The sequence below is a fragment of the Chionomys nivalis genome, chromosome 11 (genome assembly GCF_950005125.1).
Source record: "Chionomys nivalis chromosome 11, mChiNiv1.1, whole genome shotgun sequence".
NCBI classification, from domain to species: domain Eukaryota; kingdom Metazoa; phylum Chordata; class Mammalia; order Rodentia; family Cricetidae; genus Chionomys; species Chionomys nivalis.
In genome coordinates, this window is record NC_080096.1 from 44,206,574 (window position 1) to 44,463,276 (window position 256,703).

At 41.5% G+C, this 256,703-nt stretch overlaps 6 protein-coding genes across 21 annotated transcripts; 4 read left to right on the forward strand and 2 right to left on the reverse strand.

Moving 5' to 3' along the window:
• Window positions 1-34,522: 34,522 nt before the first annotated feature.
• On the reverse strand, window positions 34,523-35,404 carry LOC130883789 (40S ribosomal protein S2-like). The gene has a single exon (XM_057784564.1). It carries the CDS (start codon window positions 35,402-35,404, stop codon window positions 34,523-34,525), a length of 882 nt encoding a protein of 293 aa, XP_057640547.1.
• A 2,389-nt stretch (window positions 35,405-37,793) lies between these two features.
• Window positions 37,794-50,855, forward strand: C11H1orf141 (chromosome 11 C1orf141 homolog). The gene is made up of 6 exons (XM_057785449.1): window positions 37,794-37,805; window positions 42,325-42,468; window positions 44,579-44,600; window positions 46,649-46,718; window positions 47,769-47,958; window positions 50,298-50,855. The coding sequence occupies exons 1-6, from the start codon at window positions 37,794-37,796 to the stop codon at window positions 50,853-50,855; spliced, it is 996 nt and encodes a 331-aa protein (XP_057641432.1).
• Window positions 50,856-63,218: 12,363 nt separating this feature from the next.
• On the forward strand, window positions 63,219-105,991 carry Slc35d1 (solute carrier family 35 member D1). Its single transcript, XM_057784605.1, has 12 exons — window positions 63,219-63,897; window positions 64,495-64,528; window positions 64,630-64,716; window positions 65,392-65,459; window positions 67,273-67,344; window positions 68,161-68,229; window positions 70,461-70,563; window positions 72,630-72,722; window positions 88,277-88,344; window positions 89,468-89,546; window positions 92,470-92,552; window positions 103,619-105,991. Exons 1-12 carry the CDS (start codon window positions 63,695-63,697, stop codon window positions 103,725-103,727), a joined length of 1,068 nt encoding a protein of 355 aa, XP_057640588.1. The 5' UTR covers window positions 63,219-63,694; the 3' UTR covers window positions 103,728-105,991.
• A 4,160-nt stretch (window positions 105,992-110,151) lies between these two features.
• On the reverse strand, window positions 110,152-162,494 carry Mier1 (MIER1 transcriptional regulator). 15 transcript variants are annotated; one of them, XM_057785103.1, is made up of 16 exons: window positions 162,353-162,494; window positions 161,238-161,338; window positions 158,397-158,431; window positions 148,041-148,065; window positions 147,876-147,912; window positions 143,572-143,717; window positions 133,423-133,584; window positions 132,715-132,847; window positions 131,345-131,409; window positions 128,819-128,891; window positions 124,673-124,824; window positions 123,932-124,013; window positions 122,680-122,774; window positions 118,950-119,077; window positions 114,554-114,693; window positions 110,152-113,717 (listed from the first exon to the last, which is right to left on the reverse strand). In XM_057785103.1, the coding sequence occupies exons 1-16, from the start codon at window positions 162,411-162,413 to the stop codon at window positions 113,389-113,391; spliced, it is 1,764 nt and encodes a 587-aa protein (XP_057641086.1). In that variant the 5' UTR covers window positions 162,414-162,494; the 3' UTR covers window positions 110,152-113,388. The 15 variants fall into 15 exon arrangements, with proteins under 15 accessions (XP_057641086.1, XP_057641085.1, XP_057641089.1 ...); XM_057785102.1 differs by having other exon boundaries at window positions 158,397-158,470; XM_057785106.1 differs by lacking the exon at window positions 162,353-162,494 and adding an exon at window positions 162,068-162,105 and having other exon boundaries at window positions 158,397-158,470.
• Dnai4 (dynein axonemal intermediate chain 4) lies at window positions 162,268-235,423 on the forward strand. 2 transcript variants are annotated; one of them, XM_057785099.1, is made up of 17 exons: window positions 162,268-162,758; window positions 182,513-182,690; window positions 186,291-186,475; window positions 187,855-187,967; window positions 192,248-192,404; window positions 194,831-194,970; window positions 201,979-202,110; window positions 208,883-209,077; window positions 214,714-214,943; window positions 217,301-217,387; window positions 218,959-219,110; window positions 220,786-220,943; window positions 221,262-221,383; window positions 226,698-226,796; window positions 227,266-227,492; window positions 229,273-229,429; window positions 234,103-235,423. In XM_057785099.1, the coding sequence occupies exons 1-17, from the start codon at window positions 162,712-162,714 to the stop codon at window positions 234,151-234,153; spliced, it is 2,430 nt and encodes an 809-aa protein (XP_057641082.1). In that variant the 5' UTR covers window positions 162,268-162,711; the 3' UTR covers window positions 234,154-235,423. The 2 variants fall into 2 exon arrangements, with proteins under 2 accessions (XP_057641082.1, XP_057641083.1); XM_057785100.1 differs by lacking the exon at window positions 217,301-217,387.
• A 10,345-nt stretch (window positions 235,424-245,768) lies between these two features.
• Insl5 (insulin like 5) lies at window positions 245,769-248,873 on the forward strand. Its single transcript, XM_057783460.1, has 3 exons — window positions 245,769-245,788; window positions 245,901-246,076; window positions 248,650-248,873. The coding sequence occupies exons 2-3, from the start codon at window positions 245,902-245,904 to the stop codon at window positions 248,871-248,873; spliced, it is 399 nt and encodes a 132-aa protein (XP_057639443.1). The 5' UTR covers window positions 245,769-245,788; window position 245,901.
• The last annotated feature ends 7,830 nt before the right edge of the window (window positions 248,874-256,703 follow it).

A 256,703-nucleotide genomic window follows, 5' to 3' on the forward strand; every position in this document is an offset into this window, starting at 1 on the left:
ACACTTGAAGAGAGGATGTTCAAAGTAGAAAGAAGAGCAAAGTGCAAGGACGAAGCCAGGAACCGGTGGGATGTGACCGGAGGAACGTGAGGGAGGTATTGTGGGGGGATGTCAGAAAGATAGAGCCACATCTTGCATTGTCTTTTCTTGGATATTATCTGAAAACCTGGGGGCCCATCCCTCAGATAAGATGAAACGAGTCATGGTTCGTGGGCTAGAGCTGGGCCTTATCACTGTTCTATCAAAGACAGAGTGCTTGGATGACATGCTGAATGATCAATATTCCAAAGATGAGGAACACCGTTAGAGGTAGGCAAATCAGCAGGGTAGGTATGCTGCAGGGATCTGGGGATGGAGAGCAGAGACCTAAAGGGCTGGAGGAAGATAAGAAGTCAAAGCAAGGATGGAAAGAGCTTTTCCTGTGCGTGTGTGTAAGAGCACAGTCCAGGAGGCTGACCCCAAACTCTCAAGCACCGATCCTGCCTCAGCCTCCCAAACAGCTGGGATTATAGGCGTGAGCCACCGTGTCTGGCCAATGTGTAGCCCAGGCTGGCCTTGAACTTGTGATCCTCCTGCCTCCGCTTCCCTCAGCAAATCCTACCAGCCTAAGCCACCACATGCTGAGTGGTGGTGGTGCACGCCTTTGATCCCAGCACTTAGCTGGCAGAGGCAGGAGGATCTCTGTGGAATTTGAGGCCAGCCTGGTCCACAGAGTGAGTTCCAGGACAATCCAAGCTACACAGAGGAACCCTGTTTCGAAAAACCAACAACCAAAACCCAAAATGAAAGGGGGGAGGGCACAGCCCTGCTGCTCATGGAACACTGTGATAACCTCTAGATGGGTTCTAACTCCAACGGTCTGGAAGGTTGGCTTTGTGACATGTAAGAACCCTACATTCCAGAGAAGACCATCGGCCCCAGAGCGTAAGGGTGTGGGAGAGCTTTAGCCAGAGCTGTGCAGATTTCAGAAGCGAGTACATCTCTCCCGCCCCAATTTATATCAGCAGAAAGAAACGTGATGAGAACTACTGACCGCAATACTACAGTTTGTTGCTGAGACGCCAGTGTGGAGACACAGGGATCCTGAACACGGTGTTCCTGCTCAGTGGTTACTGGGCACTCAAGGTCTGCCCGTCGGTCTCATAACACAGAGCTTTAGTTTTGACTCCCAGAATGGAAAAGATAAACAAGAATTTGATCTAAAATTCAGCATAATACCGTGAGTCAGATAGGAACGGAAAGGAAGCAAGATCACAGCAAGTCATTGTACAGAAGATACGGAGTTGCATAATAAGAAAAAACACTAAATGATGGTGAGGCTCTGGTCGTTTGCTGAGTTCTGAGAAAGTTGGTGTGGAGTGTAGCTGAAGGAAGCAAGCAGACAGACAAGTGCAGGTCTATTGTTGATCACACTGTGGCAAGAGACGGTCTGCGGCCAAAGAAGAACCGCAATTGTGAATTAAGAATCCCACACATCTGGCATCTAACTAGTAAGTGGATCCTTACTAGTTTTACTTATCAGTTATCTTCCCACCTCTATCTGCATGATTAAACTTTATAGAAACCCCATGACTTCCACACTGTTATTGTTTCATCTTTTTAAATGGGCCACACAGAAACGTTAAGCAGCAAGTCCCCTCTCATACACCACTGTGTGGCTGCACTCATAGTTCAAGCAGAGTTCATCTCGCTCTGATGTTCTTAGGCAGACACGGATGCCGTTTGTATGGCATGCACATTTGAAGGTAGGGAGAAGGAAAGGCTGCTTTAGTTGCTTGGTTGGTTTGTTAGTTTGGTTTTGTTTGGTTTAAATTTTCCTTCTCATCTTGAGAAATTGTATGCATGAGTAGTGTATTTGCATAACGCCTACCACTTCCACAACCTCTTTCCTCCAACTCCTCCCAGGCCCCTGATGCAACTCCCCCTTGACTTCACAACTTGTTTTATTATTACTGGGGTAGGAGTGTGAGTGTGTGTGTGTGTGTGTGTGTGTGTGTGTGTGTGTGTGACTCCAACCTGCTGAGTCCGTTTAGTGCTGTTCATGTGTCAAGTGTTTGTCAAAGTGCACCGAATATGTACTCTTGTAAATGGAGACTGCTCGTTCGTTTCCCAGCCACCTAGACCCAAATAATCACACAGAAGCTATATTAATTACAATGCTGTTTGGCCAATAGCTTAGGCATATTCCTAGCTAGCTCTTACATCTTAAATTAACCCATTTCTATTTATCTGTGTATCACCATGAGGCTGTGGCCTACCAGTAAAGTTCTGGTGTCTTTGTCCTTCGGCAGCTACATGGCATCTCCCTGACTCTACCTTCTTTTCTCCTCTATCTCTGTTTGGATTTCCTGCCTTGCTATGCTCTGTTCTGCTGTAGGCCAAAGAAGCTTATTTATTAACAATGGTAATAAAACATATTCACCGCATACAGAGAGGAATCCCACATCAGACTTTGTTGATTTCACTCTCCCTTGAGGTTTTTTTTTTTTCATTTTTTTCAAATTAATGGATTGGTCCTGAAGACCTTCAAGGGGGCTCTGTCAAAAGCAAGAACCTTGCCAAAGGCCTAAGGCAGCCATAGTATTTACAACTATCCTTTTTCTTTCTGCAGTTACCACTTAAATTGTGAAAGTATTAGGGATTCAGAGGTGAACTGGGTGAGGTTCCTGCCTTCAAGAAGTGCACAGTCCAGAGGGGGTTGTCAGTACAGTTCTTCTGTGTACAGACAGTTGCTCTTCAAATCATGGTTTACAGGGACTACTTCCTATAGAGGTGTTGCTTAATGAGGAGAACTTAGGAGTAGAGAGAGTAGAAGACTGACCCTATAAACAGAGACTATTAAGAGGTAACAATTAAAAAAGATGAATGCACATGAGTGTTGGAGAAGGGACGCTTGTTGGTTCCTGGCCATCTGGTTATCTTAGACCAAAAATAATCACACAGAAACCATATCATTTAAATCAATGCTTGGCCTATTAGTGCTAGCTTCTTATTGGCTAATTCTTACATCTTAATTTAACCCATTTCTATTAATCTGTGTATTGCCGTGTGGCAGTGGCTTACTGGCAAAGTTTCAGTATGTCTGGCTCTGGTAGCAGCTCCATGGCATCTCTCTGACTCTGCCTCCTTTCTTCCAACATGCCATTTAGTTTTCCCCACCTACCTAAGTTCTGCCCTATCAGCAGGCCAAGGCAGTTTCTTTATTCATTAACCAATAAAAGCAACACACAGACAGAAGGACCTCCCACACCAAGAATGCTTGACACCAGTACATCCCACACACCCCAATCAATGCCTAGACTGGAGACTTGAGAGTCGAGGGCTTGCCTACTTCAGTTCCCAGGAGGAGAGGGAGAGGATTCTTTATCTTCACCCCCTGGGGCTTTACTTTGTAGATCTGAGGGTATACCAGAAAAAATGTGTTGGCAGAGATTTCTGTCCCATCCTGTCCCACAGCCCTTCAGTCCCAAAGAAACACACAGAGGTCTACATAAACTGGTTGGCCTATTAGTTCAGGCTTTTTATTAACTCTTACATCTTAAATTAGCCCATTATTCTTGTCTATGTTAGCCATGTGGCTTGGTACCTTTTATCAGTAAGGCATTCTCATCTTGTGTCCTCTGCATCTGGGTCACGACTGCAGACTCAGTCTTTCCTCTTCCCAGAATTCTCCTGTTCTTGTCATTCCACCTCTGCTTCCTGCCTGTTCACCCTGCCTATACTTCCTGCCTGACTACTGACCAAGCAGTGTTTTATTAAACCAATACAACTGACAAATCTTTACAGAGTAACAGAGTACAAGACCATTGTCCCACAACACTTTTGTTTTTTTTGTTGTTGTTTTTTTTTTTGGTTTTTCGAGACAGGGTTTCTCTGTGGCTTTGGAGCCTGTCCTGGAACTAGGTCTTGTAGACCAGGCTGGTCTCGAACTCACAGAGATCCACCTGTCTCTGCCTCCCAAGTGCTGGGATTAAAGGCGTGCGTCACCACCGCCCGGCTTCCCACAACACTTTTGTATGAAAGTTTTCAACCCATTCTATAGAATGGCTAAGAAGGAAAATCACTGTGATGCCCCAGTGTGTGAGCCAGAAGCTTGAGAGATGTTAGTATGATTCCATGGGTTAGAAGAGAGTCTTGGTTGCAGCAAAGGGATGATAGAGGAAGTTTGCACTCCTGGTGGGAAATATAATAAGCTGGGCTGTATATATAGGCTTGGGACTCGGGAAAATTTGTTTGGAGATAGATGACAGTAGATGACGACATGGGTTCATAAGAGGCTGTCTTGGGAGAATGTGCAACAATGGGAAACATGGTGTAACCCCTGGGGGTACAAGTGTTTGAAGTGAGGCCTAAAGACATTGGTAAGGAATCTTCCAAGGAGGTAGGAAGACTGATGTTATGGAAACTGAGAGGGGCAAAAATTTCTATAGAAAGGCATAATCGATATTCACAAATTCATAAAAGATAAAAGAATTTAAGAGCAAAAATAAAGTATTCGTTAGTTCATGAGACAGTGACCCGGATAACCTAGGGGTTGATTTTATTAGAAGCCAGATGACAGTAGCTTGGGAACAAAGGGGATGTAGGAAATCAGAGCCCTGAAGTACAGATCAGAGTTTAAAAAAACTTTGCAGTTAAGAAATATGAGACAGAAAATAATAGGTGTGATCATGAGCATCTTCCTCTGCCACGGCAGCACAGCAGTGTAAAATGAGAAAGCATGCTTCACCATACCTTGTTGGTTGTGACATTGAAGTAGGGAAGGCACTAAAAGTAGAACACAGGACACCTCAATCTAAAGCAGAGGTTCTCAGGTTCTCATCAGGCAGTGGTGGCACACGCCTTTAATCCCAGCACTCGGGAGGCAGAGGCAGGAGGATCTCTGTGAATTGGAGGCCAGCCTACTAGTCTATAAGAACTAGTTCCAGGGTAGGCAACAAAGCGACACAGAGAAACCCTGTCTCGAAAAACTAACAAACAAATAAATAAATAAAGCAGAGGTTCTCAACCTCCTTAATGCTGAAACCCTTTAACACGGTTCCTCATGTTGTGGTGACCCTCAGCCATAAAATTATTTCATTACTACTTCGTAACTGTTATGAATTGTAAGTGTCTGACATGCAGGATATCTGATATGCAGCCCCAAAGGGGTCATGAGCTACAGGCTGGTAATTACTGCTCTAAAGAGACCTGCTTTCTTCCTTAGCATCAACAACCAGCAGATCTTAGCGCTCTTGTGCCATTTGTCCCTTTCTTCAGCTGGGAAGACCATTCTCTTCAATGTGATAATTTACCTTCCTTTTTCTCACTGAGAAGGGTCTGTCTCTATGAGAAAACATTTTGGCATATCCACTTCAGTGATGGAAACAGGGACCCAAATTCCATCCTTGTTTCTCAGATACAAGATGACCTGATCCTGGCTCTAAAAGAAGACCTGTACTGTCCAGATAAAATATTTGTCTCTTTCAAAACCTTCCCCTGCCTTCCTGAAGGAGATTCTTAAAGCTTGCAACATCTGCAATGAGCTGACACCTGGACCCAGATCTCCCTCTCCCACCTGTAGGAGCCCACGCTTGTGTGGATTGACACAAGGTCCATGAGACCCCCTCTCCTCCCTGAGCTTATATTGGGAAAGGCTGCTGTCTGCTTGTGTCCCCATGGCCCAGAATTTTCCAAGCCTAAGTTCTTTGTCACCTTGGTACTTTGGCTTGGACACAGTCTCCTCCCTAAGGGAATCCCCCCTAATGGTTCACATATTGAAAACATGGTCCCCAGTGTAGTGATATAAGAGGTACTGAGGTCACTGGGGGCCCTGCCAGAGAGGGAGTTTATGTGGTTCTCTTGAGACCAGTTAGATCTGACAATGGGGCAGATATAAAAGAGCAAAATTGGATTTTGCCTTCCCTCCAGATTTATGTCTGACATCATGGTTCTTGTACCGACTGTCACCATCCTGATACCATTTGCCACAAGGCCTCACTCAGAGATTATGGAATCTCCAAATCTTGGACTTTAGCTCCAAAACTATGACCTGAATAGGTGATTCTCTCCCCTTCATAAATATTTTAGTCTGAAGTATTTTGTCACAGCAACAGAAAGCCATCGATTAACCATCAACTGGCACTGAGTCCACCGAGAAGGTAACGGGGAGGGAACTATAAGAAGCATCAATAATTCATCCTTGGAAAGTATCTTAAGGTGGGGATGCCTTCCCCACAAATGCAGAGGATGTGAAGAGAAGGGTTGGCGTGTAGGAGTGTCAGGGAGGAACTAACCCCCTATTTAAAATACCCCCTCTGGGGTGAAACAGATCCACATGAGACCCAGAGGCTCAATCTAGTCTGGAAGATGGAGAGATGGCTCGGTTGATGGCAAGAACACTTGCTGTGCCATGAGAACCTGAGTTCAAATCTCCAGACACATAAATAGCTGAGCATGGCCCTACTCAATCTGTAACTCCAGCACTGGGGAATGGGGAGAGGGGGAATCCCTGGGGCTTACTGTCCAGCTCTAGATGCAGTGAGAGTTTCTGTTTCAAGGGATGAGTGCAGGGCATGATGGAGCAGGACACTTCATCTCCTCCTCCTTTGACACTCATGTACATATTGTACATACATCACAGACATATTACAACACATGCGCACGCACGCACACACACACACACACACACCAGTCATGCAAGCTCTTAGGCCACCAGCTCAGTCACACCTTCGACATTTTTAGATCTTATCCCAACAAGATGAAAAACATCCTTCCCAGCCTCCTGGCTGCACTCAAAATGCTTCAGTTTATGTCCACTGTGTGACCAGGTAAATATCAGAGTCTGCCCACACAGAGGTGAATTGGAATCTCAAAAGATCTGAATTCATCCTATTTGATTTATATAGAGATTTTACACACACACACACACACACACACGGGGGGGGTCATAGTTGGTACAATATTTGGTGAAGGAAAAAAGTAGAAAAATTAAAAGAAATGAAATACCAAAGAGTGTGAACCATTGCGTTTCAGGCATGACTGCCCCTCGTAATACTGATTAGCTAATGCCTAGTATGGGAGAAATATGGAAGAACTTTTGAGCTAGAAGGAAGTTCAGTATTAACACTGACTGGTATCCTTTTAAACACTAGTGATCTCAGACTTCAGCAAGCCATGGTAATTTTTACACTTCAGCGCCATTGGATCCCATTCAATTCACTAAGCCAAAACATTAAATCATCTGTCCAAATTTAAAAAAATAAATGTAGCAGGGAGTACTGGATTACCAATTCTGCATTCATTTTTCTTCCATTTTCTTGTTGTTAAAGATTGTGCGTGTGTGTGTGTGTGTGTTAACGTGTTCACTTGTATGTGGATGCATGTGTGGGGCAACACATCCGTGTGGGTATATGTATGCAGGCTTGAGATGGATGCCAGGAACCACCTGTCTTATTTCTTGAGAAAATACCTCCCAGTCAAATCCAGTCATCACCAACAAGGCTACTCCCACTGACTTGCTCTGGGGATTACCTATTTTCACCTTCTTGATTTCGGATTACAGGTGGTTAGCCACACCCACCCAGCGTTCCTCTGGGATCTGGGCGTCTGAACTCAGGTCCCTGGGTTTGTTGGCAAGTGCTTTAACCACCGAGTCATCCCCCTAACCTCCAGTACTACTGGATTCTTGCCTCATCTCTACCAGTAAGCATTTGTAGCAAACTGATAAAGTCCTGTATGACCTTCAGTTTAATCATTCAGAAATTGGGATAAATAAGAGCAGACTATGATGCCCGTCCAACTCACATGCATCATTTGAACCCCAGTGAGAATTTTCAGATTGGATGCTTCTCAGTGCCTCTTAAGTGCTGTGCATCAATGGACCGATTTAAGTTTAATTAACCGTATGAAGCTGAGGTCTTTGCAGTCTTTTCATTTAAATTATATCACGAGGGCTGGAGAGATGACACAGAGGTTAAGAGCCTGGCTGCTCTTCCTTAGGACCCGGGTTCAATTCCCAGCATCCACATGGCAATTTACAACTGTTTGTAACTCCAGTTCCAGGGAATCTAACACCGTTACACAGACATATACGCTGGCAAAACACCAATGTTCATAAGACAAAAATAAATTATTTTTAAAAATGAATTGAATTATATCATGACAGCCACACAGCCTTATTTTCATAGGAGAACATCTGGCTCCCTTATGCCTAAATAGCCACCGTGTGTTTTGGTCTGAACTGAAACTTATATTTTTCTTCCTCCCTTTTAAACAGGAATTGTTTGACAAAGGATAATGGAAAAAATCCTGCAGAAGTTAGATGCCCTGGATGAGGATGAAAGGATACTTGCAGCCATCAGAGCAAAGGTATATGAAGTGGACATTAATGCTATGATACTCTTTAAAAAGTTAACATTTCAAATAAGATTCTTACTTTATGATTAATGATGCATTAATATGACAAGTTTATTTATATCCTCATATAAATGACTTTCAACTTTGTAAACAGATCAGTTGAAAATCACTTATTTAAGTAGATAATAAAAGACTTATTAAGTAATCAAGGACGTAACTCGGTGATAGAGAGCTGGCCTAGTATATTGGAGGCCCCAGGACAACAATAAAAATAACAGCAGTGATAAAAACTAACTATATAAGATCACTTCTAGGTAGCTGTCATGTGCCTGGTCATAGATGTATCAAAACTTTACTTTAGAAAGTACTGCCTCCCACCCACTAAATACTGCTATCCACAGTTGTTACCAATATGCTAAGTGTATACAAAGTTACTTAGTAGATACATAGGAAAGCACCAAGTCCCTAAAGCACCCCTAATCTGGAAGCTATGTGCGATTCACAGCCACTGGACCAGGGGAAAAATCAGTTTTCTTCAATGGAGTGACACTGCAGGGCAGGCCTCAGGCTCAGGAGTAGTTGGTCAACACAAATTAGACTCTTTATTTACTTGTGGTTTTGTTTGTTTGTTTGTTTGTTTTGGTGTTGGGTTTTTGGTTTAAGAAAGAAAGAGGCAGCCCGGCAGTGGTGGCGCACACCTTTAATTCCAGCAATCAGGAGGCAAAGGCAGGCAGATCTCTGTGAGTTCAAGACCAGCCTGGTCTACAAGAGCTAGTTCCAGGACAGGCACCAAAACTACAGAGAAACCCTGTCTCAAAAAAGCCCAAAAAAAGGAAAAGAAAGAAGGAAGGGAGGGAGACAGGGACAGAGGGAGGGAGGGAGAGAGGGAGAGAGAGAAGAAAGAGAAAGAAAGAAAGAAAGAAAGAAAGAAAGAAAGGAGGGAGGGAGGGAGGGAGGGAGGGAGGGAGGGAGGGAGGGAGGGAGGGAGAGAGAGAGAGAGAGAGAGAGAGAGAGAGAGAGAGAGAGAGAGAGAGAGAGAGAGAGAGAGAGAGAGAGAAAGAAAAGCTGGGCAGTGATGGTGCATGCTTTAATCCCAGCACTCAGGAGGTAGAAGCAGAAGCAAGCAGATCTCTGTGAGTTCAAGATCAGTTTGGTCTACAGAACGAGTTCTAGAACAGGCTCCAAAGCTACAGAGAAACCCTGTTTGGAAAAAAACAAAACAGGAAGGAAGGAAGGAAGGAAGGAAGGAAGGAAGGAAGGAAGGAAGGAAGGAAGGAAGGAAGGAAGGAAGGAAGGAAGGAAAAACATGAAGTTGTAGGTCTCAGTGGATAAGAGGAAAGAATATGATCAAAATATAGTATAGAAAATCCTCAAAAAATAAATAAAATTTTAAAAATGGAAAGTAACATTTGGCATTGTTACTGGATTAAGAATAACTGAACTATACAAAAACAAAGCAAATTAAAATAGGCAGGACTCAGAATTTAAGGCAAAACAGTTAACAGATAATACTAGAGTTTTAGCATATATGAGCGAGTTGATTTCTGATCTCTGGAAACTCTTTTTAAAGTGAATACTACAGGCTCACAGTCACCTATAGTTCTGACAGCCATCCGACAGGGAGGAAATCTGGTCGCCCATAGCTCTGACAGACATCCGGCTGGGGGGAAGCCTGCAGCTTAGTCTGTTTGACTTCTTCCTGTCTTGTAGCCACAGTGTGTGACGCCTCCAGCCGTACTGTCTTTCCTAGTTCAGTTCTAAGAATCCACAGTATAGACAACAGCCTTACTGTTTCAGTGGTCTTGGGGACCACCATGGGCAATCACTCATGGGGTGGAACCCAGCATTTCCACTGGGGCCACCCCCTACCAGCCCTATTGCCCTCGGAAGTGCCTTTTCAGCTCATGCTTCTTTCAAAGTCTTTCATTGGCATTCCTACTGTTCTTCCACAATGTTTTTGCAAATCTGTAAAATGATCACTTGTATTCTAGTGTAATATTTCATATTACACATTATGTAATTTGAAAACCTTTTTATACTCATTCCAAGCAAGTATTAATTAATCTTGGAATTTAAAAATTAAGGAGATTTTTTTTTCAGTTCACAAGGTTTACTGTAGAAGGAAAGAGCCCATCACTTGAACCAATTGTCTCATCAAAAAGGCAATGCTGACTGCAGCAGTGTGGATGGAAATGCTCCCTCATCCGGCTTTCCCTAATCCCCTGTCATCTTCTGTGAGACATCTGGCCTCTTCATCCTAGGGTGTTAACACTGCTGTAGGTCGACTATGCATCTCCCACCCCCAAGAGTACCAAACCTGATCCTCGCTGATTTCCATGGAACAGGGCCGAAGGCATTCATGCATTGACCTGGCATTCCCACATCTTGAACTGGCTCTCTGGGTGAGGGTGACAAACTCCAAGAAGGAGCTGAGGCCTCATCTCTCCACCAGTGATACCTGACTGGCCAAAGGGCTATGAATGGAGTGAAGAGTCTCCACGCCAGTGTACTTTCTTGCAAAAAATAAATATAAACATATTCTCTAGGAAACATCATTGCCTACTCCCAGGACAAGCTTAATCACTTCCACTCGTGCTGTTTGGTCCCTGTATCCATCTATTGCTCACCATTGCCTCTGGTACTTTGGGGAGCTGGCATTAACTAAAGTATACTTAGCTCCAGTAGCCATTGAAACACAAGCATTTTGCACGTTAATCAGGAGCCAACAAATCTCCAGTTAGTTCATTGTGGAGCCTGCAATCACCATTTGCCAGTTACCTTGGTACACTATCAAAAGGGATTTCCTTCCTCCACACCTAGGAGTTGACGAGAGCACTTGGTACCTCTCTGCATTTTACTCTGTTCACACTGGTGGCTTTGCCACCCAGTCTTTAAAGCCTTCCACAGACTCATCAGCACAGTATGTGAATCTCTAGCAACCCTGTCTCCCAGAGGGAACTCTGCTTGACACGGATCTTGCCACCTTTGCTTTCAAGTAACTTGGACAGGTCCAGTTATCCTTTTTCTTCACCTGAGTGTTGTAGAACTTTCTGATTCTAACTCACCTGCTGGTGTAAGTCATTCAGATCTGCCAGAGCTCTCCTTCCTCATAAAGATTGCATCTCACTGTGGAACTCAGCAAGACTGGTAAAGACCCAATTCTGGCCAAAGGGCAATTCAGTATCTGATGTCCATTCCTATTCAGCTTTGTGGAACGGGCATCAAATACTGCCTCTCAAAGCCACACATTTCCCTCAGTCATGCCTACCTAGCCTCTGCTGTCTTCTGGTCCCTGATATATGGGCACGCAAGCTGGCAGTAACTGGCTTGTAACTGCCAGTCCATCAGGAACCTGCTTCCCTCTGATTTGCTCAGATCCCTCAGCCCTGGTCGGAAGGAGGAATGAGTAGCTCTATTACCCAGTTTCTCTGCTTCTACTGCACACAGCTCTGTGCCCCTTGACCTCTAAAGTGTAGTGAGACACTCTTCTCCTTACCTAGAAGTCTTTCCTGTTGAAGCCACTCAGATACTATCCCCTGCCTGCCAGAGTTTCCTACAGTGCAGATTCCTATCTGCATGTTGAACTGTGGGGTTTCCTTTGAGTCACAACTCAGACCCGAGGGCTTTCTTCAGCCACCCACTCCTCTCCTCTTGCTCGCTAACCTTCTCCTGGGTTCTAAGACTTTGGTTCCCAGGGAGGGCTGTATGACAGATCTAGCTTGTACTCTTCTTCCACAGAATCCTCCCCACTGTGAGAAATACCAAGTCAACACCTACACCTCATTCTTTTGTTTCATCTTTTCTACCTCATCAGAGGCTAGTGTTGAAGTTTGCATCTGCATGCCTTTTTCCTGTGGGAGTTTCTCCCTTACCTGGGTAAGTTCATTCTGGTTGGAAAGATGACTTCGGTTACATGCACAGATCATACAAGCGGTGCCATACCCCCTTACCATCATACCCATGTCATTTCCAAGGATTGTAATATACTACCTTATCCATTAGCCAATAGGAGAGCATCTTCTTACCTATGTCCTTACCTTCAGTCATACAAGAGGAATGTGACTACCTTTCACTTAGAGGAAGATGATCACCCTGGGATATCTTGCAAAGATGCTGAACTCTCAGATGGCTCCATCGTGATTGCATGTCTTATCACCCAAAACAAGAAACATGCAACTAATACTATAGAAAGGAAGCCAAATATCTCATACCACACAGGAAAGACAGCCATGTCAGGATTGCATACAAAGGATGCTCTACCCTCAGACGGATCAACATCAGTAGCATGTCTTATTACCCATCACAGGAGGCATGTAGCTTCACCTCTCCAAATCATATTTGATTGGTGGTCCCTGTGCGGATGTGAGTATTTGGTTCTTTTCTGGAGAGCCACAGCAAATATCTGCTTATCACAGATGGAGCACAGACAATAGATCAAAAAAAAAAAACTGGCGAACCAATGAGTTTATTGGGGTTTTTTTATGAGAGCATGCATAACTCATATATCACCAAACAGCCCAACCCAGCATTGATGATAACACATAAAAGCCACATCCCTGGGTTCCCTTCCCAGCTTGCAGGTGGCTCCATGGAAGAGGCTCCTCTTCCCCAGAAGCTGGTTACAACTTCTATAACTCAGGGTGGGACATTAAAAAATCTTTAACTTTCTCAACTTCCCAAGTCTTATAAATTCCATGAGTTTCCTGTCTTCCAGCCCTCCTTCTTCCCTCCAGGCAGGAAGGTTTCAATTCAGAGGAAATGAGCAATTTTATAGGTCTCTCCTTTAATTCTAAAAATTTAGAGTTAGAAGGGCTCCTACATGGTTATGGGGTGCTGCTTTTATTAAATGAATGGGGAAGGCGTCGTACATGTCACACAGTAAAGGTACAAGGTTCTTTTAAGATTTTAGTGTATAATGTTTTCAGTCTTTAATTTTAAATCTGAAATATTTTCCATTATTCCCTTACACATGAATTCTCTTCTCTCTCTGTTCTCTCTCTCTCTCTTTCTCTGTGCGCTCTCTCTCTCTCTCTCTCTCTCTCTCTCTCTCTCTGTGTGTGTGTGTGTGTGCTCTTTCTCTCTCTCTCTCTCTCTCTCTCTCTCTCTCTCTCTCTCTGTGTGTGTGTGTGTGTGTAGAGAGGGGGGGGGGTTAACTTTTGTCCTTGCTATACAGAATTTTGCCTGTAGAAAGAGCACTTACTTTTTCATTTTGGCTTCATTGCAGAAAGCCAACGTTCAGCTTGAACAAAGCAAAGAGTGTTTGACCACACCCCTGCTGTTCGATCTTCACATGGAACCTGAAGGCACTGCTGCTTCATCTGTACTTAAGACAGGAGCAGAGATCAGAGAAGATAAGTCATGTGGCCCTAAGAAGTCAAAAACGTAGCTATCATAATTCTGCTGAACATTTTAAAGCACTCTGTTTGCCTCAGACTATCTGATACTATGAGAAACTAAAACTTGTCCAGCATAGTGGCTTCCACCTTCCATCTCAGGTCTAAGGGAGGCAGTGATTCATTCTGAAGAGCTCTGATCTCTGCTCCTGAACAAAGTCCGCTCTTCCTATTTATTGAACAGCAAAGTATGGTATTGGAAAGGGATGAGGAATTTCTGTCTTAACAGTTTTATACAGCAGCAGCCTCATTAAGGACGACACCGTGTTTCTTACTCTTTGGGCTCAGTAGCACACAAAGACATGAGCAGATATCAACACACCCCACCAGTCTGTACCCACATATTGCTTTCAGCACTTGTGGAAATTGAAGCATTGCTTTCAATATTCTGTTGCTTCAGCAAATGGTCTTAGGTCTAGCCACCAAATCTTACACACACACCTTCCTTGGAGTCAGGGCCATGAATGGGCGATGAAAGAGAAACAGGGAACATGATACTCTGCGGAGCCAAAGCATAGTAAGTCTGATTGTAATGTTTTTGTTTTTGCTTTTTTTAAGGTCAATTTATTTCCAACAGGTTGAGTATAGCATATGTAAACAGAACAAATGCATCGTTACAAATGGCCTCAAAACATACATTAACTTGGTTACAGTTTGTTTGATCTGTAAGGCAAGCTTCAAACCACATTTCTTAACAAAACCATCCCCACAGTAGCATATTAGGAGTTGGTGGTCTAATTTTCAGTCTGAAGTTGAAGGCCTGAGAAACTGGGGGAAGGTGGGAGTATTTGGAGCCTTGGAACCCAAGGGTCAAGGGACCTAGAACTTTGGTACCCAAGAACAGCCAGAGATGAGTGCATCATTTATGGAGGAGGGAGAGTTGATTTGTTCTATTTATAATCCCAGAGGATTGAATGGCACTTGCCTATACTGTGGGCAGATCCTTTTCAGTCCACCAACTCTCGTACCTACCTAGTCTAGAAACACCCTCACAGACATACCCACAGAGAGAATTATCTGCCAGTTCTTTAGGAAATCCTGGATTCAGTCAAAGTGGCACCTAAAAAACTTAGCCACCATACTGTTAACCAGGGTTGTTAGGGTCAAAACTCAGGTGCTCCTAACCCTAACAAGCTAGGCTCAGCCACTCATCCTCAGTACATCATAAAGAAATGACAACAGGAGGCAGAGAAAGCAGGGTTGTTCACTGTGGCCACATTGAATAAATTGGGAAACAAGTAAATAGGTCCAGGGGCATGTAGTCCTCCTACACACACACACACACACACACACACACACACACACACACACACTTTCAGAGTCCTGACATGGAATTTAAGTTTAAATAGAGGGCAAGGGACCTGCCTAGCTAAGCACTGTGGTCCTGCCCATCCTCACTGCTTCCTCCCCAGTGTACTCTGTCTGAGCAGTGACAACTGTAAGCACTGTGCTAAGTCTCTTTCTAAGAAACCAGCTTCTCTGGCTGGTGCGAGGCTTCAGTCCTCTCCTTTGCTCAGCGTGGGACTTTTTGAGATATTTCAGTTTTTCAGAGTTCACCATTTCAAAGAGTCTGGTACAAGTTTCCCTCCTTAGAACATCTGTGCTCCTCCTGAGACAGTTGCAATACCTAGAATAAAGAGCTCGAAGTGAAATTCTCCACGTAATACACAGGTGCTGTCATCCTATCTGATGTATGAGCAGTCCCTGAGTCCATATGTCCCCACTTTCCATTCAAATCTGTCCCCCAAATATCATGGAACCAAGTTCTGATGTGTGTCCTGGTCAGCTTGTGAATATTGGTACCCTGTGTGCCTTCATTCCTGCTCTAGAAGTAGCTTTGTCCTGTCCCCTCTACTTGGAATTCCCTATCCAGTCAGTCTCAGTTTTCTGCCTTCAATCTGTAAAATGGACATGTTTCTCCAAATTTGAAGCTTATATCTGTTTTGTAAATTTTCTGACCATTTTCCTTCAGAGTAAATTTTATTTCTTCCAGGCACGTATCTTTCAAATGTACGCCTGAACACAGAAGTGACCTTAAAGGGTCAGATTCATCTGCTCTTGCAACAGATGCAAACTATGAAGAAAGTAAGTCAATGGGGAATGCTGTGTGTAATACACTCACTTCTCCTTACAATTGCTAGTGTGTGCGATTAAGTGGTAACTTATTAATTACTTTATCCTCCGTCTACTGTGTAATCACAAGTGTGCGCACATACACCACACACACACACACATTTAGATGTAATCTCACCTTCTCGCTCGGACTGGACTTAAACTCCTGGACTCAAGAAATCCCTCTGGCTCATCTTTTCAGGTAACTGAGACTCCAGGCATACACCATCATACCTGGTTCACAAATGCATTTTTATAAATATATTTTTATGTTCATATGGTTGTTTCATTTATTTTTCTGGGGAGACAGGAAGAAATGGCAATGACACAGACAGATAGGGTACCAACAGACCAAGAAAAATAATTTCATTTAAGTCGAGTCTGATAAAACAAAAGTCCATTCAGATTATTTCCATGAGCATACATGGGTGAGGGCTTACTTACAGGAACATGGACGGCTCTTGCCAGGATACCACCAGAAAGTCCCTCCCCTAGGAGCTACTGAAGAACCCTCTCAGTCAACCTTTCCACCTTCTGTATTTGCTGGTATCTCTTCTTCCCAAGCCGTGTGCACAGGATCAAAATTATGTGCATCTAGGAGTAGGGGTAGGGGAAATGGAGACTGGAATCTCACCCGAGAGCCTAGTGACCTTCACCTCCCCTAAGTAGGAAAGTTAATAGCTCCGACTGCACTGTCCTCACTTCCTTACACACAGAAGGTCAAGTCATCCTGAGTGTCAACACAGCACTTGCTGAGTCATGATGGCCAACGGTCAAGTCACACCTAGAGGAAATAGTTCGGCTATGGGACTATTTGTCTTTCTTCTAGAAAGAAATGCCAACTTCTCTTTCAACTCAACCCTAAGACTTTCCTTGCAGCTAAAAAATAAAAGTCAAGTATGAATAGCTTGTTTAGTAGAAGTACACTTCCAGGATTAGAAATTTTAGGGACTGAGGTCCCAGACCAAGTGTTCGATACACCTTCAGAGGACTTCAATGGTGTTCTTACTTTGGCTTTCCTCTGTCATTGTCACCCTGGTGGAGTACACTGTCATCACCCTCCTGAACGGAGGCTTCTTGGCTCCACTCTGCCCCACGATGTCTTCTGTCTGTGTAGTGCTCTATAAATTCTCTAAATGTGTGTTTACATGCCATGCATGCTCTTTACTCTCTCTGTTCCTCTTTAAACATCAGCCTGCTCCAGGCAGAATCCCTCCCTCGCTACTCAGCTTAAAGGGCACTGACCAGAATCACCAGTGGCCCCAGGGTTGCCAAGTCCAAACAACATCTTTCACTTCTGTTTTCTTTGACTTCTCCAGACTCACTTGCTCATCCCCTCCTTACAATTTTCAGCTTTAAGCTTTTTGAGACTGTTCAGACCAAACTCAACTGTCACTCAAAAGAAATAAAAAAGAAATAGTTTGTTTTTAACCCAAAACGAGTGTCCATGGCCTAAGAACATGGATTCCGATCACCCCTAATAACGTGTTTCAATGTGGCAATATATGCTTGAAGTTATATCATAGTTAAGGCACAAAGGAGAGTCATAAGCCAAGGTATTTTCCAACTGTACCAGTGGGAATACCGAGGTTACAGACAAGGGGTGGAATCTCAGCTAGAGGTTTCCCATGTTTTCTGATAACTTCCTTACCTCTGGGGATGGTGGAATCTCATGGTTGGCTAAGTCAATACATTCAGGAAAGATTTACCTGAGAGTCACCAGGATGTTTGGTCATACACAGATGTAGGAAATGAATAGCTATTGAAAATCTAATCAGAATGTTATAGCAATCAAAAAGCAGACTCTTGATAGCTCATTTTATTGCAGAGAGCCAGCAATCTCAGAAACCACAGGAAATCTGCCTGGAGCCAGCTCCCGCTAGTGTATTGTCTAGGGTGCCGGTACGAGGCGATTAATCATTTCAAAGTTTTGTCTTGAACTTCAGCTCGAGAAGCCTGTCTTGTCCGTGAGATTCACGATGTTAGAGCTTCTCTCCTTATCTCTCCCTGCACATTCTCCTTGTTATCAGCTCTCTCTGTGTCCTGAGGAGCTCGTGTACACCTCCAGGAGTCCTGAGTTTTTCCTGAGTCACCATCCAGACTCTATCTACGTTAAAGGTTAACTCGGAGCAAACAAAGCATTAGCAGTGTGCATGGCTGGGCTGCTTTTCATGCAAAGGTTGTGAAGTTTAAACATGCTTTCATACTGCAGAATAGGAAGCTCCCCTATCCGTCTCCTATTCTTTCCTACTGTTAATAATAACTCGTATCAGGTTTACATGAAGTTTGGCTTCTGCAGCTGGGCATATCGTTACTAGTTGAGCGTCTTACCAGCAATGGAAGCTGTGTAAGTCAGAGCACCTTTCCAACAGCAGACAGATGCTCAGGGGAGTGCTAGCAAAGGGAAAAGCAGGAAGGCTGCCTGAGGCCAGGAAGACTTGGGACCCAGGAGGCAAAAAAGGTGACACTGGAGTCTTCCTCTATTCTTTGTCAGAGACAGTGTCATCGGCTGCTTTAGCTTTATGTCCAGCCAACTAAGCTTTACCTGTCGGCTAAAACAGCATGCTTCTGCATTCTTTATGACAACCTCTCAGTACTAAATGATCTACGGTAGCCCATTTTTCAGGGCTGCTTCCCCAACTTGACTTGATTCCTGTCTAATAGCCCCAACAGCTTTTACCATAGACTAAGATGCTCAGCTTCTGTGTAAGAGTCCTGAAGTGGCCTCACAAGTGTTCACGGGTATATGCATGGTCAGAAATGAGTGATCTGCTGGTGTGCTTTACACTCAGAATTTTAGTGTGTGGGAAGCGGCCCTCTTTTTCTTACCCCATGAGTTAGTTACTTTTGCTGTTGCTGTGATAACATATTCTGACAAAAAAAATGGCGGAGAAGCTTAGGACGTCTAGTGTAGCATCAGTGGACAGGAGCAGAGAGACGGATGCAAACTCAGTTCCCTTTTCCCCATAAATGTAGCTCAGGATCTCAGGCCAGGGAATGGGTGGGTCTTCTCACCTCAGTCAACCTCATCTAGATAATTCCACACAAGCATGTTCATAGACTTGTCTCTTGTAAGTCTGGATCCTGTCAAGTTGACAGCCGGTGTCAACCATCACACCCATAAGTCTGCTGTGCCTTCTGGGACAGCCTATGAGCCTTCCTAGCCCCTGGTACTTGCTGTTCATGAGCAGAGTCCATTTCAGATCTCCTGTCCATTTGGATGTCTGTGAGTCTTTGATGGCGCCTTTACCTTGGATTGTATAACTGAGGATATATCTTGTATAACTCCAGCAAGCTGGACCACCTTCCATGGGCCAGTCCACATCTCAGTCTCCCAGAGAGCCCATGTTTCTGATTTTCAACAGAACCTTGTCACCAACAGCAGAATCTCTAGCACATGCATCTGTTCTAGATACATTTACAAACATGATTCTGGATTTTCCATCCCCACCCTCTTTCCTAGTCACCCAGTGTGAGCATGGTCTGGAGTGGATGCCCATAAACAATGTCATGAGGGCTCAAGCCAAGGGAACCTTAGGGAAGCTGCTCTTAGCTTCTCAGAGCAAGAGGTAAGGCTTGGTCCCAGTGCAGGTGTGCCATGGCACAATTTCGAGATTGTCCTTTGCAGTCATGATTCATCCTTTCTACCTCATCTGAGGTTCGGGGCCACTGGGATACAGGTAACATCCATTTGATTCATGTTTGTTTGCCTTTTGTGTTATCTCAAAAACAAAGGTAGGACAGTTATCATTATGTTATAAAAATGGAGGGTAACCTCTCTCAGTCAGGCTTTAATAACTTCTGTTGCTTTATCAGTTTATACAGGAACCACTTCAACCTACCTTGATTACCAGATCGGCATGTATATGAACTCTCTTAGCTTTGGTATTTGAATAAACTTCGCTTGTCAGTCCTGGGATATGTCATGACCTTGACTGTATAAAATCTGTTTTGTTGAGGTCAGTCTTTGTGTTATTGTTATTCTTTAAGATAAGATATATATCTAGCTAATGTTATGTTCTCCATATGACTTCAGATAACCCCAGCCCTGTAATCCACAGCTTATTGTAGCAACTTTTCAAAAACTAACTCATGCAGTTGTTTGACCATTGGTCCCCCCACGGAGGCCGGGAGGAATGCCATTCCTTTCTCATTTCTTGTCCAGTTGTCTTTTCCAGGTTCAGTAAACCTCCAGTGTTCTGGTTAGTCTTGACCCAGTCATCTGAGAGAAGCCTCAGTAGGGAAGTTGCTTAGATGAGATTGGCTTTCTGTGGGTATGTCCGTATTGGCTTAATTACTGATTGATGCAGAAGGGTCCAGCCCACTGTGGGCAGCACCATTCCTTAAGCAGGTACTGTAATGGATGAAAAAAGCTCAGTAAGTAGAGCCTGTGAGCAAGTCAGAGAGCAAGCCAGCAAGAAGAACTCTCGCATGTTTTGCTTGAATCACTGCCCCAACTTTTTCAATAATGGCCTGGAAGCATATGCCAAAAAAAAATCCTTGCCTCCTCAAGTTGTATTTTTTTTCTGAGTGTTTTATCCCAGCAACAGAAATCAAGCCAGGACAAACAGCCTACAGCCTTTTCTGTGGCAGAAGCAGAATACTGAGACTCAGGTTCAGACCAGTTAAGCCTGGGAACGAGTGTCAGCGTGTGATAAGCTTTAGTAGCTTGCTAGCCTGTATTGTCTGCCAGACACATTCCACCTCAACATGTGGTTCTCAACCTGTGGGTCGCGACCCCTCTGGGCTTGAATGACCCTTTCACAGAGGTCACCTAAAACCATCTGAAAAAATAGACATTTACATGACGATTCATAACAGTGGTAAAATTACAATCATGAAGTAGCAATGAAAATAAATCTGTGGCTGGGGGACACAACATGAGGTATTAAAGGGACACAGTATTAGGAAGGTTGAGAACCACCGCTCCAGAGGAGCCTGTAGGTGGAACCGTTGGCCTTCTAGGAAAAAATAAATTATCTATGCCTGCAACTTAGTGATCCCCCCCCCAAGAGGACTATGTAAGTCGAAACTGTGTTTCTTAACCAAGATATAGTGGCATGTGCTTGTAATCCCAGTGCTTGAGAGGTAGGGACTGTAAGATTAAGAATTCAAGGCCAGCCTTTGCTGCAAAGACAAGATTGGAGTACGTAAGACCCAGTTTAAGAGAACACACACTACCACCACCACCACCACCACCACCACCACAAGCAACAGAATCCAGCCCTGTCTCTTGTACATTCCAGAGATTTCAGAAACCACAGGTGATCAGGATTGCTCACCATCCTGTTTGGAGGGGGGGCTTTTGTGATCAGCTGATCTATTACTAACTAACCCCAATATCCACCAGCAAAGTCAAAGGATGTCGCATCTCTGTGAGTTTTACCTGAGACTCTGGGGGAGTTACTATAATTGGCTGTCTGAACCATAAATCTCAGGCCTCCTCCATCTTCCTCAGAACCAGGTTCCAGGGCAGCTAGGACTTCCAGCTTCTAGCATCTCTTTCTCCCTGGAAAACTCAAGTTTCCAGTGACCTATCTCCACAGTAGAAACTCATTTCCCTTTCATGGCCTTGCCTCCATACACTCTAGGCAATGTCTGCCAGCCAAGAGAATTTCGTGTTAATACTCCAGTGCTTTGTAAATTCTCCCATCAAGCCCTCTGTGAAATATAGGTTATAGTCACCATTGTGATATTTTGTGTGGTCCGAGGGTCCATATCAGTGCATCTCAAATGTGCATGACAGCTCTATTCTCAAAATGCATATGATTCTCGTCAGCCCTAAACCCACTAAGCCAGGTTTAGACGCTTTTGCTTTGGTACCTCTCTTCTTAAAGCCTCCCGGGATTATATCTCCCTATGTCATAAAACAGACAGAGAAGCAGACAGACCCCATCAACAGGCTGAGGACGCTTTACTGGATCAGAGAGGGGCCCCAGCCTTTCTATGGGATGAAGGTTAAGTGCCCTTAGAAGGCCTGGGAAGCAGATATATGTGCACACACATATACTTGAATAGATACTCAGAAGTTACAGCTGGTGTTTGTGGTTTGACTAGAAATATTTGAGTTGCTTTCAGTACCTGGGCATATTGTTTCTGCAGGTGAAGCCAACGGCCAGGCTGGGGCTGAACCATTCTTTATGAGGGCTATTGTCCCATATAGCCTGATTCCGTTTCTCATGGCCTGAGGCTAGCAGATCCCAAAGAACTGTCATGAGGAATGGGGGCTATGTCACCCATTCTAATAGTCTAAGTTCTAAAATACCCAGACAGAACAGGATGGAAAAGAACTTTCAGTGGCGAAACAAACCGTAACCTAGGAAGAAATAGAAGCACATCAGAAAGCACTTTTAAGGCAGAAGCCAGACAAGCCTTATGATGGACGTCAAAGTGGAAGGTACCACAGTTTAGTTGCTACATGAAGGTGACAGAAAGTGTAGTAGGAGGTCACTTGTTCATTTCCCGGCTGCCCAGACTCCCGAAATAATCACATAGAAACCATATTACTTGCAATACTGTTTGATCAATAGCTTAAGCATATTTCTGGCTAACTCATACCTTAAATTAACACATCTCCATTAATCTGTGTATTGCCAAGAGGCCGTAGTTTACCAGGTAAAGTTCCAACGTCTGTCTCTGGTGGGGCAACATGGCTTCTCTCTGACTCCGCCTTCTTTCTCCCAGCATTCAGTTTAGTTTTCTCTGCCTAGCTCTGCTCTACCCTATTACAGGCTCAAGACAGACTTTTTATTAACCAATGGTATTCATAGCGTACAGAGGGGAATCCCGCATCAAGAAAGCACCAGAGCCAGGAAATGACAAATCCCTGAGTAGAATCCCTTGTTGAATGTTTGGAAGAGTTTCCACCTCAGAATTCCAGGACCTTCTGGTCTTAGGCAAGCTTTGGTTTCTCTAAGGCCTCTGAATGACTTACTGAGGGTCCTGAAGGTATACCTCTGTGAGCCAAGTGTAACAAGAACACTGAAGGTTAAAGGTGTCTGTCAATACAGAAGCCAACAAACAGAAACAGGAATTTAACTCTTAAAGTGCTCTTTACTTAGCTGGTGATATGGTAAACTGGAAAATGTGCCTTCCCCAGGGAAGCACAACAAAGACAACCAATTATGCCAAAGTTCGGGTCTGGAACTGAAGAGATGGATCAGCAATTAAAAATACTTGATGCTCTTGCAGAAGACCAAGGCTTGGTTTCCCAAACCCATATGGCAGTTCACAGCCATCTGTCTCTATCTGGCCCCAGGCACATTCATAGTACACATACATTGTAAAACAGTCATACAAGTTAAAGATAAAAAAATGTTTAACTTTAGGTCTCTCTTTCCGGCGAGGGGGGGGGTCAGCCTTGATGCATCCCTCCCCATCACCTTTTGCACTCTCCCTCCTCTCTCTCTCTCTCTCTCTCTCTCTCTCTCTCTCTCTCTCTCTCTCTCTCACTAGCATGTGTATGTGCACACACACACACACACACACTTCAAACGTACCATAGAAATGCCATTATACTCTTTCTAACTTGGATGCATGAGAGTCTGAATGTCAGATACCTCTCTGCTACCTCAGACCTCACACAGGCATCTTGAATCCAATGAGTAGAGCAAGACTTAGGATTCCCTTTCCCCACCACACGTGCTAAGCATCCTCCCCCCCTCCATGCATTCTCAACACAGAACACTGGACTGAGAAGCAATCAAATGTGAAGCTTCAGAGTCACCCCTGATTTCCTTTTCTCCCCACTCCCAAAGCCCAGCGAGACCTCTCCATGCTAATTCCTCTTGAGTTCAGGATTCTCACCATTTCTGCGGCCATCCTGATCCAATCACCTTCTACTTATATAAGTAAGCTTGTTTCCTGCCATGAGTTCTTTCATCCTCTCCGTCTTCCCAGTTATGCATAACAAAGATGCCAACAGCACTGAACTCTTGTATAATAACTACCCTTTCTGAGTCTAGGTGTCCTAGTTTGCTGTGATAAAATACCATGATGGAAAGAAACTGGGGGGAGTGTGCTGGCTTGAATGAGAACGTCCCCCACAGCTCAAGCATTTGAACTCTTGACTACCACTTGGTGGCATTGTTTGGGGGACGTTTGAGAGGTGCAGTCTTGTTGGAGGAAGTATGCCAGGATGTGGGCTTTGAGAGTTTAAAGATTCATGCTATTTCCAGTTTGCTTCATGCTTGTGGTTCAAGATGTGAAATCAGCTTCCTGATCTTACTACCATGCCTACTGCTTCTTGTCATTCCTTTGCTCAGCACCGAGTACTCATATCCCTCTGGAATCATAGGCCAAATAAACGTTTCCTTCTATGAGTTGCCTTGGTCTTGGTGCTTTATCACAGCAAGAGGAAAGTGATGAATGCAGGGAGGAATGTGTCCATTTAGCTTGGCCTTTCAGCTGACAGTCCATCATTGAGAGTAGCTAGGGCAGGAACTCAAGCAGGAACCTGAGGCAGGAACTAAGGCAGAGGTCATGGAAGAATGCTGCTTACTGGCTTGTGCCTCGTACTCACAAAATTGTCAAAGAACAAAACTTCTTGATTAAAAACAAACAAAACAACAACACAAAACTTGCATTTTTATCAGAAAAAAAAATACTTCATCCTAATATCTTAGTTACCTTCTAAAAGAGAGCTATTGCTCACTGTCTGACTTTCCATTATGACCATAGAGGTTTCTAAACCATTCGCTTTTGTGCAGTCTCAGCGGTCTTTGAAAAGGTGTTAGCATCCCATTCTAAAGCCTCTTCATTGGCTTCTCACCTCCCTTACTAGGAAATGTGCTCTCCCTACAAAGACACTGAACATTCTGACCTTTGCCAACAGGATGGACTTCGTTCGTTCACTGTCTCTTAAACTTAAACAGCTGCCTCTTCACCAGTCTCCTTTCTTTTTTTTTTTTTTTTTTTTTTTTTTTTTTGGTTTTTTGAGACAGGGTTTCTCTGTGGTTTTGGAACCTGTCCTGGAACTAGCTCTTGTAGACTAGGCTGGTCTCAAACTCACAGAGATCCGCTTGCCTCTGCCTCCCAAATGCTGGGATTAAAGGCGTGCGCCACCACCGCCCGGCTCACCAGTCTCCTTTCAACACAACTGGATTTCCCCTCTCCAAACACATTCACTTTCCATTCACTTGGGGTCTTCTGTTATCGTTAAGATGTATGCATTGCTATTGAGTGATCCCAATTCAGGGCCTAGCACCAGTGCCTACTCTGTATCAGCTGAATAAATAACCAGACTCCATATTGTTTGATTTATCTGTTTTATTATTTAGTCCTCAAAGCATACATGTATGATAATTACTAATATTTGAAGCTAACAGATGAGACAGAAATGTCAAAGAAGTTAACTTCTCGAGATAATATAACTTACATAAATGCATTTATGTAATGAGTTGCAGCATTATTTAAAACTGAAGTTGGGATATTTGTCCCATATACTATGCTTATATTAAGAAAATCTATTATATAATAATATAAACAAATAGCATCCATAATTAGAAAAAAGGAAATACAGGTTGAAGAGAATACTTTTCTTTTCCAATGATTTATTAAAGATTATTTTACAACTTAAATGTTATTTTGAATAATATGTATGTTTCTATTTTATTTAGAAAGTTCTTTTCCAAGAAAATAAAATAGTGTTGCATAACAAATAAATATTTGAAAATTATATTCTATCATTTAAAACCTCACTTTTAAAGGAAATGATTTCAGAGGTTGGCAAAGGTGCTTGCTGCCAAGCTGACGACCTGTGTTCTATCCCTGGGCTCCACCTGGTGGAAAAAGACAACAGACTCCCACAGGTTGTCCTCTGATGTCCGCACATCCTCTGTCATGCATGCACCCATGCACACACATATCTACAGAAATCAGTAAATAAATGCGATGAAAAATTTGACTCATTTTGAAATGGATTTATCTCTACAATTATAAAAATATTGCATATGTAAGCAAATATGATTATTAAAGTATATGTCTAAACAAAATGTACTAGTAGGCCAGGCAGTGGAAGCTGAATGATGAGTGATGGAGAGATGGGTAAGATGGAAATAGAGGGTATGTGCTCTGTGGAGAGGGGCAGAACTAGAGACTCGACAACAATGAGGACCAGGCTGATGTGGGTGACCTGTGCTGCCACCTGAGACCATGATGATGTCCATGTCCGTGCTGCTGCCCAGGGCCATGTCTGGGTCCAGGGTCTTACTGTAGTCAGGGTCTGTGTTGATGCCCATGGTCCATGTTGCCGCCGAAAGCCAACAGATGTCCCTGGTCTTTGCTGCCTGAAGCCAGGTATATGTCCTTGGCTCAGGTTGCTCCCAAGGGCCTTGTCAGGGGCCAGGTTCATGGTCTGTGATGTCACCAGAAGCCATGTGGAAGCCCATTATCCATGCTCCCACTGTCTATAAATAGCAGGGAAGCTACTTTTGCAGTATATCAATGACTGAAGACACACAGTTGAGAAAGAGGGACCTGGAAGGATTCTGTGACAACCCCTACCTTCCCAGCTCTCCCACTGCCCCCACCCACTGAAAGTAGCAGCCTAAACAGGAAGCCTTCAAAGAACTCTTTAAAAGTGTAATAAGGATGCTGAGGTTAGCTCCCCACAACTGAAGGCTTCTGGTGGGGGTGCGGGAGAGGAATGAGCAACCTTCAAAGAACTCTTTAAAAGTGTAATAAGGATGCTGAGGTTAGCTCCCCACAACTGAAGGCTTCTGGTGGGGGTGCGGGAGAGGAATGAGTCAGTTCTATTTAAGGGACAGGCCACTTGAGACTTTGACCTTGCTCCAGTGAGTATTTAGATAACACAAATAGGACTTGGATTTTTATTCTTTTTAATTTTGGGGGCGGGAGATCTCAGGTTGGGAGTGGGACTTGGAATGACTGGGAACTGAATGTTCCTAGTGCATGGTGAAATTCCCAAAGAATCAGTAAAAATCTTATGTTAAAATATTTAGTAGTAGTAGAGAAATGAGAAGTGATTATTTAATCTTTTTTTTTTTTGTATGTTTGGATTTCCTTAGGACCAAAAGAAGAAAATCTAAAATTAAGTCCTAGATCTCTTCATTTTCTTAAGGATAAAACTGAGGTGGGTGTAATTTGTGTGTTTGTGACTCGTTAGTAGCCATTTAAGCTAGTTCAAATAACTTTGTTTTTATGTGTCACAATCGAAGTGAAGTTTAGAATCCAAAGGTATGAGTGTAAAGCATTTTCATCTGATATGATGTAAAGTCTTGTGTATGAAGACAACACAAAATTAACACATGAGCTAAAACTATGCATGTCTAATTTAAACATTTACTTAAAATCATAAACACATAAACTCGTTGATCTTTTCATGTGTAGCTCAGGCAATTTTTCGAGCTATGGTTAGAGGATACAATTACAGTAACTGCCAAGAACTGATTTCAAATTAACCAGTCATTGAGGGGGCTCCTCCTGCATTCTGCAAGCTTGCCCTCTTCCGACATTGAGCATGCCCCTGGCCACTATCCGGCAGGTCACACCTAGGGAACTAGAGAGATGAGTTGATCCAGAGAATCAGCGAGGGTAAACTAGAGTCTTTTAAGTCTGTATTGATTTGCTGTTCACTAAGTATAGCTGACCTGAAGAAAGAAACATGAAGCTACGCATGCTTAGTCATGATCATTACCACGTATTATATTTCAGCCTTTGGGGGGGGGCAGCACTGGCACTGTATTGAGCTTGGAGCTGCATGCGTTCTACACAGATCTTCAACCACTGGGCTGTGCCCCCAGCCATCTACCTATTATTTTTGTTTCACATTCCTAAATTGTAAAATTAAAAAAAAGCATTAATAGTATCTATGCCTCTGGTTATAGGATTATTCTTATCTACATGCTTAAATCCCCACTTAGTAAAAATCTCCCAGAAAATGTATAACATCACAATTTGCTCATCATCATAATTTACTAGCCATCTTAGTTAAAATATACAAAATTTTAAGTGAAAATTTGCCAGGACCTTCTCTTACCAGTATTACTCTGCATAGACTTGAGGATGTACCTAATGTTTCAGTTTCTTTTCCTATTGCTACCATAAACACCATGACTAAACCAACTTAAGGCAAAGGCTTACGTTGGTTTACGTTCCAGAGAAACTTGGTGTGTCCCAGTAGGAGACAACAGGGCAAGGAAAGCATGACAGCAGTACAGGAGACTGACTGCTCTCATTGAATCTACTCTCAAGACATAGAGCATTAACATGAAGCCTCCACTTCCTCCAGTGAAGCTCAAACTCCTGAAGATCCCACAGACCCCCAAACAGCACCAGCAGCCGGGCTGAAGTGTGAGCCCGTGAGAGCACTTCCTATTCAAACCACAGCAGCTTGATGTGGCAATTTTACTTCAAACAATTCTATTTGGGGCTCAGTGGACCATGACTTAACCTCAAACATCTAAGTATGGGTCCCCGTGGAGTCCAGAAGAGGCTGGGAGGCCCTCCGGAGATGTGTGGATGGGCAGTTGTGACCCACCAAATCCGAGTGCTGGGAACTGAGGTCCCCTGCAAGAGCAGCAAGCTCCCTTAACCATCGAGTCCTCTCTCCAGTCCTTGAGGGGCTTTAAAGTGACTCAGTGTGTGCTAAGATGATAATTCCTTGGGGTTTTTTGTTCAGATAAATAATTGTAATGTTGAGTAAAATGACATTAATTCTGATTACTATATTTTCACCGTCATTTACTTTGAAGAGAATGCTTTATTTTACCCTAGAATTTTTTCATTGAGAGGTATTCTAGAATTTCCACATATCTAAATGTTTTTCCAGATACATAACGTTTAATATCTAACTTAATTCTATTTTTAATCAGAGAACATATTCCATAGCATTTTAAGCCTAGACTTCTATTAAAACTTGTTGAGGTTGTATATTTAAGAATGCTTAAATGTTTATAAAATACAGCCTTGTATAAGTACTAACTATCTGGGGCCTGTCGCTTGAACATTGTACTTTCAATGTCAGACCATGTGTTAAGCCTGTAAACATGTTCCTGTCCTGACTTCCCCCAGAGACAGACAAACCGTGCTGTGGAACTGTGAGCTGGAATGAACCCTTTCCTCCCCAGGATGCTTTTAGTCATGATGTTTCATCAGAGAAAAAAAAAACCCAACTGAGACAACATTGCTTTAATTTACCTAAGCGTTGCTTTTAATTAGAATGATTAGTTTACTAAAATTTAATGTAATTATTATAACGGGCAGTGGTTCAGTCTATTGTTTTATTTTTTTTGTTAGTCTCCTGATTAGTTGTGCCATTTTTTTTTTGTCTGTTGAGGTTTATTTTGTTACCTAGTATGTGATCAATTTTTGAGAAGTTTCCATGAGGTGCCGAGAAGAAGGTATATTCTTTTGTGCTCTATAGATGTCTGTTAAGTCCATTTGAGTCATAACATCTGTTAGTTTTCTTATTTCTCTGTTAAGTTTTTGTCTGACAGACCTGTCCACTGGTGAAAATGGAGTATTGAAGTCTCCCACTATTAGTGTGTGGGGTTTAATGTGCGACTTAAACTTTAGAAATGTTTCTTTTACATATGTAAATACATTGTATTTGGGGCATAGAAGTACAGTATTGAGATTTCCTCTTGATGGATTTTTCCTGTGACTAATATGAAATGTCCTTCTTTGTCTCTTTTGATTGATTTTAGTTTGAAGTCTATTTTATTAGATATTAGGATAGCTACATCAGCTTGTTTCTTAGATCCATTTGATTAGAAAATTTTTTCCCAACCCTTTACTCTGAGGAGATGTCTGTCTTTAAGACTGAGGTGTGGGCTGGAGAGATGGCTCAGAGGTTAAGAGAATTGCCTGCTCTTCCAAAGGTCCTGAGTTCAATTCCAGCAGCCACATGGTGGCTCACAACCATCTGTAATGGGGTCTAATGCCCTCTTCTGGCCTGCATGTATTACACACAGACAGAATATTGTATACATAATAAATAAATATTTTAAAAAAAAAAAGACTGAGGTGTGTATCTTGTATGCAGCAGAAGGATGGATTCTGTTTTTTAATCTAATCTGTGTCTCTTTATAGGTGAGTTGTGTTCTTTTATATTAAGGGATATTAATGATCAGTGATTGCTATTTTCTGGGGTTTTGGTTTTGTTTGGTTTTTCGAGACAGGATTTTCTCTGTAGCTTTGGAGCCTGTCCTGGTACTAGCTCTTGTAGCCCAGGCTGGTCTCGAACTCACAGAGATCCCCCGCCTCTGCCTCTGCCTCCCGAGTGTTGGGATTAAAGGCGTGCACCACCACTGCCCAGCTATTTCCTATAAATTTAGTTTTCGTTGTTGGTGATGTTATTTTGTGTCTTTTTTCCTTCTTTGGGTTTTGCTGCTGTGAGATCATCAATCGTTTGTGTTTTTGTGGATGTAGCAACTTCCTTAGGTTGGAGTTTCCCTCCTAGTACTTTGTGTAGGGCTGGGTTTGTGGCTAGGTATTGGTGAAATCTAGTTTGCCATGGAGTATCTTATTTTGTCCTTCTATGGTGATTGAAAATTTTGGTGGATATAGTAGTCTGGGCTGATATCCGTGGTCTCTTAATGTCTGCATAAAGCTTGACCAGGACCTTCTGGCTTTCATTGTTTCCATTGAGAAGTCAGGTGTAATTCTGATAAGTCTGCCTTTAATATATTACTTGGTCTTTTTCTTTTGTAGCTCTTAATATTTTTTATTTTGTGCGTTTAATGTTTTGGTTATTATGTGGCAAGGGTACTTTTTTTGATCCAGTCTATTTGGTGTTCTATAAGCTTCTTGTATTTTTATAGGTATTTCTTTTTTTTAGGTTAAAAAAGTTTTCTTCTATGATTTTAATATATTTTCTGTGCTTTTGGGTTGGACTTCTCCTTCTTCTATACCAATTATTCTCAGATTTGGCCTTTTCATGGTGTCCCATATTTCCTGGATATTTTGTGTTAAGCTTTTGTTAGATTTAATGTTTTCTTTGACCCATGAGTCTATTTCCTCTATTGTATCTTCAGTGCTTGAGATTCTCTCTTCCATATCATGTATTCTGCTGTTTATGTTTGCATTTGTGGTTCCTGATCATTTTCTCATGATTTTTGTTTCTATAATTCTCTTGGCTTGTGTTTTCTTTATTGTCTCTCTTTCAGTTTTTGAATCTTAGTTTCTTTCATATGTTTAATTGCTTTTTCTTGGTTTTCTTAAGGGATTTGTTTTTGTCTTCCAATTTTTTGTTTGTCTTTTCTTCCATTTCTTTGAGGGGATTTTTAATTTCCTCTTTAAGGGCCTCAAACATTCTCATAAAGTTACTTTTTAGGTCATTTTCTTCTGCTTCATTTATATTTGATTGTTCAAATCTTGCTGTTGTAGGGCCACTAATTTTTACTGGTGTTGTGTTGCTCTTTGTAGTATTGTGTGTGTTCTTACCATGTCTACCCATCTTTTCCTCTGTGTATTTGGGGCTGTCTGTGACTCTGGTGATCAATTTTCCAGGTGACAATGGAGCCAAGGCTCAGATGGTTATTCTGCAGTCAGGGCCATGGTTCCAGTCACCCCGTTGGTCACTCTGTGTTCCTGAAGGTCACTCAGTGCTTTGGGGGTTTGCTCTGGTCCTATGCAGTTTGCTGTCTCAGGTTTGCTCCAGCCTAGTTTGCTGGCTCAGACCTGTTTCCATAAATGTCTCTGGTCTGGACCCGCTCCCATTGAGATCCCTGGCTTGGGCTCCAGTCTACTCCCTCAAAGGTCTCAGACTCATACTCAGACCAACAGAGGTCCTGGCTCAGCAAATTCTTTTTTTTTTTTTTTCTTTTTTTTTTTTCGAGGCAGGGTTTCTTTGTGGCTTTGGAGCCTGTCCTGGAACTAGCTCTGTAGACCAGGCTGGTCTCAAACTCACAGAGATCCGCCTGCCTCTGCCTCCCGAGTGCTGGGATTAAAGGCGTGCGCCACCATCGCCCAGCTTCAGCAAATTCTAAATTTGTTTAAAAACATATTTCTGAAGGAAATTTTTACTTGACAGAAAAACTCTGACTTACTAATGTATATATGGCTGATATTTTCCCTTTCCCCATGTTAATGTGCCAGAGTCCTTTGGCTTCCAGTTTCTGATTCCCATGTTCTCTCCTGACTGGTCGGTCGCAGGGTTTGAGTTGTTGGTCCCATATCTTATTTCTCGTGTTGCTTTCAAGATCTTCTCTTGCTGTCTGCATCTCAGCAGTTTGACTACCCATGGTTCTTTTCACTTTGACTCCTCATAGCATTGTCTAATGTTCTACGATTCCCTAATTATTTGTTTTATCAACTTAAAGTGTAAACAGAGACTGCTTATTCATTTCCTGACTGCTTAAACCCAAACAATCACAAAGAAACTATATTAATTACAACACTGTTCAGCCAATGACTCGGGTTTATTTCTAGCTAGTTCTTACATCTTGAATTAACCCATTTCTATTCACCTATGTATCTCCATGAAGTTGTGGTTTACCAGGTAAAGTTCTGTTCTGGTGTCATTCTCCTTATGCAGCTACATGGCGTCTCTCTGACTCTGCCTACTCCCTGGCTTTACTCTGCAAAGTCATTGGCCAAAACAGCTTCTTTATTAACCAATGTTAATAAAACATATTCACAGAACACAGAGGAGAATTCCACATCATCTCCAGTTTTCTGTCTAAAGAAAAGGGAAGGTTTTAACTTTAACATAATAAAATTACATATTAAAAAAAGAGTAATCAAATAAGAATTGCAGTTACAATATTTATATCTAATTTATAACTGTCTTCAATTCTTCAAAGGCTCCAGAAGAATATAATATTACCTAAGTAAACAGGAAATGCATTTTAAGCAAATTCTGAAGTTCTAGAATTGACAGAGACATCTTGTTGCTTGACAGTCACTCAAAGTTCTTCTGTAACACTGGGGCATCCACATTTAGCCTACAGGCCCATAGTATCAGACTTTTCCATTAGGCAGGCAATTTGAAGATCCATTCTGCCGTATAATAACAAAGTTCATCAGTTGCTTTCTTCTGTGTCCTGCAGAATATCTGGCAGTTTTTTTCTGTGAAGCAGGAACCCTGAAGGATTGTCTCACTTTCTTTAGGCAAGTTCAGTAGTTATTTTTCTGTGGGTTCTACATATCCAGTTAAAACAGCATTCCATCAAGCAGTCCAGGCAGTTTCTTGCCCAAATGTCTAACAAACTCCGTGAGGAGACTTTTTAATGCCCATCTTCCTCTTGAAGTAAATTGGTGCTGCCAGGAGATGTGTCTCATTGTCATGAAAAGTCTGTTCTTGAAACATTTTAAATGCCATATTCTACAAGTCTTCAAAGTATTGAAGATTATCTATCTAACTGAAATATATCTCTGTATATCCAGGAAACCTAACATGACTACAGTTTGACTATTATAGATGACTATCTATTAATCTGTATTGCTTAATTATACATTACATTTTTAAATGAGCTGCACAAGCATAATATCATAAACAAGAGCAGAACTACATATACACAGTATAACAAAATCAACCTTAAATATGTATCAATAGATCAAAATCCATACCAAATTATTCATCTCAATATGATATCCCCCCCTTTTTTAGAAAGAGATTGACTGTGACCATTTAACCATTTGTAGTCAACCCCCTTTAAATGAAAACAAACATTTATAAACAGTCATTTTGGAAACTCAGGTATTGTTCTCTCCAAACTGCTTCCTGCTGTTTGTTGGGTGAAGTATTTTTAGGGTTCATGGAGACCTTTCAGGGGGCCTTTTTCCACTAAACCACATTAGCCTGGAAGGAATCCACAGGTTCTTATCTTCTGTGGAAACAAAAGCAGAACCTCTTTTCGAAAGCAACATACCCTTATACCCAAATTTTGAAGTCAGGATACATCTATGTTGGTTTAGTTTAGCACACCCAGAATCAAATTTCTCACTGCAGTCAAAAAAAAATTTAAAAGAAAACACAATAATAGGGGCTGGAGAAATGGCTTAGTGGTTAAGAGCACTGGCTGCTCTTCTAGAAGACCAGGGTTCAATTCCCAGCACCCACATGGCAGTTCACAGCTGTCTGTAACTCCAGTTCCAGGTGATCTGACACCTTCACACCAATGCTCATCAAATAAAGTTAAATAAATTGTTTAAAAACACAATAATATACATAATACAGACTCTCTATGTATATTCCATTTTTACATGGTTTATTTTTCTATTCCATTAATCTGATTGTCTGTACTCTTTTATATTACTTTTACTGTCTCTTTAAAGACGTTGTTTTATTTCTTAAATCTATTTCTTTTATAACTGTCTATACTCATTTTCTCACTCCCCCAGCCTATGTATATTTATCCAACACTGTGATTGTAGGTGGAGACTGTTTGTTTGTTTTCCAGCCTCCCAGACCTGAAATAATCACACTGAAACTGTATTATTACAATACTATTTGGTTAATAGCTTAAGCATACTTGTAGCTAGCTCTTACATCTTAAATTAGCGATTTCTATTAACCTGTGTATTGCCACACATCTGTAGCCTGCCACTAAGGTTCTGCTGGCATCCCATGTCTGTCTCTTGTGGTGGCTACATGGTGTCTCTTTGACTCCATCTACTCTCTATCTCCTCTATGTCTCTGTTTAAGTTAGCCAGAGATGTCTTTTTTTTTTTTTTTACAGACTTAATTCACTTTTATTTTCCTTGTATAGAAACCCTTATGTGGTGGCCACAGCTGGAGCCTGGGTCCTCTGAACAGAGACTCTGGTGTGGGTTTTCACAAGATGGTCAGTGAATTCCTGATAAGGAGACTTGGTGAACACAGTCTCTTTCCAGAGGTCGGGGGTCAGGTAGCTGTAGGTCTTAGAGATGGCATCAAAGGTGGCCTTGGCAAAGTTGCCCAGGGTGGCAGAGCAGCCCCTGGCTGATGTGCAGCAGTCATCAATGCCAGCCATCATCAGTAGCTTCTTGGGCACAGGAGCGGAGACTAAGCCAATGCTTCTGGGGGCAGGGATGAGACGCACCAGCACAGAACCACAGCGGCCTGTCACTTTGCAAGCAACAGTGTGGGGCTTGCCAATCTTGTTCCCCCAGTAGCCTCTCCGCACAGGGACAATGGAAAGCTTGGCCAAGATGATGGCCCCTCGGATGGCAGTGGCTGCCTCCTTGGAGCACTTGACACCGAGACCAACGTGACCATTGTAGTCCCCAATAGCGACAAAAGCCTTGAACCTGGTCCGCTGGCCTGCTCTAGTCTGCTTCTGCACGGGCATGATCTTCAGAACCTCATCCTTTAGGGAAGCTCCCAGGAAAAAGTCAATAATCTCAGACTCCTTAATGGGCAGGGAGAACAGGTAGATCTCCTCTAGGGACTTGATTTTCATGTCCTTAACCAGGCGGCCCAGCTTGGTGGCGGGAATCCACTCCTTGTCTTCAGTTTTACCTCCGCGAGCTCCGCGGCCTCGTCCTCGGCCATGGCCTCGACCACGGCCGCGGCCCCTCAGACCGCTGCCGAATCCTCCACGGAAGCCGCCACGGTCTCCTAATCCTGGGCCCCCGGGTCCTCCGGGCCCTCCCGCTGCACCAGCGTCACCCGCCATTTGGTGTTTCCAGAAGAAGAAGACGCCAGAGATGTCTTTAAATTCAAGTATTAGATTTTTTTTCTTTAGCTCTATAATTTCCTTTTCCTTTTTTTTTTTTTTTTAAGATTTTGGCGAAGAGGGACAATGAAAGGAGAGGAGAAGGGGCAAGACAGTGAAATGGAGAAATTAACAGATCAAAATACAATGTTATATACATATGAGAATGTTTAAATGAAACTCATTTTACGCACAAAATTAATTTTAAATATCTATTTGAACATCTGGGCCACTTGAGGGCTGTGCTCACTTGGCTTTGTTTCTATTGAGACTTCATTTTCCTGGTCCTCCGAACATCAACTTAGGTTTACTTTGGATGTCATGAGTGTTGGATTTATGACGCTCAATTCTCATCCTTCAAAGAAACAACGTCTTAGCAGTCCACTTGATGCACAAAACACTTTTCTCTCGAGGAGCAGTCTATATTCTCGCTTAGTTGGGTCCATCTTAGCTGGTCACTCAGGTTTCCCTAAATTGCAGGGATCTGGGGTCAACCCGAGACGTGGCCAGAACGCCTCCTGGTGGCACCCTTCTTTCCAGCCTTTCTCCCTTGGCTAACAGCAACTCTGGGTGGCCTGAACTTTGTCCTCTGTCTTGTTCTGGCCAGTGGCTTTACTCTATGTCCCTGCAATGCCAGTTGCAGCCTGCAGTCAAGTTAAACCTCTTTAAATAGCAAGTTCACCCCTGCAAATCAGTTATCCCAAGTTTCAGTGGTTTCTCTTTGTCACAGCTTTCTTCCACTCTCCTGTGTGGTGTGTGCTTGCATGCGTGTGTGTGTGTGTGTATTTTTATCTGAGACAAGGTAGTTCTGATAAGAGAATGCTTACTCATGGTGAGTCAGGATTGCCAAAGGTAGTTTTGGTTTGTTTTCCTCTGTCTCTCTCTCTGTCTCTCTCTCTGTCTCTCTCTCTCTCTCTGTGTGTACAGATTCCATCATTATTCGTAGTTCATTACTCTGTGCTTCCTAAAAATTCATAAATAATCGTAATAGTTGTTGCTTTTTTCCTTTTTTTCTTCCTTTTGTTTCTCCTTTTTTATTGGTATGAAGTTAGAGACTGAATTTATAGCCTTGGGCATGCTAGACAGTGCTCTAACACTGACCTTAACACACACATACACACACACACACACACACACCAGCCTCTTTTCACTTCTTGTTCTGAGGCAAACAAAATGAGTGAAATGGTGACCCAGGGTAGCGTCACAGTTGTGATCCTCCAGCCTCTGTCTCAGAAGGAGCTGGAATCACAGGCCTGAGCCATCAGCCCCAGCGGAGTGTCAATCCCTCTTGCTATTTCATAGACTAGTGTATTGATTACCTCAGCTGCCGTATAAGCTGTTGGTTTTACAGTTGTATACTTTAAAATTATGCTAAAATGACTCTTTTGTGTGGATTTATTATGGTTTTATTCATGATAGCTGTTAGATTTATCAAACTATTTATGGTATTGTTGCTATTAAGGCAACATTGGACCTGACATGGTGGTACATGCCTGTCATCCCAGAAGAGGCAAGAGAATTGCAACATCAACGGGCCACATGGGAGACCCTTTCTCAAACATGTAAGCAAGCGAACCCTGAAACAGTTACAAAAAAATTAACATTGTTTTCCATCCACTTTAGCTCACTGGGGAATGAATTATAATAACATATCTCTTAGAGATGTTGCATTCTAACATTTCATTTGAAGTACAGGTTTGTATAGTGTTAATTATCATTTTATTAGAAAATTATATATATAATATATATTTATAAAAAATCCTAACATCGTGAGATTAGCACATAGATTCTTTTCAGGCTTTGATGTTAAGACTATGCCAGATTATTTAAACAACTGAAAAAGTTGGTTTTTTTTTTTAAGTTAATTGATTTGAGTTCTTTTTGAGTTTTGTTTTGTTTTTACTGCATGAAAGTTTGAAAGAACTTATCCATCTATCTCTTTGGGCCTGGTTCTTTGAAAAAGTCTTAACTGGCACATAATAACTACATCTAGTTATGCATGTATATTTTGATGTGCACATGTAATATGCAATTATCAAATCAGCATAATTAGTATATCCATCACCTCACACATTGACTTCTCTGTGTTGAGAAACATCCCAAATGCTCTGGGCTAGCTATTGTGAAATGTGTAACCATTTCATCTCCCTGTGCTGTAGAACAGAGCTTGAGCCTTCCTTCTTGTGTGTGCTGGGGACCAGGTCCTGGCTCTTTACTAAGCAGGCGTTGGGTACGAAGCTGCACTGTACCTCTCTTTTCTTTAGAGACAGAAGCTCTTCATGCAGCCCAGTCTAGGCTCAAGGTCCTCCTATGTTGACCTCCAAAGTTGCGTCATTGCTTGTATACCGCTATGTCATGCTTGGTAATATGTTTTGAACTTAGGTGTTTTACTTTTTCCAGTTTTTTCTCTTCCGTAAGGATTTCTTTGGCCATTTGGGGCTTTTGGTAATTCCATAAATTTTTGGGTTTTTATATATACCTCTTGAGGACATGACTGGAAGCTAAATAAGGCTGAATCTGTAGATTACCCTGGATAGGATGTACAGTTTAACATTAGGAATTCTTCCAAAGCATGTACATATGTCTTCCCTTTCTCTCATCTTCTTGATTAAATTGCTAGGAGATGATAGAAAGATATATATATATATAGAGAGAGATAGATATCATAAATACAGTTGCTTTCTTGATTTCTCTGTCAGATTTATTGGCTAATTTTTGTTTTTTCCTTTTATTTTTTTTTCCTTTTTTATTACTTAAAAAAATACCAATCCAAATTCCCACTCTCTCCCCTCCTCCCTATCCTCTCCCTCTCCCTCCACAGACCCTCCCCTCACCCCTCCAGCCCTAAGGGAGTGCCATACACCCTGCCCTGTGGAAAGTCCAAGACCCTCCCTACTATGTCTAGGTTGAGCAAGGTTTACATCCAGAGAGAATAGGATCCCATGTAGCCGGTATACGCAGTAGAGACACATCCCAGTGTCACTATCAGTGGCCCCTCAGTCTGCCCCAGCTGTCAACCCTCTTCAGAGGGGCTGGGTTGTTCCCATGCTCATTCACTTCCAGTCCAGTTGGAGTTGGTGAGCTCCCTTTAGCTCAAGCAAACTGTCTCAGTGGATGACCCTCTCATGGTCTTGACTTCCTTGCTCATACTCTCACTCCTTCCACTCTTCAACTGGATCACAGTGCTCCAATGTGGGTCATTGCTTCTGTTCCCATCTGTTGTTGGACAAAGGTTCTATGGTGATATTTAAGATAATCATCAGTCTGACTACAGGGTAAGGTCAGTTCAGACACCCTCTCCTCTATTGCTTAGGGTCTCAGCTGGTTTTATCCCTGTGGGTTCTTGGGCATTTTTCTAGAGCCAGGTTTCTTGCTAACTCCATAACGGCTCCCTCAATCTCTTTCCTTGCTCTCATATCTGTCCTTCCTCCATCTCGACCATCCCATTCCCTCAAGTTGTCCTCCACCCCCTTTCTCTTCTCCTACCCCTGCCCCCCTGCTCCCAAATTTTTTTCCGATTCCAATTTCCAGATGGGTCTATATAAGTTTTTCTTTGGGTTCACCTTATTACTTAGTTTCTCTAGAATCCTGAGCTCATTGCCCTTTGTTTATGACTAGTATCCACTTACAAGTGAGTACACACCATATTCGTTTTTTGGGGGGATCTGGGTTACCTCACTCAGGATGATGTTTTCTAATTTTGTTCATTTGCATGCAAAATTCAAGATGTCATTATTTTTTACTGCTGAGTAGTACTCTAATGTGTAGATGTGCCACACTTTATCTATTCTTCAGTTGAGTGGCATCTGGGTTGTTTCCAGGTCCTGGCTATTACAAATAATGCTGCTATGAACATAGTTGAACAAATGCTCTTGTAATGTGATTGAGCATCTTTTGGATATGTTCCCAAGAGTGGAATTGCTGGATCCTGAGGTAGGTAGATTCCCAGTTTTCTGAGGAACTGCCACACTGATTTCCAAAGTGGTTGCACAAGTTTGCATTCTCACCAACAATGGATGTGTGTTCCCCTTGCTCCACAATCTCTCCAGCATAAGTTATCATTAGTGTTTTTGATCTTAGCCATTCTGACACGTGTAAGATGGTATCTCAAGGTTGTTTTGATTTGCATTTCCCTGATAGCTAAGGACAAAGAACATTTCCTTAAGTATCTTTTGGCCATTTGAAATTCTTCTGTTGAGAATTCTCTGTTTAGTTCGGTACACCACTTTTTAATTGGGTTATTTATAATTTTATTTATTTATTTATTTTTTTTTGGTTTTTTTCGAGACAGGGTTTCTCTGTGGTTTTGGAGCCTGTCCTGGAACTAGCTCTTGTAGACCAGGCTGGTCTCGAACTCACATAGATCCGCCTGCCTCTGCCTCCCGAGTGCTGGGATTAAAGGCGTGCGCCACCACCGCCCGGCCTATTTATAATTTTAATTTCTATTTTCTTGAATTCTTTATATATTTTGGAGATCAATCCTTTGTCTGATGTGGAATTGGTGAAGATTTTTTTCCCATTCAGTAGGCTTCTTTTTTGTCTTATTGACTGTGTCCTTTGCTTTACAGAAGTTTCTCAGTTTCAGGAGGTCCCATTTATTTATTGAGGCTCTTCTTGTCTGTGCTACTGGGCTTATATTTAGGAAGTGGTCTCCTGTGCCTATGCATTGAAGGTTACTACTTCCCACTTTCTCCTCTATTAGGTTCAGTATGGTCGGATTTATATTGAGGTCTTTAATCCATTTGGACTTGAGTTTTGTGCATGGTGACAGATATGGTTCTATTTTCATTCTTCCACAGGTTGACATCCAGTTATGCCAGCACCATTTGTTGAAGATGCTTTCTTTCTTCCATTGTATCTTTTCTGCTTCTTTGTCAAAAATCAGGTATTCATAGGTGTGTGGGTTAATATCCAGGTCTTCAATTTGATTCCATTGGTCAACATCTCTGTTTTTATGTCAAAACCAAGCTGTTTTCATTACTGTAGCTCTGTAATAGAGCTTGAAGTCAGGGATTGTGATACCTCCAGCAGTTCCTTTATTGTACAGGATTGTTTTGGCTAACCTGGGTTTCTTGTTTTTCCATATGAAGTTGAGTATTGTTCTTTCAAGGTCTGTGAAGAATTGTGTTGGGATTTTAATGGGGATTGCTCTGGGGCAAAGAACCCTGAGGGAACGGATTTGATGGAGACATCCCATTTCCCATTGAATATTCTGAGGTCTCTCACTCTGCACATGGTCTAGTTGTGGGTCTCTGTGTTCATTCTCATCTACTGCAGGAGGAAGCTTCTCTGACCATGGCTGAGCAAGGTGCTGACCTATGAATATAGCAGTAGGTCACTGGGAGTCATTTTATTGCTGCATTTCTTTAGCAGAACAATGGCATTTGTCTCCCCACCCCCCAAACTATCTAATCTCAGGTTTTAGCCACCTAAGTGGCATTGGGTATGGGTTCCATCTCATGGAGTAGCCTGAAACACAAGCAGATATTGGTTGGTTACTCCCACAGCTTTTGTGTCACTAATGCACTAATGTATCACGTGATCAGGTCACTACTGAGGATGAAAGAGCTCATAGTAGCGTGGTGTTTACCTTTCTCCTCGAAAAGCATGCAGAATACCTTCCAGTACGGTGAACACCATTCAGTGGGGGTAAAGTCTCTGGCTAGGTACCAGTGCAACCTCCTCATGTTCGATGAGTTATGTATGTTAAGTGTTGTCTTCAGCAATAAGGCCTTACCAGCAAGATGAAGCATTAAGGAGATTTTAATTTTACTAGAGTGATAGCTAAGGATATCGAACACCCTTTTCAAATATTTATTGGCCACTTGTATTTCTGTTTTTGAATATCTTGGTGTTTACTCTGGTCATTTATGAATTTTATATATCAGATCCCTGTCTGATGTATAGTTAGCAAATATTTCTTCCCATTCTGAAGATCACCTCTTCACTCTGAACAGTTTGCTGTGCAGAAACATTTTAAGTAAGCTCATACATTGATCATTGAGAGTATCTTCTGTGTGCTCGATTTCTTTCCAGAAAATTCTTCCCTGTGCCTTTAACTTGAAGTATGTTTTGCTCTTGTCTCATGATGTTCACACATGTGTGCATGTGTGTGATATATGCACATGTTTGGAGGGTTCTAAGCATCTGTGTCCAAATGGGCAGAGGCCAGAGAAGGATGCACAATGCCCTGCACTCTCGCTCCACCTTCTTATTCTCTCCTCCAAACTGTTCTGTTGGTTCCACTCTGTGTAGATTTTTCTGTTAAAACAGAGCTAGCTGCTTTCCTGGGTTTGAACTTCACTTACATTTAGAAAAAATGTTTATTATGAATATAAAGTCCAAGTTTCATTGGAAGGGAATATAGTCATTTGTAAACAAGGGAAATAGCCATTAGTAAACACAAACCTCGGCAAATCTTTCAGCTCCCTGGAGTTTTTTTTTTTTTTCCCCCTTATTCATAAAATGTGATGAAAAAAACCATTCACTTTAGGGGATTGCATAAAACACCATATTTGAAAGGACTCAGCTCTGAAGTGTAAGCTCAATGGTGAAGCCCTATGTTTGGTTCCCAGAACTGAAAAACAGCCAGTATTTTAAGAACAAAATACTTGGTAGTTATCCTAGCTTGATATTCCAAATGTAAAGAGTTGAGGATGGGAGTTTTGATTCTCACCATACTATAAACCGACGGTGCTGGCCCATACCTGTAATCTGAGTACTTGAGAGCTGGAGTCGGGAGAATCAAAATAGCTCAAAGTCAGCCTGGAGTTCATAAGACTCTGGTTCCAAAAATAAGACAAACAAATAACCTGAATGATAAAGCGCCATGCAGAAAGAAAATTTCTAAGAGGTTTTTTCTTTTTTTTCCTTATCTTTAGGCAGAATATGCAATGCCCTTGCATGTCCTACTGTCTGAGCTGAGGAACCAGTATAAAAGATCATCAGAGTCTTCAATCCTGTGTCCTACACGCGCCAACCAATCCAATGCTAGTAAGAAGGAGAAAGTCTTACTCAATTTACAAGTACACAAATTACATGTTTATATCAAAAGAGAGAAAAACTAACAGCAGATAATGTGCATTATGAACATTAAGAATATATATGACCAAGGAATAGCACCGTTTAGTAGTACAGACATAATATGCCCTTATTTTGTAACATCTATTACTACTAGAAAAAAGGCAAAGTCTGGATTCCTTAGTCCTTAGTCTGCTTATTTCAAGTCCATTTACAAATTATCAGCTCCGGTCTGGCACCTACTGGCATCCAACCAGGACAGAACCAAAGACGTCTGCTTCTGGCCATGGACAAAAATTAAAACTGCTTGCTTTTAGGGTCCTTGCTCCCAATATGCCTAACTTGCTTCCATCTCCTGTCTTCATCATTGCTTAGAAATCCAAGTTTATAAAAGATTGATCAGGTAAAATTCTCCCTAGGGAGCACAAAGATAGTCAAAACTTAAATATTTGAAACACACTCATATTTAATGTTGTGTGTACACATATATGCATGTCCATGCAACCTACTTCGCATGTGTAGAAATCAGAGGACAACACGAGAGACTTGATTCTCTCCTTTTATCATGTGGGTTCTGGGTATCAAACTCAGGTCATGGGACTTGGCAGCGAGTGCCTTTCCCTTTGGAGTCCTCTCACATACCCCAAACGTATTATTTGTCATTACACAAACCACAATAGAGGCCTTGTCTCTTGGTCTTTCATGGCTCTCAGCAGAACCAATAGCACAGCACAGCCTCAAAGCTCTTTCAAGCTGACAGAGCCTGGCATACATAGAGCCCAACAGAATCAAAACAGATCAGAAAAACCAAGCCAGTCACCAAAGTGGCTCAGAAAGACTTAGCTCAGTGGAGCCCCAAACCTAAGGTGAAGGCAAAGTCCAGGGTACAAAGATCAGGGAAAATGTATTAAAGGTCAAACTTTCTCAAGTCTAAAATGAAATCCAGTTGTTCGTTTCTCACTTCGTCAAAGAGAAGCCAAAAAAAAAAAAAAAAAAAAAATCTGCTGCAGGTTGCAGTGGGAATATAAGGAAAACTCCCCAGGAGAAAGTCATGCCAGCAGCTACGTGGACTCTTTCCTTTTGATCTCTCCTTTCCATCTGTGATTAACTTGTCACTAAACATGCAGAAAGAGAAGATATGTCCAGTGTGGCCATATGGGGAAGAAGAGCAAATAAAGAGGTCTGGTGACTCCGCCTCCACCTGCCAAAAGTCAATCTTTGGAGTCTTGATATAAGCTTTAGTTTTAAACGAATACATTGTCACTAAAATGAAACTACTTAACCACAAGAAAAAGCAGGGTGTCTCACTAACAGTAAGTGTGGTGGTTTGGATGAGAAAGGCCCCCATAGGCTCATATATTTGCCCGCTTAGTCCCGTTGATGAACTATTTGGGAAGCATTAGGAAGTGTGGCCTTGGTGGAGGAGGTCTATCACTGGGGTGGACTTTGAGGTTTCAAAAGCCCATGCCAGGCATGCCCGCCTCTGTGTGGGTGGGTCTCTGTCTCTGTGTCTCTGCTTCTCTATCTCTGTCTCTCTCTCTCTCTCTGTGCTTGTTGCTTCTGGATCAGGATGTAGGACTCTCAGCTACTGGCTACTGTTCCAGAGCCATGCCTGTATGCTTCCTGCTTTGGTCATGAGCTAATCCTCTGGAACTGTAAACAAGCCCCAGTTACAGGCTTTCTTTTGTAAGAGCTGCCTTGATCATGGTGTCTTCACAGCAGTAGAATAGTTGGTAGCAAGGATATTACTGTGACAACCTGAACACACAATTCTTTGTAGGAATATGGAAGACTTTGAGACTTTGGGCTAGAAAAGTAGTCGAATTCTTTAAGCAGGGCTTAATGGGCCATCCTAGCAGGAGCAAGGGAGAAAGTCTTACTGAGAGATATATGGATTATGACAGTCTAGCTCAAGCGGTTTCTAAGGGGAATAATATTGGAGACCATTCTTGTGACATTTTGGCAAAGAATGTGACTACCTTTTTTGCCTTTGTCCAAAATATCTTCTGGAAGCTAAATTGAAGAGTTTTGGACTGATGGCACCAGCAGAGGAGATTTTAAGAGAGCAAATATATTGACTGTGTTGTGTGATTATTAGTGATCACTCTTACATAGATCTACAATGAAAAAGTGAAAGGTGGGCAAAAAGAAATACAAAATATATGGTTTGAAGAGAAAAAGAACAGCAGGAAATGTAATACTGGAGCCAGGTCCTATGCTCAAGGAGATAAAAAGTTCAAAGAAAGACCTGATTCAAAATAGAATAAAGAGAGATGTACCCTTACAGCAAACACCACCCAGCTAATCCTGCCGCTGTAAAAAGAATAAGCCTGAAGGTTTCCCTTGGTCTAGAAACCATCAAAAGGTCCAAGTTTATGCAAGTGTAAATCCTGGGGGCTGAGTGAGGTGTCCTAGGTTCCAGCCCCAGCAAGCAAAAGAAGTTGGCAACTTCAGTCAAATGGTTCTGGCTTAAAAATCAAGGGTACAGGGGTGACACAATCTTCCGCCACTGTGAAGAAAAGTCACCGAGGCAAGGAGTCTGGCAGGGCAGTCCCTGCATGCATGGAGGCCCAGAAAGGCCATTGCATAGAGCTGCGTAGGTGAAACCTGGATTGCACTGGAGACCCCACGACACTGGAGATACCAGAGCTGTGAGATACTTGCTGAGGAAAGCTGCAGACTGGCTGTGGAAGCAGCCGAAATGAAGGAAGTGTGTCGCAGTCAGCAAAGCTGAAAGGAGTTGGAGATTTGAAGAGCGCTTTGATATCAGATACGGAGATGCAGAAGTTGCAGTTTGCCCTGTTGCTTTCGGTCTTGCTTTGGCCCAGTATTTTCTCGTTATGCCCCTTTTCCTCCTTTTTGGAATGGTAATGCCTATTTTCTGCCATTGTATGTTGGAAGTATGTGAGCTGCTTTTCAATTTTAATTTTACAGAGGGTTAGTTACAGTTAAGAGATTGCCTTTAGTCGCAGAAGAGACTTTGGACTTTTAAGCAGCCTCGAGACTGAAAGATTATGGGGACTTTTAAGTTGGATGGAATGCATTTTACATTATGATATGGTTACAAGTCTATGGGGGCCAGAGAGTGGAACGTGTGGTTTGATTGAGAATGACCACAATAGGCTAGCATATTTGCATACTAAGTCCCCAGCTGATGAACTGTCTGGACAGATTAGGAGGTATGGCTTTGTTGGATTGGTGTGTCACTGGGGGTAGGGTTTGAGGTATCAAAAGCCTACACCGGTACCAGTGTCTCTGCCTGCTGTCTGCAGATCAGGGTGTAAAGCTCTCGACTTCAGCTCCAACACCGTGCCTGTCTGCTCCTGCCATCATTATGGACTAGCTCCCTGAAACTGTAACAAGACCCCTCAAACTACATGCTCTCTTTTATGAGTTGTCTTGGTCATGGTGTCTCTTAACAGCAATAGAACAGTGACTAAGACAGTATGTACCTGGGATCATTTAAAGAGGCAATAAAATTTTGGAGTGGCCACGAGATATATCTGGAAGAACTTGGCCTTGAAGACTTCCTCGTGTCATGTGGTAAGACCTATTTGCTATCTGTTAAGTGACTTCTCTCCATACTAACATGTTTGAGCTTGGAAATACAGCTCATTTAGTAAAGCATTTGCCTAGCCTGCGTGAAGCCCTGGGTTCCCCTGTACTGCATAAAATCGGATATGCTAGTGCAATATCTGTGATTCTAACACTTGGGGAGTAGACTTCAATGCTATCCTCAGCTACATAGGGAATTTACGACCAGCATTGGCCACATGCGGCCCTGTATCCAAAACATAAAAACAAAAGAACAACAAACTTTTCCTTTACGGAAACTCTCTGGAGTTACTTTTCCATTTGCAACTGTCTTAGCGGAACACTGAAGACTTTTCATCTATGGCTCAGTGGTAAGAGCACTTCCTGATTTGATTTTGATTGCCAGCACCCACATCAGACAACTCACAATTACCTGTTACTCCAGTTCCAAGGGGATCTGGTATCTCTGGCCTCCGTGGTCACCCACATAACACACACACAAACTCACAAAATAAGAAGCGTGAGCAAGCTACTACAGATTTTCCACTACATCAGATGTCCTCTGTTATTTTAAACTATAAGATGCTTCATACAGACATTTTCTAGGTAGCACAATGCTTACATAACTTTTATGAAAATCTGTGATTTCAGATAAAAATGGAAACAGAGCTATGAAGTCCATGTATTCTACAGACCACTCAGCAGATTCTATTAAAGAAGGGTAATTTATCTTTAAAATGTTAATATTTTACACTGTTCAGTGATGACCCTAGTAAAACAAGTTCTGCCTTGTGTAATACAGGATGGTTTTTTTTTCTGGCTTATTGCTAACATTTGCTCTCATAGTACCATCAAAGCAGGAGTCCCAGGTGGTCAGCTAACGGGCACCCCACCGGGACCTGAGCAGTCAAATCAAGCACAGAGAATATAACTTTGTTTCTGCAGTAGGCACAAATTTAGTCATACTTCCACACGGAGGTGAAAAAGTGGTTTGTTTTTTGTATAACATCTACATTCTTCTCATCAACATCTCTGCACAATGGAGCAAAAGTCCCACTTGCAACTTTGAAGCAATGACAGATAGGCTCTTTGGCCTTAGCTCACCCTTCTGTTTCTTCCCAAGACTGTATCTGCAGAGTAGACAGGAGTGAGGGCCTTGATGGACTTTGGGAAAAGGAAAAGAAGGTACTGGACCAGGGGCAGAGCCAGACCCCTCATGCCCTCATCTATGGGGCATGAGCTCATGGTCGGTTCTCCAGGAAGTTGATCGGGGTGCACTCTGAGGACCCACAGGCAGGACAGGCTTGCTCTGTCACCTCCTCCATCCTTGGCCTCTAGGAATAAGGCTATCTACTTCCTGTTTGCCAAAATGTCTTATGGGAAATGGCAAGGCTATTTCCCACGTAAATCAAAGGAGACCAGAGACGCAAACTCTCTTATTCTTTTTGTGCCTGTTCACACTGTTGCATCCTCCTAACTAAACTACTTAAAAAACAAAAAACAGCAAAGGCTGTGTCCGCTACCTCTTTCTATAGTGCTCTATCCAGCCTCCACAGCATGCTCCCCGCTCAACATCAACTGGTACCTAGGACTTCATCCACTCCTGCTGCTTTTCCCACAAACCAGGCAGGGCTGGGGGAGGGGGGGCTTATCAGGTTGATTGATATCAACTGGATCAGGGAGCTGTTGACCGTAACTTCTATAGAGAGTGAGAACTGATTAGTTGAAGTTACACCCCACAAACTGCTTCCTAAACTATGTTCATTTTCAGGAGAACGGATCATCCACTGGTAAATGATTTTACTGCAAAAGAAAACGAGTCAGTCAGAGATAACCAAGCAAGATCACCTCGTCCAGTAAAGCAGAACATCTTACTCCCCTTGCACTTTGAGGATGTATTGAAAAATCCCACCATCAAGATAATTGACCTTGGTCCAACAGAGACCGTGCTTTATACCAGGGTAACATCTACTACTATTCAGTAAAAATCAACACCCCAAGCTTCAGGGAAGGCTAGAAAGACAATGTGACTTGAAAACCATCTTGATAGGGTCATCCAAATACAGCCCACTTGGTTTTGTTGAGTCTGTGGTACAGCCACAGGTCATAATTAACAACTTGGATGATGGAGGGGGAATGCTTTCTAGGAGCTCTACAGTGTCTGCAATCCTAAGCAGACTAGTTTTTCATCCCCCACAAACCCTAGCTTTTCAAGGAACTCCTTGTAAACTGAAGACTCTTAGAGGTGATCTGATTCCAGGAGGCTGGTGAAAATAGTTTCCATCTGACCATCCATGGGCTTCCAGCAGCAATTCTCAACCTGTGGGCTGTGACTCTTTTGGCGTCGTATATCAGATAGCCTGCATATCAAATGTTGACATGACAATTCATGTCAAGAGCAAAATTACAGTTATGAAGTAGCAACGACATAATGTTATGGCTGGGGGGGGGGGTCACCACACCATGAGGAACTGCATTAAAGAGTTGTAGCATTTGGAAAGTTGAGAACTTAATACTAATGTAATAAATTAGTATGGCAATAAACTTATTGTATGGTGGGAATTCCCTACAGTTCTGGATAAACTAAAACTAACGCAAAGGCCACAATTGTGGCTAGTCGGTAAGATTTTTATCACCAAAGGACAGTAGACTGGTTCTCTGGTTATCTTTTGGGGAATTACGGTCATTGCGATACATTTCATGCTAAGGAGACTTGTGCACCATCCCTCTAATTTCTGCTTTCGTCCTGGGAAAGACGCCCTCCTGGCTTGCTGTCCAGGGCTCATTCCGCTTCACTGCCCCTCCTTCCTACTCTGTTTCTGTTTTAGTTTATTCTACCTCCCAGCAGCAGCATGAGACACCGACCTGCTCAATGGCTAGGGGACCTCAGCGAGGAATCAGCAGTGACTCCACTCCTTCTGCAGAGTGTAATTCTAGGCCCAAGATAGAGCCAATGTCTGAGTTTAATATGGAAGAGAAAAGCTCTGCCTCTGTTGAGAGTCCCCTTCCAATCCATCTCCCAGTCCACACATCCTGTAATGGTACCTAATCAATCCTTTGTGCCAGCATCGCCCACCACCATCTGCTCTCTCTGCCTATCTCTGCACACCCCCCCCTTGCCCCGCGACTTCTTCTCGTCCTAAGTCTTCCTCCCCTAAGAAATCAGTAATCACAGCTACCTTTCCCAGCGACCAGGTAAAGAGGCAGAGTGCCCCATCCCTAGGATGGCTGCTGATGCGATCTGAATGTCTCTATTGCCCAGATCTATAAGTTGAGTCATAAGACCTAGTGTAATAGTCACAAGAAGAAAGGTTTTTATGAAGTGATCACACGGCTCTCAGGAATGGGTCAGTATGCTAGCAAAGGGCTCCAGGGAACTGACTGGGCTGTTTCTGCCTTTGTGTCTTCTCCCGTGCAAGGACACTGAGACAGTGCCAACTATAAAGGACAGACCAGGCACCAAACCCATTCCATCTTCAAGTGTGGACTTCGTGCCCTTCAAAGCTGTGAGAATTAAATCTCTATTATTTATTTTTTAATGTAAAAATTACTGATTTGAGATTTGAAAAGCAAATATTGGTAATATGCATATTTTACTAGTTTCCTTAGAATTGATTTTTATCTACAGAAAGAATTAAGGACTGTGAAAATTACTTATGCCAATGTGGGGGTAGTAATTTAAAGAATACTTTTTATAGATTTTGCTATTACTATAGTAAAGCATGTTCTACTTTTCTATCTATCTATTACTTTGGCTACTTTATTCAAATATATACTAAACACTTTTACCAAATATTGTAGTAAGTCCTAAGATACAATTGTAAATATCCCAATAATAGACAAAATTCAAATTTTTAAAATTAGAATAGCCCATACATGGTCATTTGGGCTTATATTTACTTAAATCTCTTCTCTTTGACTCAACCCATTTTAGGGGGTATATTCCGTTTATTTCTAGAGCATGGACATTTAAGAAATGCCCACAGTGCTCCTTCCTACTAACTCTCTTCTCTCAATTCACAATGCCCCAAGAATTAAGAACTTACTTCTACAAATTCACCTTATTTCAGAAAGAACTTAAGAAGGCCAAGGCTTCAGATTTTGAGAAGGAAGTGTGTCAAAGAAAAGCACCTTTTTAAATGTATTTGAATGATTTTCTTGTTGATGTCATGTACCTCAATATAGTCATTTAAAATATTTTACAAATTTATTTTCAAGTTTAAAATACATATATAGCCTTGCCTCAATAGGCTCATGACTCAGTGTTTTGATTTTGTTTTTGTTTTTTTTTCCTATACAGAAAGAAAGTCATACAAATCCGATAATTTTCCATGACAAAGCGTATATAATGAAGCTGTTCCTGACGAAAAGGTTCACTCCCTATGTTATGGCGTACACAACAAAGAATGTTGTTCTAGAAAAAAACTGTGAAATGTTTAAAGCTATGTTTGAAGAGAAACCCAGTGCTGTTTCTAAGCCTCAAAGAACTAAGGCTGTAGCACATTACAAAGATCTGCACGTCTTCTCTACGGAACGGGTGCACAAGAGTATAAAGGAGAAACGAAAGAAGAAGCACGATAGTCTGGCTTCCAAAAAGAGACCTCCGGACACATTTTATAATTTATCCCGAACCTTTTCTATCTTAACCAAAAAAATTGTGGGTTCCTTTGATAAAGTTGCTCTTGAAGAAAAGAGCGCTAAGACAGGTGGATTTCAAAGACAGTTTTCCAAAGTAAGACCACCACGCACACGCAAATTCACTACCTTACCTATTAAGTATGACTCAAAGCCTCTGGAGAATATGCTTGAAATACGTAAACTAAACAACATAAGCCCACTGGACGACCTGCTAAGCTAGAAAGTCAATGGCTCATGAAGAATCGTTTATGCTGCAATATTTAAAAACAAGAACCAAGTTCCAAGATCACAGAAATTCTTAACTGATTATTAGTGTTCTGATGGATGAAGTACACAAATCGGCAGTGGTCTTTTTAGGATCAGTCAACATCGTTAGCTAACATAAGGATGGAATTAGAGAATTAGCAACAAGAGAGATTCATTTATGACTTAGTTTTGGTTGTCAGCCTAGCTTTTAATGGTTGAGCCATTTCTCGCTCATGGATTATCTCAATTAGACTTATCAGACATCCCTGTTGGCTACAAGACATTCTCATTCGGTACCAGCTATGACATGGATTGATGAAAAAGTTGCTGTAGGAAGTCAAAAAACATCAACAAACAAGTGATTGATTGTCAAGACAGATGTAACATTAATTTGCAGAATATGAAGTCAATTGTAGGTCAGCATCTTAGAGACTCATGGGGAAACAGTGCCACATAAGGAGTGTATGCAATTAAAAAATTTCATAAAACCCGCTAGCGCTGTTTGGAACATCATTACTGCATCGTGTTTTCCAAGCATTACAGGAGCTTCCCTTTGGAGTTGTGGAATAACTTAAATGAGAAAGGTCCATCCGTGAGGTAACTGTGGCAGCAGATTCTGTCACCTGTTGCGTAGTCTAAAACACATTGTTTCCTGGGACTTTTGCTCTTCCTTGTTGACTCAAACAGCATAAAGACAGAACTCGTCTTGAATTAAGTTACTCCCAAGTTCATTTGGAGTACATTTCCTTGGGGGCCCCAAGTACTTCTCACTCAGAAACAGTCTTCAAAGGCAAATGGCTAGACTTTCAGACTACAACACATTTCTAGAATGCAGAAAATCCTTTGCTCATGATTCAGCATACAAAAAAAAAAAAAAAAAGCTGGTAGTGATAAATTCTAAGGTCAACCCACAAAAGACTGTTTAACTTATAACTGTATCACATAGAATTTGAAGTAAAAATAAGTAATAATTTATATTTCCAATAACTAAAAGGAAACAGTAGGTAAGAGAAGAATCTGCCAGTGTTGATTAGAACTGGAGGACAAGCAGGTCGGATCGGAAGCATCCCATTAACAGAAGTTGGAGGGCAGTGGCTCAGCTGCAGATCAGGCAGAGCAGGAACCTGGGTACCAAGGCCCTCAAGTCACCTTTCTCACACCCACCCCTCCCCCACTCTTTCTCACTGTCTCCATTACGCCAATCTTCTTGGCTTTCCAGTTTGCTATAAAGCAGAATACTCTCCCCCCTGCCCCCCCACACTCCCACCAACCCCCATGCTGGGTCAGAAGAGAAAACAAACTCTTTGAAAGCACCAACGAGAAAATCAATAAGCAGAACATATACTGTGTAAGGGCTCAATGTGCATACTCAGCATGAGAAAACGGTGTGTAGGACTTAGAGCAGCTAGGAATGACCGTGTAAAAGTACCTAAGTCTCAGTTTACTGTGTTCTCACTCAAGGTGGGGTTTAAGACAAGATTGTCTCCAGATCAACTAAAGCAATACCTAGTATCTTGAGCATTGTAGCATTCGATAAAATTCTTTCTATCCCACTTTTCCTTAGGCTAGTTCATAACATTTTTTTCTAAGTTAAATGCTAAACCTAACTATAGTATTCAGACTTTAGGCTAAAGAACTGAGTGGGGGTGGGGAGGGAGTAGCTAGTCTTTTTGGTAGTTCCTATGGGTGTATGTGGGCTGTATCCTTTAGAAAGACACTAAACACTGACCATGTAACTCATTCTAGATCTCTGACCTAGCATGAAGGAGGCCTAGGTTCAATATCAGTACTGAGGGAGAAAAAGCCTGGCATAAGTTCAAAACCATATTTGTTTTCTGTTGCTGTGAGAAAACACCATGCTCACCCTACTTAAATTTCTAGTGCTGATAAAGACACACGTCCAAAAGCAACTAAGGAAACAATGGGTTTGTTTCAGTTTATTGTTGTAGTCCACCATGAAGGGATGTCAAGGCAGGAACTCAAGCAGGCACCTGGAGATGGGAATTGAAGCAGAGACCATGGAGGGACACGACTTGTTCCTAATGGCCTGTTCAGCTTTCTTTCTTACCCAACCCAGGACCACCTGCCCAGGGATGTCACCATTCACCATGGGCTGGGCCCTCCCACATCACTCATTAATCAAGAAAACTGGCCCCATAGACTTGCCAAGAGGGCAATTTAAGGGAGGCATTTTCTCAATGGAAGTTCCTCTTTCCCAGTGACCCTGGCTATGTATGGTTGGTAAACATATCTAATAAGGACAATGACTAAGAACAAGTTATAGAAAAGTTAAATTGGGTTTATGGCTCCAGAGGGATAAGAGTCCATCATGGCAAGAAGCCATGACAGCAAGTGACAGGCATGGAGGAAGGAACAGGAAGCTAAGAACTCAGACCTTTAACCACTACAAGCATTAAGCTGAGAGAGCAAACTAGAAACAGGCAAGGCTTTTTACTGTTAAAGCCTATCCCCAGTGACATATTTCCCCCAATAAGGGGGAACAAGGTCACAATGTCTAAGCCTCCTTAATCAAAGGCACTGACTGTTGAGCAAATGTTCAAATGCCCAAGACTAAGGGAGGCACCTCCTATCCAAACCACTACGCATATAGTGAGTAGAAGGTCAGTCCAGAATACATCAGAAGAGACTCTCTAACATCCCTGCCCTCTAAAAAAAGAAGGCCTTAAACATAAGAATGACATTTTTGCATGTATGTGGATGTATTCCTTTAATCCTAGCCCTTGGTAGGCTAAGGCAGGATCATCATGAGTTTAAAACCAGCCTGGGCTACAAAGTAAGATCAGAGCTCAAAAACTGTTGCAAGTTATTTGGTTACACTATAAAGGTGTCTCTCTCTGCCTAAGGCACCTTCCGATTGGTTTAATAAAGAGCTAAATGGCCAATAGCTTGGCAGGAAAAAATAGGCTGGTCTTTCAGGTAGAAAGAGAAAAACTGGGAGGTGGAATCTAGGCACATGATTTTGACAGAAGACTCAGAGCAAGTTGGGTGTGGCATACTAAGAAGAGGCAATTGAGACACGTGGCAGAACATAGATGAAAAAAATATGAATTAATTAAATTAAAAGCTAGCTGGAAAAAAGCCTTGACTTTAGGGTCAAACTTTCATAATAATAAGTCTCAGAGACATTATTTACTGACTGGTGGCTCAAAGATAGTCCAACAAGAAAACTTGCTACAAAAAAAAAAAAATGCAAACATATTTCCTCGAGTGGCGTAGGAGGTTCTTCTGTCTTTGTGCTTCTTTCATTGGTTAATGAACAAAGAAACTGCCTTGGCCTGATAGGGGCAGAACTTAGCTAGGTGGAGAAAATAGAACTGAATTCTGGGAGGAAGAAAGCAGAGTCAGAGAGCTGCCATAGAGCCACCAGAGTCAGACATGCTGAATCTTTCCCAGTAAACCACTGGCATGTGGTGATACACAGATTAATAGAAATGGGTTAAATTAAGATGTAAGAATTAGCCAATAAGAAACTAGAGCTAATGGGCCAAGCAGTGTTTTAATTAATACAGTTTCTGTGTGGTTATTTCAGGTGTAAGTTAGCCGGGTGGCTGGGACAAACAAGTGGACTCTCCCTTGCAACACTCGAGAACTCAGTTAAAGTAGCTTCCTATCTGGGAGCACTGGGTACTGAGAAGGTGGAACTTAAATCCTGCCCCATTCTCTTCTATGTTCATTTGAAATCTGTCATCTTTTAAGTCAACAGCTGCAGGGTATGTCAGGCAACATGGTCAAAGTCAGAGTTGGCTTCTTATTCTCATTCTAAGATCTGAGCATGGCCTGCAAGGGCAGCCTGCATTGAAGGTGATGGTATGGGCTGGCTGGTGTCGGGATGGCTGGTGCTGTGGTTTGTGAGTCACTCTCATGGAAGCTGCATTCATTTCCACAGAAAAAAATCCTGATCTCATTGAGCCCCAGGAGAACTTAAAGGGAACACTAAGCCTATAAGAAAAATTTCCTTCAGATACCTCATCAATGGACTTATTTGCCTATTTCTTTTCTTTATTTTAAATGTATTATTATGGCTAATATTATTACTATTACGTGTGTGTGTTCGTGAATGCCTGTGTGGTACATACATGCTATGGAGCATGTGTAGAGATCAGAGGACAACTTTCTGAGGTCCATTATCTCTTCCCACTTTAACTTGCCATCTGGGGGTCAGACTCAGGTAAGTAGGGTAGTGTGACTAGATTTTACCTGCTCAACCATCTCACCAGTCCCAGTTTACTTCTTTTAATTAAACAAGCAAGAGTCTGTTAGCCTCAGGCTTTCTTCATAGTTTTAGTTCCTACCTAATAAATGATAGGTTGGCTTAGTATATAAATAAACCACAGCCTACTTGGGAAATACAATGTGTCCGAGTTTGAGCCAATCATAAGCAGCCAAATTTAAGCAATCACAAATATACAACTTACAGTAACATACCCAAATCAGGCAAAGGCTCCATAACACCATGGTCCCCAAAGTCAGAGGCCTACTTGTAGCAAATCATGTGGGCTCTCTACCTCATGTCTTCATCCTATAATAATCTACTGCTCACAGTGCCAAGTAAAACTACCTGAGCCCTTTCTGGCTCTGAGAGCTGCCAAATTCATAAGTTACCATATGGTCAAAGAAGCTAAGTTAAATCCAATTTGTCTACACTTTTTCTAACATTTCTGCAGCACCAGCTAGCAGTAGGCAAGACCTTCATCTTATTCACCTACACCCCTGTGGTCACTAAGGACTATGACAAGGAGATCTAGGTTTCCCTAAACCACCTAAGAAAATAACATCCCATCTTGACATATCATGATCTTGGCTTAGGTGTAAAATAATGATCAGGTTATGTTTTCAGTCTTCTGTATGTAAAATTCATACAATTGCCCAACATAGCCTAAGAAAAACAAAAAAGACACAGAATTGAAACAGCCTCTTAAAAATAGGGGGGAGGGGCGCACAAATCCCTGGGATAGGAGGCAGTAATAAGGACAGCCCTGACTAGCCATGTATTAAAAATGTCTGAGATGTTGTGGGATACCCCTCTATATGCTGTGATTACCATTGATTAATAAACTGCTTTGTACCTATAGCAGGGCAGAACAGAGGTAGGTGGGGAAAACTAAACTGAATGCTGGGAGGAAGGAGGCGGAGTCAGAGAAGCCATGGAGACACCAGAGGGGAAAGACATGAACTGCCAGCTAGAACCTTGCTGGTAGACCATGAGTCTCATGATAGAATATAAAATAATGGAAATGGGTTAAATTAAGATGTAAGAGCTAGCCAATAAGAAATTAGAGCTAATGAGCCAAGCAGTAATTTAATACAGTTTCTGTGTGGTTATTTGGGGAGTCTGGGCAGCAAGGAAATGAATAAGCGCCTCATACAACAAATTGGTGCCCAACATGGATAATAGTCTTGAAAAAAAGCTAAACAAAGGAGATTAGATTCAGAGTTCTTGTTTGAAAAAAAAGGGGGGGATTTGCTGTGGGACAATGGTCTTGTATTGTTTTAATAAAATGCTGATTGGCCAGTAGCCAGGTAGGAAGTATAGGTGGGGCCACCAGGCAGGAAGTAGAGGCAGGGCGATTAGAACATGAGAATTCTGAGAAGAGGAAAAGGTCAGTTTGCAGTTGTCATCCAGACACAGAGGAAGCAAGATGAGAATACCTCACTGATAAAAGGTACCACGCCACATGGCTAACACAGACAAAAATTATGGGTTAAGATGTAAGATATAAGAGTTAATAAGAAGCCTGAGCTAATAGGCCAACCAGTTTATAATTAATGTAGACCTCTGTGTGTTTCTTTGGGACTGAATGGCTGTGGGCAGGCGGGACAGAAATCTCAGTCAACACTGAGAGAACAGTTTGAAGGGGGGGAAATTTACTTAAGCATGTGGTTTCAAAGGACTCTGTTCATGGTCACTTGGCCTCATGCTGTTGAGCAGGAGTGTGTGGCAAAGAAACCAAAAGTAGAAGTTTGGGATAAGATAAAATCCCAAGGACCCATCTCTCTGACCTAATTTTTCCAAATAGGCTTCATCTCATAAAGTTTCTACAACCTCTTCCAACAGTTAGGGAGCAAGTCTTTAAAACATTAACCTGTTAAGGACATTTTATATGCAAACTGTAAGATATCATAAATAATGATTGTACAAAAAAGGTGATGAAATTTTCCTCATTTCTTATTTTGCTAATCCCTTCCAGCTCATCCCCATTCCTAAGTGTCAGCCCCCAATACCTAGAAACACATTCTACCCAGAACCCCCAGTGGCCATGCCTGGCAGGATCTCAGAGGCATTCTATACTAAGCAACACACAGCCACCACATTCTCCTAAGAAACAGAGAGAACAACAGAAAGCAAGGAATTCCCACCAACAAAGAAAAGATCAAATATCAGCACCTAGAATTACAATCATCCCAAATACAGATATCTAGATGCCAGCATAAAAACACAATAGGGTAATGCATCTCCACTGGCGCTCAACAGCCCTACTTCAACTGGTCCCTGAGAAATGCAGCATAGCTGAAGCACAAGAGAAGCACTTCAAAATAGTCTTTATGAGTATAATAGAGGTCCTTATATAGGAAATTAATACACACATTAAGGAAATTGATGGGATAGAGAAAGGAGAAGAAACTCAGGTCAAAGGCAAAGAAAATATTTTCAACAAAATCATTGAAGAAAATGTCCTTATCCTAAAGAATGAGGTTCCTTTCATGGTTACAAAAACAAACAAACAAACAACAACAAAAAAAACCCCACAACATCTTGAAATTTGCAGGCAAATGGATGGATCTAGAAAACATCATATTGAAGCCGGGCGGTGGTGGCGCACGCCTTTAATCCCAGCACTTGGGAGGCAGAGGCAGGTGAATCTCTGTGAGTTCGAGACCAGCCTGGTCTACAAGAGCTAGTTCCAGGACAGGCTCCAAAGACACAGAGAAACCCTGTCTCGAAAAAAAAACAACAACAACAACAAAAAAAAAAAAAAAAAAAAAAAAAAAAAAGAGGAAAACATCACATTGAGTGAGGTAACCCAGATCTAGAATGAAAAATATCACATGTACTCATTCATAAATGGCTTTTAGGCATAAAGCAAAGAGCAAACAGCCTACAATTCACAATCCCAGAGAACCTAGACAACAATGAGAACCCTTAAAGAGATATACATGGATATAATGTACATGGGAAATAGAAAAAAACAAGATCTCCTGAGTAAATTGGGAGCATGGGGACCATGGGAGAGGGTAGAAGGGGAGGGGAGAGAAAGAGAGGAGAAATAAATCACTCAAGGGCAGGCCATATCTCAGAAGTAGATGGCCAACAAAACAAACTAAGCAGCATCTTTGGAGGTTCTTGTTGTCTAATGTTGAATCAGTGCTTTAAACACACACACACACACATACACAAACCAAACAAAAACAAAAACCTTATAGGTCCTTTATATGTATAGTTTGGGGTCTGGTTTGAGGTTTTTATGGGATTCCTGTGTGTGCAAATGTGTGCCTCTGCATCTATATGTTTCTTGTGCTTTTTCGTTGGCTCTATTTCTTCTGTTTTGTCCTATTCGGATTTGTTCTATCTTAGTATTACTCCTTAGATGCCTGTTTGTTTTCTAAGGCAGAAAGGGTGTGGCTCTGGATGGAAAGGGAGGTGCAGGGGAAGTGGGAGGAGTAGGGGGAGGGATAGCTGTCATCAGAATATATTGTATGAAAAAAAATCTATTTTCAATAAAGGAAAAAACAGGGCTGGAGAGATGGCTCAGAGGTTAAGAGCACTGACTGTTCTTCCAGAGGTCCTGAGTTCAATTCCCAGCAACCACATGGTGGCTCATGGCCATCTCTAATGAGATCTGGTGCCCTCTTCTGGCCTGAAGGCATACATGTAGGCAAAACACTAAATAAATAAATAAATAAATAAAGGAAAAAAACCAAAATTATTCTATCAGTTTTATTTAACCCACCTTTGGATAAAGAGAGATGCCGGAATTAGTTTGAAAGAGAATACAAACACTGACTTATAAAGATAGTCCAAAGAACACTGACCTGAACATGTTAACACAAGTCAGAGAAGAAAGACCCTAACCCTATAAGGCTATAAGGTGAGACTCTGAAGTTATGTTTTCTACCCAGGAAAACCAGTATCTCTATAAATGAATTTCTTGTGTATTATCACTAGTTTTCTTTTTTTTTTTTTTTTTTGGTTTTTTCGAGACAGGGTTTCTCTGTGGTTTTGGAGCCTGTCCTGGAACTAGCTCTTGTAGACCAGGCTGGTCTCGAACTCACAGAGATCCACCTGCCTCTGCCTCCCAAGTGCTGGGATTAAAGGCGTGCGCCACCATCGCCCGGCTTATCACTAGTTTTCTACAAGCTAAACTCTTCTGAATACTCCAAGTGTGCACTTTCCTACTGATTTCATGGGTCCAGCCTTTAGCCGGTAGTCTATTCACTCAATGGAAAGGACACACCTCTCTTTTCTAAGCCATGGTAATGCTTTGTTTCTGCTTTGTTCAGTTTTTCCTGTCTCTCTTCTGCCTGGAGGCCTTTCAGATATTTACAGACCAGCAGCAGCTCATTTTTCTCCTGGAGTCAGGTGCCCAGATCGGCTGCAGGTGTGATAGGAACAGGAGGGTTTTTCATTTCAGTAACAAAGGGGAGAATTAAACTTGGGTATCCTTAAAGCCTGGGGGACAATATTTACTGTAAATCCTATTTACTGCCTAAGTCACTCTGAAGAAAACCTTTATTGTGAATTTTCTCTGCTAAGAAGAAGAGGTGGGGAAGGTGGGGCAATACACATATACATATACAACTATAGCAATGAGCTGGCAAAAATAAAAAAAGGGGGGCACTCAGACAAGTAGTACGCAAGGGTAGGTTCTGGTGCAACACCGTGTCAACATTACTCTAGACGTAAGTTCATTTGACCCAAATACTACACTTTTGTATGATTCTTTTTTTTTTTTTTTTTTTGGTTTTTCGAGACAGGGTTTCTCTGTGGTTTTGGAGCCTGTCCTGGAACTAGCTCTTGTAGACCAGGCTGGTCTTGAACTCACAGAGATCCGCCTGTCTCTGCCTCCCAAGTGCTGGGATTAAAGGCGTGCGCCACCACCGCCCGGCTTGTATGATTCTTAAGTTTAGAATCAGAATATGGACAGAGATTTTTCAGGCACAAGCTATCTGCATTTAGGGGCTCTAATTGGTATCTGGTGACTCTGAAGCCAGCTCTGCTTTTTTACCAGTACTGTTTATTCTATGAACTCAAAGGATGTGCTGGACAGACCTGGACCAAGCATCCACAGAGTCACAGCAGGCTAGGGAACCCATGGGCTTCGTGACACGCCCTCCCAGCCAATGATTTCCTGCTGATAGGAGGTTTTACCCTGCCTACTCCAGATCCCCATCTGGAGTCATTAAGCTCACTCCTTCCAGCCTAGCCATACAAGGGCAAAGCACCGCACAGAAGTGCCACACTTTCCTGTGCTTGTTGACACTCTCAATTTTAAAAGCATTGTTCAAATAGCAAATCTATACCAAGTTTGTTTTGTGACTTTAAGGTAGGCTGTTCCAGAAGGTCACTGACATGAGCTCACAGCAAAACCAGAAACTGGTAAGAGAGATGTGATCATGAAAAACAGGCCTAAAAAGGGACTGGAGAGAGGATGCCTCAGGCTTAGCAGCACTTGGTGCTCTTTTAGAGGAGTTGAGTTTGATTTCCAGAACCCACATAGTGGCTCACAACCCTCTGTAACTCCAGTCCCAAGGGATCCCTTCTCTGGCCTCCCAGGACACCAGACATGCACATGGTGTGCAGACATACATGCAGCCAAGCACACATACATATAAAAGAATAAATACATTTTTAACAAAAGAGGCCTCAATATAGGAAGAGTCAAGGAAAGGAGGAAGTGTGGGGAAACACGGGAGTTACACTTAGAAAATATGGAATTGGTTTTGATGGAGAAACAGCATGGCTGACAGCAATGTTTTCATTTTAAAAAGTGATTTAACTACAGAGATCTGGGGCTGGGGAGATGGCCCATCTGTTAAGAACACTTGTTGCTTTTGCAGGGTACTGGATTATGGCTTCCAGAACTCACATCAGGGGCTCGCAGCTACTTGTAACTCCAGCTCCATGGGTGTCTGCATACATGTGCTCATCCAAACACATAGATACGCATAAGTAGAAATAAATTTTAAATAGCAATAATTACAAAGATTTTTCTGGCAGTAATTCAACCCAGAAAGGTCTAAAATTTATCAAACCACAAACTGATCTTTAGAAACAGAGCAGATTCGTGTCTCAATGAACGGACTCAACGTAACCGCTACAATCCCATTGAACTTCTCTACACATTTCAACATTGAGAGATTACTATATCAAATGTACAAATCCCCATATGTGCTTCTGTAATTAAATACTGAAGTTAAGAAGCAGGTATGAATACTTAAAATCCCCCATATTCGAATTACACATGCTATAGGAGAGAAAGCTTCCCTGACTATGGCCACATTGTACCTCTCTGTGCACCAGTGAGACTGTCTCACTCCCTGGACACCACGGCCTTTGACTGAAGGCCCACTGCAGCTTAGTCATTAGCAGTAGTGAGAAAACCCAGGTCAGACCTTGGCCTGCGAGAGACCTTCATAAATATTTGTTGATTTTTGTATATACAATTAGACAGAGGAAGACACTGCTGCCTAGCTCCATACTTTTCGATTTATTTTCATTTTGAGTAATTGCAGTATGTGGAAACAACCGCCAATATAACTGAATCAGAAAGTCAGGCTGTTAGAAGATTAGGTTAGGAAGGTTCTGCCCCCAGGAGAGCAGTCATGGTGTAGACAATAGCTTTCACTGGTCTTTGTCCTTCTGTCTCTGTGCTCAGAGCTTTTCACCTTAGGGGTCCAACCTGCGAAGAAGGCACCATCTTAGAACCAGAGAGGTCAGTTTAAGAGATACAGCTGGCAGGTTAGTGCTTTTTGTTTTTCTTATCCTCCGTCAGGAATGTTCTCTGTAAAGGGCCCAGGCCCAGGTAATACCTTATGGTAGATGGGCAGAGAGTAAGACATCCTCTAAAAGCCATCTATGGGATGGGAAGGGCACAGAGCGAGAGGAAAGACATGACGGACCTTTGGAGACAGGCTACCCAGAGAACAGGTAATGTTTTGATCAAATACAGAAGGAAAAGTAATACTCCAGGAGACAAGCTAGGGGCGTTAAAAACGGAAGTGAAGAAAGAGAGGCGTGAGCCACAGCTCAGGAAAGGGGGAAAGCGGCGCCTCTGGAGGTGTGGGCAGAAACTGCTGCCAAGAGTTAAGAACACCACGCTGGCTGCCAGCTTTTCCAGTTCTGATAGACATTACAGTGTGGATACACCTTGAACATACTATGTAACTGGCATAAGCCAGTCATGAAAGGGAAAATATATGAGGTTGCATAAATAGTCAAATCCATAGAAACTGAGAGCAAAATGCAGGTTACTTGGGAGGAGGAGGGAGGGTGGAGAATGAGCAATGATTAGTTACCAGACGAGTTTCCATCTGTGATGGCGACTATTCCAGGGAGGGTGCCTGGTGATGGCTGCACCCAAAGAGTAAGGTTTTAAACCACAGTTTAAAAATAAAGAAAAGAAAAAAGAAAAAAAACTTGAAATAATAGAGAATTTGGGGAGATAATTTAAAAAACTTTCTTTCTAATCACTAAATGTAGGAAAGTAATTTCCTTGCTTAAACTGGTGTTTTTGGGTTCTGTGATGGCACCCTGCGAAGAAAACAGTAGGGGGTTTAGGGAAACAGTGAGAGGAAGGAGCAGAGAGATCACCTAATGTCCAAGAGCACAGAGTCCTCCAACGGGGGCAAACCTTTTAGGCTCCAAGCACCTTTCACTTTTTTTTACGGGTCCACGAGTGGCTTATTGCAACACTTCCCCTTCCACCCACCCACGCCTTTTTTGGCTTTATCAACTCACACAAACAACAGAAAAGAAGGTTTCTGTGTGAGACATCTTAGGTTTTGCAGAAAGTGTCAGAAGTGTGAGAAGTCTCAGGTTTTGTGGAATGAAATCTTTGTTTACTGTTGAACCACATTTGATATTTTTTTGTGAACTTCGACCGCCTGCAGGAGAGACCAAAAAGCGCATTCAAAATAGGTGAGGATGCAATCGGGCATCACTTCCCATGCTAAGAGAGAGGGGAGCGACCTCCGGGCCTGCATGCAGCCTCGCCTCCCGCGCAACCGCTTGCTCCCCACAGGGGGACCCAGCGTTCAGTCCTGCGCAGGCGCAGCACTGTGCTCCGCCGCCCCGAGACAGTGGTCCCCCGAGTGGTGTCCCGGCTGCTCCCGGAGCCCCTGCCCGGTCCCCAGCTCCCATCCAGAACCAGCCCCGCCGAGCCAGGCACGGCCCTTCCCTGACCCCGGGAGGTATCATGCCAGGGCAAAGTCCCCAAGGGTGTGAACCCCAGTGTCCCAACCCCTGGGCGGGGACGGGCGGCGGCAGTGCGGGGAGCTGTGGCCAGCACAACCCGCGCAGCCCTGCCGCGAACCGCCGGCTTCCCCGGGCACCTCGGCCGCCACGCTAGGCCCGCACCGAGGGGGTCTCGGCGCTCAGGGTTCCCGCCCCGCATCCTGGGCCAGGCCCACTCCCGAGGCCCGCTCTCCTCGGCGTCCCGCACCGCCAGGCCCGCGCTCCTCCGCGCCCCGCACCGCCAGGCCCGCGCTCCTGCGCACCGCCAGGGCCCAGACCCCCCGCCGCCCAGCCGGCCCGAGAGCTCGCAGGCCCGCGCCGCCGCCGCCGCTGCCGCCGCCATGGCGGAAGTCCACAGACGTCAGCATGCTCCGGTTAAAGGAGAAGCCCCCGCGAAATCCTCCACACTCAGAGATGAGGAGGAGCTGGGGATGGCGCCGGCCGAAACGCTGACGGTGTTCCTGAAGCTGCTGGCCGCCGGCTTCTACGGCGTGAGCTCCTTCCTCATCGTGGTGGTCAACAAGAGCGTGCTTACCAACTACAGGTGGCCGGGCTGGCGGGCGGCGACTGAGGCGCGCCGGGCGGGCGGGGACGGGGGTTCGAGCCCAGCCGGGGATGCCCTCGGCCGCGCTCCTCCTCCGCGGCGGCGGGCAGGGTGTGTGTGTGGGGGGGACACAGCGAGGTCGGTGTCCAAGGACGGGCGACCAGCTCGGCTGACAGTCTGGGGACCAGCGCGGTCGCACGCCCACGCGCCCGCCGTCGCCACTGTCACTGGGACTCCGGGGCAGAAGTTTGTGTGTGCGCGTATGTGTGTGTGTGTGTGTGTGTGTGTGTTCCCCTAGATTTTACTTAAAAGATTTAAAACCGTTGACGAGATCTCTACCTTAACTTTCTGGAAAAATCCGTTGCAGGAAGCCAAGGGAAATTGTAAAACGGGACAAGATGAGACAAGTGGCCGCCCTAGGCTACACAATCTTTTTTTTTTTTTTTTTTCAATTTGGATGAAGGGCAGGCATTGGTGTGGGTTGAATCAAAATGCGTTTTAAGGTTGTCAGTGTGAAAGTTGAATTCACTGTGCCTTGAGGGGCTTTCTGGCCTTTTTTTTAACCCCCCCCCTTTTTTTTCTTTACCCTTTTTGTAGATTTCCGTCCTCGCTATGTGTTGGACTTGGCCAGGTTAGTTGGAATCTTGGGCATTCCGTGGTCTGTGTTGTCAGAACTTCTCTGTGCGTCTTTATATGCAGAACAGTGCATCTCTGTGTGTTCTCTGTTTGCAGATGGTGGCCACGGTAGCCGTTCTCTGGGTGGGAAAGGCACTCAGGGTAGTGAAGTTTCCCGACTTTGACAGAAATGTACCTCGAAAGGTAAAAGGGAAAAAGAAGGAATACTTTATTTTATAAAAAGGAGCCATTCTGTGACTTAAGGGGGAAAAATCAGCGCCTTGCATATTTTTTTTTTTAAAAAAAAAAAACGCAGTCTAGCCCCAACCCCGGTCCACGAGTGCATCTAGCTGAGCTAAAGAATATAGGTAACCGTGCATGCTGGACCAGTGCTACCCTCTCATGAGAACGAAGATGGAAATGCCTTCTGTTTTGATCTATCCACTTTAGCCACGATGCTCTTATTATTACTTTTTTTCCCTTGGAGGTAGGAGGGGTGTTTTTGCACCCTTATTTATGCTTCTGCGAGACTCCGTGTGAAACCTAAATGCTTTCTCTCGTTCCCTGAACACTGGAGTCTCAGACACATACACTGTCATATTTTGGAGCAAGTGATGTTTCTGCCTCACGTGGTTGGTCATGTTTATATTTCTGTGTCCTTTCTTCCTGCCATCTCCCTCTCCCTTCTGTGGGCAGTGTTGTGTGTCAAAGGGTAGTTGATGTTGTTGGGTGTTTCGTGGGGGTCAGCACTGTGTATGAGACCTAATCGTGTTTCAAGTGGAAAGAATTTAACTGTAAAAACAGAACCGATCTGTTTGAAAGGATTTTTGTTGTCGCTGCCTTAATTATTGAGATTTGTTACCCTTTTCACTTTTCCAGACGTTTCCACTACCTCTACTATATTTTGGGAACCAAATCACGGGACTGTTCAGCACAAAGAAACTGAAGTATGGATAACTTTATTTTTTCTAGTGGGATTAAAATAAGATCATCTTAAAGTTAAACACCAATGTCCTATGATTGTTGGGGGGAGACTGCACAAACACCAGGGAGCCTCCGCCATCAAATAATGAAGTTTGAATCCAAAGTTTTGGTTTCAGAGCTGTTGATTTGAAGTTAAGGAACAAATTTTGTTTTGTTTGCCTTCTCACTTTTATGTTAGAAGTGCTCAAATATTGTCAGTGGCGCAGTAGATTTTCTTATTTTTGTAGAACTGCCGTGGTCAAGGATTTATGCCAGACTTACAGGATTTTATTATATATTTATTTTCCAGATAGGATCTTACTCTGTAGCCATGGATGACCTGGCACACACTACGAAACACAGACTGGCCTTGAACTTGTGGCCCTCCTCTTGTCTTGGCCACACATGCTGCCCTCATGTGTGGTTTAGGATTTCACTTCTATAACACAGTTCATAAACACTGTGTATTTTAGGTGTATCACACACAGCAAATCAGATGATGGACATAAGAATTTCCACAGGTTCCCTTTTCACACGAGGTGGCTAAAGTCAGACGGAATCTTGACATAAACATGATTACTAGGTCAACTGTGACTGTGTAACCGGAGAAGAGCCGTTCACTTTTAAAAAGAAGCAATAGCTCTGCTCTACGGCAATGCTGCACATCCCCCACCCCTTACCTCCTTGCTCTTGGCTTCTGACTTTGTGTGTGTGTGTGTGTGTGTGTGTGTGCGTGTATGTGTTAAAATACACCAGGGGAAATAGTTTTACGTGAACTGAATGGAGCCCTGACTTAAATGATTATACACAGTATGGACGGGGGCTGGAGAGATGGCTCAGTGGTTGGGAACACTGGCGACTCCTCCAGAGGACCCAGGTTCAGTTCCCAGCATTTACCAGGCAGCCCCCATGAGATCCGCCCCTCTCTGCTCACCTCTTCAAACACCTTCATTGGCATGCACATTCCCACACATATGTGTGTAAAGTCACAAGTAAAATCTTAGCACAGAAACAGTATGGAGATCTAGGAGGATCAGTGCCTAAGAAGTTTTGTATTCTCGTTTTTTGTTTTTTTAAACGAAGAACCCTGAGACAAATTGACCAGATTATTTCTGGGGAGAGTTCCTAGGAAGTCAAATTTGTCACGGGGAGGGAATCCTTTTCCATCTCATTACCAACTTAGAAGGAAATACAGGCCTATAGCCGGGTGTTGCTTATATAAAATTTGCTTTTTTTAAAAAAACCATTGTCATCCATCCTTGCAGTCACACTCTGCCTTTGATTGGCAGACAAGCAGAAAGCATTTTAGAGTGAGATATAGTCAGAAATTCTTACATTGTAAGAGGCTGCATGTTTGATTAATGCAAGCACACTGCTGTAGGAATTCATAGGAGCATCCATACAAATAGTATGGTTTTCATAGACATTTTCTTAGTGATCTGGAGAGCAAGAAGGGAAGTTAGTTCAGTGAAAAAGAAACAAATAAACAGAAAGAAATATTAAAGCTAATGTACCTGGAGTCGGGCTATTTGCATAATTATCAGAGTGAAACTTGAAAGCCTATGTTATTAGCCTATGATAATAGATGCCTGGTTTTACCATTTTGTAGTTAATGTTTTAAAGGCTTTTAAATAAAAAAAAAAAAAGTATTTCTCCAAGCAAATACGGTTAATCAGCAGGGAACTTGCATACAGTCAGAAAGAGATTAGAGTCGTTTAGAACCACTGATTCGTAGAATTGTGGTTTACAGTTGCACTCTTGTAAGCCTTATTTTACCTGCTTGCTTTTCTTCTGCAGCTTGCCCATGTTTACAGTTCTGAGACGGTTCTCCATTCTGTTTACAATGTTCGCTGAGGGAGCTCTACTCAAGTAAGCTGTATTTGTAATTTGTCCTTGTTCCTGAGACTGATACTGTTATTTCTGTGTGTGTGTGTGTGTGTGTGTGTGTGTGTGTATGCACTCCTGTGTGTGTTTGTGTGGGTGTACGCCTGTGTGTGTTTGTGGGAGGCCAGGTGGAAGTGTTGAGTTCCCCAGAGCTGAAGTTATAGGCGGTTGTGAGCAGCCTGATGTGGGTGCTAGGAATTTTAACTCCTGAGCCATCTCTCCAGCCCCATAAATTCCTCGAACTCACAGAGATCTGCCTAACTCTGCCCCCTGAGTGCTGGGATTAAAGGCGTGCGCCACCATCCGACTACTTTAAGTCTTGAAAACTTAAACAGGCTCATTATCTTGCTATGGAATTAATGTAGTTGGAAAGGTTAACAGACCGCAGTTAGAAAACTCCCAAACATGGGATGTGCTGTCTAGAATTCTTGTGTCTGCTGCTGCCATTGGGTAAAGCCAAGTTCGAATTCTAGATATAGGTTTTAAGTAATTTTCATGTCTTGGCTACTTTTACTGCAAATGTATGTGACGTCTTTCTACTTAAAAAACTTTGGGATAAAAATCCCAACTCAGTGATAATGAACAAATGGTAAGAATAAGAGAGAACTGGGTATAGTTTTTTCTATAACAAAAGGAGTTTTATCCCATCTTTTAAATACCTAGTTTCTTGGAAATATTCAGAATGTGAATGTGATTGTATTTGTCTTTTTTGAAAAAAACGTTCCCTTTGTTTTGTCACTGATGTAAAATGAGTCTACATGGATAAAGTCACATGTTTGTATATTTTAAATTATTTTGCAGGAAGACTTTCTCTTGGGGTATTAAGATGACTGTATTTGCAATGATTATCGGAGCCTTTGTAGCTGCCAGGTAAGAGGTGGGCCAATAGAGCCTGTGTTTTAATTATCAATAGTTATTAATATTATATCTTAAGTATCTTTGGAAACTACTGAAAAGACCTCCACTATTAAATCTTTTGTGCTGTGTTAGATTAAAGCTAGAGAAATGGTGATTTGGGGGATTCCTAAAGTCAATTTATATAACTTAGGATTGGATGTTGCCTTCTGCTTGCCGAGCACATACACATGCCACACAGCACATTGACACACTTATGTATTCTTTTCTGTTCTGAGGGGTCTGATTTTCCTGTTTTATAGATGAAGGATCTCTTCTGTGACTCTCAAGGGTTACAGCTAGTAAGCAGCAGGGCTAAAAAACACGTCTGTCTAAATCAGTCTGTGGTTTTAGACCGTGTTAACCCTTTCCCCTTGAATATCCACCCTTCTGTGAGATGAGGCAAAGGGTGACGAATCTTTTTCCCTTGTGGAAAAGGCATAGAAGCGTTGCTTCATTTGGTCTTTCTGAGGACATATCACAAATGTCATGACGTGGACACCCTATAACACCTCTGTAGCTTTCCACAGTTTTAAAAAGGTTTTCGTTTTAAAATAAATGAAGGGAGACAGAGGAAAAGATACACTTTTAAAGTGAGGAAAATATGAAAGAGCCCAATTTGATGATTACATATTGAATACAGATGCAGGCAGACAGGAGGGAGGACAGGTAGGCGTGGGGAAAATACATATGCACCGAACGACTGAAAACTGAAGGTGTCTACAGCTTGGGGTGTGTAGGGAGATTTGCCAATGCTACACACTTTTTCCTTTGGAGCCCTCTGTTCTTTAGCTCGTTAGTTACACTTCCAGCGTGTGCCTGGGAGGGGGTAGGTATATGTAGCGGGGATGTAGACATCAGCTTCTATTCTGCATTCACTCTCCAAGCAAAATCCCACTCTTTTTTTTTTTAAAAATAAAAATTTATTGTGTTTTATTTATTTTGTGTGTGTGGACAGATGCCACGGGGTGCACGAGCAGAGGTCAGAGGACAGCTTGTGGCACTCGGTTCTTGCCTTTCACCATGTGGGTTTCGGGAATCGGACTCAGATTATCAGGGTTGGTGGCAAGTGCCTGTACCAGATGATCCATCATGCTGTCCCCTGAAATTCCATTCTTGGGGGGAAAAAAAAGGACAGCATCATCGATTACTGAAATTTAGAGCTAGCTCCTTTTCTCTCTGTGTTGCCTTGCCTCCTGTGAGAAAAGTTCAATAATAACCACCTACCTATCTCAGAGAAGCTATACTAAACTCTGTGTACTCTAAAGTATTTCCTTGATGCCAGTGAGAGCCAAAATTGTACTAAACAGTTGGACCTTCTTGCATCTCCCTTTGCCCTGACGTTGCGGTGGCCTCGAGGGCTCCTTTACTAGTTCTGCCACAAGTGTGTAGTGTCTTGACAGAGCCATAGAGCTTGAGGGCCTTAGAATCCACTGTAGGTACACTGCCAGATTTCCATTGACGGTTTATCTTTACTGAGTTCTTGTGGAAAGCACTCTACCAAGGTGTAGGAGCTTTGTCCCCTTGATCTCACCAGCAGCACCCTGTCACTTCACTGAGCAATTACTTAAGCACTTTAGTTCCTAGTACTTGCTTATCCACTCTTGTGGTTTGATATCAGAACTATCATCCATGTTTCAGAAATTCCACCCAGTGACAAGCTAGTCCTGTCTTTTATGTGAATCTCTGAGAAAAAAAAAATGACCTGTTCACAGCTCCGTCCTTTGACTTCCTGTCTTTGAGACTAGTGCTTTTTGCTTTTATAGATTAGGTCGTGATGTTTCGTTGCTTCTTGTCTGACCTTAGAGCAGTTTACAGTGAACCAAAATGGTTATTACTTGTACATGTGAGGTTTGTTTTGAGGCAGGGTCTTAAATGTGTCGTTCAGGTTGTCCCGGAGCTCGATCTGTAACCCATACTGGCCTTAGCTTGTTTTACTTCTGCTTCAGCCTCTAAGTGCTGTGTGACAGATGTGTGCCACCATGGCTGGCTCACTGATTGGTTCTTTGTGGTGACATGTGTAAGCATGGATGTTTCTCATAAAATTGCCGAATGGGGGCCAGGTCTTAGGAAATGCTGGTAGCTGATAAAAAGCATAAGGTCTACTTATACAAGAATGTGTTCCTGCAAGCACTTTAGCCCAGACCTGTTTAAAATGAACTGCATATTTTTAAAGGTGACCTTAAAATGTTGCTTATGTTCTGCAGCTCTGACTTGGCGTTTGATCTGGAAGGATATGTTTTCATTTTGATCAATGATGTCCTGACAGCAGCAAATGGTGCCTATGTGAAACAGAAGTTAGATTCAAAAGTAAGTAGCAGTCTACAGCTTCTTCATTGGATGCTCGCTGATGGTGGGGAAAGTGTGGGATAAAGAAACATGAGGGCTGGGGAAGGGCACAGGAGCTCTCTGAAGGTGAATGTGTTCATGCTAATATAATAAGGTATATGTTCGTCCTAATATAATAAATTTGTGTTTGCCAGCACTGTGGCACATGCCTGGAATCTCAGCATTCAGGAAACTGAGGCAGGTGGATAGCCTCATGTTCAAAGCCTGCCTAGGCTGCAGAACGACACCAGCCTAGGCTACAGAGTGAAACACTATCACAAAAAGAAGAAAAAAAAAGATGATGAACTATCTTTAAATTAAATTAGGTTGTAATGCTCTCTTTTCTAGAAGGAAGTGTATGAGAATATCAACTTAGAATGAGATAGGAGAAATAAGAAATTCCACAGGGAAAATATATTCATGATTGTGGTTGTATTCTTGAAGACTTGGTGAGGGACCTAAAAGAAATAGAGGGGAGTGTGGGCACCTGTGGAGGAAGGGAGTGCTGGGAAAGGCTAGGGAACAAGGATGCCTTTGAAGGCTAGGGAGCCCTGGGCTTGCTCTCCGAGAGCACTGCCTTCCTGGTCCAGACCTCAGGTGTGTACCCCCAACTTTCTGTCTTACATTGGTAGTGTACACACAGGGGCTTTCCGCAGTACTGTCTGCTTGGTCACTGTCTGCTTTACATATGGACATATTCAGCTGGTTTTACCAGAAAGGCAAGTATTTGAACCCTGTTTTGTGTGCTGCGTTGTAGGGTTAAGTTACTATAAGAAAACAGCCATCTGGATTTCAGCTTTCTTTGTCACAAAGATCTTAGTGACGGGTTGTCCTTCATTTCTTGTGGGCCTTGTGAGGATTCCTATCGATATTCATCTGAGATGTCACCCTGTGGTGTTTGGGGCCAGGGACGGGTGGCAGGTGGAGGCTGCTATAGAGTGGCTACAACAGGAAAACTCCAGACTCGCACACAGGGCCTGAGAGGAAGGGAGGGATAGCCAGCTGCAGTGGTCACTCTGCCAGCAAAACTGGTAGTGAGCTGCTGCCTCGTGATCTCATGCCCTGCGTTGGACTACAGTTGAAGTTTTTATCTAATTATTCTTTATCAGTAAAAACTCAGGAGTTAAAAATAGGGGTAAGAACCTGAATGTTCCAAGAAGTGAAGTGATCAGTGACTTCCTCCCTCTCTCCTTCCTCTAAAAGGGTCTCGAATCTTTCTAAGCCCCATCCTACCACTTCCTGTGTCTCTAGGCTCCGCCTTCTGATTCAAACTAAACTTTAATGGCAGTATCAGGAGTGTGAGAATGCGATCAAAATGTCCCACAACAGAAACCAGCCTAAGATATATGAGACTCTGTCTTCAAAAAACAAAACAAAACAAAATCCTTATAGAGTCTGGCTGTGTTAGCAGCTTTGTAACCCCAGCACTCCGAAGGCTGATGTAAGACAATCATGAGTTCAAGGCTGTCCAGTACAGTGTAGTGGCATCTGATACACTTGCAGTGTCCTAAGGGAGAATGACTCAGAATCATCAGAATGTGAAGGGAGTGATGAGGGAGTGGGTATTTGTGTCTTGTCACTTGTCAGGTATGTGGTCGGTGCATCCGTGTCTGTGCATCCTGCACACCCTCTGATCCAGGCTAGTTCACGTTCTGGGTCATGGGCTCCTGTTGTGTAAGGCTGTGCGGTCTCACTGTTGATCTTTTCCTGGTACTACACAAAGAGGCACAGTGTTGCAGTGATACTTACCGTTATGACTTATCCATTATTATTATTTGCTTTAACCTAGGGTCAGTGTGGTCACATGGGTTTTAGTAAATCAGAACTGTAACTTCGGGACTGCTTGTAATCATGGGCAAGCCAGCTTGAGTTCTATGACAGAAAGACCTGGGTCTGAATTTCAGGCTTGAATGTGATTATTCAAATTAAGACGCTTTTTAACTTTAAAATCCATCCAACATAATATACATATGTAATTGGATTAATAATCTATGTGTGTAAAGGCACCTAACTGCTGGAACCAACTGAAATAACTGTTTACTACCTAGGAGCTGGGAAAGTACGGTCTGCTCTATTACAATGCACTGTTCATGATCCTTCCCACCCTGGCCATTGCCTATTTCACAGGAGATGCACAAAAGGTAGGACTTTGTAATTACGGGCTATTTATTTACTGTTTATGATCAAAAGATAAACTTTTGGGTTGTTAGATAGAGATGTGTTTATTAAGTGACCACAAACTGAGAATTTACCCTTTAGATCTCTAGGGTGCTGATGTCATGCTAACCTGCCTTCTTGGCATAAACATTTTAAATATTAAGATGGCTCAGAATAGGTCTCTGTGCCAGGACAGAGAAAGAAAAGTTTACATGAAAAACATTGTTGATTAATTGATTTTGTACACGTGTAATATGTTTTGATCATATACACCTTTCCATTATCCTCTCTTATCCCCCCTCCCACACCTGCCTAACCCCTTCTTTAAAACAAGATCCTCTGCTTTCGTGTGTGTGTGTGTGTGTGTGTGTGTGTGTATTTGTGTATTTGTTCATGTTCCATTGAGAATAATTAGGTGTTCATGTAGGAGCATGGGTTAGGGGTTATTTATTGGGTAATTACTCTATGGCTACACTTCTGAAGAAAATGCCTTCCTTCCTGTAGCCATTAACTACAGGTTTCAGGAAGAGGTGAGACTTTTTCAACTCCTCCCTCATCCATGATGGACTCTTGAAGGGCCTGCTTATGTGCAGATTGGAATATGTAGCTACAGCTGCTGTGTCTGATTATCACAATGACCATATGCAGGTAGCCACAGCTGCTGTGTTGATTATCACAATGGCCATATGTAAGTAACCACAGCTGCTGTGTTGATTATCACAATGGCCATGTGCAGGTAGCCACAGCTGTTGTGTTGATTATTACAATAGCCATGTGCAGGTAGCCACAGCTGCTGTGTTGATTATCACAATGGCCATGTGCAGGTAGCCACAGCTGTTGTGTTGATTATTACAATAGCCATGTGTAGGTAGCCACAGCTTCTCTGTGCTGATTGTCACAATGGCCATATGTAGGTTACCACTGTTGCTCTGTGCTGATTGTCACAATGGCCATATGCAGGTAGCCACAACTGCTGTGCTGATTATCACAATGGCCATATGTAGGTAACCACAGCTGCTCTGTGCTGATTGTCTCAGTGGCCACATGTCCAGAGAGCTTCACAGCCTCCCTCCCCAGCCTCTGGCTCTTAGATTTTATCTACCCCTCCTTCATGCTATTTCCTGAGACTTGGAGGGAGGAATGTTTACATTTTCATTAATCTGTAAAATAGGAATGAATGCAAACTGTCCCTGAAAAATAAAATGTTCTGAAGTATTAAACCTCTTTGAGACTCAAGAGTTCTGTTTCTTTGACAGGTGTTTTCCTTGCTTAAATCCTACCTTGGTTTCCCATTGCCATTAGGAGGTACTTGGTATTGCATGGTGCCATGACCAGATAAAGAACAACTCATATAGTAGTTTACCAATTTTAGGCAAAAATTTGCTTAAATAAGCCCCAAATAGAATAACAAAACCAATCCTAGAGAATTTTTCTGTAGAATATGCCCATATGTGTAGAAAAACTGGTATTGTTAGAAATCACAAAATTTTGCAAACCAAATGGAAATGCAAAATTCTGCCAATAATATCTGTCCCAGAATTCTGTCTCTTGAACCTCGGCTTCAGAATAAATACGTTGGTTATGCTTTCTTCGGGCATCAGACTATGTATCAATGGAAACTTGAACAGAAGATTGTGAAATACTACTCATAAATTCTTGAAGCTGAGACAGAATTTTGGCAACCTATGGGACTTTTTAAGACCAATCTTTTAAAGAGCTGTATATGAATAGATGTTTTAATGAACTGCGGCCTGGCTACTGACAAGCCTAAACATGGTCCCAGAGTAGAAATTGCTGTTGCTTTGACTAATGGTGTTAAATAACTATTCTGTGGCTTTGAAGAAAATGGGATGAGAAATGAACATTTCCTGAATCCTTATTATGTACTGGTCACTTACATGAACTATAATCCAACTTTCTTAATAGCTGTAGAAAGGTTAAATGATCCCTATTTTGTTAATGTGAAAAGAGGTTCAGGACATTTAAAAAAAACTTGCCTAAAGTCACAGTGTTGGCAGATAAATTCCTTCCGAAGGCCTGGTCTGTAGAGTCTGCTTTCTTCTAGCAGGCTCTGGAGCCTTTAGAACAAAGGTGTGATGGGTACTCAGGACAGGACAGAGGGCACCAGTCTCAAGGCCAGTGTGTACTTGAGACAGCTGTAAGGATTAGCACGCTTGTGTACTCTAAGGACTTAGCAAAGATGTGATTTCCATGAGATGTTGACAAATACCTTGTAGCTATTAGGTGCTATTAGTCAAAGGAGGTATATCTTCATTCCAAAATGACGACAATTTGTATAGAGGTCATAACATAATTTGTGTGTATTCCAAAGTTCAGTAGCACTTTAATCCCAGGACTCAGGAGGCAGAGGCAGATAAATCTCTGAGTTTGAGATCAGCCTGGTCTATAGAGCCAGTTCCAGGACAGCTAGTGCTACACAGAGAAACTCTGTTTCTATAAGAATGAAAAAACAAAAAAACAAAACAGAAACAAAGAAACCCACATAAATCAAGGTTCAGTAGTGCACATAGAATTTGAATGTTATAATATGGCTAAGCATGTTTACTTGTAAGATGAACAGTCACTTTACCATCTACAGGAGGACTCGATCTGTTTGCCTCTCCTCTTCTGTCTTAGGGCAGTACATTTGTATATTCTGTTTTCTGTTTGATTTTTCTAATGACACTGCCAGATACTGATCAGAGCATATATATTAGAACACTGATTTTGATGAGTGTCAGTTCACCTCAAGATTTTCAAATTGTGATGATAAAGTTGAGTATAAAAGTGGAACCCACTACTTTTGCAGTTAGACCCTTGTGTTTTGCATTTCATGTTTGTTTAGTTTCACTTTTACTATTAATTGATACAGCTTTTATGAAACATTTATTGGAGTATAAATAGACACTGGCCATGCTGTTTTCTGTAAACCCTCTGCTTACCAGCTATTCTTGTTCCGATATTGTCATATAGTTAAGTGTTATCTGTCTCGCTGTGTTGGACTCACTCAGTGATGTCCTTACCTTTGAAGAGCATGTACTCTTTCTAGAGAGCAGACTCACTCACGGCAGAACTATACACTGGTATAGGTTCTCGGAGATCAGTGTGGGGAGTAATCTTGGGATGGAAGTAGGTTAATCCTGTCTTTTTGTTGGGGTTAGTGGTAGATTGTTCCATGTACAGTCAGCTATAAATGAAAGAAGAACACGATGTAAGTATGTAAGTAACGGTGTTGTGGTATGAATTAAATTTGAAGCTTAGGACATGATCCTAACTTGGAGTTCTTACATTCCCATGTATCTTTGAGACAAGTCACTATATCATTTATTTCTGAACATCTTTCCTGTGTTAAAAGAGTTCTGTGTTAACGTCTCTTAAAATGTGTAAGAAATCTAGGTTAGGATTTATCACACAGGAAAGGTATCTGGTGTGAATCTGAGGTGGTGTAGGATCTAGAACCAATGTGCATGGCTGTCAGAAAGTCTCATATGTGTTCAGGTATGAGCTGAATAGCAGTATTTACTACTCAGGTAAACCTCGTGCTTAGCCTTTCTCCCTAAACAGCCACCTCCCCTTATCTTGATATGTAGGCCTGGATGACCTAGAACTTGGTATGAACATCAGGCCGGCCTTGAACTGAGAGCAGTTCTCTTGCCTCTACCTCCTAAGTACTGGGGTTAAGGGTGTGTAAAACCACACCTGCCTAGTTCTTGGTTTTCTTACCCACCAAATGCAACAAGAAATGCTCACCTGCTTGGAGACTTGTTTTAGAGACATGATCAGAGCAGTAACATAGAACAGATTGGTAGCAGAGCCAATATGATAAGGCATCCTTAGGACCCAAAGTATACTACAAGACATTGACTGTCATGTTGCTCATCACATTTGTCTGAAGCCTTGTTTAAGGGGTCCACGATAAAGTCTGGGATATATGGCAGATTTTAGGTGTTCAGTAAGTTGGGCTCATTGTCAGCTTGTTTATTTTGTGGGTGTACTTTCCATGTATGTGTGCGAATAAATGTGTGTGTGTGTGTGTATTCGTGTTTATGACACTTGATCTTTAAGGCTGCAAATAAACAGTTGGAGCCTTCTTCTGGCTGGAAGCCATACTTTACCTGTAGAATATGATGCATTGTACCTGACAGGATGCTTCATAAATAAGTTTCCTTGATCCTTGTTATATACCCTGAGGAGGGTTGTTATCCAGTTTACAGAAGTGAGGGGGATTCTCAAGGATGCACAGTGGTGTTGTTTAGAATAGAACCTCTCTGATGCCTGCCGTGCTCTGGCTTCTGTGCCTGATTGCATGTGACTCTCCCAGCCATCTGCTGCACCTGCTGTATTTCTGCTCCATTTGGGACTTCCACGAGGACCTTCTTACAGGACAATGGGAGAAGCATCTCGGTGCTGGTGAAAGAGTAACACTGGAGCAGAGCCCACACCATGTCGTTCCCTTACTTGTTCACAGCCATAGTGCTTCTGTTCCATGACTATTAAGTGCTTATGTGTAGTGAAAAGAAAGACCATGTACCTGTCTGTGTGGAGTGCAGATTCCAGTAGGTGAGACATTTGGTGTGGAGTCACGTGGGAAGAACTGTGAAGAGAAACCTATCAAAGAGGGAATGAGGGGGCCATGCTATTTTGAAAACGGTGGCTAGGGAAAATAATTTTGTAAGGTTCACCTGAGCAGACTCTTAAATAAATGGACTGAGAAATAGTTTATATGTCTCTGGAGAGTAACCTGGGCAGAAGCAAAAGCAAGTTTGGAGCTGTGAGAAGCTTAGCACTGTCTAACGTAGTAAAAGCCAGGAAAGGCAAGGGAATCCTTACTGAGGTGAGGGGAGGGACCTGAAGGTGCATTCTAGGTAGAACTCACCGTGAATGCAGGCTGGCTGCAGGAGCAGATCCATGGTCAGAAGATGGACAGAGACCTGGGGAAGCTCTGCTTTTCCTGAGCAAGGAAACTAGGGCCAAAGAGAACTCGGTCTCTGTTCTGAGACCAGTCAGTGCCCTCACAGAGAAATGTGAAGAATGCAGGACTGACAGCCTTTGGCCCCACTGTTTTTCATTGCTTGACTTTGTCTGAGTCCCCTCTGTGCTCTCTCCCTACCTTGTCGCATGGGAAATGAGTTAGGCAGATAAAATACTCCCTAGGTAGGACCCTTTCTAGAGCAAAAGGCACGCTGGTGTGGACACTAGGCTCGTGTTAGCTAGTGTGAGTCCAGTGTCTGAGAGAGTCAGGACTGTTAACTGCTCTCACCATTAGACTCCAGAGCCACATAGTACAGGGATGGTCACATTTTCTTCAGCTATTTAAATAAAGAAACTCTGGAAAAATAGAAACCAATAAAGTAGCCAAAAACTTGTTATGCATGTGTGTGTGGGAACAGGGTAAGTATATTTTTTCTATTATGGAACCATGCAGAAGTACTTAAAGACTATACTTTATAAATTGAACTATTAAAAAAAAACACAAGTATTCTGTGACTAATCTTAAATTTAAAAATAATTAGGACAGGTAGAACAAACCGAATTATTCTTATTACTCACTAATAAGACCAGGAAGCAAAGTCCAGTCAGGCAGGGAGATTTGCTTTTCTCACCAGGAATCTAGAGAGAGGGCTCTGAAAGGCCAGTTCCCACAGAGGCAGGAGTGGACACAGCCCATGATGCTGTGGGCATGGAATTTAAGTGAGAATTGGAGGCTCAGACACCCTAAGGCTCCCTATAAATTACAAGACAGAATCCAACCAAAAACTCATCCCAGGGAACACAGTTGTACAAGGCTATGTGTTTCTCCCCTTCCTCTCTTCTCCTCCTTTCTTATTTGCAAAATCTTGGGATACTAGAAAGAATCATTATACTTAGTTTTAGAAAAGATACATCTTACAAAATACTCATAAAACACAAAACAACAACAATAAAACAAAACCTAGTCAGTCTTGGTTTTTGCCTGTAATCTCAGAACTTGGGAGGCTGAGACAGGAGGATGGAGCTGAGTTTAAGGCCAGCCTTGCCAGCAGTGTGAGACTGTCTCAGAACCAGCCAGCTAGTCAACAATCAACCAACCAAATCCCCCAAAGGCTAGCCACTGTGGAAGCAGGAGTAACAGGAGTTCAAGATCATCCTTGGCCACATTGTGAATTTAAGACTAGCCTGGACTATATGAGACCCTTTGTGTTATACAGAAATAACCTTGCTGTTTATTTTTTTAAAAAAAATCTAGTGACTTAAGTCAGATAAGAATGAGTTTCATTTAACTAGCGATTTTCTAAAGCATCAGGATAGATGTGTTTACGCTCTGAGCGTCAGGATAGATGTGGTTATGCTCTGAGCTGCTGCCTCCAAAAGGGAATGCTGCAGCACAAAGCCAGCACTGAGAGTGGCAAGTGCTGGGCTTGGCTTCCTGGCAGCACTCTCAGCTGAATGTTCTTAGGTCCCTGTGGAAGAACAGACCCCTGCTGTGGACCTCACTAGGCCACGTAACCATGCATTGCATGGTGTCCATGCTGTAGCCCGTGTGTTGTATGGTGTCCATGCTGTAGCCCGTGTGTTGTATGGTGTCCAGTGCTGTAGCCCGTGTGTTGTGCGGTGTCCACTGCTGTAGCCCGTGTGTTGTGTAGTGTCCACTGCTGTAGCCCGTGTACTGTATCATGTCCACTGCTGTAGCCCGTGTGTTGTACGGTGTCCACTGCTGTAGCCCGTGTGTTGTACGGTGTCCACTGCTATAGCCCGTGTGTTGTACGGTGTCCACTGCTGTAGCCCGTGTGTTGTATGGTGTCCACTGCTGTAGCCCGTGTGTTGTTTGGTGTCCACTGCTGTAGCCCGTGTGTTGTATGGTGTCCACTGCTATAGCCCGTGTGTTGTACGGTGTCCATTACTGTAGCCCGTGTATTGCATGGTGTCTTCATTGTGTGGCTGCTTGAGTGCTGTTCAGAGGAGTTGAAGGAAAAGTTGCTGTCCAGGTCTAAGTAATTACTAACCATTACTTCATTAATAAGTAATGAAGCCTTTTAGGTAGGATCCTCACTTATCCTATTTGAATTACTGAGTTTTTCAGGCTCTCTCTGTGGACCACACAGGTTTTTGTTTTTGTTTTTGAGATCCTGTAGTATTTTCTCTTGTAGAGACAAATCTCTTATTTCTAGGCTTTGGTGTTCTCCTTATAAAACAAATGTGTTAGATTAGAGATTCTTCACATACATATGGGTGTGTCTTTCTCAGCTTGCATGTTCTCTACCTATTCTTGTCTTTGAGGCTGTGCTTTTTAAAAATAGGAGCTGTGACTCAGTAGGTGAGGTGGGTCGAGTTTTCCTACCACACATAAGTTATAGGTGTTAGAGCCCGAGGGCAGAGAGTAAGTAGTGACCAGTCTGGGCTCTCATTTCCCATCTAAGGCAGGAGAAGAGGGAGAGAGCTTGTGGCAGATGGTGGAGTGTGGTGTGGAGTAGGCGGGTAGCCAGGGCACCGCCCTTGGCCTCACTTTCCTAAGACAGGGAGAGAACTGTGGAAAGGATTTGTACTGCCGTTATCCTCTGTCTTGACAAGTTTCCTGGCAGCTTACTTCTGGGTAAGGACTCAAGCTTTTTTTCTCTGTAGTTTTCAAAGGGACATGGTATCATGCTCACAATTCTTGTTAACTATATGGTGTTATTTATGTGTTCCGTTTGCTCTGTGACCACAGTGTATGTTGATCGTGTCTGTCCTCTTCTCTCACTCTCCGTGGATAGCTCCTTAGCGTGTCCCCTTTCCACTGCCCCTCCCCCCTTAAATCAGTGCTCTGCTCTTGTTGGCTTCACCTTGTGCGGGCTGTCATATCGCGGTGAGCTTGTGAGTGCAGACTTCACAGATGCTTGGCCTTCCCCCGACAGTTTAGTTAACCTAAGCAACTAAACAACAAGGTTATCAAGTATTTTTATTTAACCAGAAATCTTATTCAAATCAAGTGTACCTGATTTCCAGAAGTGCCCAGTGTGTTTGCACTTTGCCTTTTGATGAGTGTGCGATGTTCCTGGTCTCTGTTGTCTGAAGGGCCTATGGTGATGTGCTGTGCCACCAGCACCTACGGAACTGGCACCTTCCTTCAAAGCAGGAGGAAGCTTAAGGAAGCATCTTGTGTGATCTGTTATCACAGCCCCAACTAAGAAGACTGAAGACTGCAGGCCTTTGACACAGCTCCCAGTCAGTTCTGTGCCACAGTCAGGCTGGCCACCTCTTCACAATGCTCTTTACAGGAGTTTTCTCTAGAGGGAGAAGCTGTGTTTTGTTTAAAACAGCCCTTTTCCCACAGAATTGACAAGGTTCTTACTCACTGTGCCTCTGTATGCCCTGTTTTAGGAAGAATAAAAGTTTGCATACAAATCGACCATTGGGAGATGCCATGGCCGAAGCACAAGAGAGTAATATCTCTGGTTACACATTCTGTACATATTTAAAGTCTTCTGTTCCATTCTCTCCGTGCGACCTCTCAAAAGGCAGTCTTTCTCTACCTTGGTAATACAGTGGAGGCCCACAGAAATCACATGACTTTTCCAAAGATAATTGCAGAGTAAGAAGAAGGTGGGACTGGGGATTGAGCCCGTGATCTCACGGTTACTAGGCAAGTGATTCTCCACTGAGGTGCACTCCAGCCTGAACAATTTTAGCTTGTTGTTCTAGTAAGAGTTTCTATATAGACGCATAAAGGGGAAGAAAAGGATATGTTGCTTTCCTAGTGGTATATGTTAGTACAGTGGGGGAGAGTCAGCACAAGTGACCTGAGAAATTCCAGCCTTAGGGACCTCCATCTAGATAAAGACCCCGTAAACAAAAGAGAAAAGAAAACAGAGTTTCAGAATGAGGATGGAGCAGAGTTAGTGTTTGCTCCATACTGTCTGGAGACTAGCTGTCACAGCAGTGCTTTTAGTTTTGAATCAGTGAGCTTATAAAGTACAGCAAGCAAAAGGAGAAAGATAAATAGTGGGTAGCAGAGAGAAGCTAAGAAGCAAAACACCGAATCAGATGCTCACATGTCCAGCAGAAACGGCTGGCGTAAATGAGTGTGAGAGCAGAGGAGACAAGTGACATCATCACGTTGAGGGTGTACAAACACCCAGCAGAAACACAAGTGACATCATCACGTTGAGGGTGTAACAAACACCCAGCAGAAACACAAGTGACATCATCACGTTGAGGGTGTACAAACACCCAGCAGAAACACAAGTGACATCATCACATTGAGGGTGTACAAAAATCCAGCAGAAACACAAGTGACATCATCACATTGAGGTTGTACAAACACCCAGCAGAAACACAAGTGACATCATCACGTTGAGGGTGTACAAACACCCAGCAGAAACTGACCCTGGAGCAGTTGGGGCAGGCAGGTGGCATCCTGATTGAGCTTTTCTTCTGGGATGTGTTACAGTCTAGGGTCTTGATCAGGCTCATCAAAGGCAAAAAAACAAAACAAAACAAAATCTTTAACAAAACCACTGCAAGTAGCAGTGGGAGAAATCTCAGCCGCAGCAGACAGCATCCGTGGGTGAAAGAGGCTCTGTGAGGGGCGAGGAAACACAGCAAAGCTCACAGAGAGAAAGACCCTCTACAAAACAGGGAGAACTCAGGACCCAGTGATCCAGACTTTCTTGACACTGGAGTTTTTAAGGCCCTTTGAGCTGTCTTTTTTCCTTGGTTTAGGGTTGGTCAGTTTGAACAAAGACAGGGTGACTGATAGGCCCACAGCTTTGGCAGAAACACATGGCCTGATCCAGACTTAAATGGTTCAGCAGTCTATCACCAGAGGACTAGACTGGTAGAGAAAAAAAAACAAAAAAAACAAAAAACAGACGGGACTTTGTTTTATGCTGCCAGGCCAGCCGTCTTGGAGAGGAGGAAGCCAGCCACCTTGGAAGTTCGCCATCTTTTTACCTAATTATGGTCCCTCTCCCTATATATCAGGGACTGCCTAACAGATGAGCTTTCAGTCAGAACACTTTCTCCATGGGTGAACTTCCCGTTCCCATTGCAGACACTTTGATGTCATGGGAGAAGCAGTAGTGACCTTTGTGAGAAGTGGGTCACCGTTTAACTGTTTGCAAGGACACAGTGTTTTCACTCCTTGGTTGTGCTGGTGTTCTCGTCTCTCCCAGTTACAGAGCAGAGGCCCAGCCTGTCTCTGGACAAGAGGCCCTAGAGGACACTCGGAGTAAACATGCTAGAACAGTGGCTCTCAACCTTCCTCATGTTGTGGTGACCCCTGGCCATAAAATTATTTCGTTGCTACTTCATAACTGTAATTTTGATACTCTTACAAATATAAACATTAATTTTCTGATGGTCTTAGGCAACCCCTGTGAAAGAGAGGGGTCGCGACCCACAGGTTGAGAACCACAGTGCCAGCGTTGGGAATGGTAGAGTCTCTCAGGCTTCCGGAGTCTGGTGTTAACAAGCTGACACAGCACATGACAGTTTAGCGATATAATGCACGGGACAGTTAGTAAGGAGAGAGAGAGCGCTAGCTAGCAGTAGCAGGCTTCTGTATGATTTTGTGGCTCTTGAAGTTACGTCTCTCAAGGTTACCAGGTTAGATGTTTACCGGGTTAGATGTTTGTTGCTGCAAAAACAAGCTCTCACTTTAAGAGAATAAAAAGTAGTTTATTCTAGAGCCAGATTTCAGTGACCATGGCCCAGGAACACATTTTTTACGTTACCCCAAATATAATGTTTCTTGTGGAAGCCATGTCATGAAGTTTTATGGTTTTACAGAACAAAGGAAGCCATAAATCAAGGCAAGTTTAAAGCATATTGGTGGGTACCTCCGGGAGGCAGCTACAACCAAATGGGGGAAGTTTGTCTCTTTGATGTTATCTGATGGCACCCTTAGCTTTTGGGTTAGTGGATGTTAATGAATAGACTCCAACATGTTTTTATTTAGTAGCCACATGATGTTAGTTCTTCCACAGAGGTGAGCAAGGAATGGCTATTCAAGGGCCTAGCGTAGCCCAGGTAAGGTGATGAACCTCTGGACCTCAGCTTTCCTAGAGTAGCCCAGGTAAGGTGATAAACCTCTGGACCGCAGCTTTCCTAGAGTAGCCCAGGTAAGGTGATGAACCTCTGGACCGCAGCTTTCCTAGAGTAGCCCAGGTAAGGTGATGAACCTCTGGACCGCAGCTTTCCTAGAGTAGCCCAGGTAAGATGATGAACCTCTGGACTGCAGCTTTCCAACCTTGCCTGCCACTGCCATTGGAATCAGGGCACCAGTCTTTGCAGACACAGCTTTTTTCCTGGAATTACCCTTGACAAAATTAAGCAGTTAAGTAAAAAAAATTAGCTGAGAGTGATGTCACATGCCCTTTATCCCATTACTTGGGAAGCAGAGAAAGCCAGATCTCTGAGTTCTAGACCAGGCTGGTCTCCATAGAGTTCTGGGCCAGCCAGGGATGCATAGTAAGACCCTGTCTGAGAGAGAGAGAGACAGAGAGAGAGAGAGAGACAGAGAGAGAGAGAGAGAGAGAGAGAGAGAGAGAGAGAGAGAGAGAGAGAGAGAGAGAGGAAAGAGAGAAAGAAATAAGCTGGCTGGCTTCTCTTAAAGAGTCATCTTTTGTTTGGAGGGCCTTATTCTGGTCTGCTTGAGTGAGGAGGGCTGACGTGGGCAAAGCCAGTCAATGATTTCGTGCTTTCTGGCCCAAAGCAAACATGATCCATTTGTTGTTATTAAAACCTGTGTTTGAGATAAGAGGATTTTGGAAGTTTTGACCCTAAAACCAGCAGGAAATGCAGAGTAGCCCTTAAGGGCTTGCTTCTTCCCTTTCCAGTCTCTTACAGCTTCCCTGGCGTTCTTTCTTGCTCAGTATAGATGGAATGACCAGGCTATAGGGCAGGACACACACCTCTGCAGGATAACTGTGTGCTTGACATTGCTGAGTTTGGTGCATAGTTAAGACATGTAATAAGGAGTAGTTTTTATTGCTTTTCTTATTTTGATGCCCTCTTGTGGCACAGGAGCAGCTCGTGTGTGTTGTAGGCTCTGGTTGGGTCATATTTATCCTGCAGCTGTGTTTTCAAGTGCCTGCTGCTTGCATCATTAGAGCCAAAGATCTATTCCTGTGCTAAAGTCAGAATCCAGAAGGCTGACTAACTTTCTCCAGAGGCAAGCCAAATACGTAGGGAAGGGGGCAGGGATACCAGAAGAATTGTGTGTCTCCTTTTAAATATTCATTACTGGAATAAAATCTAGTGTTCCATAAAAAGAGAGCCTTAAAGCTTAGACTATGCAAACCCAGGCCTATATATTAGCTCTCTTACCTGCTGTTAGTCAAGTGTTGTCTTCTGGGGATAATAAGACCTTGATTCTCCATCTCATACAATTGTGGAATTCAAATAGCATGATTTGTGCTGAAGCACCCCCCACCTCCATAAATATCAGCCAGTGACTGTATTGGTTTACTTTCATCAGTGGCAAACATGGATAAACCATCCTTAGCACAGGGCCCCAAGGTGTCAGAAGTGCACAGCCACAGATAGGAAGATGGGAACTCATGAACATGATACTGGTTATTTTTGACTCACAGGTGGCTCCTGTGCTTGTGTGTGTGACTTATGTGTAATTAAGGGTATTTACTAAGACTGTACCTAAAAGCTTGTAGAACTCAGTCATTGAAAGACAAGATTTTGAAGGGGCCAGAGAGATGAATTAGAGGGTAAAAGTACTTGCCAACAAACCCAATGACCTGAGTTGGATCTTTGGAATCAACATAGTGGAAGTAAAAAACCAACTTTTCTAAAGTTTTCTCTGACCCCCCCAACACATGGCATGTGCATTCTCTTCCCCCAAATAAGTAAATGTAATTTATGGACAAGCTGGGGAGATGGTTCAGTGGGTAAGAGTGCTTGTTCTGCACTCTTGTTTGGATCTTGTTTGGATCCCCAACATCCAGATTTTAAAAAAAGAAAAAAGCAAAACAAAACAAAAAGACCAGGCAAGGCTATGTATATGATAACTCCAGCATTAGCGAATGGAGACAGGTATAACTCCCTGGCTAGGCAGCCTAGCCAAAATGGAGCTTCCATGGCTCAGTGAGAGACCTGGTTTCAAAGCAGTTAGATAGGGAGTGAGAGTGTGGTGTCTGAGGTCTTGGTCTGACCTCTGCATGGCCACATGCACACATACAGGCTTGTGCAACTCTACACTCAGGTTTGTATATCTCACATACACAGAGCAAAAATCTGGGCAGATGTTTCATAAAAACCAAAAAAAAAAAGAAGAAATATTAAGTAAGCACATGAAAATACTCACTTGTTAGTCAATAGAGAAATACAGAATGAGAGTACAAGAGACCATTTACTGATTGGTAGATCAACATGAAATAGTTAGATCTAAGTGGGTCATAATGCAGAGCAGTGAGAACCCCAAATGGTGCTAGTGAGAACCTGAAATTGTGTAGCTACTGTGGAACGATTTGGCAGTTTCTTATAAAGATAAGCTCATTAAAAGAACCGTCAACCTCACGTTCCAGGTTTTATATAAGATAAATGAAAATGTGGCCACAGGTGTTGCTCAGAGATTCATTGCAACTTTATTTTTAAGAATAAATTATGTGGGAACAGTGCAAAAGAAAGTCTGTTGAGTAGTGACTCTGCAGACCGTGTACAGTCACAGGGCAGGATGCTGTTATGGCTGATTGTACAAGTGAGTGCGCGACAGTGTTTGCAGGACCCGGATGACAGCGTTATGCCAGAGCAAGGAGGAAGACTCGGAAGAGCTTGTTGTACGTAATTGCTCTGTTGTTGGACAGCAAAGCTGTCGTAATATTGAACTCCAGCCAGAAGACAGCATTGGATCGCTGGGGACTGGCGTTACGGACGGTTTTGAGCTGCCTTGAGGGTGCTAGGAATCAGAACCAGCATGAGATTATTGGGGAGATTTCCATTTCTTTGGGCCCATTGTTAAAATCATCTGATAGTCAGGTTGAGAGTGTCCTCATTTTTGTTAGCCCTGTTCTACTGGAGAAACACTTCAGAGGTCTCCAGCCCTGTTCTACTAGAGAAGTACTTTAGAGGTCTCCAAGGGCTAGAACAAGTGAGATATTCGACTCAGATGAGCATTTGGGTTGGGTGTAGTGTTGTCCTTATCTTGTCTGTAGTAATGATTATGCACTTTTTATTTGTTGATTATTATTTTTATTATTACTTCAAGTTGGTGTTTTTTTTATTTTTATATGATATACCTCAAAAAGAAAAATATCATGAATAAGCTGAATAATTGCTGAGCTAGGAATATGATTAGGGGAAAAGTGGGTTGTCCCATGGCAGCTCACAGTCTGAGGACACAGTGGAGAAAGACAGCTGAGGAATAGGAGCCATGGAGGGGAGGAAGTCCTGAGGCACTACTGAAGTGCCTGCCTCATCAGCACTGCTGCAGAAGGAGCCTTGAGTTTAGCCTGCTCGGTGAACAAGAGTCAGTATGGACGGGGAGGGCATTACAGGCCCAGACTCACAGAGATGAAACTCCATCTTGTGTTTTGTGAACAGGAAGAGCCTTGTTTTATGGGAACCAGAAACTGAGGTTTAGTTGGATTCAGTTGGATTAGTTGAAGCTGAACAGGTTGGCGGAGAGATAAAAGGTGAAATGTTTTTCACGTTGACTTATCCCTCCTCTGATGGAAGATGATCCTGTCTTCTTTTTTGGGTTCTTTATGTTTTGTCTTAAACAAGCACCAAAACCAGCAGAACAAGAACTTCCAAGGAGGAGAACTGTTTGACTAATGTTCTCCAGACTGGCTTCCATTGCACATGTAATTTAAGGCTGCACTTGAGCGTCTGTGCACTTTAGGAGGGTCAGGAAAGCCTTGGGTTGACAGCCATCTGCAAGAATGCATCCTTAGACAGGTGTGACTTGGGTCTCTAAGGAAAGGTCAGTTTCTTAGTACCAAGAAGGGGAAGTTCAGAGTCTCCTACATTTCAGTTTAGGAAGATGTAGACCTGAAAACTGGTTCAAGTACTCATATCTTCAATTCTTTTTGTTATAATATTTTAATTCTTTGAGAATTTCATATATACATATGATTTATTTTGACTATATTCACCTCACACTTTCCCTAATTTATTTTTTTAATTTATTTTTTTAATTTATTTAGTTTTATTTATGTGTATGTGTGTATGTATGCCGTGTGTGGAGGAGCTTACAGTGGCTGTAGGAGATTGTCAGATTCCCGGAGGGGATTGGGAATTGAACCAGCAAGTGTTCTTAACCATTGAGTCACCTCTCCAGTCTACCTAGAGAGTTCTGCTTCATATTCCTTGCCATTTTTAAAGAAATAACTGACCAAGTCCCATTTGTCTTGCCCATGTACTCATGGGTGTGGGACCATCTACTGAGGACCATTCCCTTTAGAAATAATGGCCTTTCCTTCCCCCAAAAATTGAGACTCTTGGGTACCACTCTGAGTTTTTGGAGTGATGAAGCAGGGAGGTGACAGATGAACCAAAGGACTCCAGCCGATGACAGAGCTGTTGGGAGGGCCTGCTCCATAACCCAGTGCTTCCTTGTGTGTTGCAGGCGATGGAGTTTGAGGGCTGGACAGACACCCTGTTCCTTCTGCAGTTCACCCTCTCCTGTGTGATGGGGTAAGCCTTTATACATTCCTAGCGCATCATTTCCTAGAGAAGCAGGCTTCAGGAAGTTGAGTTCTTCTCCCTTGTTTAGTTTCCTGAGTGTGTCACCTTCTAGATCTGGGAATATGTTGAACTGATCCCAAGCCACACAAAAATGGATGGAGAAATGAAATGTATATTTTTCCACCATCCTACTGTCTAATAACAGCTATTATATTTCCATTTGCATCATTTAATTTTCCTCAGCATTGACATCTAAAGGAAATCATTGCCGCTTACCTATAAGAAAGAAGACTCAGAGCTTACTGAGTTTACATTGTTAGTGGTTGACAGTAGTGGCATTTAGATTTGGGGCTACCCAACTTCTGTGTGGAAGGGAAGAAAGTCTCTGCATCTTTCAGGTGTGTTTTCCTTAGCTCACCAATTTGGTTGTACCTTCTGCCTGGACATCTACACAGTGAGACAGTGTTTCGAAGCCTCAGTGGTTTGGGCGTTACAAATGCTGTCGGGTGGTTGTCCAGCAGACCTGCCACCCCCTCTTAAATTCTCATTTGCTTTTCTTCCACTATTGATAAACTATCTTGCCTTCATCCTGGTCCTAGGGTCATTTTATCCTAGTGGTAAGTGCCCAGCTGGCAAAGGCCTATGAGCAGGAGCATCCTGTGTGGCTTGCATGAGTTAGCAGGAAGGATGTTCTCTAAGGAATGGGCATGGTTTTGGTAGCAGGAAAAACACCATGTCAGAAAATAGACACGTGTTTCTCTTGAGTACAGCTTCAAAGATCTGAAGCTGAGGCGAGTGAGGCACAGGGAGGTCTCTGTTGCTCAGAGCCCGCATGGCTGGCACTGGGTGGCTCTCCTGGTGAAGGATTGTAGGACAGTAAGCTTTAGCCTCGGAAGGATTCTAGCCTGGGAGGGACTGTGGGACAGCAAGCTCTAGCCTGGGAGGAGGAATTGTGGGAAAGCAAGCTCTAGCCTGGGAGGAAGAATTGTGGGAAAGCAAGCTCTCTCCTGTGAAGGATTGTGGGAAAGCAAGCTCTCTCCTGTGAAGGATTGTGGGAAAGCAAGCTCTCACCTGTGAGGGATTGTGGGAAAGCAAGTGCTAGCCTGTAACAGACTCTTTCTTCTCCGCCTAGGTTTATCTTGATGTATGCTACAGTGCTCTGCACGCAGTACAATTCTGCTCTTACCACAACAATAGTTGGCTGCATTAAGGTGAGATGAAATAACAATACTGTTTCTTTTTGAAATCTGCTTTATTTAAAAATGTTCCTCTAACTTAAAACTCTGGGGGCCAATGGGATGGCTTAGTTGGTAAAGATGCTTGCCACTGAACTTGACAGCCTGGGCGCAATCTCTAAAACCCAACTGTACAAGGTGGGAACTGATCTTGCTGCCGTCCTCTGACCTCTCCCTGCATACTGTGGGGACCCACGTGGTACAAGGTGGGAACTGACTCTTGTGTTGGCTTCTATCTACATTCTGTGAGATGAATGCTTCCCAAAATAAAGAAGCAAAAACTGGTTTGAATTGTTTTAAATTAAAATTTGGCTATGTGGCCAATAATATGGCTCAGGAGGTAAAAGCGCTTGCTGTGTGAGCCTGATGACCTGCGTTTGCTTCTTAGAATTCATGTCAGAGTGGAAGGAGAGAACTGACTCCATGAAATTGGCCTCTGACTACATGCGTCCCTCCCCTATCACGTACACAATAATAATAAAGTAAATATGGAGAGAATCTGCCAGTAACCTTAAGTCTCATAGCTTTCTTCCTGTGTGCCAGCTTACTAGCTTGGCACTTCGTGGTGGTGATTTCTAAACTAGTTTATAAGAACTTAACAACGGTATAGCTTTTACTTGGAGGTGGCTTAGTTCTGGGGAGTGTGGGAAAGGGGAAGCACAGTAGTTATTGCAGGAGAAGAGCAGTAGACGGCTTCCCTCCAGAGTGGCAGGCCTAGCCCTTCAGCCCCAGTGAGAGCTGCGCTTCCAGCCTTTCTTTGGGAGGTGAAGCCTGCCGGAAGCGAATCCAGGGGTGTTTCCTATGTCTGAGCCAGCCCTCAAATGGCCTGCTGTTTAAAAGCTGTGCCTGGCGTTTCCAGTGCTGCCTTTCCTCCCATTTGCTTTTATTTAAGGAAGAATCATTTGTCTCCAAGCAGGAAAGCCAAACTAACTATAGTGTTAGCTAATGCTCGTTGAAACCTGGGACCTCATTTATCAGACTTAGTAATTCTAGTTCTTCAGTTTTAAGAATGCTCCAGATGCCCAGATTCCTCTGCCATCAGGAGGTGTATACCCTCAATGGAATGGGCATTGACCTTTTGAGAAACTGCAGTGGTTAAAACTCCCGAAATCTCGAGCTCCCCATCATGGAATCAGAGTTTGACATGATTGGTTCTGAATGCCCTCCCAAAGGACATTTCATTATAAAGACAGTTTTAAAGTTGGGTTTAATGTATTTTGTACCCACCCCATGCTGGGGATCAACCCTAGGGGCTGAGGGAAGTGCTCTCCCACCGAGCTGCGCCCTCCAGTCCTAGCCTTGAACACACAGCAAGTCCAGGCACTAAGAATGTGACATCCACAGCTCATGGCACTTACTCACTGAGAAGGGGAGGAGGTGGGGAAATAGGGACTGACTTACTCCATGAAAGGAAGGAGAGATTGGGGAGCGTCAGATAATTAAGGATAATTAAGGACCCAAACTGTATTTGTACTTGGGAGTCAGAGAAGAGAATCAAAAAAAATTTTTTTTGCCTTTTATTTTTATATTTATTTTTAATTATTTTGAAATTAAAGTATATCATTTTCACATTTTCCTTTCTTCTCTAGACTCCTTCCGTCCACCTTGCATCTATCAAACTAATAGAATAATGGCTCACACATAAGTATACACATAAACACAACCCTACAGTCTACTTAATGTTACATATATGTCCCAGGTCTGACCACTTGGTATTGGATAACAAATTGGTGGATTCATCCCTGGGGAATATTATTGCCTTTAGTTCTTTGTCTGGGGTGCAGGGGGCAGCGGTTGAGATTTTCCTCCTAACAAGTGGGCCTTAAATATAATTAGCAGCTGTTAGTTACTGCCAAGATATTGGTGCCACTATTGAAACCTCTTAGATCTTGTCATGCTGGTCCTTGTGGTTCATATGTGTCACAACTGGGATTATTGTTTGCTTTCCTCTTTCTGGTACTGTGGGAAGACTTTCAAGTTAGATCCAGCTCAGATTCTCTGAGTCCTATGTCCAAAGTGTGTGGTGTCTTTATCAGTTGGTACAATCTATCTAGTAGAAGTGTTTTTTTAAAACTCTGTGTGTGTTCATGCATGTGCATGCGTGTGTGCACACACACACGCATGCACATGTCACGGGGCACCCCTGGAGGTCAGAGGACAACTTTTAGGAAGTCAGTTCTCTCCTACCATCTGGGTTCTAAGGATTGGACATCGGTCATAAGAAACCTGCTGAGTCATCTCACTGGTCCAGTAGAAGTGATCTTAAGTATAATACTTTGAAATGACACCTTACATTTTGTTTTGTTTTGCTTTTTGAGACGGGGTCTCTTTATATAGCCCTGTCTGTCCTGGAGCTTGCTATGTAAACCAGGCTGGCTTCAAAGTCACAGAGGTCCTTCTGCCTCTGCCTCTCAAGTGCTAGGATTAAAGGTGTGGACCACTGTGCCTGACCTTACTCTAGTGCGCGCGCGCACGCGTGTGTGTGTGTGTGTGTGTGTGTTTAAGATATCAAGGAAAAGTCCTCAAAAGACATTCTTTGTTGGTCAAATTCCATCTTTTTATTTTTAAAAGAAGGAAAATCCTTGCAGTTAAGCAATCTTCTTTACTCTTCCCTCACAAGTTAACAGTTAGCCTGATGGGAGAAAAAAATCATGTTGGCCACAGCAGGAGGCAGTGCAAGTTTGATGATGTGTAGTGTTCTCCATGTTGTGAGTGTTCATCCTTTGGAGAAACAGCTGGGGAGAGGCTCATGTTAGAGATCCCTTATTCCTGCTCTTGCTGCACACAGATGGTAGACCTGTGTTGGTACTATGTGTTTATACATTTTGTACTTGAATCACATGTAGATTTCAAAAGCACAATTAGACCTACATAACAATATATCACTATTTTCTTTTAGAATATATTAATAACTTATATTGGAATGTTCTTTGGTGGAGATTATATTTTCACGTGGACAAATTTTATTGGCCTAAATATCAGGTAAGTAAAAATATTGAACTAAATGTAAGTACAGTGACAATTGGGATTTAGGTCCTCAGATAGTGTCACAGCGTAGAATTCGACTGTTTCTTCAATTATAAATATGTCTGCTTATAAAATAAACTTGTGGAATGCCTGCAATGTGGTAAATATATTTTAATGTCTCTAGCTAACATTTTAAAGAAGCAGAAGGAAATGGTTCCATATTCAGTGTGTAAGGTTTAGAGTTGAACTTCTTCCCTTCACCCAAGAGTTGTCATTTGCTTATTGAATTTGATCAGGTAATGCTCTCAAGAAATTCAGGGCTAAAATCCACCAGTTCTATTACAGTTGTGAGTATTTGACCGTAGGTGTGTCATTACTTTTAAAACTATATTTATATTGAGGGCCTGAAGAGGTGGCTCAGCAGTGAAGAGCACTGGCTACTCCTCTATAGGACCCAGTTTCAATTTCCAGCACCCCCATGACAGCTCACACCATTTATAACTCCACTTCCTGGGAATCTGATGTCCTCTGCTGGACTCCACAGGCACCAGACAAGCACATGGTGTATGGACACAGGCAAAACATTCACACACATAATAAGTAATAGGAGGTGTTTTAAAATAGATTTTGTTATTTGACAATTGCATGCACGTATTCTGATTTCTCTGTCCTCATTCCCTCTCTTATTAACTCCATTTCTTATCAACTGCCCCTCATGACTGCCATTCCCTTTCCCTGGCTTTGTTTTTGTCTTCTGATCTAATTTAACCAGTGCCATTTCTGTGACCATTGGATTGGAGCTGTCCGTAGGAGCCTGGTGGGTTGTCTGTCAACAGGCACACAATGAAAGCAGTGCTTCCCCTCTCCCAGTAGCAAAAAGTTCACAAGTGAAGGGTGGGGCCCCTGAACTTCATCCTCGTCTGACTGTTGATGGACCCATTCTTGTCCAGACCCAGTGCAGGTCTTCGTAGCTGTGCGTGTTCGTGATTGCAGTGGCTGTGCCTCGTCCAGGAGAGATTTCATTCCCCAGCCCCTCTACCTTCCTGCTTTCATTCTTTCCTCCCTTTCTTCTGCGGTGTTCCCTGGACCTTTGAGGGAATCATGTAAATATCTTACTTAGAGTTTGGCCTCATCAGTCAGCTGTTCTCATCATGTTTTACAGACATGAGTCTCTACTTCACTATTGTTCACTGGTCTCTGATTGAGGCATGTTTATAAGTATAAACGTATAAGTAGACTTAGAACACAGCTTGATGCTATGTTCATTTGTTAAATAACACTTTTCAGAACCTTCATCCCCCATGATTTTCCTTCTCATGAGTTTTTGACCAGGTTTACAATATCAGCATGGATTCCCTCCCGTGAAGTTAGTCTCAAATCCAACTAGAGAGGACAGTTCTAACAACAGCGCCACTACCCATTCTAACGGCAGCGCCACAGTCGCACAAGTGGACACATCTCTCTGGCAGGCTGCTCTAGGAGACTGCACGTCACAGCTGGGTAAGACCACTGGTGCCTTTTCTCCCCCAGCAGCCTTACACACAGTCCCTTCTAAGACTATGGAAGCTGCCTAGCAGAGAGGACTCTTCCTGCTCAGTTCCTGCTAGATTTATGTCTATTCTGCATCCAGGGTATCTGGTGTCTTCAGCAATAGATCTTATTGTTTAGTTATGGTGGTCACCTAAGAGGGATGGTAAGGGCTTGTATTATTTTTGGGTCCTCTGGGTCTTCCATCTCCAGCTGGTTTAAAGAGGCATCCTATATTTGACACTAGAGTTTTTGTTTAATAACTCTTGGCTTCTGGGAACAGCTTTTTCCAGACATACAGAAAATCTCCCTTCAAACTGTGTGATGTAATAAGTACATTTTTAGATTTGGCTACAAGATAGTAGGTTTCCATATAGCTTTTCCATACACTCTTCATCTTGGTTCTTCACACCCCTTCCTTGTGTAAGCTTTTCCAGAACCACTGTTCCCACCCTCTACTGCCACATTACCCTTTCCTAACCCCTCACTCAAGGCTCCTCCCTCCCAGTGGCCTCCTTCTACAGATACTCCAAGGTGAACAGAAAATTAGAGATTCGAAGATAAAACCCACATGTGAAGAAGAATATGCAGCATTTGGTTTTCTGTGCCTGGTTGCATCACTTAATGTATATTTTTTTAATTTTCATCTATTTAACTGCACATTTCATGATGTCATTCTTCTTTACAGCTGAACAAAACTCCATTATGTGTCTGTATCACATTTCCATCATTCAGTCGTCAGCTGGTGACTAGAGCAGCAGTGAGCATGGGTGCGCAGGTGTCTCTGCAGTAGACATCTGATCAGAATCCAGAACCTAGCCATTGTGAACGAGCAGCAGTGAGCATGGCTGCTCAGGTGTCTCTGTAGCAGTATGTAGTCCTTCCAGCATCTGCGCAGGGACAGCTGAATCATGGGGCAGATCTGGCTGTAGCTCTTGGAGGCCTGTGCACATTGGTTTCCATAGTGTTCAGTTAGCCTCCCAGCAGCATCATACCTTTCTTCTATTGTTTACCACCGTCAGTGAAGGGTTGACTGACGCTGTGTCAAAGCTTTCTTTTAGTTCTAGGATTTGAATTTTGTGGTCTTAAGTATTTTTTATATGCCTACAAATTATCCAGCTTATTTTTGGGCCAGACCTCTGTCCTGATGTTAGTCTTGTCTCCTTAGTAGCCTGCTTGCCACCTCTACCTGACTTATTCCAGACCCAGGGAGGGAGGAAGGGAGGAGGGGAGAGACAGACAGACAGGTACCCTGGGCTTGGCATGGGCTTTGAAACCTCACAACCCACCTCCAGCATCATACCCTCCTACACACCTACTCCAAGGACAGCACATCTGCTAATCCTTCCTAGGACTCTCTAGCGAGGAACCAAGCATTCCTGAACCCATGCAGCCATTCTTTCAAACCCCACTCCAACGGTTCCTGGAGGTTGCTTCTTGAAGGGGTGTGGAGTTAGAGTGGATGACGACTTTTGTTTGTCTCTGAGTTATTGGTACTTCTGAGTTCCAGTGTTCTTATGTGTTAGGGATAAACTAGCTTACTGTTGAGTTAGAGTGACAGAACCCAATAAGATTCAAATCCGGGCATCCCAACTCCTGTTCAGTTGTTATTTTCATCACAGCTTTTGGCAAGGAAAGGAATGTTGCTTAGGTTTTTCTTTTTTTACTTTTTCTTTAAAAATGAAATTGTCTTTATTATTTCTAGGGCTATATTTTAGTTGCTATTCTCTTTGACTTGTTAGTATGCAAAGACAGAAGTTGTGGATATTGACTTTTTAATGTAAAAGCCAAACTACAGGAACTATTGAGTAGATTTCACTTGTTTAGAAGTGATTTCAGTTCCCCTTAACAGACGGCACTCTAAAGAAAACCACTGACGGAACTGCATTTCTGAAGAATGTATGTTTGATTAAGCCTGAACAAATCTGGCTCCCTGTACTCTGCTTCATTTCTTAGTTGTACTAGGAAAGGCTTGAGAGTCAGGCATGATGGCTCACAGCCGTGACGTAGGGCTAGTGGGATGAAGGCAGGAGGAACAGGAACTCATCCTCTGCTACATAGCAAGTGGCCACCAGCCTTAGCCACATGAAACCCTATTCCAAATCCCCACCCCGACTGAAAGTTGAATGTCCCCATCTCTGGCCTGGTTCAGGTGCAGAAAGCATGGGGCATGCTTTGTAGCAATCCAGGTACCGTTCAGCTCTGATTCTATGATTCAAGGAGGTGTTACGTTTTCCTTGGAATACAGTTGAGAGGCTGTCTGGATCTTCTCTGAATGCTTCTTTTCCAGTGTCCCATTCTTCAGTCTTCAGCCAAGGGCCCCTCCCAAAAGAGAAGCAGCAGGCAGGGTAGGGAAGGAGCAGTGAACACAGAACTTGCTCCTGTGCATCCATCCATCAGAGTCTGGGCTCTGGCCCCACGGCTCAGACTGAAGAAGGATGCCTTCCCGAGTAGTGACACCATAATCTTACAGCCAGGACGGCTAGAATTCCTCAGCTCTCTGGAATGCATCTTTTTCTGTCATTAAAAATTAAAACGTGATTAAATAATTAAATACAATAATTTATTCTTTCCACTGTAGAGTGCTGTCAGTTTTGACAAATGCGTTTAATCTGTTACCCTTTTGTATGTGATTACTTCTATCCGTCCCCAGATCCTGACAGAGATTTCTACCCACAGAACTTCCAGAATGCTGCATGAATGATTGTGTTGTATTTCCCTTTCAAGCCCGGCTCTCTCACGTGCTTTCCAGCTGTTTTTGCATGCATCGACACCTCATACACTTTTACTGCTGAGCACACTGTTGGATGGATATATTTACATCTTTCAACATTTGAAAGCAGTTAGGCTGTTTCCAGTGAAAGCTATTATACGATTATGGATTACCTCCCATAAATACTTGCTTTGAAGTCTGTGTATGAACATAGGTTTTCATTGCACTGGGATAAATACTTAGATTCCCTGGGTTGCATTAGTAACATGTTTAACTTTAATAAGAAACTGCAGGCTAGGTTTGACTCGGTGTTGGAGTGTATGTCTAACATATGGGATTTTCTAGAGAGAGGGAGAGAGAGAGAGAGAATGAGAATATTGCTATCCTTCTTTCCCTCCTGAAATGATGTCAGGACTCCTTTGCATAGCCAGCAGCAGTATGTGGAGTTTGGTGCTCCTCGTTCTGGCCTTGCGAGCTGCCTGTCTCACTTTGCTTTCAGCCCCTTGTCCAGTGCTGTCCTGCAGTCTTTCCGTGACCTTGTTTCTCCCAGGGTTAATTATTTGAGCATCTCTATGGTGCTGGCATACCATCAGCCTGTTTTCTTTAGTGGATTGACAAGCCAGATATTTGCCCATCTGAAACACTAGGGCCCTTTCTTCTCGTGAGTTTAGAGTTCTAGAAATATAGCATATTCTAACTTGGGACTTACCTTTTTATTAATAGTATGTTTGGAAGAACAAAATTTTTATATTTTGATGCAGAACAAGTTAGTGATATTTTCTTCTGTGTGTGGTGCTTTCATTGCTGAATCTGAGAAGTCTTTTCCTGACTCGTCTAGAAAGGTTTTTTCTTATGTTCCAGGTGGCTTTGTTTCAGGCTTCATAATTGCCCATAAAGCCTTTTTTCAATTCATTTTTATTTATAATAAAGTCTGGAATAAGGTGCTTTTTAATGTGTTCTGTAAATATACATATTCGATTGCTTCCATGCTTTTAATTAAAAATAAAGTCCTTTCAATCATTTGCTTACATTCTCATAACACTATTTTATAGGTGTTTTTTTGTTTGTTTGTTTGTTTGGAAATTTTTTCTTCATTATTTCAGCTCTATAAGGGAGGCTGAGAAAAGAACCGGAATGCATTTTGGAGATAGGTACTGAGCCTGCTTCTCTGTACCAGCAATTCTATGTAGCATGGTAGGTCCCCGTATAGAAGAGGGGTCTAGAGTGAGCCAGGGGCATACAAGTGAGTCACAGCTCGAGGACTGTAAGCCAGAGGGCTAGACTCCAGAGCCTTCAGTTACAAGTTCAGTGAATGATTGAATAAGCTCATGTAGCCTCGTGGGTCACATGTGTAGTTTTTGCCACTTAGATTACCAGCATTTGAGGGCAGAAAATTGCTTAATTTTGTCATATATTTTGTTCCTAACCCATAAGAGGCATCCAGCCATAGTGATAACATCAAAACATTGCCAGTGTTTTCACGCTCAGTTTGTTGAGTTGTGCAAGGCCCTCTCCTTTGTAATGGCTCCTGTGACTTTGCCCCTGGTTGTCTAGATGCTGAGAGCCTGACTACAGTTCATCTTCCATTCTGCATCCTTAACCCCAGTACTGTTTATTTAGTAATAGTCAATAGATAAGTATATTAATTCTGTTTTCATAATATGTATCTTGGTAATGTGAACCTGGAACCTTTGCAGAGGTTTAAAAGCCATTTTGTATGGCCCATGTGGCCAGACTAGACTCTGCGGACTCTGTGAAGCAGTCCAGCTGTGGAATTGCTTTCCAGGACATGGTTCCACTAACTTTGCCCAGCACCTGAATCTGTCATGCTCTCATTTGGATCCTTTGCTTCTTTCCTTAAAATTGTGTGTGGTTTTTTAGAGCCAGGGTGTTTCTCCTGAGTATTTCCCTTCTTAAAGATCTGTCTGGTCTAGTCTTCTGAAGTACAAGCCTGAGCTTCCCTTTATTTGGTGACTCTCATTTGGAGAAAGGGAAAGACATATTTGTATTCCTTTAGTGACTGCTGAGGTCACACCTGCCAGGCTCTTTGTGGAGATACATGGTTTCTCATTACTGTAGCTAGGACTCTTGAACAAATTGCAGAGAAGCCAGCTAGCTCTGATAATATCTCCGTGGGAAGAGGGGAGAGCAGGACTGAAATGTAGCAAAGTCCTACGTTCTGCTGCTGCTGCTGCTGCTGCTGCTGCTGCTGCTGCTGCTGCTGCTGCTGCTGCTACCAGCTACCTATGTTCTCACTTCAGGACCTTAGCTTCTCATTTTTAAAATGTGGGCTTTCACTTTAAGTTGTCTGTACCATTTGTTTCGGCTCCTCAGCGACTTTAATCAGCCTAGTGTGTCCTGTGGCGGAGGTCATTTTTTAGAAGACTTGGAAATTTGAAGAAGTTTCCCACAGGTTTGGAAAACTCATCAAGTTGCTCTCCTAGTTTTAGTGGGAATCTACTCAGATTTAACTTTTCTTGAAGAGAGAGGAAAGGAGGGAGTCGGATACAAGAGAGAACGTGACGGAAAGGCTTTAGTCCTAAGTGTCAAGGATACTTAAGCAAACAACAGAACCGAACACTCATTCTCTTAGAAGCCTCTTTCTAGCCGACAGCCAGGAGTGGTAGGAGATGCCAAACAGGCACCACACTGGCCTCCTTTTCCCTTACCTGTTTCTTCAAAACCCAAGAAGGCATAAGGAGCCTCACCGGAATTCTGATCTGGAAAAGGCATTTGTCTGGCATGTTAATAAAGCAAGCGATATCATTGTCAAGGGTGTGGATGCCACAGTCATCTCTACAGGGTTTGGGGATCTTGTTTTTTTTATTTTTTCCTTCTAAATTTATTCCTGGGCAGTCTCCCAAATCTCCTAGGCAGATGGGATGGTTCATAGCCTAGCCAGACTCTTCTGTGACTAATACATTTCTATTTTTGAAGTGTGCACGAAGACCAATACTTATTTTGGTATAGGTAGGACATAAACAGATACCTGGGAGGCAGCAGCTCGCTTTGCGTTCTGCTCTCCTCGCTCGCTGTCTGTCTGCTACTGTGTCGTCCTTGTTCTCGCAGCTCCACTCTCAGGTAAGGTAGGCTGGGCTGTTGGATCCGTTTGATCCTTAGACTAAATAAAGCAGGTGCTCACACGGACAAGGCCAAACCAGAGAGGAGTTTCCTCTCGGGGTGTCTAATCTGGCCAGGAAGATGGATTTATTTATAAACAAGCATATGCTCAGAGCCTGGCTGAGGCAGCTGAGCTAGAGCTTCTGGAATGAACCGGAAGCCTTGTCTTTCTGGAATTTTCCTTGTTGTAGAGATACTTGCAGTGCTAGCTGGAGAGAAAGTCATGGAAAGAACGAGGCAGGGAAGAACCGACTAGGAAGGGTTGTGGCTGCATTTCATGTTCAGACTGGGAATGGAGGGAGTGAGCCCCTGACTTTAGAGAGAAGAGCAAGCAAAATGACCTGAAATTTTCCAGAGCGGGGCCTCCGTACATAGCAGGGACGAGCAGTGAAGGAGATGGCGTTCAGCTAGTTAGAGGAGTAGACTAGGGAGGACTGTTTGGTCATTATAAAATTATTTTGGGGAAAGGGAAGGATGTTGGTGGAATTTGAGCGTCATATCATGTGACTTAGTTTTTTGTTCTGTTTTAGTTTGGTTTTGCTCTGGGGGAGCTGAGAGTGGTCTTGCTTCTGTGGGAGGACTGCAGCTGGAGTCAGTGGTTTGTCAGGGAAATCGAATTCTTCTTGAGTCATAGGTTTTTTTTTTTTTTTTGGTTTTTCGAGACAGGGTTTCTTTGTGGTTGTGGAGCCTGTCCTGGAACTAGCTCTTGTAGACCAGGCTGGTCTCGAACTCACAGATCCGCCTGCCTCTGCCTCCCGAGTGCTGGGATTAAAGGCGTGCGCCACCACCGCCCGGCGAGTCATAGGTTTTAAGTGGATTGGCATATTTGCCTTACAGAGTGCAGAGCTGTCTACCTAGACGTACACACACTAACATGCCTGTGGTAAATAACATGGAGGCAACAGTGGCTGGGGGTTCTTTCCTGCCATGGGATTGCTACACTGGATTTTATAGACCGAGTATCTGACTGTTGGAAGGTAGTGAACATGACTGTAACTGTGTGTCTTGGAGGTACCTTTTCTTTTTAACAAACACGTATTTACTTTATGTGTGTGTGTCTGTGTCTGAATGTATACATGTGCACCATGTATGTGCAGGAGCCTGTGAAGGTCAAAAGAGACGCTGGATCCCCTGGAACTGTTGTAGACAGTTAGGAGCCACCTTGTGGGTAATAGGAACGGAGCTCAGCTCTTCAACAAGAGTAAACGTTCCTTACCACTGAGCCATCTCTCCAGCCCCTTTTGTTGTTTTCTGATGGAGTCTAATGTATCCCAGATGGACCTCCAGCTGATTGAGGTGAACGTGAAGTTCAGACCCTCCCGTTTCCAGCTTTGCAATGTGGGGGGCTGCAGGCCTGTGTGCTTTTACTCACTACTCAGACAATAGGCATCTACTGTCCCACTGTAGAGGGCAGTGGGGACCAAGCCTCTGATGTGCGAGGTGGGTGTGCAGTTTCAGGCCAGACTGCAGTAAACTGACTAGACCCCTCTGTCTGTAGGAAAGTATGGCTGCTGCTTCTCCTGCTGCCCCTGCTCCTCCTCCTGTTCCTCCCTCACAACCATCCTCATCCTCATCCCCCAGCTGTGCCTATCACAGCAGGTCTCTGCATTAGTAATACTTGGATCTATAATATTTATGGTCAAGTTTTTAGAAAGGCTTGTATAATGATTGGTTCTTAGTTTTAATATGCATATACATGTTGACGGATATTTAGTTCCATGAGTTGGCATTTCTGTAAATACAGTACTTGGTGATGATCAAATCCGGGTGGAAGACCCGAAGGCTCCCTTGGACAGGCTGCAGCAATTTCCCTTTGTCCCTTGCTGTGGACTGTATGCTGTGTCCCCCAGTGTCCATGTTCTAGTTCTGACTCCCAAGGTCAGGGGTGTAGGAAAGAGGGCAGAGAGTTTGGAGATGAAGCTTTCTTGAGATTGGTGTCCCTAGCAAAGAGGGGACCCCTGCTGCCTCCTTTATTCAAGGACCCAGTGAGAAGGCTCGCATACACACTCCACCTCTGTGCCTCACTGCCCAGGTCCAGAACTGAGAGAAGCAGATGTCTGTTGTTCATATGTTGTCTGCTCTATAGTATTTTGTAGTGTCATGAGTAGGCTAAGGTACTTAGGACTCTACCTCTCCTCTGTATCAGGGTAATAGGAAAAGTAGGAAAACAGTAGTATCTCCTCTTGACCACTGTGTTATACTGCTCTCTCTCTCACTCTCTCTGGGTGTGTGTGTGTGTGTGTGCGCGCGTGCGCATGTGCACGCACATGTGTACTAACATGGATTTTATTTTTATTTGTAGTGGGATTAAGCACAAAGCCTTCCTTATGCTAGGCAAGCACTGTGCCACTGAGCTACGACCCCAGCCCATAAAATATTCTCAGCGCTTGTAATCTCATTAATCTTCCACACAAGCCTATATGCACAGTGGCTGCCTCCGTCTCCTCCTCCTCCTCCTCCTTGTCCTCTTCCTCCTCCTTCTTCTTCTTGTGGTTTTTCAAGACAGAGTTTCTCTGTGTAACAGCCCTGGCTGTCCTGGAACTTGTTTTGTAGGTCAGACTAGGCTGGTACTGATGGAGATCCGCCTGCCTCTGTCTCCCGAGCACATGGGCGGTGGTGGCACACACCATTAATCCCAGCACTCGGGAGGTGGTCCGTAGGAATCATGCTAGGGAGGTTAGACTAAAGGAAGCTTGGTATAGTGTGGATGGAGGGAGGGCTCAGAGTGGGTAGTGATGTATTAGCTCCTAACTTCAGTTCCTTCCTCATGGGAGCCTGAGGCTGGCAGCTTTCACCCTTCACAGCTGGCCTGGCTGCGATGTCAAAGCCCAGAGGAAAACAGAATGAGTTTTAAATGAGCAACATGCCAATAAGCCTTGTGGCCAGCATGAAGATGGGGGCCAGGTCCAGGGCAGGATAATTTTAAGGGGAGAGTCCAGCCCAGGCTCTCGGCTGGCTGGTGACCCAGTGGAATGAGTACTGGCAGCCTTAAGTGAGAGTCAGACAGGCATGCTGTTTGTGACCCCCCTCCAGCTTACAGCTTAGTTTTGGAGGCAGGAAGGTGCGAAGCCCCTCAGAGAAATAACAGAGCTCATCGTCTCCATGGACGCACTCTGGTGTGCGGTACACGAGCAGGTGAGGCATGCTAGTAGCCAGCTGCCCTAGGCTGCGAGCTCACTTCTAACTAGAGAGGAGCCACCTAGCACCCTAGCAGCCCACTGCAGTGCAAGGAATGGTCCTGGTCTGTCTCCCAGATCTCTCTTCCAGTACAAACTGCAGCTCATATCCATGGTGCTGTGATTCATATAGAGGTGTCCACCATTTAATGTTTTGTGCGTTTTTTCTCATCTAAGATGTCATTGCCTGGCCGGGCGATGGTGGCGCACGCCTTTAATCCCAGCACTTGGGAGGCAGAGGCAGGCAGATCTCTGTGAGCTCGAGACCAGCCTGGTCTACAAAAGCTAGTTCCAGGACAGGCTCCAAAACCACAGAGAAACCCTGTCTCGAAAAAAAACCAAAAAAAAAAAAACAAAAAAGATGTCATTGCCTGCTTCGTTTCATAGCATTTTAATGGGTGTGTAGTATTCCATTGTGTGGATTTATATAGTAATTTCTCACGGCAGAGCACTTAACTTTTAATCAGACTTTTCCCTATTACAAGGGACATGACTCAGCCCTTCCTTCTCCTTTCCCTCCCTCATGATGGCTGTCTGTCTTGTAGTATTGCTGGAAGCCTGGTGTACTCTTACATCACTTTCACGGAGGAGCAGCTGAGCAAACAGTCAGAGACCAGTAACAAGCTGGACACCAAGGGGAAAGGAGCGGTATGACCTGACGGCCCCCGCTCGTGTACCCTGAAGACACTGAGGCGTCCTGACTGGGGAGTAATATTCCTTTGCAATTGTATGACCCTAGGATTGATTGTTGCCTTTGAAAATTTATTGACTATATGTGAACTATGTTTGAATTAATTTATATCAGACTGGAAAATGTGCTGGGTGGGTTTAATTTATTTTTCTTCTCTCCAACAGTGAAGCATCAAGTGTTTTGACATGAACCCTGTAGCTTGCTATCCAGGTGATCCTGGCAGGACATACACTGTGTTCCAGCAAGAGCTGCCTTTCAGTGGGCTGTCTCCAGGGGCAGGTTAGCTGGGAATGCAGCAGAGGATCTGAACTTCTTTCTCTTTTAATTGCATTATGTTCATAGTATCACTATGTTTGCCAAAGGTGACAACTTTGGCACTAAAAACCCCACGAGGCTTTTCTGAAGTGTTTTACTTCCCTGGATTGTGTGGGGTGAGCAGAGTGTGCCTTGGAATGTCTGGTTCCTCTTTGTTCGGTAGGAGACAAGCAAGGGGTGGAGGAAGCCGTTGTTACTCAGTTCTTCACTCACCAGGGGTGCATTGCGCATACCTGTTGGGCACTGAACTGAGTGTGGGGATGCAGAGATGCGCTGGTGGTAGCGAGAAAAGCTCGCTCCTGCCATAGTCTGAATGTAAGATGGAGAACGTGGTTCTCTGTCCAGCTCGAAAACTCTGGGACTGTGCGCTGGTCACTTCAGCCCTCCAGAACTGCAGGCCTGTGACGTTAGAAGCACTGGCCCTGCCTACTCCCCAGAGAATCCGGAGCCCCGGGGAGGCACTGAAGAGCTGTAGTCTGTAATTTTTGTGCCTCATTGGGGAATAGGAGAGTTGTGATATTTTTCCCCTCTATTTAAAAATTTTATTTGTAGGCTCCACCTTGAATATAAATTATATATAAAAAAGCACATTTGCAAGTTTTCTGCAGCCTTGTATCCGGAATCTGTGAGAGGTTTTGGTCAGGAAAGCTGAGGCGGGGTCTCCACAGAGTGCTAGTGGTTCTCTCTTGGTCGGGTCACAGGCACACCGGGGCTCAGGCTGGGCCCTCTGCTTTCTTTCTTAGGGCTCCTCTGGTGAGTAAAGGGTTCGTGACCAGCATGTGGACACATAAACAGGACATAGTCTGACACTCACAAGTGTTCGGCCAGAGGCCTGACCTTAGCGGAAAGGACGCAGATGAGAGAATGCGGTGATTTGTAGGCGAGGCCTCTGCCTGCAGTTTTGGGAGATGCTCATTTTAGGTCTGCCCAAAAGAACAGTGTTTCCATTTCAGAGGACTTGGTCCTTGGATCATCTTCTAGCTCAGATGAGCCATGCAGCTCCCAGAACTGCCTCCCCTGAGCCTCCCCTGTGGATGCTCTTCTCCCACCTGTGCGGTGCTGGTTGTGCCCATGAGCAGGCTGTGTGGAGTTTCCCTTCCCTGGGGAGACATACCGAGAGTGAGTGCAGGTGCCGTTCCCCCCATTACACAGGCACACAGCAGACACAGGTCCTCATCCCTTCGGGGACGACTGCCTTCATTCAGGGCCAGCAGCTTGCACAAGCCTGTGTGCCGCCTTGCCTCCGGATGCTTAGGTGACAGGTTCAGTCCTCTTTCCTTTTGAAAACACAAAACAAAAATGCTCTCCATATAATTACAGCCACTGTGATTCTGGTTTTTAAGAAGAAAAGTATTTTCATATTCTGATGGCAAATTTGAAAAAGCGAGAACTATTTTCTATCTCAGTGGGAGGTAGTTGCATTTCAGAATGGAGGTTCAGTGAAGACTCAGCTGTCACCCTAAGGTAGCTTCCAGGCCTTCCTCCCTCGCCTCAAAACTAAACACACTGGACTGCCTCCTCAGCTTCGGGCGGCTGTCGGTGGTCCTTGCTGCCGCCTATTCTTCCTGCTCGCGTCTCACCTTGTGGAATGATGAGAGACTCTAGTGTTACGTTTTTTAAACTTTATTTTGAAAATATTTTTAAAGAAGAAATCTACTGGTTAGATTTTACTGTCTCACAGAAATGTTTGTAGAGATTATTTGTTCACAGATGTTCCCTTCTTGGGCTGATGACTGACTCGCCCACAGGTGTCCGCCTCTCACAATGTTTCTTCAATATAGATTTTATTTACCAATTTACTTAGTGTTTTTAAAAGGTATTGAGCATTGAGGTATGTAAATCAGGTGACATAAACATGAAAAAAAAATCATGTGCCTAAATATTTTTTTAATGATGTCAAATAAATACTTTTTCTGGAAAATGTGTATTAGAATTCCTTCCTGCGTCAAGAGCAGTTGGGAGCTAGGGGTCTGCTCACACTTAAGAAGGTGACGTGCATGCAGGTGCTTGCAATTAGACGTGGGGACACTTTGCAAAAATAGTGCCTGTGATGATTACGTAGTCAGTGTCTTTGACATGCCTGTGATGAACTGGAAGGAGAAAAGTACTAACCTGTCTTCAGGACGTTTGATCTGCTTGATGAATTGGGTTTTTCTCTCTCTCTCTCTCTCTCTCTCTCTTTCTCTCTCTCTCTCTCTCTCTCTCTCTCTCTCTCTGTGTGTGTGTGTGTGTGTGTGTTGACTACTTTTACTAGGTATTGATCCCTGAGTGAAATGCACTTAGCAGGACAGCCGCTTTGGTACAGCAGACTCAACAGAGATGGAAGTACATTAAGGTATGTAGAGGTCGGTGCACACTGAGGTATTTTTAAGAAGTTACCATCATAACTTTCTGCAGGTATACAGAGCCTGTCCACCTTGCTGTGCAGTCGTCCCCAGGTTCCTTCACTAAACTGAAGCTATGAGCATTGGTCAGAGGCCTCCATTAGATATACTGATTATCGGATATTTACATTGCTACTCATAACAGTAGCAAAATTGCAGTTACGAAGGAGCAACGAAGTAATTTTAAGGTTGGGGTCACCACACGAGAACTGTATTATAGGGTTGTATCAGGAATGTTGAGAACCACCAATCTAGGGGGTCTCTCTGGACCAGGACAAGCTCTCCTTGCCCAGTGCTTAGATTTGGCTTCCTGCTGACTATAGAAGGGCAAGAGAATGCATGATACACGAGAGTGCATGACACAAGAGAGTGCATGACGAAGCCACCAGCTAGGTATTTTCACTTGCTTTTCTTACTTAGAAACTAAGGACAGTTGGGACCAATTGCCAGGCGAGTGCTAGCAAAAACCTGTAGCTAACTACAAAGTCCTAATTCTGAAATCCACAGGGCTCTGAAAATCAAAATTTTAACTCATTTGGCAACAAAATCTAGCCTGAAACTTAACTATGGGTGCATCTTAATGTGGACCTAAATGTTTTGACCATGGGTTCTGTTTTCACAAATGTGCTCCCAATATTCTGAAAAATACCTTCTTCCTCTCTGGAATGCTGGCTGGGGGGGTTTAGGTAAGGTTAGAAACCTGTCTTTACCCAGTGACCTCACGGCCTTGTGACATCAGTCCCAGTACAAACCATCCTTATGTTACCCGGAGCCAGCTTCAGGGTCCTGCTTTTCACAGATAATCAAGGAATCCAGATCAAGGAACGCCTTGAAACATGGCTGAATTGGGATGGGAAAGACTGGTGTTATAAAAATGGCTGTCTTTGAGATATGTTTCTGAATAAAATCTGACTGTTCTCTGGTATGCACAGAAATAAAAGTATGAGGTATGTGTGAAGATAAGGGAAGGCAAGGCCAGGCTTTGAGTGGCTTCTCTGAGGACGGTTTGCTTTCTCTGTCCACTCCATGATCTACTCACTGAGCACTTTAGCATGGCTACCAGCTGACACTGCCTCAGAAGCTTCCCCAGCTTCTAGCTACAGCCCCTTCTCAGCAAAAAACTGTGTCTCAGGAGGAAATGAACATTACCACGGCGTACAATTTCTCTGTATTCAAGCCACAAATGGACTCAGACCTTCTGTGGAGCCCATGTGACTTGGGCTATGGTGATCTTCACTTCACTGCTTGCCGATGTTCCTCCTTGTCACACCTCCCTGCAGGCCTCGGCAGAATTCTTAGTCAAGGGAGCACACAAACAACAAAGGGAGTCATTCGAGAAACCATAAAAGCGGTGTCTCTAGCTCTTTTCAGTCACAGGCAATTCTGACAGAATTAAGCTGTTTCATTGTGTTCGGCATTTGCACAATTGTTAAGAAACTTTGCAGACATAGCCCAAGCACACTTACATTCTGTTTTCTAAAATACCAGCAGCCATCTTTAACACCAGAAGTAAGTGTAGGCAACGAAATGGATACCGTATACCACAAACATCACACTCAAGAGGTTGGAAATCTCAGAACATCAACCACCCCAGCAAATCCCCATCACTTACAATGTATGTGTTCAGAGATTAGTAAGCTATTACAACAAATTTAAGAAGGGCTGGAGAGATGGCCCAGAGGTTAAGAGCACTGACTGCTTTCCCAAAGGTCCTGAGTTCAATTCCCAGCAACCACATGGTGGCTCACTGCCACCTCTAATGAGATCTGATACCCTCTTCTTGTGTGCAGGCATACATGCAGGCAGAACACTGTATACATAATATATAAATTAAAAAAATAAATTTAAAAGGGCACACTCAGAATGACTGGCACTTTTGTTCATCATGTCAAATCCCAGCTGGACCCAAGGGGAAGACAAAGATACTGTCAAGTCACTAGAATAAAAGGTTTTAGTTTACACAGTTTCAGTGTTCTGCACCAGATAGTATATACATACTCAGGTGTATGTAGAGAATTTAATAGTCTCATTTAGCCCAAGTTGGTATCAAACTTGCTGTGTAGGCATGCAAAGACCTTGAACTTTGATCCAATCCCTTGGTCTACCTAGGAGCTCGAACTATAGTTCTAATAGATAACCTTTGAATCTGTTATTTCTTTTTTCTTTTTTTGGTTTTTCGAGACAAGGTTTTTCTGTGGCTTTGGAGCCTGTCCTGGAACTAGCTCTGTAGACCAGGCTGGTCTCGAACTCACAGAGATCCGCCTGCCTCTGCCTCCTGAGTGCTGGGATTAAAGGCGTGCTTCACCATCGCCCGGCCGAATCTGTTATTTCTTATTAATAAAAAACAAAAAATTAAATATATCTATATATCCTACACTATATATATATCTATATATCCTACACTGGGAGTGTGGTAAAAGTCAATTCAGATTATAAAATACATGGAATCAGTAGTTACTTGGGTAGATAATCCTGTATAAGATGGATTTTGAAGATCACTGTGGATTTTTATGGTAGATTTTTCCAAGTGACCAGTATTGAGAAATAAAAAGGGAAAAGAATCATTTTCAGAAAAAAAAAGATTAAAATCTGAAGTCACTCTTCCCATATGCTGTAGATTTTGACAACGCCACTTCAGTAACTATGGATGACATTGGGAAAGCCTGTCTGCTTGACACTGATGATTGTCAAGTCACGCACAGGCATGCTGGTCAGTACTAACTGCTGCCTATGAAAGGGGACCAACACTCAGGTATTTCAAGTGATTACCTGATGTGGGATTCCCCTCTGTATGTTGTGAATAACACTGGTTAATAAAGGACTGCCTTGGGCCTGCGCAGGGAAGAGAGGTAGGCAGGGAAAACTAAACTGAATGCTGGGAGAAAGAAAGCAGAGTCAGGGAGAAGCCATGTAGCTCCTGCCGGAGACTTTACCGCGTAAGCCACAGCCACGTGGAGATACACAGATTAATAGATAGGCTAAATTAAGATGTAAGAGTTAGCCGATAAGAAGCTAGAGCTAACGGGCCAAGAAGTGATTTAATAGTTTCTGTTTGGTAATTTCGGTTCTGGGCGGCTGGGACGAACAAGCAGCCTCCTACTACAATTACCTGCCCATAAAATAGTAAATATTGTGACAAAACAAGTTTTATTTTGCAAAATATATGGTTTAACTTCATTGAAAAGACAGCAACTAATTATTTTAAATTGTATAGTTCAGAGAAAAAGAAAGGGTAATGGAAATCTTGGGAGTAAAGCCTTGCTGGGGAGAATAAAAGACAAAAATATACCCCCTTTCCAGATATAGTGGTACTCATTTTAAATTCCATCACTTGAGACAAAAGATCAAAGCCAGTTTGGGCTACATGTCTAAGTGGCCTGGGCACACAGCCTTGATCCCAGTGCTTGGGAGGCAGAGGCAGGCAGATCTCCAAGGACAGCAGCCATGGCTATACAATAGACCCTCATTTCAAAAAAACAAAAACAGACCCTGTCTATAAAAATAAGTTTAAAGAAGAGGCAGAAAATAATCAATGTCAGGTAAGTCAAAGCAGGAAGCACTGAGCATGGGCGTGGAGGCAACAGGGGTGGTGCACATCTGCACCATGAGTACCCATAGAGACTAAAAGCCGAAATTAAGACACAATGAAACTGAACAAAACATCTACATCACATCACACAAGTATGCTTACAAAAATACTTTAATGAGTATATCAGAATGGCAGAAGGAAATGGGAGAAGGGACATATTTTACAGTGCAAAATTATTATGCAGAAATTTAAAAACATCTAATTCATAATTTTAAATGCCTACTTAAATATTACTTCAAATGCATTTTAAAGCTCAACAGATTTTGTTGAACTGAGTTACAGATTCTGAACCTTATTGAGAATATATCGTAAAATATTATATATTCCAAATAAAAATGACAGTGCTTTGCTAGGACCTTAATAACTACCAACACAGATTTTTCTTTTTGAGACAGTGTCTCAGGCTGGCCTCAAACTCACAAAGTAGATGAGGATGGCCTTGAACATCTGAATTCTCTTGCCTCCACCTCCCAAGTGCTGGGGTTACAGGCATTCACCACCACACCCAGCTTATATAGTACTGGGGATGGAACCCAAGGCTTCATGCATGCTGGTGCAAGCATTCAACCAACTGAGCAACACTCCCTGCCCATAATGAAGGCTTTTCTCATCTCAACTAAGAGCCCAAGAGTTATGAAATATACTAAATCTTAAGCAAATCAGATTCATGACATTGTCAAGATGTTTACATAGTGCAATGACTTCTCAAGTTACAGTGGCTGCATTGACAAAGGGTGAAATCCCTGTAGGAACATAGAACACAATAAAGTATTTGGGGAAAGCTGAGCATCACATATTAGTGGAATGTCTTTCATTATGTATACTTTAAAAAGAAAAGGAAGATTTATTAAGACTTATATATCTGGCACATTTGCCATCATGCCTGAGAATTTCCTTAAAATGTTCCTGTAACAAGTTTCAACAACTCCACAAACTTGCGTACCAGATGATCTTTAAAAACGTAGACATGACACCTCCAATATTGCAATGATTGAGAAGCACATACACTGTTCTTTTTTTTTTTTTTTTTTTTTTTGGTTTTTCGAGACAGGGTTTCTCTGTGGTTTTGGAGCCTGTCCTGGAACTAGCTCTTGTAGACCAGGCTGGTCTCGAACTCACAGAGATCCGCCTGCCTCTGCCTCCCGAGTGCTGGGATTAAAGGCGTGCGCCACCACCGCCCGGCTACACTGTTCTTTTAAAACATTCCTATAGACCATCTGTGACAAAGAGCTAGGATGGCTTGGACTCATTTAATAAAATCTGCTTTAGAAATAGATTTCTATTTTCTGGGTGTGGTGGGAAACACCTCCAATCTCAGTATCAGGGCTGAGGTAGGAGGATTGTTAAGTTCCAGGTCACCCTGAGCTACACACTGAGACTCTGTCTTAAAAAAGGGGAGAAAGGAGAGAAAGAGGGAGAGGGAGGAGGTACAGAGGGAGGGGAAAAGAGAAATGGGTGGGTGGGGGTGGGCAGGGAGACAGGGGCCATGGCTATCTGCGAAAGCTACTTGACCTACTGCCATTCTGGATAAATTAATTTTTTTCGGTAAAACAAATAAACAAAAAATCCTCATGCTTCTCAGCACTTCCATCAGAAACTGATTTATTGGGATATTTATGTAAAAACAGTAAATGCATATTATATGATGTGTTGTCAAAGTGGCTTCCAATACTGACTGGGGAAAAGAAAAGGTTGTTCCCACTGGTGACGGGAAGCAGTCTGAACAAATTTAAGAACACTCTGGGGGATGAGGCCTGGACGGTCATTCTCAGTGCAAACCTTTACCCAAGCTGTATCAGACAACTGAGTCAGTAAAAGGACCACAGATCTGTCATTAAAAGCATTGGCTCTTGAACTGATGGTTGGGAACAAACTGAAGCAGCATTTGAAAATGTGTCTGTGTGACAAAAGGTAGCTAATAATCCTTTACTTAAAAAAAAAAAAAAGACAAAAAACAGTTTAGAGATAGACTGATTTATCAGCTGTATAAAATTACATTTCATAAGAATTTTATACTAAGAATAAAATGGCACCCATCCTTACAAGGTTAGTGCACACAGATAATTCCTTTAAAAGAAAAATCACACAGAACAACCATTATTTTGTATCTGTTTCATTTTGGAAAAACAGTATCAAATCTGACAAACTGGTTGTAACTAGAAAGGTCTGAAAATTCTTAAAACCATTATCTTCTCATAAAAATCAATATTGCTACTTGTCAACAGTTGTAACCAGAAGTGACAATCTCATCAGTGGACCTTTCCTTTCTGCTGACGTCATGAAAACAGTGGGCAGTGCTACAGTGCATGAGAGTAATGCATAGATTCTATGCAGCACGGGGCATTTGTGCACTGAAGCTGACGGTCAGTCTTTGTTTGCCTTAAAAATAATCTTAAAAATTATAGTAAATGCAAACAAACTTGCAATCTGAGTATCATGCTGAACTCCAGGAGTCCCAAATTATTTGTCCATAAGTAGAAGTTTGAAAAAAAAATATGTTCATAATTCTTTATGGATGCTTTTACCACCTGGATAAGAAACATGACTTGTTAACTACACACACTTAAAAATTCATTAGAAAAATCTTAGCAAAATAAAATGAAAGCTGACAGACTCAGAGTATCAGTTCCTCTCATAAAAGTTCACCAACTGTACAAGTTAAGAAAATTATACAAGCTTTTTGTATTAAGAAAGGACAGCTCAGTCAAGACATATGTACTGTAAAAATCTTTCAAAGGCTACAAAGAATCTGGAAAAATACAGAATGTATTTCTTAAGCCCAGATAAGAATATGGAAAGACATCATTGATGTCAACAATTTTACAAATACAAACCTGACTTGGTTTATTTTTAAACTTCTACATATAAAAATCATGCTAGCATAACCTTCAGGATTCATGAGGGTTTCCTTAGTTCAATTTGTATGGAGAGAAAAATGTCTGCTGTAAAGACATTTCTAGATAGTAAAAATATTGGTGTTGAGCAGAAACACAAACTTGATTTTTTCCCCCCGCTATTCTTCCTCATCAAAAAAAAAAAAAAAAAAAAGGAAAAATTAACTTTTAGTCAAATTTATGATTAGTATCTCAAGTGAGAAGGTACAGGTTAAGTCTTTGGGTCATTCAAAGTTACCAATGTTTTATATCCTTAACAGTGAAGTGAAAGAACTTGCAAAAGGTGGAATTATGAATCATATTTCTTAAAGTTAGGACTCAATTCAAATGTCAAGATTTAACCAACTGCTTCAAGGAAATCAGCTTTCTAAAGGTCACCCACCAACCCTGAAAATTGCAGTCACACCAGAATTCACTGCAAAGAAATATCAAAGCCTAGGACTCAGTCGCTTGTGTTCTCATGTTCCTCAAGTTTTCCATGCAAAACTGCTTCTTGGAAAAACTCAGATGAACCCGGACTTTCCTTCCCACTGCTGTTTATCCGTCGCCTTTTGGCAGGTCTCTCATTTTTTTCATCAAAATCATTTTCATTTCTTGCAGTCATATGGGCAAGTTTTGGGTCAGTGGTCAGGTTATCTGCTTCATAACCATTAGTGTCCATATCTGTATGAAGTGGTTTCTTATTTCCACCTGTTGGTCCATTAGCATGTAAGCCTTCAACTTTTACTTCTTCTTTGTTTAGTATTTCACCTGGTCCATTAGATGACACACCTACATCCGGACAGAAAGATAAACTCATCAACTAGTCTAAAACAGCTGCTACAAGAGTGCCTTCACCAAGGAACAAAGAAGGCATCAGATGTAAATAGACTCATGGTGAAGTGTGGCTCTACTGTTTACCAGCGGACGCTAACCAAGTCTTCACAGTCTACACCTTAGTTTCCCACATACCATGGAATCCAAAGCAAGTCTATGTTATACAGCTATGTGAAGCTGAACTAAACGGATTTTAAGTACAAAGACCAGAATCTGATGTATATTAAAAGCATAACAGGGCTGGAGAGATGGCTCAGTAGTCAAGAATGCTTGGTATGATTTGAGTTCATTCTGGGTTCAGTTCCCAGAATCTACATGGAGGTTCACAACCCTCAGGAGATCTAACACCCTCTCCCAGCCTCCTCAGGTTTCAAACACATGGTACACAGATATATATGCATACAAAGCACACATACACTAAAATGAAAAAAATATGTTATTACCTACTTTTTGTTTTAGAACAGCTCATGTTACAAGTTCCCAAACTACCTGAAAAGTAAGTGTTTCTGATGGAAAGCACCTGAGTCTGTCTAAAAGTTGAAGCAGTACTTACACCTAGGCATTATCCCATTCAGGTAAGAAGATGCTACTGAACATAAATTTATTGAAAGCAATGGTCCCTGTGTAGGTCATTTCATGAATTTCAGTTTGTGACGTCACTAATAACTCTTTCCAATAGGGTATAGTGTATGTTTGATGTATGCGCGCTGATGTTTCATACTGTTTATACTTGCAGCCTTTAGAGTTCATAGCAAATTCCCTTGACCTAGATATACTTCTTAGTTGCTTACCATTCTGATTGCTATTGCTGACAGTGCCGTCTTCTTTCTCCGACTGGCTGTTACTACTATTGGAGGCAGTAGGGGGAGGAGATGGTGCTCGGCTAGAAGCAGCACTTTCACTCTCATCCAAAAGACGATCCATGTAATCCCTTAAGATTAAGTTAAATAACATAACAATTATTTCCTTAAATAAAATGGTGATGATTGAAATTCGCTGAAGTTAAATATACATTCCACTGTTAACACATATGTTCTGACTGTCACTTATTTTCATGACAATGCCTTACTACTGTACCAGGATCCAAACAATGACTGTGGAAGCTTCTTTCGCTATGAATTTGTAGGGAGGTATTTGAAGGTGCTAAGCTAAGGAAATGTAAAGTCCATGGCAAGCTTTAAGACTTTCTTTTTTTTGGCTTAAGGCTTTCAAATGAGCAGAGATGGGCTCAAGATGGCTTAACTAAAGCTGGAGTGCATGTAAGCAAAGAGGTGAGGATGATGTCATCGGGGTACAGCTGATTTCTGAACTGGTTTCTAGAATGGTTTTCAGATTCTTAAAGGCAACGCCTGAAGGTGCAACTGAGACCTAACATAAAGGATGATCCATGCCAGCCACTGTATAGCCCAGCTTTCTGCCAGATTTGTACCATAATGTGTTAAGCCCTGGACATATTTGCTGGTATCAGCATCTTGCTATAGACAGGCTTATTTACAACTTTATTACTACTTCCTGAACTATAGTTGAGGATCTTGACACTGGGCTGAGGTTAGATGACCTGGGCTAAATACTTGTCTGAGGGTGGTTATTTTACAATGAAATGCAGATAAATCCCAGGTGTTCTATCTATACACATGGTTATTGTATTAAGCATGAAACTGGCAGATTGTGTGTGGTCTGTGGGTTGGCTGCTGTTTCTGTAAAGTCCAACTGAAACATGATCATACTCCTGTAACTCCAGGACTGGGCAGCAGAGATGCTGGATCCCTGCAGCTCACTACCAAGTCAGACAGTCATGGTAAGTCATGAGTTCCAAGAAAAGACACTGCCTAAAAAAACTTGGTTACTTCCTAAAGAACAAAACCTGAGGTTGTTCTTTGTTGCAAGCACAAAACAAGTATGTATCACAGAAACATACGGTGACCAGAAGACAATCAACATAACATTCTTGACATTATAAATGTAATGGCTTTTAGAATCTTATTGCTCCATGCTCTACACTGTCATTAGAAAACAACTGAGAAGCCATTCTGAAGCACACATCAATAGAAACAGGGAAGATGACTACAAAAGGGGCTTCAGAGGCTACAGCAAAAGAACAGACACTACAGGAGAGGGTATTAGATTATTAGAAAGAGTTCAGTGGGGTCAACACTGGAGGATGTTAAAAGCCATTCAACAGAAAGCTAAATGAAAAGACATCAAATTCAAAAATGTTCAATTTTTGAATATGGCAATGATACTATTATAAATAATAACCACCATATTTATTTTATACTAATGAAATCCAAAAATCTTAGAAAGGAAGTCAGGTAGACAAATCAGAAAATTGCTGGAGTTCAGGTTAACTGGACTTTTTTTTTTTTTTTTTTTTTTGTTTTTTCGAGACAGGGTTTCTCTGTGGTTTTGGAGCCTGTCCTGGAACTAGCTCTTGTAGACCAGGCTGGTCTCGAACTCACAGAGATCCTCCTGCCTCTGCCTCCTGAGTGCTGGGATTAAAGGCGTGCGCCACCACCGCCCTATTCAGAATAGCAATAGCAATATCTCCTGTTTGAATGTGGCTCTCAATCCCTCCAGGTGGTAACTAGGGTCCCCTGTAGTGAGCTCTCAGAGGCTGTGGGCAGGAAGGGCAAATGGAAAGTAACAAATGGAAAGTAACAAAACAGGAAACGTAAGGCCTCTTAAATGATGCACTTACTCTAACGTGGACCTAAAGACAAGGTAGAAGAAAATTCAGTGTTTAAGGCAGTGGTTCTCAACCTGTGGGCTACAACCCCTGGGGGGTGTTGAACAACCCTTTCATAAATAAGGATTGTCTAAGACCATTGGAAAACACGGATATTTACATAACGATTCCTAACAGTAGCAAAGTTACAGTTACGAAGTAGCAATGAAAATATTTTTATGGTTGTCATCACCACAACATGAGCAACTATATTAAAAGGTCTCAGCATTAGGAAGGTTGAGAAACCACTGCTTTAAGGAAATACATATGTTTTATACAACCACTTAAGATAGAACCATTAGTAGAAAATGCAAGCAGGTCAGAAATATTTCTCACAGTTCTTCTTTTCAATTTTTATCATTCATTTTGAAAGATAGTATCTTGCTATGCAGCCTCAGCTGGCCTGAAACTGCACAGCAGACTGATTCAAACTCATGGATAGCCTCCCATCTTAGCTTCCTGAATGCTGAGATTACAGGTGAGAGATACTACACCCAGCTGGTCACTGCTTTTTATAGAAGGTATAATACACCTGTAAAGAAAATGCTTTTTTTTTTTTTTAAAGAAAAAACGAATGAAAGATTAGGCAGACAAAGTTCAAAGAAGCACAAAGGAATAAAAGTAAATCCCACAAAACTATGGTAATGGTCCCAAGGGGAAAGCATTTGTGGCTTCATTCAATTCTGACATGGGACTGGTATAACTCATACCAAGGCTCCAAAGCTACAGAGAAACCCTGTCTCGAAAATTCAAAAAAAGAAAATACAAAGTGTGGGTTACATTAACTATGACTTGTCCACCTACAGAAAACTTAACCTTAGGAGAAATTAAGATACTAAACACCTTCAAAAACTATAAGGCTCTAATTGAGAACCATCACTGCCTACCCTACTGCACTGGACACAGAGCCAACAAAAGCCCTCATCTCAGTCCTCTGCTAAGGCTTTCTGAAAAAGAAAACTGGACAAGCAGGAGTCTGACCGAGCACAGCAAGTGCTGTGTATTTTTATGCTAATAATGGTATCTTCATCATACCTAAACATTGTTTCTGAAATGAAATCGTACCACTGAATAATCCAGAAAAAATAATAAATTTAGTAAGGGGTTTAACTTATAAGCAATGATAATTTTTAATTACAAAGTTTGCAATGCTCCTTTATATGAAATTCCATTCTAATGATCACCATTTCTGAGTAAGTGGGGAATAGGAGGTGCTCGGGAGTAGTGCTGGAGATGAACCCTGGGCCTTCACTCAGCAAGCACTCTAACACTAAGCTCTAAGCCCAGCTCTCCCTTAAACATTTTTAGCTATTTTGCTTTGGGTTTTAGAATGCCTGGTCTGAGGAAGTACTCAGTAAAGACATCTACCTACAAATGACCGTAACAAAGAAACACTATGGCCTAGGAGTTTAAAAATATAATCAGACATATGCAACAAGTACACCTTTGTAAAGCAGCTCAAAGACATCTTTCCTAGTGCACACTGACCTCATCACCTCAGCTTGAAAGCAGCGAACAAAATGTCATGTGTCAGGACTGTATCTGGGCAGGTAAGACACTCCACACATAGTGTGGGTAGAGCTGCCACAATGTCTCAGTCAGAGCACTGGAGTTGCACTGCTAGTGTTCCACATTACTTCTGTAATATGTCATATTAAATTCAGGGCAGCTAGGAAAAGTTATGATTAACAAACAAGAGGACACAATTTAACCTGGCAATATTTCAGTGCCCTTCCGCCACTCTTAAGAACATCTACATTTAAATCTTGTTTTAGTTCCAAAGATCAAAACAGATTGCACAAGAGAAAATTTAATTTCCCTTCATTTTTAATGACTCTCTACTGGTTATACAGCCCAACAGTTTTCACAAGTTTGTCTTGGTCCTACTTTTACTGTTTTCAAAGGTTAAACCAAATCAGTTGTGGCCATGGTGCACACATAACAATCCAAGCACTTGGAGGTTGACAAAATTGCTAAGAATGAGGCCAGCTGGAACCACATAGCAAGATTTTGCCTCAAAGAAAAATGATTAAAATTAAATGTAATATTAACACACTGTCCTTTTCCATTTTAGAATACCTAATGAAAATCCACACTCTAAACCTTGGTTTAATGCTCGCTGTCTTACCATATATAGTGACTTACAATTTTTTGTTTGTTTGTTTTGTTTTGTTTTTCAAGACAGGGTTTCTCTGTGGTTTTGGAGCCTGTCCTGGAACTAGCTCTGTAGACCAGGCTGGTCTCGAACTCCCAGAGATCCGCCTGCCTCTGCCTCCCGAGTGCTGGGATTAAAGGCGTGCACCACCATCGCCGGGCCGACTTACAATTTTTATAAGCTAACAAAGTCTGCATGTCTTACATATCAAGAGACAGTGTATTGAAAGGAACAGAAACTATATTCTGAAGAATCAGAAAATTCAAAAACCTTTTAAGAAAAATCCAAGAAAGTTTAGGAAACTCACGTTACACCAGGATGAAGATTGTATTTCTTTTTTCCAAACCTTGTTTGCTGAGCAAAGAAATCATAGCGCTCAGATTTTTTCCACATGTAATAGAATGCTACACATTCACCAACTGATCTTGTTCGTACCTGCAATAAACAAACACTTGTTTTTTAGAATAGTCTTAACAGGGCCTCTTCAAGAAAAACTTCTCAAGTCTATACTGGATAGTTTTACATCAACTTGACACAAGCTACAGTCACTGGGAAGAGGGACTCAACTAAGAAAACGCCTCCATCAGACTAGCCTACTGACCAGTCTGTGGGATATTCTTGACTGATATAAATGGTGCTAACCCTGGGCAGGTGGTTCTGAGTTATCTATGAAAGCAAACTAGGCAAGCCATGAAGAATAAGACAGTAAGCAGTGTTCCTTCACGGGTGCTGCTGTAGTTCTTGCCTTGACTTCCTCAGCGACAATGAGGTACTGCGATGAGAAGGTGTAAGTCAAATAAACCAGTGTTTTACCAAAGCAACAGGAACTCTAAGACAGACTGGAAAAAAAGAAGCTACTCCTTAGTTAATATACATGACAAATGAACATGATATATTATGCATGAAATACGAATAAAACTATTCTAAATCCACTGAGAAAAATAACACAACAATAACTATATGATATTCATCATTCTGTTTTTTTTAGTTCAAGGATACCACCTTTCTAATATTTTACAATAAAACAAGCATTTCTCTACTGGAAATAGGAGTGACAATTAGGTTAAAAGGAATCCAAAGAACAAATGCTTTTTACTCATAGACTATCTAGGGAATATAAATTTAAATTTTTTAATAAATAATTTACCACAATGAAGCATGAAATCAGATCTGAATCTTGTAGAAAAATCAGTTCAAAATGTCAAAGTCCTTAATGTAAAATCTAAACCTCTGAAACTGCCAGAGGTTAAACAAAAACAAAAACCCGGCAACTTCTGAATGGATAGGTGCAGGTGAAGACCTTCTATAAAGGGCTCTACCAATATAAGAAACAAATCGAAGAATTGAAAAATGGGACTGCTTGAAATTTAAAAGCTTCTGCACTGCAAATGAAACTATCAGCAGAGTAAAGAAACCACTTGCAAAATGAGAGAAAATTTTTGCCATCTATTTATCTGAAGTGGATTAATTATATAGATTATATAATGAACTCTAAAATGGCCAATAAATACCAAATACTCAGTACTGTACCAGATTTGAAAATATAAGGTCCAGCTCATCACATTCATGAGTAATGTTCATGAGGTTTTTTTTAATATTTATTTATTTATTATGTATACAATATTCTGTCTGTGTATATGCCTGCTGGCCAGAAGAGAGCACCAGACCCCATTACAGATGGTTATGAGCCACCATGTGGTTGCTGGGAATTGAACTCAGGACCTTTGGAAGAGCAGGCAATGCTCTTAACCTCTGAGCTATCTCTCCAGCCCCATTCATGAGTTTTTATATTTATGCTGAGACTTTATTGTAATCTCCCCACGAAGGTACTCCATTTTTTCCTTATTATGTAAAATGGTCGGTTACTATTTAAAATCCTATGAGAATTCTGCTGTTAAAAAAAAAAAAAAAACCACCACGTGTGGTGGCACACACCTCAATTCTAGCACTTGGGAAGCAGAGGCAGGCAGACCTGGGAGTTTGACGTCAGCCTGGTATACATAGTAAGTTCCAATACTGAATTTGGAAAAATTGAAATGAAATTTATACTCTGTCAATGCTAAAGTATGCATGGGCAGCCCGTATATGGCGGTTCTGTTGAACTTGTCCATATTGGGTTTCATGGTCCAACCTGATGATGACAACTGACCAGGTTTCTTCCTCAAGAGAGCACCAAATCTAATTACAGATGGTTGTGAGCCACCATGCGGTTGCTGGTGAATTGAACTCAGGACCTTTGGAAAAGCAGGCAACACTCTTAACTGCTGAGCCATCTCTCCAGCCCAAGACAGTCAGAGCTAAATAGTGCGACTCTATGTCAAAACAATCAAAACAAAAACCCAAAAGTTGACAATATGTCTCAGGTAAAGGTACTTGCTGAGGACACTAACCACTACACAAAATTATCCTCTGACTACTGCATGTGCACTGTGGCACTCACATGCCCCCTCCCACATTCATGAATAAGTATAATTAAAAAAAAAACCCTTGAAAAGAATTAAATGATCAAGTCTGAAAGTTATTATTTAGTTCTTCAGGATATATACTGTATGACTGATATTTATAGGACAGCAAACCATCATCTAAGGCTATTGTGATAGATACCTCTGAAAAACATCATTTAAGAATATGATTTAGATCATTTAGGACTAAGGTAACCATAAAAAATATTTGATTTAAGGCAGTAAGATGGCTCAGCAGGCTAAGGTGCTTGCCTGACAGTCAGAGTTCAATTCCAATGCTTCATGGGGGAGGAGTGACAGAGAGACTGACTCTAGAAGGGAAAGGAGACCGGCTCCAGAGCTGCCCTTTGACATGCACACTACAGCACACTCATACATATCACACCATTATTTTCACTGTAAATTTGATGTTAAGAATATTTTAAGATTTAAAAAAACTTTAAAGAGGTATCTGCAATGGATAGCTGCAGGGAGGCAAAATGTTTTCTTCAATGGAGTGACAGGTTCTATTAACCACACTCAGTGGCAGGCCCCACAATCATAGCAGTCAGCTAAGACAAACTGAGACTCCGTGGGTGCTGTGATTTCACCGCTGGCATGCGTGCACATGCACTTAAAAAGAGGGAAAGAACATAAAATTGGTTGGGTAGGATTTGGGAAGACTTAGAGGAGGAGACAGAGTATGATAAAAATATATTGTATAAAATTCTCAAAGAATGAATAAAAACACATTGTTTAAAAAATGTATAATCCTTTCCCAGGAAACCACAAGGAAGGAAGATCCCAGGTAAGACTCCTAGCAATAGTGGAGAGGGGACCTGAACTGGCCTTCTCCTGTAGTCAGACTGATGACTACCTTAATTGTCATCATAGAACCTCCATCCAGTAACTGATGGAAGCAGATGCAGAGACCCACAGACAAGCACTGGGCTGAGCTCCTGGAGTGCAGCTGAAGAGAGAGGAGGGATCATATGAGCAAAGGGAGTTCACAGACTCTGGAAACCTGAATGGGACCCTCTAAATCTAGGTGAGAGTTACTGTGGTTTGGGCAGTGTGTGGGGTCCCTGGCAGTGGGACCAGGACTTATCCTTAATGGTGAATAAGATACCATGTTCAGCCTTGATACGCGAGGAGGGGCATGGTCCCGCCTCAACTTTGTTGTCAGATTTTGCTGACTCCCCAAGGAGGCCTTACTCGCTTTGAGGAGTGAATGTGGGAGGAGGGGAAGGAGAGAGAACTGGAGCTGGTATACAAAACAAAACAATTATTTTTTAATTAAAAAAAAAAAGAAAAGAAAAATCACCTGGCAAATATATCAGTCTATGTATGTTTATTCTAAGTAGTTGTAAACCAAAAGATTATATAATTTTACAAAAACTCTAAATAAGGCCGGGCGGTGGTGGCGCACGCCTTTAATCCCAGCACTTGGGAGGCAGAGGCAGGCAGATCTCTGTGAGTTCGAGACCAGCCTGGTCTACAAGAGCTAGTTCCAGGACAGGAACCAAAGCCACAGAGAAACCCTGTCTCGAAAAACCAAAAAAAAAAAAAAAAAACTCTAAATAAATTATTACTTACTTTATTAGCCTGGATGAGATGAAAATCTTTTCCATAGGCCTTAAGTCCTTGTTCAAAATTTCTACACTCTTCCTCTGTCCACACAGATAATTCCTCTGACAAAATGAGGGGATAAAAGCAAACTATTAAATATACAATAAAGAAATTGAAATAAAAAAATGTAACTTCTGGCAAAAAAAATTAACTTGCCCTTGAGTGCTAATGTTGGTCATTGCAAAAGATAGTGATAAAAATTCCCAATTTAATAAAAATTGGTCCTTAACTCTCTAATCTCAAATTTGGGCCACTTATTGCTTCTTTGTTGTGGAGACAAGGTCTTGCTATAGTTCCAGCCAGGCTTCCAACTTGTAATGCTTCTACTATGAGCCACTTCTCAGCTCTCCTCAGTTCTCGGTCCAAGCCTTCAGCTTGCTAAGTTCTTTCTTACTTTGGATTCTGCATGAAAGTATGTTCTGCTCCTACCTCATCCTCTTTCCTCGTTTACTCATCAGCAAAAATATTTTGTTTTCCAAAGCTTCCCCTCAAATTCTCACCTTAATTAGATTATATCCAGCTATAATAGGCCTTAACAATATCCTCTAATTCTCCTCTGAAGATAAGCAACTATTTTTCAGCCTCCCCACCAGACTCCCAAGACCATGATGATTGAGATTCATGTGGATAGGTGCCCAGAGCTAAAGAGCCCTCAGACTGATGCCAAGTAAACAAATGACTCATCACTGTCCTACCTATAGATACACATAGTACTTTCAGTGCAGTGGAGGAGCCAAATTTAGAGTATATCAGGAAAAACTTGGGTTTCAACTACAGCTTTATTGTTTATGAATTACACCTGCCTCAGCCACATTATAGTGTTTTGTGTACGGGTTATGTACACCAAAGCACAACTTTATAGAACTGGTTTTTCCCTTCTACCCTTACATGGTTTCCAGCTATCAAACTTAGGTTGTTTTCAGTTTTAGTGACAACCACTTTGCCCACTGAGCCACCTCACCAGCACAGTCTCACAATTTTAAAGTTAGGCAGTTTAAGTGTTATTTTACATAGCTCGTAGGACTATTATAAAGCTCAAAGAAGAAAATCTTTAAATATGAGCTTTATAATCTCATTCCCCGTAACAATTTGAGTGACATTTATGCGCTGTAATATCTACTTAAAGACTACAATTATTAAGCTGAAGACATATTTAGGTAAACAGCTTAAATTTAAAATTTCAGCCAAGTCATGAAACCAAAGTTTAGCATATGCTTACCTCGAGCTGCTTTGACATTAAATCTCAATCTTCTCAAGGCTTCTTCTGTATCAAAACTGCATTTAACCAATTCATATAAAGCCTAAAAAAGAAAAGGTTTCTATGTAAGACTCACAGACTACCAACAGTTTAGCCTGATGCTCGTTTATAAGAGCACATTTTTCTGAATCATCTGTTTATTTCTATGCTTTCTGGTCCAATTTTAGTGAAAGCAACATACAGAGCACCAAGGAAAAAAAGATGAGTTCAATCCTAATCTTCTATGCCTCTCACTATGTACAACATAGGTTGTGTAACCTGGTGACCAGAGTATTCCAGCAACAGATATCAAGCTCATAAAATATCATTTTGTTAAAGTTGTAATTCTTTGTAGCCTTCTGAGATTCCCAATATAATTTTAAACAAATTGAGAAAGAAAAACAGTGACAAACAAGGTTCTAAAAAACCTTCTATGCTGTTATAGAAGGTTCAAAGTAGGTATTAGCCTGACCATATACACAACGGAATTATCTGTAATGAAGCTGCCAACTTCATCAAAAACAAAAAGCACTACGAAAAGTATACATAAATTTCTGTTTACTGGGGCAGAAACCACACCAGTGACGTAAGCTGATCAACAGGAGGCCTTGTGCTGATTCCAATTTACAGAAAAGGAGTTCAGGTAGACAGAGCACCCACACTGAGCAATGAAGGACTGTCATTTATGAGGAAAACCCAAGTAATTTTTCCTGACTACTGTACCTGTTCATTGTCTTTTATGTGAGATCCTTCAGGAATTGCTTCTACACCTTTCTCATCACCTGTTCTTCTAGATGCATCCTTAAGAAATACAATCACTTTATCTTCTGGTAAATATTCTGGGTCCCATAGAAGCTGATCATCGTTTTCATATACTAAAGTCATAAACAAAACATTAATCAAAACTGCCAAAAAAGACATTATTTGTACAGAGATGTAACAGTAAACAATAACTCCAGTGTTTTTAAACTACACTTGTTTTCTTCTGTGTGCTGTGCATGTGCTGCATCACACACGTGGCGGTCAGAAGACCACTTACAGGAGTCAGATCTTCTTTCTTATTTACTTTCTTGAGATAGGGTTTCTCTGCATAGCCCTGGTTATCCTGGAACTTGCTCTGTACGCCACTGGCTTCAAACTCAAGAGATTCACCTGCCTCCAGAGAGCTGGGATTGAGGGTGTGTGCAGCTACCACCACCTGCTGGGAGTCAGTTTTTAACATGTAAACACCAGGGATCAAACTAAGGTCATCAGGCTTGGACCTCTGTTTTTTTGTCTTATGCGTTTTTTCTTATGTGTCTGCACATGTGCTATAATCATTTTCACAAAAAGTTTCAACATAATTTCCAATGTAATAATAGTCTAAATCCCACCAAAATTTTTTAAAAAAGGAATATAACCTTAAGACAGTGCCTTATGAGAGTTCAAATGACTCTGAAACCCCATAAAACTAAGAAGCAACAGCCTCAAAGAGCCAGAAATGTGACAGTTCAGGAGGCACGACAAGTGCTTCCAAGAGAGATTTCCAAACCTGGTAAGATCCCAAGGTGATCAGGGTTGAGAAGAGGTCTGCAGGGTCTACTAACAAGGACATGAGGATGTAAGGACGGAAGCCGAGGCTGGGAAGGTTAGTGGAAAGTGAAATAAAGCAAAAGCTTTTGAGAAGTTTGGATGGAAGGTGGAAAGGTATGACAGGAGGCAGTGAGGAAATCCAGTTGAACAAGGTTTGTAAGGCCTCAAAAGACTTAAACTTCAATAGAAAGGAAATTACTTGATGACTTTCAAAATTCCTTGTACTGAGAAAAGGAGTAGCAGCTACTTAATCTCCTGTCTATTAGGCAATGCATCAACTGTCTTCACATAAATTACTTTCTTCCTCCGTCCATACACATGCATTTTAAAAACTTCCTACCTTTTCCTGGTTCTCACAATATATACTCTTCTCTGAAACAGATCTCAAAGGACAATATGTAGAAAAATATCCTTTTGTCATTCTTTATTCTGTTAGCATAATAAACACTCAAACTGAAATGTCGATGCCCTTGCTAAGTGAATTTGGACATAGTACTAATTTCTGTTCCCTGCTCAGCCTCTTCTGTGAAGGGAACCAAATCTTCACTCTTAAGTTTTAAAGGTGTCTCAGAGGAAATGAAGGGGTGGGTGTCTGAATCCCAGCGTTCTCCATACCTCATTTAAACCTATGGGATAGCACAAATTACCCACAAGACATTTCTGGAATCACTGATAATATTCTGCAAATCCTCAAACTGGGTAGAGGACCATCATCACCAGGTGGCACCAAATGACAAAGTCAGTCTCCTTTAAGGATGAACATAGTTTTAATTCTGTCAGGGACCTCAAAATAACACTGCAGTTTAGACAATTATAGTATAGTCAGTAACGAGCACAGAAGTCTCTCTGACACTGCATAGACAACATGCACACAAATGTAAATTAGCAGGAGTTCAGAGAGCAGTTCACTAGTGTATGAGCAAAGGGTGGAGGAGGAAAGCGTATGGCATCTTATCAAAGACAGACTCAGCAGTTATTAAACGAGACCCCAGATTGCTACTTCACCCTAGACGAATCTGATGAGGTTGGTTAGCGGGCCATACTTAACTAGGCAATCACACTGCAAAAGACTTAGAAAAATTCAGAGGAACCAAATCAAATGTGTTATATAAGCAATAAAAACCACCAAAACCATCTTGCATACTCTATTATACATAGTTGGCAAGGACTATATTAAAGAATTAGGAGACGGCTATATATTCTGATTTGAGGAAAAAACAAATATTTGACACAAGACGCTGAGAGCTAGTTATAATGCCACAAACCTCTACAATCTATAAAAATAGTTCCTAATGAATAAATGTATACTTATACATTGCCAATTTTATTCCATTTTTAATGTCCAAGAAAGAATGTGATGGAATTAGTATATCTTAGCTATGAAAAGTTATGACATCAGCAGTGTCAAACAACACTGGAGCTCACCACAGACACTGACATATTTTCAAAACATCACATTCACATAGCTTTCTAACACACAGCTAAGTGAACTGCTACAGGGTGAGCATTCCTAATCAGAAAATCAAGTGTTCTGGATAAAGGCTATTCAACCTGTCCTAAAGGCAGACTACATCTGCTCACTTCCCCATTTTCGTCACATCGGAAATAAAACCAGGTGCTGTAGCAGTATGCCTATAATCTTAGGCATTAGGAAAACAAACAGCAGGGCTGCCTGAACTCAGGAGTTTAGAGTATCTGGAACAGTAAGACTCTGCCTAAAAAAACAAACAAAACAACAACAACAAAACCCAAAGCAGCCCTTTGTACTAGTGAACACTAACTCGGGGGTGAGGGGGAGCTCAAACCCTGTAGCATGAATAATAAAAACCCAGAGACAGATTTTGGAGTTCAAGCTGAAGAAGTAAAGTAGCCAAGCCACTAGAGTTACCTCTACCAAAGGTCAGACAAAAGGGAGATTCTGCAATGTTCTCCACTCCACACTCCACTGAGTTCCCATCTCTTCCCCTTTATACTCTCAACTCCGCCCAGCCACATTGCTCCTGTCTCCAACTCTCTGGTGCTGGGATTAAAGACTGTGATTCCAAGTGCTGGGACCACCTTTGTGTGAGCTGTTTCTTTTAGACAGATTCAATCTTGTACAACCCAGGGTGGCCTTGAACTCTTCCTCTGTCTCCTCCTGAGTCCTAAGATTAAATGTGTGTGCTACCATTCTCTGGCCTGTATGGCTTATTAGTAGGGCTACTTTGCCCTCTGGTCTTCAGACAAGCTTTACTTATTAAACACAAATAATACACCACTACAAAAGCCAAGTTGGGCTACAGAGTGCAAGACCCAATCTCAAAGCAAACTCTAAAAACAAAAAAATAAATGTTCTGTGACCTTTTAACAAAGGATGCTTTTTATTTGGCCAACACCTGTTCAGAAACAGCCTTTTGCTGGACCCTGGGCTCAGCTGGCAGAGTACTTTCCTAGTATGATGAAGCCCTGGGCTGGATCCTCAATAGTGCATAAAACAAGGGAATGGAGGCACAGACCTATAATCACTTCTATAGAGTATGGTATGCAAATTACATCTCATTAAAGCTGTGTATTGATAACTACTTACTGAAAACCAAAGCCAAAATTCTCATATGGTCTGAAGGAGACAAACACTAATGCCACTAACAAATAAATTATGAGCCAAGACAAAGATAAATTTCCACCTATCTCTCTGAAAAGTGATATTTTTCTGGCCAGGCATGTGACTCAAGCTGAGTCAATAGGGGCCTTATTCCAAAACTTGCTGGAGCTCCAAAAGACAATTAGGTCTTCATTTCTTCTTGTTCTCTAGTTACAGGACTGTGTGAAGTTTAAGACGAGAGCTTCCAGTAGTCATTTTAGGGAGGACCAATCACTGTGCTGCTTTTACAGTGACCAGCTCTGACGGATGTGCTTCTTTTAATAGGGTTATTTAGTAGGTTGCAGTGTCCTTACCATATCTTATATGTTAATTAACAGGCCAGGGCTAGTGAATGGCTCAGAGGGTAAAAGTGCCTGCTGCACAAGCCTGAGAACACGGGTTTAGATCCCAGCACCCTGTGTGAAATCCAGAGTAGCAATGAGCATCTGTAATCCAGGCACTAGGAGGAATAGAAAGATGCCCCCTGGCCAGCCAGTCTAGCCAAACAGACCCTGTGTCTCAAGGTGAAAAGCCAACAGGGGAAGGAGCTCAAAAATGACCTCTGGCCTCCACATGAGCACAAACAGGTGAGTGTACCTAGACATGAACATACACCACCGCTCCAAAATCAGTCCATCACATCAAAAGCTCAGGTATGTAACATTACTATAACTCACCTTTTTCATTTTCTTTGTATCTACAAACGCCAACTGGAATCTCAGCTTGAAACATGGAGCCCACCATGATTTCCTATTTTAAACATAACAAAAAGATCTAGTGATACACATTTTATGTTCATGTCTAGCTTCACTATCTTCTTGGGTACACTCACTCTGCTCTCTGTCATAAAACCAATTACCTACCTCATGGCAGAATTGTGAGGATGAATGAGTTAATAATAGCTAGGAGCTTACATAGGACTGGATGGAAAATATTAATAATAATGGATGAGATGTAATGTAAACAATATATACAAGATCTGAAAAAAATTAGTAACAAAGAGTTTTGATCAGCTAGTTAAAATAATTTAAAAAAAAATCCTAAAAACCAGAAAATCAACTTTTGGTGTTTTTAGAGTATCTACACTTATGATTCTTTGCAATGGCAGCATTAGCATCACTAGGGAAACTGTTAGAAATTGAAGTCTTTAGGTTCCAACTTATACTTACTGAGTGGAAACTCTAGTGACAGAGCTCAGTGCTTAGCAAAGGCAATCCTAACTCACACTGAAGTTTGAGAAACAAAGCTTTAAGAAAAGGGGGAAAAACATAAAAGGTCTATAAAAAGTGTGGCAGGAACTAAGTGGACCCCTTCCAAACCACGTCTTTTTTCTTGAGGTTAGTGCCTGACTTTCTTTAATAAAAAATAAAAAAAAAAAAAAACCCTTCCCCCAAAAGGCATGAAACTGTCTCTTGAGAAAGGCAACTGGAGATCACCACTGAGGTTTCACATGAAATGGGGACCATCACAGATGGATCTGATATCTTCAAGTGAAAACATGGACATTAAAGGTATAAACATGTAGCCAAGCAGTGTGGCAAACCCCTTTAATCCAAGCTCTCAGAAGGCAGATGCAGGAGGATCCCTCTGAGTTCAAGGCCAGTGTGGTCTACAGAGTGAGTTCCAGGGACCACACAGAGAAACCCTGTCTCGAAAAAACAAAAACAAACACCCCCCCGCCCCCAAAGGTAGGAACATGCTACAGAAATGACGGGGTTTGAAAGCTTCCTCTCTACTGCTAGTAACTTCTTTGTTTTATGTTATTGCTTCATGGACATGCTCAATCCAATAAAGCCACTGTTCCACCACCAGGAAAAACCAGACTTTCTCATGGTCAGTTTTCAAAAAGACCATCACAACTTCTTCCGCACTGTTCAGCATTTTTTTAATGGTGTCCACTACAGAATACCTCTGCTGCCAATCCCTATGCATCTTTTCACTTTATTCACTCACCTCTCACCTTCATCCCAGAATGGATAATGACTCCCTACAGATTCATACATGCATTCCCCCTTAATCATCTACACTCACACTCTGGCACCTGTCCAGATGGGAAAGCATTACATACAATAGGGAAGAGGGTAAAGAAGGTAATGGCTCAATCTCTGATGACTCATTCCTGTAGTGAAATTTCATTTGTATTTTTAAAAAATAGCACTTATCTGAAGGTCAGAAAAGCAAAAAAGCCAGTCACTGGCTCTTACCCCTACCTCAGTCCAAAACAGCGATCCTGTTTCCAGGAATCTCAGAATGAGACTGACTGAGAGCTGTCTCCTCTTACTTTATAGTCCTCTCTAGTGCTGGAATTAAAGGGGTGTGCCAACTGGTATCTAAGGCAAACTAGTGTGGCTACTGGGATTAAAGGTGTGTATCAGCACCGCCTGGCCTGTAAGGCTGACAAAAGCGGCTGTTTTACTCTCTGATCTTCAGGAAAACTTTATTTATCAAAACACAAATGAAATATCACATCATATTCTAGTTCCTCCTTCTATAAGGAAACAACAATCTCCTGAAGGTAGTCAAAGTTGATCTTTGTGCTTCTATGTTCCAACAGGAACAAATATACATGCAGGCAAAACACCCATATGCATGAAATAATGAAAACAAACCCAGGAAAAGAAGACGAAGAAAAAAAAACTCAGAGGGTGTTATTTTTTAACGAGGAAAGACCAGATAATCATCTTTCATTAAGGAAAACATCCTCCTACAGAAATGATTTGCTTTAACACAGTGTGCACTATGATTTTTTAAGAGGTTCAACTCCTATGCAATAGCATAAAATTAAACCCTATAAAATTTAACTGTGTGGTTAAATAAATAATGCTATGTAACGTTATAAGGAAAGAGAACCTAATGTTGCAATGTTGCAAGTTTATCTTAAAACTAACTGTTATGTTTGTAGAGCAGCCCAACCTAGACCATCAACATTTATTACTTTAGGACTAGAAGATTAGAAATTTGGATTTCTAACATTAGTTTGAATATCAATACACTCAGTAAAGTCCCATTCTACCCACACTATCATTTTATGAAAAGATAAATGTATTTGTTAGTTGGATATATTAATAAAGAGCATGAACAAATATTTACAAAATGCGTAACCATCACAGAAAAGGCTAAAACACTGACTTTTTCAATACAAATGATTCATTACAAAATATTTTTTTGCTTTTAGAATATTACTGTAAGTTTTGAAAAAATACCTTTTTCCAGTCTTCTGATGGAATATAATCTTCATCTTCTTCAGATTCTTCTTCTATTTCACTATCTACAATACATAAAAGAATGATACTATAAAATGGACTTATCCATATCTGTACATCGTATTTTTATACATACCATCAAATATTTAGATATGCCAAAAGGTCTGCTGATTTAGCATATTTTTCATATTAAAATGAAATAATGAACACTATATTTAAAACAAGACAATAACGACAAAAAAAATTCCCCAAATAAAAGAAAAACTAAATCTCCTGGTCAACTTTCTTCTCAGGAAATGATTTTCTAAGGACACGACAACTTCAGGATTAGTGTCAATATCATCTTTCCTAATGTCTAGTTACAAAGTAAGTTACACGATAGCAAGTTTTCACATAATAGACAAGGATTCAGACAAAGCAATGCTGTCCAAAGAGTTTTTCTTATAAAACTGGGAAATTTGGAGCAAAACTGTAGGGGAAGAATTAGCAGGCTGGGTACATTTTGAAAACCTTTATTCTCCCCAATTTCTACTTTGTTCACACAAGGCAAGCTGCTGCTTGGTTATGTTCATTCAAATGAGGATGACTTACAGGGCTAGGGAGACTGCTTGCCTGACATGCACTAAGCACTGTGTCCAACCCCTAGCATTGCATGAGGAGAGGAATAGTGGCACAAGCTTATAATCCCAGCATTTGGGGGTTGGAGACATTAAGATTAGAAATTCAAGGTCATCCTCAGCTATATAAGGAGTCTACCAGAGTTTGATTCTCAGAAACCACAGTAATTTGGAAGGAGAAAGTTGATCCTTGTTCTCTAACCTCCACATGACATCCCTCCACAATGGAAACTGTGTTCACACCCCAAGAATTGACCACCGTTTTTCCACCCAGGAGTGACAAGATTAGAGAAGACGACACTACAAACATACAGCTATGTACTGCCTGATGCCGTCTTTGGTCAACAGACTCAATTCATCTATGATGGTGGTCCTGCCATCTCGAGGTGCTGTGTCCACATTAGTCACACAACCAAGAAACTTGATAACCTATTTCTCAGAATATATCCCTGTTGCTGAGTGACACATGAGTATACATCAAGGATGGTTCAGAATCACACAAAAACTTCTAAGACTACACAAGATAAAAGGAACACACCCATGTTCAGGCTGTGTATAAAGCAGTCAATGCTGTGATACATGCATTAAGAACAGGGCCTTCATTTTGATACTCTAGTAACTCCTAACAAAATCCATTTGCCTTTGAAAGCAATTTCAGAATAAGTGAATTAAAGTATCAATAAAACCATATTAGAATTTTAGGTATTATAGAAGTAAACATTACACTTTAACTATACCAATGATAATACATACTTGTATCAAAATATTTACATCGACGTGGGCGAATTATTTCCTGAGCATCTTGGGAAGTAGCAGACTGTGAGGGATCATCATTGGAAGACTGAGTTTCATCCTCCTGACCCGATGAATCCTTTGTATTCTCCTCCTATAAAATAAGAAATGTACTTACAATATGAACAATGCTATTGTAGGCCAATAGTCAAATTGTGTTTTAACGGTAAATATAAGATCATAATATACCCACCAAACACAATGTGATTTCCTGGGTTAGCACTTGGAACTAGGGTGAAACCTTAGAACATCACTTAGAGTTTAGCTAAGGGTACTTACTTAGCAGTGCGACTTTTGGTAAAGGCATTGAGTTATACTGGGTGCAAAATTAAGAAAGCAGTGTGGTCCTCTTGTATCTAAAATAATTTTAAAAAATGAATACAGAACTGCCAAACAATCTATTTTTTCAAGTTTGTACAATTTAGAAAAAGCTAAAAGAAATCTAGAATGACATAGAGCAGAATTATCTCACTGGAGTGAATTACAAGGGATTTTCAATTTTCATATCACACATTTCCATATTTTTATTTTTGAAATTTAATCTTACTGTACAATTTATATTTAGAGCTTAGTACTTACTATTTGTGGTTTCACAAATACAACAGGGATTTTGGACCAAAAACGTTCCACAAATAAGATAAAAAAAACAATGAGTGAACACTAACTTACTTTATTTTCCCCACTACAGCCACTGTTGTCATCATTATCAGCATCTTCATCATCTTCACCTTCCTCCTCTTCTTCCTCTTCCTCCTCCTCTTCTTCAGGTAAGCGAACAGTGCTGTCGTAACCATAGAGGCTAAGAAGCTCGTGGATTGGCATGTCGCCTTCCTGAGTACACCAAAAGAAGTCAGGAAATCAATGATTTCATATTTTCATGTTTTAATCCACAAATCTGTAAACTGACACTTCTTTTTTCTTTGGAGCATTGTGTGGTTTTGTGTCTAATATGTTTAGCATTTTCAAACTATGAGAACTGAAAGGTTAATCTTTTATTCCTATAAACTGACCAACTTTAACTTGTTCATATATTTAATAGTCTGAAATCAATCACAATTTTTGCAATAATTCAGTCTACATACCACAGTTAGCCTTTATATATGAATTATTACAAAGAGTACCCTAAATAATTTGAGGCAAAGAGAATTAGAAAACAATAAATAAAAAAATGAACAAAAAAAAGGGAGAATAATTAGAAAACAGCATGTCATCTAATTCAAAAAACCCAGAAAGGGAGATTAAATTCCCTACTCAGAAAATGCATACTGCAGGAACAACAGCAATTACATAACGAATGATACTAGATTACAAAGTCATCTATATTTTTCTAAAGTAATCTTCAATTTACATATAAAATAACATCTGCATTGATTGTCTATGGAACTATTGCATTAATAATCCCATCACATAGATGAGGAACGTGGGCACAGACTTTAAAGAATTTTCTTTTTCAAAATTACACAAGTTACACTACAATAAAATCAGATTTTCATCATCTGAATCTAAAGGCCAATGATTTTATTAGTGTATAAGGCTTTAGCCAAACCTTCTTCAGTTCCTCCAAAAGACATATCCACTATGAATAAAATGAAGAAATAGCCTTACTTGGGAAAATAAAACCATTTTCTGCAGAAGGCAACCACTAATCAAGTGATATCAAGCATCGGAAATAATGAAATTCTAATTATAAAAAAATCAAAGTTTAACCCAATTTATCTCAACATATTATACATACAAACATAAGTATACATACATGTTCTGAGAAAACATACATGTCAATTCAGAATCTACAAAAATGGTGCTCTTTAAATAGAACAATGTATTTTATTGTTTTCCATCATTATGTGCTATACTGATGAACAGAAGTCTAACTCACATATCAAACATATTTTTGCATATACAATGGAATGTGTAAGTTGATAACACAAAGTTTATCTCCCCTCTCTCAGAATCTATGTGGGTAGCTCACAATGCCTATAACTCCAGTTACAGGGGATGTGACACCTCTGCCTTTCTTGGGCACCTGCACCCACAGGCACACACCCAACAGACACACACATGCATGCACATATAACTTTTTTTTTAAAGAAAAAAAAAATCAAGTAATTAATAATCTATAAATACCAAATAGGAAGAAAATGACATTTGATACTTGTACTACACATTGTAAATCAACTTGTGACCCTACTTTAGAAGACAGTTCAGTTCTGAAGTAATCTGTAGACTCTATAGTTTGACAAACAATGGCCATATCCAGCAAGGCATCACCATGTTAGCTGAGACACTTAACTGACAGCCATGCTGTGTTATTTTTAAAGTATAACCAAAACCATACTTGAGGTATTGAAAGAATTGGTCCACGAAAATCTGAAGTGTACCAAGGACACTGAAATTTAAGACTAAGAGTCAGTACTCAAAAAGAACAGAACTTCAATACCAAGACCCAGAAACATTAAGGATAGAAAAAGGGCTATTTCTACACACAGTAGCCTCCCCACAGCATCTCCTGGTGGTCAAGCATCTGAGCTGAGTGCTTTTGATTTCATGTTCTCTAAGAGTGAGAGTATTCAGAAACACACAATCTCCTCACATCTTTAACAATATCAGATGGCGATATCTGCTTTTATTTTCGTATTAAGGAAGCAAAGCAGAGACACGGCACGTGCTGTTTTAAAACCTTTGACTCCTGGACCTTCTAATTCCAGGTCATGTAATTTTCCTTAAACCCAATGGACATGCCAAATAAGTAGTAGGTTCAGCAACTGAAGTTAATGAGTAAGGGCCACTAAAGTTATGAGTCAAAATGGGAAAAAAAAAAAAAAACCCTAACATGGTAGTTTGAAACTATTATTCTTATCAGCTGTAAGAATTCATAAACAGCTAGCTTCATTTTTAGTTCATTTTTTGGATGAGTGTTAAGTGGCAATTTAATAGAGTTCATTTAAATGGCTATACTCTATTTTGAAATCATTTTCTGACTAGACCACAGTACTTGGTGCACTCTACAACATATTGAACAACAGTCCTGACTGTTGATCTGTTCTATTTATTAGATCAGCTTGAAGAATAGGATGCTGGTCTTACCCTAGTCTGTCTCTGGCCTAATGTCTTAGATGAGGGATCTCTAGTCTCTATTGTTTTTTGGGTTTTTTTTTTGTTGTTGTTGTTGTTGTTCTTGTTTTTTTGAGGTAGGGTTTCTCTGTGTAGCCCTGGCTGTCCTGGAATTCACTCTGTAGACTAGGCTGGCCTCAAACTCAGATCCACCTGCCTCTGTTTCCTGAGTGCTGGGATTCAAGGTGTGTGCCACCACGGCCAGGCTTCTAATCTGCAATTTTAAAAAAAAATTTCAAATAAATGTTCTTACATTAGTAGAGACAATCTCAAAGGACATTAATTTCACGGGTGTATGATAAGGTATTAGCAAATCAGCCTTTCCAATGGGAGAAAATAAAGCTTAAACACTGTTTTAAAAATCTTTCACTAACATGACAAGAAGCTCAGCTAGCTTACAGAAGGATAGATGACATTAACTGTATAAAAAGGAATTTCACTTGGAAAAAAACAGAGTGGTTAAAACATGGACTGTTTTTCCTCATGTAACAAAGATAAGAAGTGCAAGTCACTTCATAAAATATTATTTCTCAAAAATCTATTAACACTTCCAATACCAGAAAGGGCAGAGACAATACAAAGTGGCCTCCTCAATACCTCACAACAGAATCCACTAGAAGAACCAGTTATAAAACTAGCACACAGAGACAGCCAGCCACTGAAGTCAAATGATAAATGGTTAAGAAAAAAAAGCAGACATGCTTTCCATAGTAAGAGAAGACTTCTCCCCCCACCAATATTTCAAAAAGATGTAAGTTATGAAACGATCAGTAACAGATTAATCACAGACATAGTGGGCGTTCTGTTTTTTGTTTTTACTAAATTTCTTAAATGACTATCTCTGATATCTTGTATGCACGTGAGGGGGGGGCGGCATTCCTAACAACGGATTGGTAGACATCATCTGTGTGTGAGGGCGGGGATGAGAGTGATGTGTGGTGCATGCAGAACCCAGAGGCCAGAAGCCTTTGGGTGGTCCTACTCCATCACGATATTATTGTACTAGGGTCTATCAGTCACCCATGTCAGAGAACATGACATTATCATGGTCTATGTTCTACCAGGTATTACCAGGTATTAAGGGACCTCCTTCAACTTATTCCTGACACTCCAGCTAAGCAGTGGCTGTGTTTTTACATGGGTGCAAGGATACGAACTACGATCCTTATGCTTACACAGTAAGTGCACCCCTAACACTGTACTATCCCTCAGGCCAATGACATTTTTAGAAAGACCAAGAAGTTTACAGATTTGCTAGGTCTCTGGGTCTAAGTTAACAGGGAACAGGAGTATCTGGCCATAGGTAATGCTCTCATCCCCTTACCTCACAAGAACAAAACTGAGAATGCTCAAAGTGCTGTCTACAATTTCCTTGGTCTGCAACTGGAATACCTCATTAGTACCAGGCAGACATGGATAAAAACATTCAGCTTCCTGTAGCATAATAATAATAAAATTATTAATAATAAAAACCCAGAGTCAGATAATCAAGTTCATACCGAAAACCAGAAAAGCAAAGCAGTGAAGTCGCCAGAGAAGCCTCACCTCTACCAAGGCTGGGTGACTACAAACTAAATAGACTAAGCATACTAAGCCTCTCTCCTCACATTTTATATTCTCTCTAGTGCTGGGATTAAAAGCATGTGACTCCCTAGTACTGGGATTAAAGGAGTAAGCCACCACGACCTGGATTTGTTTCTGCATTGATCTTGTGTAGCCCAGGGTGGCCTTGAACTCACAGAGATCCATCACCTGCCTCTGTCTCCCAAATCCTGGGATTAAAGGTGTGTGCCACCACTGCCTGACCGCAGTGGCTTAGCTTTGCCCTTCTGATCTTTAAGCAGGCTTTCTTTGTTAAAACAAAAATGTAATAAATAAAAGTTTCTCAGTTTGTTTCTAGTATTTCATCAGAATCAGCTAAACAAAAATGCAGGGAGTATCTCACATAATGTAGGAATAGCATGATGAAAAGTTGATTTGAAAAAAGCAGCCAAATCATTTTAAAAATCAGAAATTAAAACTGGGCAGTGGTGGAGCACGCCTTTAATCCCGGCACTCGGGAGGCAGAGGTAGGTGGATCTCTGTGAGCTTGAGGCCAGCCTGGATACAAGAGTTAGTTCCAGAGAGCTTCAGGAACTCTTGTTCCACAGAGAAACCCTATCTTGAAAAACCACAATCAGAAATTAAGGTATCATTTGAGCCTCAAATCATAGATATTTTTTCCTGCCCTTAATCACATGCTATGTACAATACTCTGTGAATTCACTGACTATGTTAATTCCAGACACAGTTCTGTCTTTGTACTCTCAGAGATTCTAATGCTAACAACAATAGTGATTTCAGAGAAAAAGACTAAAGAATGATTAAAACTTGGCCAGTAGACATAAGTGAATGAGAGTCTACCCGTCCCCTAGCCTAGAGAACTTCTAGTTTCATTATCAAAGTCTATATTCTACCAGGTATCATTCAACTAACACTGAAACATCGTAATGAAATAGCTGCATTTTATCCTCCATCTAGGAGTAAGGATATAGAAAAAGGACAGAAGCAAAAGCTATGAGGCATATAGCACATGCTCACAGCTGTGCTGCAGCTTTGAGAACTGCAGGAATGATACAACTAAGATTTATTTAGTAGTTTAAAATGTGCCAGACATTGTTTCAAGTGCTTGACATTATTATCTTTGTAAGGATAGAAGTTTAACAATGTTAATCAAGTTATATGCTTATGGAATAGTGAAGCTACATTAAGAACCCAGGTTACCTAACTCAATAGCTTGCTTATTTAATCACATATACTTTCTTCCTTAAAATCTGACTCAGGTTAAATGTTCACCATCCTGAGACAAGATGAGATAAGGGCTGAGTAGATAAGACTAAGAGGGATAAGGACAGACACAAGGTGAATAAAAACAGGTACATTATAATGTGCTTTAGGAAGTAAGATTCATAAACACGATAATAAAAAGTGGGGCAGTCATATCTGTGTAAGCTAACTGGACATTGGCTGAACTTTAAAAGAGCGGGTTATTTAAAAGACAAACAAACAAACAAACAAAAAAAAAAGACAAACAAGAGCTGGAGAGATGGTTCAGCGGTTAAGAATACTTGCTGTTCTTGCAGAAGAGCAGGATTTGGTTCCCAACACCCACACAGAGGCTCACAACTGTCTGTAACTGCAGTTCCACAGGATCTGACACCCTTTTCTGGCCTCCTTCCACAGATACCAGGCACACATGGTATAAAGACACACATGCAGGCAAAATACCAAGACACAATTTAAAAAAAAAAAAAGACAAACACTGTCTCTGGATTAAAGTCAAGAGAGGAAGATATGAAGTCATCAAACACTGACACACAATAGTATAAGATCAGAGTAGCATCAACGTTCTGGTTGCAGAAGAGATGACTCTTCTCTCATGAATGTGGCAGATGCAAGCTTTCACAGCAGAGCCATTTGGTGGATGGCTTATTCTTCGTATCATCTACTGGACCAAAATGACTTAGCAATACAGGCTCATGAAGAGAGGAGGTAAGTCCTTAGGGACCACATCTACATTAAAGACAGTTTCTAAGGTAACTAATCACTTACGGCTAGTCACTGACTAGAAGACAAACTACAAAGAAATAAAGTCTGTAAACTTCTTTTACAACTTCCATTTTGGGGTTTCTTTTATAATTCAGCCTATGTATACCATCAGGTCCCAAAGAAGCTCAGGACAAATGGCTAACGATGATGCCTATTAGCATACAAAGTACTTCTCATTCCCTACCCTACCTTAAAGCCCCTTCAAGCCTCAGGGTTGCTTTCCCTTCCCCCAGCTTGTGGTTCCCAGATAACCTAGACTCTCAGTCAAGTACTCTCTTGGCTTCCAGTCCTTTCTGCCCTTCTTTCCTCTCCTCTCTTGCATCTCCCCTTCTCTCTCCTCTCATGGACAGGTCTCTTCTGCTGGCCATGCTCATGTTCAGTCTGAACTCTTCCAGATGCCTCTGGCTGTTCTTTCCCTCATATTTACAATAAAAACTATCTCCTCAACCATACCTAGAAGTGGTCATGTTGTCATTTTTAATCATATATGCTGCAAAATAAAAACAAAACAAAACAAAAAAATACCCTCAACCCATCATATATTTTTTTTTTCTAGAAAGAGAATTCAGAAGTGACAAAAATAAGAAATTGGGAAACAGCTTTTACAAAAAGGTAAGGATATGCACTCAAGAGGTCAGTGCAGGCTTTCTCATGAGCCGCCTCAATCCCTAGACCTAGGTTGTAGTGCTTTACTGGGAAATGTGTTCAGTGCTTTACAGTGTGTATTAAGAATGGATATTACTAATAAGAGTCTTTTTCTTCTACAATGCATTTAAATATATATAGATGTAGTTGATACTAATGTTTCTTCTGAATGTAGTGCTACAATTGTGCCCATGGTGGTCTTGTGAGTTTTAACAGAGCACCGGAAAAGGGTTAGATTTCAGTACTGGTAATTCACAGCAAACACATAACTTCATAAAACTGTGTGCATGACTTTAACATCCCTATTAGTATCCCACAGTAAATTCTAATTTATTCATCTAACTGTATCAAAGTATTTAAATGTAAGACTTATATGGGGCTGGAAAGATAGAGCAGTGGTTAAGAGCACTGATGTTCTCCCAAAAAACTCAGGTTCCATATTCAATTCCCAGCACCCACATGGCTCACAACTGTAAATCCAGTTCTGGGGAGGGGGGAGGGGAGAGGAAGGCAGAGGGAGAGAGAGAAAGAGAAAGGAGAGATGAAGGGAGGGAGGGGAAGTGGGGAAGAGGAGAAAAGGGACAGAAAGAGAGGGAGGGAAGGAGAGAAAAAAGAATGATAATATGGCAATAGCTGCACATATTAAAGCCCATAGCAATAAAAAGTTTACAATTCAAGCTGAATAAAATTAAAACTACTTTCAAAGTATTCTAATATTTAAATATTTATCTTTTTTTTTTTTTTTTTTTGGTTTTTCGAGACAGGGTTTCTCTGTGGTTTTGGAGCCTGTCCTGGAACTAGCTCTAGTAGACCAGGCTGGTCTCGAACTCAGAGATCCGCCTGCCTCTACCTCCCCAGGATCCTAGCGGTGGTGGCTAAATATTATCTTTGACCTAATTCAGTTGATTCTGATCTGAAAGCACTCAAATAGAGGTTAAAATGAAATGCATTTGTTAAATTACTAATTTATGATTGTCCACCATTACATAAAAACAAACAAGACAGACTTCATACAATGAAAGCTCCAAATGAAAAGCACCACCACGAACTTCACCACTGTCTTGCTCCTTTAAAGCAGATGAGCAATCAGTAAGTTAAACTGGCCTTGGTTCATACCTATAAAGTTTTCAGGATCCAAAAGTTCTAGATATGGAGATACTGAAGCCTAAGACTTTGCTCTATGTGGAAAGTCAGAGGAGATTCTGGGAGGGTATAAGATTGCTTGAGATGAAAACATACAGCATTAGTTACACTCTTTTCTTCCTTTCTCTAATCTCTGCAACTTTCAATTACCATTCCCTAAAGAAAAGTAAGCAATGACTGACTAGCTTCTTACTTCAAAAGACTGTTTCTGACCCCAAGTATAACAAGGACTTTTTTTTGAAAGGCCGTGAAAACCAAAATACAATATTGCTGCCTAAATAAATTCTCAAAAAAGAAATAAATAAATAAAATAAAAAATAAAAAATCAGTTCTCTGGTCAAAGTTAAAAAAATTTGCTAAGGCACTGTGGATAATGCTAGTTTTAGTAGTTAAGCGATCCCAAACACGACCCGAGAAATATTGAACTAAATAGTATCAGGACTCCTTTCAAATCCCCAACTAAATTCTGAAACATGGATAATTACTATAAAAGAATAATAACATTTATTTTCTCTATAAACACAGCACTGTGTCTGTTTCATATTTCCTTTATCATGGAGCTAATTAGGTCATACACATAAGTTTTATTAGAGAATACTAGATCCCTTTAAGAAATTAATGAATGGGGCTGGAGAGACGGCTCAGAGGTTAAGAGCATTGCCTGCTCTTCCAAAGGTCCTGAGTTCAATTCCCAGCAACCACATGGTGTTTCACAACCATCTGTAATGCGGTCTGGTGCCCTCTTCTGGCCTGCAGGCATACACACAGACAGAATATTGTATACATAATAAACAAATAAATAAATAAATGAAATTAATTAATGTTATAGGTATTATTATATATACATATATACAAATGCACATGAACTGTGATAGGGAAATAAAACTAAACCATACCGAATCGGATATAGCATTTTTGTTCATTTTTTAAAAACTAATTAGCATATATAAATGGCAACACTAAATCTAGAGAAGGCAGCAGCAAATCCCAGATTGCCAAATACACCTTAAAGCAGGAACAAACTAGCTAATCCAAGAACAAAGGCAGTTGGTAAGGCACAGTTTCTAATAGGCTTTTCATGGTAAATGGAAAAGGTCCTATCAAGCAGTTGGTCTTGCAGCAAGATTAAAGAGTCTAGATTTCTTTAGGAGTTATATCCGAGGTTGAAATAAAAGGGTTTAGACTTTAGAATGGTCATTATAGATGCTGCATGGAAATATATTAGAAGAAATACAGTAAAACATGAAATGGGGAAACCAATTAGGAGATGGTCTAATAGTCTAGAATAGAAAAAAAATACTGAGGTAGATATGGAACAAGAACTAGTTAAGAGATATTTCAGTGGAGAGCAATAACAGGCTTATGTAGAAACTCAATATTTGTAACACAGTAACACTCTCCCTGGTTCAGACTTAGGCAACAACATAAATAATTTAAAGTGACAATTTTTATAATCAGAGAAGAAACATGTAAGGAAGGAATATTAAGTATTGTTTTGAGTGTTCATAATTTTAGAGATAGTTGCCAAAATGTTTAATAAAGAAAATGTCAAGTTGGAGAATGAAATGAAAGAGATCAATCAGAAATATGAACTAAGAAAAACTGAGCAGAGATCATGAAATAGATTAGAACACACAGCTTGGCAGTTTTCAGAATTGGTAGGCAGGTGGTTCAAGCCTGCTTAGTGAAGATACAGACTGGGAGCCCACCTCTGGGAGACTGGCTTTACTCATTAAGTCTAGAGCACATTCTGATGTAGCTGACCTTTATAGTAAGCAAGAACAGAAGAGGAGGTCTGGCAGCGATAACCAAGAAGTACAAACACTTAAAAGTTTAGGTAAAGAAGAATGTACAAAGGACACTGAAGAGAAAACGAGTACAGGGAAAAGTAGATTGTGGATCAAGAATGGTAATCTGTTCAATACCAATGAAAAAAGCTCCCAAGAACAAGAAGGATCAATGAGTATAGAAAGGTCAAAGGTAACCCCAATAGCAAGAGGCAGACACAATCTAGAACTTTAATCACAAAGAAAATGATGACATTTAAGACATTCAGGCTTTGAAGAGGGTAAATAAAAGATGCAGTAACTAGGGGGGTAGAGGTGGGGGGTTTCTCCAAGAGAAAATTTAGAATCCTTTCATGTCCCATTTCTGAAAGATACTTTACCAAAAATTACTACTGAATTCCATTATTTTACACAATAATCTGTTTAGCCTCAATTTCAAATGTTATATACCCCACCTACGGTTTGGGTATTTAAATTTTCCAGCATTGACAGAGCACCAAAGTCTCCAGTGTCCCCCTCTCCACCGCTAGTATAGGTCAATTACCCTTGTAAGATCCTCTATTTCAGAACTGAAGTTTGTCTCTCCTTCCATCATTTCTTCTTCTTCTAATGTGCGCTCATCATCAAAATCATGAACCAGCATGTCAGCTGATGGATCAAACTCATGGTCCTCTGATGTTGCTGAGCCTCCTATAAAGAACATTTCCAGATGTATGGTAAACCAAATTAAGTGCATCTTACCAATGTTATTTTAGTATATATGCATTGCTTATTTGAGGCTGAATGTATGTTTAAAAGGACCAGGAAAAAGATAGACACAATAAATGTTTTGCTTTAAAAAATTACTATTTTTACTCATCCCCACTCCCAAAGCTCTTGCAAGGAACTACTGTTTGCCATGGCTCACTTCTATATGATCAGTTACACTGTGAAATGGGGGTAGAATATTTGTAACTTAAAAATTTTGCTGTAATCTTCTGAACAGGAAATTCAAGTTATAAAGAAAAAAGCTCTGTCAAGTAAAAGTGGTCTTTTTTTGTGAGGGGGAAAACATTTTTAAGCACCCAATTAATGCTTGAGAGTCTCTCTGCTACCTGATAGTCTGAACAGTCATATACCACAGAGTGATTTTTTTAGGTCAATGACAGGCTGTATATATTACAGAGGCTACACCATACAGGCATGTGTTAAGTTTGCAGAGGTATGCTCTATGCTACTTGCTCAGCCACCTGAATTTATCAGAATGTACGTTTGCTGTTAAACACTAGCCCATCTAGTGAAAATATACGTGTACTATCGGCATTGCTTTGAAAAAATATTCTAATATTTGAGCAATTATCTTCAACTTATGTAGCTAATCTGAAATAGCTCAGGGGTAATAGGAGTAAAATGTATTAAGAAGATATATAAAATTTTTATCAAAGGCAATACAAGAAACTCAAAGGAACTGATGTATCCTAGTCAATATTTAGGCTCGGTTGGGGGGATATTACTAGATTCAATAGGGTTACCAGCAAACAGACTGCAAAAGCTAGCAATGTGGGTGTTCTGTAGGTATTTCCCACGTTTTGGTTACTGCCAAACCAACACTTCAGTTTGTAAAAGCACTGCTTACTCATAGACAAGTATGTCATTTAACATTGAAAAAACTACTTTAAAAAAAAAATCAGTTTATTGTAAGGGTTGCACTAACAATCCCCTTATTTCAAACTATGTAAGAGAATCAGTGGGTAAAATAAAGAAACCAGGGCATACCGATGATTCAGGTTCTTTAGTCAATTCCCACAATATTCAGAAGAATCCCCCTTTTAAATATGTGCCAAATAATAAGCTCGATCATTTGACAAACATTATTTCAATCCTCAAACAGTGGTATGAAGTATTATCACTCCATTAAAAGGGGGAGGGAAGAGAAGGAGTCAAGGCTTAAGGACGTAAGTACCAGTTCTAAATACAACAAAGATGGAACGGAGTCCTAGCTGTAATTTCAAATCTTGTGCTCCAAACTTCTTAAAAGTCCTCTAAGTATCTTGTCTCAAAGAACACTTATGGAGAGCCTGAGTTTACTAAAATATGTGCAAGCCCTGATAGGTGGCAAAACACCTGAAAGACAAAATTCTGTTTGAGAAGTATTTAAAAATGATATTAAATAAATATAAACACCAAATATAATTTTAGTTTATACTAGATTTTAGTGAAAATGAGTAATAATAATTATGCAAGTTTCAAAATGATTTATATAAAAAATAGAAAAGCATCCTGTCTTAATTTCTTATAACAGACTATCCTAACTTACTGGTGTTACAGTAGCAGTTGAACTACTGGGCAGGAGGGTTCCCATGACGACACAGATAAGGACCATTAACTTGGATTTTTAGTTTTATCATCCCTTAGTTTCCTGAAACTTTTCTTATGAGACACTTAACAGTCAACAGTGAAGGAGTCTCACAAACTACGCTACACTTTTACTGATGTTTGTAGACGGAAAGACTCAAAAACATAAACAAAAATCCTGTATTACTGGAGCTAGAGAGAGGGCTCAGGGTTAAAGAGGATGAGTTACTTTTGCAGAGGAGCTGGGTTCAGTTTCGAACACTCACCTGGTAGCTCCCAACCCCCTTTAACTTAAGTTCTAGGGGATTCTTCTTCTGAGCTCCATGAGCTCCAAGCATGTGCACAGTATATACATACACACAAGCAAAACATCCATACATACAAAAAGATTTTATCACCATCCCTCTCTTTGGACATTATTAAACCTAACATAGTTCTTATTGAGTATAGGTATTGCCAAAAATAATTCTGCTAAATTTTAACTACTCATCGTTATACTCTTATCCACTTAAACACTTCCAAACTCACTGTACACAGCACCAAATCATGAACGTCGTATTACTTACCTGAGATCTTTTAGTTTTTGGCCATCATTTGCAGACAGTTCTACTTGAAGACCTGTCATCTCACTCCCCCACTACATTAAATGCCAAAGCGTAAAGGAGCTGCTCTTCTAATTTCAACTCCTTTTCCACATATAGACTTGCAATTTCAACTATCTTCTTGCCTTAAACTGCTGTTTGTTTTACATGGGTTCTTACTACCTTATTTGCAAAAGTAGCAAGTAACCATCACATTACTGTCTGCCAGATTGTAGACCCATTATTAGGACCATTTCCTGGAGGGGAAGCTCAAGTATATCTTTTTGCTTTGTAAAAGTTAAGTATCTTGCTAGGGAGTTAAGATAATCACTACTCTGTCATCTACTTTTGGATCATCTTTTTTAAAGGAATAAAGATAACTTTAGACTACAATGTACCTCCCTCTCACATATAAGGGTTTTGTACTGTGCCTGCACATTGGATGATGCTGACTGAGTCTATAGATGAGTCATTTAGCAAAGTTATGTGACTATGACTGCTAGCTATGAAGAGCAGCCTTTGACAGTTAAACAGTATTTTTTACATGAGTCCTTTATCCTTAATTCTATCAACTTTAGTAACTCTCTATAACTGCATAGCAACAAATGTTCCTTCTGGCACAGGCCCTGATATTTATATACTTATTGATGAATGCCCTGAAAGAAACTCTAAAGCTTAGTGAATCACAAGGAATCCATTTTCTTTTTTTCTGCAAATTTATTTCTGAAGTTTTTTTAAAAAATATTTATTTATTTATTTAGTATACAATATTCTGTCTGTATGACTGAAGGCCAGAAGAGGGCGCCAGACCTCTTTACAGATGGTTGTGAGCCACCATGTGGTTGCTGGGAATTGAACTCAGGACCTTTGGAAGAGCAGGCAACGCTCTTAACCACTGAGCCATCTCTCCCAGCCCCCTGAAGTTTTGAAAGAAAAAAAAGTACTGGAAATATTTCTATACCCTATAAACAATACACTTTTCTGATCTCATGTAACTGCTAACTCCTACTATCCTGAACTAATTTATAAACCACAAAGTTAAAAGAAAAAAGTTACAAAGATCAATATACTTTGGCATACTGGAAAAAGAAGACAAACTCTCTTTAACTGATAAGAGTAACTGAAAAGTCAATACTCAAGTTATTTAGTACTTTAATCCAATCTCTAGAACAGAACAAGTTATGTGCATGGAAAGCTTCCTAGATTATTAAGAAAGACTATTCATGTTAATCACACACACAAAAAATTTTACAATACAAGCTAGGTGGTGGTGACACACGCATTTAACCAGCACTTGGGAAGCAGACCAGCCTGGTCTACAAAGCAAGTCCAAGACATGCAGGGCTGCACAGAGAAACCCTTTCCAGGGGGGAGAGGGGGAGGACCATCCCACAAAAGAATGAAACCCCCCAAAATAAAATTACAATATAAATGACAATAGTTTCAATAAGCAAAATTCAGCAATGTGATGCTAATCATTGCTAAATATTCAATGTGTGAGATATTTCCAAACAAAACAAACGTTAGAGGACTCCCGAGGAACAAAAAATTATGTGCAGTATTGAAGGAAGAATATAAAAATCCAGGATGAACAGTTAAGAGTATATACAACCTATCCTACTCAAATCTACAAATAAATTCCTTTTGTTTCTGATGCCTACTCCCCTGCTGAATGGTAGGCTTATTTTACTATGTCCTTCACTGGTAAATATACTAACAATTTTTTATCAAATAAAATGTTCTGAGTATCTGTAAGCTGACTCGTTTTCAAAAGCATTATTTCATATACGTTTTCAATTAAACAACAATTTTAAACTATAAGAAATACATAAAGCAATTGAGAAGAGTGGAAGAGAAACAAGAAGAAAGAAGGTCAAAGAGGAGAAGAGAAAAGAAAGCCCAGACAGTTAGGAAGGACTTGCAGCAGCCTCACCTGGACTTTCAGGGGCAGTCAAACATTTCATCCATTTCTTTTTCCCCAGAAAATAGAAGCATTCAGAAGAAAAGCAAGTCAGATGCCAGTCTAGCTCCTCTAGCATTTATGCCGACTAACAGGATAAGCAGTCAAACAGGATTATAAAAACACAAAAATACTTACCTGGACTTGAAGACTCAACAGATGGCTAAAGGGAAAAGAAAATAAATTAACATTTTGTGTAATGTACCTTCATAAGCATTTAAGAAGCATCCAATGACTAGTGACACCAAAAACTTACAATAAGTTTTAATGTCTAACACAAAACAAATTTTTTTTTTATATAATCTTTCCCTTCTATTATGCTAAAGCCCAAAGAAAAATCTAAAACCCTCTTGGATTTAGAAGCAAAAATAGTAAAATGAAATTAATTCTGATTTTAAAAACAAATACAGTCCTTAAAAACACAGACAAGAGAGGCATGGTTTTAGATCTTAAAATCTCCAGAAATAGTTCTTATCTTACTTATATTGAAATAACCATACACAAAATTTATTACCAGTGGTTTTTAAAGCCCCAAAACAAAACAAAAACCAAATTGTGAAACTAGAGATAGAAACAAGGGGCTGGAGAGACGGCTCAGTGGTTAAGAGCATTGTCTGTTCTTCCAAAGGTCCTGAGTTCAATTCCCAGCAACCACATGGTGGCTCACAACCATCTGTAATGAGGTCTGGTGCCCTCTTCTGGCCTTCAGTCATACACACAGACAGAATATTGTATACATAACAAATAAATAAATATTTTTTAAAAAAAGAGATAGAAACAATTACATTCCCCCAACCACAATACTAGGGACTGAACCCAGAGCTTCAAACAAGTACACGCTAGGCAAGTATTCTACCAAGAGCTATATCCCCCACCTCACCCTCTAGAAGAACAACATCTTTCTAAAATCCAGGATAGCTTTGATCTCATCATCTCCTGCCTCAGCATCCCAACTAAGTGCAGAACTTACAGGTATCACTGTACCACTCATTAACAACCATAAATGGAAAAATATAAAGATAAAATTGGTAGCAACTACTTTTACTAATATTGCCACTTGACATTGTGGCTGTTTTATCTCAATTCAGGTAATTTACAATTATAACAAGTCATCTTCAAACATAAATTCCTTCTAGACAAATTCAGTAACTTAAGAGAACTTAAATGCCAGTTCAGCCAGAGCTACCCACGGATGTTCTGAGAAGGAAAAAGTCACTGGCAAAAGAAGAGCATACTCTAAGATTATTTCTTCTGCTAAACACAACAGGGCCAAGAAGTAAGGCAATTTTTTAAAAAAGGGGGAAATGTGGTTGATTTTCAAAGCCATGGACTCTAAGACAGATCTCTATGAGGCATTTATATTCCATTTTGAAACCTGCCTACATCATGGTACTGTTCTAAGGGCAGCGTTCCAGATTCCAGTAGTGACCTATGTTGGCTTCTTTTGAAGCACACTTTTTTAGTGGTTCAATTTCTACCTCTAAATTTTAGTAAGAGAACAGTTCATCCCTTCAGCATGGTTTTCTAACAATACCACCACCACCACCACCAAAAAAAAAAAAAAAAAAAAAACAAACCAAACAAACAAACAAAAAAAAGAGTCAGGGACACGCCATGCAGCCACTGGAGGAGAAAGCCACTCTCGCACCAGTACGGAGGTAAACCACAAGCCTTGTGGTAAAATACAAAATGATAGATATGGGTTCACTTAAGATATGAGAGCTAGCTAGCAACAGCCTAAGTGACTAGCCAAGCAGTGTTTTAATTAATACAATTTCTGTGTGATTATTTCAGGTCTGGGCGGCCGGGAACGAACAAGCAGCCTCCGACTACACATAGTATTATCTATTTCCTATACCATACCACCATTATTTTAAAGTTATCATGCCAGAACAGTTAATAGAATTGTTTAGTTGGTTTCTCTGATGAGAAGTTGGACAGTAGGATGCCATGGAAATAATACTATAACCATAAAAAGGGCAGAACACACAGTTCTGACGTGAAATGGGTGTAGGTAGACACTATAGCTATTATCCAGCAAATCAACATTTTAAAATCGTAATCCCAACTGTAAGTCTAACCTTTGGACAATTACATCATTCAATGACTTCATTTGTTGCCAAGTTGATAAGTACTACAGACAAGCTTCATCATACCCCTTTTCCTTTTTAAGTAAATGTCTAAAGCAAATATACATGACATAAACAACAACCACAATTTCTTATGGATTAGGACTAAAAGAGAAACAGTTCCTGAACATAATTTTTTTTTAACATTACAATGTTCATAGTCTTCTGATTAAAGAAGAAAAAGTTTTCTGAAAGTTTGTTGGCACACTTTTAATCCTAGTACTCGGGAGGCAGGAAGAGCTGAGGCTGGTCTGGTCTACGGAGTAAGTGCTAGACCAGCCAGAAATACATAGTAAGACCCTGTGTTTAAAAAAAAAGGGGGGGGGGGCATCTTTTGACTGAAAATAACTACTGTGGACATGAACATGTTTAAAGGCATTAGCTATTATCAATAATAGGATACTGAATATGGAAGCTGTGTACTTCAGTTTATGACAGGCCTTTCACCAGCAGTAAATAACAATACCACACTGATGAGTATTAGCAGCAAATAGTTGCCAGCTTGAAGTTCTAAAAAGGCCCCAAATACTTACTATTCCATAAGAAGCCTGTGTTTAGAGGACTGGCAGTATTGTGAAGCAGAGGGCACTCCCCTGAACACATTGTTTAATGTTCAAAGAGAGCTAATATTCTGTTAGACATGTTGGGCTAGATGGAAGGTAACATTCACAAGCTGGAGTGGAACAGGACATGCTAAGTGTCTATTTTTAGTGGTTTATGTCACAAATAAAATTTTATCAGTTTAGGAGGAAAGGATGAGATTAGTTTATTGTAACTTAATTGCATCCAATCAAATCAAGATTAACCACTGAAAACAAGCATTTTAAAAGTTCTTACTGTGACTACTACTTTTATTCAAATGACAAAAATAATTCATGATCAAGTTGTGTTTATTATCACACAGGAGTTTCAATATAGAATGAAAGCATTTTTATAGACATACTAGAACACAATTTATGTTTACAGTGCTACAATTCTCAAGTGGAGTTATTTTAATCATATATGTAATATCAACACCTACTCTTTCCACTTGTTTCCCACAGCAGCAAACTCAGGCTATGCACTGAAAAGATGAAGGTTTCGTGGCGTGATGAAGACGGCTGAGGAAGCCTCTCACTCAAGGTTCTGCTACACCTCACACCGCTAAGACAAAGTCAAACCTCTTTTCCTTCCTTCCTCGCTACTCTCTATTCCTAAAATCTTTCTTACCAACTCAAACCATGCTTCAAATATAAAAACAAATTGATTATTTTTCTTGTTGAATAGTTATGTTTCTTTAGGAACTAGTCTTGACTTAACAATCTACTCCAAAGGAGCTTGGATGTTTTACCTTTTAATATTACAGTCAGTTAGAAAAAAGGAGAAAGGTGAAACAAAACTATAAGTAAATTAAGCACTTATTTTTGAACAATATCTATTTTTATGAACATAAACAGAAAAAGTTAGAGGAATAAAATATTCTTAAAATACTAACAGTATTATTAAAAATATGAATGACTTCAACAATTCAGATCTTTAACCAACATCAACATAGCCTAGTATTACACATATAGGTGTATATCAATATGTGTGTGTATTATTTATTATTGTTGCTTGTTTAAAGATAAGAGTTAGGTGGAAATTTTAGAAATGATACATGCTTCTTCCAAGAAACATTAACACCACGAGTCTGTAACATAACGATGAAACAGACTGTATGTTTCAGTTATAAGAAGACTAAGAAACAGAGTTTAATAAAAATAATAACACCAATATTCAGAGAATGAGTCGGTAAGCAGAGGGTTTTCCCATTTTATGGTTTTCCGTATTGCTGGAATTTTCAATTGTTTTCACATATTACTCATTTTTTAAAGACAAAATGAGGATCATAAATCTCTTAATTTCTTAAAACAAAACACTAGTGCTGCTTAAAACTAACACTTGGCAGATAGAGGAAGGCAGATCTGCGGACCAGAGTTCAAGGCCAGCCTGGTCTACAGACTGAATTCCAGGACAGCCAGGGCTACACAGAGAAACCCTGTCTTGAAAACCTAAAAAAAAAAAAGAAAAAAGAAAAAGGAAACAAAAAACCTATTTTTTTGTTTTTGTTTTTTTTTTTTACTATTTCTTAATTATAATCTTTAAAAGTTAGTTTAATTTTTGGTATACACATGTTATGTGGGAGAGAAAACTAACTAGGCAGAAGACAAAGGAAAAAACAGGCTGAAGTAAAAGCAGCTGTTAAACTGCTCCTGTATACCACCGTGCTCTACAGCTGGTTAAGTCGCTGTTCTAACCTCAGTGCCTCAACTGTCTTCAATTCTTGTTAGCACTTCTCTAAAACAGAAAACCCTAATTTGTGAGAGTCAAAGACAAACTCTAGGGGAAAAAAAAACAGAATACTATTTTTTTTCACAAAAATTAATGTGTTCAAAGTATTTACTAGATCTTCAGTAAAAAGAAATGACTTCCCCCCTCAAAACAAATCTATCACCATTTCTTACGTGTTGCCATTACTTTCTTAGGAGGATAGAAGATAAAACAGATTCATGAAGGAATGGAGGTAACAGGCTGAGCTGGAGTTAGGGAAGTCTATTCCAGGATGCATATGCATACTGCAGGCATACCGTGTCAAAGGCTCCCCACTCCACCGTCTTCCATACACATGTGGATCAGTTCAACCCGTCTTTACTCTCAGAAACGCTGTTCGTCTCCAGACTACCTGAGGTTGAACTTAGGAAATTTACTGCAGCAGCAATATTTCCCAAGGTAGAATGGCATTATGGAAGACAAGCACCAGGAACACACAAGTCTGGGACTTGACTGAGCTACACAGACTAATTATGTTACGTAGGACAAAGTGCATAAGTGCTGATCAGTTTCATTTTCTCTATGATGAAAAGCCTTGAATTTATTTAAGTTCCTTTAAAACCTAGGCTTACTTTCATTACGAATTACCCAAAATGCAGTTAAAAGATAGGTAAGCTTAATATTGTCTTCTGACTTGATTTTTTTTTAAAAAAAACATGACTATAGGAAAAGGTAAGCTCAATGGACATAAAGCTGCTTTAGAAACACACACACACTTTAACAATTACATAGCCATAGAAAAATCCAAGCAACGGTTTAGTCTCTGGTATGAATTCTGGGGCCATTTGTTAATCCTTTAAAAACACGAGATTTGTTCTGAACATCAAGCAAGAAATTTTTAAATGGCGATTTATTTCTATGAAGACAGACTATGCTTCACTGGCAGTGTATGCATCTAAATTATATGGGAAATAGATTAGTTTCACCAACATTACTTTAAATGAATTCACATCTGTTATTCCCCCACCTAGGTTATCAAGTGTGTTGACTTAGTCCACACAAATGAAATGTTACAAGAATTTCATGCAGCACTGGAGTTCCCGACTATTCTGGACAGCTTTGAGAAATAAATAATAAGCAAAGAAAATAAAACTCATCACCACTATAGAGAACTGTTTACAGTTTAAATTCACTGCTATTAGGAGAAACTAACACTGAAGAGAAACAACACAATCCAATTTCCTTAAAAAACAAACCACAAACCAAAATCCAAGCAATCTCAAATAACGCTAAACAAGGACTATGTTGAGAAATGGATGGATATAATAGTAAATAAATGTACCATTATTGAAAATATTTAAACTAATACATTAAGCAAGTCTATTTAAATATTTTATTATAGAAGAAAGGCTCAGGTGAAAAAAAATAGATCTTAAATTGTACGTGGCTGTTTTTTCCCCTTAAGAATCCCTGTATGGTCAGGCAGTGGTGACCTTTAATCCCAACACTTGGGAGGCAGAGACAGACAGATCTCTGTGAATTTAAGGCCAGTCTGGTCTACAGAGGGAATTCCAGGACAGGCTCCAAAACTACAGAGAAACCCTGTCTGGAAAAATGGGGGTGTGGGAGTGGAGCCCTGTATGTTTACATACTCTGAAATAAATGACAAAATTCTTTGTCCACAAAGGTCCCTGCACCACATTCCTTATAAAGCCCTAAGGATCAACTAACTATTCCTTCCTCTTATTTTTTTTTCTCTCACTGACTTTATAGAACTGTGACTACTCTGTAATTTCCTTCCTCTTCGTGTAACAGGACAGCCTCCTTTAGTAAGCCCATGTAAGGAATCATAAGAAATGATAAGCACTGGGAGATATTATCGAAAAGAACTAAGGAGAACATATGCGAATTCTTCTGTGTACACGAAATACAGTTTCACATGACCACAACTGAAGAACCACTGAGCATATACTTTCTATTATAAACTCAAGAGATGGCCAGATCAGCATATAAAAAACCCAACTAGCCGGGCGGTGGTGGCACACGCCTTTAATCCCAGCACTCGGGAGGCAGAGGCAGGCGGATCTCTGTGAGTTCGAGACCAGCCTGGTCTACAAGAGCTAGTTCCAGGACAGGAACCAAAAAGCTACAGAGAAACCCTGTCTCGAAAATCAAAAAAAAAAAAAAACCAACTATTACATATTACAATTGTATTTAATGCCACTTACAGTTACAAATCAAGTATTTTTCTGGAAAATAATGTCAAGATCATTCTCTGAAATAGGAAACAACAACGTAAATCTACAAGCAGAATGCTTAAATTTTTGTGTGGAGCTAGCTTCAATTCCCCCATAGTTACCAAGGCAATGCATACTGTCCTCAGTTTTTCTTATTCAAAAGCACTGTAGTTCAGAATGCAATTTCTTTACTGCATACATCATTTAAAAAAAGCCTATTAAGTCTATACAGAAGTAAAAACATTTTTAACCAAACTTCTTTTCCAAAATTAACTGTTCTTTAAAAAAACCCAATTATTAAAAAATTAAGACAAGGAAAATTATAAATGTGTTACTTCACATATTTTGGGATATTTTCAGTGACACATAAAGTTCCTACATTCCTCTAAGTTCACGAGACCCTTGGGTTCTATCCTACACAGCAAAGCAAAGAGAACCTATAAACACTCAAAGACTATAATAGATATTCCAGTTCACTAAACAAATGCATCGAGAACAAAAGTCAAGTTCTAGAAATTAAACTATTCATGTATTCCTCAAATCCTAAGAATTCCATCTCCACAGAATGAAATACCTAGGAGTGCTTCAACTAGAAAACAAGAAATAGCCAGTTGCAGCACACCTCTCCCCTTTCATTTCTAAAACAAAAAATGCTAATGTAACAAAATAACGTTCTCACTGTGCAGGAAGTCAACTGACGGTTCAGTATTTTTGTACACAAAGCTACTTTCAATAGCTTGCTGTGGGATAGCACTACACAACAACATAAACTTTGGGCCGCAGCACAGCAGTGTGTTCCTGCTGTGCAATCTAGTGGGTTTTCAGCAGAGGGGAATCCAGGGATGGTCATCTGACAAGATGCTTGACAATCCAGCTACATAGTCTACCTCCTCGGAGCACAGGAGTCAGACCCCACCAGGAGGGACGTCCAGGAACAGACTCAGGCTAGTGGATCAAACCCAGGCACATTTAAGTGAAATAAAATTACTGTGGTCACTAAATTCATGTTTTGCAATCCTTTAACTATGAACAGGTAAAGAAATGAAAACAGACATAATGCATTCTTGCTGTAAATCAGTAAAATTAAGTATTTTCAGTAAGGGCAGCAAGCAGTCCTACTACTATAAAAAAAAATCTCTCTTTCAGCCAGGTGACGAGGCACGACCTTTTAGAGGTAGGTGGATCTCTGTGAGTTCGAGGTCAGCCTGGTCTACTGAGTGAGTTCCAGGACAGTCAGGGCTGTACACAGAAACCCCGTCTCGAAAAACAAACAAAAAATTTCTTCTTTCTTCATGAAGGCAATTCTATAATAGAAGCACAAGTTAACACCCTAAAAATGATTCCAGGAAGCTTGACTGGTACAGGAAAGGTCTACCATCTTATGTCTCTCTATTTTAAGATTTAAGGATATTATGTATTAACAAAAGTAATCACTAGCCACTTCATTTAGCAAATGAAGGAGTTGAACACTGAGAGCTAAGTGGTAAATAAAATCACTTCCTCAAGCTATTTTTTAGTGCGTTTGACATAAAAATATGGAAATGTTTGGCAACTGTTTCGCCTTTTTAAACAAGTAGTTACTCGATTTGCTTCAATAGAGATCCAAAAAAGCCCAAAAATAACAATGTGAACTCCGGGGATATAAATAATAACGATATTCACAGATAAAAATTAAACAAGGCAAACTAGACAACGGATGTTTAAAGGCTTAAAACCAGACACGATGTTAAAATTTCCTATAGTACATTCGAAGGCCTAATTACTCCTAAACAAACTTGTTTGCCTACCAATCTGTGCGCGAACCAGGAACTTGTTTACTAGAAATGAAGCGAAGGCTGGAAGGGATGTTGCTCAGTGGTAGAGCATTTGCTTGCTTGTCTGCTTTGCTCAAGACCCTTGGGTTCTATCCTATAGCAAATCAGGGGGGACAAGAGAAACAAGAAAAGTTTCCTCCAAGAAAAGAAAAATGATGGGTAAATAAATAATAGGCAGTTTTGAAACTTTGATTTGTAAGTTTTTTTCTTTTCCTTAAAAAGCAAAACCAAAAACAAAACCAAACAGCCCCTTCAGGAGGGTGGAAAAGAAACTTGGAGGTTCTGCCTGGGGGCAGAATTCCCAGTTTGAGTCAGCATAGGGCCTACTGGGTTAAATTCTGCTCACCTATGCTACATTGACCAAAGGCAGCGGGTCAGCTTGCTCTCCCCTGCACCCAGACCGCAGGTCAGCAGCGCGGGCCAACGGGCGGCGGGAAGGCGCAGCGCCGTCTAGGCTCGGAGGGAAGAAAGTTCGCGGGAGCAGGCTGGAGTCCGCGGGCCGCGCGGGCGGGCCGGCCGGCGAAGTTGCGCCACGGGCGGCTTCCGGACGGGCGCCCTCGCCCGCTCCTCACGCAGCAGCCGCCTCCCGACTGCCCCAAGTCCGACGGAGCCTCTCCGCCCAACTAAGTTCCGTGGAGCCCGGGCGGGAGGCCCGGCCGGACAACAGGTGGGCAGCGGCGCCACAGGCCCGGCCCGGGCAGGCCCGCGCCTCCCGCCCGCAGCCCTCCGCCGAGACCCCGCCGGGGAGGGGCGCTCGTTCTTACCTCCGCCATGTTGGCCGCGCCACCGGGTCACATCGCCGCGGCGGGTCGCGGCCAGAACCCGGATGTGCGCCTGGGCCGCGGGGCTCCCGCCGCTGTCTCCGCCGCCGCTTCGGCGGGAACGCGCAGGAGCCGCCCGAGCGCGCCACCACACCCCGCTCCGCCCCCTCGCGGCGCCCCGCTCGGCGGGACGGGAGGGGAGAGGCCGGCGGACGCGCGCCAAGCAAGGAGCGCGCGGCCCCGCGGCCGCCGTCCCCGGGGAGCGCGCGAGAGGCGGGCCCGAGAGCCGCCACTCCGTACTGGGGCAGAGCGCGTGAGGTCCGGGAGAGGGCCCCGCCGGGCACTCTTGCAGTACGCGAAAACTACCTCCTATTCTACACGTCGGTCACTTCCGAAGTGTGTTAGCTAGAAAACATTTGTTCCCGGAGACAACAGCAGTGTCACGAAGCGCGCTCTGACAAATACTTCCCTTGGTGATTCTCAACAAGAAAAGCCCTGCTGCCCAAACTGGCAGAATGCAAGGAAGAAGGGCAGAGGTATAGTTCGCATCCTCCAACCTCACATTTTCCTCACTTTTTGCGATGCCACAGCAACACAGCTCTACATCAGATGAATTTTTGCACAACTACACGAAAGTTTCTAATGTAAAGTAATGAAAAGCTGCTCTTCGATGGCTATGTCTATTTGACTGCATGGAGACACAACCTAATTACTTGCAATACTTAAAATACCTGCAAGCAAAAAGTTTGTTTTAATGCACTGGCCTAGGGTTGCTAACCGGCCTTGCGCTCCATATTGATAATGGCCAGGGCCAATGATTTATTCCAATTTCCTAAAGTAAATGCTGACTAAAATAGATTTATGGCTGATATTAAAATGGACAGTAAGATATTTTACTAAACCAGAAGTTTAAAAAGCTTTTTTCCGACCAGCTTTTTTCATATACAATTAAGGATTCTTAATGAAGCTTCAAAATGACTACCAAAATCAGTTAAATGATACTCAGTACCTCTAAGTAATACACCATGATTAACAATACATGTGTACACACATAACTTTCTTAAGCTTCATACTTAAAATGCAATATAGGGATGCTGATTTCTTAAATTATTTCTATTTCCTTAAAATTCTAGATTCCACCAAGTCTTGTCCCATTTCTAAACACTGCCCATGAACCTGCAAGTCTTAAGCCCAATAACAATTTGTACATAAATCAACTGCATTTACAGGTATATGACGTAGCTGCTAAGTGAAAGGACATTACCTTGTAATTTGACAGGAAAAGAATCCAGAGACAGTCTGTAAACCAATTAAACATAAACATCTGATGCACATTTTCTACTGAAAGAAAAGCAAGGGAAAGAAGAGAAAGGAAAACTTTAAGGTTCCCACATCTACAAACAATTCTTACCATTAACTGCACTGTACAGTAATTTCACTTTATTATAAAGATCATAAGCTTCCTCCCCCCACAAGTTCCTGGAGGGAAATAAATATTTTAGCAAGGTAATTATATACATGTGTATATATGTATACATAGTTTTATTAAATTCTTTGAACTTTTTTAAAATGTCAGTTCCTATCCAAATAGTTCTCACTAATGAAAACCGCTAAAGGCAAAGAACAATGAGCATGTGTGGGCCAGACGTGGGCACAGGTAAAAAGAAGGTCTTAGCCCGGTGATGAAGGAGGACTGTGCACTAAAATACACATGGATTTTAGCTGGCCACTAAAAGGAAAACTGGACTATTGTTGATATTTAATTCAAAGGCATAACTTGCTTTAGTTCACTGAGTCTTTGACTCTTCAGTTAAAATATCAATCAACAAAAATCTGAATGGTGGTAAAGAACAGACTCAGATTCCTTAAGCTATGGAGCACGTCCTCAAAGTCAGAAAATCAAGTCTGCAACATTCTGAATAGGCACTTTATCTTACTGTTAATGGCCTTAAAGTTAACTGATATTGCCAATCAATATTATTAACTTTAAATGGCATTATCTTTTTTTTTTTTTTTTGAAGCTTGGCATATCTTTATTAAGGTAACATTAAAAGGAAACATTTCATACAAAACACCAGGGGGGAAAAATCACTTTAAAAATTCTAACTAGTTAGTTAAAACTAAGTTTGAAGGTAGATAGTAACATAGCCTCTACCATAGATAAGAAAATGGCATTATATTTTGTTGGGGAAAATTCTCTCTACAAATTTCCTCTTGGAAGCTGGAGTGTGGTGTTTTCTAGACATTCTGGAGATGAGGAGAAATGGCTGCAATACCGTAGGTAGTACACAACACATTACCACTGCACTCGGCACCCTTGCATTTCCTCCTGTTGACAATCCCATTGTTCCCAGCCTCAGGTACCACCTTCAGGAAAGCTATGTCTTTCTGGAGACACTGACTTACTCCTTAGGTGTCAGAGGTATAAGAACTCGCTACAGATATCTTCCTGTTGCATAGGGCCTTATCTTCCTTGCCTAAGGTAGGATCTGCCAGGGAGTTCCTTGTTCCACGCTTCTCTGCCTGTGTTTACATACTTTCAGAGGTTCACTGTACCTCTTGAAGAGGTTGCTCCTTTCAGAAACAGTTCAAATGCTTGGCTGATTCTTCCCTGTCTGAAAGGCCAGAGCTGCTCCCTCGCTATCACCCATCACCCCTAGTTCTTCAGCACTCTATAAACCCCCAAAAAACCTCTTCTTTGTACTCAAATGCAAACCCTCAATTCATACTTGGGCTAACAAAAACATGTATCTGAAAGCAGGGCACAGCAAAGTAAAATGAATAAGAAAATTCACCAATAACCTGATCAAAATCATTAGAATTTATTAATGTGACATCCAAAATGGTAACTGTTAGAAATCTATATTAAACTGTTTAATGTAAAAATAATGTAGCTGATTCCAACTCTTATGCAAAGTTTTTGTATTCTGTCTCAAAACAAACAAAAAACACCATATAAGGTCTAAATAAACCTAAAGAGTCTCCTTCATTTGAAGAAAATTAACATGAATTTTTATCACATTAAGCTACTCACAACTATTCCTCACAACTATTCTATCCGGGAACATCTCTTTTTAATGCCAATTACTGAATTCTCCATGCAAAAGTTAAATGAAGGTTAGGGATATAGCTCAGTGGTAAAATACTTGCCTAGCATGTGAGGACCTGGGTTCAAGCTCAAAATCTTTAAGATAAAGTTATAAACAACAATAGTAGCTGTGAGAGGCATATGTATGAGTGCATGCATGCTGCACCGGCATGCATGGTTTCACAAACACGCACACACTCTCCAGAGATATTTACTTGCTAATAAATACACTTAGGTTCGTAATTATACCTCAATCAGTCCCTCAATCAACAAAATCTACTTTGATAGCTTACATTTACCTAAGATTGTATAACCTTGTATTCAGCACCAACACCTGACTCAAAAACTAGTACTATTTCTGCTATGTAGGCACAACTGTCTGTGCAATTCAAAAAGTAACTCTCAGAGCACACCCAGAAAATATCTGTAACAATTCTGACTGAGGCAGATGACCATAGCATAACCTACGATCTTAAAATGTTCAAAGTCCACGAGTCCTCTTTGGAGACTATTTCCTAAACTATTTCCCAAAACTTATCTAGGAATGATAGCCTCCACAGTACATGTGATGACAAGCTACCTGCAAGCAAAACTTGTCTCAAGTGACATCTGAGACAGATTGGATCTCTCTTGACTTTAGTAGGCAGAATGCAGGTTGCCGAGCACAGTACATCCGGAGGCTCCACAACTATGCAACCGCAATTATCTTTTCGTTAGTTCTCTTATGAATGCCATCCTAAAATGCATAAAAAAAATGGCTCTTCAAAGAACAGATTTGGTTCCTTTCATAATTTTTCCCTACAATTTCATTTAGTGGCCCCATTTTATCTTTATGTTGCAAACTTGTATTTATAATTCTTAATGCCGCTGATGTTAGTTTTATCTCACCCCAAAGTCTTGAAAGGGGTGGCCATTAGCAGTCCTACAACACCCGAACAGACAGTAATCATAATGTTCCTATTACATGAGGGAGTTCCCTTTTGCCCTCCCTTCGTCTCCAATTGTGCCCCTGCCTACCAGCATCACATCCGTCTTGTCTGCATTGAACCTCAACCAGTTGGTTCTTAACCACGTCCGAAACTCAGCCAGGCACTGGGAGAATCGAGCCACCACACCATCTGGATTAAAGGAAAGAAAGCCTCAGTTGGGACGAGAGAGAAACAGTGTTGCCACAAGCTCACCCCGTCTCACATTTTCAAAAGGATGCCTGATAACCAGGTCAACCTGGTTTCACCAAAAAGAAAACACAAAAAATTGAGTCCGGCAATTTGTAAGCAATGCTAAAGATTAAAAAGGAGACCAATAATTAGGTTTCCGAATTTCACCCAAGATGTAAGAAAGGTTTAGTCAATTTCGGGTCATCTCAGTTAAGCGGACTCAGAAGCCTAGCCAGTTTTAAAATTGCATAAAATCTTCTGCAAAATTACAAACATCGAGGAGATTTAATATAAGAAAACTGAAGCCCGGGAAGGAGGGAGTGACTTGCCCAAGGTCACACAGCAAGCGAGGACCAGAGATGGGCGTCAGGCCAGGAGCCTCTACATCACAAACTAGAAGAATAAGGCCACTCGCGGGGAGACAAGCACCATGCGCGGCTCGTTCCCTGCAATGCCGTCTCCCAGTCTCTCGCCCACTGGCTCCCTCCGACAATGGCAGGTTGACCCAGGTCGAGCCCACCACCTCAGGGGATGCTCTGCCAGAGAGCCCTCAACTGGCTGGGACAGCTGGGGAAAATCTGAGGCACAGAGGTGGAGCCACGGGGGAGTGGCTAGGAAGCCACACCCCTGCCGCGGAGCGAGGGCCGACCGAAAAGGGCGGAAGCTGGCCTGCCCGCCCGGCGAACTCACTCCGCAGCGTAGTCACGGCGTGCCGCGGAAGCAGCGAAGACCGGGCCGAAAGACCGGGCGGGGGGGAGGGGCAGAAGCTGCGCGTGCGCACCAGGAGGCAAGTGCCTCCGAGCAGCCAGCCCGTCCCTCAGAAGCTCGGGCAGCCCCGCCCCGGAAGTCAGGGGTCTTCCGGGCGGCGCTCTGCCGTGGGGGAGGGGAAGCGGAGGAAAGGGGACTGCGGGCGCCTCTGGAGCTTCGGTTCCCGACGGAAGGATGGGGAGGATGGTTTGTGGAGGCTGCACTTACAGCCACCGCCGCTGCCGCCGCCTCCGCTGCTGCCGCCGCCGCCTGGAGACGCCCCATCCATCCGCCTGCAGCCGGGAGACTCACAGCCTGGGAGGGGCCTAGGGCCTGGGCCGCCCGCCTCCTCCGAGTCGTCGCCCGAGCTTCCTCCAGCTCCACCAACCCTCTGCCCTCCCCTCCGCCTCCGCCCTCCTCCTCCACCTCGAGCGGCCAGCCAACCGCGCGGCCGCTTCTTAAGCCGGCTCCTCGGTCACCATGACGCCCGGCAAACATTCCCAAGCCGCTGATGCGGGCGGTTGGGGTCCGGGCACAGCAGAACCGCTAGGGAAGGGGCGCCGAGCCCTAGTCTGCGGGTCGCCACCATGTTCGGCTCTCCAACGACCACCCGCAAGCAGGCCAGCTTTGCCGCGTAAGTTCCGCACTAGATCCGTGGTCCATTCTTCTAGATCTCCGAGGCAGCCCCTCGGTTTGGAGAGGGGTTCCCAACGCATTCGATCTCGCGGAGCCCCCAGGCGGCTCCGGCTCCTTTGGCCTCATTTGGTCTTTATAGAAGCTCCTTTGCGGTGCTCGGCCCCTGCCTCCTTTGCTTCCAAGTGCTTTTGCTTGTAGGCTTTCCTTTGGTCTTTCAACTTCAAGCCTTCTTGCTGTGCTCGTGCTCCTTGGTTTCTCTGAGCAACCAAAGCTAATTTTAATATGTTTGCCAGCCGAGGATTTTTATTTTCATCTCCTGTCAGCTTGTCTTAAGACTCTTAACCGCTTACAACATTCTGCTAAGCCAGAAGAAAAGCACAGAGGCGGACTCCTGTGACGTAGAGCTTGAAAGTGCTTCCTCAAAGGTCCACTAAAATGTTCCCCAATCCATGGTCGCACATTTCAGCCATTGGGTCATCTTCTCAAACCAGCCACATCTTTTCTTCAGTGCTCTGCCCGGTTAATCGTTTGTTGTTTGAACTCACTGAGAGTTCCTGGGAGAGAACCTTGTGTTCGCCCTGATTGTAGTACTCCGCCGTTATGCCATCCTCCCCTTCACTAAAATGCTTTCCAATAGCCCGCGACAGTCAGTCTACACTTTTGTGATTAACTGACCCATCACCAGCTCTGATCTAAGTGACCACTTACTGAGTTTGAAATGCTTCAGTTAGCTGCCGGGACACCACTGATTCCCTGCTCTTCGTTAGGTTCGTGGCTAGCTTTCTGCTTTTATCTTTATGTATGTGTGTCTGTTCTTGTGCATATTTAGAGATATGGGCTCACTGTGTAGCCCTGGCTGGCAGGGAACTGGATTGAAAAGGGCTGGGATTAAAGGCTTATGGTTTACCAATCTACCCATCTGTCCTTTACCTAAATATATGTTGTGGGGTCAGGTTGTTCTCCTCGTTTTGCCCTGTGCCTTTCAAAGTCATATGTACTCACAACTCACAAGTTTTCGTCTCCCTTCAAGATCTCTCTCAAGAAACTGACAAATGAAGCAGCTACACTTAGAAATGAATCGACTGCTCAAAATTCCTCTTCCATGTTGCATTTCATTCCCCTTTGTTTCCAGGATACAGTCATTCCCGTTTGAGTGAAGTACAGCCCTTGTAGTTCCACATATTGCTGTTGAATGAGGGCCGTTTTACTTTTTGAAGTAGCTGTGCTATCTAAACCTAACACTTTCCTCCACGTCATTTCTACGTTGGAATAGCTGACGGCCAACAGCCTCCGTGTGGTAGTCATTGTACATCCGCTTAGAACTTCCCCAACTCTTCCCTTTCCCTCTGCCTAAGTGTTCCCGTTCTTCCAAGCTCCCACGGGATCTGGCTTTGGATTCTGCCACTGCAGTATTACAGTAACACCCCCCATCCCCATACGAACATTTTATTCCCATTTCTGGCCCTGGGAATTAGCTGTCCTTTGAAAGTTTATGTCAGATAATCTCAGGATTCACTCGTTTCTGTCAGATGTCTCCATAGTAAAACAATACTTTATTTCCCAGGATCAACCTCCTCCTTACTATGTGTTTCATAAAAAGTTTATCCCCATAAATAAAGATTTTTATTTTTCTGTGCTGCTGTAGACTTTTATTACCTAGAATGAAGACTGTCTTTAACACACATTTGTTCACTGAACAAATGAGTCAAGGCATACACTACTGGGTTTTCTTGCCCAGTTTCTTTTTTGGCTTTAAAGAGATGTTAAAGTGAAATTAAATTAAGTTATGTAACTTAAAATGATATAACACTTGTTAATTCAAAACAAACATAAAAACATCGGTGACATTTCAAAGGGGATAAGAAATGGTTTATTCTGGATCTTAATGTTGGGAGCTGTGAACCCCCCAGATCTGAATTTCTGGTAAACAACTTGTAATGCTTGCAGATGCTCTGAGCATGAGACCTTCAGGAGTTCCTGATGACAGGGAAGTGGTTTCTGGTGCGTTTGGCTTGGGCGTGGCTATCAGCTAAAGATCCCTATATAAGCTGCCCCTAGACACAATAAAGGGGGTATTCTTGGGGCATTCCAGTTTCAAGAATGATCCGTGTCTCTGTGTCTGTGAGTCTTTGTGTATTTCAATCTCCAGCCCCTTGCCCAGTTCACGAACTGTATGGTACCACTTAGAGTACAGACGGGTGTGGTGCGCTACAACTTAATATGAGTGACTATGGCCCAGGAACACACATTCAGGTTTTCCCAAAACCATGCTCCAATGTGGTAAATGTCTCATGAAATTTTATACTTGCAGCAAAATCATAAATCAGTGCTCCTTCCATATACATCGGTGGAAACGTCAGGTGGTAGGTTTCAGCAAAGTGGGGAATATCTGTTCTAAGCCTCAGATGCCATCTGATAACATTTTCAAGGCCAGAAGTCTATTAATACTGTCCAAAGGGTTTCACTTGGTAATCAGAAAGATACTAGGTCAGACACAGAGGTAGGCAAGAAAAGGCAATTCTGGGCTAACCACAGCAAGGTAAGTTGTAGTCAGACTGTGGCCCTGCAACATTCCAGCCTCTCCATAACCACTGAGGTTTAATGAGCTAATTAGCTTGTGTAGAGTGGCCGGTGTAAGGTGTGGCTTGTTCCCAGGAACATTAGTGGCTGAATGTTAGAAAATTCCTAGGGAATTTAAATAGTGGCATTCATAATAGATGAATGGTTAAGGACAGGCGGATTCGAGATGTGAGCTGCTGCCACTTTTTGAGATAGCCATGCTAAATGATTAAAACAAAGTTTCAAACTTAGTTTTTGCTGTAACTCATTATTTCTCATCTTTTTAAAAAGAATTCAGATCGTATAAAATATCTCAAAGAATTTACCAGTTTTTCACTTTCTCACTTGATTTTCCGATTTTGCAGTCTTCCTATTAGCCTCACCCACTGTGCTAAAAACAACCCTTTTCTCTACCCAGTTGTTTTATTCCAATTCTTTACATGTTCTAATTTTATTATTTAATTTATTCTTTGAGTATTCATCTGTTTACTGCTATAATTTAAAGAGATAGGCAGGTGTTTGGCATAGAGTGGACATGAGATTACCCTGCAGAATGAACTCTATGAGATCCTTACTACCATCGAGTTGGCTGGGGGGTCTGTGGGAGGGGACTTGATTAGACCTCATAGCAGGAGAATGTTAGAGGACCTAAGCATCATACAGGTAGGCAGCATGATGGGACCTTGAAGGAGAGATGGAGTTTTCCCTTCAGAATCCCTGAAAGGAACTTTAGAAGAGATGGTTGTCATGTTTAAAATGACATGAGTCCTGAAGAAAATAGCCATCAAATCCCCAAGGCAATGGGGTCCCTGATTCTTATGGGTTCCCAGCTGGGTAGACAGGCCCCATATGGAGGTATCTGCCTTGGCCTGGCCTATATGCTGCAGATGTAGCAGTAGGTAGGATCATAAACTTACCCTACAGCAGCGAGGCCACAGTGTTGCAGGCTTTATTATTCTACTGAGGGTCCCAGAGAGAGGACTGCAGGGGAGGGAGACTGTGCTCAGATGCTCACAACAGGAGCCTGTCACTTCTTTGTCCTAACCTATAGAACGCTGGGGAGACCTGCTCTCATTTCTGTCCGAGAGGGGCAACTAGAGGATCTCTGGTCTAACACGTTACTGGTCTGCTCTTGCGTGTTAGCCACTTGTTCCATTAGCACCCTGGGCGTTTATTTGAAATTCATAGTTTTGACAATTCCAAAATACCTGCCATATCTGAGTCTGGTTCTGTTGTTTTATGTGCCTCTTGACAGGTTCTGTTGTTTTATGTGCCTCTTGACACGTCCTCTTGCCTTTCAGATATGCCCTGGGTGTTTTGTTGTTGAGAGTGAGTGGTATCATACTGAATTTGTACCATTAGTAATTAAGCTGTATTTACTCTTTGCTGAAGGTGCTCAATGATTAAGGCTTGGGTGTCCTCTAGTGTCCTAGTTTTGATCTGTGGAGTGTGTGTGTCTGTGTCTGTTTGTCTGTCTGTCTGTGTTTTAGGTTTACCTCAGAGGCTTCCTAAATTGTGTGAGCTTCACAGTTATTTTATACTTGTTGTGTTACAGAAGCCCTCCTGTTGTGTAAGATGTCCTGGGGAGAGACTGCTTATGGAGTCTTGGTCTCCTGCTGGGCTCTTGTCCCTGAAGTCCCTCCACTTGTCAAATGCTGGAATCGCAAGTGTGCACCACCATGTTTGTTTCTCAACCCTTTTTCTCTCATTTGGTGAGACAAGATGGCAAAGCAAGGCCAGAGTTAGGTTACTTCCTCTCCCTGTGTCTGGTAGGCCTTGGTAGACTCAAATTGCTTCCTTCAGCTCTGGTAACATGGAATTCCGTAAGGATAGGTGCCTGCTAAGAGCAGGATTTTCCAGGTGTTTTAAGAACATTACTTTCCATCCACTTGGTGGGTTTATGGAGGTCAAATGAAAGTGAGCTGGCTCCCAGAAGGTTTTGTCCTTTAAGCTGAAGTCTGCTTATTCTTCAGTAAGCAGGCAATTGTCATTTACGTTCTTGACCTCCGATTGGCTCCAGGGTCCTTTCTCTTCAACTGTGACCTCTTTTCTCTGCATTTCCAGTTTTCAGGGTACTTGTTAGCCCTGTGATCTCCATTGTCTGATGGAACTGAAAAGAAAGGGTAGTTTGAGTCTTTCTGTGAGCTGAGAAGCTATGACTTTCAAGGTCTTTACATGTTGGAGTGGAAACCAGAAGTAAGTCTATTCGTTCTTTAGTTCTTGTCTTCATTGTGGTGTGGAAACCACCAAAGGTTCTACAACCAGTGTCTCACTGCAGAAGGCGCTGAAAAGTTGGGGCGGGTAGCCCAATTGGTGAAGTACTTGCTCAGTGTGTGTGAGGTCCTGGCCTTGGTCCCCAGCACCACATAAACCAGGCATAATGATGCTCACTAGTAATTCCAGCACTTGGGAGCTAAATGCAGGAAGCTTTGAGGGTCATTCTCATCTTTATGGGGAGTTTGAGGCCAGCTTGGACTGGAGATTTAATTATAGTTTTTTTTTTTTTTTAAGTCATACTTGCTGGGCATTGTGGCATATACCTTTAATCCCAACATTTGAGAGCTAAATGGATCTTTGAAAATTCAACCCCAGCCTGATCCAGAATAGCCAGAGCTACATTATGAGTCCCTCCCTGCCTCAAAAAAAGGAAGAGAAAAAAAAAAGAGAGAGAGAGAGAGAAATTAGGTAAAATCACAAATTTGGTGTAGTTTCTTAATTTTCTTACCCTGAACCTCACTGTTCACTTGAATCTGTAGGTATTTACCTAAAATGGCCATCTCTGTGCATATCTGTCACTTAGCATCGCTGCCTTTACTTTCCCCCTGAAATCCACATTATTCTGCATTTCTTCAACTACTGGCAGATAGCTCCACCAGGCAGCTGTCACCTGTAATACCTAAACATGTCCACAGCAGCTCATTATTATGCTTTAGAAGTAAAAACTATATGTCCAAGAGTGGTGTTGCTGGTCTTGAGGTAAATTGATACCCAATTTTCTGAGAAACTGCCATACTGATTTCCAAAGTGGCTGTACAAGTTTGCACTCCCACCAGCAGTGGAGGAGTGTTCTCCTTACTCTGCATCCTCTCCAGCATAAGTTGTCATCAGTGTTTTTGATCTTGATCATTCTGATAGGTGTAAGATGGAATTTCAGAGTGGTTTTGATTTGCATTTCTCCCATGACTAAGGATGTTGAACATTTTCTTAAGTGTGTTCTGGTCATTTGATATTATTCCTCTGTTGAGAAGTCTCTGTTTAGCTTTCCACCTCATTTTTTATTGGATTATTTGGTATTTTGATGTATAGTTTCTTGAGTCTTTTGTATACTATGGAGATCAGTCCCTCTGACAGATGTGGAGTTGGGGAAGATCATTTTTTATTTTTACATTTTTTTTATATTGCACACACGTGTTTAATTTAGTTCTCCCGTCACCCCAGCAGGTAAAACAGGCATTTCCCAACCCTCTTAACCACCTGGTCCCATTTAAGTTTCTGATCTGCTCATGAAAATAGTGATAGCCCCTGACCCGGGGAGGGCTGTGGAGTCCACGCCCACACCACGCCCCAGCACAAAATGGGCTGCTCCAGACAAAGAAGGACCTGCAAACCAGGCACCGCTTCCGTTTTACCTGGAAAGAATGTGTCCCAAGGGTCTCTGAATGCATTCACTTCCTTCATGGCATCTCGAGGCATCAAGAGTTCCAGTCTTCCCTGATCTTCAGATGGCCATTCTCTACCTCTGGGCCCTGTAGTCTGTGTACATGTCCACACTATCATTTGATTTCTTCTTCAGCTTGACCTCTTCTGCCCGCCTCTGGCTGAAGAACACCAGGGCCAAGGTAAGCATGCCATTGATTCTGACAATGTGCTTGCTCAGGTCCAAGTACCTCAGTTTCCTGTGGCTACAGAGCATGGATGTCAGAGCATGGCATGAGGCAGAAGTGAACCAACACTGTTCCAGCTCCAGAACCAACAAGTTGCAGTCGGCATCTGCCAGAGCTCTACAGAGTAGGGTGACCCCATCGTCCATCAGCCTGTTGAAACTCAGGGCCAGACTTGGCAGGCTTTGATTGTTCTTGAAAGATGACATCATATACTCACAGCATGCTGAAGTCAAAGAACACTGCATCAGCATCAGTTTTTGCAAAGGACATATGAAATGGCCCAGAGCATTCCAGATATGCCTCCATCCTGTCAGGCTCAGGTGGGTCAGCATCTTCCTGTGCCTGAGAGAGAAGGCGATTTCTTCACAAGGGGCCTCAGTGAGGTTACAATTCTCCAGCATCAGTTCCCTGAGGTAACTCAGCAGCAGGTACTTCACCCCCAAAATATCTGGGGAGCTTGCTCTCAATAACAGAGTCTTCAGGTGCGTGTTCCTTTGAAGACTGCTGGAAAGCTGAATCCAGTCTCTAAAGGTGGCCACACAGGGCTTCAACTGTAACCTTTGCACTTTACACTGGGGCTTCTGTAGGGCGGTGGTGACTCCTGTATGGACAGGGCCTCCAGGACGCTGTCAGTAACCTTCAGCACTTCCAGATCTTTATTTGTTTCAAACACAGAGCAGATATCTTGCCACCAGCTGAAGACAATCTTGTTCTCTCAGCTGAGTGCCCTGGGAAGGCACTTGAAGGACCTCATCACGATGCCAGCACATGCTTCATTTAAAAGATCAAATAAGAAAAGCCCATCTGAGTCACAGCTTTCTCTGGCTCTCGACATTGCGATCAGATCCTGGATGCCCACTTAGCTCAGTGGTGATAATATACAATTCTTTAGGGGAAAAGGAGAATATAAAACACGGCACCAAAAATATCCTGGAAGATAAACAAGGTAAACACATAATGGTCTCCTTGGTCTTCTAGCTTTCGAAGAATGTTCACTTGAAGGAAAGTGTCTATGGTGGTCTCATCCACCTTGACATGCTGAAAGTCCATCTTATCAAACACTCTTCAGGTCCCATACACCCTGGGCAGCCAGATGGCACATACCTTCCAATTGCTTTTGGTAATGACCACTGGAAAGTGTCTTACATATGGCTGGGAACAGGGTAACCAGATACAACACACACACACACACACACACACACAGATGTTGCATTTGGACAAGCCTTTGTGAGACTTACCATTTTCTGCATTAGTTTTCTTGGACAATGGCACACTATCCAGCACACCACAGGGACCCGACACATGGACAACAGAATGGTGTTTTTCTTGGCAAAATCCACAACTTAATTCCCTATCATTTTGCCTCTGAAATACGACCTGAGATAGTCGAGCGTTTCACTCCTCCTAAATCCAGTCAGGGTGACATGGGAGGGACGCTTGACTAAGACTTTAACTCCTCTCCAGGAGGTCTGTCTCACCATGATCAGGAGTGTGGCTTCTGGAAGCATCCTTTTGCTTAACATGCAGCTCAGGAGAACAGACCCAGGCAACTTCTGGTTCCAGTCTATTACCAGATCAGCTGGTCTTGTGATGAGGGAAGATGTGAGCTCCTCAAAGCCATCCAACAGGAGCAGAAGTTGATCTGTCTAGATAAAATCTTAGACGAGAGCCTGAGACCTAAGCCCTTGGCCCTCAATCAGCTCTGAGAAGCTGCGCTATCCCACCCAGTTCAGTTCCCGGCAGTGGAAACAGAAAGCAAACTTGTATTTTTGTGCATAGAACTTGTTGTGTGTCCATATCAGCATCATCTTTCTGGCCAGCGTTGTTTTTCCAATACCAGGAATTCCATGGATGACCACTATCTTAGGCTGTCTCCCCTGGGGATTCCTGGGTAGAAAGAGACATGGCAAGATTGCCTTGTGGTTTCTCACATTGATGTGTTTCCAGACCAGACGGTGCTGTCCTACATAGGGAGGCTCTTTTCCATCACGTGCTGTCTGTACTCCCATATTTTACCGCATTCTTCTTTTGTCAGACTCAGTGGTGTTTTCCTTAGATGGAGTCCTTTGGTTCCAAGGTAGGAAGAATGTCCTTTACCTCTTTCAGTAGCAGGGAGCAAATCCTTCTCTGATTCATTTTCTATAGGATTTCATGAGCGACATTCCAGGCCAGTGCTCCAGGAAGGGACTCTAATAAGAAATGAACCCTCTCTGCCCAATTGGCTCTGCTCAGCTGCTGCCAGGTGATGCCGAGAGAGTCCGACAGGAGCTTCTTACCCATCAACATCATCTTGAAGATTTGTAGCTCCGTCTTGCTTAAATAACTCATGTACGCCATGACCCCATCAGCACAGGGGGAGGCAAGGGAGTGAGTGTGTGTCCAGGTTTGGGTAGAAGTAAGATTGCTAGACTTGGAAGGGGGGTTGAGGCCTAGGTGGGATCTTTGATTTACCTCACTCATCCTCATGCAAGGTAAACAATACTTCTCTGTCAGTGATAAATACAACTGAGCAGGAGAGAACAAATAAGACCCCTGAAATGGATCAGACTTCTAGGCTCCTTCTAGCAAAACACATCTTCCCAAGCAGACAGAACAAACCTTTCTTGGCTCCTTCCCGATCCCTTACAGGCTCTGATCTTTTCCCATTCTGTAGGCTGCCATTTTGTTTTGTTGGCATATACCAAAGAATGCACACTCACTCCACAAGGACATTTGCTCAGCTGTGTTCACAGTAGCATTATTGATAGTAGCCAGAGCCTAGAAACAACCTAGCTGCTCTCAACCGAAGGATGGATTCTTAGCGGTAAAATAACAATGACATTGGGGCTGGAGAGATGTCTCAGGTTAAGAGCACTGGCTGATCTTCCGGAGGTCCTGAGTTCAATTCCCAGCAACCACATGGTGGCTCACAACCATCTGTAATGAGATCTTGTGCCCTCTTCTGGCCTGCAGGCATACAAGGAGGCTGAACACTGTGTACACAATAAATAAAAAAATCTTTTTAAAAAAATGACATCTTGAAATTTGCAGGCAAATGGGCAGTACTAGAAAAAGCCATCCTGAGTAAGGGAACCCAGATCCAGAAAGACAAAAATAATATGTACTCACTCTTAAGTAATTAATAGACATAAAGCAAAGGACAACCAGCCTGCAGGCCACAACCCCAGAGAATCTAGGTAACAAAGAGGAACCTAAGACAGACAGGCATGGGTTTTCCTAGGAAGGGGAAAAAAAGACAAGAATTCCTGAGTAAATTGGGACCATGGAGGGCAAGAGGGAGGCTGAGAGGGTAAAGAGGAGGATGAAAGGGGAATAGAGAAAAATGCATAGGACATCCTATCCAAACAATTAAACGAGAAGGATTTAATTAAAAATAAAAAAAGATGTTAAAACTACTCACTCTAGTTCTGTGAAATATATCTTAACTCAGTTTCCAGATAGGGAAAAACTTGGTTCAATTGATATGTACCTACAAGCTATGGGATTAGTTTGGCAATTTTCTAATACAGCTTCATATATGTGTCTTAGAGTTTTAGTAAGAATTTAATTACAAAGTAATATAAAGTTTTTGATTTATAAGCATCACTCAAGTCCTATCAACTGTCAGTCACTCTGAGAGTACCATATTTGTATATGTGTTCATTTGTATTTATGTTGTGTACAAGAATACTTGAATTCTTCTCCAATAAATGTTTTTATTCTTTAAGAACTTGATGGAGTGTATTTTGATCACACTCACCTCACTCTTCTCCTTCCCATTTCAGCCTCCCTGTTCCCCTAAACTTTACGTCCTTTTAGTTTTTAATTTAATAACCTATTAACTCTAATTTTTACTGTTCATACATTTCTGGATTTGGGGCCATCCACAGATTACAGTTGGTATAGGAGCCACATAATTAAAGAAAACTGACCCTCACGTATATACAAATGAAGCCAACTGTCCATAGCATCTCAGCTAGACTGTTGACTAGTTTGCTCTTTTGCATGCGGCTATAGCTGCACTAAGTTTATGAGTGCAGCAATCCTCTGATGTCCAGAAGTCATGGTTTTGCTCCTATCTCCCCTGTCTCTGGCCCTTACAGTCTTTCCATTTCCAATTGAGTCTCTGATCTTGGGGATGCTATGTGATACAGATATCCAATTTGTGGCTGAGCACTCGACAGTCACTTATTCTCTGCACTTGGACCAATTATGAACTTCTGAGTTAACTGCCATCCATTGCATGAAGAAACATCTCTGATGAGGTCTGAGAACATCACTGACCCTGGTTCAGGCCTGGTCCTCCCCACCACTTGCACTGTTTAAACATGAGTCCTGCTTCAACTATTAATGGAAGGCACGAGGAAGCAATCATAACAAAAACATGATAATGAAAGGACATATCCTTGTGGTAACTTCATTAAAACTGAAGTTAGCACTATTCTCATCATTTAAGACTATCAAGCAGCTGGTGGTGGTGGCACAATCCTTTAATCTCAGCACTCAGGAGGCAGAGGCAGATGAATCTCTGCGAGTTTGAGGCCAGCCTGATCTACAGCACGTGTTCTAGGATAGCTAAGGCTACACAGACCCTGTCTCAAAAAATAAATAAAGCAAAAGAAAGAAAAAGCAAGATAGACCATCAAGCAAAATACTATCTTAAACATTTACTAAAATATTTATTCATAAAGGGATTAAAAAATATAGAAAGTGGGGCTGGAGAGATGACTCAGAAGTTAAGAGTGGCCGGGCGATGGTGGCGCACGCCTTTAATCCCAGCACTCGGGAGGCAGAGGCAGGCGGATCTCTGTGAGTTCGAGACCAGCCTGGTCTACAGAGCTAGTTCCAGGACAGGCTCCAAAGCCACAGAGAAACCCTGTCTCGAAAAACCAAAAAAAAAAAAAAAAAAAGAAGTTAAGAGTGCATGTTACTCCTGCAGTGGACCTGGGCTCAGCTCACAGCCATCCATCAGAGACTCTGATAGGCTCTTGATCTTCTTTCTTCTGACCTCTGTGAGTAGAAGGCACACATGAGGTAAGGTACACATATATACATGGAGCCCAACACATAAAATAAATCAGAGAGAGAGAGAGAGAGAGAGAGAGAGAGAGAGAGAGAGAGAGCACTTCAAAAGATGGCCCTGCGATGGGCCTGTAGAAGACTTAGAGGGTAAAGAAAGAGGCGTGCTGCTAGCCTGATGGGCTGAGTTTGCTCCCGGGGACCCTACGTGATGGGGAGAACCAGCAGCAGTAAGTTGTGCCCTGATTTCTGCAGGCATGCCACGGTGTGCATATACAAACACAATGAATAATTTCTTTTTTTTTTTTATCTGATATTTATTCCAGGAAATGCAGTTACTCTAACACCATCGAACCATCTCCCCAGAGTCTTCCTTCTTTGCTGACAGTTCTCCCTGAATAATTTCTTAATGAGGGAAATTGTCGCTTACTCATTTGTTAATGCACCCAAAGGTGAATATCACCCTGTTTTCCTGAGGTCCATGTAGATGTATGCCCAGAAGTTTGATATGAGAAGTACAGATTTAATTCCTAAAGCATGAAGTACCTGGTAGTCTTTTTCTCCAAGCAGAGTGGAATCCTAGATCTTTCCATTGATAAAGTCATCTGCTTTTCAGCCTGGTCTACAAGAGCTAGTTCCAGGACAGGCACCAAAGCTACAGAGAAACCCTGTCTCGAAAAACAAAAAAACAAAAAAACAAAAAAAAAAAGTCATCTGCTTTTCTTCATCTTGGGAAGAATTCTATAGCCGTTTTTTATTTTTATTTTTTTTTTTAGTTACCATATTTTCAAGTCTCCTTTAACAGCATGTTATCCTTTTATAGGAATAGTTCATATAGTTTTTACTTAATTTTTCATAGGACATAAGTACTTACTTTGTAATGAAAAAATGGATGTTTTCCAAAATGAATAGATCTTGGATGAGAGCCAAAGCTTTAGTTAATTTGAAGAGTTAGTGTCATTCGTTTACTTAATAGACAAAATTTTATAAATAGATTAAAATATTGGTTCATTGAATTGAATTCCGTGATCACTATGTAATTTAGCAGGATTCCCTCTAGAGGGAATGATTCTTTTAAAAAGAATTATACTTACTGTTAAGGCAATGCCTATACAGCAAGTAAAAGCCTTACCCAATGGGAAAAAAAAATCTAATCACAAATTTTAAATGTCTTTTTTAGTAAAAGGAAAATAAAAATCATTTCTGTTCTAAATCAGTTTTTTTTTCCTGAGGTCATGACTAAGACAGTGCTTAAGAAACTCTTAGTGTAACAGAACCAATCGTGTGGTCATTTAATATCTTTTAACTATAACAGCTTAGTTATAAGTGTGTTCATTTTCTATGAACCTTTCTGCAATCCACTAGTGTTCTGGGGCTGTCTATTTGCATTTTGAAATACCATTGCTTTAAGACAAAATCATCACTCAGTACTTTCTCACAAGAAAGCATTTTCCTCTGTCTTTAGCCTTAATTAAAAATAAAAAATTAAGGCTACTGACTTACCTGATTTCTCTGTCTTATTTCCTTTAAGGTAAATGTATTTAATACGACAAGGGGGCTTGACACAGACTCAGTTCAGGACTGCCGACATGATTCTTGTGCCAACAAATTAGCTCTTTTTTTTTTAGAGGTTTAAATCCTGTTTTAACAGATTTAGAACTTTTTGTTTAAAATTGTTTACTTTTTATTGGACTCATAAGACAATCAGAACAAGTTAAGTTTGAGGCATCTTTCCTTACTTTCCAGCTAGCTGCATGTCTGTTACTTAGGGAGAGCTGAAGGCAGAGGGAGAGAGAAACCATCTGCCTGTGCTTTGAGTAACAAGTCTCAAGTCTTTTTTGAGGCTGTTATCCCTTGGAAAAGCTGGAAAACCAAACTTGACAGGAAAATCAGGAAGTCCCAGTTAGGGCTGTTCAATTCTACCCCTTAGCATAACCATCTTGGTTAAATCTCCTTCTTTGATCCTTGCCTTTAACTCTGGTCATGCCATGAGCAGAAAGGCATTTGAGCTTATTTTAACAGCTATAATTTATTTAAAAAATTAGAAACTAATTTGCCAACAAGTAAATGATGAGGACAATAAGCACACATGGGTAGCACATACATAATCATACATAAAGGTGGATTTGAAAACCAGATCTTACGGCTTTCATTTAGTTCAGCAGTTCTCGACCTGTGGGCTGTGACTTCTTTGAGGGTTGAACAACCCTCTCACAGAGGTCACAATTCAGATATTCTGCATATCCTACATTTACATTATGATTCATAACAGCAGATGGCAGTTATGAAGTAGCAATGAAAATAATTTTATGGTTGGGGTTACCACAACATGAGGAACTGTATTCGAGTCACAGCATTAGGAAGGCTGAGAACTGCCGATTTGGATAATCATTTGTAATCCTTAGGGGCCTGGTGACTACCCTTGACTATTTCTTCCATAGTATTACTAATCTCAAATCTGTACTTCTAAGAAGTGTGATTCCTGGTGTAAAGATGACAGCTGGGTTCAGTGTGGTCTAATTATCGATACAGTTTTAAAGCAGGTGGCAGCACCTTGTTTATCAGAGGACTTAGGTGGTCAGGGATTTAGCTCAGTAGCAAGTCCAAGGTACTGGGTTCTGTCCTCAGCTTATCAGTGGGCAAAGGGGGTACTACTTCTCCCTTTAGCTCAAATTGCACAGAAAACCTTGGGAAAAAATGTACATTGTGGATGTCACTGTTTGTTGCAATTATATCTCTAATTCACTTTGAGAATTAGAGATTTAAAGATCTAAATTCATTTACTGTGTATAACAGCTTTCAAAAACTTTATCATTTGTATATTGAAAATATTTCTGAAGAATTAATTCATAGCATTTACCTAATAAAAAGACTTTAAGATACATCACTTAGGTACCCAAAGTATGTTTTAATATATAATGATTTTGTGTCCTATTGTTTTTTACATTACCCATGATTATTACACAAATCAAATCCTTTCTCCTTTAGAACCTGTTTTGGAAAGAAATCTATTGAAGTCTGTATCTTAACATTAAAATAAGTAGCTTAATGAAACTTGTCTTAAGACTCCAGTGAATACTGTTTAAAATAAACAAAGGATTTTAAAGACTTTTGAATACTTAATAGACCCCAGAATACCATCTTAATAGATTTTAAGAAGTTCAGAGAACCCATGTTTATAAAGCAGTGTGTTTTTTATCCAGCCTTTTGATATATTACCAAAACACCTTTACAAGTATACACATGTGGATTTTAATTGAACATGCTAAAAAAAATTCAGTATGTATAAAATGAATGAAAATTTGAGGTGGCCACAGGTTTTGTTACTTCTTTGGGACATAAACATGTTGAAACAATTATAATCACAAATGACAGAATTACATGAAATCTGGGTGTACCTAGTAAAAAGAAGAGAAGTATAAAGTTACATCCCCAGCTCCTTGTTATGTAAGGAACTTAGTAGCCAAAACTGGAAGATGGAGTTTGTTGTGTGTTGCAAGGAGAGGGCTGCTTGTTCGTCTGGGTCACTCAGCTAGCTTAGCCCCGAAATAACCACACAGAAACTGTATTAATTAAATCACTGCTTGGCCTTATTAGCTCTAGTTTCTTATTGGCTAATTCTTACATCTTAATTTAACCCATTTTTATTAATCTGCATATCATTACATGGCAGTGGCTTACCAAGAAAGATTCAGCATGTCTGACTCCACTTCCCAGGTTCTGGTCAACCAGTAGGTATTACAAAGATGTATGCTAAAAAGTCTTGGAGTCAGTAATTTGAGAGAATATATCATTGTAATTCAGGTTGTCTCTATACAGTAGGAGAGTGTGGAGCATGTAAAAGGAATAAAGAAGTGGACAGGGTTGGGAAAGGAACTTAGTGGTAGGGCATTTGGTAGGGCGTGAGGCTCTGCTTTCAGACCCTAGCACTACAAAAAAGTCTAACCCATCAATATTTTAGGAAATCAGGCTATAAAATGAAAAAGGGCTGTACTAAGCATAGGACATCTTAGTTAAAGGGAAAAATTTTAAGTATAGGAGAAACCACAACAGAGTTATGTTCATGGCAGAATAAGATAGAGGAGTCTTAATAATTACTGAAAAACAGTGCTAGATTCTAGAATATGGATAAAATTTAGTTTCAGATGGAATGGCAACAACTTTTCAAACATTTATTTTGTGCTAGTGTATGTGCACGTATGCGTGTGTGCTTGTGGCTGTCTCCTCTAAATCCAAGCATGTGGTCAAAAGAAAAATTCAGTTTCTGTCTCATATCGGAAGAGCATCTGGTATGAGACAGAAGAAAACCAAAAATCTAGGGACTGTTGTTGTCAATACTCTCTTATCTTTCCCCCCACTCCAATTTCTACCTCTCCCAACACCTATTTTTCATCTCTTTGGTACCTTTCTTAAGATGAGTAAATATCAAACATTTTAACTTTCTATTTTAATATTAATAATATTTAAGTTCTCCACAGTGAACAATAAATTTTCTTACAGTAATCTCTGAAGTATCCAGAAAGAAGATTGGGCCCTACAACAGTGATTCTCCCTAGTTCCTTGGATGTCATTGACCTGATAAATGCCACTCAAAGATTGGTTTTGGGTTACAAACTGCTCAAGATGATTCCAACTTGACTAGCTGAGATGGTGCACCTTCTTACAACACTCTGGCTAGAACTTCAAATAAGAACTTAAAAAATAAAAACCTACCAACTACTCAGAGACTGTCTACAGCTGTTACAGACAGTACTCTTGAGACTTACATTCATTTTAGCTTTCACAGGATCCCATAGAAATGCCATCGTACCCTGACAGCTGGAAGTAATTCTACAAAACAACATCCCTCTCCCAACAGATTTTGTCTTCTTAGGGTTATGAATAACTGTCATCTGGATAGGGGTTAGTATAGGGTTGGAGGTTGAATATGAAGTTTAGACTCAGAAATGTCTTTTTGGAAAAGAAAAATGGAGGAATGGATGGGATGGGATGGGATTTATAGACAGTTTACATTGGTATAGATTCTTGTATATTGATACATATGTAAAATTATCTCTTATTTCTGTCTAAGACAATTTGTATATTGATACAAATTGTATTTGTTATATTGTGTATGTTCCTATTTCTCTTTACCATATTTGTACACAAATGTAAAGTTATTTATTTTGTCATACTGTATGTGTGTATATTTCTACCTCTGCTTAAGATATTTTGCATATTGATACAATGTAAGGACATCTTTGTCATATTGCACTATATATTTTTACCTCTGATGAAGATATTTTTATATTGATACAATCTCAATATCATTGTCCTCATGCTGCACACCTGCTTAAAGATTGTTTACGTTCTTATATAGAGCCCAAATCTTTCAGATACACAGGTTATTTAAGAATTATAGATTAATAGTCCACCCATGTTTGTCATACCTTTAGTTATGTTAGTCAGATTCTCTGGATGCTCAGAGATGTACTCTGCATAGATAGGCAGTCTTAAAATACATCAAAGAACTATATAATATGGCATTTAAATAACTCAGGATTCCAGTGACATGAGACACAGTTGCTCCTGGCAGCACGGACCTATTCCCGAGAGAATGTTGGACACCACAGACACCCCACTTGGAGTTTGTTTTCTTCTTGGCAGAGCTGGCCTTTGGGCAAACGACTGCCCTTGCCTCGACTGCTGACAGTATACACGCTTTCCAAATGACACAAGCAGAACACAAGCGAAGTGACTGCTGAAACTTTCCAAGACAGGGCAAAACAGTCTTGAAATTTCCTGTTTCTGAAAGTGGTCTGCCAGATACTCTAGGCCTTAGCTGAAGTTGGTGCCCCAACGTTGAGAATGAGATGTTGAGTGGCTGTCCAGGTAGTCAGCTGTTTCTGTCATTTCTTGCACCTTTTGGAAGTTGCTTGCTTGCATTTCCTACTTACTCAGGTAATATTATTTTTCTTCTCAGGTCTTTGATGGGGTTGAAGACTAGACAGTCACAGCTACTTTCCTTTCATAACTTAAATAAACATTTTAAGTACCAGACTTAGATTCCCCAGGATAGGACATATATTGAAATAACCTCTCTTATTTGCTAATTTCCTTAGACTGGACATTTAGCATGTATTTCTTGCTTGATGTTGTTCATGTTGGTTGTAGTTCTATTTTTGTGTAAGTTTTTGCTTTTTTTCTCCTGGACAATACATAATATTTGTTATTATTGTATATACCTTTTTAAAATTAGGTTTAGAACCCTCTTATTTAGACAAAAGGGGGAATTGTTGTGGGAACCCACTCAGCCAATTAACTTTTGGAGGACTCTGGCTCTTTGGGCATGGTCTGAAGTGCTACATGTCCACTGATAAGATGTAAAAGAAAGCGTGTTCAGTCTCTTGCTTTGGCTCTTGCTTAACATGAGGGGAGACCCAGGACATTGGAGAGACAGCGCGGGATCAGGGATGGCATCTGCCCTTTTCCATATTTGTGAGTTCATCTCTTTCCATTGCAGACGCTTAATAAATCAGTTTTATTGACCTCAGTGTGATGACATAGTACGTTCCTGTGGATGTCACAAGAGGAGAGCATTGGGTTTCCTTGAACTAGAGTTATAGGTAGTTATGAACTACCATGTGGGTGCTAGGAACTGAGTTCTGGTCCTGCAAGAGCAGTAAGTGCTCTTAGCCAATGAGCCGTCTCCCCAGCCTCCATAGAATGGCAACTGTCGTGGAAAGGGAAAATGTGTAAGGATGAGTTCAGAGGCATCTACGGGAAACAAGAGAAGATTTTAAAGATAGTAGAGATGCTACAAAGCAGTTTCTATAGGACTTGTATTTTTATTACTGATTTGGGTGGTAAAGTTCTTTCTTTAGAAGGAAAAAAAGGAGGCCGGGCGGTGGTGGCACACGCCTTTAATCCCAGCACTTGGGAGGCAGAGGCAGGTGGATCTCTGTGAGTTCGAGACCAGCCTGGTCTACAGAGCTAGTTCCAGGACAGGCTCCAAAGCCACAGAGAAACCCTGTCTCGAAAAACCAAAAAAAAAAAAAAAAAAAAAAAAAAAAAGAAGAAGAAGAAGGAAAAAAAGGCATCCAGCGTAGGGCACTTTAAATATTCATTTAATGCATATAATAGGCCAGTATGCTAGGCACTGGGGATATAATGGAGAAGGTAAAATTCCCATGTTGAATATGCTTACGCTCTGTAGAACAATGCAAAACAACAATCTAAAAACCATATAGTGTTAAGTGGTATTAAAAGAAGTAAAGCAGGAAACCTACATCAATCACTGTCCACTTTTGCTTTTTAAAATACAAAAAAGCCAAAATTGCTTCCTTTGAAAGTGTATTTGCTTTTTAGAAACTAATTAAATGTCATAGAAATTTTCAATACAAAGAATTAGAATGGTAAAGCGTAGAGGTTGGGCCTAACTTGGGAATCTGTGAACTAAATCGAATAGTACGATAATACAGTCCTTCCATAATTGAAATATTTTACTCTAATTTCCTAATTTAAAATTGTGTAATTTGTTCAAAAAGAAATGGGGTACTTCCCCCCGGCTTTATTGCTCACGTTCAACTTTGCTCGCTTCCCTGCACTGTTCATAACTGCACACTGGCAGGCACTTATCATGTGGCAGGTACTTCCCAAGCTAAATTTGTGAAGTCCTCAAAATGACTTTGGGCCCTGTTTTACGAACAAGAAAACTAAGACCCAGAGAAGAAGTCAGTATGGCTTTTGCGTCTTTCCCTTTGAATCAAATCTCATATCTCATGCTTTCCTTTAAGCCTCCGCATCTTTATATAATTTTTAAAATATATTTTCATTTTTTATTGTGTGTGAGTATGAATCGGCACATAAATGAGAGTGGCCATACACGTGGGAGGCAGAGGACAGCTTTGGGGACTTGGCTGCCTGTCTCTAGTCTTGTCTCTAACTGTTCCTGCTGCATCACCTACTCCAGGTTAGCTGGCAAGGTTCCAAATGGCACTTCTGTCTCCATATCTAGCTTTTTACGTGGGCTTGGGGGATTGAACTCATGTCACCAGGCTTGCGCCACAGTCACCTTTACCCACAGAATCATCCTAATGGCCCGGTGTCTTTTTACATAAAGTGGTGTTAGTTCTAGCCCTGTAGAGATGCCTCAGAAATGATCGTACATGTCAACTCTAGACATGCGCTTACACAGACTAGTGTGTCAGGTAGCACTTGCTGCGTGGTACTTGTTTAGCTTCTTTGTACTTCTAAATGAAAGTCTACTTTTGCTATAATTTGAATTTTCTTTTAAATTCTGGGTCTTCTGTCATTTGTTTTCCTTGTACAGGAGTCCCAGCTCACAAACAAGGAAGTCTATTAGCTTTAGTAGCCCATCAAAAGCAAGTTCAGGGAAAGGCTATGCTGGTGCCACCCAAAGCAGAACTACCATGTCGAGAACGATGGTTTCTGTTCCTGAGATAAAGCCGGTAGAAAAACTGAATATTTCTGGCACTAAGACAGTACAGGTAACTTTCTTTTTTCCAAAGTATTTTTGTTATGTTTAATTATTTAATTTGTGTGTACACGCGAGTGAGCATGTATGTACACCTGTGTGAGCATGCATGTACACCCTGGCACGTATGTGGAGGTCTGAAGACAACTTGGAAGAGCAGTTTCTTCCACTTTGTGGGTTCTTGAGATCAGACTTAGTGGCAAGCACCCTTATCCCCAGAGACATCCTGCTGGCCCCACAGGTGGCTTTTTTTTTTTTTTAAGAATTCTGAATTCTTAAAAAGTTGTGGGCTTTTAAAAAGGTTTATTTATTTAAAATTATGTGTGGAGGTATGTACACATGAGTGTAGGTACCTCCCAAAGAGGGCATCGCATTTTCAGGAGCTAGAATTATGGGCAGTTGTGAGCTGCCTGATGTGGGTTCTGGGGACTAAACTCTGGAACATTCTCTTAACCTCTCTGAGCCAGCTGTCCAGCCCCTGAGTTTATTTCTAAATAACTCTCTAATCTCCTTCCTCTTGGCAGCTGTCAAGAGTTACAACTGGACTGGACCGTTGTTTTTCTCTCAAACACCAGTAAAATTGTCCTTGAGTTCGAGTGTGTGCCGGGGTGAATGTGTGAGGTCAGAGGACAGCCCAGAGTTGGCTCCCCTCTTCCAAAAAAAAAAAAAAATGTTGTGGCTCAGCTGCTTGGCATCTGCAGACGCCTGGGAATGTATCGGAAGACACCTCTACACAAATGTTTACTGAAGCACATTCACTGAGCCCAAACCTGGAAGCAGTTCATCATATCTATTAAAAGTAAACTTATAAAATACTATGTAATAGTTGTGTGCATTACTTTATAACCACAGTAAATGAATGAACAACTTTACATAGCTACACTTGGGAAAATAAAAAACATTACTGGACAAAGGGTGTCAGCTATAATGTAATATATGACTGCAACATTTCAAAAATAAAAGGAGTTTCCTTAACTCACATGAGAAATACCAAGCGTTTTCAAAAATTTGGAGAAATCAGACCTTTTGTCTCTGCTGATGGAATCACGTTGAAGCTCATCTTAAAAGTGAGCATGCACATCCTCTTTACCCAGAGTTCCGACAAAGATTCATAAAGGTTAGCATATCATTTGCAATGATATTTATAGCAACATTGTTTGATGACTTTTACTTACTGCATGTATGTGTGCATATGTGAGCCAGGGCACACATAACGAAGGTCAGAGGACAGCTTGCAAGGGTCTATTCTCCTCTTCCTCTAGTTCCATCAGTTCAAGGTCGGCTGGTCTGTCATCTCCTTGTCCATTCTATTGGTGAGCCTTCCAAGAGACTTTTTCATCTGTCTTAGATTTTTCATTTCCACAACTTTAGGTTGGTTTCGTCTCAGTATTTCCAGCTCTTGTTGAAGTCCTATTTCATCTTTTGCATCCCCTTCCTTATTTCATCTATCTGTTTATGCTCTCAATCAGGAACTTACTTCCTTATTTGAACATATGCACTTTCTTTGAAGTTCCCCGACTGGGATTTATTTCACTTGTCTCACTCTTGTTAAATGCCTTTACTATAAAATTCATAACTTTTGGATGAGTTCTGTTGTGTTGGTTGCTTCACTGGGATTTACATATCTACCATTACATAATCAGCCACCATCTTTTCAATTAAAGTATTTGCTATGCTCACGTGGAACTTGGATGTGATACTGGTGAGTGTGTAGTTCAGCAAATAGTTCCTTGGTCCAGGAGCCGAGTGCTTGGTGTAAAGCACTGTATCATTCCCTGACTAGAATATTAACTGCAAGAGCAGTCATGGCTGCTTGATCGTCCCACAACGCCAACATCATACTAGCCAGTTAGTCACATTGGCACCTTTGATTTCAATAACCATTGGAGGATAAATAATCAATGATAATATGACATATACTCAGGATTAACTATTAATCAGGTTTGGAAAAGGAAAATCAGAACGAGATAGGTAAAGTAATTAGAAGACAAAGTTGAGAGATTATTATGGCTCACAGATTTTAGACATTGCTAAATTGTGGAGGGTTATAATTAAGAAGTAAAGGGGAAGAGGATAGGATGAGAGAAGGAAGAGGAAGGGTATATTCAGCATCCTGGAGAGCATAGTAAAGAATGTATTAGAGTGTGGAGGAAAGGGAAAGGTATATTCAATATCCTGGAAAGCATAGTAAAGAATGTCTTAGAGTAAGCTGGATAGAAACATCAACAATAATCCTAAGACCTGAGCAATATACAAACAAAAGCAAAACCATCAGGAGACATATATACATGAGACTGGAAGCAAACTAATTTAAAAATAGGAAATAGAAGTTTAATATTTAGTTATTTGTCTCTTGCTTTGATAAAACACCATGACCAAGGCAACTTACGAGAAAAACCTCTATTTAGGCTTACAATTTCAGAGGGTTAGAGTCCATGGTGGCAGAGTGAAGGAGCAGCTTAGAGCTCACATCTTGATCCACAACCATGAGACAAAGAGCAAGTACTTACTGGAAATCATGGGAGTCTTTTAAAATCGTAACTCTATGCCCAGGGACACACCTCTTCCAACAGGGCCACACCTCCTAATCCTTCCCAACAGCTCCACCCACTGGGAGCCCTGCATTCAAACCTGAGCCTCTTGGGGCCACTCTCATTCAGACTCCACAGTACCTGTGGAGTGAATTGCTGGCACAGCTGTGCTGAGCTGAGGTTCTCAGGTCCCTCTTGCTTTAGCAGGCTCCCCTTGGTACCATGCTAAAAAAAGTTTTTTTTCATGCCTATGCTTATGATATTATATCGACCAAAATATTAACAATATGAATAAAGTATTCTATTTTTCTGATTGCTGTGTATTGTCATTATAGTTTTGCCTTTTAAAAACTTACTATAAAAGTTTTCTGTATCTGGGCATGGTAGCAAATACATTTAATCCCAGCACTCCGGGAGACAGAGACAGGTGGATCCCTGAGTTCAAGCCCAGCCCAGTCTAGAGGGCAAGTTTCAGGGCAGCCAAGACTACACAGAGAAACTGTCTTGAAAAAACAAAAATAAACTTATTAAATAAGTAATTAATTAAAAAGTTTGCTGTCACACCATCAGCTTCTATATGCTTCTTGTCACATGTGATTACATCAAGAAGCCATATCAACCAGGCAGTGGTGGTGCATGCCTTTAATCCCAGCACTTGGGAGGTAGAGACAGGCAGATCTCTGTGAGTTCAAGGCCAGCCTGGCTACAAGAGCTAGTTTCAGGGCAGGTTCCCAAAGCTACAGAAAAACTCTGTCTTGAAACAAAAAAACAACAAAACAAAAACAAATAAAAGAAGCCATATCAAATGACTGGCCATACCATTCAGCTTTCTCTATATAATGATTAGTTACAGAGATCAGTTACCATTTTCACATCATATCTCTGTGTTTATTACTTGTATGTAGGTATATGAGTAAGATTGCTTTTATTTTGCCTAGTTAAACTTCAAGCATAAAATTTTGTGTTATTCAAGTTTTCATGTTCATCTTGTCCTAAGAACATTATTATACTTAATATTTTTCTGCTATATGTATTTTTGTTTTCTTGTCTGGATATTCAGTTTAAATAACCATTTTCTACAGGTGTTTGATGCAAGAGGCGTTGATGTTACTCCCCGACCTCTCTACCATCCAGATCCACACCTGGGAACAGCAAAGCCCAACAAGCTCTTGATGTCACAAGAAGGATCACTTGGATCCGATTTTATTTCTTCATACAGTCTGTATCAAAATACAGTTAACCCTAGTATGTTAGGGCAATTCACAAGGTGAAGTATTCTGGCCCCAGTTCTTTTGATTTCATTTATGTTGTTCTTCTGCTTATATTGCATACATGCAGAATATATGTTTCCACTTTTCTGACTTCAATCGATAAATCCTAGTGTTCTAGCTTTTATGTTTTAATTATATTCGTGTCTCTTGATTGAAGAGTTCCCACAAATTCTAAAACATTGTGAAAAGTGTGTAGATGTTTGCCTGAGATTGCCCAAGGTTTCCGAAATAAAGGACTAGCTTCACAGCTGGCCACAAATCGCAATTAAATATTTTGGCCCAGTTTCTTTAGGGTTTTATTGCTGCCATTTAGAATACAGTGCAGTCACACACACTGCTCTAGACTCTACACTCAATTCACACACGAGCCACATGGAACGCCAGATAAGAAACAAGGGCTCTTCCAGTAAAGCTGACCCCTTTGTAAACAATTGAAAGCCTAAATGTAAGATGTTACAGAGCAATGTTATGATCGTTCGTTTAAAATTTTAAAGGAAACCCATGACTGACCAAATTAATGATCTCATGAAAGCCCAGCGTGGTGGAACGTGAGTCTTTATTGGCATTACTAACAGGAGTCAGGAACTGGGATGACTCAGAAACTCTGTGTCTCAGAAAAGCAGATCCCACGTGGTAACCACAAGCCACACCCCTGAGCTCTGCACAGCTTGTAGGTGGCGCCACAGCCCCACAGTCCGCCCCTCCTCCCCATGGCTCAGCCACTCAGTCTCCTCCCCAGACTTCTTTACTCCCTTACTCTGGGGAGGGACCTTTAAGACTCTTCTAAGTTACTGGTTTTTTCCAGACATGACCTTTTTATAACCTCCCTAGTCCCAAGAGCTTTCCCCATCCCCTCTTGTAGGGAAGGCTTCCTTTTGTACAGTGTAGCTGTGTCTCAGGTTACTTTTCCCGAGGAGGAAAGCACTCTACAGTGTAGCTGTGTCTTGTTACCTTTCGAGAGGACTTTTGTAAAATTGAACTTTTGAGCCGAGTTATGAGGAATGTGCAGAAGCAAAGAGAAGAATATTCTTGGCTGAGGCCCTAAACAGACTCCTAGGATGGAGGTGCTAAAACACCCAGCAACAAAATGATGAAGAGATAGTGAAAATGGAGTCTGGGAGGGAGCTATATTTTAGATAGTCATTCAAAATATACATTGAGAACACTGATGTCCTCGGTGTAGATTTGATGTTATTCTAAAATATACTTTCACTTTTTAAAGGACATGAAAAATCAACTGAAGATTTAAAAGATATAATGATTTATGTTGTTTATATGACTAATATGTTTAACTTGTTCATCTGTTGATACAGTCTAATTTAAACTTTTAGTTTCTCATAAGGACATTGACCAAATGTGTTAATAACTTTCAAAGGTCAGTCATGGGGAGCAGCACAGTGTCAAAGTCAAGTGTGTCCACAACCGAATCAATGACGGAGGATCTAGAAGAACCAGCTTACAAGAGGGAAAGACTGGCTAGTTTTACAGGTAATAAAAGCAATTTTCTTTCAATCTTACAGCTTTAATGTATTTTCAATGCTTTAACTCCCCACATGGAAATTGTCATTGATTGTAATGTTTGTGAAACCTAGGTTATTTTGGCACAGCTTTTATACCATTTTAAGATTAATTTCTAATTGTGACTGAGAGTAGGTAAAAAGCAACTGAGAACCTGTCTCAGTGGGGGACCATTTGCCTACATCAAAGACCCTGAGTTTAGTCTTTAACGATACTTCCTTTCCTATGTGTGTGTTGTGTGTGTGTGTGTGTGTGAGAGAGACATAAAAAGAAACTCTCATTTTTTCCTGTACATGTAGATACAAGTCAACACTTTGAAGTTCTTTTTAAGTGTTTATTTTATGTGTATGGGTGTTTTGCCTGTATTTGCCTGTGTATGTGTGTATGTGTGTGCAGTACCTGGGGAGGCCATCAGATTCTCTGGAACTAGAGCTACAGACCATCATTCGTCTTCATGCGTGTGCTAGGAACTGAACCTCAGTTCATCTGTAAGTAGTAGTGACCACTGAGCGTCTTTCCAGCCCCTCATCTTGTTTTGTCCTGAGTTGCCAAATAAGTAATCATATTCTTTGTGTAAATAAGGGTCTGTTTATAAAACATTTGTTTCACTATTAGCTTTGCATACTGTTCTTCATTAAAAGAAATAGGGCCCTTTGGAGAAGTAGTTGATTTCTGAGCCTTGGGTATATATAAGATGAACTTGAAAGTTAAAAAAATACGTGCACAGACCCTGCCTTTCCTCCACCACCACCCCCCAAAAAAAAGGAATGACAGGGACACAGCAGCCATTAGTGTTCCATTAGCCAAAGGTAGACAAGTTCAACATCAGAAAGTATAGTGCTGGCTCATTGACAATATCCAGGAGCCCATACTTAGATATATGGTAAAGGGGAGAGCAGATAGACTTCTGTAGAGAATTTTAAATACTTATGTAGATATTTTTCCTTCAAAGTAGAGTTTCTATCCTTTTTAATATGGACTTTGTATCATTGCTTTCACCAGACTACAGTGTATGAAAACAGAAACCAGTCTCAGCTAAGTGGTGATGATGTCAGCAAGAAGTTGTATTGATAGCCTTGATGGGCTATCAGTCTATCTCCTTCCTCTGTTGCCTTCCAGAAACCTGTAACCTGTGTCCCGCTTCAGGCAATCCTAAATGGAAGCATGTTTTACATGCATGACCAATACTCAGTCTTCTAACACAGGAAACTGCCACAGTCTAGGAAAACCGAAGGGACAAGATGATCAAATGTGGTGTCTGGGCTGATATTTTAGAATAAATTATGAGTGTTTAGATGGCATTAAAAATGAAGCAGCCTGGAATAAAACCTGGGCTTCAGATGGTGAAGTATCACTGTAGGTCCATTAGTTGCTCTAGGCACACGATAGGAATGTTCACAGTGGGGGCTACTTGAGTGCAGGTCTACACAAGCTCTAGTATTCTTACAGATGTTCTACACCTCGAACTACTCTAAAATGAAAAAAAGAATTACTCTAAACTATCTTGCACAAGCCTCTGGGTGTTCTGACACATACACTTTTCAGAGCCGAAAGGAGGCTGGGCTTGGAAATGCTTGGCGTTTGATCTGGATGATGGAGCAGCATGTTAGGCACAGACTGGCACTTGCTCAGCACGGAGATAAATGAGTAGTAGGTCCTTTTACATGAACTCATAAAGTACCCGTGGTTAGCACATGTGCATTTGCGAAGAGAGAGAAGCACTATTTTGTAACTCAGTCTGATTGTAATTACACTAGACTCATTGTAGCTAAACAACAGCTTCAAGGAAGGCTTCCTGAACTGCTCCTTACTGAGATCTCTTAATGTTACCAGATAATAGATCTTTTTCCTTACCTATTTCTCAATTAATTGAAGAACACGGGGTAAGGGCAGGCGTACTAGAAACAAAATACTGCGTTATGAGTAAAAGTGCTTTTGAAGCCCCAAGAGTGACCATGTCTTACCCATTCATTAAATACTGTAGCCTACTACAGAGTCCTTCCTGTCCCTCTCCAGGGGCTTCCTGTGTGAAGATGTGAAAAGGGAGCCATGATTGCAACACACAACTGGAGATCTCTCGAACATCAGGGGTGGAGAATGCAAAAAGTGCATTGATAGGTTTCTAGGAAGAGATGCAAGTGTAGTCTCCATCTATTATCTGGAGCTGGTAATCTTGATGCATGAAATAGATTCTGTAGGTACATAGTGCTGCTAGAATTCATTTTTTAATACGGAACAAATTCAGGCAACATTCAGAAGATGACAGACCTGCACAAAAGCCTACTTGTTCCGTGGTTTTGTCTGGATAGTGTGTTCCTCTGCCATTAAGAAGATGTATTTTCCCTAGCTCTAATACATAGCTGATATTGTTGCATTATATTCTATATATGTGCTGTATCTCATGTGAGGTTGTTTTTAGAACTACGTCTGTGCTGCCAGGATACTTTATATACAGCCAAGCCATTAGCCAGCATCCGATGGTCTAAAAGAGTACTCAGAGGATCAAGACTTGGTTTTTGGTGTTTTTTTTGTTTTTGTTTGCTTGTCTGTTTTGTTTCTTGAGACAGGGTTTCTCTGTGGCTTTGGGGCCTAGCTCTTGTAGATCAGGCTGGCCTCGAACTCACAGAGATCCTCCTGCCTCTGCCTCCGGAGTGCTGGGATTAAAGGTGTGCACCACCACAGCCTGGCCCAAGCCTGTTCTTTTCAGTCTTGAAATTCCCTGTTCCTGTGGAGCATGAGACAACTTACTCCTGCTTATTTTCTTCATTGATGCTGTAGGAAATCTGAACAAGTTGTACCTCAACACTGTCTGTGTGGACAATTCATTGACTTCTTTTTGCTTATCCTCTCTTAACCAGATTTACTTATTTAAATCTTGTCTTTATTTTAAAATCTATTACAAGGACTTTTTTTCTTAAAGAATCATTAAGAAGGGCTAATTATTAAATATTTCTTCTTTCCTGACCTTTATTTTATGTCATTGTAACTACAACATAGACCGTGTTCTGGTCAATTCTTCATGTAGGGTTGTAGCACAAACATTTCCATAGTTTCTTAAAGTACTTTTATTAGAATTTCATGCATGAATGAGAATGTGTTACTATATGTAACCATTCTAGATGTTGGTTGTTTTTTTAAAAAAATACTTGTACTTTATTTCAGATTTTTAGGAGATTTTTTTTTCCCTCCGATCCTGAGTATTAAGAGGGAACTGAGTCTTTGTCTCTGGGAAGTGTTAAACTCTTACTTTCTTGCCTTAAAATAAGTCAAAGTTTCCCCATGTCAGTCTTCTGCAGCCCTCTCTCCTCTTTTGTTAAGAATACACTGAAGCTTGGAATGATGCACGCCTGTAATGCCCGTACACTGGAGGTGGGAACAGAAGGCTGCAGGTCTGAGTCCAGCCTGGGTTACATAGTGAGGTCCTGTCTCAAGTCTCCAAATCTATTGATCCCTGACTTATATGCCGCATCAAGGCTGTTTCTTACTGATAACCCATTCCCAGCCCCGGAATATAACCCTTTCTCAGGTCTGAAATTCTGTCCTTAGGAAATTAGCTTAGAGTATTGAGCCTTTCACTATTTGAAAGATTTGACCCATCATTTAAAAACATATTATTTATTTGTGTGAAAATTGGGACCATTTTACACCTGTAATCAACCAGACCCGTTGAAGAGTCTTTTATCTCCTGTTGAAGATGATTAGAGGAGGCCTGTTAAAAAAACAAAAACAAAAAACAACCAAGAACAAACAAACAAAGTAAGTAGTAAGGTTGCTGAGGCCTCAAAGGGTCAGGTGACTTTCCCCATACACATGCCCCCGTATTCTTTCTCAGTAGTACCAACAGCTACTTTAAAATCCCTGGTCACAGTGCAGAATAATTGTAGCAGGATTGCCCATGGAGCTGTGACCAGAGGTGTGAGACTAGGCTGGGATTGATGCCTGTAGCAGCAGAACAGAGCTGGCTTCTCCAGTTGCCTTCACAGAAGTTAAATAGACTGCTGTATAAAGTCACTTGCTCTGTGTGTGTGTCATCATTGTGTCTTAGAGACCAGGAAGTGTGCACATGTTGTGTATGTTGTCATTGTGTTTTAGTGACCAGGCAGTGTGTACATGTTGTGTGTGTTGTCGTTGCGTCTTAGTGAGTAGGAAGTGTGCACACTCGCCATGTGTGTGTGATCATTGTGTCTTAGCGATTAGGAAGTGTGCACATGAGCAGTTCCAGGGTAATCTTACTATGGCGTGTCTTTTAGACGTGCGAGTTCTGAGGACCACACCTGAAACATCTTTAACAAAGGAAGAGCTGGAGAAGAACATAGAGATCATTCTCACGGAGACGAAAACACTGAAATTTTTTGACCTGCCCACAGTCATATACTCAGTAGAATCCGAAGACGCGGGGAAAATAGAGTATGTATAGCTCCCTTGTCTGTGTTGCTTCTCCAGAGCTCAGACGCTGAATTAGAGGTTCTTTGTTCTTTTGAAGAGTGCTTGGAGATTTCGAGAAATGTGCCCTTGAAATTACACATTTACTCTATGAACCTATATGGACATGTTTATATCACATGACATTTTTCTATAGGAAAAGCCCTTATCTTTAGCATAGCCTGTGTAACTATGTGAACTTTTGAAGAAGAAAGGTCAGTGGTCAGCAGTTCCAAAGTTCTAGTTACCAGGACCGAGTCCTAGAGCCCTGTCACAGCTGTAGGATCACAGTCAATGTATGCTGCAAAACAGCTAGAAGAGAGGATGTTGGGCTCAGCACAAAGAATAAATGTTTGAGGTAGAAGATATATATATATATTCCTTCCTGTGATTTAATAAAAACAGTATATGCATTTATACAAAGCATGAGGGCCTAAATTAGAGTCCCAAGTGCCCACATAAGAGACCTGTGTGATTGGTGTGGGGAGGGAGCAAGGGTGGGGGGTGGAGACAGAAGGATTGCAGGGATTTGCTGGCTGCTGGCCCAACTCTAGGGTCAGTGAGACTTTATCTCAAGGGATTAAAAGAGTGACAGGACACTTGACATTCTCCTCTGATCTCTGTGTACAGTCACCCACACATACATGTGCATATATCACAATACATTTAAATAACTGACACAATAATAAGGAAATTAAAAATGATTCCCTCAGGTTGAATTTGATAAAAATTTACTAAATCAATAAAAGACAAGTTATTATTAAAGGATAAGTAACAGACCCTAAATTCAGACCCTGAGGGTGTCAGAGCTATGGTATGATTAGATACAAAATACAAAGTCGTGAAGTGTTTCAGCAATTAAGATGGTTAAAACATTCACATTAAGGTCTGAATGACATATTTGGATAAGAACTTTATTGTCAAAAAGCAAACATTGATTTAAATGTAATTGAGTAAAGATTAAATGGCTAAAAAATAGGTCTGAATAACTACAGGAAATAAAATGTAAAGAGACAATGATTATAAAAATAATGGTCTAGCTTGTCAGTGTTTCAGACATGTACACAGCAAATCACAGAGAACCAGAGTCGGGAGGCTTTCCTGAGCTACTAACAGACTCTTGTATAGAAGCAAAAATGAAATCAACTGCAATAGCCTCAGGGCATTGTGCTGACATTCCTAAAAACCAGATGTGAAGAGGAGTTTTTTCAAGGTTTATCTTCATTTAAGTGTGTGTGTGAGAGAGAGAGATGGGGGGAGGGAGGGAGGGAGGGAGGGAGGGAGGGAGGGAGGGAGGGAGGGAGGGAAAGAGGAGAGAGGAAGGGAGAGAGAGAGAAAGAGAGAGAGAGAGAGAGAGAGAGAGAGAGAGAGGAGGAGGAGGAGGGGAGAGAGGGAGGGAGGGAGGGGAGAGAGGGAGGCAGGGAAGGGGGAGAGAAGAGAGGGAGAGAGCACACAAGCTAGCTCACTCTGTTATGCGTGTAGGTGCTAGGAGGGGCCAGAAGAGGGCGTCACATTTTCTAGAGCTAAAGTTACTTGTGGTTCCAAGCTTCCCAGTATGGATCCTGGGAGCCCAGCTCCTGGCCCTCTGGAGGAACAGTAGATACTCTTAACCACTGAGCCATCTCTACACCCCCAAAGAAGATTTTTTTTTTAAGTACAAGAAAATGTAGGAAAAAAAAATTTAGAACCTTCAAAAAAGCAGACAGAATACTTAGGAAAAGATCACTTCATAATAAAGGGAAGGGCATAATCATTTTAAATTAAAATTTCAAAGTAGAATTACACTAAATTCTTCGACTACACTGAAATGAAAAATGAGTCATCCCAACTAAGGCATTCATATATACACTGGGAGATTAGAAATATTTCCTAGATTAATAAAATTAAAATGTGAATTTAAAAATACTTATAACTAGACTAAACAGTGGTGGCCTCACACCTTTTATCCCAGCACTGGGAAGGCAAAAACAAATGAATCTCTCTGAGTTCAAGGCCAGCCTGGTCTACAAATGTGAGTTCTAGGATATCTGGGGCTACACAGAGAAACCCTGTTTCAGAAAAATAAAAATGTAAAAATATTCACAGCTACCAATTATGAATGCCGCATGCGCACAATGCTGCAACAGTAATACTTTGAAAGAGTTTGTAGCTTTCAATGTCCCTATTAAAGTCCCTAAACTCTCTGAACATTAGTAAAGTCTGACGGTAGTGTGAACGCTGGGGAGCCCAGCGCGAAACAGCCCTTCCGTGGTGAGGTAGCGAAGTATTTTTCTATGGAGGTGTTGACGCTCACTTGACATTTGTTACACTCTGTGCTAGTGAAAGCACTCAACACCGTGCAATGGAGAAAGGTGATGATGTATGTTCATGATAGTTTTTAATTCATCAGTTACTTTTTGCTTTTTTTGCAGACTGAAAAATAAGAATTATGAAGTGCTTTGTAGAAATAGATTAGGCAATGACCTGTATGTCGAACGGATGATGCAAACATTTAATGGCGCACCAAAGAATAAAGATGTCCAGTGTGAAAAGATCATAATGGAAGACAAAGGTAATTTGTCTTATTCCTCTTGGCAAACCGTTGCTATATTTTGATATCTGTTCCTGGCCTCTGTCAGTCAACACATGTTAAACTATATAAATAAAAAATGGAAATTGATTTGCCTGGATCTCAGTACTAGTTACTGTTAATTTCTAATGTTCAGAATTTGACAAGGTGACGGGAAATGATATAAAGTATCTGAGTAACATAATTGTTCAGACTAATTTTTATTCACCTTGTATCAGAGCTCTGCACTCTTCAATTATTTATACACTTTATAGAAAATGATTTTATTATATAGTTTACTACCAGTACATCCGTCTGTATAGTCCACACAGTTCCCTTCTTCCCATCATAAGTGGTTCAATGACCACCATATCACTGTAAAGTGGGTCCGAATCGTAGTCTCCATTTGCTTGCTGGGAAATTGGCACAGAGGAGTCACCTCAGTTGGTGACACACATAGGTCTTAGAATCCGTGCTCTGAAACACTCTCAGTGTTTACAGATTAACATTCCTGAGGATACTGCAGAAGCAGAAGTCTATGGGATGTGGGCAGAGGACAAACGAGGAGAAACATCACGCATAATCTGATTGCAGTTATTACTGAACATAGCTGGGAGCTAGTTTCTTCCTAAAGATTGAAAATGCAAACCTCTAGTAAAAACAAGTGTAGTTTTGTTTTGTTGTAAAGGACCGTTCATGTGTCTTCTAGTAGGGATATTTATTGCTCACCCCTGAGACTTCCTTTTACATGAAAGAGGAAGAACAAATGCTCCAGTCTCCTTTAGCTTTCCCTCGTTCCTACCTCAGAGCAGAGGTGTGGCTTGCCTGGGTGAAGTGTGGGCGTACCTGGGTATCCTTGCCTGTGTGAAGTGTGGGCATACCTGGGTATCCTTGCCTGGGTGATGTGTGGGCGTACCTAAGTATCCTGCTGGTGTTCCTTCCCTGATGACAGGAAGTACAGATTCTTATTAGCACGAAACCCTTTACTTGATCCACAGCATCGCGTAAGTAAAGTGTGACGCTGCATTCCTGTAAGGTCTCCGTTCCCAGGAGGGGCCAGCAGGAGGATCAAGAGTTCAGGGTCGGGGGGGCTGGAGAGATGGCTCAGAGGTTAAGAGCATTGCCTGCTCTTCCAAAGGTCCTGAGTTCAATTCCTAGCAACCACATGGTGGCTCACAACCATCTGTAAGGAGGTCTGGTGCCCTCTTCTGGCCTGCAGGCATACACACAGACAGAATATTGTATACATGATAAATAAATAAATATTTAAAAAAATAAAAAAGAGTTCAGGGTCGGGGCTGGAGAGATGGCTCAGCGGTTAAGAGCACTGCGTGCTCTTCCAGAGGTCCTGAGTTCAATTCCCAGCAACCACATGGTGGCTCACAACCATCTGTAATGGTGCCCTCTTCTGGCCTGCAGGCATACATACAGACAGAATATTGTATACATAATAAATAAATAAAATTAAAAAAAAAAAGAGTTCAGGGTCATCCTCATTGTGTATAACAATGGAAATAAGAATGTGCACTGCACTATAGTTTGCAACAGAACAGTTAGGAAAGAAGACGGGGGTAATAATTCTTGATGATAGATCATTGCAAAAGATGCAGTCTGAGGAGCAGGAAGGAAGAACACTAAGCTAAACAGAAACCTATGAGACAATAAGCACACATATGTGGATGTAATGGGACTGTGAGGAGGGGCACCAGGAACAGGGGAACAGGTCTTTCTAAACTTGTTAAGGGTCTGCTGTGAGAAGAACTCGGAAAAGACATCCACACAAAGACGCATGCATAGTCAGTCAGAACACAGAGTGAGAATTTTGAAAGTCACAATATAAAAATGATTTATCACACACGGTCTAATTTTTAATACTAAATTTTGCACTGGAAACTATGGAGGGCAGACGTTAGCACCATGACATTTAAAATTCGAAAGCAAAAGAAGCACTGTCAAATAAAAATGCCAGATCCTTTAGAAGTGAAGAAAGTAAGATACTTCTGAGTCTTCAAAAGCTAACAGAATTTATTGATGGTAGAATTGCTTTAAATGAATGCTAATTAGAGTCCTTTAGGCAGAAAAAGGAGGACAGGAGACAGTAACCTGAGGACGCGGGAGAGGAGACTGAATAGCAGTATAGAGAGCGCACAGGCAAGGGCAGAAGCCAGTAACTTGTTTTTAATTGCCCATTTTGCAGTAGAGTTTAAAAGAGATGCAGAGGGCCTGGAGAGGTGGCTCAGTGGTCAAGAGCACTGGATGCTGTTCCAGAGGATTTGGGCTCCATTCCCACACCCACATAGTGGGTTACACCCATCTGTAACTCCAGCTCCAGAGGATGCAACGCCTTATTTTGGCCTTTATGGGCACTGCATGCAGAGATACACGCAGATAAAACATTCATGACATAAAAATAAATATTAAATTTTAGAGATATTATAAAACAGTGTTTAGGTTGTTAATGGGCTTACACTATGCAGAGAATATAATTTTCAAAAACAAAGTGGTGGGGCAGAATTGTATGAAAAGGAAAGTTTTAATATGCGATTTACAAAGTTATTAAATTAAGAATAGGTTTAATTTTCAAAATTTGGTTGTAATCCTTAAATGGTGCCAACATACAAAAAATGATGACAACAAAAACATACATCCTATAAGTTAGGGAAAGGAGGGTAAGAATGGGGTAAAAATGAGACACTGTCAAAAGATCAAATATACACAGAACAGTCAGTCACTGAGGAGTTGACAAACAATGTAGAGAGAATACAAATATTAAGATGTTTTTAAAAACCAACAATTCCACATTAGTAATTACGTTAAATATAAATTAATTATACTGTACAGTTCAAAAAGATTGGCTGAATATAAGAGCTCTGTGAGAGGCTTGACTGAATGGCTAAGTATGCATGAAAGAGAAAATGGAGACAGCTTTACTAATCAGATGAAGATTTCGGGAAATCCTCATAAGTACCAAAGAAGACTGTGTATTAATCGATGGAATCCTTAATCCATAAGGAAAACATAACAGTTGTGAGCATAAGATGAGAGATCTAAATAAGCAGCAAGAGTGGACTCAGTTGAGGCGAGCATTAGTCCACAATAATGGTTTAACATGCCTTTGCAGTAATGAGCGGAAGAGCCAGACAGATGCGTAAACCAAGTAGAGAGTGTTGGGCTGTAGCTCTGTGGTAGAGTCTTGCGTAGCACGTGTGAGGGCCGTGCATCACATCCACAAGACAAAAAACCAACTTGACATAACAAAAATGTGCACAATATTCTATCCCAAATGAAAAATTCGAATATGTTTTGAAAAATGAAAACCCAGTGTACCAAAATGTATGGAATGTTTCAAAGCACTGCTTAAGGAGGAATAGCTAGACAATTCAGAAGGAAGAAAGAGATCCAATTAATAAGCTAATTTTACAGCTCAGGATACTGAAGACATTTGAATCCAACTCTAGTAGAAGGACAGAAGTAATAGAATGAGCAAAATAGAGAAGAGTGAACTAGATAAAGACCAGAAGTTGGTGCTCTGGAAACGTGAATGAAATCAGCCAACTTGTTGTACTGATTACTGAAAAAGAGGAGACTCGGTTATCAAAGTGCAGGTGTGACTGTGGATCCTCAAACAGTGCTGTGATAGAATATTGTAAATTACTGTATGCCAGCATAGATAGCTAGATGAAATGGATGGATTCCTCAAACAGTGCTGTGATAGAATATTGTAAACTACGGTATGCCAGCATAGATAGCTAGATGAAATGGATGAATTCCTCAAACAATGCTATGATAGAATATTGTAAACTACGGTATGCCAGCATAGATAGCTAGATGAAATGGATGGATTCCTCAAACAGTGCTGTGATAGAATATTGTAAACTACGGTATGCCAGCATAGATAGCTAGATGAAATGGATGAATTCCTCAAACAATGCTATGATAGAATATTGTAAACTACGGTATGCCAGCATAGATAGCTAGATGAAATGGATGGATTCCTCAAACAGTGCTGTGATAGAATATTGTAAACTACGGTATGCCAGCATAGATAGCTAGATGAAATGGATGAATTCCTGTACAGACACAAGTGGCCTGATCTGACTCAAGGGTTAGTAGAAAATCTGACTCGATCTACCAAAAGTAAAGAGGATTGATTTAGCAATCCTAAGCCTTTCCTCAGAGACAACGCCAGGGTCCATGGTTCCTCAGGTGAATTTTTTTTTTAAATATTTATTTATTATGTATACAGAGCATTCCTTCCATGTATGCCTGCAGGCCAGAAGAGGGCACCAGACCCCATTACAGATGGTTGTGAGCCACCATGTGGTTGCTGGGAATTGAACTCAGGACCTTTGGAAGAGCAGGCAATGCTCTTAACCTCTGAGCCATCTCTCCAGCCCCTCCTCAGGTGAATTCTAACAGTTTTTTTTTTTTTAATAATAGAAGACTTAACGCTAATCTTCCATCCTCTCTTCCAAAAAAATGGTTTTGAATATAAAAATACCCCCCCCATAATACTAGCAAGCTCAATCCAACTCTGCATGAAGTGGACTGTACATTATGATCAAGTGACATTTATCCCAGTGACTCAATGATAGCCCAACCACTTTCACTACCAGGCTTCTGCTATGCGACTTTTGTTTTTTCTTAAACCAGAGAAAGAACCTTGCTATGTTGCCTAGGCTGTTGAATTTGTTGTGTAGCTCAAGGTAGCTTCATGCTTGGTATATTGCAAGGGTGGTCTCTTTCTCAACGGTCCTTCTGCCTCTGTGGGCTGGGACTGTAGGTGTGCCTCAGCAATTCCATCTGCCTTTACTGTTCTTCATGTAATTCTTGAGCCTCTTTAGAAGATGTTGTCTTGAGTGATTTGAGGATGCTGTAAATTACCCCTTCATCTTCTTACTAACGTACTCCACCCTTTGTGCAAATGGAGGAATTTCAGTGACATTTCACTCTGTGGCCTCTTTTCCAGGGAAAAAGAAGGGGCTCGTTTGGAAGGAAAGGTCAGGAGATGGAGCTAATGCTTAGCTGCTTCTGGGTGTGCTGTCGGATCTGCTCAGTTTCAGACAGTGTGCATTCTGATTTTACTCCTTCGGAAGAGGCTCTGCTTCTCTGGCTGTACCAGGCACACATGTGAATTGTATATACTGCACTCAGAAGGGAAGAATTAGCAAATCCACTAGGTTGAAGATTTGTTTTTGTTTTGTTTTGGTTTGGTTTGGTTTTTAGAAACAGGGTTTCTCTGTGTAGCTTTGGAGCCTGTCCTGGGACTCGGTCTGTAGACTAGGCTGGCCTTGAACTCACAGAGATTCGCGTGCCTCTGCCTCCCATGTTCTGGGTTGAAAGGTGTGCACAACCATCACCCAGCTCAGATTTTTTAAAATAACATAATTCTTTATTGATTCTTTGGGAATTTCACATCATGTACCCAAATCCCGTTCATCCCCTAGTCCCTCCATATCCACCCCTCACCCTGCAGCATCTCTCCTCAAAAGAAGTACCCACCCCCCCCAAATTAATTAAAAACAACAACAACAAAAAATCCCACCTCACTCCTCCCTTCTTTTCCACCTCTTCAACACCTCTTCATCCGTCCTGGTGGCATTGGGAGCTGCAGTGTGCCATGCATTATACCCTTTTGTCCAGTCAGCCCCATCCGCAAATGCTTATCGCAATGAGTTGTTGGTTAGATCCAGGGCCTCTGGCTCCTGGTACACCATCAATACTGGATCTTCACTGAAACTCCTCTATCCTGCTGTTACCCGGCGACGTAAAGATCCCATGTGCTCCAGGAGGTCATAGATGTGGTAGATGTTTAGGAAGGGCTATCCGAAGGCCCATATGTGAGCCTGGGTGGTAGCTAAGCTCCTCAGTTAAGATGCTGGAACCAACCCCCTCAGGCAAGGAGTGGAGCCAGCTCTCACACCCCTGCCCACACACATTAACATGCATACATGTGTACTTACACATTCAAAACAACCCACTTTTGGCATGGCCATGGGTCTTTGTAACTCTAGCCCTGGAAAGGCAAAAATGAGAGGACCAATTAATCAGTTATCTTTGTCCACATAGCTAATCTGAGACCAGCCTATCTATCTACATGGCATCCTACCTCAGAAACAAAACTTCCCCGTCCTCCTATTCCCCTTCTGCCTCCCCTCCTCCTCCTTCTCGTCTTCCTTTTTGCTGAGAGCTTGGGTTTTATATTGTATGGTTCTAGTAGAAATGGCTACATTTACTAGGCCCAGATTCCATCTTGAGTTTTAAAGGAAAAGTTGTTTACTAAAGCATCATTCTTAAAAACAAAACAAAAACTCCACACTATTAACAGAAATTAGTAGGGTCAGCGGTAGGAATGTAGTACCCAGCAATAATATTTTGCTACATAAGCAGTAAATTGGTAGTAAAAGGGAATGGGGGCTTTTGAAATTATCATTTGAAGATAAAAGATGCTTTCAGTTTGTATTTGGTCACCATTGCTATATTTGATGATTTGAATAAATGCAATTAAGGTTTTTGACAATGTCATCGTCCTAACAAGTACAATGTTTTTACCTAAATAGTTGTATAGGGAACTTTACTGAGTAAAAAAGAATGAGATGCTTCCCACGAGCAGATCTGTAAAATATAAGCTGTTGTGTGTCAGTCACTAGCAAAAACATTGTCTGGGTGTTGCTCAACTCTGTATCCCATGACAGCCTTGCAGTGACAGGCTGATGAGGTGATTCTTCTTAAGCCTGGGTAGGAAAGATGGAGAGACAGAGGTCAGATGAGAGTGAGGGTAACCTGGGCTATCCCTAAAACATGAAGGCGTATCTAGAAGCTAATAGTGGGGTGGCTCAGGATCTCCCGAGGTGTCCTCATGAACTATTTCTGTTGTTTTCCTGCCAATGTTGTTAAAATTAATGTGCTTTTAATAGAAAATAATTTTAGATTTTTTTCTACAACCAGTTACATACAAAGCTGTAATATTAGAATTTGTTTTGAAATCCTTTGCCTTTTCTGTCTGCCCAGGCATAATGGCCACCGCCTGGGATTTGTATGATTCTTTCAACGCTCCCGAAGCTTTGCTGTCAGCAAAACCGTCATCCGTGGCTGGGAGTAAAGGAAATTTACTTGCTAAAGACAAGGACGAGAACCTAGACGGTGAGTGCATGGGCAGAGGTGAAGTGCTTTTGTCTGTTGCAGGCTTTGCAGGCTGTCTCCACACGCGCTTTACCTTCTGCTGCTGCAGGTCCCAAGTTTCCCTGTGCACAGAACGTGGAAAGTACAGCTTTTCTCAGGGATTCTGCTGGTCCTTTAAGTTTCCTGGATTCCAAGCATGAAATTAAGGTTTTTTGGTTTTTTTTTTTTTTTATTTTATTTTTGTCTTGGATGCCTATCAGGAGTTTGTTGTTGTTTCAGACTGGGGCCTGTAACTTCTTATGTGCACCCGGCTTACTTCCAACTGACAGAGATCCTCCTTCCTCTGGGATAAAAGGCATTTGCCACCATGCCAGGCCTTGTTTTTAAGTTTTTCTTTAGTGCATTTTTTCCCTTTATCTCTCTTTCTAAACTTTTTTTCACATATATGTATATGTGCACATTTGTGTGAGTGTGCAAGTTTATATGTGAGTGTGCATTACACCAGTGTGAACAGAGGTCAGAAGACAAACTTGGGTGTGGGTCCTCACCTTCCAGCCCGTTTGAGACAATCTTGTTACTGCTTGCTGCTGGACACTCCAGCTAGCTGCCTTTAAGTTAGAATATTTACAGCATTGCATCTTTTATTATTTGCTTTCTGGTTTTGTTTCATTTTATTTATTGATTGATTTTTACTATCTTTTTGGTTGTTATTCCTTTTTTAGTTACCTGTTAGCTTACATTTGTGTGTGCCGGTCTGTTCCCCAGCTTATCTTTGTATTTCTGTTCAGTTGGTTACTCGTCTGCATATGGCATTACATATGCATAACTTGCCAAATTCCACTGGCGTCAACATGTTACCAGTTCGACTTCTGCCTTTGGTGGTTGGTTTTGGTTTTCTTGAGGTAAGATTTTATCATGTGCCCTGGCCTGCCTGGAACCTGTGAACACTAAGCTGGCCTGAAACTTGCTGTTATCTCCCTGCATTTGCTTCCTGAGCCCTGGGATTATAGGCATGAGCGCATCTTTGTTGGTTTATAATGTTTGCCTTGCGTATTTCTTCTAGATATCAAGGAATACATTTAGATATTTATAACTTCATAAGACAATGTAATTAATTCTTCAATCACAAATATCTCAGAAGAAATAAAACATATTTGTGTTATATACTTTGTGTGTTTATGTGTATTGTGTATGCTCGGTAGTGCATGTATATACTCGTGTATACGTGTAGAGATCAAAGGACAGCTGGAGTTGTCATTCTTCAAGTGCTATCCACTTTCTTTTTTGAGCCAGAGTTTCCTACTGGTCTTAGACCCAACAATTTGGCTCCTCTGTCTTGCCAGTAAGCTGTAAGAACCTGTCTCTCTTAGGTTAGGAGTGAGAACCACTGTAGCCAGCTGCTGCTGCTGTTGCTGCTGCTTCCTTAGGCAAGGTCTCACTATGTAACCCTAGCTGGACTGGAACTCACTATGTAGACCATGTTGGTCTTAGAGACCCACCTGACTCAGGATTCAAGATGTATGCCGCCGGGTCCTGCCTGTCCCCAGCTTCTCCACACTGAGCGCAAGTCCTCATGCCTGCGTGGCAACACTTTACACACTGAGCCTTCGTCGTCTCCTGGTTTTTATTGGATGTTTTTACTACAAAGTTCTGTGTGAATAGTTCTTTTCATCCATCATTCAGAGAACAAACACAAATTCTTCTGCAATCTCTTGTTTCTAATGAAAAGTGTGTTGATATGCAAATAAATTTCTTCCTATAAATATCTTTCGCCTTCACTGCTCTCATCATTTTTTTATCTTCCTGTTTTTTTTTTTTTTGTTTTTGTCTTCTGTTTTCAGTAGTACAAATATGGTAAGTCTTTGGTGGCTATCTTTAGATTTCCTTTGCAAGGCTCACTCAGTTTCTTCACTCTGCTTTTGTTCTTTGCTCGGTTCTATGTATTTTCAGCGTTGTTTTCAGGCACTTTTTCATGTGACACTTTTCTCTTTTTCTGAAATAATAATCACCTGAATATTATAATCTCATAGGGTTCCGAGGCTTTATTCATTATGTTTTTTCAGAGTAGTTTTATTTTATGTTTTTATTTATGGTTATTCTCCTAAGTTTGAATACTATTTTTCTTTTAAACAATGTGTACGTATGGCAGTGGGGCCTGTGCACCTGAGTGCTGAGTACGAGGAGTCCAGAAGAGGACATCAGCGTCCCTCAAGTTAGAGTCACAGGCGGTTAGAAGTTGCCAGCTGTGGGAGCTGGGAACTGCGTTTGGTCTTTTATAAGAGCAGTGTGCATTCTTCACCACTGAGCCATCTTGTCATTTGTTTTTAAGATCAGTTTTTTGCTTTATTAAATGAGCTGAATGTAGTGGCACACACCTTTAATCCCAGCACCCAGTGCCAGAGCCAGTCAGATCTCTGTGAGTTTGAGCCCAGGCTGGTCTACGCAATGAGTTTGAGGACAGCCAAGACTACATAGAGAGAGACCCTGTCTCAAAAAAAAAATACCCCTATACCAAAGTTGGTTGCTCATTAATCTTCCTTTGAGTTCACTGATACTTCACTGATACATTTTTCTTTTTCCTTTTGATTCTGTTATTTAACCCGTTAATTGAAATTTTAAATTCTGAGTATGATTTTCAATCCTGTAATCCCTTTCGTTTTTCTTCTTTTTCATTTAAGTGTTCTAGTCCTTTGATAATACTTTTTATTTGTTCCAAGGATTTTTTTTTTTTTTTTTTTTTTTTTTTTTTTTTTTTTTTGGTTTTGGTTTTTCGAGACAGGGTTTCTCTGTAGCTTTGGAGCCTGTCCTGGAACTAGCTCTTGTAGACCAGGCTGGTCTCGAACTCACAGAGATCCACCTGCCTCTGCCTTCCAAGTGCTGGGATTAAAGGCATGCGCCACCACCGCCCGGCTTCCAAGGATGTTTATAAAAAGTATTTTTATAATGATCTATGTAAATTCTTTGTTAGATAATTCTACTGTCTCTCTCAGCTTGGTGTTTGTGTCTGCTGAATATCATCTTTTCAATTCAAGTTGAGATTTTCTTTGCTCTTGGTACAGAGAATGATTTTCAATTGAAATCTAGATATAAAGCTTCCATATTACCAGGCTTCAACAGTGAGTTATCCAGGGAGTGGGAGTCTTTGTCTCAGGACTGCCGATTGGTGGCAGAGGCTCGGAGCTTTTTAGATAGGGACTCGCTCTGTGACCGAGGTGTTCTAGACTCACTTGTCTCCCTCAGCCTCCTGAGAGCTGGGTGATATGCATACACCAGACTCAATAGATCAGGTTTTTTGTTTTGTTTACCTGACTTTCCTGTGGCGCCTGAGGGATGTGACTGCTGAACTATGCTGAGCACCCCAGTTTCCTTCGTTCTTCTGTGACTACAGCGGATAGGATTGCCTCGCTACCCACTCAGCCACATACAGGGTCACTGTCATCACAGGATAGAGACTATTGTAGTTATTGCTAGATGGTCATAAAAGTTCTGATTCCTGGCTCTGTCAGCTTCAGGGAGACGGGAAAACCTGTTAATGCCTGGTGTCTGATAAATCCTGGGCTCTCCAGCTGTTCACGTCTGGTATTCTCCTATGTGGTAGAGGTGAATGTTCTGGTCCTCTACTATAGCTTCTCTGATACCACACATGATGTCAAGGCCTCATTTGGGGAGGATGGAAGCCAGCCTGTCCCTTGGCCTTTGCACTTTCCCCCAGTTCTGCAGGATCACCGCTACAGTTGACAAGCTGCCTCAAACAGCTTTGTTAAAGCTGTTCCTTGACCCTCTGAACAGGGACAACAGGCTCCTTGTGGGTACTTCTCTTTGTGTTCAGTGTGTTCCCCAGCTGCTGTCTTTGTCTGTGGTGTGTTTTGAATGTCTGAATCACCACTGTGCCTTTCTTTGAGTTTCAAGGACCCCGAATAATCTTACCTCTCTTCTCCTCTCCAGGGTTCTTTCTGTTTGTCTTTTGTATACTTTCTTCTCCCTGTCTTTTTTTTTTTTCAGAACTGATGGATCAGTTACTTTTCTGTTGCTACGATAAAACACCATGACCAGCGTGTTCATGTACATATAAAATAAAGCATTTAATTGGGCTTTTGGTATTACAGGGCTAGAATCCTTAATGGCAGAGCAAAGTCATGGCTATAGGAAGAGTCGAGAGTTCACATCTTGATCCACAAGCAGGAGACAGAGAAAGCATACTGATGATGTCACCATAATTTGAAACCTCACCCCCCTCCACACACACACACTGACAAACATCCTCCAACAAGGCCACAACTCTCAATCCTTCCCAAACAGTTCACCATCCGGAGACCAAGTATTCAAACATATGAAGTCATGGAGACTATTCTCACTCCAATCATCACGATCTAGAGATAAAGATAGGGATAGGATTTATTAGATTGACTTACAGGGTGTGGTCCATCAATAGTCTCATACTGGAAAGACTGAGACCACTTTAGTCATTCAGTCTCAGAGGCTGCATGTCCAGACAGTCCTAATCTGGTGCTGGACGAGTCCTGCTGATCTCCAGTTTACATTGGCGTCACAAAGAAGTTGGTTCTAATGTCATGAAGAAATGCCACAGCAGCAGGATGGATGAGTGTGCCACCAAGAATGAGGGCAAGTAGGCCCAAGGAAGGAAAGTTTCCTACTTTAATATCCTTTTATGTGGGATGCCTCCAGAAGGTGCCACTCACATTTAGGGTGGGTCTTCCTGCTTCAGATAATCTGACTGAGGACCTCACAGGAATGCCCAGCAGCATATGTTTTTGTTGACTCCATATTCAGTCAACTTAACAACCAAGGTTAGCCTCCACAGTCCCCCAAATTTGTGACTATACTACCTTTTAATGGAGGAAAAGTTTCTTTTTGGACATGATTACAGATTTGTCTTTAGATTGGAAAATTATCCTTCATTATTTGTTTGCCCGATCTAAACACATTGTACTAAAAGGGCCAGAGTCTTAGTTATAGCATGAGTTCCAGTTGGTCTTAATAATAAAAAAAACCCCGAGTCAGATATAAGGGTTAATGCTGAAGATCAGAGAAGCAGAGCGGTCAGCCACTAGGGAGTTCTTTTACCTCTACCAATGCTCCTGTCCTGAGACTGCATCTCCAGGCTGCTCCTGTCTCCACCAAACCTCAGGCTGCACTGAGCTCCTGTCTCCTGCCTTATATTCCTCTCTCCACCCAGCCACATCCTGTCTCCACCTCCCTAGTGCTGGAATTACCTTTGTGTGAGCTCTGTTTCTCTTCCAAACAATCTTGGGTAGCCAAGGTGGCCTTGAACGTAGAGAGATTCCTCTGCTTCTGTCTCCCTAGTGCTGGGATTAAAGGTGTGAGCCCCTCTCTGTCCTTTTAGTGGATTAGCTCTGTACTCTGGTCTTCAGGCAAGCTTTATTTGTTGAAACTCAAACAAAATATCACTACATGTAGTCAACTGTCAATTGAGAGCAGGTATATTAACAGAAGAAGGTCTGAGAGGCACAATGTTGCTGTCATTGAAGATTGAGCAAATGTTTGAGGTAACTCTTAAAAAGACAGAGAAGCCGGGAAAACAATTTCTCAAGAGCCTCTAAAAAAGAATATGATCTCATCAACTTGTTTTTAGTTCAATGACACAACATCCTCTAACAGAGTTTTAAGATAATCAAATTGCATTCTTTAAGCCATGTGGTTTTTATAGCTGCCACAAAACTAATAGAGAATTAGAACAGTATTCACACAAAAATAGTCAAGTCCGACCTTTGTCTGAAGACTGATAATCATTTTCTTTCAATGTGAACAATCAAGTAGAGAGAATGACTGCTGTGATTTGAGTGTGCCCCCAAAGTTCACCTGCTGGGAATTTAATTCAGAAATGTCTATGTTCATGTTGTCTGCAAGTGAACTTTGGGGGTGATAGCGGCGTTAGATGGCCTCGTGGGAATAGGGCCCCCACTTCAGATTACTGCGTTTATAAGAAAATGCATCTGAGCTCTCATGCTTTCCATATCTGGTCATGTGATGCTTTCTGTCACTCAGTGGATGGCCAGACGGCCCCCACCAACTGCAGCTTCTTGGCTTTGATCTTTCTAGGCTTTTGAACTGTAAGGAACACATTTCTTGTCTTTATAAATTACCTAATATGCAGTGATTTTTGGGGGGGTGCGTGTTTATAAATGTTCACGGATATGAATGTGCATGTTCATGAGTACACATGTACATACATGTGTGTACAAGTTAGAGGATAACCTCCAGTGTCATTCCTCCTCAGACACTGTCCGCCTTGTTTTTTGAGACAGAGTTTCTCACTAGACCCTGGGACTTAACCACTAGGCCATACTGTCTGACCAGTGAATCCTGGGAATTCACCTGTCTCTATCTATGCAGTGCTGGGGGGTCCAACTAATGCACCCCAATTTTTACATGGTCCTGGGGATTGAACTCAAGTCTGCTTGTTTACGCAGCAAGCTCTTTACCAACTGAACCATCTCTCCAGTTCCTTAAGCTCTAGTTTTCTGATAAATTACCAGAAAATGGACTAGCATGCATACATATTACCTCAAGGTTAATATTGCTTACACTCTGAAAAACAATGTGTCTTTTGATGGACAAAAGTTACACAATGAGTTAAATGCACGCATTGCACTTTCTTTGTGCATGAAAGATTCAAGAAATGACTATTGAAGGGGTTTGAAATGGAAAGAAGACAGAAATTATAAGATATAATTTAAAAAAATCTTTAAAATACATGAACCACCTACTACTGTGTGGGTCTTTTGTAAGTGACTTGTATTTCTATTTACAGATAGTGAAACTAGCTCCCTAATGGATATAGAAAATGTAATTCTGGCTAAAGTTCACGAAGATGAAGAAGACCATTCAGAGGCCATATTAAAATCTGAGAAGCTTCAACAAGACTTATTTTTCATGGAAAGGGTTTTAATGGAAAACGTATTTCAGCAGAAGCTTGCAGCCTACCGCCAACTCCCTGTTTTAAAAGGTACCTTTTAAAAGTAATCACAATCACACAAAATCAAATAATTAAAAAAAATTAATTGTCCTAAAACATATTTCTAAATGTAATTTTCACTCTAGTTACCACTTATTAACGAATGCATTTATGTAATTTTAGCCACTTATTAACTACCTATCATGCATGTGGGTAGCACCAAAGTCCAGAGTAGGGAATCCACAGAAGGTTGTCCCTCAAATTTAAAACTTCAAAAGCATCTTTGTCCTTATTCTCTCCTTGTTCCTGCATCAAGTTAAGCACTTGTTTTTTATAGTATTTTTCAAGTTTGGTTTTCCTTTGCAATGCCGTTAAGTCTCAGGTTTCAACTGTTTTAGTTCTGCTTCCTAATGTTAGCGACAGGGACATCCATCCCATCCTCACCACTACAAGTCCCCTATAATATGTTCACAGAATATTTGATTTTAGCTATTTGCAAATTATTATTTTCAGTTTTCTACTTTCTGGGGCTGGAACCCAGGTCCCTTTACAGGTTCTGCCTCTGAGCTATACTTCAGTCCACTGAGTAGGTGTTTTTTTTTTTTTTTTTTTTTTTTTTCTGGAGATGAATTCAGCCTTTCAGCACATGAAAGTTGTGTAGTGAGTCATTTGATTCCAAGTTTAATTTTGTTCACTATGTTGCCCTATCTTGTGGATTTATTCTAAACCCTTCATGGCATTGAAGGCTCTAAATGTTCAGAGCCTTCCCATTGTTTCGGGTCAGCTGCATGTCAGAGCGTACTGTTCCAGATATCTATGGTCTGGCCAGAGACTGTCATTGTATTGTTGGAAGGTGCTTTGAAATTCAGAGACCACTGAAATGCGTCTGGGCATCCATTCCTTGCAACACAATGTCTTTTCCTCTTGTCCTCCTACTTTTCGTGAATTCATCTTGATCCTCAAATCAAAGTCTGTCTCCTATGTGATTCTATCAACAATGAGAATACAAAATGATATGTGTAGCAGACCGTTATAAACTGGAGAAAACAAGGATAATATTTAAAACTATGATCCTTTTTACGTAAAGTTGTATTTTAAAATTTGCATCGTGTATATTGTTCCAGTCTATATCTAAAGAGTTGGATAGTTGCAACTTAAAGCACTGTATATATTGACATTTACAAAGCTAAACTGTTTACTGCTTAAAATAACAGAGCAAATACTTCAATGGGCAAGATTTATAGAAAGTGGCACATCTGTACTTAGACTGTGTTTTTGACATACTTAGAAAACTAAGAAAGTTATGTAACTAATGCCCTGATCAGCATAAGAATATTCCCAGGCACCGTAAAGATTACCATGTGCTGGTAGCATGCACACATTACCCACCACCGCCAGGTAGTAGTTGCCTTTCTCTGTAACCGCAAGTGAACTTTCCCAGCTGTGCTACATCATGGAAGTGCATCCACAGAAGAAGTGCTGGGTTTTGAGGCAGTGAGATGACTCAGCAGGTAAAGGCACTAGCCACCTAACCTGAGTTTGATTCCCCAAACGCACAGGGTAGAGGTAAACTGATCCTTGCACATCATCTGGCTTCCATACACATGCTTGTGTATGTGTGTGTGTGCACACAAATATAATAATAAAAAATTAAAATAAACTTGAGTTTAGATTCTTTTACTCACTCTTCCCAATGTGGAGATTCAACTAGGTTGGTGTGTGTAAATAGTTCATTTCTTCCTCAGTGAAGCGTTCCAGCACATGAAAATACTTTATTTATTATAAAATAGTTTGTTTACTTAACAGTTGATGGAGTTACATTCTGTTCCATTTGAGGTTTTTGATGGAGCCTTTTGGCAGATGTATTTCAGGGTTTTTTTTTGTTTTTTTTTTTTTTTGTTTTTTTTTTGTGAAAATTCCTAGCACTGGGTCATTGAGTAGATGTGTATTTAGCTTAATTTTAGGAACTGTGAAATATTTTCCCAAAGAGTTATACTGTCTTCCATTTCCATAATCAGTAGATAAGGGTCCCAGTTTCTCCAAATGTTAATTACTGATACTGTAAATCCTTTTTAAAAGTATTATATTATCATATATTATAAATAACAGGTTTCATTACATTTTATAAATGTATTTTATCATATTTACCTCCATTACTCTCTTGTCCCATACCCATTGATTACTTTCCTCTTCCCAAATAGCAGTTGCCTGTTACAAGGAGGGGGAAATCATGAGGTTCCACTCCTTCATGGGGATCTACAGGCAATTAATAGTTTCTGGGGAGTTAGAGGCATTATCTTCATTGATAGAGTCACTTGTAAACTGAACGTACTCCTGCAAACAATACTTTGCCCATGTAAGTAATTTTAATTAAACCCATTGGTATATACATGCACACACACACAGAAGTTGGGGAAGGGAAGAGTGACAATCCTTTTAATGTTTTCCTAGTGATTAGTAATGCAGAATGCTTATGGTATTTGTGTATTTTTCATTTAGTGTTCCACTAGGTCTTTTGCATATACTAAAATGTGGTTCTCTTATTTAAGGTGTGTGTGTGTGTGTGTACATGATACGATATGGCAGGGGTGTGCCAAGGTACACATGTGAAGGTCAGAGGACAGCTTTGTGGGGTCAGCTTCTCTCGCTGACCTTGGAAATCAGACTTAAGTTTTCTGATTGGTGGCAATTGGCTTTACCCTCTGAGCCATCTTGCTGTCCCTGATGATGTTATGTGCTAAGTACTTGGTAGGTACAACAGATCAGTTGTAAAGAGAATGTAGTGTTGGAATTGAGTAAGAGGAAGGTAGCATGCAGTTGTAACCACTGAATATCAACAATGTCAGAAGAATAAAGGAAACCCACGGGAAAGAGATTGGTCAGGAAAGAGGTCAAGACCTTCTAATAGCCATGAAACCCAGAACATTCGTTCAGTCATTGGAGGAGCAGAACAAAGTTGAAGACTTGAGACTTTCCAGCTTAACATTAAGCTACGGTAGTTAAGATGGTGTGGTGTTGGTGAGAAGATAAACAAACGGGTGAACTAACCTCTAGAGATCTCAGAGACGGATGTAGCTAGTCAACTGAGCTTTGGCAAAAGACAATCCAACAGAAAAAAGGCAGTCTTTTCTGCAAATGAAGTTAGAATATCTACATAAAAAGTAAATCTAGCCATAGACTTTAGAATCCATAAGAAAATAGTTGAAATATATTATAGACTCCAATATAAAATGCAAAGTTCTTAGACAATAACATAGGTGAAACAATAGCCTTGGGTATTAAATGTTGTTTAAAGTAAATCACCCCAAACACAATGGGTCAAAAAAAATTGATGAGCTAGAATTCATTAGTACAGACACTACTGAGAATAAAAAGACAAATCACTGGAGAGAATATTCACAGAAGACATATCTGATAAACAATTGATAACTAAAATGTACAAATATGTCTTAAGACGTAGCATCCAAGAAACAACTTGTTGGGTATCGTGCCACGTGCCTATAATCCCAGGACTCACGAGATGTAGGCAAGAGGATCAGGAGTTCAAGCCTAGACTGGGCTATAGAGAGCCAGTCTAAAACAACAGCAACGAATCACCAGTACCCCATACTCACGACTTAGAGACAAGAAGCAGCTTTATGCAGTGCACATCTGCCCCAGCACCCTCCAGGCTGATTCAGTATCTGGGGCTGGAGAGATGGCTCTGCAGGCAGGAGCACTGGCTGTGTTTCCAAAGTACCCAGGTTTGATCCCATTCCCAGCACCCGCATGGTAGCTCACAACTATCTGTAACTTCAATCCAACCAAATCTGATGCCTTCTTCTGTCTTCCACCATCACCATGCACACATGAGGTGCCCACACATACAGGCAGGCAAAACACCCATAAACATAATAATAGAATAAATAAAACAAACTTAAACAAAACAAACAAGCAAACAAACAAGCAAAAAAGGAGTTTAAAGCCTGCCTTGTCTACATAGCAAAGTCCTGTCTCAAAATCAGTATAAGGTATGAAGGGAGGTCTCACTGAGGACGATATCCAGATGGGAAACAATATCATTGGGGATTTCTAAATGTAAAAGCCCATGGGACAGGTAAAATGACATACCTGTTAGGATGGCCGGATTCCAAACACATGGTAATACCACATGCCGGTGGCGATGAGGGACAGGAGCTCATTCGTGACTGGTGGGAATGCATACTGGTGTGTAATCTGGGAGACTGCTTGACAGTCATAAAACAAAGCACAGTCTTCCTGTACCGTCTACCAAATGCATCTTGCTAGCTACCCAGATGGGCAGAAAACGAATACCCACACTCATCACAAAGCCCTCCACACAGTGTTTATGGGAACCTTTTTCATAATTCCTCAAACTTGAAAGCAAGCAAGATTTCCATGACTAAATAAATGGATGGACTGCGGTACAGACATGGCTCAGTGCAGAGTCATGGAGTCTTGGGTGGACATGAAAGAAGCCTGCATGCATGTTACTTTGTAAACAAATCCAGTTTGAAAATGCCACAAGCTGTGATTCCAACCGTAAGACATCTATGTAGAGAATGGGAAGAGCAGTGAGTGACTGCCAGGGTTGAGCATGCATCCAGGGATAAGCAATCTGAGCGTAGGTTTTTCAGGAGAGTGAGGCTATTGTGAACAATAGTGTAATGGGCCGCATATGTCAGTCATTCTTCTCAAAACCCATAGACTCTACTTCACGGGAGTTAATTCTTATGCAAATTTTGAATGAAAGTGACAGTGAACCAAAGGCAACAGCACATTCGTCAAGAGATATAGATTAACAAGCGCTATTGCCAAGGACTTTAAATAAGCAGGCAGATGGGCTCCCAGGACATTTTTTGTTCCCCTCATATATTTGGCTTATTTAGAAAGAAGATGGACCTTGGAGAAAAATAGTGAGTTATTATAAATAGTATTATTACAAAATATTATAATTATTATAAATTATTATAAAGGTGGTGATTTAAATTCCAGTGCTTTGCTGGTTATAGCTTCATACCAGGATTGCTTGTCTAGTTGCATAACAAAATACCTGAGAAAGAAACCTTAAGGAAGAAGGGATTTGCTCTCTGCCTTATTGCCTTGAGACTCAGCTGGAAGTTCCTCTGTTTTTGGATAGGCTGGCCAGCCAGTGAGCTTCTAGGATCTGCGTATCTCTGCCCCACGATCCTAGGGTTATGAGCACGTGTGACCATGTTCAGCTTTTTTTTCTTGTATTTTTCTAGGATCTGCGTATCTCTGCCCCACGATCCTAGGGTTATGAGCATGTGTGACCATGTTCAGCTTTTTTCTTGCCTTCCAGAAATTCACACTTGGGTCCTTATGTTTACAGAACAAGCACTCTTACTCACTAAGCCATCTCCCCAGACTTGACCTGTATACTTTCTCAGGTAAAGTTGTTGGCACCTTCCTAATAAAAAAGCACAAAGCTTGCTTTACATTTTCAAGGTAGCAGCATTTTGATGTGCTACTCTGGCCCGTTCTCTGAGGGACCAGAAAGTCTGCTCTCAGAATGCTTTAGTCGATCTGACTTAGCATTCAGGTGCCCCATTCCTCTGGCTGTGTATTCCAGCAGATCCGGTGGTGCTGTAAGCATCAGTGACAGGGAACCTATTCAGATTCTTTGGTATAGAGAGCAATGCTATCTCCGTTTGACTTAACTTTAGAGCGTGAACCTGGAGAGTTGGAAGAAGTTAAAGAAGAAGAAAATCTCGAGGAAACAGAGGAGGAGAGTAAGGAGGACGAAGAAGAAACGGAAATGGATCTGGAACTGGAACTAGAGATAGCCACAGAGCAGTCAACGATACCAGCAAATCTGGAGCGGCTCTGGTCTTTCGCCTGTGACTTAACTAAAGGCCTTAATGTGAGCAGCCTCGCCTGGAATAAAGCAAACCCAGTAAGTCCCCAGATGCTCTAACAATTCCAACCGAGTGTTTAAAGGACAGTCTTTTGTAAATTTTCATGTGTGTGTGTGTGTGTGTGGCTAGCTGGCCAGTGAATCTCCAAATGATTGTACTGTCTCCACCTCTGGAATTACAATGTGAGCCATTGCATCTGTCTTGGGGGGAGGGGCGGTCTGGGCCCTGAACTCAGGTCATCACCATGTGTGGCAGACACTTCTATTCACTGAGCTGTCTTGCTGGTCCTCACTAGCAAATTCTAGAATGAAGGGTTGTTGCTTGTTTCTTTGTTTTTATTCAGCCATGGGCAAAGGATTTAACCTGGCTGTAACACCTATTTTTAAAATGTCTCTGAATGAAGTTTATGTTTAAAAAAGGAGAAGATGCAAATAGTTATTTTTCTCCTTACATATAAAAACATTACCATCTTTATCTTATTTTGTTTTTTTTTTTTTTTTTTTTTTTTTTTTTTGAGACAGGGTTTCTCTGTAGCTTTGGAGCCTGTCCTGGAACTAGGTCTTGTAGATCAGGTTGGCCTCGAACTCACAGAGATTTGCCTGCCTCTGCCTTCCTAGTTCTGGGATTAAAGGTGTCCACCACTACTGCTCAGCTTACCATCTTTATTTTAAGAGTGTGCTTGGCTCATGGTACCCTGCAAGACAATGTCAGACGACGTGACATATACTAAAAAACAGTGTATGGTTGACTTATTTTAACCTGTACCAAAATTCATATACCTACATTTTTCATCTCCTCAAGCAGTCACATTTGGAAGGGTGTGCTTAAAACAGTGACCATGCCAATGTGTAAAAATGGGATTACTCAGCAACACTGCTATTAATACTGTTAAAATTATGCAGCACTTCCCGTTTGCCAGGAAATGCTTAAAGTTTTTAAAAAATATTTTATATTTGCTTTTTTAAATTATGTGTATATGTGTTTGTGTGTGAACGTGTTCACTTGAATGCAGTGCCCTAAGAAGCCAAAGGCAAATCAGTCCCCTGGAGCTGGAGTTAGAGGTGTTTGTGCGCACAATGTGGGTGCTGGGGGTCTGAACTCAGGTCCTCTGGAAGAACACTCCATGCTCCAAAGTGCTGATCTGTAGCCTCGTACTAACTTTCCTGTTTGAATAAGATCCTCCACTATGTTGATAGGTAGTGAGAGGCACAGAGACAAAAATTTCTCCAACCTCACCCAAACAGGAAACAAAGCAGCCAAATTCAAATGCAGATAGCTGGTAGAGTTCCCAAAGCAATCTTGAGGCAGACAAATTAGATTCTAAACCTGTGGGTCACCACTCCAAGACCATCGGAAAACACATATTTGCATTACATTTCTTAACAATAGCAAACTTCCAGTTATGAAGTAGCAACAAAAATATATTTTGTGGTTGGGATCACTGCAGCACGAGGAACTGTACTAGAGGGTCACTGTACTAGGAAGGGCGAGAACCACTGAGCTAGGGACTGGTTTCTTTGTTTTTAAAGGCAGATGTTTACAGAGTAACAAGTCTGTTGTTCTTCCAGGTTTTATAAAATGTTTCTGAAGATATTCCCCAACTAGTCAGGGGGAAGCTTCAGGAGTGAAAGTATCTGTAGTTGGTTGTTTTCTTACTTTTTTTTGGCTCTTTGCTCTTTTGTTCTTTGAGGGGCCCACCACTAAACTCCCAAAATAATCACACACAGAAGCTTATTCTTACTTATGAATGCCCGGCCTTAGCTTGGCTTGTTTCTAGCCAGCTTTCCTAAGCTTAAATTATCCCATCTACCTTTTGCCTCTGGGCTTTTTTTTTCTTTTTTTATTTCTGTAATCTTACTTGCGCTCTTACTCGGTGGCTGGCTGGGTAGCTGGGTGGCTGGCTCCTTCTTTTCTCGCTCCTTGATCTTCTCTTGCTTTCCAATCCCTCTTTTTCTCCTATTTATTCTCTCTGCCTGCCAGCCCCGCCTATCCTTTCTCCTGCCTTGCTGTTGGTCATTTAGCTCTTTATTAGACCGAGTAGGTGTTTTAGACAGGCACAGTAACACAGTTTCACACAGTTAAACAAATGGGACATATAAGAGTGCAACACTTTCTGCATCCTTAAACAAATGTTCCACAACATAAACAAATGTAAGACATCTTAAAATAATATTCCACAGCATCTATCTTTGGAGTAGATACTTAGTGTAGTTTGAACTCAGAGCACCGCACACACTAAGCAAGCACTCCACCACTGAGCTGCAGTCCTAGCCCCACATCCCAGGCCCTAGCCCTCTATTTTACCAATATTTTAAAATAGTTCATTAGTAGGTATCTTTATACATTTGTTACTATTTCCTGCCATCCCTTGAAGTGTCTTTTTTCTGGTTTTCAGGACCTTTTGGCTGTTGGCTATGGGAACTTTGGATTTAAAGAGCAAAAAAGAGGAATGGCTTGCTGCTGGTCAATAAAGAACCCTATGGTAACCCAAACAGGAACAAGAATATTTTTATCTCATTAAATATTGGCAGGGTTTGTACATGGTAGGCCTGTGTGTAGTAATCCAGCAAAGTCCAGACTATTTTGTCAGTCAAGACTTTCCATTTTCTTGTGTGTGTTCGCATGTAGAAGAGCCCAGGTGTGCAGGTGGGCATGCACTTGTGTGTGTGTGTGTAGGTTAGAGCACACAGCCCTAGAGATTGTTACCTCAGTCCCATCCACCTTCTGTTTGTGACTCAGAGGTCCTCACTGACTTGGAACTCGTCTAGTAGATGAGACAGGCTGGCCAGCTAGCCTGCGATTCCCTTGTCTCTGCTGCAATTAAAAGCACGTGCCTCCAGAACCCAGTTTCTCCGTGGATTTTGGAACTGGAATTCAGGCTTGAAAAGGCAAAGGCTTTCCCAACAGAGCCACCTCCCTGGTCCTCATTGTTCCCTATAGCTTAAATCCACAATAAGTCCAATTTGTTTGTTTTTACATGGGGTGAAGGAAAATCACTTATGGCTCCACATGATACATTCCCAGCATCTTTTATTTACCGTGTTATCACAGCTAAGTATAAAGGAGGCTGTACCTGAAGACCCTTGCAAAACAAAACGTGTAACCAAGAGGGTCAATAGTAGGAATAGAACCCTCCACTCAGCTCTTAGAAAAAGAGCTAGTAATCTGAGAAATAATCATGTTTTCTCAGAAGCATCTGTTAAATCTCAAAGTCAAGCCAGTGGGCAATCCTAACAGTCAATCTAGATATCCAGCAACCCAGATTTCTAGCTTAATAACATAATATAATATAACAGTGTGGATTTTATAAGGAGAAAGAATGACAGTGACAATAGGCTTTTAACTAAATAGCCCTGCTCCATCTGTTGCTGTATAACTTTCATTTAATTTAACTCAGAAGTAAAATGTGAAGCTGCAAACGTGGAGGGTAAAAGAGCATCCCCAATGATTAAAGTTATTGTGAGTAGCCGTGGTCCATCAGGCTGCTGGGTTAACACACAGAGGAATACGCTGTCGTAATGTGGGAGGACAGGCAGAATCGTCATCAGGAGCTTGTCTCCTTTTCACAGGGATTAGACAGAGGAAAGGATTTAGTTCAGCCATGACAGAGTTGTAAAAAGAGGTAGCTTAGAGAGTTTGGGAAGATTTTTTTTTCCTATGTGCTTTGTAGAAATCACGAAACAATCCAGGATTCTAAAGCAAACGGCAGAAGATACATGATCTCTTTGCAGCTCATTGTGTGTTTCTATCGGGAGTGAAATATGTGCTGGTCACACTCATCCTTGATGGAGGAGTACCAAAATGAGACAACTTATGCAAAGTCCATAATGCATTCATAAGGCCATCGAGGACTAAGGCTTTATAGTAAGTTAAGGAAATAAGTGTTTGAAGATTTGTGTTCATGTTTGGTAGAAGCTGTGGACTGGAGTAACTGAACTAGACTAACTTCTCACACTCCCCGCCAGCACAAGATATCCTCAGCCGCCATCACACGCTACCTTCCTGTGCTCTGTAAAAATGCCCACAATGTAAAGAGACCATTTCCCCCCACAGTGGCCAGAGCGCATTTATCAGAGTTCGTATGGAGTTACGTCTGTGGACTTTTCGATCGGCTCACCTAATCTGCTAGCAGTTGGCTACCACAACGGCACAGTTGCGGTTTATAATGTGCAGAGCAGCAGTAACACTCCCGTTCTGGACAGCAGGTGAGAGTGCACCAACCAGATGAGCAAACGCGGCAGGCGTGCTTATTCTCTCCCCCAGGAACAGTTCTAAGAGTGACTGTTTTTACTTTGAAGTGAGTATTCTGGTCCTTCTGAGACTATAATACCATTGTCTTCAAAATGCCTGCTGCTCCTCCCGTTGTCTCCCGCTGGAGTCTGTCACCCTCACTGCCTCCCCATCCTCTTCTCTCCCTGCCTCACCAACACACTTATCTTGGCTTAGCGGTTTCTGGATATTCTTAAACAATTGCTTTATAGTATCTCCTCTAAGAAACTTCATTCTCTTCTTATGCGTACCCCACACGCCTTAATCTTAAGGCTTATCGTGCTACACAAACTGTTCGTTGCTGAGGAGACGGACTGGTGGATCTTTCTGAGCTCCTGTGTCATCTCAGTGAGAGCGGGGGCGGGGAGGTGCTTTCCTCTGGATTCTCATTATGTCATGAAATATTTAGCACGTGCCAGCAGGGCATGTCTGAGAAGGAATGAACGAGTTAATGGGTGATAAGAAGAATACAGGCAGGTTAAAAAAAAAAGCTAGTTTTAAACGAGTTAGGTGGTTGTTGTTTTGTTTTTGTTTTTGTTTTGTTTTGTTTTCTTTAGACCAAATTTCAGAGTGGCTAAGATGTGGCATATTATTTGTAGCAGAGTCAGAGCACGCTTAGCTGAGACTAGCTATAGTTACCAAGGCAGAGGGTTACTACTGCAGTGATTTGCATAGTTTTGCCAGCATGGACCTTGCTGCTTGTTTCTAGGAAGAGGGCCCATGTTTGTTTAACCAAATCTCCAAAGCCATTTTTTACTGTAAGTTCAAAGCTATTTATTGTATTGGAAAGTTTATATAAAATAGTCAAGGGAATAAATAATAGGAATAGAGCTCTCTATTCATCAGCTAGAAAAGGTCAGTAATCTGAGAGATAATTTTAGTTTTTTAAAAAAGTTAAATCTCAGAAGCAAACCAGTGGGTAAATCCTAAAAGTATAGGGAGAAGAATGAAATATGTAGCTGGGATTGTCTATTTGAATAATGAAAAAGAAACTATAAAAATAAAGTTACTTATTCAACATGTCTAAAGAGTGAATATATAAAGCAAAAAATATAGATCCTAAGAAGAAAATGTTTTCTTTTATATTTCTTTTTATTTTTTTAAAAAAAAGACAATACAATTATAGGTCAGTAAAAATTTCCTTTTGAAAGACATAAGAAACACCATGTAAAATATTAAAGTAAAGTGATTAACTCTTCAGAAGTCTGGTTCTTGAGTACACAAATAAGGAAATAACTAAATAAATAAATTAAAAAAAAATAAAATAAAAGGAGCCAATGAGATAGCTCTGCAGTTAAAGACATTTTTCACTGAACGTGATGACCTGAGATGGAATTCATCCCTGGGACTCCTGTCATGGAAGAGAGAGTGGACTCTGGCACTATTGTCTGACCTGCACATGTGCCCTGGGCTACATGCAACACCCCCAACCCCACCCCAGCCCCACAGGATGAATACAAATGCCAAATAATTGAAGTCTGGGTTTGAACAACAAAAGAGTCGTTACAGGAGTAGAAGAACGGTCATTTGGGGTATTGTTCTTATCACTTTTACGCCAAGGTCTTCCAACTTATTTAAATGATTTGTATTTGGCATTTTTGCTTGTTTTAGCGAGTCACCTCAGAAACATCTGGGACCTGTTTGGCAACTGCAGTGGATAGAACAAGACAGAGGAACCACGGGGGATGACAAGAGAGAGATCTTGGTGTCGATATCAGCTGATGGAAGGGTCTCCAAGTGGATTATTCGAAAAGGACTGGATTGTCATGGTAAAAACCAGAGGAGAGCCCATTTTCTCAGATGCTGAACTAAAGTTCCAGATGAGAAGCCTTTCTGTGTGAAAGATGACAGAATTTGGCTTGGTCGGTAGGTGGAAAACCTGGACCTGGTCATCGCGGTCTGAGCATCCAGATTTGTTTTGTCCCAATTTTTATCTAACCATATGCATACAGCTGATTTTCAAAAGGACAGGCGTGATGCTAAGTGTGCTTTCTCGTGCAGTTAAATAGCAAACCGTGCATATATTCTTATCCATTTATATGTATACACACACAAACATATGCGCGCGCACATTTCCTTCCACACAGATTTGATGCGGCTGAGGCGAACTACTGCTGCGAGCAGCAAAAAGGGAGTGGAGAAGGAAAAGAAGGGCGAGGCTCTGATCTCTCGACAGGCTCCCGGGATGTGCTTCGCTTTCCACCCCAAGGTGAGTTTGTTTCAATCTACTTTCTACCATTCTCTGTTATAGTTTCCAAATACTGAGATGCAGTTTGTGAATTGTACACACACGCACACGCGCACACACACACACCTGTGTAGATATGGCTGCCGATGTGAGGCAGAGTGGGAGAGAAGAGCTGTGCAGAACTGATTCTCTTTATAGCCACAGGCCTAATACGCATGCCTCTGCTCACCTGCCTGGCCACTTGGCTACGCTCTCGTACTTACGTAAATTAACTCTAGAATACGCCGCTCTACATTTTAAGGTGAGTTACCTCTCAGGATGGGGATTATGAAGACTTCCCAAGACCTTGATGACATCGGAGCACTTAATGAGATTCCGCCCTTCTAGAGGAACTTGGGAATCAGAAGACTCAAACACTATGGCAGACCTCTAAGAAAATGAGTCCCACATCGTCTTTTTAGTAATACTACCACCTGCCTCATTCGAATGAAACCTTGTGGGCCAGAGAGATGGCTCCGGAGAAAAACTGTATACAATAGCATGTGTCTGTAAACCCAACACTCCTGCAGTAAAATGGGAAGCGGAGGCTTTGAATCAGCCAGAAACTCATGGGCCAGCTGGCTTAGAGCACAATGTATAGCAGAAGCAAAGGTGACCTTTCCTCTGACCTCCACACAAGATTTTGATGTAATTTATGTTAATACCATTTTTCTATTTTCTGTGTAACTGGTTTCCACTTTGATCTTAGTATTTTCCCTTCTTCCGTTTATATTGGTTTTAAATGCCTCTTGCCTTACTGACTTTTAATAATATAAGTAACTGATTTGTGACTGTCCTTTTTTGCCATATACAGATGTTAAAATTAACATTTTTTTTTCTGGTTTTTTGAGACAGGGTTTCTCTCTGTAGCTGTGGAGCCTGTCCTGGAACTCTCTCTGTAGACCAGGCTGGCCTCGAACTCACAGAGATCCTTCTGCCTCTGCCTCCTGAGTGCTGGGATTAAAGGTTTGCTCCACCACTGCCCTACTTAAATGAATATTTTCAATGATCATAAAATAAACTTTGTTTTGACATTTTCCTATATATATTTCCCTCATATCCATCCCTACTGCACCTCTGTACCCCTTTTCTTTCATTGGCCTGCTTCTGTCCAAGTCATCACGCTTCTATTTTCCTGTCGTAGGTATGCACACATTTCTATAGTGTGGGAGGAGAGGTGGAGACAGAGTCTCAGGTAGCTCAGGCTGGTCTTTATCAACTTCTTATAGGTTTTATAGGTTTGTTTGTTTGTTTTTTTTTTTAACATGTTTTCTGTTACCTGATGGTCCTCTGGATTTCACTGGAAACTGTTGTATTGTCTTCTTTTTTAATCTCCTTTTTTTTTTTTTTTTTTTTTACTTCTCTGTCTTTCTTTTGGTTAATTTTATAGGGGATTTGTCAATGTCATTTTTTAAATAACCAACCCGTTGAGTGACACTATTCCCCCAACTTCTTCCTGAGCATCTTTGTTACCCATATGTAGGAAGGCTGCTGAGTTTTCTATTAACTTTCTAGAGTGCCACGTCCTGAAAGTGTGTGTAAGACATTGCTTCCAGTAATGTCTTTATAGTCTTTACAGATGATACGTATAGAATTATATCATCTGTAAATAAGGATGCTTTGACTTCTTCATGTCCAATTTGTGCCACTTTCATTTCTGTTTCTTGTCTTGTTACCCAAGCTAAGAAAGTGTGGGCACCCTTGCTTGTTCCTGATTTGGGTGGAAATGCTTTCTGTTTTTACACACACACTCACACACACACACACACACACACACACACACACATTAACCTTTAATTTTTGTTTTTAATGCAGCCACATAGATTTTTACTACCAAAGAGGTCCACTGGTCCTCTTAGGACAGTTTATAGGAAACATAACTATGGGCTTGAATTGCATTGAAGTCTTTTTTTTTTTTTATTTTATTGTGCTCTACGTTTTTCTCTGCTCCCCTCACTGCCTCTCCCTTCCCCTTCAACCCTCTCCCACAATCCCCATGCTCCCAATTTACTCAGGAGATCTTGTCTTTTTCTACTTCCCATGTAGGTTAGATCTATTTAAGTCTCTCTTATTGTCCTCATTGTTGTCTAAGTTCTCTGGGATTGTGGTTTGTAGGCTGGTTTTCTTTGCTTTATGTTTAAAAACCACCTATGAGTGAGTACAAGTGATAATTGTCTTTCTGTGTCTGAGTTACCTCACTCAAAATAATGTTTTCAAGCTCCATCCATTTGCCTGCAAGATTCAAGATGTTTTTATTTTTTTTTTGCTGTGTAGTACTCCATTGTGTAAATGTACCACATTTTTCTTATCTATTCTTTGCTCGGGGGCATTTAGGCTGTTTCCAGTTCTGGCTGTGAGCATAGTGAGCACATGTCCTTGTGGCACAATTGAGCATCCTTTGGATATATACCCAAAAGTGGTATTACTGGGTCTTGAGGAAGGTTTCCTAGTTTTCTGAGAAATCGCCACACTGACATGCAAAGGGGTTGTACCAGCTTGCATTCCCACCAGCAATGCAGAAGTGTTCCCTTTCCCCACAACCTCTCCAGCATAAGTTGTCATCAGCATTTTTGATCTTGGCCATTCTTACAGGTATAAGATGGAATCTCAGAGTTGTTTTGATTTGCATTTCTCTGATGACTAAGGATGTTGAACATTTCTTTAAGTTTCTTTCAGCCATTTTAGATTCCTCTGTTGAGAGTTCTCTGCTTAGGTCTGTACTCCATTTTTTTTATTGGATTATTTGTTCTATTGATTACCAATTTCTTTAGCTCTTTGTGTATTTTAGAGATCAGACCTTTGTCTAATGTGAGGTTGGTGAAGATCTTTTCCCATGACAGATGTACCTTCTATTCTTACTCTCTTTGGGGTTTTCATCATCAAGTTGCTGGATTTTGTCTAAAACCCTTTCAATATATATATGGAAATAATAATGTTGTTTCTTTTCTAAAGTTCGTATATGTGATATATTTCACTTTTGAATGGCTTTGTTGAACCATATCTAGATCTCTGAAATGAAGCCAACTTGATCATAATAAATGATCTTTTTGATGTGTTTAGTTCAGTTTGCAGATATCCTACTAAGAGTTTTGTGTAGTGGTATGTTGTTTATGTTTTAACAATGAAGTTTGCCTGAAGATCAGAGTGCAGAGCTAAGCCACTAAAGGCATGGAATGGTGGCACACATCTTTAATCCCAGGACTTAGGAAGACAGAGACAGATGAATCTCTGTTAGTTTAAGGCCACTCTGGGCTACACAAGATTAAATCTGTCTAAAAGAAACAGAGCTCACACAAAGGTGATCCCAGCACTCGGGATCCCAATGCCTTTAATCCCAGCACTAGTGAGATAGAGGCAGGAGTGATATGGCTGGGTGAGATTGGAATATAAGGCAGAAGGAAACAGAAACTCAGTGCAGTCTGAGGTTTGGTGGATACAGACAGAGTCTGGAGATGCAGTCTGAGGACAGGATCTGATCTGGGCATTGGTAGAGGTAAAAGAACTCTAGTGGCTGCTCTCTCTGCTTCTCTGATCTTCAGCATTAACCCCTATGTCTGAATCTGTGATTTTATTATTAAGACCCATTAGAAATAATGCTACAATTTTGTATCTGTGTTTATCAGGAAAACTGGTCTGTAATTTTCTTCTTCTGTTGTATCTATCTGTTTTTGATATCAAGGTAATACTGGCTTCATAAAAAAAATTTGACTCATTATATCTTTTCCTATTTTACCAAATAGTACAAGAAGTATTGGCTCTTCTTATTGAAAAGTGTGGTAGAATTCAGCAGTGAATCCATCTGAATCTGGTCTTTTTGTAGTTGAGAGATTTGTTTTTCACTCTGCTTCAGTTTTGTTACTTGTTATAGATTCATCTAAATTGTTAATCTCATCTTGGTTGATTATATGTATATAGAAATCCATTCATTTCTTCAGATATTCCAATTTAGTGAAGGGTCTTTTAAGGTCTGCCGTGTTGGTTCTTCAAATTTCGCTGGTACAGGTTGTCTCCATTTTCAAATCTGTTTTTACTAATTAGCATCTTCTGATTCTTTTTATTGTGGATGTTACTTTTCTCATGGTTGTGATGAAAATACCTGAAAAAAGGCAACTCAAAGAATTAAGGGATCCAGTCCATCATGGTGGGGAAGTCAGAGCAATGGGACATCCAGAAACAGAGAGGGAATGAAAGCTAGCTAACATTCACGTAACATCCTCGTTTTCCTTTATTCCAGGACCTCAGCCCATGGGATGCTGCTCATAGTTTTTGTTGGGGCTCCTTTCTATGTTAATGTAATTTAGACCACTCTTCAAAGACACTTTAAAATATAACTTTGATGGTTTATTATTTAATTTTTCTCATCACCATGACCCAACGCCTCACATAAACACCTTAAGTGCAGACAGACAATTCTGCTCATGGTTTCATGGTAGGAAAGACATGACGTCATCCAGACTAGTCGAAGTTCCTGTCATGGCGGAGGGGCATGCAACAGCTTGTTTACATCTCAGTGGATCATGAAAACAGAACTCTTGGCCTGACATGGGTGTGTGATTACACCTCAGAGCCCAACTCCCCATGACTTACTCCTTCAGCAAGTCTCACTGTCATAAAGCTTCCACAAATACCCAAACCAGCCAGGGAACCAAATGTTCTGCTCTATGAACCTTTGGAGGGAATTTCATATTCATAACAGCTGCTTACAGTAGACGAGTTGTTCCACAGTTACCTATTTTAGGCCCTGAGAAACACCAACATGTTTTCCCTGGCCTTTACAGTTTCTCCTGGGAAGTGTGATGTTATTATGATCTGTTGTCATTTACATGTGTTTGGCATTTTTCTTTTGCAGTTTTGAAATATCCTGTGAAAAGATTGCGTACTGGTCATGTCTGTTTAGGGTTTTAAATACCTCTTGTAGTTGGAGGCCCACTTGCCATCTTGAAAAACTTACTGTCTTTGAAGAAACTTTTTTTTTAATGCATTTGGTGTTTTTGGTTTGTTCATACAAACCCTTTATGCCTTCTAGAGCCTATTGCATATGGTCCAAATATCTCATATGCGGCTTTTCTTTTCACCTTATAGTGACTATTTTGCGAACACATGTTCTCTCACCCTATAAGCTAACATTTTTGTACTTTTACAAAATCCCCCTACTTTGAGGTGGTCATTGTGAAACCGTAAAAGAAGGACGAAATGTTATATCTGAGATAGTATTTTCTTTTGGTTATTGAGTGGGTTTACTACATGTTAAATTGGCTGATCTTGTATTTAATGTCTGACATGCCTTGTGTTGTAGGACACAAATATATATCTGGCTGGCACAGAAGAAGGCCTTATTCACAAGTGTTCCTGTTCATACAATGAGCAATACCTAGAGACATATAGAGGACACAAGGTCAGCTTAATTCTTGTAGATTTGGAAACTGTATCTGCTGGTATTTTTGAAAGGCACATACAATGTATTTAACAGATGCAATAAGTTTACAACTACGGGTTAGTTGCCCCTTGACTAAGTGAATATGCTGATCCCAAAGAAACATTGTTTCTTGCTCATATTGGTTCTCTGTTTCTTTATGATCGTACATCCAAACTTCTTTGTTTTTCATTACATTATCTGATGTCCTTTCAGAAGGCTGTAATACCTGTTAATAGTTCCTCTCCATTTTCTCAAGTGTACTTTTATGTAGAATAATTAAAGGAAGATCAAATTCATAGCCTTGCTTTCAGCTAAAGCAGTCCCTATGTAGTGCTCAGGGGTGTGTGTAGCTTCCAGAAATCTTAATTAACTTCTAACTTATTGCCCAAGTTTAAAAATATAAGATTTAAATATTCTTTTCCTATGCATGACATTTTTACATTCCCAGGGTCCAGTGTATAAAGTCACGTGGAACCCATTCTGTCCTGATGTCTTCTTGAGCTGCTCTGCAGACTGGGGTGTCATGATCTGGCGTCAGGAGACTCTCAAGCCATATTTGAGTTTTTACCCAACTACTTACGTTGTTTATGATGTCGCCTGGTCTCCAAAATCCGCTTATATTTTTGCTGCTGCAAATGAGAGCAGAGTAGAAATTTGGGACCTTCAAATCAGCACGTGCGTATTGAATGGTCATGCTTTGAGTGATGTCTCCAGCAACACAAGCAGTTCAAATCAAAATATCTCTCTTGTAGCTTTGTCACCAGGTAGAGCATGCTGTGGCTCAAACAGTGCCAGTCACAACTCAGCTGTGATATTATAGTATGATTTCCTCTTGAATAAATAACAATAGAGTGGCTATTTGAATGTTCCATCTCTTGATTTTCATTTTCCTGGTAAAAGTATAGTTTCCAGGGCAGTGCTTCTCTGGAAACAGAAGAATGAAGCTGCCTTTCCTCTTTGAAGGACACAGGTCAGTTGTTTTCATGACCAAGACTAAGAACCATGCCTGTTGAAGGTAGCCTTATGCCTCGGCAGTTCATGTAGAACCAAATATTCTTCCACAAGAGGTAATTATGGTGGCCTGTGGTAGGGCCTTGCTGCTATACACTAAGGCATTTCACAGGCGGGACTGTACTGCACTTCACAGTCTTTTCTCGATTTGATGAAGCATACCTATAAAGTGGAAGGAAGGGAGTTTTGTTTAAATTCTAATTGTAATGTTAGTCACAACTGAGAGCTGAGACACAAATACACACACACGTACACACATAGAGTCAGAGAGAGAGAGAGACATAGAGACAGACAGACACAGAGACAGAGAAAACAAAAACTTTGAGTGATGACAGATGAGTGTTCAACCAAAAACACTGTATATGGTCCATAGTATAACTAAGTCGACACACAAATAACTAGCACAAAACCTTGTTTATCTGTTCACATTTAAGTTAGGTGTAATGATATATTTTACTTTTTTATTATGTATACAATATTCTGTCTGTGTGCGTGTCTGCAGGCCAGAAGAGGGCACCAGACCTCTTTACAGATGGTTGTGAGCCACCATGTGGTTGCCGGGAATTGAACTCAGGACCTTTGGAAGAGCAGGCAATGCTCTTAAACCACTGAGCCATCTCTCCAGCCCCCATGATATTTTGTTTGTAATCTAACAAGTAAAACTTGCCTGTAAATGAGAGTGCAGAGCTAAGCTACTAGTTGACCATCCAGGCCAGGCAGTAGTGGCACACACTTTAAATCCCAGCACTCAGGAGACAGAGGCAGATGGAGCTCTGTGCATTCAGGGTCACCCTGGATACACGAAATTGATCCAGTCTAAAAGAAAAACAGAGCCAGGCAGTGGTGGCTCACACCTTTAATCCCAATACTCGGGAGTCCCATGCATTTAATCCCAGCACTAGGGGAATTGAGTCAGGAAGGAATATGACTGAGCGGAGAGAAGAATATACGGTGGGAGAAGACAGGAGTTCAGTGTAGTCTGAGGTTTGGTAGAGACAGATGCAGTCTGAGGATGCAGTCTGAGGATGCAGTCTGAGGAGACAGTCTGAGGTTTGTAGAGAGAGGAGTCTGTCTGAGGTTTCCTAGACACAGGATCACCCCTTTCAGTCTGAGCATTGGTAGAATTAAAAACTCTGTAGTGGCTGGCTACTCTGCTTCTCCAGTCTTCAGCATTAACCTCCATATCTGATTCTGGGTTTTTATTTCTTAAGACCAACTAAAATTTGTGCTACAGTTATGAATTAAATTTTCCTGGCTGTAACTTGATTGTTTAAGGAATGAAGTTTTTGATTAGGAGCAAATGTTATTCAGAATTTGGGAACACTTTAGGAGATTTTTGGTTTGTTACATCATATTTTTTAAAAATCAAACTTCCCTCAGTTTGTATCTTTTAAAAGACCATTTTCATGTGACACAAATTTTCAGGTAAACTATTTCATTACAGTTTGGATCCTCTGATTGTGAATGTTGCTAACCCTGGAATCAAGTTCACAACCGTTCTCTTTGCCAAGCAGACAGATTGCCTTCTCGTGGGAGACAGCGATGGGCAGGTTGCGGTCTATGAACTGAGAAATATGCCTACTGCTTTGAACAATGGCCGGGTAAGACTTGGATGCAAAATTTTTAGGTCCTTTTGTGACTCTGTTGTATTGTAACTTTGTAGCATGTCATGGATGTACATTTAGTAAGTGACACATAGGAGGTGTGTGGTAATGAGGGGGTCCCAAGTGTCTCTACTTTTACTGTACATGGTGTCCAAGCTTGTCCTCAGTCAGTCCCAGTTCCTTAGTTATAGACGATAAATAGTAAGGATATGATGGCCCCACAGATGACCTTAAACACCGTCTGGAGGAGCTGGGTGTCATGTCTACTGTGTAACCAGGGCTTGGACAGTAGGTGAGGCTGAAATAAGTGTCTTCAGAGATTGTCTACTGTTCTGGAAGTGAGAATCAGTTTCCGGTGCCTCACCCTATGCGGCTATTCAAATGTGGGCATTATGTTGCCAAATTTTGACAGAAAAGCTCAGTATCCTCAATGCATATTATTTTTATGATAGATTTTCAGTTTTTCTTTGTTTTTTTGTTATTTCAAATAATAATCTGGTAAATATCCTAATATGAGAATGTCAAAAGGTTTAGTACTATTTCTGTGAGCATAACCTACCTACCCCTCCTTCGTAGTTTTGGAAAGCAGTTATAGCCCCAGTAATAAAATGAAGTAATTCTTATCAAGGTATTATATCAAGTGACATCAAAATTTTTCTCTATTAGTTTCAACCAAGAGTGTGTCAGAGGTCTGGAGGGCTCTTGGTTTTATTTATAGGATTGATGTGTACCAGGTTTCTTTCTTTCTTTCTTTCTTTCTTTCTTTCTTTCTTTCTCTCTCTCTCTCTCTCTCTCTCTCTCCCTCCCTCCCTCCCTCCCTCCCTCCCTCCCTCCCTCCCTCTTTCTCTCTTTCTCTCTTTCTTTCTTTCTTTTAGATGAGATAGCTCAACCCAATCACGGCATGCTGGGAGTTTATTTAGTTTTCACATTCAATACAAATTAGCATTTACAAATTTTATCCAAATCCTTTTGTTTTCCCAGCAAGAAGGGGGTTTTAGTCTGGATTTCGTAGCAAATGTTTTGGGAGAACCACATGAATCCATAAGCCATTTTTCCCCTGGAGATATTGAAGTGAAGCCCTTGGGGCACAGATACTGAAATCACTTCACGAAAGTAGTTGACATGTATAAAGTCCTTCTAAAAACCACCAGGAATGACAACAGAAAATAGAGAGGTGGAAGGAGACCCTTTATTTAAGTCAATCCTTTTTGTTCCTTATTAAATTTTTTGGGGCTGAGGGTGCAGCTGAACAGTAGTTTATGTTTAGCACGTGTGAATTCCTGTCTTCCATTTCCAGTACTAGAGGGGAAAAAAAAATAGATCTGGATCCAAAAAGCCACTATCAAAACTAATAGAGCTGGTGTTAATACTAGTAAGCAGGATGATAGGATTTTTTTTTAAAAAATAAAATGCTTAAATATTACATAAATCAGCTTTCTTTTTTATTGTTTTTATTGAATTAAATATTTTTTCTCCCTTCCTTTCCCTTTCTCTCTCTTCCCCTTCTGTCCTCTCCTATGATCCCCATGCTCCCAATTTACTCAGGAGATCTTGTCTTTTTCTACTTCCCATGTAGATTAGATCCATGTATGTCTCTCCTAGGGTCCTCTTGGTTGTCTGGGTTCTCTGGGACTGTGAATTATAGGCTGGTTTTCTTTGTTTTATGTCTAAGAGGCACTTATGAGTGAATACATATGGTATTTGTCTTTGTGGGTTTGGGTTACCTCACTCAATATGATGTTTTCTAGATCCATCCATTTACCTGCAAATTTCAAGATGTCATTATTTTTCCCTGCTGTATAGTACTCCATTGTGTAAATGGTGTGCCAGATATCTAAGGCTGCTCCTGGGAAGTGACTCATAAGGATAGGAAGGCATACAAAAAGAACTTCAGAGCTGCCAAGGTAGCTCAGCAGATCAAAGTTTGCTGTGCAAGCCTGGTGACCTGAGTTCAATTCCTTTAATCCATGTGAAGATGGAAGGGGCGTGGTGGGGATGATGCTAACTCCACAAAGTTGTCCTCTCACTTCCACACAGTCAGCATGACATTGCACCTACACACCCATTTACTTTTACTTTTGCAGGAACATTCTGGTGTGGGAGGTCCTGTCTATGTGTTGCTTTTATTGGTTAATGAATAAAGAACTGTTTTGAGCCTATGGCAGGGAAGAACAGAACTAGGCAGGGAAATCTAGGCAGTATTCTTGGAGAAAGAAGGGCAGAGTCAGAGAGAAGCCATGGAACCGCCAGAGACAGATGTTTGGAACTTTGCTGATAAGCCACAGCCATGTGGTGATACATAGATTACTAGAAATGGGTTATTAATATGTAAGAGTTAACCAATAAGAAGCTAGAACTAATGGACCAAGCAGTGATTTAATTAATACAGTTTCTGTGTGATTATTTGGGGTCTAAGATAGCCGGGTGGCCGGGAACCAACAAGTGGCCTTCCTGTTACAACATTGTTTCTTTCATTAAAAAAATATACAAGACAAAGAGGCCTTTGTTGAGTGTGTGTGTGTGTGTGTGTTACATGTATGTGTCATCATGCCTACCTCTATGTTTGTGCAGACACTAGGGGAGGACATTAGCTGCCATATCACCTGAGAGAATCACTCTCACTGGAGCTGGATCTAGATTGGCAATAAGAAGCTCCCACGGATCCTCCTGTCTCCACCCACCCACAGTGCTGGGGTTGCAGGCACTCAGACAGAGAACAACGCCCAGCCTCTTATGAGGTTCTGGGGATTTGAACTCAGGTCCTCATGCTTGCACAGCAAATGCTCTTCCCCTCTGAGCCATCTCTCCAGTCCATATTTGTTGATTTGGGTGGATATGTATTTTGCAAACAAAGAAAGCTACCATGCAGGCCTTGTGTGTAGAGTGCTAGAGCAGAGTTCAGTGAATTGGTACAGGTTTTTGGACCACATGTTCTTTCTCTCTGTGCCAGTTACTGTTTGTGATCTTCCAGTAGAAGGATTTTGATTTTGGGGTTCTGAGAGTTTTAAGTGGAATGATTTCTGACCTTTTGGTGTTTACTGGAGGAGTCCAGGGGCAATAGTCATCAGATAATACATGGCAAACGGTTGGCTCCAGCCCTGGCCCAGCAAAGGGACTCTGGTTAGGCTAATGTAAACAAATGCCATGACTCACATCTTGAGAACTGAAAAACTAAAGTATAGTCAGGATGTCAAGAGAATAGAGAAATATTTATTAGCCACAGCAAGCAAGGAAAACACAGGATTTATTGCCAAAGCAATGCTTGTCTTACTTAATGACTAACAGAAATACCAGGTTCCTGCGTGACATGAGCATGGGACCTGACCCAGGCTTGCAATTATAACTCTGTAGTATAGCTAACTATTGACAGGATGTTCCATCCCTTATCTGTCATGATCGTGGAAGCACCAACACTTCTCTTGATGTGATAAAGGTCAACCACTAGGCATCTAAGTTTTGCTTTAAAGAGTTATGGTTTAGAATTCAGTGGAAGTCAGTGCAGTGGGCCATGTAGGAAGAAATCTCTTCCATGACTAGACTGTAGAGATTACCCTTGAATACTTCATTGACTACTGTGGCTTGGTGTACAGATGCCATATTTTTCTCTTTTGGGGATATATATATATATATATATATATATATATATATATATAGAGAGAGAGAGAGAGAGAGAGAGTCTTTAAAAGGTGGGATGTTTAAAATGGAGTTTAAAAACATTGATGTGTAATACAATAGAGTACTGTTGAAAGATACTGAAGGCACTCTTGGATTGATAAGATACCTACTGAGTGCACCATATGACAGGACCTGTCTTAGGCACCAAGGATAATACATCACAGAGCAAGCTGCAGGACTGATGGCTTTCATTAACCCAAGTGAGAGACAGAAGCAGGAAGGACAGCTTTGGGAAGCGCATTAAGGTTAGAAATGACCAGGCGTTACATTGTTACATTGGAGGCTGTAAGAAATGGCCAGGTGTTACATTGTTACATTGGACTTGGGTGCTGTAGGCTGAGGAAGCACTAAAGGCAGTGGGTGTGGTGCAGGGCAGAGGACTGGAACTGACTTCTGAGATACTTGGGCTCCTTGGTCTTTAGCGTTTAGATGCAGTTGGCATTCCCATCTCCCATAATCTTCAGATGCCGATTTTCTCAGGCTCCTTTTTCCCTTGTGGTAGAGGGAACTTGGTCTTCTTTGGTCTTCTTGTCTTTCACTCTAAATTCTTGTGTTCTTCTCCTCATCTTTGGTTTTTATCCTCTTGTCTGTAGTCATCTTGTGATTTTTGGTACAAACCCACATGAAAATCAAGAAGCCTGTCTCTAAGACAACCATTGGCAGGTCAGGAAAGAACTGGGAATGCAGGGGAGCAAGCTCAGGCTTAGGCACGAAGGCAAACAGCAGGCGCTAACACTGCCCTTCCATCAAATCCTTGTAAAATTGTTTGTCAAACTTCATTAAAAGAGCCTTTACTGGGAAAGCAGGTATATACCAGGAAGCAAGTGTCATTATTTAAACCTTCCCCTGTTTGTTCCTCTTTTCCAGTCTCACTGGATGCCCATTAAATGTGTATATATCTAACTTTCAAATTTCAAATGGCATTTTAAAGACAGATTTACTGTTCAGATTGAATTTTATTGTATTGTAATTATGGGTTTTTCTTTTCTTTTCAGGGAGATGTAATAAACATTCTGCTTGGGTCCAAGACAAACCAATCAGGATAATCCATCATTTGGATTTTGTTGCATTTTGTTCTTGTTTTAGGAAAAGGGAATAACATTATATACCATAAGATTTTTAATTTTAAAAGAGCAATATGGGGTCTATACCTTTCATTTAAATTAAATTAGCTTCTATTTCAGAAATGTGATTAGTTTATAATATAAAATAAGCTTAAGGTTTTTGTTAGGATTTTTTTAATTTTCTAAAGATATTTCTGCTACACTTCTTGGTCATATTTGAAGTATCTACTAGCAAATACATATACCTGTAAAATGTCTAAAAGCTTAAAAAGTGATTTCTTTAAAAAAACTTAGCTATTTTTAGAATTACTTAATCTTCAGTCATTAGCAGATAAAATTCCAGCAACTACCAAACCTGCTTCCCAAGCTCTGCTTTTGGGATTTACAGCCGCACGGCCACTTTGATGAGCACGGTGAGTTTTCACACCTGACTTGGAACATCATTGCTGTCCTCCTAAATTCGAGCCCTGAAACTAGAGAGCTTTGTCAGACCACTTGACAAGCTAGGGGATGAAACAGAAAATATCAGCATCCCATTGTCCAGCTCGCCAGCATCCTACTCCCTCGTCAGAGGGGAGCACTCATCTGAAATATGTCTTTACCTTCCTCTGAAAGCCCTGAATCATCTGCTGTGAAGTTTCAGCCCAGACTTGCATTGTCTCTGCAAGAAAACAGAAGGTCTCTGACGTCAGGGAGTTTTCTAGGAAGGTCTAGAGAGAGATTAGGTAGAAAGGGTAGAGAACCCCCCAGACCCATCCACTGACACAGACTTCACAGACTGTCAAGAGGTGGTCCATGTGGGTCCTTAACAAGTAAGTATTTGGGTATTAACTGAGGCCAGAGGGCATGGCAGCCTGCTCTGTAAAGTGTTGTGAGTGGAGAAAGGAGACGAGGTTTGTGAAGCTCACAGAGGCTCTAGAGGTTGTGAATGTCTATGCTGGGGATAAGAGTCCATAACAGTGAGAAGTAATGACGATAAGCAACCATTGCCTCGCCATCTCCAGAGTTTGGCAACCATGCATTAAAAGCAAGGAAATTTTTAGGTGGCTCTTGAGTTTAGGTCAGGTCATAAAAATTAGATGGTTTTCTGCTGGTCTAAGTCATTGTGGCTGTCTTTCTGGAAGATTAAACTGTGTTACTTTTTGAGTAAGAAAAAAAATAAAAACTTGATTTAGTTGAAACAATATATTCCTTTTTATTGTAATGTTTGTTAAAAATTTATATTTTTTCTCTTGTTTAATAAAATCTGGCTGAAAAATAAAGACATCATTTTGGACATTGGAGAACTGACCTAAGGAACCGGACCTCCTCTGCTTCACTCTCTCTATCCTGTGGGCGGAAATGATGCTCTCACATCTGTAGATTAGGGGTGACTTTTGACTTTCCTTTGTATTAGGGAATGTCTTCACCTGTTTTCTAGGCCAGCTTCACTTCCTTGTAGTAGACGCCATCACATGAGAATTGTGCCCGTGTACTCGTCTTTTCCTCTTTAATGCACATGTGTGTGCGGCTGGGAACAGAGAGGGTGATGGCCGTGCTAACCTTAGCACTGGTACTCACCACTTAGGCTGGTCGTTTTCCATGAGGCAGCTCTCATGCAGACCCTACGGTTATCTGAGTCTACTGTTAAGCTAGCTGCGCTTCCTGCTGATCTAGGAAAGGGCAATTGTATGCCCAGCTGTATGGCCGTGCATCCGGTTTAATGTTCATTGCTTCGCTTCTAAGCAATCACTTAAAGTTACAAATGAGAAAATAGAACACTTAGTATTTGCCACTTTGTCCCAGGAGTTTATTTGAAAGAAAATCTTGAATTTTACAGTAAATCTGTTCAGTTCTCAATATGCTAGTAATCAGACTGAAGTTCTTTATTGTACATAAAACACATTCATATCCATCATCTCAGCTTATTATCTTAACAAATTTGAAATTAGTAGAGCACATTGTTATAATCCAAGTATCTGTTTCCCAGAAGACTGTTTGAGGCTTGAAGACAGAAGACAGTAAACCAGACCATTCACTGGTAACTTGAAATGATTGAACTCAGACAGGTTTGCTTGTCTTTGTTTTGGTTTAGTTTGTGGTTCTGAGCAGCCATTGTGATGAGCAAATATATGTATGGTGGGGTATGAGGGGGGGGCAGAATGGTTCATCTCCTGTGGAGAGAAGCAGATCCAAGGAGGGGAAGGCAGAGAGGAGTGGCCACGGTGACCTTAGGTCCTGGACTGCTGCCAAGGGCCATGGTCTGGGTCCGTGTCCCGACCACAGCCAGGGTCTTCAATGTCTGATGTGCACGGCTCTGCTTACCACTGAAGGCAGTGCAGAGGACCAGAGTCTGGCCTGACACCTGAGGCCATGTTGGTACCTGAGGATCATGCTGTCGCCAGCACCACACAGATTGAGTTGGCCTACACTGGCGCCTGGGGCTGGGGGGGGGGGGGTCATGTCTGGGTCTGTTCTCCCACTGCAGACAGGGTCTGTGTTGAGGTCTGTGCCTCCTGGTACCATCAATGGCTGTGCGACTGCATAGGGTTTAGGAGGCCCTCTGGGGCCATACTGGAGTCTAGGAATCATGCTGTGACTGGTACCCTGCCAATCTACCTGGGGCCAGGGTGACACCTAGGCCCAAGCTGCTGTTGCTGGCCATATCTGAGGTGGTCAAGCTGTAGCTGGGGTCTGTGTTGACGTCTGTTTCCCGAGTTACCACGGGGGCCCATGTGAACTATGTGTTGAGATATGTGGGCTGTGCTGAGCTGACTCCACCCTGGCCCTAGGATAACAGACAGTGACCACATCACACAAGAGTGAGTCCACCCCTAATAGGAGAGCTGCCCCCCCCAACTTGGGAGAGCTGGCTCTGACCCCCACCTGAGGGGGGTAGTCCCAGCAGCCCAGTCAGACCAACTCAGCTGCCTCCCAGACAGACATCCAGGGCCTTGAGTTGGCATTCCCCATCACCTAGCCCATATGTGACCTGCTGGAGTGTGTGAAAGAACTGGTCTGTGGAACCATAGCCACAGCACCTCCATGACGTGGGGCAAGAGCAGGATATCCCACAGGAACCAGTATGGATGGTGTACTAGAAGCCAGCGGCCCTGTACCTGATCAACAACACCTAAAACAAGAGACATTTGTAAGTAAAGCTGTTTGGACAAAGGGTCTACTACATGATACACAGCAGCTCCCAGTGCCATCAAGACAAATGAAGGGGTGATGGAGAGGCAGGAAAGATGGAGAAGTGGACTGGTTTTTTTGTTTGCTTTCTTTTTGTTAGTTAGTTTGTGTAAAGGGAAGCCACTCTTTGTTTCCTGTCTGCCCTGACCTGAATAATCACTCAGAAACTGTATCAATTACAACACTGTTTGGCTGATGACTCAGGCATAGTTCTAGCTGGCTCTTACATCTTAAATTAAATGCTTACTATTAATCAGTGTGTTGCCACAAGGCAGTGGCTTATGTGGTAAGGTTATGGTATCTTTCTCCTTCAGCAGCTACAAGGTGTCTGCCTGACTCTGCCTTCTTTCTCCTTGCATTCAATTGAGTTTTTCCACCTACATATATTCTGCCCTGCCATAGGCCAAAGGAGCGTCTTTATTAACCAATAGTAATAAAACATATTCATAGCATACAGAGGGGAATCCCACATCAAGTTTGTTTATCTTTTTTATTTTAAATTAATATTTTTATCTTATTTTTTATTTTTCCCTTGGTAGGTGGACACTACAAGGGTGAAGGGTAGATATGGAGGGACTGGGAAATGAGTGGGGTTGGGGTACATGATGTGAAATTCCCAAAGAAACAATATAAAATGCATTTAAAAAGAGAAAAGAAAACTTCATTCAACTAGTGATATGCAGAAGCATTCAGAGCTGGTGGAGCTAGAAGCCCTGTACTGATAATAGAAGGATCTTGACACAGAAAGGTATTGCAGTCATATCTAGGGGAGGGAAAGCAAATTATTCTGACATTAACGAGGTTCATACACGTTTAGTGTGACCTGGATCAGAAAATATTTGAAATATTGTTGTAGAATATTATTTTAATTATGTAAAGATGTGTTACATTTGTTTATACTGCATTTATTTAGCGATTTAAAGATGTATATGTAATTATATAAAGATGTGTTGCATCTGTTTTACCTTGCCTAAGGCACCTGATTGGTCTAATAAAAAGCTGGATAGTCAATAGCGAGGCAGGAGAGGGATAGGCAGGGCTGCCAGGAAGAGAGAATAAATGGGAGGAGAAATCTAGGGTCAGAAGAAAGAATGGAAGAAAGAGTGAAGGAGGAGAGAATGAGGAACACGCCCAGGGCAAGAAGCCAGGCAGTTGCCAGACAGACAGACATAGAGACGCAGTGAAAATAAGAATACAGAAAGAAAAGGTAAAAAGTCCCGAGGCAAAATGTAGATGAAGAGAAACAGGTTAATAAATTAAAAGACCTAAGCTAAAGTCAAGCATTCAAAGCTAATAATTCTCCATGTCAGGATTGGGAGCTGGTTGGTGACCCAAAAGTAAAACCCTGCTACCAAATATAGAAAATAATGTTATATTTCTTAGATAACTAAGTTTCTTCTTAAAATTTTTTGTTGTTGTTGTTTTTTGGTTTTTCAAGACAGGGTTTCTCTATGGTTTTGGAGCCTGCCCTGGAACTAGCTCTTGTAGACCAAGCTGGTCTCGAACTCACAGAGATCTGCCTGCCTCTGCCTCCCAAGTGCTGGGATTAAAGGCGTGCACCACCACCGCCCGGCTTAAGATTTTTTTTTTTTGCATTTGTTTTTGTTTTGTGATGTGCAGTGGGTAGGGTACTTTATGTGAAGACGAGAGGACAGCTTATCCAAGTTAGTTCTTTTCTTTCATGGGTAGATAACTGTATTTCTAAACTGGAATTCATTCCTGCTATGGTAAAACTTGGCAAGATCAGTTGCGTAGTGCTTCCTTCCCTGCTAGACTGTAAGCTTCTTGAAGAGAAGGACTGTGTGCTGGGCTCACCACGCTACCCTTTTCATTGGGAATATGAGAAATATCTTTTGAATACAAGGATGGAGAAATATAACTTCCTTCTTGCAGATCCTTATCACAATACAGTTCAAAAGCTTGAATTTCCTCAGAATCCTAAGAAAATACTTTAGGATTAGAGTTGATAAAACATTTGACTGTACAATTTATAGAGAACATAGAGTCATTCTGGAACGTTCATGAGCATAGCGGCAGCTTTCTTCCATTTTATTATAAGAAAATCCACTTCCCCTTTCAATAAAAAGTAGTAACAAAGCCGGGCGGTGGTGGCACACACCTTTAATCCCAGCACTCGGGAGGCAGAGGCAGGCAGATCTCTGTGAGTTCAAGGCCAGCCTGGTCTACAAGAGCTAGTTCCAGGACAGGAACCAAAAAAGCTACGGAGAAACCCTGTCTCGAAAAATCAAAAAAAAAAAAAAAAGTAATAACAAATCCATGGTCACTTTTTGGGGGGTTGTTTTCTTTCTTTCTTTTTTTATTTGATGAAGATTGCCATTACTTTGTGTGATTGTGTTCCCACCAGCAGCTGGAGAAACAAGGTTTATCTAATGTAATATATCTAATTTACATTAATGCAATGTAAATCCAAGGAGAAGGATGCAAGACTCATTCTGATCACTCAGAGCCTGGTCTCCTGAGAACATCTTTACCCTTTGTGCTATGATGTACTTGCTCCTGCAGGAGATGCATGCTCTCCTGGTGACCTCAGTGACTTCTCCCTGTAACATTTAGGCCTTGCGATCTGTTTGTTCAGGTCTTTGTTTCAAGTTTCCTCGAAACTTGTAGACCGTTTACTAGCATATTAGCTTTTATGTGGCAAACTTATTGGGTAGTAAAACTGAAAGGTTGACATTTGTATGAGACCAGTTTCTAGACTGAACAGAAAATGCAGTATGTCCACTAAACCTGAAATTTAAGACATTGTTATGAATCTTAGAAAAATGACCATTTCCTTTTTAAAATTGGAAAAAAAATGTTACAATAAGGCCACTTGTTTGTTTCCCAACTGCTCAGCCCCAAAATAATCTCACAGAAACCATATTGTTTGCAATACTGTTTAGCCAATAGCCTAAGCATATTTCTGGCTAACGCATGTCCTAAACTAATCCATTTCTATTAAACTGTGTATTGCCATGTGGCTGTGGCTTACTGCCTAAAGTTCTGGCGTCCGTCTCTGGTGGGGCTATGTGGCTTCTCTCTGACTCTGCCTCCTTTTTCCCAGAGTTCAGTTTAGTTTTCCCCACCTAGCTCTGTTCTCCTATAGCTCTGCTATAGGCCCAAAGCATTTCCTTTATTAACCAATGGTATTCACAGCATACAGAGGGGAATCCCACATCACCTTCCCTTTTTTTGTCTAAATAAAAAGGAAAGTTTTAACTTTAACAGCAAAATTACATATAACAAAACATATATCAAGTAAGAATTACGGTTACAATATTTATATCTACTTTATCTTTTATCATAACTAAGGAACACTATAACCATAAAATTTTCAACTCTATTAAAGACTCCAGAAGGATATAATATTGCCTAAGTAAACAGGAAGTACATTGTAAGCAACTTCCAAAACTCTAGAATTTACAGAGACATCTCGCTGCCTGGACAGTCACCCAAAGTTCTTCTGTACTGTTGGAGCATCCATATTCAGCCTACAGGCCCATATACATCAGACTTTTCCATGAAGCAGGAAATTTCAAAGGCAGTTCTGCCTATATTGTCAGTTTGTCAGTCATTTTCTTCTGTGTCCTGCAGAATGTCTAGAAGATTCAGGAACCCCGAAGGATCGTCTCACCTTTGGGCAAGCTCAACAGTCATATCTCTGCAGGTACTGCATGTCCAGTTCATCAAGCAGTCCAGGAAAAAGCAGTTTCTTGCCCAAATGGCTAACCAACTCCATAAGGAGCCTCTTCGATGCCCATCATCCTCTTGAAGCAGCTTGCTGCTTTCAGGAGCTGACGTGTCTCACAGTCATGAAAAGTCCTAAGTTCTTAAAAACATTTTAAATGCCATATTCTGAAGGTCTTTGAAAGATTTGAAGAATACCTAAATGAAATATATTTCATATATCTAGAAAACCTAATTAACATGACTACAAGTTTGACTACTATTAAGATGATTATACATTACATTTTTAAATGAGCTTATAAACACAGTATCTTAATCAAGATCAGAAATACATATACACAGTATAACAAAATTGACCTTAACTTTGTGTCAATAAACCAAAATCCATACCAATGCAAATCTCTATAGCATAGCTCCCTTTAAATGTAAATAAACATTTATAAACAACATTTGAGAGTTTGGGCGTAGTTCTCTTGACTACTGCCTGCTGATTGGAGATGCTATTAATCAGGTCTTTCATGGTATATCCGGTGTGCTAGGTTCATCTCAGTCAGCAGTTGGGTGAAGTAATTTTTGGGGGAGTATTCATGGCAACCTTTCAGTGGGTTTTGGTCCATCAAATCATATCAGTTTGGAAGGATTCCACAGGTTCTCATCCTCTGTGGAAACAAAAGAAAAACCCCTTTTCCAAAGTAACACATCCTTAGACCCATATTTGGAAGTCATGATACCTTTATAATATACATGCTGGTTTAGCTTAACAGCCCATATAATGAAATGTCTCTCTGTACTTAGCTCGTTCACAGTCAAAAAATTCAAAGAAAACACAATAATATATATATAATTCAGACTCTCTGTGAATTTTTCATCTTTATGTGGCTTATTCTTTGTTTATTCCTTTTAATCTATAACTTTCTATACTCTGTCTCTTTAAAGACTTCCTTTTTTAAAAAAAAATCTACTTTTTATAACTGTGTATATTCTTTTTCTTCTCTCTCCCAAGCCTTCGTACATTTATCCAACACTGTGACTCATTTAGAGGTCTTTTATGTCTGAATCTGTCCTATTGTGTATCTGAAATTCTTTTCTGTCTTGAAGAGATTTAAAATGGTATGCAGGTTGGGTGCAGCAGCTCTGGATACTGGCTCCACCTCTCTCCACTCTTAAAATGGTGGCGGTACCATTACTGCCAGCACTGGGACAGCCAGGTAGGAGCCACGCTCAGCACTTTAACTCTGAGAATGAGCATGCAGCACATAAACCCTTTTAATCTGAGTAATAGCTAGATATGCCATGCAAAGCATTGCATGGCCTGGAAATATCTCTGTGTATAGCTTCAGGAATCTGCCATGCTATCCTGCCTGTGCACTCCTAGAAGTCCTGATCCCACTGTGCTGACCTGTGGCATGGTCTCAGCTACTTTCCCAAGTGGGCATACAAGTACCTGGGCCCACAAACCCCATTCAAGTGCTCCATAGCTGAACTTTCAGACAAACCGTGCAGAGGTAAACCACACATCTAACAAATCCACCGTGCGACTGTTAATTTTGATTTTGGTTTATGTTAGTTGTAGACCTACCAAAGCTACCTTATTCTAATATTATTTCATTAAAGATTAGGATTTCAAAATATGGCTTTTGTAGGTGTACAAGCATGCAGCATTATGTAAATTCCCTCTAACTATTCTCTTGAAGTGGAAATGAGTTAATGAGTTAGCATAAATAGTCAATTAGCACTTAGCATAATCTGCCACATTCAACAAATAATAAATTAGCAATGCCCCTTGCATAGGATTAGAGCATGTTAATTTTACTGGGACAGGTTTCCATGGATAGATTTTCTGTGTAAATCTCAATCTCAAAAGCATCCATACATTTGTACTTCAGTTTGCCAAGCTGGTTATCTCACAGGGTTTGTAGCTGATAAGGCCTCCATATAATCAATATAATCAACGTATCGAGTATGTGATAATTCCTATTGTTAATGACAAATAATTCATGGGGCTGGAGAGATGGCTCAGCTATTAAGATCACTGGCTGTTCTTCCAGAGGACCAAGGTAGTGGCTGTAGGATCTGCCTTCTTCTGGCCTCCTAGGACACTTATGACACACAGACGTACATGCAGATGAAACACCCACACACATAAATAAATTTTAAAACGTTTTAAGTAAACTCTTTGGGTCATTATAAACATTCTCTCTATCTGCAAAGATGTTGTAACTATAAGGTAATTATGTTCATCAGGATAAACCAGGTTATGCTGTCACAACCAATAATCCATAAAGCGCCATGATTTTATATGATAAGGACATCTTTCTTGTGCATATCTCATGCTCTGTGGAGGTAGCAGGCTGCTCTCCTCTGTGCTGGACTGGCTTAGCAACTAGAGCTCAACAACAGGAATGTGCTGGTCATGAAGAGGAGAGGAGGGGAAGGGAAAGGAGGGGAGGGGAGAGGAGTGTGGAGGAGGGGAAGAGAGGAGAATAGGGAGGAGGGGAAGGGAGGGTAAAGGGGGGAGGGAAGGGGGAGTGGAGGAGGGGAAGAGAGGGAAGAAGAGGAGAGTGGGGACGAGGGGAGGGGAGGGGAAAGGCAGAGCTGAAGAACCTTAGATCTACCTGTGCTTTTCTACCGCTACCATCTTTCTCTTCATTCATTCCTATCTTTCTTCCTGTCATCCAATCAATCAACTGTAAAAGGGCAGACCCTGAGGTCCCAGTTTCCTTCAAGGGTCTCTAGGACATGCGTCTTTTTAAAAAGATCTTAAGGTCATAGTCCCTCTCAGGGAGATTAATAATGCATATTGGTGCAGGAAGTGCTGAGAGAAAAGGTGCAGTTAGGCCGCCGCTGTGGCCGGAACACTTGTGCTCCTTATAAGAAAAGCCACATTTCGAAATGACAACTCTCAAGGTGTATGCTTAGGAGAAGCCTTGGGAGGGGTGAGACCACAAGGGCAGAGCCCTTGTTCTTAGAAGAGACCCCAGAGAGTTGGTGTGCCCCTTCTGCTGCATGGGGGCCTAGTGGGAAATCATTTATCTATAGCCCAGAAGAGGGACTTCCCCAATCTGACCATGCTGCTACCTGGGCCTTGTCGTTCTCAGCTTCCAGAACTACAGCAAATACATTTCTATGTTTATTAACTTTCCAACCACTGGTGTTTTGTTACTGCAGTCTGTATGGACTAGGGGACCTGAAAAGGCAAATGCAACCAGGTGTGGAGGTGCATGTCTTTGGTCCTCACACTTGGGAGATAGAGGCAAGCAGATCTCTCTGAGTTTGAGGCTATCCTGGTCTACAAAGAGAGTTTCAAGACAGTTATGGCTGTTAGAAAGAGAAAAAAGAAGCCCTGTCTTGAAAAACAAAACAAACGACAAGAAAACAAAACAACAAAATAGATAAATACAGAGTAAATCAAAGCACCCACTTAAAGAGTCAACCAACAAGGAAAAAGGATTAAATGCTCCAGGAACATGATAAATAGCCAGCTGACTGGTCACAAAATGGGACATTTTTTACGTTGGTGGTTCTGTCTAATCAAAGCTCAAAATACGTGGAAGGAGTGATATGTATTTCAGAGCTACTTGAAAGCATTTTTCTACTATATCTTGATGGGCTGATTCAAAAACCAGTGACAACTCCTTCTCTCTTAATTTAAAAACACTTGTATTTCTGATAAGGTCTGTTTGAACCTTGGTATTAAAGTGGTAAGAACAAGTTTATCACATCTCAAAGCATCATCCCACTAATATAGAAACATTGTTAGTCCGTTACTAAAGTCTTTGGTTTAGCAAGTCTTCACAGACATGGCTGCAGGCCAGTCTTTCATGAATAAAAACTGGAACTGAGATGCTCGGTCTCAGAAGGTTCTGGGCACACAGCTTAAATGAGGGCTTCGGCTGGCTTACCAAAAGAGGTATTTTATTGCTTAGCTGTCTGGGAATACAAACTTGGCTTTATGATAATAGAAATTTATGCTGAGGGAGGCATATTCAACCCATAGGTTACGTATATCAAGGAACATTCTAGCTATAGAAATTCTGAGTTCTAAGATAAGCTCTTTCCTAGTCAATCCTGAGGCTGAGGTAGGATGGCACTGAGGAAACTAAGAACTGCTAACATGTAAAGTTATCATTATCTCATCACCTCTGCGACGCAGTGACACTGTCACCAGCATTTTTTTTTTTTTTTTTTTGGTTTTTCGAGACAGGGTTTCTCTGTGGCTTTGGAGCCTGTCCTAGAACTAGCTCTGTAGACCAGGCTGGTCTCGAACTCACAGAGATCCGCCTGCCTCTGCCTCCCAAGTGCTAGGATTAAAGGCGTGCGCCACCACCGCCCAGCTATTTTTTTTTAAAGGGCACTTAAGCAATTTTCTTTAAATTTTAGATCTGGTGAGAGGAAAGCCAGGAATCAAACCCAGGGCATGACAGACTGCATCACTGTGAGATTTCCCACTGCATCGCCATAGAAACCACATCCATTCCCTGGAAACCTTCATCAGATGTCATCTCCTATGCTAGAGAGAAACCACTATTGACTTTCAGAGTTTAAAGTTTGCTCTCTGTCATCAGTAAATGAAAAGTGGGCACTAAAACATATACCTTCCTGCTTCTCAAAGCCTTGTATTTCCACAGCAACTCCCAAGAAAATGCAGCAATACGAAGGGAGGTGTTTGGATGACTGAGTACCCAGCAATAACCATAAAAGCACATCGCTAGCCCTCCACACTGCCACCTACGTGCTTAGTAAATACTGTTAAAATAAAGTCTGAGCAATCGAGCTTCCAGGGGCTTAGTATAAATGGCCCAAGAGGGTGAGGTAACTTCAAGCATTCACTGGGTGCTGCTGACTGCACCGATTCTCACGTTCTCTGGCAGCATGAGGGGCCCCACTCTCGCTCTGTTCCTATTCTCCGTCCTGTTGACTGCGGTGCAAGCTAGAAGCAGGGAAACTGTGAAGCTCTGTGGCCTCGACTATGTGAGAACAGTCATCTACATCTGTGCCAACTCTCAATGGAGGAGACACCTGGAGGAGGCGCCCCCAACTCAGCGAGGTAATTGAGCTCACACACCTACTTTTCCCCCTAGATCTCTCCTTGTACACCCTTCCCCAGTTATTTTAGTAGCTATTTCTCTAAGAAATACTGATCTGCTTGTATATCAATGTATGTGGTTAATCATCAAAATACATCTCTGAATTCGGCCTGGGAAGAGGTGAACATGCTATTGTTTAGAAAGTATTGCACTGCTATGCTCTAGTCTTCTGCTTGCAATAATTTCATTGCATCTTCAGCAAGCGTAGCTTCCATGAGCCGAGCAGTGAAGGCTTTAGAGAGGCCAGATAGATAGCTGCACATGGATGATTACGGAGGGCGTTAAGTTGGAATTCAGGTAAGTGGCAAACAAGGGTTAAAGGATGGACTCCACTCGACAGAGCACTTATAAAGTACCAGGCAGTTTCAGGGGCAACATTCGCTCTGCTTTCCGATGAGAATCATATGAAGTAATGCTCCCACTGTTTATCATTTATCAATAAGGAAACTGTCCAGCCACTCAGCAGCGGGACCAGATAGCAAGCCAGGTTTTCTATGTGCTTCAAGAGCCGAAGTCATTGCCATTACATACTGTGCCCCAAGTGACCAGAAGGCTTCAATGGTCACTTACATCATGGAGAAGGTGGAGCGGCCTCTGTCAAGTTTGAGAAGTGGCAGGGGGGTGGGGAGTTAGGGGCCTTGTGAGCAATAGGAAATGTGTGGTCAGAATTCCCAGAGTGCCCGTCAGTCAGCTCTCCCAGCAGTGATGTGTGGGCTTCACTGAACTTTGGCTTTGAATTCAAATAACTTAGGAGATTGACTGGGATTCTTTCTGCTAATCTTCTAATGAATTATGAGGTAAAAGGCTGGAGACATGACTCAGTGGTCCATGTCTGGCAGCTCACAACTGTCTGTATCTCCAGCTGCTGGGGGTTTGGCTCCTTGTCCCCCACTGGGCACCTGCATTCATGTACACACACGAACATACACACACAAACACACACACACTTACACACATACACACAAAATTAAAAATAATAAAAATAAAAATTTAAAACCATGAGGTAAAATTTATTTAAGCTTCTACTGTTCTTTATTTTTAAATCAACAAAAATGGATTTATCACATATATACCATGTTGATGCTACACAAAGACTAGAGCAGGCTAATTTGCACACACATTATCTACACTTGTGTGTGTGTGTGTGTGTGTGGTGAGAACACTGAAGATGTGTGCTCTTAGAAACTTCAGGAACGCTCATGTTCCATTGATCACAGCCGCCACATTGTATAGGCAATCTCTTGAACTTATTCTTCCCGGCTACTTGGAACTCTGTATTCCGTGGCTCCCTTCTCTCCATCCCCGGACACCTAACTCATCCTCAGACAGCCACCATTCTCCTGTTGCTCCTCTGGCCTCGGCTTTCCAGATCTCTCTTATAAGTGAGACTATGAAACATTGCTCTTTCTATGCCCTCCTCGTGACTCTGCTTGAATAATGGGTTTCATTACTTTTGTTTTCTAATAAAGTCTTTGAAAATTAATGACATGTAAATGCTGAAGACACAAGGAAGGTGCTAAAGGTTCCAGCTTGGATTAAAATGACTGTGCTAAACAAGAAGCCTTTAGTGAAGGACTAACAACAGTCAATATTGTTAAGTATAGAGTGAAGGATTGGCAAATATCCCTGTTTATTGGGATGATTCCTTAAGATGTGATAAACTTGTTCTTACCACTTTAATACCAAGGTTCATACAGACCTGATCAGAAATACATGTTTTTAAACATGTATTTATACATTTCTCTTTTCTAGATTTTATTTTTTAGTATTGTTATGTGAGTGTGTGTGTCTGTGTGTATCATATGACATCTGTAAACAGGCACATCTGTGTACCACAGTACATAGTTGGTGGTCAGAGGACAACTTTGTGGAGTCAGTTTTGTCCTTGCATCTATATGTGGATTCTGGGGATCAAATTTGGGTTCAGGCCTTCATTGTTGGGCTGCAAGCACCCTTACCCACTGAAGCTTCTCACTGGCCCCATCTTCTTTGGAAGTCACTGAGATCATAGCACTCAAACCTTCCACAGGTCTCCATCGTGTTTCCCTCACACTATTTATCTGATCAATTTCTAGTTGGCCAACAAACATTCACTCGCGTGGTTTTTGTTCAGTGCTTCCCAGTGTTGTTCCATTGAGTCTGAACTAGATCAAAAGCCAGAGGGACTTGAGGACAGACATTGGGAACAACATTTAGATTAAACAATGTGGCCCATGTTTTACTTTCAGATATGGAATGGAAATCCCATTGATCAACCCTGCAAGGCTTACTCAGAGTTTTTGTTACTGTTGTTCTGCTCCTAACTAATTAATGATCTCTTCTCTGGCTAATTAGATAGCTTCTTGTTAATTATATCTAGCATCTTTGGAAACTGCTGGTCATGGAGCAGAGGCAGCTGGCAGCAGTTACTGCTAGCCAACTGACACTGATGCCTGTCAACCTCTGTAAAATAAAGAGCATTCACAAGCCAGGTCTTCGGTGCTTTCTTTGTCAGGGTTCTTTAAGGTAGTATGGTGCCTTTCTTTTCTTATAGCCCAGCCAAGAAGCCACTTTCATCTCCCAGACAGACAGGAGACATGCAAGGAAACTCTTGAGCACAACCTTCCCGAGATGGATTTTTCAGGCCAGGAGCTTGTTCCAGATGCACAGGCGCCCGTGGAAAGGCTTTGGCAGTTGAAGAAGTACTTGGTGATGTCCAAACGAGATCTGTGCTGCACGGAAGGCTGCTCCATGACTGAGCTCAGTACACTCTGTTAGGAAGTGCCCATACCTACGGGCGAGCTTCAGCATGTATCTAATTGGCATCCTACCACCGAGTCCCAGCTTCTATCACTACAGCCATGGTTTAGGGGGCAGACAATCCTTTTCTAAAAGGTCTGTCTATTATGGCTTAAAGCCAAGAGGTATCTCTCTTCTCCCTTTGCCAAGGTCAATCCATTCTTCTTTCTGAATTCTAATTTCTGCTTTGAAATTTCAAGTGCTTTGCAAGACTGCAATAAAATGCATGAATCAAAGTTCACTGTGATGCTTTTCCCTTACAAGATTATGATAGCCACCCACCCTGCCCATCGACACCTGAGGCAGTTGGGAGAGCTGGCCCCAAGGTCATAAGGGCAGGAGAGTGGCCCCTGCCCGCCACCACAGCTGCAACATTTGGGAGAGCAGGCCCCACACCTCATCTGGGCAGCACAATAGAGTCAACTCCAGTTGGTGGAGGTGTGGGAGAGCCAGCCATGAAGTTTGAGTATGGCAGAGCTGTCCACATTACTCATCTGCCATGTGGTGGCAGGGGTGGGGAAGAGATGCCCTCCTCACTCTGCCCATCAAAGCCTGAGGCAGGTGAGAGAGCCTACCCTGCCCCTCATCAGCTGCAGCACTCTGTAGAGTGGCCCCATGCCATGCCCGGGCAACAGAATAGAGCTTGCCTCCTCAGTCACCAGGCAGGGATGTACCACACAGACATACATCAAGGAAGAACATATGTACACACAAACAAATCTTTAAAACCAAATGAAAGTAAAAGCCATGTGCCACTAAAAAGAATGGGCATGCCCCCTTGCAATCTTACATTCTTTAGCATCTGAGCCATGAAGGCCCAGGAACTGGAGTTACAAATAGTGTGAACCACCTTGTGGGTTCTGGGAAACAGACTGCTGAGCCATCTGCCCAGCCCCAATCTAGCCAGCTCTTATATGGGATCCAAACCCTTGCCTTCCAGTGATGGGTAAGATGGGAGATACATTTTGCTATTTCCTAGGCAGGAACTATGTGTCTCATAAGCATGGGTGAAGACTTGGAAGATTCATCATCCTCCTGAAGCTCCTCCCAGAGATTTCTGGGGTCACAGGTCTTAGTGACATCTGTGGCAGGAAAGCAGGACAGAGAGGGGGGCTGAAGATGATCACATGAAAGAGATGAATGATCAAAAAAACAGGGGTGTCTGAGCAATGTTCTCCTTGTAGCCTAGGCTAACTTTATTTTGCCCCTGTCTTGCAGAGATAAAAGCACTTTCCCTAGCACTTGAGAAATCAAGCCCTAGCTGGTGAAGCCATTGTTACACAATTGGCTGTCTTCCTAGATAAAAGGAGAAAGTGGGGGATATCCCAAAACGTTTTCATCTCTCACGCTGGTAGCTGACTCTGCTGGGTTGTAATAATGGAATCGGTTCAGCTAATGCTGCTCTTATTGATACTGTCTGTGAATGGTACGAGCTACCTGTTGAGTGTTCACTGTGTGTGGTCCTGAAACATTACCATCACACATTAGCTGCAGGTAACCCGTAGGGAGTGGATGGTACTTCATTGTCATCTTTCACACGAGACGTGTCTAAATCTGCACAGCTGAGTGGGTGGACGGTGTTTCCAGACATGCAGCAAACTGCTTAGTGTGGATCAAGGCGACGGTCTCTTCAAGCTTGCTAATGTTCAAAATTCCTATTACCATTAGGCAGTCCTAGCTTTTTCAAAGTCAGTTTTAGTAGGAAGTAAGTCAGGTATCTGCGGGTAAGGAGGCTTTTGGAGATGGCGACTTTCCTCTTAACAAGAAGTTTGTAGAAACCAAAATGAAATTTCAACACTCTGTTTATTGATCAAAAGAATGGGATCTGAATCCTAGTCCCCATCCTTGATGGAGATGTCATTCTGAACCATCTGGAAGTACTTTCATTGAGACCTTCCTAAACCTTGTAAGCCTTTGATTGAGGGACTGGAGAGTTGGGTCAGTGGTTAAGAATATTGGCTGTCCTTCAAAAGGTCCTAGGTTCAATTCCCACACACACATGGCAGCTCATAATCATCTGTAACTCCAGTTCTATGGGATCCAATGCTCTCTTCTGGCCCTCTGTGGGCATCAGGCGTGTGCATGGTACACAGACATACATGCAGGCAGACACTTAGACACATAAAATAAAAAACAAACCTCAAGAATACAATCTACAAGGTGTTTCCTTAAAGAATATGAATACAGTTATCATTTCAAAAGAAAGTGAATCCAAACAACCCTGTCAATCACCTGGATAGGCAAAGTTCCTAAGGAGAAGTTGCTTTGGCTAGAGGCTTTATAAGCAGTATAAAGCCTTCCAGAAATATGTCAGACTGATTTACTCTTTCAGGCATAAATTTCCTCCTCTGAAGTGGGCCTTAAATCTACTCAGAAAGCTGTTAGTTACCTCCATTACACAGCTTGCCAGTCAGTCATTATTATAGCCCACAGAAGCCTTAGCTGGGTAAGACTATTGATTAATCTCCCCTCCCCCACACCCAGCACCTTCTGGTGCTGCGAAAGCTGAGACCAGAGAGTGTGCTGTCTTTGGCAATAGACCCTTACTCTTCAGTTTGGGTGGGCAACTGTATTAGTTGCTTTTCTGCTGTCGTGATAAAAATAAATAAATAAAACCCATGACCAAGGCATTTTAAAGAAGAGAGCGTTTACTTGGGCTTCTGTTTCCAGAGAGCTAAAAGGCCTATGGCACAAATCGTGGCAGTAGATGACAGTCATGATGGCAGAAGCAGCTCTGAGCTCACATCCTGAGCCCCAAACAGAAAGCTGAGAGTGAACTGGGAACGATCGATGTTAGGTTTTTGACACCTCAAAGTCCATTCCTAGTAACATACCTCCTCCAGTCATGCTGCACCGCCTGGGACCAAGGGTTCAAATGCCCAAGACTAGGGGAGACGTCTCATTCAGAACCCTACAGCAACTAACATCAATGACAACCGCCTATATTGTTTTGGGTGGTTTCTGGGACTGCCCCACCCCCACCCCAACCAGCAACTCAAAGGGAATAGCCCACACCTGACGCTGGGCTTTTTATTTGGAACCTATGGCTTCTGAGAGGAACATTATCTCCTGTGTAGGGTAAATTCAACTTACTATATATTTAAAACACACACATACACATACACGCACAAATACACATGGATTCAGGAAGCTAATAAAATAGAGGTTTCCATACATCTTTTCAAATGTACTCACTCTTAGTTATTCCCCTCTCTACCCACTATTCTATCTGGCCAAGAACTGGTGGCAAAGGAGTGCATAGGTTGTAGGGGTGAACCTACCACCGTTATCTCAAGCAACCTTCTAAGTAAGTATCTACATATCTATACGTTAGTGCATCTTTGTGCACTGGGTGGCGGCTGCTTCAGACACAGCTGGTCAGCATGCAGAGAGTAAGCCTGCAGAGTGCTCAGCTATCTTAATCCTATCCCCTCTCTTCCAGACTCAGAAACACCACCGTGGAAGATTATAAATGCTAAAGGAGCAAAACAGTGTTTTCTGGACATGTCAGAACCGTCACATTCATAGAACCTTGTACAAAATCAAGCCAGCCAGCATTGCAGCGTGGATGGGGGAAGGGACTTGAGAGGCTCCACTTATGGACGTGGCCTCTGAAGGGTTGACCATGCTCCAGTGGAGGCCTGCATACCCATATACATATGGACAGCGCATTAGATTCAGTGGGTTATAAAAAAAAAAAAAAGAGGCACAAGGACGTGAAGTTAGGGAGGGAAGGAGTCCAGGAGAAGTTCAAGTAGGAAGTGGTACAGGGTGAATGTGATCAAAGTATAAATACAAATGTTGCGTTTTTTTTTTTAATTAAATGTAGGTGTTGTGGAATATTTGTTTAACTATGCAAAGATGTGTTGCTGTGTTACTTCGCCTCCTTAAGGCACCTGATTGGTCTACTAAAAATCTGAATGGCCAATAGCAGGGGAGGAGGTGTAGGTGGGACTTACAGGCATGGAGAGTTAGTAGGAGGAGGGATTTAGGCTTGAAATGAAGAAAGTAAAGGAGATGACAGGGAGATGCTAGGAACCGGGCAGCCAGACATGGAGGAGGCAGTAAAGTAAGACCACAGAATGAAAGGAAGGTAAAAGTCCTTTTGATGTGAATGAATAGGAACAGGTTAAATTAAGCTAGAAGAGCCAGCGAGACAAGGCCAGGACAAGACCAAACATCCATAATAAGTCTCCATGTTTTTATTTAGTTGGGGGCCCAAAGAAATTCCAACTACATATAGGTCAGTACAGTGGCATCCTGGCTGGAGAAAAGATATTTTAAAGAGAAATTATTTGTTCCCACACTGGCTAGTAGAGTCTTGAAACAATGGATGCCAAAGAATTACCATTTCCCCAGGAAGGCTTGCTGAAGGAAGGGGTTGTCTCTAGCACTGCTGTCAGAGGGGACACTGTCCTCCAAGGAAGGCTTCACAGTTTTGACAGTAGATCAGGGCCCAGCTGGTTGGTCAGGATGCTTCATATGCATCCCTCCAGCCCTCCCCTTTAACACTAAACCTCAAGTACCCCCAGATGGACTTGGGGGTCGCTGGACGCCTTCATTTGTCCTCTTCCCGATGTGGCCACACTGATCACATCTTTTTACCCTGCTTTCATTGTCACTTGTCTCTTGTGGAATATTGGGGATGAGGGAGAGGTTGAGCCCGGCTCACGGGGGCTGTCTAAGCCCATGCTTTGACCCCAACCACATTGGTAACACGGTGGTCCCTCTATCCTTGTCTACCCTCACCCTTTGAGACGGTGCTTTCATCTCTAGTAAACTGCATATTTTCTACTCAGTGTATCTAGCTTAAATTTCTTTCTTATTCTTGTTTTTTTTTATTCTTTTAGTTCTTTGAGAATTTTACAAAATGTATTTTGACCGTATCCACCGTCTCCCCTAGTTCCTCCCAGATCTACCCTCTCTCCACCCAACTTTGTATATATATACATGTGTATGTACATATGTATATCCATCAAGTACAGTTTTGCTTCCCATATGTTCTCGGATGTGTGACCTTCCACTGGCGTATAGTCCCAACCCACTAGGGGTTATACCTTTAAAACAAATTATTCTCTCTCTTCTAGAAACTTAATTTTCAATATTTCTTAAGGGTAGGAATTTCTGCTCACATACCATGTTCATGCTGGCCTTTTGTTTGGTTTGAGCTTTTGAAGGCTTGGGCACGGTATGTCAAGTGTCTGAGTTCACACGTGCAGCAGCCTTGCTGTGTCCCGAGAGCTGTTTCCTTACAGTCATTTGCCCCTCTGCCTTGGGCCCTTTTTCCACACCTTCTTCTACAATGACCCCTGAACCTTAGGAGGAAATGTGATTGTCAGGAGTCACCTTTCTGGGGTGACTTCTGCCGCGACCCTAGCTGCGGTGGGTTTGTATGTTCCATGGTAGGGGCGTGAGGATTAGAAGAGCTAGGTAGGAGGAACAGAGATAAGAAAGAATCACAGAGACATAGGATAGTATCGGAAGGGCCATTCAGTCTCCTGCATACTGAGTTCTGACTTCTGAGTTCACCCATGTTTAATTTGCCATGCACTTTTATACTCCGCTACAAAAGTGGGGGGAGGCAAAAGATGCTTTAACATAATGTAAGGGACAACTAGAACAGTTACTTGCTTCAATACTTTGAGACTTCAAGCCATTAATTCATGAGAAAAACATTCTGTTGTTTAGGCAGTGAACCCACCCTAGACCAAATATTCTAAAGGCAGGCACTCCCTAGGTTCAACCTCCTAATTCAAAAGAAGGAGTAGAAGTATGTTTGAATTCTCTGACCTTTGGTCAAGGTGGAGAGGATACACCTCTATGGGCCATTTTGGTGTCTAAAGCACCATGTAACCACACCCTAGGTCAGGGTGTGTAGCCAGAGTTGTTGTCTACAACTTTGAGCAAGCTCAAACTCTCTGACCTTCAGAAAGGTGGAATAGGCTCCCATTCTTGGGCCTCCACATATGATATAGATATTCTATTAATGTGCGAGCATTCCAAAGTCTGTCATTCTCCGCACCTTGACCAGTTGTGCGTCTTTGTAATAACTGCCATCTACTGCACAAGTTTCTTTGGTGGGTGGTGGGATTGAGAGATGCACTGATCTATCTATGGGTATAATGATAAGTCATTAGGAATCAACACACACACACAATTAATATCCTTAGATGAATCTAATCTCAGACCGAGTTAGCCCCATCATAAGGATTAGGAAATGCTTCATCTTAAATCCTAACCTCTGCTTCATTAAGTGAGTGGATCCTTATGTGTTTTTCACTTGTGTTTGTACATGGAGATGCAACCAAGCACTTTAGCTATGTTTTGAGACCAGTTTAAATCTATATTATCAAAGTAAAGTGAACTAAAGAGAATGTATTTGTGTAATTAGTTGACAAATATACTTTATTTTTTCTTGAGTTTCAAAATGATTTATCCCATATAAATTTATAAAGTGATTTCCCAACATCCGCTAAACAAAATCATACTGACTATGTAGTTGGATGATCCACTGTCGTCATTTGTTGGAAACATCATCTGTCGGTTATTATCTCAGATGTAAAGGGAAGCCTGGGTCTCCCCATACTGGTTATACTGGTTTCTTGCCTTGGTAGGTAGGGAAATGGGTTGGTGGTAGATGGAAAATCCCAGGCTTCAAGTTAGAGCCTGCATTGAAAGGAATAATAAGTACAGCACAGTTGAGGTGCCAAGGAAAGAAGCCGAAAGCTACTGCAGATTTAGATTTTCAGCATACTTAGGTCTCAGTTCACCCTCTGGAGGGTTGTGCTCATTTATGAATGAACTCACAAATCCAAATGGGATTGAAGGCAGCAAGGAATGGGCAGCCCCAACATCACTGTCAGGAACCAGGAATGGTCCTGATGCAAGCTCCAGCCATCTGCATGGCACAGAGAGAGAGATCTGCAGTGGAGGCAGAAGTTGGGAACAGATAATGCCTTGAAGAATGTGGCTTTGAAAACTGTCATTCAAAGATGGTGGTTTGAAAATTTGGAAAAATGGGTATATTATAGTCATGAGAAGAAACTTCAAAAAAAAATCTGCTCAATCCCACCTTTCTTTCTTTTTCCTCTTTACAGTGCGAAGTATTAAACTCCGAACCTTGGGCTTACTAAGCAAGTGTTCTACAGTGACTGGCGATATTCCCAGCCCTTGGTGCTTTGAGACAGGGTCTAATTATGTAGCTAAAGCTAGCCTGGGACTCCAGATTCTCCAGCCTCAGTCCTAGAGCACTGGGGTTAGAGGCTTGTCCAACACACCCAGATCTGCTTTAACAAACGCATATTGTAATAATCAGAGATCGAGAGGAAGTTTCTTTAATAAGGTAGATATTTTATTTTAATTATTATCACTATCACTATCTGTTATTATTATTATTTATTATTATTATTATGTTACTATTACTACTACTACTACTATTTGAGGCAGGGTCTTACATAGCCCAGTTGGTTTCAAATTCTGGTATAACTGAGGCTGGTCTTGAATTCCCAATCCTCCTGCCTCTACCTCCCAAATTTTGGGATTACAGGTGTGCCCTATGAGACCCTGATTGACTCAACTATCTTTTTTGTTAAAAATTAAAAAAAAGTTTTATGTGTTTTGCCTGCATGTGTGTCTGTGCACCACGGGTGGTTGGTGCCCAAGGATACCAGAAGAAGGCCCTGGATCACTGAGAACTGTGGTTATATGCAGCTGTTATCTGCCATGGGTGTGCTGGGAATCAAACTCAGGTCATCTGGAGTGTGGAGTAGGCAACACTCTTAACCATTGAGCTATGTCTTCAGCTCTGGG

Coding starts and splice junctions, on each gene's coding strand:
- Insl5 (XM_057783460.1), top strand. CDS start 245,902: ATGAGGGGCCCCACTCTCGCTCTGTTCCTATTCTCCGTCCTGTTGACT. Junction 246,077..248,649: donor GGCGCCCCCAACTCAGCGAG/GTAATTGAGCTC, acceptor CTTTTCTTATAG/CCCAGCCAAGAAGCCACTTT.
- Dnai4 (XM_057785099.1), top strand. CDS start 162,712: ATGTTCGGCTCTCCAACGACCACCCGCAAGCAGGCCAGCTTTGCCGC. Junction 194,971..201,978: donor GATCATAATGGAAGACAAAG/GTAATTTGTCTT, acceptor CTGTCTGCCCAG/GCATAATGGCCACCGCCTGG. Junction 202,111..208,882: donor CAAGGACGAGAACCTAGACG/GTGAGTGCATGG, acceptor TTCTATTTACAG/ATAGTGAAACTAGCTCCCTA.
- Mier1 (XM_057785102.1), bottom strand. CDS start 162,413: ATGGATGGGGCGTCTCCAGGCGGCGGCGGCAGCAGCGGAGGCGGCGGC. Junction 147,913..148,040: donor TGTTGAGTCTTCAAGTCCAG/GTAAGTATTTTT, acceptor CTGGGGAAAAAG/AAATGGATGAAATGTTTGAC. Junction 133,585..143,571: donor AAATAGAGGATCTTACAAGG/GTAATTGACCTA, acceptor TGGTGTACTCAG/GAAGGCGACATGCCAATCCA.
- LOC130883789 (XM_057784564.1), bottom strand. CDS start 35,404: ATGGCGGGTGACGCTGGTGCAGCGGGAGGGCCCGGAGGACCCGGGGGC.
- C11H1orf141 (XM_057785449.1), top strand. Junction 42,469..44,578: donor AAGTCTTACTCAATTTACAA/GTACACAAATTA, acceptor ACTCTTACATAG/ATCTACAATGAAAAAGTGAA. Junction 47,959..50,297: donor AGACCGTGCTTTATACCAGG/GTAACATCTACT, acceptor TTTCCTATACAG/AAAGAAAGTCATACAAATCC.
- Slc35d1 (XM_057784605.1), top strand. CDS start 63,695: ATGGCGGAAGTCCACAGACGTCAGCATGCTCCGGTTAAAGGAGAAGCC. Junction 67,345..68,160: donor GCTGAGGGAGCTCTACTCAA/GTAAGCTGTATT, acceptor ATTATTTTGCAG/GAAGACTTTCTCTTGGGGTA. Junction 92,553..103,618: donor TTTATTGGCCTAAATATCAG/GTAAGTAAAAAT, acceptor TCTGTCTTGTAG/TATTGCTGGAAGCCTGGTGT.